Consider the following 288,358-nt stretch of genomic DNA (forward strand, 5'->3'; position numbering starts at 1 on the left):
ATTTTCTAAGATGGTCCATCTTGTACCACTCCCAAAGTTGTCATCTTCCTCAGAGTTGGTGCCCTTGTTTTTACAACAGGTGGTTCTGTTGCATGGGATTCCTGAGAACATTGTGTCGGACAGAGGAGTCCAGTTTGTTTCCAGATTCTGGAAAACCTTTTGTTCCAATCTGGGAATGCTAAAAGGCAAGCACAGCAGGAAAGAGATGAACTGGCCAATGTAATTGCCAACAACAGTGGTAAAGGTGCTCTGGCTTTGGAAGAAAAGAGGCGTTTGAGTCTCGCATTGTACAGCTTGAAGAAGAACTGGAGGAAGAACAAGGCAACGTTGAATTAGCCAATGACTGGCTGAGAAAGGCCACACTTCAGGTTGACCAGATGAATGCTGATCTGAATGCGGAATGCAGTAATGCTCAGAAGAATGAGAATGCCCATCAGCAATTAGATCGCCAGAATAAAGAGTTAAAAGCAAAGGTTGAACAACTGGAGGAACAACTTGATGCTGAAACTACAAAGCGACAATCTGCAAGCAAACAAGTACGGCGTACAGAGAAAAAACTGAAGGATGTACTAATGCAAATGGATGATGAAAGGCATAATTCTGAGCAGTACAAAGACCTGGCGGAGGGAAATAATGTTCGCCTGAAACAGCTGAAGCGCCACGTGGAAGAAGCAGAGAAAGGGGCTCAACGTGCCAATACATTACACCGTAGATTACAGCGTGAACTGGAGGATGCTACAGAGACATCGGATGTAATGAACCGTGAGGTTAATGCACTGAAAAGCAAACTTAGACGTGGTGATGTACCATTTGTTACAAGATGCATAGACAGGAAAAAAGGTGACGGAGCGCACTGTAGAAGTGTGGTGACTAAACAGTGTCTGATGACGCAGACAGTCTGTGACTGGAGGGCCAAAGCCCAAGACCGAGATTCTGACCGCTGGGGGTGGGGAAGGCCTATTGTAGGGATGATGCCATATGACAGACAAAACAGACGGAGATGGTTCTATCGACCTGTTGGGCAAGGTGACATGGGTGCCTGGTCTCGAGATCCCTGGGTGATGTTGTGTGTTCAACCCCACAAGCTTGAACAGAGGGGGGAGGTATGTGGTGTAGTGACCACTGTGTCCGCTAGGGGGTGCTGTGTGGGTGTCCCTGGACGGACGGATAGCCATGTCCAGAGTGGTAATAGGAGCAGGGTCCTAAATGACCGTTATGTATCCCAAGGTGGATGGCCTTGGGATGAAGGCTTGATTATGTGCTGATCAGCAGACCTGATGTTTTGTTCCAATGTTTTAGGGAGAAGCCTTCAGGTGTAGCCTTCACCTACAAACCCACCTATGGGCGGGTGCCTAAAACACCCATAGTAAAGTATGTGTATGAATGGTTGAAGGACCTGTGATGAGGTCATAGCCATGTAATCCGGTGGGCATGGCTACGGACCATATAAGGTGACCAGGGTAGGTCACATGAGTGAATGCTTGGACCTAGTTGGTCCATATGGAAGGTCTCGCCTGGCTGACGTGCTGAGGAAGATGTGTCTGCCTTCCTGAGTGCACGTGGAGATGCTGTGTATCATGGCTGTATGTGTCTGAGAGTTCCCAGGAGAGGGAATGAATGAATTTACTATGAACTTTCTGTTGCTGTTTTATGGTTTATGCTGCATAATAAACCGAATGGTCTGAGTTATGTTGAGAAACCCGTGCCGGACCTGATTTATCGGCTACCTAGTGAGTATCCCCTATCTGAATAGCAGGCGCTACCTTACAATATATATAATTTATTCAGGATGGGGGAGCCAAGTCCAAATCTTGCACTGGGGGCATCAGTCTCTAGATATGCCACTGTCCACAACCAGCAAGATCTTACACATGACTAGGGTTTAAATATAAGAAGGGTCAGTATTCCAAATTGCAGGTTACTCTACTACAAGTGATGTATCATAGTGGCGTTATGTGTTAAAAAGAGTAAAATAGAATAAGAAGTTCACCTGCAATTTGAGTGCTGACTTTTCTTCTTAAATTTGTGTACACTTTATAGTGGATTGCAGGTATATCACTCAGGTTGTCTGACCAACATAGCTGGTAGAGTGCGGCCTAAACCTCTCCTGAGATATAATTAATCTCTTTACCCCCTAGGGTGGTTTGCACGTTAATGACTGGGCCAAGTTTTGCAATTCTGAACACTGTACCTTTATGAGGTAATAACTCTGGAACGTTTCCATGGATCCTGGTGATTCTGACATTGTTTTTCTCGTGACATATTGTACTTCATGTTAGTGGTAAAATTTCATTCATATAACTTGCGTTTATTTGTGAAAAATAAAGGAAATTTGGCGAAAAGTTTGAAAATTTAGCAATTTTCCAAATTTGAACTTTTATGCCCTTAAATCACAGAGATATGGCACACAAAAAACTTAATAAGTAACATTTCCCACATGTTTACTTTACATCAGCACAATTTTGTAACCAAATTTTTTTTTTATAAGAAGTTATAAGGGTTAAAAGCTGACCAGCGATTTCTCATTTTTACAACACCATTTTTTTTTCGGGACCACATCACATTTGAAGTTACTTTGAGGGGTCTATATGACAGAAAATACCCTAAAGTGACATCATTCTAAAAACTGTACTCCTCAAGGTGCTCAAAACCACATTCAAGAAGTTTATTAACCCTTCAGGTGCTTCACAGGAATTTTTAGAATGTTTAAAAAAAATGAGCATTTAACTTTTTTTCACAAAAAAATTACTTCAGGTCCAATGTTTTTTTATTTTACCAAGGGTAACAGGAGAAATTGGACTGCAAACGTTATTGTGCAATTTGTCCTGAGAAAGCTGATATGTGATATGTGGGGGGGACCACTGTTTGGTTGCATGGCAGAGCTTGGAAGGGAAGGAGCGTCGTTTGACTTTTTCCACGCAAAATTGGCTGGAATTGAGATCGGACGCCATGTCACGTTTGGAGAGCCCCTGATGTGCCTAAACAGTGGAAACCCCCCACAAGTGACCCCATTTTGGAAACTAGACCCCCCCAGTGAACTTATCTAAATATATGGTGAGAGCTTTGAACCCCCAAGGGCTTCACAGAAGTTTATAACGTACAACTGTACAATTAAAAATCATATTTTTTCCCCAAAATGATCTTTTCACCCCCAATTTTTATTTTCCCAAGGGAAACAGGACCCCAAAAGTTATTGTGAAATTTGTCCTGAGTACGCTGATACCCCATAAGTTGGGGTAAATGACTATTTGGGCACATGGCAGAGCTCTGAAGGGTAGCAGCGCCATTTGACTTTTTTGGCTGGAATTGAGATCGGACGCCATGTCGCATTTGGAGAGCCCCTGATGTGGCTAAACAGTGTAAACCACCACAAATGACACCATTTTGGAAACTAGACCCCCCAAGGAACTTAGCTAGATGTGTGGTAAGCACTTTGAACCCCCAAATGCTACACAGAAGTTTATAACACCTGGGTGTGAAAATAAAAAATCATATTTTTTCCACAAACATGATCTTTTATTCCCCAATTTTTTTATTTTCCCAAGGGTAACAGGAGAAATTGGACCCCTACAGCTGTTGTCCAATTTGTATTGAGTACGATGATATCCAGCATGTGGGAGAAAACTACTATATGGGCCCACATCGGGGCTCGGAAGGGAAGTAGTGACGTTTTGAAATGCAGACTTTGATGGAATGGTCTGCGAGTGTCATGTTGCCTTTGGAGAGCCCCTGATGTGCCTAAACAGTGGAAAGCCCTCACAAATATCACCATTTTGGAAACTAGACCCCCAAAGGAACTTATCTAGATGTGTGGTGAGCACTTTGAACCTCCCAAGTGCTTCAGAGAAGTTTATAACGCCTGGGCGTGAAATAAAATCATATTTTTGCCACAAGCATGATCATTTAGTCCCCAATTTTTTTATTTTCCTAAGGGTAACAGGAGAAATTGGACCACAAATTTTGTTGTGCAATTCGTCCTGAGTAGGCTGATACCCCATATGTGGGGGTAAACCACTGTTTGGGCGCATGGCAGAGCTGGAAAGGGATGGAGCACCGTTTGAATTTTTCAACGCAGAATTGGCTGGAATTGAGAACAGATGCCATGTTGCTTTTGGAGAGCCCCTGATGTGCCTACACAGTGGAAACCCCCCCAAATTCTAGCTCCAACCCTAACTCCAACACACCTTTAACCCTAATCTCAGCCCTAACCCTAGCCCTAACCCTAAAGGGAAAATGGAAATAAATCCTTTTTTCTTAATTGTATTATTTTTCCCTAACTAAGGGAGGTGATAAAGGGGAGTTTGATATACTATTTATAGCGTGTTTTTATGTTTGGCAGCTGTCACACGCTAAAAGACGCTTTTTATTGTAAAAATAGTTTTTGCAATACCACATTTTGAGAGCTATAATTTTTCCATATTTTGACCCACAGAGTTATGTGAGGTCTTATTTTTTGCGGGACGAGTTGATGTTTCTATTGGTACCATTTTCAGGCACGTGACATTTTTTGATTCTTTTATTCCGATTTTTGTGACGCAGAATGAACAAAAACTAGCATTTCATGAATTTCTTTTGGGGGGGGAGCGATTACACCGTTCCGCGTGTGGTAAAATTGATAAAGCATTTTTATTCTTTGGGTCAGTATGATTAGAGTGATACCTCATTTATATTTTTTTATGTTTTGGCGCTTTTATACAATAAAAACAATTTTATATAAAAAATAATTATTTTTGCATCGCTTTATTCTACGAGCTATAACTTTTTAATTTTTTTGCTGATGAGGCTGTATGGTGGCTCGTTTTCTGTGGGACAAGATTACTTTTTCAGCGGTACCATGTTTATTTATATACGTCTTTTTGATTGCGTGTTATTGCACTTTTTGTTCGGCGGTATGATGATAAAGCATTGTTTTTTGCCTTTTTTTAAGGGGTTTACTAAAGGGGTTAAGTAGTGCGACAGTTTTATAGGGCAGGATATTACGGATGCGGCGATACTAAATATGTGTATTTTTATTATTTTTTTATTTACAAAAAAAAGAATTTATTGGGGATTTTTTTTTATTTATTTAGGAATTTTTTATAAATTATTTTTATACATGATTTTTTTTACACTTTATTATATTGTCCCAGTGTGGGACATTACTATAAAGTGCACTGTGTCAGATCAGTGATCTGACAGGCACTGCAGAGTCTTTCTCGGCACCAGCTCTCAGCAGGCACTGAGAAAGCAACCTTCCTGCAGGACTCCAAAGGCCCCTGTGGCCATATTGGATCCAGGGGCCCGCAGGGAGGAGGCCCTCGGTGCAGCGCGAGCCCCCTCCCTGCGTGATTCTTCCCTATGCCCCCGGTACACTGCGATCATGTTTGATCGCAATGTGCCAGGGGTTAATGTGTCGGGTGCGGTCCGTGACCGCCCCGTAACACAGTGGCGGGTGTCAGCTGTGATTATCACAGCTGACACCCGGCCGCGATCAGTGGCGCTCCCCCAGTGAGCAGCGCTGATTGGCTATTAAGTACTATCCCGTCCTTGGGAATTAAGTCCCAGGGCACATGGACGGGATAGTGCGTCATATGGCAGAAAGGGGTTAAGGACAGTTTGCATGTTGAAGCCTTATTGAGGTTTTTCCCATGATTTTTGTGAAACACAATGGAAATTTTGCATGTATCCAGATATAATCTGTGTAAATATATCACATATTTTAGCTGGTTCCACTTTTGTGGTAGGAGGTAATGGTGACCGTTAGAGTAGGTTCCCATGACAGTATAACAATTTGTTGGACGTTTCATCCAGATAACTTGGAACATTTTTTGCTCACTTGTCATCCATGTGCTGTGCTGTAACTCCATATGGCAACTGTTTTTTTTTAATGGTCGCGTCCAAGCACAGTGTGATTTCAGAAAAGTATGTAGTTCTCTGAAACATTGTGGCATTTCATAGAAAACATACTTTTGAAAGCTGCTAGGGGACAGAGTCTCGTAAGTCCATGTACCAATCTCTTTGATTGGCAGGTCTCTCTCTATGAATATGTCACTCACCTATAGCCTGGTGGGGAGAATCTGGCTGGGAACCTGCCTCGCACTAGTCATCTAAGACACATACGCATAGTTCCTGACTGGGTGTCAAATTCTTTTAAGCACAAATGCCTGATGCAAGATGTGACTGGAAGTAGGAAGGAACGGTTGGTGCACTATGGACAGAGATTGACAAGGACAGCAGGGTGATAGCTGGGAAAGACAAACTAGAGAGTGCAGTACCTAGAAATGACCACAAGGTGGCAGGGGGGAGTAGTTCAGGACCCATCAGCAGCTTAGGGCTTGAGAAATGACCGGTGGGAATTCCCGGTGAGAGAGGGGATAAACAGGACTGGTTGGGGTTCCAGGTAGGCTAGTCCCAGGAGGAGCTCGGCAGAAGACGGAGAACAGCGAAAAGCTCGACTAGGGGACTGACAGGAAAGAGACAGTCAGGGGGGTGGCCCTGACCCGATAAATGGCAGGACAGACGAGGCCCCGGGGGTACCGATTGGACGACGACCTCGGGCAGGTGAAGCGCTGGCAGTAGATTGATCTAGGACAGCCCCAGCGAAAGATCTGCAAGGGACGTTACTTCGACTGGAGGAAAGGTGAAGGTACCCGGGCCTGGAGACGGAGAACTGTAAAGAGGCTGCGGTGTGTGGTTGTGGTCGTTAGGAGGACGACGAATAAAATCCGGAACTGTTACAACTGAACTCTGCCTCTGTCTTGTCCTTGCTTCGCCTGGTGTCTGTGTCGTCCGGACATGATAAGCAGTGGACCACCCCCCAATCCCGGCTCCCTACCACAGGCTCATTCTTGTTGAGATTCAAGAATGTCTTGTTAAGGTCTATAGGAAAGCATTAAAGAGTACAAAGCTGCAATACTAACAGCCTCTTCTTCCCTTGCCAGTGAAGCCAAGACAAATGTACAACTGTATAATTAAACCAGAATAAGACATTGTAATGAATAAGTAATTCATTACTTGTATGGGGAGTGTACAATCAAGGCCAAAAGTTTTGAGACTGACAAATTTTTGTTTTTGTTTGCTGCTTCTGTGCTTTTAGACCTGTTAAGGATGGCGGAACGCACCAAATATAAATAATAGGAGGTGCATTCGCCGCCCGGGGTCCACCGTGCGGTAGATGACTAGACCGCTGCTGGACAATGGCAGATGCACCAGAAGGAGAAGTAGTGCGCACGGGTTAACGTCACCCGAACGCTAGGAGCGGCTCTGTTCAGACACAGAGTCGCTGGGCATACGTAAACGTAACACCGCTAGCCCTGTTAACCCCACAGGAGCCGGCATGTGGCGTCGCAGCCACAAACACCAATAGCTGCTGTTACTGCAGCGTAGCGGCAACTATAGCCGCAAGCGTCGGCGCCGAGAACCAGGCACCGACGGACGCTAGTGTAAGCGTGGAAAGCACAGTGGCGTGTAGCTTGCCACAATCTGGAGCTGACTAACCCAACACACAGTCACCATTCGTAATATCCAAGGGAAGGGGTTTCATAATAAGTCAGACACCAGTCCATGCATCCATCACCATACACACACAGCATAATATGCTACACTAGCGCATGGCCGAGCCGCGATGCGGGCTTTTTATAGCCATGCGCTTCCGGGACCTTCCAGTACCCTGGAAAGGACCAATCAGATCCGACGCAGGACCTGAGCATGTGACCCCTGCTCTCCAGTGAGAGGTCACCTTGTGGGCATGCCCAGTAGCACGGCATGAGGACTTAGCCTCTGGAGCAGTTCCCTGCAGAACAGGATGCGCTACCATTGCTGCACCAGAGGTGGCAGCAACATCCAGGCTGTCAGAGCAAGTCTGAGTAGCACGCCTGGCTCGCCGTGATTGCTGAGCAGCACCCGGAGCGGTCGGAGGAGAATGGGAGACCGCTGGATGTCTGGCTCTGGATTCCCGCTGTGCAGTGTCAGGAATCTGACGCCTAACATTACCCCCCCTCACCACTGCGCTCAGGAGCGGTGCGTGGATATTCTCCACCGGCTCCCAGGTTCGAGCCTCGGGCCCATGACCCTTCCAATCCACTAAATAAAATTTTTTGCCATGGACAAACCTGCGCCCTACGATGGCATTAACCTCAAACTCGTCAGATGATAAGTCTGACGACCCGGCCGATGACTCAGAAAACCGGGCCATGTGAACTGGTTTGAGGAGGGACACATGAAACACGTCCAAAATGGCTAAATGCGGAGGAAGAGCCAGGCGGTAGACCACTGAGCTAATTCGCTCAAGGACCTTGAATGGTCCAATATATCGCGGAGCAAACTTAGGGGACTCGACCCGTAGTTTGATGTTTCGGGTGGAGAGCCACACGATGTCGCCAGGGGAGAAGCTTGGAGCGGGTCGCCGATATGTGTCGGCGGACGCCCTCATCCTTTCCTTAGAAGCACGAATAGCATCCTGAGTGCGATCCCAAATGTCCCGGGCCTCCACTGCCCAGTCTGCCACCCTGGAGTCAGTGGAGGACACTGGCATCGGAACAGGAACGCGTGGATGTTGACCGCAGTTTAGGAGGAAGGGCGTCTGACCAGTGGAATCAGCCACCGCATTGTTATGGGCAAATTCAGCCCAAGGTAGCAAGGATGCCCAGTCATCCTGCCTGGCCGAGACAAAATGCCGCAGGTAGGTAACCAAGGTCTGATTGGCTCTTTCGACCAAGCCGTTCGTCTCGGGATGGTAGGCGGAGGACAGATTTAGCTCGATGCTGAGTAAGCTGCAGAGCTCCCTCCAGAACCGAGATGCAAACTGGGGACCTCGGTCACTCACGATTTTGTCCGGCATGCCATGTAGACGGAACACGTGCTTTATGAACAAAGTGGCAAGACCACGGGCGGAAGGCAGCCGTGCAAGTGGCACCAGATGCACCATTTTGGAAAAATGGTCGGTGACCACCCAGATGACCGTACTGCCACCAGACTTGGGCAGGCCAACTATGAAATCCATGCCAACCATCTCCCACGGTCTATCCGCCACTGGCAGGGGATATAACAGCCCCGCCGGCCTCTGTCTAGAGGGTCTGTTCCGAGCACACGAAATGCATGCCTGCACGTATTCCTTAACGTCTCGAGCCATATGTGGCCACCAATATGACCTTGCCAGGAGTTCGGTGGTCCGTTTATTGCCAAAATGACCACCTACCCTGGAGGCGTGTGCCCAGGCGAGGACCTCCGGCCGTAGCTGAGGAGGAACCAAGGTCTTGCCCGGTGGCACTGACTCGAGTGAAACTGGAGCCACGGTTGTAAAACTCTCCCAGGGGAGAATAAGCCGAGGCTCAGCCTCTCCCTCTTCCGCCGAAACCACCGAGCGTGAAAGAGCATCCGCACGGACGTTCCTCTCTCCGGAGAGAAAATGCAGGGTAAAGCGGAAGCGGGAAAAGAAAAGCGACCACCTAGCCTGACGGGAGTTCAGGCGCTGGGCCGTTTGCAAATAGAGCAGATTCTTATGGTCCGTGTATACCTGGAAGGGAAACCGAGCCCTCTCCAGGAGATGTCTCCACTCAGAAAAGGCCAACTTCATGGCCAGCAGCTCCCTGTCACCAATGGAGTAATTCTTCTCCGCCGGTGAGAAGGTCTTTGAGAAAAAGAAGCAAGGATGCTTCCGACCTTGAGCATCCTTCTGGAAGAGGACTGCTCCTGCACCGACGGAAGAGGCATCTACCTCCAGAATAAATGGCTTGTTCACATCGGGACAATGCAAGATGAGAGCGCCAGCAAAGTGGGATTTGATAGACAAGAAGGCCTTGGAGACCTGTTCTGACCAAGCATTAGGGTTAGCTCCTTTCTTGGTGAGAGCAACCAAAGGAGCCACCAATGTGGAGAAGTGCGGTATAAACTGGCAGTAATAATTTACGAACCCTAAGAAGCGCTGCACCGCTTTGAGTGAATGGAGTTCTTGCCAGTCCATCACCGCTTGAAGTTTGGCCGGATCCATAGCCAATCCCTGGGCCGAGATGATATAGCCCAGGAACGGCAAGGACTCCTGCTCAAACTGGCACTTCTCCAGCTTGGCGTATAGAGAGTTCGCCCGTAAATGGTCGAAGACCCTGCATACGTCTCTCCGGTGAGTGGTCAAATCTGGCGAGAAGATGAGTATATCATCCAGATAGACCACCACCGAAGTAGACAGCATATCGCGGAAGACGTCATTGATGAAGTCTTGGAAGACAGCTGGCGCATTACATAGGCCAAAGGGCATGACCAGATATTCATAGTGGCCATCCCTGGTGTTAAAGGCTGTCTTCCACTCGTCTCCCTCGCGAATGCGGATCAGGTTGTATGCCCCCCGTAGATCTAGTTTTGTAAAGATCCAGGCCCCTCGCAACCTGTCAAACAGTTCAGAGATCAAGGGAAGAGGGTACTTGTTCTTCACTGTTATGGCATTGAGACCTCTGTAATCAATGCAGGGACGTAACTCTCCGCTCTTTTTCTGAACGAAAAAGAACCCTGCACCAGCCGGCGACACCGACTTCCTGATTAAACCTCTAGCCAGGTTCTCCCGGATGTATTGTGACATAGCTTCTGTCTCAGGGAGTGATAATGGGTACACACAGCCTCTAGGAGGTTCTGTGCCTGGCATGAGATCTATCGGGCAATCATATGGACGATGTGGCGGAAGCGTCTCCGCAGATCTTTTGGAGAAGACGTCCGCGTACTGATGGTAGGGTTTAGGAAGTGCGGAGAGATCCGCAGGCACTTCAGTGGAAGCCACCTGAAGACTGCCCTTCAGACACTTTCCCTCACAACTTTTGCTCCAGGCCAGTATTTTCCCTGATGCCCACTCAATATGAGGAGAGTGGCAACGGAGCCAGGGAAGACCAAGTAGCACCTGGTCAATACCGTCTGGCAAAATGAGCAGGGATAGGATCTCTCGATGGGACGGAGAGATAGAGAGCCCGAGTGGGACTGTCTGATGGGTCACCTGGGTAGGCAAACGCGCCCCATTAGCCACCATGATGGTCAGTGGTTGAGGCAGCAACACCTGAGGGATAGCGTGTTTCTGGGCGAAGGTTGAGGACATAAAATTCCCTTTGGCCCCAGAATCCACGATAACATCCGCCTCCCAGGTGAGGGGACCACTGTCTAAAGTACCCCGGAATACCGGTTTGGGTGAGAAGGGCTTCATGCTGGACTGACCACCTCCTATGACCACAGGACGTGGGCGTTTTTTCACCCGCAAAGGACACGTGCTGGCCGAGTGTCCAAGTTGTTGACACTGGTAGCAGCGTACATAACTACGCACCGGTGGTGACTTGGAGTCGGTGCGGGACACCTCCATAGGTTCGGAGGGTACAGGCTCCTGTGAGGGGTATCTCAGCGGCTCGGTGAAGGTGGGAGCCAAATTAACCCTTCGTCTGGATTGTGCACGTTCCAGCCCGCGCTCCGTAAACCGGAGGTCAATGCGGGTGGAGACTGCAATCAATTCCTCCAGACTTGTGGGAACCTCCCTGGTAGCTATAGCGTCTTTAACGTGCTCAGACAACCCTCTCCAAAACACCGGGACTAAAGCTTTGTCCGGCCACTCTAATTCGGAAGCCAATGTCCGGAACCGGACGGCATAATGGCTGACCGAGAGTGACCACTGTGTTAGGGAGAGTAATTGCAAAGAGGTGTCGTGCGTGATCCGCGGTCCTAAAAAGACCTGCTTCAGAGCTGCGAGGAACTGGGCAGCACCCTGAACCATCGGATCATCACGTTCCCACAAAGGTGTAGCCCACTGTAATGCCCGGCCAGACAAGAGTGACACAATAAGCCCACCTTAGCCGCTCTGTAGGGAACTGTGCAGCCAGCAGCTCGAGCTGAATTGAGCACTGGCTCACAAATCCTCTACAGGTGGCGCTGTCACCCGAAAACTTGTCGGGAAGCGGGAGGCGGGACAGTGTCGGCGTGGGCAAAAGAGTAGGCACACGTGAGACAGCCTCTGCGACTGTCTGAGCAGCAGCCAGCGTGGTATTCGCAGCTGAGTTGGCGCTCTCAATAGCCACCAACCTGCTCTCCAGCTGCCGAATATAGCGCTGCAACTGCTGCACGTCAGCCATTACCAGCCAGACCCTGGTGCTAGTGTAATGTTAAGGACGGTGGAACGCACCAAATATAAATAATAGGAGGTGCGTTCGCCGCCCGGGGTCCACCGTGCGGTAGATGACTAGACCGCTGCTGGACAATGGCAGATGCACCAGAAGGAGAAGTAGTGCGCACGGGTTAACGTCACCCGAACGCTAGGAGTGGCTCTGTTCAGACACAAAGTCGCTGGGCATACGTAAACGTAACGCCGCTAGCCCTGTTAACCCCACAGGAGCCGGCATGTGGCGTCGCAGCCGCGAACACCAATAGCTGCTGTTACTGCAGCGTAGCGGCAACTATAGCCGCAAGCGTCGGCGCCGAGAACCAGGCACCGACGGACGCTAGTGTAAGCGTGGAAAGCACAATGGCGTGTAGCTTGCCACAATCTGGAGCTGACTAACCCAACACACAGTCACCATTCGTAATATCCAAGGGAAGGGGTTTCATAATAAGTCAGACACCAGTCCATGCATCCATCACCATACACACACAGCATAATATGCTACACTAGCGCATGGCCGAGCCGCGATGCGGGCTTTTTATAGCCATGCGCTTCCGGGACCTTCCAGTACCCTGGAAAGGACCAATCAGATCCGACGCAGGACCTGAGCATGTGACCCCTGCTCTCCAGTGAGAGGTCACCTTGCGGGCATGCCCAGTAGCACGGCATGAGGACTTAGCCTCTGGAGCGGTTCCCTGCAGAACAGGATGCGCTACCATTGCTGCACCAGAGGTGGCAGCAACATCCAGGCTGTCAGAGCAAGTCTGAGTAGCACGCCTGGCTCGCCGTGATTGCTGAGCAGCACCCGGAGCGGTCGGAGGAGAATGGGAGACCGCTGGATGTCTGGCTCTGGATTCCCGCTGTGCAGTGTCAGGAATCCAACGCCTAACAAGACCTTTTAGTAAGATGCTTCTATGGTTACTGAAGTACAGTTATAGGAATTTAAAAAGTTTTTTAAACTTTTAGTGACAAATACATCAAGTTTATGCAAAGCCTCATACAGTGCTTATCTCTATTTTCCAAACAGTCTGAAGGAATTGGACTGCAGACAACTGGGGTAAAGCTATTTTCCCTGATGAAGCCACATTTAGACCAGGGCTAACATTAGGACATTAATGCCCTTACTGGTGTCTACCTTGTCATGGTGGCGGGTTAAAAATCTATTGACCAAAACAAAAGCTGATGGCTATGTATGTGAACTGGTGATGGAAACTGTTAATGTGCGATTGGGGAGGACATGGTGCATAAGTGGAGTTTTTCCAAGAGTGGGTGGTGGGAGTGTGGAAGGTTCGAGGAGTGGAGCCTGGGCGGAGTCTCAAGGGGGTCCAGAACTTTTGCCAGTATGGGGCCCTGAAATTCCTGATGGCAGCCCTGCTTTAGACTGTTTGAGACATCTGGAAGAATGATTGTCTGGAGATGAAAAGGTGAGTACTGTGGCACCCCTGAGGCTTCAGTCGCCACAGAGGTACTGCACCTTCTCCTAAGGTGTAGTGCCCCACCATCCAGGTAGGCTGGGACCTCCTTTCCGCATTCCAACACCTGCACCCCACACACAGGATAGTTCAGCAGGGACCCATCCATGCTTTATGCTGGAAAGGTGCCTTTTGTGGTCCCTGGCTTCGTAACACGAGAGGTGCTGGGGAGGCGGGTGGAGATAGATATAAAAGAGAGGGAAGGTGTAGGATTTCAGGTCAGTCTGGGGTGAGTCCCAGAGAAGAAGGTCAGTCAGACGAGGGTCTGAGAGAGAGAGAGAGCAGGCTGACAGCAGGTCAGCCTGAGAGGAGCTCAAGGCGGAGGAAGGCAGTCAGTCAGGAGAGGCTGAGGACTGGTCTTAGTGGAACGAGCTCCCTAGGGAAGGAAGAGAAGGAGAAAGAGACGTAGACTGGAGACTACAGATTCCATAAGAGAGATAGAACAGATCAGAACGAAGGAGAATAGAAGGACGGTGGGAAGCTGGTTGAAGAAAGATAGAGAACCCTTCCAGTCCAGAGAGCGCAAAGGACGGGGCCCGGTCCCCGAGGTTGATTGGATCTTTATGTCCGGCAACAGACACTGGAGGAGTAGTGAGCCGCTAACGCCTTGCTCCCATCATAGACTTGGAACACAACAGCAACTGAATAGAGAGCCGGGACGCAGTGAGGAGTCCCAGAAGCAGGCTCCCGCTGTCTGTCATACATGTAAAGACTAGGAACACCTAGAGAGAGGCATTCCAGGGTAACTAAGTACTGGAGTGCTTCGCACCTAAAGGCGCATTGGAGGAGTCGTTCAGTAAGGTATATGTTGGCGGAGTGTGGAAGGGAGAATCCTATCCTGCCTGGAGGTTGGCTGGAGCCCTGACCTGACCTGAAGAACACGGTACGGAGGCAGGCAGTTGAGTGAACTGCAAACAGTGAGTAAAGCTTTGGAACCGCATACTCGGGTGTCCTCCAGTTATTCCCGCACCACTACACCTGCGTACCAGCATCTATACCATCCTGCGCCTCTCCTCATCCATTGCACCTACACTGCCCTGGGACTACAGCTCCACCTGTGGGGAGCTACACCATCTTTGCTGCACCACACCATCAGTCCCAGCGGATCTGCATGCAGCGTTGGCTCAACATCTTACTTGCCAAACACCATGGGTGGCGTCACGAACTATTGTAATAAACTTTAACACCATTAACATCACCACCACTGATATTGGGCGCCCAAGGCCACGGACCGGGTCACCGCTTCTGTGACACATTCCCACCTTGACACCGGCCCTGTACCGAGTACCCCGCTTCCCTGGGCGTGCGAGGATGACCCAAGTACGGCTATGAGTCCTATGTCATGCCAAACAGTAATACATCCTGAGACCGTTAATGTGTGGGGTTGCTTTTCATTCATGGGAGCGGGCTCAGGCACAATTTTGCCTAAGAACACTGCCATGAATAAAGAATGGGACCTAATCATCTTCCAATAGCAACTTCTCCCAACGATCCACAAGCAATTTGGTGATAAGCAAAACTTTTTCAAGCATGATGGAGCACCATTTTACAAGGCAAAAGCAATAACTAAGTTGCTTCGTTGATAAAAGCAATGACATTTTGGGTCCAAGGCCAGGAACTTCACAGATCTCAATCCCATTGTGAACCTCTGGTGAATCCTCAAAAGGCGTCGAGACAAAAAAAATCCAAAAATTGTGATAAACTCCATGCATTGATTAGGCAACAATTAGGTTGTCATCAGTCAAGATTTGGCCTAGGAACTGATATCCAACTATCATGAATAATAGAGGTCTACAATGTCTTTGCAAAAAAAACTTGGTGTATTTGTCAAGAAAAGTATAAAAACTTTTGAAATGCTTATAACTGTACTATTGAAACAAATTAAAGCAGCAAACTTTGTGACAACAAACATTTGTGTCAGTTTCTAGCACTTTGGCCTTGGCTGTACACTAGATTTTACATGACATGTTTGCAAAATATGTTTCTGAATATTTGCCTATATATGACAAGCCTTTACTGTGTTGAGCATTTGCAATTTCCATCTTCTACATTAGTTTGAATTAACAATTGTGCTGCTATCTGAAAGCTTCAATAGAAATGTTGCCAGAGTGGCCTTGTATAATGAAAAATCTATGAAGCGTATAACAGCCGCCATCATTTGTTGTTTATTTTTACATTATTATGTTGATGATTATCATATGACTAAACAAATTTGAAGGAAATCTGCCTTCTGTTCCTCACACCTGCTCCTCCGGTAATTTTATTCAGTGCTTGCCAGTCATTGCTTTTTATAGAATTTTTTTTGCAAGATTGCTAATGCCAAGTAGCTTCCTGCATTTACATATGTAAATTATTACATTTAGTCTGAACACCTTAATTGACTTGTAAAGGCGTTGAAGAAAATGCATATGTTTAGAATGCAGAACCCAAAAATGTACAAGGATACAAGTCTATCCTGCTGGACCTGTAGAAGGTTGGAGAAGTAGATTTTCTAAGCCATTTCGTATTTTAAACTTTCAGTCAAATGCAGTGAACCACAGATGGAGACTTAACAAAAAAAAGACATTGAAAACATTTATCGGGTCTTATTGCTATTTACTTATTCTGTTGTCCTTACCACTTTCATTGTAGTCACATCATCTTCCCTGACTTCCCTAGAAGTCACAGAAGGCCAACATCATTTCCCAGTACTCACCGCAGGAGCCCCTTACTTTTTGGAACAGTCACTTAGGCCGGTTTCACATTTACAGTTGTGTCCGCAGCGTTTCATCCGCATCCATCCGCATGCGTCATGCGTACCTATCTTTAACATGGTGTAAGCATGGACATGTGTTTGCATGCGTTCGTCTGCAGATGCGTATGCATGCGTTGTTTCCAGGGGTGCGGCATGGCACAGAAAACGCAATATGTTGCAATTTTGAGGGCATCAAATATCCAGAGCCATACACATGTGGACACTTTTGGAAGGAGTGTGTCAAAACAACGCATTACAGTCTATGGGAACGCAGGCGTACGCAAGCACATGCGTACGCTTTGCGATTGCATACGCAAGAATTTACATAGACACACCCATTGGGCATGGCTTGTGTACATTCAAAAAATCGCCGGGAAAATAGCACTTGCCAATCGTCCGCAAACGCATGCATGAGTTTGCATGCGTTTTTGCATGCGTTTGCGGTTGCGGACGATACGCTGCGGATTCAAAGGCAAATATGAAACTAGCCTTACAATGGAGGGCTCCCCACTGCTCTCCTTCTACTTCCTGTAGAGGATTAGCTCAACTCTCCTTCAATTGTGCAAAACAAAGAGGTTCACCAACAACCATGTCACTCCATTAATTTCCAAAAGACCACATACACCATATCAGGGACAGACACAGAAAGAAGAGACTCCTGTGCAAGAACATTGTGTGGGCCCTTTGCAGTCCAATAGCTCATCATAATGCCCAATTCCATTGTCACGTCTGTCAGAGGCCTCAGGCTCAAAAAGGCTACCTTAGACAGACTTGGCACAAGCTGCTCCATCTGACAGTTTCCAGTGGAACACTGGACTTCAATCTTTATCCTCAGTACAGGGATCTGGTCTTACCATGGGCCTGCTGGATTCCATCCATGGAAGTGTAGGGGGTGTGCTGGAGGCAGCATGTTCCCTCCATCCCCCTGCGTTCCTTCTTTATGAAACTGGGTATGGTGTACATGTGAAGTGTAACTGTTATACCGTAAATTAATATGTTAAACAATGTACTTATGTTCATGCATTGTATATGTTTTCATGATTTGGGATAGAGATAGGGAAATTTATTATTTGGGTATGATTTAGTGTTAGAAGAGGTAAAAATAGGACTTAGAGCAGTGGTGGGCAGTATAGAGTAGGAGTTTAGATTGAGGTAAGATAGGAAATAGTTAAATCAATAGGATATTAGCTAGTGGGAGGAGCTAGTGAAGGGTGAGGAGAGTTTGTCCTGAGGTAAAGTTATTAAGAACACATGGAACATGCACAAAAATGAACAGGTCAGAAAGAATCTGTTCACACCACCCGAACACTGAGACACAGAAAAAACACACAGTATGACAAACGTGCATGAATACTCTGTGGAAAATATATGTAACAATAAGCAGCAAGTGCTAGTAAGAGATGATAAAAAACAGGGTATTTAGTTGATACGGTTTTGGCAAAAAATGTATACCAACAACAGAGTATTCATGCACGTTTGTCACAGTGTGTGTTTTGAAGAAGGGACACTTTGTTAATGCAGTGGGGTGTCAGGGTGCGCCAGAACAGCAGCCCCTCACCATGACTAGCACCTTGGCCCCCTGTTACACACATACACCATATCAGGGACAGACACAGAAAGAAGAGACTCCTGTGCAAGAATAATGTATGGGCCCTTTGCAGTCCAGTAGCTCATCATAATGCACAATTCCACTGTCACATTTTTCAGAGGTCCCAGGATCAAAAAGGCTACCTTAGACAGACTTGGCACAAGCTGTTCCATCTGACAGTCTCCAGAGGAACACTGGACTTCAATCTTTAACCTCAGTACAGGGATCTGGTCTTACCATGGGCCTGCTGGATTCCATCCATGGAAGTGTAGGGGGTGTGCTGGAGGCAGCATGTTCCCCCCATCCCCCTGTGTTCCTTCTTTATGAAACTGGGTACGGTGTACATGTGAAGTGTAACTGTTTTACTGTACACTAATGTGTTCAACAATGTACTTATGTTCATTAGGAAAAAGCAATTAGTTCCAGCTGCGTGTAAAAAAATTTCTTCTTTATTTCAACATTAAAATTATGTCATCTTCATAGTATGCCATACACACGGACACGGCAACGCGTTTCGATCTGTAAGATCTTTGTCAGAGCCATAGAGATACACTGATCTCAGCTGCATATATACTGCATTTGATCCAATGACATGCACAAAAACAATCACATGACAATTAACTCATTAAAATTACATAGCATTGTACAAAATAAATTAAAATACATGTTGCAAAAGAAAAATATTTATCTTTTCAACAATAATGAAGCATTAGGTCATTTCGTTTATTTAAACCATTCGGGGATCGGACATCTAGGTGATAAATCCAAAAAGCCTCTCTTGTTAACAGGCGTCGCTTTGAATCTCCGCCGCGGAAAGGAATTTTAACCTGTTCTATTCCTTGCACTTTAAAACTCGAGATGTTTCTAGCATGGTGCCTAATGAAATGCTGCGACACAGCTGATATATTACGATTCATGTTATTCGTATTTTCAATATCATGTAGATGTTCCCTAATGCGCATCTTCATTTTTCTAGATGTACACCCTATATATGATAATTTGCAAATGGTGCAATCTATCTTGTATATTACATTAGTTGAATTACAATTAATATATTGTTTTATGGTATAGTGCACTTTATTTGCCGCATCAGAAAATTTTTTTGTAACATTTGCATATCTACATGTTTTGCATTTTGTAGCTCCACATCTGAAAAAACCATTGCAGGTTAACCAGGTTTTATTAGTTGTATTTTTAAGAGAAAATAAATTAGGTGATAATTTGTCTCCCAATGTAGGTGCTCTTCTCGATACTATATTAATACCTGGCTTTAATATATCTGCCAATTTACTATCTTCATATAAAATGGGCAAATATCTATTAATAATTCCCTTGATTTGTGGAAATTGGCGACTGAACTGAAAACAAATATACGGTTTCTTTCCAATAACTGTCTCATTTGCGTTGCCACCAGAAAAAATCATTTCATTACGTTTTTTATTTTTTACTATTTGTTGTGCTCGATTCAAAGACCAATCCGGATACATGCGATTTTTTAATTTTTTCTTTACATGTTCCAGTTCACTATCTAGATTACTCTCTTCACTACAATTACGTTTAACCCTTGTGAGTTCTCCTACTGGTATTGCTTTAAGGGTATGTTTATTGTGACTGCTGGTTGCATGTAAAATAGTATTCCCACTATAGGGTTTATGATGTGTTTTCGTAGAGATTATTTCCCCCTCAACACCAAATAAATCCAAATCCAAAAAAGATATATGTTCCATATTATGTTCATGCGTAAATTTAATATTATATTGGTTAGAATTTACATATGACATAAAGGCAGGTATGGCAGATACATCTCCATCCCAAATTAATAGGGTATCATCGATATATCTGCCATACCATGCCACCTGTCCATAAAAAGGATTGGAATCTGAGAAAATGAATTCATATTCCCAAAACGACATAACCAGATTTGCAAGGGACGGTGAAAATTTTGCTCCCATGGCTACTCCCTTCAACTGTAAATAATAACACTGGTTGAAGGAGAAAAAATTATGTGACATCAAAAATATTACTACTTGCAAGATATAATTGATTAAATCCATAGAGTAGTTACTAAACCTTTTTAAATGAAATTGCAAGGCTCTTATTGCTAAATCATGAGGGATACATGTATATAATGATACTACATTGCAACTCAGCCATGAATATGATGACAACCACATCTTATTAGATAACATTTGTAACACCTGTTTGGAATCTCTAATATAGCCAGGCATCCTCTGTACAAGGGGTTGCAACAATGTGTCGACCCATTGTGACAAATGCTCATGTGCTGAACCGATGCCTGAGACAATCGGACGCATAGGAGGAATGCCGCAGCCTTTGTGTATTTTGGGTACTCCATATATGATTGGAAGCACCGGTTTTTTCACTTGCAGATATTCTGCCTGTTTTTTAGTAATAACTCCTATCTCCAAACCTTCCATGATAATTTGATTAGTTTTATCCCTAAATTGTTCTAAAGGGTTATAATCCAGTTTCCTGTATGTCAATTCATCTGACAATAACTCAATCATTTTATCATAATAATCTCTAGAATCTAGAACCACAACTACCCCACCTTTATCTGACATTTTTATAACAATATCTGTCATTGATTTTAATTCTCTTAGGGCTATAAATTGCTTGCCGGATAGATTTTTAAATTTACTATTTTTTTGATTAAACAAAATTTGCAATTCCTTCTCCACTATATCTTGAAATCGGTCCATACACTCAGATCTCGCGTGGACCGGATAAAAATAGGGATTTTTTGTGGAAAAATTTGATGACTGGTTAACATATTCCATGTCTCTATTTTTTTCTGTGTCTATGCGACCGATTGTCTCAGGCATCGGTTCAGCACATGAGCATTTGTCACAATGGGTCGACACATTGTTGCAACCCCTTGTACAGAGGATGCCTGGCTATATTAGAGATTCCAAACAGGTGTTACAAATGTTCTCTAATAAGATGTGGTTGTCATCATATTCATGGCTGAGTTGCGATGTAGTATCATTATATACATGTATCCCTCATGATTTAGCAATAAGAGCCTTGCAATTTCATTTAAAAAGGTTTAGTAACTACTCTATGGATTTAATCAATTATATCTTGCAAGTAGTAATATTTTTGATGTCACATAATTTTTTCTCCTTCAACCAGTGTTATTATTTACAGTTGAAGGGAGTAGCCATGGGAGCAAAATTTTCACCGTCCCTTGCAAATCTGGTTATGTCGTTTTGGGAATATGAATTCATTTTCTCAGATTCCAATCCTTTTTATGGACAGGTGGCATGGTATGGCAGATATATCGATGATACCCTATTAATTTGGGATGGAGATGTATCTGCCATACCTGCCTTTATGTCATATGTAAATTCTAACCAATATAATATTAAATTTACGCATGAACATAATATGGAACATATATCTTTTTTGGATTTGGATTTATTTGGTGTTGAGGGGGAAATAATCTCTACGAAAACACATCATAAACCCTATAGTGGGAATACTATTTTACATGCAACCAGCAGTCACAATAAACATACCCTTAAAGCAATACCAGTAGGAGAACTCACAAGGGTTAAACGTAATTGTAGTGAAGAGAGTAATCTAGATAGTGAACTGGAACATGTAAAGAAAAAATTAAAAAATCGCATGTATCCGGATTGGTCTTTGAATCGAGCACAACAAATAGTAAAAAATAAAAAACGTAATGAAATGATTTTTTTCTGGTGGCAACGCAAATGAGACAGTTATTGGAAAGAAACCGTATATTTGTTTTCAGTTCAGTCGCCAATTTCCACAAATCAAGGGAATTATTAATAGATATTTGCCCATTTTATATGAAGATAGTAAATTGGCAGATATATTAAAGCCAGGTATTAATATAGTATCGAGAAGAGCACCTACATTGGGAGACAAATTATCACCTAATTTATTTTCTCTTAAAAATACAACTAATAAAACCTGGTTAACCTGCAATGGTTTTTTCAGATGTGGAGCTACAAAATGTAAAACATGTAGATATGCAAATGTTACAAAAAAATTTTCTGATGCGGCAAATAAAGTGCACTATACCATAAAACAATATATTAATTGTAATTCAACTAATGTAATATACAAGATAGATTGCACCATTTGCAAATTATCATATATAGGGTGTACATCTAGAAAAATGAAGATGCGCATTAGGGAACATCTACATGATATTGAAAATACGAATAACATGAATCGTAATATATCAGCTGTGTCGCAGCATTTCATTAGGCACCATGCTAGAAACATCTCGAGTTTTAAAGTGCAAGGAATAGAACAGGTTAAAATTCCTTTCCGCGGCGGAGATTCAAAGCGACGCCTGTTAACAAGAGAGGCTTTTTGGATTTATCACCTAGATGTCCGATCCCCGAATGGTTTAAATAAACGAAATGACCTAATGCTTCATTATTGTTGAAAAGATAAATATTTTTCTTTTGCAACATGTATTTTAATTTATTTTGTACATTGCTATGTAATTTTAATGAGTTAATTGTCATGTGATTGTTTTTGTGCATGTCATTGGATCAAATGCAGTATATATGCAGCTGAGATCAGTGTATCTCTATGGCTCTGACAAAGATCTTACAGATCGAAACGCGTTGCCGTGTCCGTGTGTATGGCATACTATGAAGATGACATAATTTTAATGTTGAAATAAAGAAGAAATTTTTTTACACGCAGCTGGAACTAATTGCTTTTTCCTATTGATCACACGTCAGTCCAGACGGAGCTCCGAGGTCTGCGGTCTACATTTGGTGAGCTGGCTTTTGTTTGTTTTTAACTTATGTTCATGCATTGTATATGTTTTCATGATTTGGGATAGAGATAGGGAAATTTATTATTTGGGTATGATTTAGTGTTAGAAGAGGTAAAAATAGGACTTAAAGCAGTGGTGGGCAGTATGGTCTTCAATCTTTAACCTCAGTACAGGGATCTGGTCTTACCATGGGGTCTGCTGGATTGCATCCATGGAAGGGCTGCTATCTGAAAAAGCAAACCAGAGGCAAGAGAATGGTCTGTAAGCTGGATCCAAACAATCCTTGTGATTCAAATTGCTGCAACTAGCTGGCAAGTGGGTAATTGTTCGACTCCGCCCCTTTCTGTGTCAAGCACCTCACTGTCAATTGCCATGTACACTGGTGTGGGCGGGGTTAGCTGTCATGTGGGCAGGGCAGCTTTCTCAGCTCTGCTGCATAGCTAGATCTAAAATCACTGATTGTGTCAGAACGGCTGTACTCAGTAAACTAAGTGGTACATCTCTACAATCAGGGACTCTTTTCCTACATTTTGCTGTGCTTAGATGAGGTAGCAAAAACCTGCTGACAGATTTCCTTGCAATAGCTTGCAGCCCCACTCCGTAGGGAACAACACTTACAGAAGTTAGCCCTATACCTTCCAGCCTGGACGGAAGTACAAGTCCCATTGGACATAGACCTGTAACTGTCGTGCCACGTCGCCTGTAATGAGAGAATGGCTTCACCCGGTAACAAAAGCAGAGAAAGGAAAGGCAGGCACCGATACAGATGTCACATCTATTTGCTTAGGAGTTAGAAGTGGGCCTCCTTACTTCTTGGTTCCTTATGCAGCCACACAGGTTGCACTAATGGAATGTCTGCCACTGCACCACATCAACCCACGCAGAGGTATTTTACATTTTTTTTTATCAATGTATAGAACATTACGTGGTGGAAGAAACACTCTCTTGCCTAGTTGTGCATTTGCCAAAAGACAAAAGTTCAAGTGCTGCCAGAAGTTTTTATAATAGTTATTCTTCTTCAATCTTGTCACAGTAGGCCTGTCCACCCCTTAATACTCTGACCTCAAACACCGCCTATGGACTGTGGATAACATGTGAGCTGCTGAATGACAGCCAATGTTCCTGTTGCAGTCTTCAAAGAGAGACTGATGCTTGAGGAGCGTAAAGCGCTTTCAGTATATTCCTCCCTTTATGTGTTTTCACTGCCTATCTGGAGTGGAGAGATACCAGGAGTGAAGATTATGACAACTTCCAGCTACTTAAAAGGTTTAAAACCATTGAAAAAGTCTCTTTCAAAAGCGCAGACTTGAGTTATTGTTCTTATTTGCCTTAAAAAGATGCGCCACAGAGGTGCACACTACCATAGCCATGCATATGCACTTCTGTGACTTGTGAGCGGCAACACAGTGACAAATATGATGCTGGCATCCTTACAACAGCATTATCACTTACATAAATGGAAAAATATATTGGAAATGTTTGCTTAGTACATGGCATGTATCCTTATACTGTAGTGGGATGAGAATTTAATTTTTTCTTCTGTAAATTAATACTGCCCAAAATTGCCAAAAAGAGTTATACCTCATCTTTCTACCACGTTTTCGAGTGCGTCGGGTCTAACGAAGAGCGAACGGACGCGTTCGCTGTGCATAGACCTGTATGGCTAATGCATGGTAACAAAATGCTACCATGCGTTAGCGCATATGTTAGCTCTAGGGCACAAAAGATGTAAAAAATTACGTTAGCGCATCCGTTTAACGGATGCCCCTAACGCAATGTGAACCTAGCCTTAGGCTAAGTTCCCACAATGAGTTTTTGGTGAGTTTTTTTATGCTGTGTACTTTTGAAAACATGTAAGTAACCTTTTATACCTAATGGGTGTAGAAATGGTGCACAAAATATGAAATATCAAAAACCCACCAAAAGCTCATGGTCATGTAGCCTTAAAGGTTACCTATGATGGACAGTTGTTTTCTTTTTATCCAAACATACAGAATAGAGAAGTATACATCTAAAAATAAACAGGAAGGAAAACTACATGTGTGAATGCGGCCTAGCAAAGTAAAAAAAAAAATAATATTACCAAGTGCATCAATACCTAATTGATCTTTCGCCATCTTATACAGTATTTATCATACTTTTGATATGTCTCCTCCAAAAAATAACAAATGTTGCAAAATAAAAAGGTGACATTAATTGACGACTTTATTTTAGTGGATTTCATTATTACACTAGCTTCCATTTTTAATAGAGTTATGATCGCTGTGTCATCCTTTTTCCAAAGGATTACTGGTAAATCCCGATAGACCCCACTGATTTGGGGACTGCAAGAATGATGTTGCAAACTGTGTTTTTCTTTCAATAAAGAACAGTGGAAAAGGAGGCAAAAAACCTAAGGTTATGTGCACGTGTGGAATTCCCGTGGAAATCTCCACGGGAATTCCAGAATTCCATTCCGCGGGAAATATGTAAGAAAACCACATTTTAAATTCCCACCTATTTCCCGCGGAAAAACTAGAGTTTTGCAAGCGTAATTAGCTTGCAGAATGCTAGCGTTTTCCAAGCGACCTGGAGCATCGCTTGGAAAACTGATTGACAGGTAGGTCACACTCGTCAAACACAGTGTTTGACGAGTGTGACCAACTTTTTACTATTGAGGCTGCCTATGCAGCGTCAGTAGTAAAAAGATATAAAGTTAAAAATAATTTAAAAAAATAAAAAATCGTGTTTTTCTCACCTTCCGGCGTCCCGCCCAGCTTTCCTGATCATTGCGATGCTCCCGGCAAGTCCCGTTCCCAGCTATGCCTTCCGACAATGACCTTTGATGACGTCGCGGTCTCACGAGACCGCTACGGTATCGCGAGACCGCGACGTCATCAAAGGTCATTGTCGCAAGGCATCCCTGGGAACAGGACTTGGCGAGAGAATCGCTGAGGCCTGCTGACGCTGCGAGGGACATCGGAAGGTGAGAATATGATGATTTTTTTTATTTTAATTATATTTTTTACAGGGATATGGTACCCAGAGCCTGGAGGAGAATTTCCTCTCCTCCAGCCTGTAGGTACCATCCGCAAATCTTCTGCTTACTTTTTGCATGGTGGGCATAGCCAGATGTGGAAAGTAAGAAGAACAATGCATTCCTATGTGTGCGGATTTTCCTGTGATTGTGCACGAAGATTGAATATGCTGCGTATTTTTCCGCGATGCAATTCCACTGCAGAAAAATCTGCAGCATTAGCACAGCATGTGCGGAATCCCATAGGATTGCATGGGATGCTTTTTTTTGCGTTTTCACAACAAAATTGCGCGTTTAAAATCGCCGCAAAAAAAAATAAAAATGCTACGTGTGAACACAGCCTAAATGAGGTGCTGCTAGCTAGTATTTTCCATTTAAGTTACATTTTAAAACGTACTTTCCAGATTCTTTTCTTTAGCAAGGACATTTCTTTTGATTACTGACAGATTAGTCACAATATGTGCGTTAAAGCTCCTATTAACAAGTGACACTTGAAATAGATTTCTCTAGGAACTAATGTGACGCAAATGGAATTTTCCATACAAAATTAAACTTAACATACAAAATCACTTTGAGTTAAAAAAAAAAAAGTGTAAGGGTAGACACCAAGATACTGCTAAAGATGGAGGTGAAAAATACCTACTTAAGTAAGTGTTATTCTGCACACAAGTTTCACAAAGCCCTATATATAGAAATGGATATAAGGACAGTTCTGGTTTTAGAATGAACAGAAAACCATGTAGATAATCAAAGAGAAGAAATAACAGGCGCTAATGGTTTTCAAAAGGAATTACAGCTATGACCTACGGTAAGTACCTTCATTTTTGTAAGTATATTCTACATAGCAGTAATGCAGTGCAAATCTCAAATATTCAATGTCTGCATACATCTAATTACATAGTGCTGATGCTGTATTCTCTTGCTTTTCTGTTTTATATTATTCCATGTACAGCAAATCACAAGATGAAACAGGAGGAGCTTTCTCTAATGACTCTTTGGAAATGAAGTTCACATGCTCAAGCAAGTATATGGAATGGCATGTGAACATTAAATCATTTGTATCCAATTTTTGCGCACCGTTTTGTCTCTTGAGTTACCTTGAATCAAAGATAATCTGAAGTAAGGGTCTGGGGTATTGTATCTGAGCAATAGATTAATACATAAATAATAATTCAACCTTATTTTCTTCTAGTTAATATATAAATAATCGTTCTACCTTATTTTTATTCATAAATGGACATACAGTGGTATGTAAAAGTTTGGACACCCCTGGTCAAAATTGCTATTATTATGAACTGTTAAGCAAGTTGAAGATGAAATGATCGCTAAAAGGCCTAAGGTTAAAGATGATACATTTCTTTTGTATTCTAGACAAAATAAAATTTACCATATTTTGCATATTTTAAGACACATCGGATAATAAGACGCACCCTAAATTTTGAAGAGAAAAATAGGAAAAAAACTTTTAGTGGTGCTTCTTATAATCCAAGCATCTTATTGCTTACCAGTTGTGGTGGCTGCGGTGAAGCGGGATCCCAGGGTCAATGCTGGAAGAGGCAAGAGTGGAGCGCTGCTGCAGGCCTCAGGCTGGGATGAGGGGGTGCTCCGATGTGCGCCGCTGTGGGTGTTCGGTGGTGCGGGGGCTCTGCCGACATTTTGTGAAAGCCCAGAGCCCCCACACTCATATGGTTTACTATGTAGTGGACTCCATGAAAATGGCTGTTGGTGGAGGTGCACATGCGCAGATGTAGATCTCGGTACCAAGATCTAGGGAGATGAGATCTCAGAAAATGCATATGTATATATATATATATATATATATATATATATATATATATATATATATATATATATAAAACAGCTCTGGCAAAAATTAAGAGAACACCACATCAACACCCTGTTATGGCCAGCCCAATATCCAGACCTGAACCCCATTGAAAACCTCTGGAAGGTAATCAAGAGGATGATGGATAGTGTGAAAGACTGGTGGAAACTATGCCAAGACGCATGAAAGCTGTGATTAAAAATCATGGTTATTACACAAAATATTGATTTCTGAACTCTTCCTGAGTTAAAACATTAGTATTGTTGTTTCTAAATGATTATGAACTTGTTTTCTTTGCATTATTTGAGGTCTGAAAGCACTGCTTCTTTTAATTAATTTTGACCATTTCTCATTTTTGGAAAAAAATATACAAAATTTATTGCTTGGAAATTCGGAGACATGTTGTCAGTAGTTTATAGAATAAAAGAACAATTTACAATTTAATCAAAAATATACCTATAAAAAGAATAATCAGACAAACTGAATATTTTGCAGTGGTCTCTTCATTTTTGCCAGAGATGTACATATATATATATATATATATATATATATATATATATGTTAGGGATGGCGGAATGCACTAAATATAAAATAATAGAAAGTGCGTTCGCCGTCCGGGGTCCACCGTGCAGAGGTGTTAAACTGCTGCTATATAATGGCAGACACACAATATGGCGGTATATCGCACACGGGTTGAACGTCACCCGGTGTGCACTGGGCGTACTCTGTTATATTCACAGAGTCGCCTTAAGGCATAAACATAAATGCCGAGCCTGTTGACCTCACAGGTCTCAGCGGTGTGCAAGCACGGTATATGGTCACAGGACTCGGGCCCAAGACACAGGGTCGGTGTCCGTCTAGACCTACCGTGCGTGTGGTATCGCTACCGCGGACGCCCACAAGTGCTGCTGACCACAGCGTGGCAACTGACTCAGCCGCTATACGACAATGCCCAGGAGGGGCGCACTGTCGGACGCCAGCTCCGTGGAGATGAGCACTGCGGCTTGTAGCATGCCACTGACTGGCGCTGACGCTAAGGCTAAGTCCCTATCCACACACGTAATATCAGAGGGAGGGGATCTTAATGAGTCTGTGATGGTGTGATATGTTATGTGGATGTCATTTTTTGTATATTCCTATTTTTAACAATTCCAGTTATTTTCATAGTGTTTTTCTTATTACATTGTAAGTCTACAGCCTCACTGTATCTGTCTCTTGATGACCCCCTGTAGTGCATTAATCCCTAAGGCCCTTTGTTATCTTTTGGGGGGCCTGGAAACTGCCTCAACTTGTTTGACTTTCCCTGGACAAGGAAGGGGGTCGGGGGAGAACAGGAGCTGGGCAAGTCAGTTCCGGAGTGGACAGGATCGTGTTCAGACAGCACTTTAGAGAGAGAAGGACCCATTTTATCCTCTGATGCTAGATTTTTGGAATCTCGTTTCCCTGGACATTTTATCCTGTTACTGGACTGCATTCTTATTCTGGACTATCTTATCCTTTGTGTGGTGGACTGAATATGGACCTTTTTGTATTTTTGCCTGAATAAAGGTCTTGGAATTGTTCACTCTTCGCTTGCTCTGTTGATTGTGTGATACCAGAGAAGGACCCCGTGACAACTGGTGGCAGCAGTGGGATCAACAGAGCGTAACCCAATGGAGAACCACCCACAGAGTGAGTACAGAAATTGGACTGTATGCAGTTTACAGGAGAGAGCCAGAGACCTGGGCCTGGACTACCAGGGACTGACTAAAGAGGCCTTAATCGATCTACTGGTGGGCGCTAGCCCGGCCACCTCCTGCCAGATGTCTGAAGGACCAGCACTGGAGACAGGGATCCCCATCCAGAAAAGCCAGTGGTTGGTGTGGTATGAAGAAGAGTTGGCGGTTCTGGGCCCCGGTGTCTCTCAGGAGTACAAGGAGGAGGCTGCCCGCCGGGCACAGCGGAGACAGGAAGCAGTGGAGCTTGAAAGAGGGAGTAACTCAATGTGGAGTGTAACCCCAACAATCCGGGAGCCTGTACGGATCACCCGGACAGAGTTTAAGCCATTTGATGAGGCTTCTGGAGATGTGGAGGGGTTCTTCAAAGACTTTGAGCAGCAGTGTGCTGTGATGGAGGTGCCCCACTCTAGCTGGATGCGTTTGTTAGTGGGGCTCCTGAACGGAAGCATGGCGGAGGCTTAACGAACCATTGATGCACTGCGGAATCGGGATTATAACATTGTAAAGTGGATTATCCTGGATTATCATGCTATCACCCCAGACTCATATAGGGCCAAGTTCCAAGACCTCCCATGCACCACGGGGGAATCGTTTAGGATGTATGCACATAAGATGTCCGAGGCATGTCGGAGATGGCTGGAAGCAGAAAACGCCTTTACTGTGGAAGATGTTATACAGGCGTTCCTTATAGAACAATTTCTTGCCAAGTGCCCTGCAGAGGTACGGGACTGGGTCCGGGAGCGCACGCCGTGTACCGTGGATAGAGCTGCAGCCCTGGCCGATGAAGTCCTTACTATCCGGCCGCAATGGAGGAGGCTTCTGGACAGTGAACCACGGCCTGCTCCCGCGCCCCGTCCCCCTCCAATTATATCTGCCCTTCCACCTAGTCGCAAGCCGATGACAATCACACCTCACAATCCTAGGCCCCAACAGTTCCGACCTCGACCTGGGGGTATCACAGAGAGGAGGTGTTATGGGTGTGGGCAACCTGGACATTTGCAGTCTGGCTGTCCCTCCAGGATTCGGAGGGAGCCCCACCTCGTCCAGTGCATCTTGTACACTCCACCACACCTGAGGAAGAGCTACCACTACCCCCACCAGAGTGGACCACCGACCACGGCACCATAGATACCCCTCCTGGAGTGTACGGACTCCGGCCTTTGTCCTTTAGCAACGCCACCTGCAGGATGTCTTTATTGATGGATACAAAGTGTCAGGATTTAGAGACACGGGGGCATTCTTGACTATCGCTGACCCCCATATGGTTCGACCCGAGGCAATTTACCAGGGTCCGGGAATTCCCATTGTCCTGGCGGGGGGTGCCCGCAAATATATACAGCGAGCTTCTGTGCGTTTGGATTATGGTTGTGGAGAAAAACTGTGTTGGATTGGAGTTATGGGAGGACTTCCTGCAGATATCCTCCTTGGGAACGACATTGGGGAATTACAGTGCCAATTTGTGGGAGCAGTCACCCGACTACAGGCCCTTCAAGCACTACGTCATCCGAACCCCACCGGGGAGCAACCACCACGAACCGCATCAGAGTCGGTAAGCAATACTTTCGCTGCTACTACATTGGGAGAGTCTTGGGACAGAGAGGAGTTTAGGAGAGAAATAGAGGGTGACACTACCTTAGCAGCCCTTAGGCGAAAGGCAGAAACTGGGCACATGGGAGATAATGGGGATGGCTTCACTCGAGAAAACGGACTGTATTATCGTGTAGCAAAGGGCAGTGACCAGGGCAACCCTGACGCAACGACCAGGCAACTCATTGTCCCTCAGAAGTACAGGTCACAGCTACTTCAACTGGCCTATGACATCCCCTTGGCTGGGCATCAAGGGAGAAAAAGGACTGAAAAGAGACTCACCCAAAGTTTTTACTGGCCGGGCGTCCCGCAGTCGGTAGCCCATTATTGCCGCACCTGCGATGTGTGCCAGCGAATGCGGCATCCAGGAGCTCGACATAAGGTACCCCTGCAATCCCTGCCCATAATTGAGGAACCATTTCAACGTGTAGCCGTCGACATCATAGGTCCTCTGGCCCACCCTAGCAGGTCAGGGAAAAAATATATCCTGACCGTGGTGGACTATGCCACTAGGTATCCTGAAACTGTGGCCCTGTCCAGTATTACAGCAGTAAAGGTAGCCGAGGCCCTTGTTACCATCTTTACCCGGGTAGGGTTTCCTAGTGAAATATTGTCGGATCAAGGCACTCAGTTCATGTCAGATCTGGTCCAGTCCCTATGGCATACCTGTGGTGTTCGAGCCATTCGCACCACCCCATACCACCCGCAGACCAACGGACTATGTGAACGCTTTAATGGAACCCTAAAAAATATGCTGAGGGCTTTTGTTGATGTTGAGAAAGACTGGGAAAAGTACCTGCCACATCTCCTCTTCGCCTATCGGGAGGTTCCCCAAGAGTCCACAGGGTTCTCTCCCTTCGAACTACTGTTTAGCCGGAAGGTCCGTGGGCCTCTCACTCTTCTGAAAGAACATTTGGAGGGAGACATCTCAGATACCGCAATGCCCATCGTTCCCTATGTTCTAGAGCTCAGAGACCGTCTCGCCCAGCTAGCTACCTTCACTAAAGAACATCAGCAAATGGCCCAGTCCAGACAATAAACCTGGTATGACCGTAATGCCAGGAACCGGGAATTTATGGAAGGACAGCAAGTGTTCATGATTACTGCTTCCCCTGCCAACAAGCTTCAAGCAGTGTGGGAAGGCCCTTATCAGGTTGTCAAGAAAATTAATGACACTAACTATGTTATTGCCCTGGACTCTAGTGGTCGACGACAGAAAACCATCCACATTAACATGCTGAAAGACTACCACGACCGATCTCTGCCTGTTCTAGCTGTCTGCCACCCCCCTAGTGATACCGCCGCCGATGAGTATCTCCCAGATCTCCTCCAGGTTGCCCAAGCGGGAGGATCACTGGAACAAGTGCCCCTGGGCTCCCATTTATCGGATATACAAAAGGACGATATTGAGCCGTACTAAGGCCGAGGGCTGCTGCTTTCTCCTCAAAGCCGGGGAAGACTTCTCTCACCAGCCACCATGTGGAAACCCCCGGACAACGCCCCATCCAGCAGGCTGCCTACCGGGTTCCAGAGGCTGTTCAAGGCATGATAAAGAACGAACTGGAGGAGATAAAACAACTGGGAGTTATTCAGCCATCTCACAGTTCTTGGGCCTCTCCGGTCATCCTGGTCCCCAAGAAGGATGGTACAACACGATTCTGCGTTGATTACAGACGACTAAATGATGCCACCAAGAGTGATGCTTATCCCATGCCCAGAATGGATGATCTATTGGATCGTCTGGCCAGTGCCCAATTTGTGACCACGTTAGACTTTAGCAAGGGGTACTGGCAGATACCCCTAACGGAGGACGCTCGGGAGCGCTCAGCCTTCATTACTCCATTTGGGCTTTATGAGTTCCTGGGAATGCCCTTTGGGATGAAAACTGCCCCTGCTACGTTCCAGAGACTGGTGGATCGACTGTTACAACAATGTCAGGACTTTGCCTGTGCTTACTTAGACGACATCGCCATTTTTAGCACAACCTGGGAGGAACATCTTAAACACTTGGGCATAGTGCTGGACTGTATCCTTACTGCAGGACTGACCATTCACCCTGATAAGTGCCAAATAGGGATGGCTGAGGTGCAGTACCTCGGGCATAGAGTAGGGGGTGGGACACTAAGGCCTGAGCCTGCCAAGGTGGAAGCCATTAGCAACTGGTGAAGACCCCAGACTAAAAAGCTGGTACGTGCATTTTTAGGAACTGCTGGATACTATCACAAATTTGTTTCTAACTTCAGCACCTTGGCCAAGCCCCTAACCGACCTGACCCGCAAGAACAAGCCTAGGAATGTGACGTGGACGACGGCATGCGAGGATGCCTTTTCAGCATTAAAGACTGCCCTCGTCACTGCTCCTGTCTTGGCTGCCCCGGATTATAAATGCAGGTTCCTCGTGCAGACAGATGCTTCCACATTTTGGATTGGGGCAGTACTTAGCCAAGTGAACACCGGAGAAGAACACCTGTTGCTTTTGCCAGTCGGAAACTACTGGATTGGGGAGTTGCCTATGCCACTATTGAAAAGGAGTGCCTTGCCATCGTATGGGCGCTAAAAAAATTGCAGCCATACTTGTATGGCAGAGACTTTACGATTGTTACAGACCACAACCCCCTCACATGGCTGAATCGCGTATCAGGGGACAATGGAAGATTGCTGCGTCAAGCGTGTCCTTACAACCCTACAGCTTCTCCATCCAATACAAGCAGGGAAGCCAACACCAGAACGCCGATGGACTGTCTCGACAAGAAGAACCATAGGCTCCCCAGGCCGACCTACCCCTGCCACTGTACAAGAAATTATAAATAACTGAGCAATGTGGACTAAAGTGAGCAGGCCAGAGGTCTGTGTAGACCTCATGGCGTGCTCACTTATTATGGGGGGGGGAGGTTGTCATGGTGTGATATGTTATGTGGATGTCATTTTTTGTATATTCCTATTTTTAACAATTCCAGTTATTTTCATAGTGTTTTTTTTATTACATTGTAAGTCTACAGCCTCACTGTATCTGTCTCTTGATGACCCCCTGTAGTGCATTAATCCCTAAGGCCCTTTGTTTTCCTCTGGGGGGCCTGGAAACTGCCTCAACTTGTTTGACTTTCCCTGGACAAGGAAGGGGGTCGGGGGAGAACAGGAGCTGGGCAAGTCAGTTCCGGAGTGGACAGGATCGTGTTCAGACAGCACTTCAGAGAGAGAAGGACCCATTTTATCCTCTGATGCTAGAGTTTTGGAATCTCGTTTCCCTGGACATTTTATCCTGTTACTGGACTGCATTCTTATTCTGGACTATCTTATCCTTTGTGTGGTGGACTGAATATGGACCTTTTTGTATTTTTGCCTGAATAAAGGTATTGGAATTGTTCACTCTTCGCTTGCTCTGTTGATTGTGTGATACCAGAGAAGGACCCCGTGACAGAGTCATTCGCAGCTTCATGCATCCATCATCGTTTACACAGTAGCAATTAGAGACTACACTAGCGCATGGCCAAGCAGCCATGCGGACCTTTTGTAGCCACGCAGGACCTTCCAGATCTCTGGGATGGACCAATCAGATCAGGAGAAGAACCTGAGCACGTGACTCCCGATCTCCAATGGGAGATCATCTCGTGAGCATGCCCAGTAGCGTGACGAGAGGACTTAGCCACTATTGCTGCTATTTCTGACCCAGAGGTGGCAGCAACAACCAGTCCTACAGAGCTGATCTGACCAGAGTGCCTGCGACGCTGAGATTGCTGTGCAGGCTCCTGAGCGGTTGGAGAAGAATGGGAGACCGCAGGATGCAAGGCTCTGGAATCCCGCTGTGCAGCTGCAGGAACCTGACACCTAACATTCCCCCCCCCTCCTAGGGCCCCCTCTGCTCTGAGCCTCAGCATGCTCAAAAGCCACGATCAGGAGCGGGGCGTGGATGTTCTCCACTGGCTCCCAGGTCCAGGCCTCTGGACCATGACCCTTCCAGTCCACCAAATAAAGTTTTTTGCCACACACAATCCTGCGTCCCACAATAGCGTTGACCTCAAACTCATTCGAGGACAGGTGTGATGTCCCAGCAGATGACTCGGAAAACCGAGCCATGTGAACAGGCTTGAGAAGGGACACGTGGAAGATGGCAGAGATGGCCAAGTGTGGTGGAAGAGCCAGACAGTAGACCACTGAGCTGATGCGCTCGAGGACCTTGGAAGGGACCAATGTATCGTGGAGCGAACTTGGAGGACTCGGCCCGCAGCTTGATATTACGCGCAGAGAGCCACACCAAGTCGCCAGGGGCAAAAGTTGGAGCGGGACGCCGATGTGTGTCGGCTGACACTCTCATTCTCTCTTTAGAGGCTGGAATAGCATCCTGGGTGCAACCTCAAATGTCGCGAGCCTCCACTGCCCAGTCTGCCACCCTGGAATCAGTGGAAGACACTGGCATCGGAACACGGACGCATGGATGCTGGCCGTAATTGAGAAGGAACGGCGTCTGACCAGTGGAATCAGCCACTGCGTTATTCAGGGCAAATTCAGCCCACGGTAGTAAGGATGCCCAGTCATCCTGCCTGGCAGAGACAAAATGTCGCAGGTATGTGACCAGAGTTTGATTGGCTGTCTCAACCAACCTATTAGTCTCGGGATGATATGCGGAGGACAAATTGAGCTTAATACTGAGTAGACTGCAGAGCTCCCTCCAAAATCGAGACGCAAACTTGGGACCTCGGTCACTGACTATTTTGTCTGGCATACCGTGCAAACGAAATACGTGCTTTATGAACAGTGCGGCGAGACCACGAGCGGAAGGCAGCCGCGCGAGTGGCACCAGATGCACCATTTTAGAGAATTGATCGGTGACCACCCAGATGACCATGCTGCCACCAGATTTGGGCAGGCCGACCACAATGTCCATGCCAACCATCTCCCAGGGTCTGTCTGCCACCGGCAAGGGATACAGTAACCCAGCCGGCCTCTGCCTAGAGGACCTGTTCCGAGCACAAGAGACGCATGCTTCAATGTACTCTTTAGTGTCCCGAGCCATGTGCGGCCACCAATGAGACCTTGTCAGGTGTTATGTGGTCCGCTTAATGCCAAAGTGACCACCCACCCTGGACGCGTATGCCCACGCGAGGACCTCCGGCCGCAGGCGAGGAGGGACAAAGATCTTGACCGGCGGAACTGCCTCTAGAGCGACCGGAGTCACGGTCCTCAGGCTCTCCGTTGGGACAATTAGCCGAGGCTCAGCTTCCTCTTCCTCCACTGAGACCACCGAGCGAGAAAGAGCTTCCGCATGGACATTCTTCTCTCCAGACAGGTAATGCAAGGTGAAGTGGAAGCGGGAGAAGAGCGACCACCTAGCTTGACGAGAGTTCAAACGCTGTGCCGTTTGCAAATAGATCAGGTTTTTATGGTCAGTGTACACCTGGAAGGGAAACCGGGCTCCCTCCAGAAGATGTCTCCACTCAGAAAAGGCCAATTTCATGGCTAGCAACTAACTGTCCCCGATGGAGTACTTTCTCTCCGCCGGTGAGAAGGTCTTTGAGAAGAAGAAGCAGGGATGCTTCCGACCTTGAGCATCCTTCTGGAAAAGGACTGCTCCTGCACCAACGGACGAGGCATCTACCTCTAGGATAAAGGGTTTATCCACATCGGGACGGTGGATGGGAGCGCCAGCAAAATGGGTTTTCAGGGACAAAAAGGCCGTGGAGACCTGCTCTAACCAAACCTTTGGATTGGCTCCTTTCTTGGTGAGAGCGACCAAAGGAGCTACCAGTGTGGAGAAGTGGGGAATGAACTGGCGGTAATAGTTAATGAACCCCAAAAAGCGCTGCACCGCTTTTAGAGAATGGGGCTCCTGCCAGTCCATTACTACTTGCAATTTGGCAGGATCCATAGCCAACCCCTGGGCCGAGATGATATAGCCCAGGAACGGCAAGGACTCCTGCTCAAACTGGCACTTCTCCAGCTTGGCGAAGAGAGAATTCGCCCGCAAACGGTCGAAGACCTTGCAGACGTCTCTCCGGTGAGAGGTCAAATCTGGAGAAAAGATGAGAATGTCATCCAGACAGACCACCACCAAGGTTGAAAGCATTTCGCGAAAGACGTCATTTACGTAGTCCTGGAAGACAGCAGGCGCATTACAGAGGCCGAAGAGCATGACCAGGTACTCATAGTGGCCATCCCTGGTATTAAAGGCTGTCTTCCACTCGTCTCCTTCGCGTATGCGGATCAGGTTGTATGCCCCCCGAAGATCAAATTTCATAAAGATCGGAAAATCAATGCGGGTGGAGATGGCAAGCAACTCCTCCAAACTTGTGGGGACCTCTCTGGTTGCTAGAGCATCTTTGACATGCTCCGTTAACCCTCTCCAAAACACCGGGACGAGTGCTTTATCAGGCCACTCCAGTTCGGAAGCCAATGTCCGGAATCGGACGGTATAATGGCTGACCGAGAGAGACCCCTGTGTTAGGGCCAATAATTGGAGAGAGGTGTCGTGCGTGATCCGTGGTCCCAAAAAGACCTGCTTCAGAGCCATGAGGAACTGAGCAGCGCCCTGAACCACGGGGTCATCACGCTCCCATAATGGCGTAGCCCACTCTAACACCCTGCCTGATAGGAGAGAAACAATAAACCCCACCTTTGCCCGCTCTGTGGGAAATTGCGTGGCCAGTAACTCCAGCTGGATAGAGCACTGGCTCACGAAACCCCTGCAGGCGGTGCTGTCTCCGGAAAACTTATTGGGCAACAGGAGGCGGGTTATTGTCGGCATAGGCGTCGGTGTGGACACGCGTGAGAGCCTCTGCGACTGCCTGAGCAGCAGCCACTGTAGCATTCGCAGCTGAGGTGGAGCTCTCAATAGCCGCCAACCTGCTCTCCAGCTGCCGAATGTACTGCTGAAGCTGCTGCAGGTACGCCATTACTAGCCAGACCCTGGCGGTAGTGTAATGTTAGGGACGGCAGAACACGCTAAATATAAAATAATAGTGCGTTCGCCACCCAGGGTCCACCGTGCAGAGGTGTTAAACTGCTGCTATATAATGGCAGACGCACAATATGGCGGTATATCGCACACGGGTTGAACGTCACCCGGTGTGCACTGGGCGTACTCTGTTATATTCACAGAGTCGCCTTAAGGCATAAACATAAATGCCGAGCCTGTTGACCTCACAGGTCTCAGCGGTTCGCACGCACGGTATATGGTCACAGGACTCGGGCCCAAGACACAGGGTCGGTGTCCGTCTAGACCTACCGTGCGTGTGGCATCGCTACCGCGGACGCCCACAAGTGCTGCTGACCGCAGCGCCGCAACTGATTCAGCCGCTATACGACAATGCCCAGGAGGAGCGCACTGTCAGAAGCTAGCTCTGTGGAGATGAGCACTGTGGTTTGTAGCACGCCACTGACTGGCGCTGACGCTAAGGCTAAGTCCCTATCCACACACGTAATATCAGAGGGAGGGGATCTTAATGAGTCATTCGCAGGTTCATGTATCCATCATCATTCACACAGTAGCAATTAGAGACTACACTAGCGCATGGCCGAGTGGCCATGCGGACCTTTTTTGTAGCCGTGCGGGACCTTCCAGATCTCTGGGATGGACCAATCAGATCAGGAGAAGGACCTGAACACGACTCCCAATCTCGAATGGGAGATCGTCTCGTGAGCATGCCCAGTAGCGTGACGAGAGGACAGCCTGCACTGCTATTGCTGACCCAGAGGTGACAGCAACAACCAGTCCTACAGAGCTGGTCTGAGCAGAGCACCTGTGACGCCGAGTTTGCTGTGCAGGCTCCTGAGCGGTCGGAGAAGAATGAGAGACCGCAGGATGCAAGGCTCTGGATTCCCGCTGTGCAGCTGCAGAAACCTGACACCTAACTTATATATATATACAGTATGTGTATATATATCTATTGTGCTACAGTAAAGGGTGTTTTACTGCACAGGAGACACATTTCTCCCAGCTGGTTAATGTTTGGCCGGGTTTTTCCCTAAAGACAGGACCTGCGATGATGTCATAGAATTGTAGAGTTGGAAGGGACCTCCTGGGCCATCTGGTCCAACCCCCTGCTCAAAGCAGGATTCGCTAAATCATCCCAGTCAGATGTCTGTCCAGCCTCTGTTTGAAGACTTCCATTGAAGGAGAACTCACCACTTCTCGTGGCAGCTTGTTCCACTCATTGATCACTCTAACTGTCAAAAAGTTTTTTCTAATATCTAATCTGTGTCTCCTCCCATTCAGTTTCATCCCATTGCTTCTAGTCTTTCCTTGTGCAAATGAGAATAAAGTTGATCCTTCTACAATGTGACAGCCCTTTAGATATTTGTAGACAGCTATTAAGTCTCCTCTCAGTCTTCTCTTTTGCAAACTAAACAATCCCAAATCCTGCAACCTTTCCTCATAAGACAGGGTTTGCAGACCGGTCACCATTCTGGTTGCCCTTTTCTGAACTTGCTCCAGTTTGTTGATGTCTTTTTTAAAATGTGGTGCCCAAAACTGGACACAATATTCCAGATGAGGTCTGACCAAAGAGGAGTAGAGGGAAATAATGACTTCACGTGATCTAGACTGTATGCTTCTGTTAATACATCCTAGAATTGCATTCGCCTTTTTTGCTGCTGCATCACACTGTTGACTCATATTCAGTCTGCAATCTATTAGTATACCCAAGTCTTTTTCACATGTGCTGTTGCTTAGGCCTATTCCTCCCATTCTGTATATGCTCTTTTCATTTTTATTGCCCAGATGTAGTACTTTGCATTTTTCCCTGTTAAAAACCATTCTGTTAGTTGCTGCCCACTTCTCCAGTTTATTTATATATTTTTGAATCCTCTCTCTCTCTTCTCTAATATTAGCTATCCCTCCTAGCTTTGTGTCATCAGCAAATTTAATCAGTTTACCCTCAATTCCTTCATCTAAATAATTGATAAAGATGTTGAACAATACAGGGCCCAGGACAGAGCCCTGTGGTACCCCACTTGAGACATTCTTCCAACTGGATGTGCAGCCATTTACGACCACTCTTTGGGTCCGATCACTAAGCCAGTTATGAATCCACCTAACAGTTGCCTTGTCCATTCCATACTTAGTCATTTTTTCAATAAGGATTGTATGAGATACTTTGTCAAATGCTTTGCTGAAGTCAAGATATACTATATCTACAGCATTTCCTTGATCCACCCAATCAGTGATTCCGTCATAGAAGGAAATTAAGTTAGTCTGACATGACTTATTAGTTACAAACCCATGATGACACTGTTTATTAATCCCTTCATTCTTATCCAGGTACTGACATACATGTTGTTTAATAATTTCTTCAATTTGTCATGGTCACGTGATCAGCCCATGTGATGTTTACCTCACTTGTAGGAGGGGTTATGGGCTATGTAATGGAGGTTGGTGTTTGGCACATGGTGAGTGTGTCTGGAAGTTACAGGAACTTGGCTGGACTTAGCCTTAACTTGTATACAGGATCCCCGTGCTGTAGGTCTACTTTATAGCAGCAAGACTCTCAACAACCCTGGGAATGGCACCTGGCAGATGCTTAGTTAAGCCCGTCCCGTGCAAGGGGTGAGTCTGGGACCAGTGGTTCTCCAAGCTGGAGTACATTTATGTTTTTCCTTACTTTCTGTTAATCTGCTGTTTGCAACGTGACATTAAACCACTGAAATTGGACTTTAGGCCTGTGTGTTGCCTCGTTACTGCAGCCCTGCCATTACCTACCAGAGCGAATCCCTACTATATATATATATTTATTTATTTATTTATTGCGCAACATACACAAAAAATGTGTCATCCTTAACTTTAGGCCTTTTAGAGATCATTTCATTTTCAACTTGCTTAACTATTCACAATAACAGTAATAGCAGTAATTTTGACTAGGGGTGCCCAGAGAGAAACAAAATTTTGTAGTATATCTAAAACTATGTGTGCAGAAGTGTTAAGACCCCGTCACACACATCGAGATCGCTAGCGAGATTGCTGATTTTGTGATGCAACAGCGATCTCGACAGCGATCTTGCTGTGTGTAACACACATCAGCGACCGCCCCCCCCCCGCCGGGTATCTCTGATGATGCAGGAATGTCCTGGGCCATTTTTTGATCGTTGGTTTCCCGCTGGCCAGCATGCATCGCTGCGTGTGGCAGCGGGAGAGCAACGATCAGCGAGCTCCAAGCGCTGCAAGCAGACGCTGGGAGCTGGTATCCAAGGTGAATAGCGGGTAACTAAGCGCGTGCGTTGCTTAGTTACCCACTGTGTACCTTGGATAAAATCAAAGTCTCAAAAAATATATAACACAAGACTAATTCATGAGGCTCACAGTTTCTCTTGTAACTCTGTTAAAAATACAAACTTTATTACAAAAATACCAAACACTTAATACCAAAAATACCCTTGCATCATACCAAACAGAAATGACCACCACTGAGAAGTGCCTTCCCCTGCACTGGCTAATCTCTCCCTATCAGCGGAGGTTGGAGCCCCAGGACCTGTGCAATTGGCCCCCCCACTCAACGGCGGCTCACCCTGCTACCCCTATAGGGCCCTATAGTGGCAGGGATGTGATAAAGAGATGAAATAGGTAGGTGAGAAAGAAAAGAGGTATAAATTCTGATTCTTGGCTTGAATTGTAGATGGTCAATGTTCTTCTTTCTTCTTCAGATGGCTTATATTCTAGCTAAATAGCCCTTTTCTTCAAGGAGATATATAATAAACTCTAGTCAATAAACTGATCTAATTAACTCCTGCAGAACTAGTATATAAAAAATTACCTTTCGTTATACGGAGCTTAATAGATAATAAAGAGTATATATATAATATATCAAAATATCAAAGAATCAATTTTCAATATATCCATACCCAAAATTGTTTCAGCCAAAATAAACAGGCAAAAAAACAGAAAGGCATATCACAAACCAGCAAGTCCATATACGGTTATGAACCTGAAATCCAGAAAAGCCAGTGCAAAAATTACATAAAACACTGCAAGCAACACCGTATATATACAAATTGCTGCACCCAATCGTGCAACTTGTAACACAGACAGTTAGATATCTTTATAGTGTGCAGAATGCAATGGCCAATACATAGATCAATAAAACTTCCTATCTGATAAAGATGGCACCCATTCAAATAACTTGTATAACAAATGGCCAAAATACCCCTATGTTGAACGATTGAAATCAGCCCAAATCTGGCCAATATAACTCCAAATAGAAAACCAGCTTGACGCATTTCCCCTCTTTTAGAGGTTCATCAGGAGCAAGATGGAACGGAGTACTTAGCTTATATGATGTATAAGATGCCTATTTGATAGGCAGGTACAGTCCCCCATTGGTATGATGCTTGGAGTCAGTGACGCTAGAACCGCCCTTTATAGAAAATGAACAGCTGACACAGCGTGCGTATCAGCTGATTGCGTACCATGGCACTTTGGCAGGATGTGTCCAGGTTCCCCATTATTGTCGTCATACAGAGCAAAGTGCGCAGGTCCGGACATAGGTTATTATGCGGCCGTGCCCAATCACCAGACCGCGCATGTCCGATGTCGTCAGAGGTTCTATACTAGGAGTGCGCAGGACCGGATATGATCCTCCATGCGAATCATGTACTGCGCATGCCCAGCATCCCCGTGCGCTCCAGGACTTCTTAATAATGGAATCAGACGCTCACCATAACGTCATACAAAATTCCCACCCATTTTGCAATGCGCAGGTTGGAACATAGCAGACCGTGCATGCTCAATGTATTTATGCATATAGTAGTAGTATATTGATAAGACAAAGGTGCAGAAAGCGCATACTAGATGTATGTATGCATATAATGATAGTGCACTGAGGAAGAATGCATTGATCCTGATATAATTTCACATATACGCAAATTCATACATCTCACATATACTGGACATTATGTATTGCAGATCTCCTTTGCCATGGACACCCGCATCCTTGATAGTATTCTCATAACCAAAAATGGTTGATATACGCCAATGTACTCATTCAAATCTGTTCCCATATTGTAAAGTGTCCATAGTCTAGCACAGCATGTAACCATGGAAACAAAAATAATCAGAATAAAATCCCCAAATTAATATAGCTATAATGATAATTTAGATTCTCTAAGTAGATATATCACATTTAAATGGCAAAATAGATACATTCATTCACCAATCCATGTTCATATAGCATAATTGATGTATACAGTCATAGTCTAAGTAGATATGTCACATTTAAATGGCATAATAAATGTATTCATTCACCAATCCTTGTTCATATAGTGCAATTAATGTATATAGACACTTTGGGAACCCGATTGAACCTACTGGGCAGTGAGTCACTAGTTGCACTCCTTCGCAAAATATTCTCGCCAAATATTTGGGGAGATAAAAAGATATCATGCTCTAAATAGAGACAGATATAACCATGCAAGGCCCATTTGGGCCGAAAGACATGGGGCAGCAAAAGATAGCCTCGGGTCCACCAAAAAGGGAGATCATCATAGAGCACCAAAAAGAAAAGGGGAAAAAAAAAAGGGGTAATTGTCAGACAAGAATATATTATAAAAGACTTTATAGAAAGCAGTTGAATTGCATTTGTTTGTTCAAACCCTTTGGAGATACCGTATCCAATCTATATATCCATTTTAGTTCCTTTTGTAGGATCTTCTTATTCCAGTCACCTCGACATACTGATGGTGCAATAACCTCAATAACACAGAAAGAGAAGGAATTCAGATCTCCCTGATGTACCTCCCTAATATGCCTGGAGATTGGGGTGTCTCTGGCATGGCGAATGTCACCCTGATGATCACCAATCCGTCTCCTCAATTTCCTTTTAGTTTTGCCAACATAATTTAGTGGACAGGAACATTTAAAAAGGTAAACAACCCCACTAGTTTTACAGTTGGCTAAAATGTCGACACTGATAAAGTTTACCCGTCGAGGCGCTGGAAAAATCTTTCCCAACTTTAATGAATCCACAAAAAGAACAGCCTCCACATGTGAAGGTGCCCATTGCTCTTCTATCCAACCATGTGTTCTTTTTAGGTGGTGGAGTGTAGAAGCTGTGTACTAATTGATCACCAACGGATCTACCTCTCCTAAAGGTGATAGCAGGAGTATCTGGTAGAAAATCACAGATTTCGCTATCGGCCTTCAAAATGTCCCAATGTTTTTTGATTATATTACGTACTTCATGAGAACACCCATCATAATTACCAATAATACGCATATTTTTATTGATTACTTTCTCTTTAGGATACAAAAGACTACTTCTGGTACAAGCTTCAGCCTCCTGAAATGCATTAACAAGAACTTTCTCTGGGTAACCCCTATCAAGAAACCTGTTTTTCAGCTCCTTCGCTTGCTTGTAAAAGCCAGATGGCTTGGAGCAGTTCCTCTTGACCCTAAAGTATTGTCCCTTATGGATGCCTTTACGTAGGTTCAGGGGGTGATTACTCCCCCAATCAAGTAAATTATTGGTCGAACATGGCTTCCTGAATATTTTAGTTTCCAAAGAGCCATCCGCTCCCTTTTGAATATTGATATCCAGGAAGTTTATAGATTTCACATTTACCTCAGAGGTAAATTTAAGGCATATGTCATTGACATTCGGTTCTTGAACAAATTTGTTAAAGGAGGAGGCATCCCCCGACGAGAAAATCAAAATATCATCAATGTAGCTCCCCCAGAAAATAATCTGGGGGCACCACCATGCTGTCCTATCATCACCAAAGATGACAGTGTCCTCCCACCAGCCCAGGAGCAGATTAGCATACGTAGGCGCACAGGGACTGCCCATCGCAGTGCCCCTGAGCTGGTCCTTTTATCAGGACAGATTTCTCCCACTCAGTCAATACATGAGAGGTCAGATTTATGATCCTATTATCATCGTCCTGTCTTCTCAATACCTGGGATTCCCGATACGTTCTCTCAGATGGTATGGGGTCCCAAAGATTCTTTTGTCCAAAAAATGTTGTTGTCCAGCAGAGGGACCAGTAGAAGAAGAACCAGAGGGTACATTGTCTGATGCATAAACGTTGGCACCCCCCTTCCATACCGTCTTCTGCCAGATTTTCCCCATCTTTCTCGAGACGGCCTGTTATCTCTGCTGCAATTTCTACTGAGTTCACCCCTCTCACTATCTGAGATATCTGAAGATGCTATATCTGTACTCTCAGCCGATCTAGTGACTGTACCCTCCAATAGATGTGTACATACCTTATTATTTTTTAAATCCCAGCTATCCCTATTAACTTGTTTCTGCTTCCTTTCTTTGATTTCCACCTGATAATGTTCAATATTGGTTTGTAAAATAGACTCTCTCCTGTTGAAATCAGGGTTGGTCTTAAACTTTGAAATGTTATCTATCAACTCTGTCAATCTCCTGCTGCTTTCATAAGTCAATTTATCTTCGATTAATAAAAGCTGCATAAATCTAATAGAGCTCTCCACGAGTTCTTTTCGCCACGATTGGATAAGTTCAGGAGTCCTACTTCTTTGTGCTGGTAAAATATTAATTCTTAGTCCTTTTGGTATTATTCTATTTTTTACATAGTTCTCAAAAGATTGGACCTCCCACCAAGATTTAATATTATCTCTGTAGCAGCCAGTTAACTTGTGGAAGAGCTAACTTAGATCTAGTGATTTAGAGGATCCACTATTACCCGTACGTTCGGAAAATACATCCCTAGCATCCAGTGCCCATGTCTCCCTATTACTGGGATCTGTAAGGAAACCTGCCATAGATTTGTACAAATAGACGAAATCACAGTCTCAAAAAATATATAACACAAGACTAATTCATATGAGGTTCACAGTTTCTCTTGTAACTCTGTTAAAAATGCAAAATTTATTGCAAAAATACCAAACACTTAATACCAAAAATACCCTTGCATCATACCAAACAGAAATGAACACCACTGAGAAGTGCCTTCCCCTGCACTTGCTAATCTCTCCCTACCTATCAGCGGAGGTTGGAGCCCCAGGACCTGTGCAATTGGCCCCCCCACTCAACAGCGGCTCACCCTGCTACCCCTATAGGGCCCTATAGTGGCAGGGATGTGATAAAGAGATGAAATAGGTAGGCGAGAAAGAAAAGAGGTATAAATTCTGATTCTTGGCTTGAATTGTAGATGGTCAATGTTCTTCTTTCTTCTTCAGATCGCTTATATTCTAGCTAAATAGCCCTTTTCTTCAAGGAGATATATAATAAACTCTAGTCACTAAACTGATCTAATTAACTCCTGCAGAACTAGTATATAAAAAAATTCCCTTTTGTTTTACGGAGTTTAATAGATAATAAAGAGTATATATATAATATATGAAAATATCAAAGAATCAATTTTCAATATATCCATACCCAAAATTGTTTCAGCCAAAATAAACAGGCAAAAAAACAGAAAGGCATATCACAAACCAGCAAGTCCATAAACGGTTATGAACCTGAAATCCAGAAAAGCCAGTGCACAAATTACATAAAACACTGCAAGCCACACCGTATATATACAATTTGCTGCACCCAATCGTGCAACTTGTAACACAGACAGTTAGATATCTTTAAAGTGTGCAGATTGCAATGGCCAATACATAGATCAATAAAACTGTGTACCTTGGATACCTGCGTGCTCGCGCTGGGAGCTGTTATCCAAGGTACACAGGGGTAACTAAGTGATGCGCGCGCTTAGTTACCCGATATTTACCTAGGATACCAGCGTCCTCGCTGGTCCTGATCGCTGGTGAAATCTGCCTGTTTGACAGCTCACCAGCGATCATGTAGCGAGGCACCAGCGATCCTGACAAGGTCGTATCATTGTTGGGATCGCTGGCGCATCGTTTAGTGTGACGGGACCCTAAGGCGAGTGAGTATTTGTCTACTCTAAGCTGTATAAACTTGAATGCTAATTGGATGAAGCAGATCAGGTGATGCATATTTGTGTAATGAGGGAGCGTGAGACCTAAGGCTATCAACAGCCTTTATCAAGGTGCGCAAAATTATTAGACAGCTTGTTTTCCTCAGTAAAGAATTATTGAAAGTCTTACAGAGGGATGCCGCTCTCTCAAAATTGCAAAGATATTAGAACATAGAACCATCAACATTTGTGTTGCAAATAGTCAACTAAGTTGCAAAAAACATGTTGAGAAAAAAAAAATTTGAGAAAAAATCAAATTGTGAAGCAACCAGGAACCTATTATCCTCCATGGCTGTCATATTCTGGAACTGTAGCCTCCCAGAGCACAGAAATACAAGGTGTTCAGTGCTCAGATACATCGCCAAGGTAAGGAGGGATGAAACCGACCACCATTGAACAAGACACAAAAGTGGAAAAAAATCAAGACTGGGCCAATAAATATTTGAAGACAGATTTTTTAAAGGTTTTATGGACTGATGAAATGAGGTTACAGTAACTCTTGACGGACACGATGAATGGGCCCATGGCTGGGTCATTATTTGGCACAGATCTCCACCTGATTCAGATACCATCAAGGTGGAAGTGGGTACTTCTATGGGCTGGTATTAAAGATAAGCTAGTTTGACCTATTTGGATTGAAAATTATCTCCAAATCAACTCCTAAACCTACTGTCAGTTTTAGAAGACACTTTCTTCAAGCAGTGGTACAGCAAGAAGTCAGCATCTTTCAAGAAAACCTTGAGGTTTATGCAGGACAGTTCTCCATCACATGCAAGGAAGTGCCCCACTGCTTGGCTAGCCAGTAAATGCTTTAAAGATGAAAGTATAATGACATGTCCTGCTACCTTACTTGTCCTAAACTATAGTGAGAACTTGTGGGAGGAATACAGTCACCTCTCAGAATAGTGGATGGGAGGCTGTGGTTGGTGCTGCCCAAGAAGTTGATTATCATCAGATTAAGAAATGGCCAGACTCCATGGATAGAAGGCTTATAACTGAAAAGGAAAGATGGATGGCTATAGTGGTCACTGATATATATTTTTTAACCCCTTAGTAATCGCCAATATGTCTTTTTACTGACCTGCCATATAAGAGACTAGCATCCCCCGACGGGAAACAATTCTGTAGCTGTCAGCTGCACACTAAAGCTGACAACTTGCTGCATTAGCCACAATCAGTGTTGGCATTGATTGTGTTGTTTAACCCCTTAAATGTAGTAATTAGTGACTAGGGCATCTTGATGATTAATAGAGTGTGGGGCCTTCCTCTTTAACTCCATTGGCAACATGAGATCTTGATCATGTTGTCCTGATGTTTTCCATGGCAGTTGATGGCCAAATAACGGCCTTAGAGTCTGCCGGCTATAATAGCATGTTCAAAGTTATCAAAATTTAGGTGGCAAAAATAAACTTTTTCATTTCTGTCATGCCACTTTGTTAATGCCTGAAAAGCACCGAAAGGATTAATAAATTACCTGAAAGCAATTTTGAATATGTTGAAGGGTGCGTTTTTTAAAATGGTATCACCTTTGGGGGTTTCTAATATAAAGCACCCACAAAGTAACCTCAAAATTGAACAGGTAGCTAAAAAAATACGTTTTGTAAATTTCCTTGAAAAAATCAAAAATTACTGCTACATTTTTAAACCTTCTAAAATGCTAAAAAAAAAAACAATATTTTACAAATGGTGCTGATGTAAAGTAGACATGAGGGAAATGCTATTTATTAATGTTTTTGTGTGGTTTGACTATCTGGATTAGGCTAGCGTCACCCTAAACATATAAAAAAACAGTCTGATTTTGATGGCCAAGAATCACACAAATGTTCCCTGAAAAGTGATCCATATGTAGTCCATTTGCAATGCGAGGATGCGATTTCCTCGCATCTAAGAATCCGTGTGACATCCGTATGGGATGCGTGTGGCGTGATTTTATCGCAGCCCTGAGAAATGGACATATAATGGTTTTTTTGGCCTGCAAATAATGAAAATCATAATCAGCAACCTATTTATTGACTCAACAACAGGCGACAGCCTCCAATCTTTGCATTAGAATCCATGCTTGTGTTGTGGCATTGCTGCTTTGTGTCAAACATGTCAGACAGGCTTTCTTTCAACACTACTGAGCGGGTGCTTTTCCACTGGGTTTTGTCCCGACATTTTGGGGAGCCTTACCCTGTGATTGTGGATCCGAGGAGGCGGAGAAGAATGTGGGTACATCCGCTTTTGATGCAACGGCTGACTAAAGGACATTTTCACCGTCTGTATGCTTCTCTACACAACCATCCTGGCAAGTTCTACCAGTATTGTTGGAAGAGCACGACAACATTAGATATTCTGTTGGAGATTGTGCGCCCTGGGGTCACCTTCAAGGACACCAAGATGTGCAAGTGTATTTCCACAGAGGAGCGCCTTTTACTTACATATGTATTCATCTTCTATGTTGATGATGTATTTGACTTGTGTTTTATGGAAAGAAACTGATCTTTTTTTGCATGAAAATGTGGTTTGCCCTTTTGAAATAATGAGCTTTACTAAACATTTTTGTGTTTCATATTATATGCTGCTTTGATTAGGAGCAAAGGCATAGAATACAGTTTTATTTAATTAAGGCAGGACTTATTTTCTACTTCCCCTAACTTTTTGTAACAGCTAAGGCCGGTTTCACATTAGCGCTTTTTAAGCGCACGCACGGCCGGGGGTAGCTCCGCCCCCGAGCCGGCTCTCTGCCCGGCGTGCCCGCCCCTTGCTTGTAGCGCCGCCTACTAGCGGACAGCGGCGCCTGCGATCGGCGCACCCTATCTTTAGCATAGGGTGCGCAGATCGTGCGCAGGCCGTGCGCTAGTTGCGCTTTGACCTGCGCTGCGCACTTTTGACGGTGCGCCGTGCGCGCCAAAATCCGAAAAGTTTGATTTTGGCGCGCACGGCGCACCGTCAAAAGTGCGCAGCGCAGGTCAAAGCGCAACTAGCGCACGGCCTGCGCACGATCTGCGCACCCTATGCTAAAGATAGGGTGCGCCGATCGCAGGCGCCGCTGTCCGCTAGTAGGCGGCGCTACAAGCAAGGGGCGGGCACGCCGGGCAGAGAGCCGGCTCGGGGGCGGAGCTACCCCCGGCCGTGCGTGCGCTTAAAAAGCGCTAATGTGAAACCGGCCTAAACTGTGTATTTGAGGCATGGATGTTTATTTTTATTTTCACTTACTTCTAGATTTCTTTCCACTGGGCTCTCCTATGCTGCTCTTTATCTAGCATTATTAATTGGGAAATCCACCATCTCAGGCATTGTCCGGTCTACGTGCTCTGAAATAAAGGTCGGTCTGCATCAATCAGTAATGCCTGAGCCCAAACAACAGGACTGGCTGCTGATACCCCATGGGTTTGATGAAAGTTGCCAGTTTCCAAACTGCATTGGGACCCTGGATGGGAAGCACAATCGTGTGCGTGAGGCTAGTTTCACACTTGCTTTTTTTTGCAGCGCGTTTTTCCCGCAAAAAAACGCATTGAAAAAACGCATACATAAGCATACAACTGCTGCGTTTTTTTCAAGCATTTTTATGAGCATGCATGAAAAAAACGCAGCGTTTTTATGCGTTTGTATGTGTTTTTAGCGCGTTTTTACCGCGTTTGCGTTTTTTTCCAACATTTTTAGGTGGCCCCTCACACTACCCAAACCATGACTTTACTAACCCTAACCCTGACCCTAACCCTAACCCTAACCCTGACCCTAACCCTAACCCTAACCCTGACCCTAACCCTTAACCAAATCATACTTAACCCTAACCCAAACCCTAAACCCTAACTAACCCTAACCCTAACCCTGACCCTAACCCTAACCCTAACCCTGACCCTAACCCTAACCCTAACCCTAACCCTGACCCTAACCCTAACCCTGACCCTAACCCTTAACAAAACCATACTTAACCCTAACCCTGACCCTAACCCTAACCCTAACCCTGACCCTAACCCTTAACCAAACCATACTTAACCCTAATCCTGACCCTAACCCTGACCCTAACCCTAACCCTAACCCTGACCCTAACCCTTAACAAAACCATACTTAACCCTAATCCTGACCCTAACCCTGACCCTAATCCTTAACAAAACCATACTTAACCCTAATCCTGACCCTAACCCTAACCCTAACCCTGACCCTAACCCTAACCCTAACCCTGACCCTAACCCTTAACAAAACCATACTTAACCCTAATCCTGACCCTAACCCTGACCCTAATCCTTAACAAAACCATACTTAACCCTAATCCTGACCCTAACCCTAACCCTAACCCTGACCCTAACCCTAACCCTAACCCTAACCCTGACCCTAACCCTTAACAAAACCATACTTAACCCTAATCCTGACCCTAACCATGACCCTAATCCTTAACAAAACCATACTTAACCCTAACCCTGACCCTAACCCTAACCCTAACCCTGACCCTGACCATAACCCTAACCCTAAACCCCCTTAACTAACCCTAACTCTAACCCAAACCCCTAAATTCCATGGTTTAAAAAAAAAAACGCATATGCAAAAAAACGCATACATGAGCATGCCAGTGCGCACATATGCGCATCCATAGGCTATAATGGCCATTTTTAGCGCAAAACGTGCGCATATGTGCGCATGCGCTTTTTTGCAGGGCCAAAAAATGCAACATGCTGAGTCTGGAAAATCCCAACGCACACCCCAAAAAAATGCAGCGCATGAAAATCGCATACATGCGCTGACCAGTGCGCAGGTATGCGCACCCATGTTAAATATAGGGGAAAAAACGCATGCGCAGGTGTGCGTTTTTTTCCAGCGCTAAAAAACGCAAATGTGAAACCAGCCTAAGCCGCCAAGCCCAGGGTCCCAATATTATAATTATAAACAGTATTTTTCTATAGTGCTGTTGGCCCTGGTTGACAGTGCCTACAGGTTTATAATTGTAGATATTGGGGCCAATGGAAGAACTGGAGACTCTAGAGTATTCAATTCTACCATTATGGGGCGGCGGCTGTGTGGTGCCCCTGAGGGTTCAGTCGCCACAGAGGTACTGCACCTCCTCCTGAGGTGTGGTACCCCACCATTCAGGTAAGGTGGAGACACCTGGCCACACTCCAACACCTGCATCCCACACAACACAGTAGTGTAGCAAAACACCTTTTGGTGGCTCCCTGCTTGGAACACGAAGCGTGCTGGGAGGCGGGTGGAGCTTAGTCTGCACTAAAAGAGTGGGAAGAGATGAGGATTCAGTCAGTTGGTGAGTTAGTAAGTCTGACAGAGTCAGAGGAGGAGAGAAGATCCCCTGAGTGGGATGGATGAAGGAAGTGCTGCAGCCGACCTCAGTAACCTGGGTCCGCTGGCACAGGAACGGGACTTTGATAGAAAGCCTGACTCTCCATAAGAAGGAAAGGATTAGTACGGAACGTGAGGAGAAGAAGAGAGCTTAGGGTTAGAGGAGACCCCTTCCCAAGTTCTAAGCACAAGGCCGGGGTCCGGCCCCGAGGTTGTATGGATACTAATGGTCCTGCAGCAGACACCGGAGGAATAGAAGTTGTCACCATTTATTCCCATACCAGACTTGGGTGCACAACATCATCGTAAGAGAGCTGGGACTAGGTAGTAAGGAGTCCCCGAAGCAGGCTACAGCTGTCTGCCGTACAAGTAGAGTTCATAGGAACATCTGACCGGAGGAACTCCAGTGTAACTCAGTACTGGGAGTACTTCACTAAAGGCGCTAAGAGGGAGACGTTCAGAAAAGGCACATATGTTGGCGGAGTGCTGGAAAGGAGTACTTCATCTTGCCTGGAAGTTGGCTGAGCTCCTGACCCGGAGGACACGGCACGGATGCGGGCTCTTGTGCCACAACAGACTGTGAGTAAAGCTTTGGAACTACATGCCCTGGTGTCCTCCACAAATTCCAGCGTCAACCTGCCTGGCACTGCTACCTCCCCTGCGTCCAACACTACACCATCTACGTGTCACTTCATCTCACTGCCCTGGGACTACAGCCCTGCCTGTGGAGGGCTATAACATCATTGCTGCACCACACCATCTGTCCCAGAGGATCTGTCTGCAGCGTCGGCTTAACATCTTCATTGCCGAACACCACAGGTGGTGTCACGACTCATTCATTCATAAACTCTAATCATCATAAGCACACTGAACTTTCCCCCCCTTTTACAATGGGCGCCCAGGGCCACGGGCCGGGTCCCAGCTGCCGTGACAACTCCCACTGAAGCTCATCGGGCCGGTACCGAGTACCCCACTGCCCTGGGAGGGCAACCCAACTTGGCATCACGAACAGGATGACGAAGCCCGGTGCCACCGGGTTCTGTGTGCCTAAGATTTATTGGACTTAAACACTGCTGAAAATGTGCAGAATAACCAAATTAATAGACTGTAAAATGGACTCCGAGTACCCCACAGCCCTCGGAGGGCGAACCAGCTGCACAATAATGAGCTGGTCATCCCACCCCCATGTAACATACCAGGGGCTACTATGGAAGCGGTGCCTTATGTGATGGTTGCAGATGAGGCCTTTCAATTTACACGCACCCTCATGAAGCCCTATCCACGTAGAGGCCTGGACCACCGGCGCAGAATTTTTAATTTCCGCCTATCCCATGCCCGACGTCTGGTGGAGTGTGCCTTCGGCATTCTCTGTGCCAAATGGCGGCTCCTGCAGTCCACCATTCAACTTAGTGAAGGAAATGTGAATGAAGTAATTAAAAGCATGTGTGGTACTTCACAACTTCACCAGATTCCATCACTGTTACATCAAATGCTGGTGATGAAGTGGAGTATGCAAATACTGTCTTGTCTACTACACATGTCCTTCATGTACGTCGTCAGGCCTCTGGACTTAAAGTGCGTGATGTTTTAACAAATTATTTTGTCTCACCAGAGGGCTCTACTCCCTGGCAAGACAATGCTGTTTCTATGTAGTGTTTTTTGCCCTTGTTAGAAAAAAAAATAGTAATATTACTGTTTGAAGTGTGTGTTGTGTTGGCCTAACAATATGTAGACTTTGAAAATAAGCACATCATGTATGTCCTCATAGCAACACATTACACTCATACTGTTTCAAATGTTTTTACTCCAAACATCTTTTTTCATATAATAAACCATATTACGATCATATGGCATATTTGGCCTATACAACAGGGCCTATATAAAAGTAAGAAATAACAAACCAAAATAAAAAAAAAACTTACAGGACCCAGCACAAAAAAACCTTACAGGTTGTGATAGGTTGGGGTGGTGATGGCAAGAGGGCAGCATGTGAGGAAGTTGGCCTAGGTTGTCGCCCAACCTGACTGTCAACCTGGGTTATGGAAGATGCGTAGCCAGGATTCTGAACTAAGGATCGATACTGTTGCGGCACATTTATAGTAGGGTTGAGGGTATGGCTGATTTAACTCCTGGATAGTAGAGTGGCCCATTTGGACATACCCCCAATATGCCCATGTCGAGCAGACACATGTTGGGACCAGCCTCCAACGGTGGGTCTGCTCAAGTGGCCATATTAGGCAGGTGCTGTATACTCATAAAGCTGCCCAGGTTGGGACTGATGTTGGGTTGGGGCAGCCTGTGGCTGCGGTGCCATACGTGGAGGAGGTGGTGCAGCGACTGTTCCTGCCTGCTCTTCTGGGATTCCTGGCATCTGCAGAAGGTTGTTTGATGACATTTGCCACCTTTCCAGGAACAGAAAAACAGAAGTAGGGTTGTTTGGGGGTGTGCATGCATCTATGAGGATTTGGATGGCACCTCTGGCCCGCAGCCTCACCTCACGTGGAATGGGCCGCAAGTAGCGTGCCAGACTACATGAGTACACTTCCTCCCCATTGTTATTCACAGTCCTGGACAAATTGTCCAACACCTCAGTGTCCACTTGATTTCTGTTGCCATTGGTGGACAGCTCCCTCCTGCGCCGCCCACGGCGTGGGATTGCAGAAGGCTCGGGTGAGGTATCCAGAGGCAAAGTTGGACTGCTGCTGTGTGCCCGGTCCTCGTCCTCTGGGTTTGTCTCCTGTGTGGCTGAAGACGCTGGTGGTGGTGGTGGTGTTGGTTGGGTTTTGCGTGTTGGAGGCAAAGATGGGCCAGCCACTAACTCAGAGTCCAAAGCAGTCTCCCTCTCTGTTAGGTTAGACTCCTTTCTGTTGTAAAACACAAAGTATCAAAAAAAAAAATATGCCTTAAAGAACATGTGTAAAAGATGTGATGTCAAGCATGCACTTACAGTCTGAGATCCATTAGTGGTGCCAGAAAATTTAGCCTGTCTTAGTACAGGTACTTTCATTTCTTTAGGGCTGCATCACCATTCCAGCCCCAATGCTGCCGTTCCTGCCGGTACTGGTCCCGGCAACTCCGCAAGCGTCTAGTGACATCAGTCACTGCAAAGAAACACAAGAAATGTATTAACTATCAATCACATTGTGTGGCTTCCAACATGTAGGCTTCAGTGTAATGTGGCCTGCTACTTTTAGCATGTGTATAATCTGAAATATTCCACATATTAATAAACACATCACATATGATGAGGATAGGGTACTTTGTTACCTCATGTTAAACTTTACATATTTTTTTATGATTATACTTACTAATTTGTTGCTGGACTTCACTTGGTCGCTCCTCATAATCGAGGAACATTTGGCCACAGATACTCCTACATGATGCGTCCTTACATGCGCAGTCCGCATAATGTGCGTCACGTTGGTCCCAAAGTTCTGGCCTCTCCTGGACCAGAACTATCAGCATCTCCACGTTTATGTGCCTGGCCATGCTGCTACACTCCGTGGAGGCATGTTCCAGGATTTTTCTAGAGGTTGCCAGGGAAATTTGCATGCCAAAGCTTCCTGATAATGGATGATTCAATTTCCTGTCACCTCGAAAATGCTTGCGTATTTCTCGCAATTCACGCGGATGTTCCGTGTGGTGTCCGTTTTTTTCTCGCACCCATAGACTTGCATTGGCTCGTCTTGGCCAAGATACGGTGCATATCGCAGCATGATGCGATTTCACTCTCACGTTTAATACAGTCGAGAAAAAAAACGGTGATGGGAGCTGCCCCACAGATTAACAATGGTCCAAGTGCTATGTGATGTTTTCTCGCATAGCACTCATCCGTATTCCTCTCTAGTGTGACTCCAGCCTTAAAGGGATAATCATTCAAAGTTCAAAAATTGCAATTTCTTAAAAATGTTGGCAAATTTCTGAAATTTTTATTGAATAACGCAAAACATATGAACTTAAATTTACCACTATCATAAAGTATGATGTGTCAAGAAAAAGCATTGTCAAAATCAATGGGATATATTGAAGCGTTCCAGAGTTTAAAAAAAAAAAATTGGCCAGGTCACTAAGGGGATAAAGGTCAGAAATGTATTTTTGTATATTTTGAGCTTGTATGTTTATTATTCTCACTTTAACAGATGAAAATAAACAATTGAGATGTAAAATTTACGTGTTTTTACTTGCCGTAGTTGCATAATAATGCTGCACATTAATCGTTGCCCAATAATTATGCACACATAGATATTCTCCTAAGAAAGGCAAAATCTCACTTTCTTAAATATTCAGACTTCAGGTTTATTAACCTTGTGGATTGACTGACAGCACAGTAGTTGTTCAATAATAAAATTAATCATCAAAAATACAAAATTGCCTAATAATTGTGTACACACTGTAAGAGAAATATGCATCTTTTCCCACATGTCACTTCTCTCCTGGCACTGATCATTCACTTTCAAAAACTGAAATGAAGGAAATTATATCTGGCACTTATAAAAGTATATGTTGGTGGGAAAAATTGAAAGGAGAAAGTGACAAAGTTCACAAAGATAATCTCTTTTATCAAAATAATTTGTCAGGGTACTCAATAGGAAATGTCAAGTCATCTGTCTAAATAACAGAGCTACGTTAATCCAAGTAGCCTATAGTCTTACACTGTTACACTGCAAAGTAGGGCACTACAATGTATGGGCACTATAATGGCAGATTTGCAATTTTAACTCAGCAACATCCACTGCTATTTGTTTATGGAAAACATCCATGGAGTCAAAATAGTCACTACACCCGTAGATAAATTCCCAAAGGGGTGTAATTTCCAAAATTGGGTCACTTGAGGGGGGATTCTGCTCTTTCGGTACTTAGGGACTCTGTACTGTATATGGAGTCTGCAAATGATTCTAGGAAAATATGTTCTCCAACAGTCAAATAGAGCCTTGTGGCGAAAGAGTATAGTAAAGACACATACTGCAATGTTCAGCAGAAATTGTGTGACAAATTTTGGTGCCATTTTACCCATTTCCCCTTGTGAGAATGTAAAATCTGGGGCTAAAACAACATTTAAAAGAAAAAATTAATTCTTTTTTATTCACCTCCCAATAATATAAAATTCAGTGACACACCTTTGGTGTCAACATGCTCATTGCACCCCTAGATGAATTCATTGGGAAGGGGGGGGTAATTTGTAAAATGGGGTTATTTATGAGGGGGACTGTTTTTCTGGTACCTGAAGAGCTCTGCCAATGTGACATGGCACCCTCAAACCATGGCAGCAAAATCTGAATTCCAAAATTGCGCTCCTTCCCTTCTGAGCTGTGCACTGTGCCTCAAAAGTAGTTTTTAACCCGCATATGGGGTATTGGCAAACTCGGAAGAAATTGTTTAACAAATTGTACTTTTCATTTTTTCGTATTATCCTTTTTGAAAATTAAAAACTTGGAGTCCAAGCAACATTTAGTAGAGAAAATGGTAATTTTTAATTTACTCAGGCCAATGTTATACAATTCTGAGAATCGCATAAGGGTTATAAATACTCTCTACACCGCTAAGAAGAATTCCTCGAGAGGTGTAGTTTCCGAAATGGGGTCACTTGTGGGAGTTTCTGCTGTTTTGGCATGTCAGGGGCTCTTCAAATGCAACATAGCATTCACTATCTTTTCCAGCCAAAATTGCGCTCCAGAATTCAATTGGTGCTCTTACCCTTCTGAGATCTGCCGTGTGTCCAAACAGTAGTTTCTGACCACATATGGGTGCTCAGCGGAAATTGCACAATAAATTGGATGGTCCATTTTCTCCCGTCAATCTTGTGAAAATGAAAAACTTCGGGCTACAGTAACATTTTTGTGGAAAAATTTTAATTTTTCATTTTCACCTTCCACTATTATAAAATCCTGTGAACCACATGTGGGTTCAATATACTCAACACACCCCTTGTTGAAAGGGGTCTTGGGCCTTACTCTGGTAGGAAGAGTGTTCAGTCAGAACAGGAGGCAGTCAAAACCTCCAATAGTATACTACAAAAAAACAAAAAAGTTACCAGTGTCTCTGAACAGAATAAAACAGGTGTAAGCTGCTATGACTGCACAATTTACTAACAAGCAGAACACTGTAAGCGCTAAGATGCATGCAGACATTGAATATATGACATTTTTTACTCCATTACTGCTATTTAGAATATTCATATAAAAATTAAGGTACTTGGGATATAAATTGACTAATTCCTGAGAACCCATCAGTTTATTTTACTCTCGTCACAGCTGTTTGAGGTTTTTATTTTTGGACAAGCTATAGTTTCATTGGTATAATCACGGGGTATATAGGGCTTATTGATTAACTTTTATTTATTGTTTGGAAGGTGAAAAATATGCTTTTCCCCTTTTTTTTTTTAAATAGTCATTCCATATGCAAGATAAGGAAAGTGTTCATTTAAAGCACGGATCATGATGGTTTCTAAAATACCAACTTTGTGTACATATTACTTGTTAATTATTTGCCATAATAAGGGGTAATGTTTCTCCTTCTGGAGAGTGACATACCGACTCTGGCATGCCAAGGTAAGGAGGCTTATTTGCCGTGTAAAGCTCCGCTGGGAAATTTAATATGTAAATGGCCTCTTCAGAGAGGAAGAACACTTTAACTATATAGTGCCACCTGTTAGAAGCAGCAATCCTACAAGTCACATTCGCCCCTTTAACCCCTTAACCCCCAAGGGTGATTTGCACGTTCATGACGGGCCAATTTTTACAATTCTGACCACTGTCCCTTTATGAGGTAATAACTCTGAAAAGATTCCATGGTTCCCGGTGATTCTGACATTGTTTTCTCATGACATATTGTAGTTCATGATAGTGGTAAAATTTCATTCAAATAACTTGCATTTATTTGTGAAAAAAAAATGGAAATTTGGCGAAAATTTTGAAAATTTTGCAATTTTCCAAATTTGAATTTTTATGCTCTTAAATTACAGAAATATGGCACACAAAAAACTTAATAAGTAACATTTCCCACATATTTACTTTACATCAGCACAATTTTGGAACCAAAATTTTTTTTGTTAGGAAGTTATAAGGGTTAAAAGTTGACCAGCGATTTCTCATTTTTGCAACACCATTTTATTTTTACGGACCACATCACATTTTAAGTCACTTTGAGGGGTCTATATGATAGAAAATACCCAAAAGTGACACCATTCTAAAAACTGCACCCCTTAAGGTGCTCAAAACCACATTCAAGAAGTTTATTAACCCTTCAGGTGCTTCACTGGAATTTTTTGAATATTTAAAAAAAATGAACATTTAACTTTTATTCACAAAAAAATTACTTCAGGTTCACTTTTTTATTTTACCAAGCGTAAAAGGAGAAATTGGACTGTAAAAGTCATTGTGCACTTTGTCCTGAGTACGCTGATACCTGATATGTGGGGGGGAACCACTGTTTCAGCACATAGCAGAGCTCAGAAGGGATGGAGCGCCGTTTGACTTTTTCAATGCAAAATTGGCTGGAATTCAGATGGAACGCTATGTCACGTTTGGAGAGCCCCTGATGTACCTAAACAGTGGAAACCCCCCACAAGTGACCCCATTTTTTAAACTAGACCCCCCAAGGAACTTATCTAGATATGTGGTGAGAACTTTGAACCCACAAGGGCTTCACAGAAGTTTATAACGTACAGCGGTACAATTAAAAAAAATAATATTTTTTCCACAAAAATGATCTTTTTCATCCCCAATTTTTATTTTCCCAAGGGTAACAGGACAAAAAAGTTATTGTGCAATTTGTCCTGAGTACGCTGATACCCCATATGTGGGTGTAAATGACTATTTGGGCGCATGGCAGAGCTCAGAAGGGAAGCAGCGCCATTTGACATTTTTGGCTGGAACTGAGATCGGACATCATGTTGCGTTTGGAAAGCCCCTGATGTACCAAAACAGTGGAAACCCCCCACAAATGACACCATTTTGGAAACTAGATCCCCCAAGGAACTTATCTAGATGTGTGGTGAGAACTTTGAACCCCCAAGGGCTTCACAGAAGTTTATAACGTACAGCCGTACAATTAAAAAATCATATTTTTTCCACAAAAATGATCTTTTCACCCTCAATTATTTTTCCAAGGGTAACAGGTCCATAAAAGTTATTGTGCAATTTGTCCTGAGTACGCTGATATCCCATATGTGAGTGTAGGCGACTACTTGGGCGCATGGCATAGCTCGGAAGGGAAGCAGCGCCATTTGACGTTTTTGGCTGGAATTGAGATCGGACACAATGTCGCGTTTGGAAAGCCCCTGATGTACAAAAACAGTGAAAACTCCCCACAAATGACACCTTTTTGGAAACTAGACCCCCTAAGGAACTTACTTAGATGTGTGGTGAGCACTTTGAACCCCCCAGTGCTTCACAGAAGTTTATAACGCCCGGGCGTGAAAATAAAAAAATCACCAATTTTTTTATTTTCCCAAGGGTAACAGGAGAAATTGGACACCAAAAGTTGTTGTTCCATTTGTCCTGAGTACGCGGATACCCCATATGTGGGAAAAAACTACAGTATGGGCACACGTCGGGGCTTGGAAGGGAAGTAGTGACGTTTTGGAATGCAAACTTTGATGGAATCGTCTGCAGGTGTCATGTTGCCTTTGGAGAGCCCCTAATGTACCTAAACAGTGGAAACCCCCCCCACAAATGAAACCATTTTGGAAACTAGACCCCCTAAGGAACTTATCTAGATGTGTGGTGAGCACTTTGAACCCCCAAGGGCTTCACAGAAGTTTATAATGCCCGGGCGTGAAAATAAAAAAATCGTATTTTTCCACAAACATGATCATTTAGTCCCCAATTTTTTTATTTTCCCAAGGGTACCAGGAGAAATTGGACCCCAAAAGTTGTTGTCCAATTTGTTCTGAGTACGCTGATACCTCATATGTGCAATAAAACTACTGTATGGGCACACGTCGGGGCTCGGAAGGGAAGTAGTGACGTTTTGGAATGCAGACTTTGATGAAATGGTATGCGGGTGTCATGTGCATTTTGAGAGCCCCTGATGTACCTAAACTATTGAAACTCCCCACAAGTGACCCCATTTTGAAAACTAGACCCCCCCACGGAACTTATCTAGATGTGTGCTGAGCGCTTTGAACCCCCAAGTGCTTCACAGAAGTTTATAACGCCCGGGCGTGAAAATAAAAAAATCATATTTTTTTCCACAAAAATGATACTTTTTCCCCCAATTTTTTATTTTCCTAAGGGTAACAGGAGAAATTGGACCCCAAAAGTTTTTTTGCAATTTGTCCAGAGTAGGCTGATACCCCATATGTGGGGGTAAAACACTGTTTAGGCGCATGGCAGAGTTTGGAAGGGAAGGAGCACCATTCGACTTTTTCAATGCAGAATTGGCTGGAATTGAGATCAGACGCCAAGTTGCGTTTGGAGAGCACCTGATGTGCCCAAACAGTGGAAACCCCCCAATTCTAACTCCAACCCTATCCCCAACACACCCCTAACCCACCGAGTCATGTGAGGTCTTATTTTTTGCGGGACGAGTTGACGTTTTTATTGGTATCATTGTCGGGCACGTGACATCTTTTGATCGCTTTTTATTCTGATTTTTGGTACGCAGAATGAACAAAAACCAGCATTTCATGAATTTCTTTTGGGGGGTGCGTTTACACCATTCCGTGTGCGGCAAAATTGATAAAGCGGTTTTATTCTTTGGGTCAGTACGGTTGCAGCGATACCTCATTTAGGTCTTTTTTTATGTTTTGGCGCTTTTATGCAATGAAAACAATTTTATTTAAAAAATAATTATTTTTGCATCGCTTTATTCTGCGAGCTATAACTTTTTTATTTTTTCACTCATGATGCTGTATGGCAGCTTGTTTTTTGCGGGACAAGATGAATTTTCAGCGGTACCATGGTTATTTATTTCCGTCTTTTTGATCGCGCGTTATTGGACTTTCTGCTCGGCGGTATGATTATAAATCATTATTTTTTGCTTCGTTTTTTACTTTTATTTTTTAAGGGGTTCTCTAAAGGGGTTAACTAATGGGACAGTTTTATAGGGCAGGTCGTTATGGACGCGGCGATACCAAATATGTGTACTTTTATTGTTTTTTTTTTTTTTATTTCCAAAAAATGTATTTATTAGGGAATAGTGTAAAGTGTAATAGTGTAAAGTGTAAAAATAATTTTTAAAAAATAGCTAAATAAATTTAAAAAATTAATTTATTTAGCGATTTTTTTTAAAATTATTTTTACACTTTTTTTTTAACTTTATTACAATGTCCCAGGGGGGACATAACTGTCATGTGACAGATCACTGATCTGTCACATCACAGATTGCTGTGACAGATCAGCAATCTGTCACAGGCACTGCACAAGGCTTCCTCGTGCCTGCACTTTGCAGGCACTGAGGAAGCCAGCTCCATGCAGGCCCCCGAAGGTCCCCGTCGCCATCTTGGATCCGGGGACCTGCAGGGAAGGAGCCCCCCGCAGCAGCGCTGCACATTGCGCTGCTGTGGGGGGCTCAGGGAAGCACGGAGGGAGCCCCCTCCCTGCCGATGCTTCCCTTTAACCCCCGGTACACCGCGTTCGTGTTTGATCGCAGTGTCCAAGGGGTTAACGTGTCGGGGGCGGTCCGTGACGGGATAGTACATCACATGGCAGAAAGGGGCTAACGAGTCAAAGGGTTAAATGTGACTTGTAGGATTGCTGCTTCCCACTGGTGGAGCTATAGAGTTCAAGTCCTCGTCCACTCTGAGAGGCAATTTGCATACTGCCCTAATAAATCATTTGTATGAGCTTTCTGTTTTTTGAGTATTTTTTTACACTATATTTACTTGTTGACAAGGGACTTTTTAGGGGACTTTATTGGATAATAAAGTGCCTTATACATTTCAGTATAAAGCTGACAGATGGCCTATGCATACATAAGGCTTGACCGAGGTCCTTATTTAGGCTCTTAGCTGCCATTGAAACCCATCGAGAAGGGATGACAGAGAGAACCACCTCCTGTTTAGCCATTCAGATGCGATTTTCTCTGCTGACCATAGCATCTAAGTGGTTAGACAGGCTATTGAATCGGCTTTAGCTGTCAGTCAGTGCCAAAGGTGTGAATACAGCCACCATTTACGATGCTGAGCCGTGACTTAAGCCTCGTCGGCCAACCCCTATGATTGAAAGCCGAATACTGCCGGGAGGGATAAAGTTATCTTTCTCCTGGCAGTGGGGCTCTCAGTGCAGGAGCTGTGCAATTTCAGAACTCTATTAGCCTGCATAAGCCTAACCTCTTATTGCATATTAATAGCGCTTTTTTAGATGACTGGTTCCGTTTAATCAAGATACCTGCCAATTTAATCTTCTCTGCTATTCCTGGATGCTATCCGAATCCTAAATCTCCTAACTCAGTGATGACAGCTTAAGGAACCATAGCCCTAGCTGAAAGAATACAGATCTGCTCCATTGACCATCACTGAACACATGGATATGTTTGGGGTAGTCAGGATTTGGACCCACCGGTCACCTGAGCCCCATGGATACATTTGTGAAAGCCAGAAATAGGACTCACCGGTCATCTAGCTCCATGGAGATGTTCGGAGAAGCCCGGTTTGACCCTCCAGCCACATGGCCTTTATCTCAATGGACTGTCATTTTCCTAAGGTTGTCGTTGCTATCTCTCTGTGCGTGCCACAGGTGGGGTAGTCGGCCTTGGAAGCTCTGAAGTCACAGCTGCTCTTATCTTGGCAAGTCAGCAGAAAGATGAGAATCTGTATTTGTGCATCATCTTGGGTATTGTGCTGGGACTGTTCTATGTGTTATTTGCCTGTTCTGTGGTCAAATAAAGTATTGCCACACTGTTTTACTCTCACCCTGTGTTGTCTGAGTAGAATTGTGCCCACGGTAAAAGATTGGGTGTTCGCTGGGATGAACCCTGGGCAACGCGAGTTCAACTACCAGACTATGGCACCCACTGACCCCCGTGTCTCAAGAACTCCTATCTGCTATTCCTTGTGCTATCTTTCTTCTCAACTTTGCTGAATCAAGATAGCTGCCAACCTATTGTCTCTGCTATGCCTAGTGCGGTCTGCAATCTCAACTCTGTTGAATCAAGTTACCTGCCAAATGATTCCTCTCTGCTATTCCCATGTGCTACCTGCACTCCAGCATCAAGGTGTCTAATTTTCCACTCAATATGTTCCTACGTGCTGTCTGCACATTTACCTCTCCTGAATTTTGTAGTTTCATCTCCTCTGATCCACCTGCCATCCTGCATATCAAACTCTACTGCTCCTCACTGTTTCACTTACTTTCCTGTTGTCCTGCTCTATGGGACTGCAGGCTCACGAATCTTCATATTGTGCACACTGTGTGTTGTGAGAATGCTCCGGTGTCAGGAGAGGAGGGGACGTGACTGTAAGTATGCGACTGGCAAATATGCGGTCACGTTCCAACTAGACTGTATCCATTCTACCTCAATGCAAGTGTACTGAGCAAGGCCTGATACAGTCTAGTCAGAATGTGGCCGGAAGCATGCAAATCACATACTTGCGCTCACATGACCGCTCACATGACTGTCACATGTTCACAGCGCGCAGCGTGCGCTCTGTAAGGATTCACAAGTCTGCAGTCACATAGATTGACTGCGGACTGTAGTTTAAGACTTGTCAACCCCTTTAATATTGACAACATTGCCCCAATAAAGCCACAATGCCCCTGGCTATGCATAATATTTTTAATTCTCCTATACATGCCACAATGTAGCTCCTATTTAGTCATCCATTCCTTTATAAGAGTGACAAAAGTAGAGTGACCAGTAAATAAACTTACATTATGAGGCTTTCCATTAGGGGAACACCTGGTATATTTCCTGTTGTAGCATTTATGACCATCCTAGTGGGAGATCATCTGCCTAGGTCTCCCTTTCTTGTCCTATGCAGGGAGCTTCCATAAGGAACCGTTCAGAGTCTGGAGGACTTGGGTCAGCACATCCTCCAGAGCGGTCATTCTAGAGGAATCATGTGGGAGTCCAGAGCTTATTATTCCAATCTGCTGAAGAATTAAAGGTTATTTAGTTGAAACAACCCCTTTAATCCTGCTCTTGCATTTGTATTGGGCTGATTTTGACACAAACACAATATGGTGCAGATGTGCGGTGACACATATGGCTGCAACACAGAGAATGCGAGCAGCTGGAGGCTTTCTAGCTGTGACTGTATAATATCCACGTTCAGCAGAGCTTATGATAGCAGCAGACAGAACAATGGTCTTACTGGATAGCGCCTGATCGCTGGCCGTGGTGCTGATCGCAGCGCACACATACCGTACAGGCCGTAGCATTTACCTAGGGGGTCCCCACTGTAGGGGGCTCATGTCACGTGATAAGTGATGGCAAACTGGCCACAAAAGCTTATTACAGCCACCCCTCATCCACTGTCACATCCCTAGCTGAAAAACTAGACAGGAGAAAGAACTGGGCAGCAATCAGAAAGGTAAGAATACTAATGTGTTCAGCACTTGGGGGTTTATTAGAATATGAAGCACAACATTTATTACAAAAAATGAAATTACAAAACATGTTGAGCTCCAGGAAAGTAAAGTGAGAACAATTCCATCAGCTGCATGAATGAGAGAGATCCCCAGGAGTCAGAAGATGGGAACACATGCAGGTGTGTGTATCTCTGTATATATGCATGTGTGTGTACAGTATGTATCTCTGTGTGTGTGTGTGACAGTATGTATCTATGTATGTATGTGCATGTATCTCTGTATATATGCATGTGTATGTACAGTATGTATTGCTGTGTGTATGTGTGTGACAGTATGTATCTATGTATGTATGTGCATGTATCTCTGTATATATGCATGTGTATGTACAGTATGTATCTCTGTGTGTATGTGTGTGACAGTATGTATCTATGTATGCATGTATGTATGTGCATGTATCTCTGTATGTATGCATGTGTGTGGACAGTGTGTACAGTATGTATGTGTCTATGCATCTCTGTATGTACAGTACAGACCAAAAGTTTGGACACACCGTCTAATTCAAAGTCACCAGCCTCAGAAATCGCAGGTTAACAGCAGCTCAGATTAGAGACCAGGTCAATGCCACACAGAGCTGTAGCAGCAGACACATCTCTACAACAACTGTTAAGGGGAGACTTTGTGCAGCAGGCCTTCATGGTAAAATAGCTGCTAGGAAACCACTGCTAAGGACAGGCAACAAGCAGAAGAGACTTGTTTGGGCTAAAGAACACAAGGAATGGACATTAGGCCAGTGGAAATCTGTGCTTTGGTCTGATGAGTCCAAATTTGAGATCTTTGGTTCCAACCACCATGTCTTTGTGCGACGCAGAAAAGGTGAACGGATGGACTCTACATGCCTGGTTCCCACCGTGAAGCGTGGAGGAGAAGGTGTGATGGTGTGGGGGTGCTATGCTGGTGACACTGTTGGGGATTTATTCAAAATTGAAGGCATACTGAACCAGCATGGCTACCACAGCATCTTGCAGCGGCATGCTATTCCATCGGGTTTGCGTTTAGTTGGACCATCATTTATTTTTCAACAGGACAATGACCCCAAACACACCTCCAGGCTGAGTAAGGGCTATTTGACCAAGAAGGAGAGTGATGAGGTGCTGCGCCAGATGACCTGGCCTCCACAGTCACCAGACCTGAACCCAATCGAGATGGTTTGGGGTGAGCTGGACCGCAGAGTGAAGGCAAAAGGGCCAACAAGTGTTAAGCATCTCTGGGAACTCCTTCAAGACTGTTGGAAGACCATTTCTGGTGACTACCTCTTGAAGCTCATCAAGAGAATGCCAAGAGTGTGCAAAGCAGTAATCAAAGCAAAAGGTGGCTATTTTGAAGAACCTAGAATATAAGACATATTTTCAGTTGTTTCACACTTTTTGTTAATTAAATAATTCCACATGTGTTAATTCATAGTTTTGATGCCTTCAGAGTGAATCTACAATTTTCATAGTCATGAAAATAAAGAAAACTCTTTGAATGAGAAGGTGTGTCCAAACTTTTGGCCTGTACTGTATGTGTGTGTATATGCATGTAACTCTATGTATGTGTGTGTATATATGTGTGTATCTACCTGCTTGTGTCTGTGTGTATGCCTCTGTGCAGGTTTATGTATCTGTGTATACCTCTGTGTATCTACCTGTGAGTATTTCTGTGTGTGACACCGTCTCTGTGTATTTCTATGTGTGTAGCAAGCTGTGTGTACATGGCTGTGTATGGGGGGATGCTGGCACCGGGCAGCCATTATCAGGGCTCTGCAGCCTGAGCGCCCCCTGGAGGCAGAGGCCGGTACACACATGCACTGGGCGAGCTGTATACAGACGCTGCGCTGTACACAGTGACCTCCGCCCGTCTGTACAGCTCCTATGTGTTCCATTCCGCCATGTGTCGGGGCTCCGGGTGACGGGCGCTTTGTGTACACCGTCACACATGGCAGCACGAGTGGGAGCAGGGCACGCTGAGGCTTGTAGTACCACATTACCCGCCGCGCAGGTCAGCTTCAGGTGGTCGCTGGGCGCCAGCAGCGGCTCTCTGTGGGCGGGGCGTAACGCAGGGCGTGGCTAAAGGTGAGGAGAAGGCGGGAGTCTATATAAGCACAGAGCCGGCTCCCGCGGCTGGGAGACGCTAGAGACCACGGACCGTGACAGCTCGGCGGTGACGGGGGCTGAAGCAACAGGGGGAGCGGGGAGGGGAGCCGCCGGCTCTTTGGGAGGGCTGAAGGAGGAGGCCGCCGCTTCCCCTGCCCGCGCTCCTCGCAGCTTTATGGACGAGCACCTCAGCCTCCTGCACTCGCCTCCGCCGTCCTCCACCAGGCACCGCGCCAACAGCAACATCGTGAACCCGGGCTACACGGACGGGGAGCAGGAGATCATGACGGTGGTGGCGTGTGACAACCTCCTGGAGGAGACGCCGGGGCTGCGCTCCTCCGAGACCTACGAGCAGGACGAGCACGAGTGCTGCGAGCGGGTGGTCATCAACATCTCCGGGCTGCGCTTCGAGACGCAGCTGAAAACTTTAGCCCAGTTCCCCGACACGCTGCTGGGCGACCCCAAGAAGCGGATGCGCTACTTCGACCCCCTGAGGAACGAGTACTTCTTTGACCGGAACCGTCCGAGCTTCGATGCCATCCTGTACTACTACCAGTCCGGGGGCCGGATCCGCAGACCCGTCAATGTGCCCATCGACATCTTCTCCGAGGAGATCCGCTTCTACGAGCTGGGCGAGGAGGCCATGGAGAAGTTCCGAGAGGACGAGGGCTTCATCAGGGAGGAGGAGCGCCCGCTGCCCGCCAACGACTTCCAGAGACAGGTGTGGCTGCTGTTCGAGTACCCGGAGAGCTCGGGTCCTGCCCGGGGCATCGCCATCGTGTCGGTGCTGGTCATCCTCATCTCCATCGTCATCTTCTGCCTGGAGACTTTGCCCGAGTTCCGGGACGACAAGGAGTACAATGGCCCGGTGCTGCCAGCAGGGAACGGCACTGGCCCCTACCTCTCCAGCTCCTTCACCGACCCCTTCTTTGTGGTGGAGACTTTATGTATCATCTGGTTCTCCTTTGAGCTCTTGGTCAGGTTCTTCGCCTGCCCGAGCAAAGCCACCTTCTCCAAGAACATCATGAACATCATAGACATCGTGGCCATCATCCCTTACTTCATCACCCTGGGCACTGAGCTTGCTGAGCGCCAGGGCAATGGGCAGCAGGCCATGTCCTTGGCCATCCTGAGGGTGATCCGCTTGGTCAGAGTCTTTCGTATCTTCAAGCTTTCCAGACATTCCAAGGGGCTCCAGATTTTGGGTCAGACCCTCAAGGCCAGTATGAGGGAGCTGGGACTGCTCATTTTCTTCCTCTTCATCGGAGTCATCTTGTTTTCCAGCGCTGTGTACTTTGCTGAGGCTGATGACCCTTCCTCAGGTTTCAACAGCATCCCAGACGCCTTCTGGTGGGCAGTGGTCACTATGACTACTGTAGGGTACGGGGATATGCACCCAGTCACCATAGGAGGTAAAATAGTGGGCTCTCTGTGTGCCATTGCTGGAGTGCTCACCATAGCCCTACCAGTGCCTGTCATAGTCTCCAACTTCAACTACTTCTATCACAGGGAGACTGAAGGGGAAGAACAAGCCCAGTACCTCCATGTGGGCAGCTGCCAGCACTTGTCCTCAAATGAGGACCTTAAAAAGACTCGTAGTAATTCCACCCTGAGCAAATCTGAGTACATGGTCATAGAAGAAGGGGTGAGCCCTGGACCCTTCACGCAGCCCAGCTTTAAGACTGCCAATTGCACCACCAATAACCCAAACTGTGTCAATATCAAGAAGATCTTTACAGATGTGTAATAAGACGTGTAGGGGTCATGGATGTGTCCAACTCTAGAAATGTCACTACCATCAACATCAGCCTGTCCCACTTTTTAGTGTTCATTTTCTGGGAAGAAGCTCTAGGATATCACAGAGGGGCTGACCCACGGAGCCTGCACATTTCTTTATCCTCATTATTTTGGGGCGAGAGGCTAGCTACCTGTTCCCCCTTCCGAAGTGCTGCTTTTAGTAACCTCAGACTTGGAACTGGTGACTGCAGAGCATTTCATGCTTGTTTTGGATCATTGTACCTCAGTTTGGCACATTTCTTCTTTTGGGATTTACTATCATCGCACTTAGTGTAAGGACGCAATCCTTCCTTGTCTAATACTAGTCCATTGACAGGCGGTGACCACTAGAAGCCAGCTGCTGATAGATAACATAGACGTAGGCAGCAGCCACAACTGCAACAAGTGTTCCCTTTCCATACGAGTGCCAAGACCTATGGCTGGAGCTGCCCTCTGCGCTGTTGTTATGGCTGTGACAGTCAACATGTCTGAAGAAGATTAAACTGCTGGACTTGCTTTTCATCGGAAGTTACTAATTCTGACCCGAGTGATGCAGTTTCCATAGCAACGTAGGTTTCCCGAGAAACCCAGTTGTCATGGCATCCCTGTTTCCATACCAACCATCCAGATGGTTCCAACTTAACACAGACGCTGTTGTTGGGAAAACGCTCAGAGAAAGTTAATCCCAGAGAGATTTGCAGAGTAGGTATGAAGAGCTGATGCCTACCTGGAATCTAAAGAACCAATCCAACCCTACACTGTGAAGGGCACCCTAACGCTCCCAAGACAGAGATGAGGGTGTAGGCAAAGAACAAACACATTGGTGGTCCTCCATCATATCATGGGTTAGGGATGGGAAATAAAGCCCCCCCCCCAACGTATTGATATTCAGACAAAAATAAATTGTAGCATTAGAAGAAAAGCACTTTCGGAATGGAAACAAATCAGCACTTACATGACTACAGCAATGAACAAGCCTTACAAAGAGAAGAGGGGCTGGAAGTAACCAACTCGAGAAATGTAACCTGGCCGCAGACCCCTTCACCATGGGGAGCAATAGAACCAGAGAACGGTGAGTTGCTGAATGTGTAGTGGCTGACTCCGATGGGCGCACACACATCTGCTTACAGATGTAGCATGTATAGTTATATATAACTTATATCCAGGGGTCTACACTAGATATTTCAGACTGGTGGAAGTGTCGAACAATATTGGTGACAGACAGATATGGGTAGATATGTTTCTATATAGGTTGTGAGATTGATCTGATTCCCTACCTTGTTTCCAGTGGGCTCACAATTAGTTATCTTCAGGTATCTTACTCGTGTATGTGATATAAATGTCACATGTGTTGTCCTACTTTGAGGGTTTATAGTGCAGCGTTTTTGCCTGTGACTTGCCAGGTTTACTTATCACCTATTACCTTGTTAATCACTGGGGGTCCGAATGCCGGGATAAAAGATTCTCAATCTGTCATTTGGTGTATGTGACCCAGTGGTGTGGGACACCCACCGATCAGCGTGTCGTCACCGTAGGTGATAGCTTGTTTTAATCTCATAAGCCATTTAAGTGTGCAAAAAGACGCGGTATATGGAAATAATTTAACAAATGGGTAAGTGATGTATGTGGTTAATGTGAGAGCCTATTCACATGGCAGGCACAGTTGTAGCACTTTTAATGGCAATGTAGCACAGCATACAGTGTTATTACTGATAGTAGACCATTTAATTTGTATGGGACCTCCCAACTGATGATGTCAGGGGAATGAATTGGGAATGTTGATTTATAACTTCCTATTCATTTCTCCAGGGAGATAGATACACCAACACTAGAGATCTGCAAGGAGGAATGAGGTGTCTGGCAGTGGCTTAGGCCTCTTTCACACATCAGTCGCAATCCGTCAAATTTGTAAAAAAACGGATCCGGCAATTGATGCCGCTGGATCCGTTTTTTTCTCAAAGACTTGTATTAGCAACAGATTGAGACTGATGGCCTCACGTTTCATCCATCGTTCGCCGGAACCGTTGGAAATTCTCTGTCCGGCGGCCGGACACGACGCACAAAGCAACGTTTTTTGCCTCCATCGAAAAGTCAGCGACTGATCTGTCGCCATCCGTCAGCTAGAATGGGCGACAGATCCGTCGTTCACCGTCAATGACAGAATCCGGCGACAGATTCCGTTTTTTTAACTGAGAATGCTCAGTTTACCTCTGGTCACTGATGTCAGCTGATGGGACAACTGATCCCATCATCCGACACCTACTACCACTATTTGCAGTGAGAGCAGGAGCGACGGATGGGAGTATGCATCTGCTGCTCCTGCTCTGAATATAAATCTCTATATATAAAAATAAATGTGTGTGTGTGTCACTAACCAATCACGAAGCATCTTTCATTTCACCAGAGCTATTCAAAAGAAGCTGAACTGTGATTGGTTGCTATGAGCAACAGTTTTCCTTGTAAACAATCACTAAGCATCATTTCACCAGAGCTGGTTAAAAGTAGCTGAGCTGTGATTGGTTGCTATGACCAACAGTTTTCCCACTTGACAACACCTCAACAGACACTGACATGATGGGAGAAATCTAGCATCCCTGGGAACATAAGCTTCCAGCCATTGTCTGCCCCCCTGAAAGGAGCAGAGATCACATGACAGAAATGAATCCCCTGTCCCGTGCTTATTTCCCCATCACACATCCTCCATCCCGTAGGCACATCTTTCCTCTTAAAGGGATCATTGGAATGGAAGTCAGACCAAATCCATCCATTGCTTTGGTACTGACCCCAGGGTCTCTTAAAAGGGATCATTGGTATGGAATTTAGGGCAAATCCACTCTGTGCTTTGGTACTGACCACAGGCCTTTCTTAAAGGGATCTCCGGTATGGAAGTCAGGGCAAATCCATCCAGCGCTTTAATTCTGACCCCAGGCCTCTCTTAAAGGGATCCCCGGTATGGAAGTCAGGGCAATTGCCCTCAAATGCTCTGGTACTGATCCCAGGCTCTCTTAAAGGAATCTCCGGTATGGAAGTTAGGGCAAATCCACACTGCGCTCTGGTTCTGACCCAAGTCCCCTCTTAAAGGGATCCTCGGTACGGAAGTGAGGGAAAATCCACTCTGCGCTTTGGTACTGACCCCAGGCCTCTCTTAAAGAGATCTCCGGTATGGAAGTTAGGGTAAATCCCTCAGCGCTCTGATTCTCACCTCAGGCTTCTATTAAAGGGATCATTGGTATGGAACTCAGGGCAAATCCACTCAGCAGTCTGGTTCTGACACCAGGTCTCTCTTAAAGGGATCCCCAGTATGGAAGTTAGGACCGTTCCACTCAGCGCTCTGGTTCTGACTCCAGGCTGACGGGATGATATGGGATATTAGTAGTAGTAGTCCGGTGGCTCTGGCTGACGGGATCATGTGGGATATTATGGGTAGTAGTCCGGTAGCTCTGGCTGACGGGATGAGGTGGGATATTATAGTGAGTGTGGCTATGCGGAATGGGCGGGGCTTTACACTCAGCTATATATATATATATATATATATATATATATATATATATATAGATATATTCATCATAATGTGTTATAACTAACCGTAGTCAGTTACTATGCCCGTGTAGCGCCGGGATCTTCAGCTCGTAAATAAAAAAAAAAAACGAAGTGGGTCTCCCCCTATTTTTGATAACCAGCCAGACGAAACTCACAGCTGTGGGCTGCGACCCTCAGCTGTCAGCTTCAGCAAGGCTCGTTATCAAGAATAGAGGGGTTTCCACACTTTTTAAAAAAATTATTTAAATTTAAGATAACGGCGTGGAGTCCCCCCCCCCCATTTTTGACAACCAGCCTTGCTAAAGCAGACAGCTGGGGGCTGATATTCTCAGGGTGGTAAGGGGCCATTGATATTGCCCCCCCAGCCTAAAAATAACAGCCCGCAGCTGCCCAGAAAAGGCGCATCTATTAGATGCACCAATTCTGGCGCTTTGCCCAGCTCTTCCCACTTGCCCTGTAGTGCTTGCTATTGTAAGGTGACATTAAGGTTAGTAATGGAGAGGTGTCAATAAGACACCTCTCCAATTACTAATCCTAGAGTTATTCAAGGGTTAAATAAACACACACAATAAGAATAAAGTCTTTTAATTAAATAAATAAACACAGGTTTTCCATCTTTATTGTTCTCCTAATCCAATCGAAGCCCTTGATCTCCTGAAAGAAATAAAAAAACAACAATATACCCATATCTGTCAGGCGAACAGTCAAGTCCCATGGTGTAATCTATATCTGGGGTTAAATACTTTACAACCCAGAGCAGTGCTAATGTGACCACCCCGGCTATAAAGCACTGAGGAATGAGATGCTGGGAGCGAAGGTTCAGTGACTAGCGCTGATGACACTGAAGCTCCGCCCCCTCACAGCCTGACCTGGAGTGAACTCTGAAGCGTGCGAAAATCGAAGGGAAGAGGTTACCACAGGTAATGTATGTCTCCATTCTATCTATCATTTCTATCCTTTCTCTATTTTAAAAAACGGATCCGTTGAAAACCGGAAGAAACGGATGAAAAAAACTGATGCGACGGATCCATTTTTTCGCTGGATCCGCTGGTCAAATCCGTAGGAAAAACAGATCCGTAACATCAGATTTTTACAATCTGCGACGGATCCATCGAGCCGACGGATTGTGCCTGACGGCAAAAACCTGATGTGTGAAAGAGGCGTTAGGGTACATTTGCACTGAAATATTATCATGCATAAGTATTCTTAAAGGAGCATTCCCATTAACTTTTTCCCCCCCTTAAACTTGTGTAAATGTTAGTCAATGTGTTTATATACTCACTGACTGCCATTCTCTTCAGTATCCAGCTCTGTTTTGCTTCTTTTCTGAGTTACATGAGAGCAATCCACTTTCTATATCACAGTTCTCTCATACATAGAGGTCAGTCTGAGCCGGAAGTCTCTTTTAGGCTATGTGCGCATGTTGCATAAATTTCTGCAATGTTTCTGCATGTCTTGGCAGAAAAACGCAAGTATTTTCCACTGCGTTTTTTATGCGGTTTTTTAATGCGTTTTTCATGCGTTTTTGTAAATACATAGAGCTAAATAAAGATATATATAAAAAAAAAAAGAATTGTTATGTCATTTCCTTGTTCAACCTTTTCTTTTTCATTCTCCATTGAAGACCATAATGTCATTACATACCATGTTCAAGTATAATGTTTACACACAAAACAAATATAAGTGAATATATATGTATATATAAAACTGTATGTGTGTGTGTATCACCAACCAGTCACGAAGCATCTTTCATTTCGTCAGAGCTTCAATCGATACAGGGTAGAGGTTAAAATGCCAGCATAGAAGATATAGATGCTTGCGTTCTCAATGCGTTTCTGGTGTCTTAGTTACTATGCCTGGGTATAATAACCAACTGTGGTTAGTTATAACAAATTATAACGATTATATTGCACATAAAAACTGTGCATCTAATCCTATGCTGTGTGATACTGTCCGCTGAGCCGTGTATCTATTCCTATCCTGTGTGATACTGACTGCTGAGCCGTGTATCTAATCCTATCCTGTGTGATACTGGGCTCCCCCTACAGTCTGTGTCAGAGGGTGGTCTGTGTTGGCACAGTAATAAATTGTGTTATTTCCAGCTTTACAGACGGACGATAACACCATAGAAATGATAAGAATAATAGGCCTCAGTTACCACAACTGTCTACAAAGAAAACTGTTGCTGATAGCAACCAATCACAGCTCATTTTTCATCTTTTAAACAGCTCTGGGACAGCATGGCGAATTTTGAGTGGCGACTTTTTTGTTTCGACTTTTATGTGGCGAGGTTGGTGTATGTTTGGTGAAGTGTGTGCTGAGGGTGGTATATGTGTTGAAGCACGTGGTAGTGTGTGGCGCATTTTGTGTGTGTGTTCATATCCCCGCGTGTGGTGAGTATCCCATGTCAGGGCCCCACCTTAGCAACTCTACGGTATATACTCTTTGGCGCCATCGCTCTCATTCTTTAAGTCCCCCTTGTTCACATCTGGCAGCTGTCAATTTGCCTCCAACACTTTTCCTTTCACTTTTTCCCCATTATGTAGATGGGGCAAAATTGGTGAATTGGAGAGCGCTGGGTTAAAATTTCGCCTCAAAACATAGCCTATGACGCTCTCGGGGTCCAGACGTGTGACTGTGCAAAATTTTGTGACTGCCAGCCAGATGCCCTCATTGATAAAAGGTACATAAAGAGTTAAAGACGCATGCCCACATACACAGTCATCAGCCAATATGGGAGCATTAACATAGTGAACGCTGTAACAAAACAGCAACTGTCAGAAATCTGTGTGAAACGCAATATCTGTTTATTTTTCAAAAAAAATTTTTAAAAAATTGCGTGGGCTCCCACATAATTTTCATAACCAGCAGAGGGAAAGCTGACAGCTGAGGGCTAATGTTAATATTATGGGAATGCGCCAATAGCCATAAAGGTTACCAGGCCATTAACCCCCAAGGGTGGTTTGCACGTTAATGACCGGGCCAATTTTTACAATTCTTACCACTGTCCCTTTATGAGGTAATAACTCTGGAACACTTTCATGGATCCCGGTAATTCTGACATAGTTTTCTTGTGACATATTGTATTTCATTTTAGTGGTAAAATTTCAAAAGTGACACCATTCTAAAAACTGTACTCCTCAAGGTGCTCATAACCACATTCAAGAAGTTTATTAACCCTTCAGGTGCTTAACAGGATTTTTTTGAATGTTTTTAAAAAAATGAACATTTAACTTTTTTTTCACAAAAAAATTACTTCAGGTCCAATTTTTTTTATTTTACCAAGGGTAACAGGAGAAATTGTACTGCTAAAGTTATTTGCAATTTGTCCTGAGTACGCCGATACCTGATATGTGGAGGGGAACCACTGTTTCGGCGCATGGCAGAGCTTGGAAGGGAAGGAGCGCTGTTTGACTTTTTCAACGCAAGACTGGCTGGAATTGAGATCGGATGGCATGTCGCATTTGGAGAACCCCTGATGTGCTTAAACAGTGGAACCCCCCCCCATAAATGACACCATTTTGGAAACTAGACGCCCCCCAAGCAACTTATCTAGATGTGTGGTGAGAACTTTGAACCCCCAAGGGCTTCACATAAGTTTATATCATATAGTCGTAAAATTAAAAAATCATATTTTTTCCACAAAAATGATCTTTTCACCCCCAATTTTCCTTTTCCCAAGGGAAACAGGACCCCAAAAGTTTTTGTGCAATTTGTTCTGCGTATGCTGATACCCCATATTTGGGGTGAACCACTGTTTGGGTGCATGGCAGAGCTTGGAAGGGAAGGAGTGACGTTTGACTTTTTCAATGCAAAATTGGCTGGAATTGAGATTGGGTGCCATGTCGCGTTTGGAGAACCCCTGATGTGCCTGAACAGTGGAAGCTCCCCACAAGTGACCTCATTTTGGAAACTTATCTAGATGTGTGGTGAGCACTTTGAACCCCTAAGTGCTTCACAGAAGTTTATAACGCTCGGGCGTGAAAATAAAAAAATATTTTTTCCACAAACATGATCTTTAGTCCCCAATTTTTTTATTTTCCCAAGGGTAACAGGAAAAATTGGACCCCAAAAGTGTTTGTCCAATTTGTCCTGAGTACGCTGAAACCGCATATGTGAGAGAAAACTACTGTATGGGCACTCGTTGGGGCTCGGAAGAGAAGTGACTTTTTGGAATGCAGACTCTGATGGAATGTTCTGCGTGTGTCATGTCGCGTTTGGAGAGCCCCTGATGTGCCTAAACTGTTGAAAACCCCCACAAATGACACCATTTTGGAAACTAGACCCCCCCCTAAGGAACTTATTTAGATGTGTGGTGAGCACTTTGAACCCCCCATTGCTTCACAGAAGTTTATAACACCCGGGCATGAAAATAAAAAAATCACATTTTTTCCACAAACATGATCTTTTAGTCACCAATTTTTTTATTTTCCCAAGGGTAACAGGAGAAATTTGACCGCAAAAGTTGTCCAATTTGTCATGAGTACGCGGATTGAAAACCCCCACAAATGTCACCATTTTGGAAACTAGACCCCCAAGGAACTTATCTATATGTATGGTGAGCACTTTGAACCCCCAAATGCTTCACAGAAGTTTATAACGTAGAGCCATAAAAATAAAATCATATCTTTTTTCCACAAAAATGATAATTTTGCCCTCAATTTTTTATTTTCCCAAGGGAAACAGGAGAAATTGGACCCCAAAAGTTGTGCAATTTGTCCGGAGTAGGCTGATACCCCATATGTGGAGGTAAATCACTGTTTGGGCGCATGGCAGAGCTTGGAAAGAAAGGAGCACCGTTTGACTTTCAACGCAGAATTGGCTGGAATTGAGATCAAACGCCATGTCGCGTTTGGAGAGCTCCTGATGTGCCCAAACAGTGGAAACCCCCAATTTTAAACTCCAACCCTAACCCCAACCCTAGCCCTAACACACCCCTAACCCTAGCCTTAACCCTAATGGCAAAATGGAAATAAATACTTTTTTTAATTGTATTATTTTTTCCTAATTAAGGGTGTGATAAAGGGGGGGCTTGATTTACTATTTATGGCTGGTTTTTATGTTTGGCAGCTGTCACGCTAAAAGCAGGGTGGATTGATTTAAATCACGCCGATTTAAATCATGATTTAAATCACGATTTAAATCAAAAGATTTTTTTCTATTTAAATCGGATCGATTTAAATCATGATTTTAATCATGATTTAAATCACTGATTTAAATCAAAAGGTTTTTTTTTAATATAAATCACGATTAAAATGAGAAGTGAGAGCAGTGTGCATGTGCGCCCATAGTTACACGGACGAAACTAGGGGCAACGATCTAACGCCAGGGTGAGGGGGGGACCCCAAAGTAAGTAAAAATCTTTTTTGTTTTACTATATGGCAATAGGTAGGTGTTTAAAAGCAGCATGTCTTAATTGTATAAACTATTAATAGCCTCCACATTTTGTTCATACTGCCCCTTTAATTCCACACTTCTAGCTTGGTTTCAGTTTTGGTTTAGTTTCTTTTTTCCCTGCATTCAGTTGACATGCCCAAACTTGTTGGATAGTCAGCAGTACTTGGCTCAGGCTGTAGTAACATCAGCAGTGCTTGGCTCAGGCTGTAGTAACAATCAAACTTCATAAGTGATCTGTGTGAGCCTGCCATGGCAGCAGGTCGTAAGAGAGACCCTATTTGGGTTCATTTTGTTGAGATGCCAGCAGCAGATCTTGGAAAGAAAGGTGCAAGAGCAAAGTGCAAATACTGTCAAAAGGATATCCAAGGACTTGTTTGCCGCTTAGGAACTGCTAAAGCAGGACAACTGGTTTTCCTATTAAAAGTCCTAAATAAACAGTAGGCTTAAAGGACTGATGTATTCACTGAAGATGTTTGCTTACTTCAAACGTTAGAGATAGGCTATTGTTAAAAAGTACTTACTCTCTGTAGTTCAATTCTGAGTGTTTAATAGTGCAAATAAAAATTATTAGGTTTCATAATCAACTGTTTTAATATTTTTATTTGTGTAAAACAATTAGATTTGCAAAAAGACAAAGTTTTGCTTGTGTACAACTTGATTAAAAAATCTGATTTAAATCAAATGATTTAAATCAAAAAAATCTGATTTAAATCAAAAAAATCTGATTTTTTTGATTTTTTTAAAAAAATCAAGATTTTTATCCACCCTGGCTAAAAGTCACTTTTTATTGTAAAAATAGTTTTTGCATCACCACATTTTGAGAGCTATAATTTTTCCATATTTTGGCCGCTGTATGGCGGCTCGTTTTTTGTGGGACAAGATGACGTGTTCAGCATTACCATGTTTATATTCGCCTTTTTGGTCTCGTGTTATTGCACTTTTTTATCGGCGGTATGATAAAGCATTGTTTTTTTTGTTTTTTTTTTTTTTTTTTAAGGGGTTCACTAAAGGTTAACTAGTGGGACAGTTTTATAGTGCGGGTCGTTACGGACGCGGCGATACTAAATATGTGTATTTTTATTGTTTTGTTTTTTTTTATTTACAAAAAAAAATTGAGGGAATTTTTTTTATTTTTTTAGGATTTTTAAAAAAAATTATTTTTACATGATTTTTTTTTTTTAACTTTATTATATTGTGCCAGGGGAAGACATCACTGTATAGTGTCAGATCGCTGATCTGACACTTTACAGTGCAGAGTGTCAGATCAGCGATCTAACAGGCACTGCAGGAGGCTTTCTCAGCGCCTGCTGTCAGCAGGCACTGAGAAAGCTGCCTCCCTGCAGGACCCCGAAGGCCTGCAGGGAGGAGGCCCTTGGAGCAACACGAGCACATCGTGTTGCTGCGAGGGTCTTGGGGAAGTACGTAGGGAGCCCCCTCCCTGCACGATTCTTCCCTATGCCCCCGGTACACTGCGATCATATTTGATCGCAGTGTTCCGGGGGTTAATGTGGCGGTCCGTGACCGCTCCTGGCAGATAGTGTCAGCTGACACCCGGCTGGGGTCAGCGGCGCTCCCCCCGTGAGTGCTGCTGAACAACTATGACGTACTATTCCGTCCTTGGGAATTAAATCCCAGGACACATGGATGGGATAGTACCCCTTATATGGCAGAAAGGGGTTAATATCAGCTCACAGCTGTTTGCTTAGCCTTACTTGCTAGTTTACAGGGGAACCCAAGAAAAAAATTGACATGGGGTCCCTCTATAAAATCGAACCAGCAAAGGCTAGGCAGACAGCTACGGGCTGATATTAATAGATTGGGAAGGGGCCATGGATATTGGCACCCCCCAGGCTAAAAACATCAGCTCTCAGACGCCCCAGAAATGGCGCAGCAATAGATGCACCAATTCTGGCACTTAGCCTTGCTCTTTCCACTTGCCCTGTAGCAGTGGCAAATGGGGTTCATATTTGTGGGGTTGATGTCACCTTTGTATAGTCAGGTGACATCAAGCTGACAGGTTAGTAATAGGAGGCGTCTATAAGACACCTATCCTATAGTTACATGGTAAATAAAGACATAATCACACAGACGCCTTTATTGAATCTAAATCTACCATACTGATGCACTCGTCTCCTGCAAACAATCAAAAAATAATAAACCAACATATAATACTATCCTGTCCGACGTAGTCCATTTAATACCGAGTGACCCACGGCGATCTCGCATGTAGAACAGTCACATCAGGAGATGTGACTGCTCTCCCCGGCCTCCGGTGGAACACTGCGGGAGCAATTACCTCCTGTCAGTGTATCACTGCGCTGCCGTGACAGTTCACCGGAGTTCATCAGCTCTGGTGCTCTCACAACACCGCTGCGTGATAATTTTCTCACGCAGCAGTGCCGCAAGTGAGAGCCTCGGAGCTGATCAGTTGATGAATGCCGGTGAACTTTCACGGTGGCTCAGTGATACACTGCAGGAGTGATTACCTCCTGTCAGTGTATCACCGAAGGCTGGGTGAGATCGACGTAGGTTTATTATTTTTTGATTGTTTGCAGGAGAAGCGAGCATCGGGGATCAGGTGTTCGGTGAGTATGTATATTGTATGTGAATAGAGTATGTATGTAATTATGTAAATGCTTTGATTTTTTTTTTTTTTGCAAATGAACACAGGCGCCGGATGATGAGACTATTCTCCGATCATCGGCTCATGCGGTCTCTGTTATATGTGACAAAAGACGTAGCTGGATGGGAGTAGTAGTTCCATCAGATGATGCCACACACAGAGAGACGCACACATTCTCCGCCCACACACACATTCTCCGCCCACACACTCTTCTTCCTTCTGACATAATTTCCTTTCACAGAGTTTTTGGCAGTAAATCTGCAGCAAATATGCAGTAGATACACAGAAAAGATGCAAACCTTTTTACACCTGCATTTTTGCTGCAGATTTGACTGGCTCAATTGAAGTCAATGAATCAAAAACTCTGCAGAAACGCAAAAAGAATTGACATGCTGCAAAAACGGACGGAAATTTATGGATCATGTGCACAACACTTCAGGATTGTCATTGCATTACCTTGCTTTAGTATTCCATTGTGTTTTTGGACCATTTACGTGCGGAAAAAAAAAAGCAAAAACGCATTGTGTGCACATAGCCTTATAGTGTAAGCTTACGGAGTCTCGTTCTGTTGCTCTATAGACACATTGTAAATGCCACTTCCACAGAGCACTGTGATTTGGAGTGTCTGAGTTGTCGTTACGTGAATTAAGAGGAACAGAACACTGCTGGATACCCGACAAGATGGAAATCTGTGAGTATATTAACACACTGACGCTACACTACACTTTCACTGAGGTTTATGAAGAAAGTTAATGGGAGTGCTTCTTCACAATAATCTTTCCATGGAAACAGGCTGCCAATGATTGAGCTAAATGCTTGTTCATCAGGTAAGAAAAATCCTCTGAGCAGTGCAAAAGATCCTCATTCTCAGCAGTGCATCATCCTGTGTAAACAGGACTCGAGGACTAAGGCGGCCTATGTGCACTGAGCTGTCTGGTACAGATCTCGCAGTGCACATCGATTACTCTTGTCTGCCTGTGTAAATATCCTATTTAACAACTGCTGATAGGGAAAAGTTCACCTATCAACGGTCGTTTAGTGCCACCGTTGAGAAAACTTGCAGAGATGTTTTCATCATGGAAAATTATCTTTCAGATTTAATTCATGCATAGCCTTAACCCCTTAACGGCCGCCGATACGCCTTTTAACGGCGGTAGTTAAGGGTACTTAAAAACGTGTATAGCGCCCCCCAGAGTCGGATTCTCTCCGGGATCTCGGCTGCCGGGGGTAGCCGAGACCCCAGAGAAATGATTTGGTTCGGTTTTTACCTACCCCTCTTTTGCGATCGCCGTTATTAACCGTTATTCATTCAATATACATTTTCTCATCACTGTGATAAACCCTATCACAGTGATCAAAATAAAAAAAAAAAATTGTAAATAAACCCCCCCCCCCCCTTTATCACTCCCTTAGATAGGGAAATATAATGAAATAAAAAAAATATTTTCATTTTTCCATTAGGGTTAGAATTAGGGTTTAGGGTTGGAATTAGGGTTAAGGCCCCGTCACACTAAGCGACTTACCAGCGATCCCGACACCGATATCAAGGTGTCAGGATCGCTGGTAAGTCGGTATGTGATCGCTGGTGAGCTGTCACACAGACAGCTTCACCAGCGATCAGCACAGCGATGCCGAGCACCCGGCATCGCTGGCCATCCTGTAAAAAATAGAATCAAAATAAAAAATAGTTATTCTCACCTTCCGACGTCCTGTTCAGCCATCCCGCCTCTCTCCACGCTCCGATCCCAGTGATCCTTTGCACGAATGACCGCGAGATGTCACAGTCTCGCGGGATAACAAAGTCTCACGGTCATTCGTGCAAAGGATCACTGGGACCGGAGCATGGAGAGAGGCGGGATGGCTGAACGCGACGTCGGAAGGTGAGAATAACTATATTTTTTATTTTTTTTATTTTTTACACCTGATCGCTGGTCTCCCGCCTGTCACACACAGCGATGCGTGCTGGCCAGCGGGAGACCAGCGACCAAAGAAATGTCCAGAGATTTCTTGCAGCGATCAGTGATACCGGCAGGGGGGCCGCTCGCCGATCGCTGTCACACACAGCGATCTCGCTGGTACGTCACAAAAGTTGTGACTCAGCAGCAATCTCGCTACCGAGATTGCTTAGTGAGACGGGGCCTTAAGGGTTGGGATTACCGTTAAGGATTAGGGTTGGGATTAGGGTTAGGAGTGTGTTGAGGTTAGGGTTGGAGCTAGAATTGAGGGGTTTCCACGATTTAGGTACATCAGGGGGTCTCCAAACGACATGGCGCCACCATTGATTCCAACCAATTTTGCGTTCAAAAAGTCAAATGGTGTTCCCTCCCTTCCAAGCCCAGGCGTGTGCCCAAACAGTGGTTTACTCCAACATATGGGGCATCAGCGTACTCAGGACAAATTGCACACCAACTCTGGGGCTCTAATATCTCCTGTTACCCTTGGGAAAATAAAAAATTGGGGGCAAAAAAAAAAATCACTTTTGTGGAAAAAAAATATTTTATTTTCACGGCTCTGCGTTGTAAACTTCTGTGAAGCACTTTGAACCCACATCTAGATAAACTCCTTCGGGGATCTAGTTTCCAAAATGGGTTCACTTGGGAGTTTCTACTGTTTAGGCACATCAGGGGCTCTGCAAACGCAACATGACGCCTGCAGAACATTCCATCAAAGTCTGCATTCCAAAATGGCGCTCCTTCCCTTCCGAGCTCTCCCGTGCGCCCAAACAGTGGTTCCCCCCCACATATGGGGTATCGGTGTACTTAGGACAAATTGCACAACAACTTTTGTGGTCCAATTTCTCCTGTTAGCCTTGTGAAAATAAAAAATAGCGAACTAAGAAAATCATTTTTGAGTAAAAAAAAAAAATGATTTTTTATTTTCACTACTCTGCGTTATAAACTTCTGTGAAGCACTTGGGGGTTGAAAGTGCTCACCACACATCTAGATAAGTTCCGTAAGGAGTCTAGTTTCCAAAATGGTGTCACTTATGGAGTTTTTTCACTGTTTAGGCAAATCGGGCTTTCCAAACGCGAACTGGAGTCCAATCTCATTTCCAGCCAATTCTGCATTGAAAAAAGTCAAACGGTGCTCCTTCCCTTCTGAGCTCTGCTGTGCGCCCAAACAGTGGTTTACCCCCACCTATGGGATATGGGTGCACTCAGGACAAATTGCACAACAACTATTTTGGTCCAATTTCTCCTGTTACCCTTGTAAAAATAAAAGTTTGGTGGCGAAAAGATGTTTTTTGTGGAAAAAATATGATTTTTTAATTTTACGGCTCTATGTTATAAACTTCTGTGAAGCCCTTGAGGGTTCACAGCTCTCACCACACATGTAGATAAGTTCCTTGGGGGGGGGGGGGTCTTGTTTCCGAAATGGGGTCACTTGGGGGGGTTTCCTCTGTTTAGGTACATCAGGGGCTCTTCAAACGCGATATGGCGTCCGATCTCAATTCCAGCCAAAAAAGTCAAATGGCGCTGCCTCCCTTCCGAGCTCTGCCATGCACCCAAATAGTAGTTTACTCCCACATATAGAGTATCAGCATTCTCAGGACAAATTGCACAATAACTTTTGGGGTCCTGTTACCCTTGGGAAAATAAAAATTGGGGATGAAAAGATTTTTGTGTAAATAATGATTTATTAATTTTACGGCTCTACGTTCTAACCTTCTGTGAAGCCCTTGGGGGTTCAAAGTGCTCACCACACATTTAGATAAGTTTCTTGGGGGTTCTGGTTTCCATAATGGGGTCACATATGGGAGGTTTCCACTATTTAGGTACATCAGGGCCTCTCCAAACGCGACATGGCATCCGCTCTCATTTCCAGCCAATTTGACATTCAGAATCTCAAATGATGCTCCTTCCCTTCTGATCACTGCCGTGCGCCTAAAGATTGGTCTTCCTTCACACATGGGGTATCCGTGTACTCAGGAGAAATTGCACAACATATATTGTGATTAATTTTCTCCTGAAACCCTTGACAAAACTAAAAAAATTGTGTCCAAAGAAAAATTTTGGGGAAAAAAAGTTAAATGTTAATTTTTTCCTTCCCTATTGCTTCAATTTTTGTGAGGTACCTAAAGGATTAATAAACTTCTTGAATGTGGTTTTGGACACCTTGAGGGGTGCAGTTTTTAGAATGGTGTCACTTTTGGGTATTTTCTGTCATATTGACCCCTCAAAGTGACCTCAAATGTGAGGTGGTCCCTAAAAAAAGTGGTTTTGTAAATTTTGTTGTAAAAATGAGAAATCGCTGGTCAACCTTTTAACCCTTATAACTTCGTAACAAAAAAAAATTTTGGTTCCAAAATTGTGCTAATGTAAAGTAGACATGTGGGAAATGTTATATATTAAATATTTTTTGTGACATATCTCTCTGATTTAAGGGCATAAAAATTAAAAGTTTGAAAATTGCAAAATTTTAAATTTTCACCATATTTCCGTTTTTTCATAAATAAACGCACGTCATATCGAAAAAATTTTGCCACTAACATGAAGTAAAATATGTCACGGAAAAACATTCTCAGAATCAGCGGCATTCGTTAAAGCGTTCCAGAGTTATAACCTCATAAAGTGACAGTGGACAGAATTGTAAAAATTGGCCTGTCATTAAGCTGCAAAATAACTCTGTCACTAAGAGGTTAAAGGGAATATGTCATCATGAAAATGCAGTGCAATCTGCAGGCATCATATTATAGCACAGAAAGAGCCAAGTAAATTAATGTATAGTTTTGTAGGAAAAGAGTCAGTATGCAATGTGTTTTAGGCCTCATTCGCACTTTCGTGTTCAATCACGTACTTGAAAAGTGGTCCTGGTGCCATCAGTGTTTTGGATCAGTGTGCAATCTATGCGTCCGTTTTTTATCATCAGTGTCTGCATGGATAAAAAAATAAATTACAAATCTTCTATCCTTTGCAATAATAATGCCATCCGTGTGCTGTACATGTTTTTCGCAGACCCACTGACCTGAATTGTCCTGTCCCTTTTCATCTGATATAGGGGAAAAAAATTGCCATGGTTCTGTGAGTTTTGCACAGGCACACGATCCATGAAGAAACATGGCCTTGTGAATAGCTCCATAGATTATAATGGGTACATGTTGTTTCCTTAACAAACACGGATAGAACACATACGAAAGTGTGAAGGGGCCCAAATCATTTAATCCTCTGCTCTTTCTAGGACTTTTTGGCTAGTAAGCTGTTCTATCAGTGATTTACAGCTATCTTTGGATGCTCACTTATAGAAGAAAAGCTGTCCGTCACTGATAAGACCTCCAACTGGACCGAAAATTCCAGAAAGCAAGTTTTAAATGATAGAAAAAAGGATAAGGCTACGTTCGTACATCAGTATTTTACATCAATTTTTGTAAGCTACAATCAAGAGTGGAACAATTGGGGTGCTGTCAGATGGCAATATAACACAAACTATCACATCTCAATGCTCGGATTGGCCGTCGGCTCTCCTGACCCGAGCGTGACACCATGTATTTCTATGCAGCTGTCATTTATGGGTCAGGAACGCCGTCTGCCAGTCTGGGCATTGCAGTGCAATTGTCGTCTGAAAAACGTGCAGATTTTTACCTGTGGATTCTGCCAAAATAAGCAGATTCCACGCAGAATATTCCGCACATGAATCCGCAACGTGTGCAAATACCCTAATAGAAACATGTTCCACCTCTGCATTTTCAATCCAGTCCTTGTTTTGGCTTACAGATATTGATGTAAAGTACTGGCCAAAATACTGCTGTGTGAAATATTGTAAGGTAGTGCTGTTATTCAAGTAGGGGATACTCGCTTAGCAGCCACAAAACCAGATCCGGCACAAGTTTTCCATAAACAATCATAGTCCATGCGGTTTATTTAGCATCATAAACCCACAGCAGCAACATAAACTTCATAACATCAGCATAGCGTCCATGACAGAGTTCAGCTCTGTAACTCCTGTGGTCACACAGGTTATGCATACACAGGCTCTTCAGCCTCAGTTATCTCACCCACGTCAGGGTTTCTTCATAGTTCCGTCATCATGCTGCAGACGTCCATTCCATCCAGGGAATCATCAGGCACGTGCAGCCATTACACACAGCCACTTCACATGCTGTTAGCCAGGAGACACATCTCCCAGCGGAACCTTCCACAACGGACCAACCAGGTCCCAGCATTCACTCATGTGACCTACCCTGGCTGCCTTATATGGTCCATAGCCACGCCCACTGGGTCACATGGCTATAACCTCATCACAGGTCCTTGAACCACTTATACACGTTTTACAATAGCGTTCTTAGCCACACACTTGGGTGAATTTGTAGGTAACTGATCCCTGACACATTGAAACAGCACCTCAGCAGTATCACTGCTGATCCACACACTCATATGTCTCCATCTCAAGGCCACCAACCTTGGGATACATAACGGTCATTCAGTGTCCTACACCTATCAGGACACTGGAAATGCTTATACTCTCATCTTGGGACATCCACACAGCGCCCCCTAGCGGACACAGTGGTCACTACACCACAATATATACAGTTAGGTCCATATATATTTGGACAGAGACAACATTTTCTAATTTTGGTTCTAGACATGACCACAATGAATTTTAAAACAATTCAGATGCAGTTGAAGTTCAGACTTTCATTTGAGGGTATCCACATTAAAATTGGATGAAGGGTTTAGGAGTTTCAGCTCCTTAACATGTGCTGCCCTGTTTTTAAAGGGACCAAAAGTAATTGGACAGTTGACTCCAAGGCTATTTCATGGACACGTGTGGGCAATCCCTTCGTTATGTCATTCTCAATTAAGCAGATAAAAGGCCTGGAGTTGATATGAGGTGTGGTTCTTGCATTTGGAAGGTTTTGCTGTGAAGGAAACAGGCGGTCAAAGGAGCTCTCCATGCAGGTGAAACAAGCCATCCTTAAGCTGCAAAAACAGAAAAAACCCATCCGAGAAATTGCTACAACATTAGGAGTGTCAAAATCTACAGTTTGGTACATCCTGAGAAAGAAAGAAAGCACTGGTGAACTCATCAATGCAAAAAGACCTGGGCGCCCACGGAAGACAACAGTGGTGGATTATCGCAGAATAGTCTCCATGGTGAAGAGAACCCCCTTCACAACAGCCAACCAAGTGAATAACACTCTCCAGGAGGTAGGCGTATCAATATCCAAATCTACCATAAAGAGAAGACTGCATAAAAGTAAATACAGAGGGTTCACTGCACGGTGCAAGCCACTCATAAGCATCAATAATAAAAAGGCTAGACTGGACTTTGCTAAAAAAACATCTAAAAAAGCCAGCACAGTTCTGGAAAAACATTCTTTGGACAGATGAAACCAAGATCAACCTCTACCAGAATGATGGAAAGAGAAAACTATGGCGAAGGCATGGTACAGCTCATGATCCAAAGCATACCACATCATCTGTAAAACACGGCGGAGGCAGTGTGATGGCTTGGGCATGTATGGCTGCCAGTGGCACTGGGTCACTAGTGTTTATTGATGGGTGTCTCAATATGGTAACTGCTGCTGGTACCAATCTATTGCATTGTACCACCAGCGGAACACCGTCGCACCACACACACACACTCTATATGCCATATGCACCACACACCCACTCACACACAGCCTCCTGCACGGTACCACCAGCAGAACACCGTCGCACTGCGCCTGCATGAATTCTGCGCAGGCGCAGTGAATCATTCGGCTGATCCTGGCTGCAGATGTGCGATGTGTCTACAGGCAGAGGAAGCTGGTTACATTAAAGGGGTTTTCTCACGAGCAAAAGTTCATTTTAAAAATTGTCTGTGTCTGACCATGTACGTATACCACAGCTCCTGGGCAGGGGAGGAAGCAAAAGACGATACTGACATTACAGCAGGAGATCACAGAGGATACATTTTGTGAGGGGGAGAGATTCTGAACGCTGCAAAGCCCGCCCTCCTGATGTGATGGCATCGGGCCTCCATCTAGTATATATAATGTTCATCTTCCCCTGTTCTATAACATGGTGAGTGCAAATTAGATATCATTTTTGTGGCGACAGGTTCGCATTAAGTGGATTTTCCAAAACTGTGAAACACTTTTTAGGTATGTATGTTGCTAACCTAATACACAGAGGTATACTCACCTTCCTTAACTCCTATGAATTCAGCAACGGCAGCTCTGGAAGTCTGCACCAGAAGAGATGTCTGTGGGGTATGAATGTCAATAGAACTCCTGAAACCTGATATTGGCTACAGCAGTCAAGAGGCTAGAAGAGCACATCTTCAGAGAAACATCCAATGATGCGCTCCATCCAATTTCCTGACCCATGATGCTAATTGCATACTTCAAGAGACCTCCACAGGGGCCTGCACTGGATTCTTGGGAGTACCTTCATTTGATATTTCAAAAACATCCATGCCTTAAAAAAATGAACAAAACTTGGACAGCCCCTTTAAATGCAAACTAATTGCTGTAAATGGGAAATAGCCAAAATCATAGTTTTGAATCTCCTCTGATGTCCAGAATGAAAGGTCTATATACGTTGCAGAAAGTGTGAATCAACTTCACCTTCATAGCTTTAAGTACTCTTTATTAAAGGGATATTCTGCCAATTAAACAAAAATATGATTTGTCACCTGGTGATCTCACTCCTCTCCAGCACTGCCACATCAGTAGTTCCCGGCGGTCTTCTTCACTCTATAGTGATAACTTGCACATAATATGCATATGATTGCTGATGCCAGTCACTGTTCCCAGTGGTCATATATGCATGTGCGGCATATAACTACCACCGGTGACTGTCTGCAATGGTTAGGTGCTGTCACTGCAGGACAAGTGCAAGCAGGATTGGTTTATGACCGTTGGCTTAATTTTTTTTTTATTTTCTAGAAATCCTTATAATAATGTATTTATTTAAAGACATACATAGTAATTCTTCCAAATACTTCTATTGCTGAAATGGCTTCAGGAATGATGCTACAGTCGAGCAAACAGCATTGAATAAATCCTAATTTCTGCTATTAACCAACGTTAGTGGTAATTTCAAATTTGTATTCTGATCAAAGCCATAGGATGTGATAAAAAAGGACTATGGTCTGCTGAAGAGAAGCAGGCACAGGATATGTGAAGTCCCTCGAGGCTTCCGGCTCTATTATTACATAGCCATTACCCAATGTGACATTTATAGATGGAAATCTTGTAATTGTCTTCAGATCACGTACTTACCAAAAGTTTCTTATATAGCTTTTGTCTAAAAGATGAAACTAGAAATAATAGCCACTTGCTATACATTTTAGCCAGAGGTAATGGATCAGAAGTAGGGAGAGTGGTAATGTAGTCTTGTACTGCCGGCCGTTCACCTGTCCTGATCTCAGAGGACACAGGTGCAACTCTGCTGCTGCTCATTATAAAACAATGCGATGATTCAGTCATAGTCTATACCCTTATTATGTATGTGCTTCAGAGGATGAATGCTCATGGACTGCGTATGAAATTAGAGCATGTCTAGATCTCTGACGTAGACTACCAGACATCAATAAGACCCACTTTTTGAAAAATTGTTAAAAGCGTCAGAAAACAACTTTTTTTCTTCTCGGAAACTGGATTACATTCATAGATAAATTACCACAAGAGGAGTTTGTTGTAGTCCAAATTTATCTGATATCTATGACCATCCTCAAGTTAGTTTACTCTGGGCAGCGATCGCTTGGAGGTATTTAATTTGGACAATATCGATAGTGGAACTGTGCAAATTCTTAGCACTAGGTCTGCATTACTGTTTGTACTCTTGTAGTGACCTTTAGGGCTCACTAAAACTCCTGATTTTCATGGATGTCACTCTTATGTGTGATGCTTTATGTAGCCATTCACATTTCTGTAATTTTTCTCAGACCAGTTGGTCCCCAGAGACATGTCTGAGGGTCAGTTTAAAATTGGCAATGCAAGCCTGGGTCCGTGAACAAATCGGACCGCTCTCGTATTACATCCACATCAGAGTGCGATATGACTTTAACAGACTATCACATAGGAGAAGGTTGAGAAACTTATTTTCTTTTTCTCCACGTAAGTGAAAAACAGATGACACTCGGACCACACGCTGATCAAAATTTGACCACATTCTGATATAAATAATCAGTCCATTTTTCTTGCACGTGAGGAAAAACGGATGTCTGATTGAGGCCTTAGGCCGGGGTCAGACTTACGAGAAACTCAGACGAGTCTTGCACGTCAATACCCGGCACGGCCGCCGGCACTCGGATCTGAGCGTTCAACCGCATAGAAATACATGCAGCTGAACGCTCTGGTCCCGAGTGCCGGCGGCCGTGCCCGATATTGACATGCAAGACTCGTCCAAGTTTCTCGCAAGTCTAACCACAGCCTTACATTTAGAATTCCTAGCGTGCATCCTTCACCTCTCAGAACTGTCACTTACGTATCAACCAAAATGCTGACTGTCAGAAATCAAAGGCAGCATGAATCAGATACATGCTCTCTCATTCCTTCATTGCAGGCATCTATGTTCCACTTAAAACAATGTTTAAACTCCTGCCGGAAATAAGACGTAATGGTATGTTGGGTGTAGGTTTTTAGAGAGAGCTCAGGAACTGGCTAGTGAGAGCTGTGTTATGCTGCTATCACCCGCCTCTAACAGCAGTTATTATCCGAATGCTCCTGTCCATTGCTGTCAGCGTCATTTAAATGATCCGACTGTATGGGGGGCGCATTAAATGATCCGACTGTATGAGGGAGCACATCAGCTTCTCTGCAATGTGCAGTGTGCTGACAGATTTCTGTGGTATCCGGTGCCAACTAAAGTTCCCCATCACCAGCTTCTCTGTACAGCCATGAAGCCCAGCCTGAAACCAGGATTCAAAGGAGATTGTTATTGTTGCTATAAACTGCTATACTTAAGTGTTTTAATATATTGTCCAAGTGATTAAGCGATCAAATGTTTAACTCCCATTGGCAAACTAAAAATAAAATGAAAATAATTCTGAAAAGAATGACTTATAAAACTTGGAATCATTCCCCTTTTCAAAAATAAAGAAAAATAGAATCAAAATGTCAGAATTGTGTTTTAAAAATGTGGTATGATTGCAATCCTCCTGACCTACACATCTGTTATACTCCCTTATAATGCCATAAAAGAAACACCTAGAAAAGAATTGCCAGATTTTGTTCATCTCCCCCATCCAAAAAATAAATTAAAGAGTGATCAAAAAATTCACATTTACCACTAAAGTCTGCCAATGAAAACTTCAGCTTTAACCCATAGATAAAGCCTTCAAACAACTTTGAAGTGAGCGAAACACAGCAATTCTGAAATACCAATTAATTTTTTTAATTTTTCTGTTTATAGCAGGGGTTAATTATTTTATATTTTGATATATCCTGGACTTTAATGGATGCAGTAATACCAACTACAGTTAGGTCTATATATATTTGGACAGAGACAACATTTTTCTAATTTTAATGTGGATACCCTCAAATGAAAGCTGAAAGTCTGAACTTCAACTGCATCTGAATTGTTTTCTTTAACCCCTTACCTACAATGGACGTAATATTCCGTCCATGTGAACCTGGACCTAATTACCATGGACGGAATATTACGTCACAGCGATCAGCGGCGCCCACGTGGTGAGCGCCGCTGATCGCGGCCGGGTGTCAGCTGAATATCACAGCTGACACCCGACACAGTGTCAGGGGTGGTCACGGACCGCCCCCGACACATTAACCCCTTGTACACCGCGATCAAACGCGATCGCGGTGTACCGGGGGTTAAAGGGAAGCATCGACAGGGAGGAGGGGGCTCCCTCCGTGCTTCCCTGAGCCCCCCACAGCAGCGCAATGTGCAGCGCTGCTGCGGGGGTCTCTTTCCCTACAGGCCCCCGGATCCAAGATGGCGACAGGGGCCTTCGGGGGCCTGCAGGGAGCTGGCTTCCTCAGTGCCTGCAAAGCGCAGGCACGAGGAAGCCTTGTGCAGTGCCTGTGACAGATTACTGATCTGTCACAGTGATCTGTGATGTGACAGATCAGCGATCTGTCACAGGACAGTGATGTCCCACCTGGGACAAGGTAATAAAGTAAAAAAAAAAAGTGTTAAAAATAATTTTAAAAAAATCGCTAAATAAATTAGTAAAAAAAAAAAAAAATATTCCCCAATAAATCCATTTTTTCAAAATAAAAAAAAAAAACAATAAAAGTACACATATTTGGTATCTCCGCTTCCGTAGCGACCCGCCCTATAAAACTGTCCCATTAGTGAACCCCTTTAGCGAACCCCTTAAAAAATAAAAATAAAAAGCGAAGCAAAAAATAATGATTTATTATCATACCACCGAACAAAAAGTGGAATAACGCGCAATCAAAAAGACGCATATAAATATCCATGGTACCGCTGAAAACGTCATCTTGTCCCGCAAAAAACGAGCCGCCATACAGCGTCATCTGCAAAAAAAAAAAAAAGTTATAGCTCGCAGAATAAAGCGATACAAAAATAATTATTTTTTATATAAAATTGTTTTCATTGCAAAAAACCGACAAAACATAAAAAAAGACCTAAATGAGGTATCGCTGTAACCGTACTGACCCGAAGAATAAAAACGCTTTATCAATTTTACCGCACGCGGAACGGTGTAAACGCACCCCCCCAAAATAAATTCATGAAACGCTGGTTTTTGTTCATTCTGCGTCCCAAAAATCGGAATAAAAAGCGATCAAAAAATGTCACATGCCCGAAAATGGTACCAATGAAAACGTCAACTCGTCCCGCAAAAAATAAGACCTCCCATGACTCGGTGGGTCAAAATACGGAAAAATTATTGCTCTCAATATGTGGTGATGCAAAAACTATTTTTACAATAAAAAGCGTCTTTTAGCGTGTGACAGCCGCCAAACATAAAAACCGCCATAAATAGTAAATCAAACCCCCCATTATCACCCCCTTAGTTAGGGAAAAATAATAAAACTAAAAGAAAATGTATTTATTTCCATTTTCCCGCTAGGGTTAGGGCTAGGGTTAGGGCTCAGATTAGGGTTAGGGGTGTGTTGGGGTTAGGGTTGGAGTTATAATTGGGGGGTTTCCACTGTTTGGGCACATCAGGTGCTCTCCAAATGCAACATGGCGTCTGATCTCAATTCCAGCCAATTCTGCATCGAAAAAGTCAAATGGTGCTCCTTCCCTTCCAAGCTCTGCCATGCGCCCAAACAGTGTTTTAGCCCCACATATGGGGTATCAGCCTACTCAGGACAAATTACAAAACAACTTTTGAGGTCCAATTTCGCCTGTTACCCTTAGGAAAATAAAAAATTGGGGGCAAAAATATCATTTTTGCGGAAAAATTTTTTTTTTTTATTTTCACGCCCAGGCGTTATAAACTTCTGTGAAGCACTTGGGGGTTCAAAGTGCTCACCACACATCTAGATAAGTTCCGTGGGGGGTCTAGTTTCCAAAATGGGGTCACTTGTGGGGAGTTTCAATAGTTTAGGTACATCAGGGGCTCTCCAAACACACATGACAACCGCAGACCAATCCATCAAAGTCTGCATTCCAAAACGTCACTACTTCCCTTCCGAGCCCCGACGTGTGCCCATACAGTAGTTTTCTCCCACATATGAGGTATCAGCGTACTCAGGACAAATTGGACACCAACTTTTGGGGTCCAATTTCTCCTGTTACCCTTGGGAAAATAAAAAAATTGGAGACTAATTGATCATGTTTGTGGAAAAAAATACGATTTTTTTATTTTCATGCCTGGGCATTATAAACTTCTGTGAAGCCCTTGGGGGTTCAAAGTGCTCACCACACATCTAGATAAGTGCCTTAGGGGGTCTAGTTTCCAAAATGGGGTCATTTATGGGGGGTTTCCACTGTTTAGGTACATTAGGGGCTCTCCAAAGTCAACATGACACCCGCAGACCATTCCATCAAAGTCTGCATTCCAAAACGTCACTACTTCCCTTCCGAGCCCCGACGTGTCCCCATACAGTAGTTTTCTCCCACATATGGGGTGTCAGCGTACTCAGGACAAATTGGACAACAACTTTTGGGGTCCAATTTCTCCTGTTACCCTTGGGAAAATAAAAAAAATGGGGACTAAAAGATGATGTTTGTGGAAAAAACACCATTTTTTTATTTTCACGCCCGAGCGTTATAAACTTCTGTGAAGCACTGGGGGGGTTCAAAGTGCTTACCACACATCTAGATAAGTTCCTTGGGGGGTCTAGTTTCCAAAATGGTGTCATTTGTGGGGGGTTTCTACTGTTTTGGTACATCAGGTGCTTTCCAAACGCGACATGGTGTCCGATCTCAATTCCAGCCAAAAACGTCAAATGGTGCTGCTTTCCTTCCGAGCTCTGCCATGCGCCCAAATAGTGGTTTACCCCCACATGTGGGGTATCAGCGCACTCAGGATAAATTGCACAATATCTTTTAGGGTCCTGTTACTCTTGGAAAAATAAGAATTGAGGGTGAAAAGATCATTTTTGTGGAAAAAATATGATTTTTTAATTGTACCGCTGTACGTTATAAACTTCTGTGAAGCCCTTGTGGGTTCAAAGTTCTCACCTCATATCTAGATAAGTTCCTTGGGGGGTCTAGTTTCCAAAATGGGGTCACTTGGGGGGGTTTCCACTGTTTAGGTACATCAGGGGCTCTCCAAACGCGACATGGCGTCCGATCTGAATTCCAGCCAATTTTGCATTGAAAAAGTCAAACGGCGCTCCTTCCCTACTGAGGTCTGCCATGCGCCGAAACAGTGATTCCCCCCCACATATCGGGTATCAGCGTACTCAAGAGAAATTGCACATTAACTTTTGCAGTCCAATTTCTCCTGTTACCCTTGGTAAAATAAAAAAAATTGAACCTGAATTATTTTTTTTGTGAAAAAAAGTTAAATGTTCATTTTTTTTTTTTAAATATTCAAAAAATTCCTGTGATGCACCTAAAGGGTTAATAAACTTCTTGAATGTGGTTTTGAGCACTTTAAGGGGTGCACTTTTTAGAATGGTGTCACTTTTGGGTATTTTCTATCATATAGACCCCTCAAAGTGGCTTCAAATGTGATGTGGTCCCTAAAAATAAAATGGTGTTGCAAAAATGAGAAATCGCTGGTCAATTTTTAACCCTTATAACTTCCTAACAAAAAAAAATTTTGGTTCCAAAATTGTGCTGATGTAAAGTAAACATGTGGGAAATGTTATTTATTAAGTTTTTTGTGTGCCGTATCTCTGTGATTTAAGGGCATAAAAATTCAAAGTTGGAAAATTGCGAAATTTTCAAAATTTTCGCCAAATTTCAGTTTTTTTCACAAATAAACGCAAGTTATTTGAATGAAATTTTACCACTAACATGAAGTACAATATGTCACGAGAAAACAATGTCAGAATCACCGGGAACCATGGAAGCGTTTCAGAGTTATGATCTCATAAAGGGACAGTGGTCAGAATTGTAAAAATTGGCCCGGGAGTTAACGTGCAAACCACCCTTGGTAGTGAAGGGGTTAAAGTTCATTGTGGTAATGTCTAGAACCAAAATTAGAAAAATGTCTCTGTCCAAATATATATGGACCTAACTGTAGAAGGATGGGGGAGAATATACAGGGATGGGAGAGAATATACAAGGATGGGGGAGAATATACAAGGATGGGAGAGCATATACAAGGATGGGGGGCATATACTAGGATGAGGGAGCATATACAAGGATGGGGGAGAGTATACAAGGATGGGCGAGCATATACAAGGATGGGGGAGAATATAAAAGGATGCGACAGCATTTACAAGGATGGGGGGCATATACTAGGATGAAGGAGCATATACGAGATGGAGAAGCATATACCAGGATTGGTGGCATATACCAAGATGGGATGGGAGTGTATACCAGGATGGGGGAGCACACACAAGTGTTTTGTTTTTTTTTTCTTTCTATGCATTGAACAGCGTCGCCAGCAGGATGGGGGACATATACCAGGATGGGAGCGCATATACAATGATGGGATGACATTTACAAGGATAAGGGCTTTTATACCAGGATGAAGGGCATATACAAAGATGAGGGCGGCGCATATACCAGGATGAAAGGCATATACAAGGATGGGGGTGGATATATACCGTGTTGTCTCTGTCCAAATATATATGGACCGGATTGTATATGCTCCCCCTTCCTTGTATGTGCTTCCCCTTCCTTATATATGTTTCTCCAATCTATGTATATGCTCTCCATCCTTATATATGCTCCCCCATCCTTGCATATGATGCCCCCATACTTGTATATACTCCTCCATCCTAGTATATGGTCACCCATCTTTGTATATACTCACCCAATCAATGTGTATGCCCGCATCCTTGTACATACTCCTCCATCCCTGTACATGCTCCCCCATCATGGTATATGCCCTTCATCCTGGTATATATACACCCCCATCCTTGTATATGCCCCCCACCCTGATATATGCCCTTTATCCTGGTATATTGCCTTCATCCTGGTATATGTTCCCCCATCTTGTATATGCCTCCATGCTTGTATATGCTCTTCATCCTGATATGCTCCCTACATCCTGATATATGTTCCTCCATCCTTGTATATGCTTCTCCAATCCATGCATATGCCCCTCATCCTTGCATATGTGCCCTATCCTGATTTATGTTGCGTGTACGCTGACATCATCTGCTGGCCTCTGATTTGCCAGCAGCGTGTATTGCGGTGCACGAACCCAACAAGTTCATGCTCTCCAATACACTTCAGCTGGATGTGTGTTCTAGGATGCAGATCCAGCTGAAGTAAGGACTGGCTTTGTGGGGCTCCTTACCTTATGGTCTAAAGGTCAGCAGCAGAAGAATATCAGAACTTACAGCACAGAGTACAGGCGAACACACCAGAGAGCACAAGCTTAGAACAAGCTTTTGTCTAGCAAGGATCTGAGCCAGACAGCTCACCTAAATAGCAGGGCTATATCCAAGAACATGGAGCACCTGTGCAAATCTATGCACCTTCCAGTCATATTGGTCAACCGAGCTGTTAATCAAAGCACCGACAGCTCAGCATGCCACAGCACTGGATAATATGTCAGAGCTGTCTATCACAGAGTCCAAGACACTCTGTGCAGAGGAATCGTGACACACGAGAAGTAATGGAATGAAATTGAAAGGGTGAAGATACAGATTAGATATTAGAAAAAACCTTTCGACAGTGAGGGTGATCAATGAGTGGAACAGGCTGCCACGAGAGGTGATGAGTTCTCCTTCAATGGAAGTCTTCAAACAGGTCGGACAGACAACTGTCTGAGATGGTTTAGTGAATCCTGCGCTGCATTGAGCAGGGGGTTGGACATGACCCTTGAGGTCCCTTCCAACACTAACGTTCTATGATTCTGCAGTACTCGCTTTTCAGCCCCCTTCTTCAGAACACCTGACCTCAGCATCATCATGTGGTCCACTGCTTACTAGCCATCTCCTGCAGTACATTGCTCCACAGTCTATTCCTGGAATACAGTGTTCCATTGACCCATCTTAGCACTTATTATCAGTAGGGGGAGGTGGGGGAGCGGTTTTGGCGGAGCAGCGGGTCACAGAGGCAGGAACTGGCGGCTGCAGTTAACTCCTGTGCCAGCTGCTAAAGAGAAATGAATATTCACTGCATTCCACGCCCATGGGTGTGGATGGAAATAAATATTCATTTCTTTTTGGCATCCTGGTATGATTGGCCTCATCCCGTTCCTGGTATGTCTGGTCCCATCCTTATTCTAGTATGATTGGCCCTATCCCGGTCCTGGTATGCATGGTCCTATCCTTATCCTGGTATGATTGGCCCCATCCCAGTCCTGGTATGCATGGTCCTATCCTTATCCTGGTATGATTGGCCCCATCCCAGTCCTGGTATGCATGGTCCCTTCCTTATCCTGGTATGATGGGCCCCATCCTGTTCCTGGTATGCATGGCCCCAGGGAAGGTAAAAAAAAGACCAAACCATTACACTTACCTTTCTCCGCTCCCTCGCAGAGTCCTGCTCCGTTGCCAGCAGCTGCTTAATGCTTGTAAGCAGCGCATGGCAGGAAAATCATGCAATGCTCACAAGCAGAACACAGCTGCCAGAATACTTGCCGGGACTGTGCGCTCAGAGAACAGTGAGTATTCATTGCTCTTCAGTAGCGTGCAGTGTCAGCCGGAGCCTTCCTGCTGCTACCGGCGTTCATGTGTGCCGATATTTAAAAGAAATAAATATTCTGAATATACATTTCTCTTAAGTATCTGCACATGTGACCGCTGGCAACAGCAGGAAGCCGGTGGCTGACACTGCACACTACTGAAGAGCAATGAATGCTCACTGTTCTCTGAGCGCACAGTCCCGGCATGATGTTCCTGCCATGCGCTGCTTACAAGCATTAAGCAGCTGCTGGCATAAGAACAAGATGCATACCAGGAACTAGACCCCATCAGAGGGCAATAAAACTTTCAGGCTCCTTATCTATGAACTGCTCCAATATTTGTTTAACCCTCTCCCATAATGACAATTCTGCTTCACATCACTTGTCTTATCTATTGCGTTATTTCTGTGCTGTCTTGTGCATAAATATGTGACTTCAGATTTTGTATTAGTCTTTGCCTGATGAAGAGACCTGAGTAGTCTCGAAAGCTTGCAATGTGTTACCATCTTTTCAGTTAGCCATTAAAAGGTATCAACCACTGAGGACTCTCAAATCTGAATATTTTTCTATCTACTGGCTAAGGCCTCTTTCACACATCAGGTTTTCGCCGTCAGGCGTGATCCGGCACTTTTGACAAAAACCGGATCTGGCGAAATACAATGCCGGATCCGGTTTCCCCCCCATTGACTTGCATTAGAGCCGGATCGAGCCGGATGGCCATGCGTTTCATCCGGTTTTAGCCGGATCCGGCGTCTGGAAAAAAACGGCTACTGTAACGTTTTCTGTCTCCGGCGAAAAAGCCGGACACGCCGGATCCGGCGTGTCCGGCTTTTTCACACAATGAAAGCCTATGAGCGCCGCAATGCGCCGGATCCGGTTTTTTTGGTCTGAGCATGCTCAGTAGCTCTGCCCACAAGACACATATATAAAAGCATGACAGTGGGACCCTCAGCCACACCCAACATGCCACCCAAGACAGCAACCAGTCGAAGGAGAAGGCAGGAGACCAATGCAGCAGCACCATCAGCACCACCACCACCCCAAATGGAGCAGCATGCTGAACAACAGGAGGGGAGTCCAGCAGCAGATGAGAGACGGTAATTATCAAATCCCCCATTCCTCCAAACTAGGGCCATGGAATATCAAGATATTCATTGGCCCTTTGTTTCTCTTTATTCAACAGCCGCCCAAGAGATGCAGCAACAGCAACAGTGGCAGCACTGGCAGCAGCAGTAACACCACCCACAGGTATGGAGTCTGGCCATCAGGAAGACAGCACATCTTCTTCTGGGAGCCCTCCCTCGCATCGTCAGCGTTTGACGGTAAGTTTTTATTTCCAAAATCCATCATCTCTGTAATATATGTCTATTCATTGCCTTTTATTTCAAAACAGGAATCACAAGCTGAAGAGGAGCTCCCAGAAGAAGAAGGAAGGGGTGGACAGACACCTGGAGTGGGCTCACAATTGGTAAGTTTTTTGCATCAAACGCAGAAACACAACATCACACTACACACAACACATAGAAAACAATGTTCTGCAGACCACACACAGCAAACAAATGCCTACATCCAAACACATAAATTTTTTTCTTTTCTTCTCTAGTCTTCCCAATCTGGTGCTCGGCCAAGAGGTCCTCGCAGTGCCTCCCAGGGTCGTCGGCGACAGCAACGCGATGGTCACCAGCGTGTAAGTATAATATTTAAGTGAAATTTTGGTACACTTTTTATTTCATGTCTTAAGTGTGGTGACTAATTTTGCTATTTTTCTCTTTTACTTTAACAGCCTTCACAGCGTGCTCCCGACTCAGACGGTGAGGATGGAGGAATTGATGTGGACCACCTCATCGATCTCATCAGAGAAAGGGAGCCGCTATGGAATATGGCTGACCGCCGCCATGCTGACCTGATCATTACCCGACGACTCTGGGAGGAAATCTGTTCGCTCCTTGTGGACCGCTGGGAGGACCTCGATGCTCGGGCCCAGATTAAAGAGCGTAAGTATATACAGTACCGGTTGCTTGATGTAAACCAGTGTTTCCCGAACTCCAGTCCTCGTGGTCCCCACGGATCATGTGTTCAGGATTTCTATTTACTATGGAAATCCTGAAAACATGACCCCTGGGGACCATGAGGACTGGAGTTTGGGAAACACTGATGTTGTATTCTAACCACTTTGTCCTTTCTCGTTTCAGGGGACAGAATTGTGAAGCGGTGGCGGTCTGTGAGGGATCGTTTCAAGAAGGAGTTCAATAAAGAGATGCGTGCCCCGAGTGTATCTGGAGGACGCAGGAGCAAGTACAAGTACGCACGAGCCCTGTCGTTCCTCCGGGATACAATGGTCACCAGAAGGTAAATATTACACACCACATGTGAAAAAATGTTTTGATGTAACAATTTTTTTTCAGCCAGGGCCATGCCATGTCACTATTTTAATTGTTTTTTTTCTCTTTATTCCACAGCACGGTGAGCAGCACTCGGTAGCCTGCACGATTGGACCCTTCTGAGGCGATCCCTGAGGAGACCGGCACCGAGGGACACTTCGACCGCCCTGGTACATCTGCACCTTCCCAGCCTTCCCACACATTCGACCCATCTGTCCCATCCACCAGCACAGGAGCATCGTGGCCGCCTACATTACATGAACCTGCTGGTGAGGAGATCGCTTTCCCTTTACCCCACCCTTCTGCCCCTGCCACCTCTAGTACACCTACGGGTACTGGGCGGCAGCGGCAGAGGGGTCAGGAAAAGACTTATGCGCCAGAGTTCTTGCATCTGAATGCATCTTTCCAGAACTGTCTAAAAGTCTTGTCAGAGAAAATCTCCGCAGGCTTTCAGCAGATCAACTCCAGCATTCTGGAGGTGAAGACACTTCTGCAAACCATGCATTCAGAAGCAAGATCTTCGCCAAACCACACCTTTTTCAGGTCTGTTGTGGAGCGCATGGAAACGCTCTCTCCTGCCCAGCAGATGCATGTAATGCATTCATGCCACGGTGCTCTCCAGCACGTTACCTCCCAACCTCCTCCTCCCACCCCAGTAGTTCCTCCACCTGCACCCCCTCCGGCCACTTTCCATCCTCCCCCTCCTATTACATACCATCCACCTCCCCAGCACCAGCCACCTCCCCATTACCAGCAACCTCCCCAGTACCAGCAACCTCCCCAGTACCAGCAACCTCCCCAGTACCAGCAACCTCCCCAGTACCAGACATCTCCCCACTTCCAGCAACCTGCCCCGTACCAAACTCCTTCCCCGTACCAAACTCCTTCCCCATACAACTTGCCATCAATATCATCTGCTCCTACAGTCCCTGCCCAACCCTCCACTCCACCGCCCACCACCTCTTCTGCCTCCCACATGTCCACCCATTCTGTAGCTTTTTCCACACTTTCACCTCTAACTGTTCCTTCCCCACCACGATACCAGTCCTCTCTCCACACTCCCAGTGTCGAAGTGTCCCGCAGCCCCTCCAGCAGTATTTCCACCCCACACTACACAGATTTATAATGTGTTTTTTAATAAAAATGCCCATTGGGTTTAAAACCTTTATTAAAAAAGTTTTTTGCACATGAAAAACATTTTACAAAAAAAAAAAATATTTTAAATAAAAGTTAAATTATCGTTTCACAATGGTTGGCTGTCATTTCTTTCTGCGGCGAACTATGTTTAAAAAAAAGGTTAAATACAGGGTATTTCAAAGGTAAAAAGGTATTCAAAACCAGGTATATAACTGTGGGTAAATTTTAGCTTTTTGCCACAGTTGTGTTCCTGGTTGTATTTGAAGCAAAGTATTTCACCTAAAAAGTTGTGTTTATTGTTGGTGATTTCCTAACAATGTATTCAACTTTTGTTAAAAGGTGAAATACTTTGCATAAAACACAACCAGGTACACACCTGTGGCCTAAAGGTAAAAATAGTAAGACCATGACAAGATAGCCAACTTTGGTTGGCAAAGGTATATACTGTTGGTACAGAAGGTACACAAGTTTGGTTAAGGGCACAAATCTTTCACACTCTGTCATCCTGCCAGTGTACTCTGCCTTGAGGTGACATAAAGTATAGTGCAAAATTGTCCCTCATTACTGAAACCGTCACAGAACTTCTAGTGGTAATGTCATGGTAATCTTGCAAGGTGGTTTCTTCAGAGGTGTCCTCAATGGAAATGGGTTCCTTGCAGATAACAAAATTGTGGAGTAGCACGCAAGCTTTGATCACCTCGTCCACAGTTTCTGTCTTGAGGTTGATCGCAGTCAATAGGACCCGCCATTTGGCTGTCAGAATACCAAAGGTACATTCAACCATTCTTCTTGCTCTTGTGAAGCGGTAATTAAAAATGCGTTTTGTTCTTGACAATCCTCTGCTACCGTATGGTTTCAAAAGTTGTTCTGACAGCTGGAAGGCTTCATCCCCTACACAGACAAATGGCATAGGTGGACCAGATGTTTGCGGCAGCGGTCTAGGGGGTGGGAACTGGAAGGTGTTTCCATACAGTTTACGCCCCATGGCAGACAGTTTGAAAACTTGAGAGTCATTGGAGCGGCCATAGGCCCCAATATCAACAGCAATAAATTTGTATTCCGCGTCAGCGATGGCCATGAGGACAATTGAAAAATATTTCTTGTAATTGAAATATTCCGATCCCGATCCGGCTGGCTTTACAATGCGGATATGTTTCCCGTCCACAGCGCCCAAGCAGTTCGGAAACTGACATATCTGTAGAAACTTTTCTGAAATTTCAATCCACCTCTTTGTTGTGGGCTCTGGTAAAAACTCTTCAGCTAAGGAGTCCCACAGTGCACGGCATGTGTACTTCACTATTCCAGATATGTTGGAAATCCCGAGTCTGTACTGGAAATGCAGTGACGAAAGGGATTCTCCAGTTGCAAGAAATCTGTGGGGAATTAAAAAACAATCAATTAGTTTAAAATCACAGCATTACATACCAAAACTCAGCTATAACACTTGGAGATACAAACTACCACCAACAAGATTGCAGTGAAAGTGTGCTCTGATGCGATCACATCCAATAAATGTGGCTTACCTTAAAGTCACCATCAGACGCTCTGCGGGTGAAACAGAGAAGCGGCAATAGGTGTCCGCTTTTCTTATGAGGTGTGCAATGCGCTCCACCAAGTAATCAAAATTCTCCATTTTCATCCGAACATATCCAAAAAATTTATCCGGGTTTCGTCTAAGGTCCATGCAGAGTGTAGAATAGACCCCACGCGTCATTCTCTTGGCTGTGATGGAGTGGATCCACAAATGTCGTCTACGATGCCTGATGCGCTGCTGTCTCGCTCTCTCCTTCTCCAGAACAATCACCCTCAAACGATTTGCCTCCGCTGTAAAATCCGCCTAATTCTTCAAAATATTTCCAATCACAACTTCCATCTTCGCCAGTAACTTGCTCTTCTCTCCAACCTGCACTTTCTCCTCTACAACCTGTCAAAGAAGGGCTGTAGGAACACGCTATATATAGTTTTTTTATGTATTATGTGGGCGGTCCGATGACTTCACCTGTTGTTCTGGTGATCAGCTCTGGGAGATCATCAGTGCGCATGTCCTACACATTGAGATAACCGGCGTGCCACTTCCGGCGCCGTTTGATGACGTGTGCGGTTCAGTGACGTCACCAGTTGTTCTGGGTGAGCCGCACCGCCATTTTGGCTCCGTTTATTGACGCGAACTCCGGGTCCCGTTGTGATGACATGCGCCATCTATGATGACTCTCCACAGCTGTGATGGGGTGATATAAGGGAGAGTGGGACAGAACATGCCATCATAGCCCCCCGACGAAGCCCACGCGAAACGCGCGTAGGGGCTACACGTGTGGCATACTAATCAGCTATGGGTAAGCGGTTTTGAACAGGTTTTTCATTATGTGGCCTCCAGACTAAGATTTTGAGCTATTATGTTGTGATGGTTTATTACTGTGAGGGGGTCACTTTGTGGGATTCTCTGGATATCTGAAAGAAAGACTTTAAGCACTGGTACTTTACTTATCTCTGCATATCCATTATACACATTCCATTGCTGTTAGTATTGCTACATGTGTGTTTTTTCTGTACCTGAATTCCTTATCATATGGAGCTCTTTTATTATGTGACCCGTCTTTATGTACTTCATTGTCTATATTATTAACTTTTCAGAATAAAACTATTTTTTATATTATCCTTGGTGGATGTCTTTACTCCATGTGTTTTTGTATACAAAGTATTGGGAGTTTTTCCACAGCTAGTGCATGTTATGGGGTGGTCACCATGGGTCAGGGCCACCTATAATTATATGTTCACTGCCCTTGAAATCTTGTTTGCTATTATTATTGTCTGTGTTTTCACAGTTTCCATCTTGGGACAGATGGACTTTCGCGAGCGCGAGAAAGCGTGGCGCACACAACTCGACAGAGTATTTGATGAGGGTTCAGGTGCTGCTAATGATTGTAAATCCAAAAATGGTGGAGAACTTTTTAAAAAATATAAGGAACTGTTGCTCAAAAGAGCCCGTTTATGGTGGAACAAAGCATTCCTGGAGAAGTATATTACGTGTGGTCTGATTCCGAGAGGACTAAGAGTTCAAGTCTTCCCTTCCTTTCCTGTAAATGAGGAGGTTTTTATTAAATCATGGGAAGATGCAGCATCATTGTGTTCAAAAACATTTATGGAATTATTAGCGAAATCTAATCAATCTAAAATGGAGGAACTAGATGAAGAACTCAAGGTAGTTCAGGATGAGATGAATCAACAACTCACTCCAGAGGAAGTGTTGAGATATAAAAATGAATTAGATGTAGAGTCACTCAAATGGGAAAAGGAGATAGTACAGAATAAGACAAAGAAATATCAGCGTGATGTGGCTGATTCACAAAATGGTCGGATGTATAGGTGGAATAACAATAATAATTCAGCTTTTAGATCACGGTCTAGAACACGTTCTGTCTCCTTTTCATCTGTCTCATCGACTGAGGAAAGACCTCAGGGTTCTGACCATTCAAAAATTCCGTGGGACAGAAGAGACTTTTTCAAGGACCCTCGGTCGGGTAGTTTTAAGAACAATTCTAAACGTAAAAATTTATCCTCTCCTCCTGCTGATAAAAAAGCTAAAATTAATGCCTTGCAGGTAATTAATTTGTCACCACATATTCTAACTAAAACGCAGATAGAAGTTCTTGAGTTGGGTTTGTCTTTTTCTCCATGTAACAATTTCAATTTCTTCACAGCGCTAAAAGATTTACACCTATTTTCCCGTAAGCTGGTGTTGAAAAAGCTTCACTCCAGAAATTCTGATGATTTGGGAGGGGTAATATCAGAACAGGAGGCCCTGGAAGTATTGGAGGAATTGGAGAGAGAGTCTACTGCTGGTATGTCAGGTATCTCTTTTCCTCAAGTCTGCCCCAGATCTACCACATTCCCTCCCTTGTCTATTTGTCCACAGGTGGAGATCTTCACACGATTGGTGGTGGAGGATTTCCGTAAAATTAATAACAATGGAGCTAGAGATAATTTATCTTACCAACAAAGGAAGGCTCTTAATGACCTGAGAAAACTGGGTGACGTAGTCATTAAACCAGCGGACAAGGGGGGGAATGTGGTGGTCTGGCCGGTAGAGAAATATGAGAGGGAAGTATTCAGACAGCTCAAAGATAAGGAAACATATGCCCAACTTACAACAAATCCGCTTGTTTCCTTTAAGGGTGCTTTGGTTAATATTTTGGAGATTGCACATGAGAGAGGAATCATCTCTAAGAAAATCCTTGATGGGCTGTCTGTAAGGTTCCCTGTTGTGCCCACGTTCTATCTGTTACCCAAGGTCCACAAAGACTCTATCTCACCTCCTGGGCGTCCTATTGTCTCTGGCATAGGAGGGCTATGCGACCCAATATGTAAATTTATTGAATATTATCTTAAACCACAGGTGGAGACTTTGCCCTCCTATGTCAGAGACACTATGGACGTCCTGAAACGTGTTGATGGACCGTTCCTCGAGCCCGATATGCTATTTGTGGTAGCAGATGTAGAGTCTCTGTATACGAGTATTTCTCATGAAGATGGTATACGAGCTGCTCAATTTTATCTTGAGGCAAGTAATTTGGATGCTGACCTGAGGGGACTGGTGTTGGAGTTGTTGCGGTTCATTCTTACCCATAATTTCTTTACATTCAAGGATAGATATTACTTACAAACGCGTGGTACCGCAATGGGAGCGGCATGTGCGCCCTCGTATGCAAACCTCTTTCTCGGTTTTTGGGAGAGGGGTTTGTTTTGCGACGGCGCACATGCATCTCCCAATATACTTGGATGGTTCCGCTTTATAGACGACATATTGTTTATATGGCAGGGTACCACTGATGAACTACACTCATTTATGGGAGGTCTGAATCGCAACGACTCCAACATCAGGCTTACCTACGATTTCCATCATGAGAAGATATCCTTTTTAGATATTGAGCTCAGGGTGCATTCTGATGGTTCTGTTCATACAGACATGTTTCGTAAAGAAACTGCAGTTAATGCATTACTACATGCCTCGTCTGCACACCTGGACTCAACTATTAAGGCTATCCCAGTAGGCCAATTTCTCCGGGCTCGGAGGATTTGTTCATCGGACAGCCTATTTGAGCGGCAGGCCATTGACCTTGGGGACAGATTTCAAGAGCGTGGGTACAGCAGGCGGAGTATTAAGAGAGGTTATACTAGAGCGAGGAAATCCGAGAGAAGGAATCTTTTAGTCCCACGGAATAAGAAAAAGGAATGTGATGCCGGGTTAAGGTTTATTTCTACATTAAACCAACAGTGGGAAACAATGCGGATGATTCTTAAAAAGCATTGGCCGATACTTATGACAGACCAAACTCTCAGTAAAAATTTACCAGTGGTGCCTCAAATGACGGCCCGTCGTAGTCGAAATCTTAAAGACATGCTAGTGAATAGTCACTATGTGACTAGGCCCCCATCCTTATTTGGAAATGCAGATAGGAGGAAGGGGTTTTTTCCATGTAAAAATTGTCTGGCATGTAAAAACCATGTACGGGCCACATCATTCACATCTTCGGACGGCTCTAAAACTTTTAACATCAACATGTTCATTACATGTACAACTACACATGTTGTTTACTACGCAAAGTGCAAGTGTAACCTAATATATGTAGGATTAACATCACGTGAGTTACGAGTAAGGACACGTGAACACGTTAGGGACATTATGGCCGCCCGTGATGTGGATGATGTTGGTGGACTCAAGTCGCTTCCCCGGCACTTCAAACTGAGACATAACTGTAATCCAAATGACTTGCAGATATATGGGATTGACTGTATCCAATTGGGTATTAGAGGTGGGGATGCGGTGCGATTCCTCACCCAGAGAGAATGCAAGTGGATTGCAGTTCTGGACACTGTAACACCGAAAGGCTTAAACGAGCAAATTAGTTTTTCCTCCTTTTTATAACATTTGTGTTTTTTGGATTTATTTTTATTTTGTATGTTCTGTGTCTTTTATAGTTTATTGCCATATGAGAATGAGTATCTGTGAGCATCCTCCCTCTTGGACCCCTGACATCGAGCAACGGTTTCGGGAAGAAGACTTTCACACATGTTGGAGCGCCTGGATCATATATTCACGACCTTTCTATATATATATATGTACACATGTGTTTTTTTTTTTTTTTTTCTCTCAGTTTTGCACTATTTGGTATAGTTTCCATTTTATAGTGGTCTGAATATAAAAAAAATTTTTTGTATTTCACTTTTTACGTTTTCACTTCACCTTTGGTATTGATTTATATTCTAAATGAATTTTCTTCACATTATATTTATGTATGTATATATACAGTGTATATATATATATATATATATATATATATATATATATATATATTTTCACTTCAGATTTTCACCTTTTTATTGTATAATCCTGCGGGATAGTTTTGTGAAAAAAGCTGTATTCATACATATTGAGGTTTTTCTCACCTCGTGTCTCTAGTGCATATGGTATCATGCACTTATGTATTTAACACTTATATTTTATATTATTTATTATTTTTTATTTCTCATATATATATATTTTTTGTTTTTCGTGTCTATAATGGTCTGGATTGGGCTAATTGTGCACTGATGCGTTACTGTCTTGTGAATATTATACTTTATATCTTGTTCAGCGGTGCATATAATATTGCATTGGTTCATAGCGTATAGATCTCCTGTATTGTTGTTGGAGATGCGCCTTTGGATTTGTTTTTGATTCCAGTTGCTAGATTGCACCGCCAGATGGGTAGAACGCATATCCTGAGACGATGGATGCGTCATCTTTAGGTGCCGCTGTATTATGTGGGCGGTCCGATGACTTCACCTGTTGTTCTGGTGATCAGCTCTGGGAGATCATCAGTGCGCATGTCCTACACATTGAGATAACCGGCGTGCCACTTCCGGCGCCGTTTGATGACGTGTGCGGTTCAGTGACGTCACCAGTTGTTCTGGGTGAGCCGCACCGCCATTTTGGCGCCGTTTATTGATGCGAACTCCGGGTCCCGTTGTGATGACATGCGCCATCTATGATGACTCTCCACAGCTGTGATGGGGTGATATAAGGGAGAGTGGGACAGAACATGCCATCATAGCCCCCCGACGAAGCCCACGCGAAACGCGCGTAGGGGCTACACGTGTGGCATACTAATCAGCTATGGGTAAGCGGTTTTGAACAGGTTTTTCATTATGTGGCCTCCAGACTAAGATTTTGAGCTATTATGTTGTGATGGTTTATTACTGTGAGGGGGTCACTTTGTGGGATTCTCTGGATATCTGAAAGAAAGACTTTAAGCACTGGCACTTTACTTATCTCTGCATATCCATTATACACATTCCATTGCTGTTAGTATTGCTACATGTGTGTTTTTTCTGTACCTGAATTCCTTATCATATGGAGCTCTTTTATTATGTGACCCGTCTTTATGTACTTCATTGTCTATATTATTAACTTTTCAGAATAAAACTATTTTTTATATTATCCTTGGTGGATGTCTTTACTCCATGTGTTTTTGTATACAAAGTATTGGGAGTTTTTCCACAGCTAGTGCATGTTATGGGGTGGTCACCATGGGTCAGGGCCACCTATAATTATATGTTCACTGCCCTTGAAATCTTGTTTGCTTATATATAGTTTTTCAGTAGCCAATCCCGTTCGGAAGGCCACAAGGGGCGATTTTAAAAACCGGATCCGGCGTAATCCGTCGAAAAACGGAACAAAAACCGGATGAACCGGATGAGACGGATCCGGTTTTGTCTGTCAAGAACAAGACGGATCCGGCAGAAAAACGGATCCGTCACATCCGGTTTTACGAAATATTTGCCGGATCCGGTGCTCCGGCACGACGCCGGATCGCGCCTGACGCCGAAAAACTGATGTGTGAAAGTAGCCTAACACGGTACAAAGATATATATCTTTCCTGTATCATTTATCAAACTTCTTGAAGAGGTGTATTAGTTGAAGGGGTTTTGGATTATGATTTTACAGGTGAAACATTGATATTATATATATTTTACCTGTAAGTTCCACAAGTGCATTGAAAACTGCAGCATATCATAGCCACATACCCACAGTTGCTGATTATGCCCTGGAGAGCATACAAATGTTTTTTTGAAAGGGCTGTCTCATCAGAAACGACTCTTTGTAGAATGTGCCCCTGATACCCTCCTGTCAAGGTGTGACAATTTTACTCTTCCCCTGCAATGGCTATTGCAGAGATAACCTAGAATCACATGCAATATATCCTGTAGATGAGTCTGCCAAAGCTGCTGCTTCTCTCCATTCTAGCTAATTGAGTGGGCCCAGGAGCAGGGGATCTTCTTATATGAAATCAGTAATACAGATAAGGGTTGTCACATGGTTTCTTCATAAGATAGTATCACAAATCTCTAGGCTTGAGGTTTATAACCTCCTTATAACCTCCTTCTCCCAGATATATGCTGCCAGATTCTGAAATTTGCTACTCCTGAAGTGATGCTGCAATCTGCATTTTTTATGATGTATAAATTAAATATCAGATACTCTAAGATACCAACAAATTTCTCCTTTTCAAATCCTTGCCTAAACACAAAAACCATTGTCTTATATCATTTGACCCTCTTTTCGTCATAAGTTTCAGCTCATATTACTGTGTAACAATGGAAAGGAAAAACTTGCTAACGAGATCTTGAGAAAGGCTACAGTGACTAACTGTGCTTGTCCAATGTGTCTACTATGCACAGCATATCTATATATATAAACGCCTTATCGTGTCTGTCTGTAACCGAAATAGCGAGCCGCTGATTGGTCGCAGCCGCCAGGCCCTCGCCAGGCCGCAACTATTCAGCGACAGGCGCAGCTGTTTGTAACGGTAAGCTACGCCTGCTGCTGATTGGTCGCGGCCGCCAGCCCGTGACAGGTAGGTGCAGGCCTTAATCTGTACAAAAGAGAATTAAAATAAAAAAAGTTATTCTCACCTTCCGACGGCCTCCTGTCTTCTTTCCACGCGCCTGGCCTTGCGTTCCCAGTAATGCTTTGCGGCTTAGACCGCTGATGACGTCACTCTCGCGAGAGCGAGAAAGAAGACCGACGTCACTCTCGCGAGAGCGAGAAAGAAGATCGACGTCATCAGCGGTCTAAGCCTCAAAGCATTACTGGGAATGCGAGGCCGGGCATGTGGAAAGAAGACAGGAGGCCGTCGGAAGGTGAGAATAACTTTTTTTTATTTTTTAATATTATTTTTGTACAGGGCCAAGACAGTGATTGGTCGCGGCTACAGGGCCACGTTGCTGATTGGTCGCGGACAGAGGGCCGCGACGCTGATTGGTCGTGGCTACAAGGAAAGGGGACCATGCATACCAGGAAAGGGGGGTGAGGGAACCATGCAAACCAGGATTGGGGGGTGAGGGGACCATGCATACCAGGATTGGGGGGTGAGGGGACCATGCATACCAGGATTGGGGGGTGAGGGGACCATGCATACCAGGAAAGGGGGGTGAGGGGACCATGCATACCAGGAAAGGGGGGTGAGGGAACCATGCATGCCAGGATTGGGGGATGAGGGGACCATGCATACCAGGATTGGGGGGTGAGGGGACCATGCATACCAGGATAGGGGGTGAGGGGACCATGCATACCAGGATTGGGGGGGGTGAGGGGACCATGCATACCAGGATTGGGGGGGGTGAGGGGACCATGCATACCAGGATAGGGGGTTGAGGGGACCATGCATACCAGGATAGGGGGGTGAGGGGACCATGCATACCAGGATTGGGGGGTGAGGGGACCATGCATACCAGGATTGGGGGGTGAGGGGACCATGCATACCAGGATAGGGGGTGAGGGGACCATGCATACCAGGATTGGGGGGGTGAGGGGAACATGCATACCAGGATTGGGGGGGTGAGGGGACCATGCATACCAGGATAGGGGGTTGAGGGGACCATGCATACCAGGATAGGGGGTTGAGGGGACCATGCATACCAGGATTGGGGGGGTGAGGGGACCATGCATACCTAGAAAGGGGGGTGAGGGGACCATGCCAGGAAAGGGGGGTGAGGATACTATGCGTACCAGGATTGGGGGGAGAGGGGACCATACATGCCAGGAAAGGAGGGTGACGGTGAGCATACATACCAGGATTGGGGTGTGAGAGGACCATGCATACCAAGAAAAGGGGGTGAGGGGACCATGCATACCAGGATAGGTGGGTGAGAGGACCATGCATACCAGGACTGGGGGGTGAGGGGACCATGCATACCCCAAAAGGAGGGTAAGAGGACCATGCATACCAGGATTGGGGGGTGAGGGGACCATGCATACCAGGATAGGAGGGTGAGGGGACCATGCATACCAGGAAAGGGGGGTGAGGATACCATGCATACCAGGATTGGGGGGTGAGGGGATCATACATACCAGGAAAGGGGGGTGACGGTAAGCATACATACCAGGATTGGGGTGTGAGGACCATGCATACCAGCAAAGGGGGGTGAGGGGACCATGCATACCAAGAAAGGAGGGTGAGGGGACCATGCATACCAGGATAGGGGGGTGAGGGGACCATGCATACCAGAATTGGGGGGGGTGAGAGAACCATGCATACCAGGATTGGGGGGTGAGGGGACCATGCATACCCTGAAAGGAGGGGAAGTGTACCGTGCATACCTGGAAAGAGGGGTGAGAGGACCATGCATACCAGGATTGGGGGGTAAGAGGACAGTGCATTCCAGGATTGGGGGGTGAGGGGACCATGCATACCCCGAAAGGGGAGTAAGAAGACCATGCATACCAGGAAAGAGGTGAGAGGACCATGCATACCAGGATAGGGGGTGAGGGAACCATGCATACCAGGATTGGGGGGTGAGGGGACCATGCATACCAGGATTGGGGGGTGAGGGGACCATGCATACCAGGATTGGGGGGTGAGGGGACCATGCATACCAGGATTGGGGGGTGAGGGGACCATGCATACCAGGAAAGGGGGGTGAGGGGACCATGCATACCAGGATTGGGGGATGAGGGGACCATGCATACCAGGATTGGGGGGTGAGGGGACCATGCATACCCCGAAAGGGGGGTAAGTGGACCGTGCATACCTGGAAAGGGGTGAGAGGACCATGCATACCAGGATTGGGGGGTAAGAGGACAATGCATTCCAGGATTGGGGGGTGAGGGGACCATGCATACCCCGAAAGGGGAGTAAGAAGACCATGCATACCAGGAAAGAGAGGTGAGAGGACCATGCATACCAGGATTGGGGGTGAGGGGACCATGCATACCAAGAAAGGAGGGTGAGGGGACCATGCATACCAGGATAGGGGGGTGAGGGGACCATGCATACCAGAATTGGGGGGTGAGGGGACCATGCATACCCCGAAAGGGGGGTAAGTGGACCGTGCATACCTGGAAAGAGGGGTGAGAGGACCATGCATACCAGGATTGGGGGGTAAGAGGACTGCATTCCAGGATTGGGGGGAGAGGGGACCATGCATACCCCGAAAGGGGGGTAAGTGGACCGTGCATACCTGGAAAGAGGGGTGAGAGGACCATGCATACCAGGATTGGGGGGTAAGAGGACAATGCATTCCAGGATTGGGGGGAGAGGGGACCATGCATACCCCGAAAGGGGAGTAAGAAGACCATGCATACCAGGAAAGAGAGGTGATAGGACCATGCATACCAGGATTGGGGGGAGAGAGGACCATGCATTCCAGGATTGGGGGGTCAGGGGACCATGCATACCAAGAAAAGGGGTGAGGGGACCATGCATACCAGGATAGGGGGGTGAGAGGACCATGCATACCAGGACTGGGGGGTGAGGGGACCATGTATACCCCAAAAGGAGGGTAAGAGGACCATGCATACCAGGATTGGGGGGTGAGGGGACCATGCATATCAGGAAAGGGGGGTGAGGGGACCATGCATACCAGGATAGGAGGGTGAGGGGACCATGCATACCAGGAAAGGGGGGTGAGGATACCATGCATACCAGGATTGGGGGGTGAGGGGATCATACATACCAGGAAAGGGGGGTGACGGTGAGCATACATACCAGGATTGGGGTGTGAGAGGACCATGCATACCAGCAAAGGGGGGTGAGGGGACCATGCATACCAAGAAAGGAGGGTGAGGAGACCATGCATACCAGGATAGGGGGGTGAGGGGACCATGCATACCAGAATTGGGGGGTGAGAGGACCATGCATACCAGGATTGGGGGGTGAGGGGACCATGCATACCCCGAAAGGGGGGTAAGTGGACCGTGCATACCTGGAAAGGGGTGAAAGGACCATGCATACCAGGATTGGGGGGTAAGAGGACAATGCATTCCAGGATTGGGGGGTGAGGGGACCATGCATACCCCGAAAGGGGAGTAAGAAGACCATGCATACCAGGAAAGAGAGGTGAGAGGACCATGCCTACCAGGATTGGGGGGTGAGAGGACCATGCATTCCAGGATTGGGGGGTCAGGGGACCATGCATACCAGGATAGGGGGTTGAGGGGTAGCATGAATATCAGGATTGGGGGTGAGAGAACCATACATATCAGGATTGGGGGTGAGAGAACCTTACATATCAGGATTGGGGGGTGCATTATTATTAAATCTTCAAAAATAAACTGCATATATATTCTAGAATACCCGATGCGTTAGAATCGGGCCACCGTCTAGTAGTACAGAAGAGAATATAGATGCCGTAACAGAAAAATGTATATATAAATTGAAAAATGTTATATATACATTTACTGAACCCCAAAAACATTATATATATTTCTCTTGTGTTCGCTTGTAGAGCTGTTGTAGGACACTGATGCTTCATGGAAATTGAAATCATCAACACCTATGTCCCCTCTTGACACCTGTATACCAGCCATAGATTGGCGGCAAACAACTGGTAATAAGCCTGTGCTGGAAATGTGCTGCAGGCTGAACTGCTTCCCATGGTTGCTTTCATAGCAGCTATGTCTGGTAATTATCTACAGTATCACACATTTAGCTGAGCTTACGGAGGCTATGTCTTGCTATGGATCCTTATTTTTTTGTCCACGTTACTCCAACCAGCCTTTCAGTTTATTCTAGTCAACGCGTCCTTTATTTGGCTAAAAGGGTATTCTTATTGCAGCAAATTCACCCAGGAGATCTGGACTCTGAGAACAAGTCTGCAGTCACTTTATGTGACTGCAGACTTGTGAATTCTCACATCACACACCTGCTCACTGTGAACATTCTCCACAACTAGGAGCGGGCAGTCATGTGACCGCAAGTCTATGTGATTTGCATATTTCCAACCACATTCTGACATGTGGCCGAATCTATGGAAATCACATACTTGCGATCAAGTGCTAGACGCTCTTGGCGTCAGCACTTGAAAGTCTTAAAAAGAAGAAAAAATACTTATTAGCTCTCCTGAAGTGGAATATAGCTCAGGGATCTTTCAATTGAGGTAGGCATGTATGGAAGGAAAAAATCAGCTGGAGGATGAGTGAGGCACAAGAGCAATAGAAAAAATCCAGGAATCCTAAAATCTAAATATTAAAACTTCACATTTAATGAAAATCAATTAGAAACATATTGAAGGGGAATTACAAAAGGGGAGTAGTAATGAGCGAACGTGCTTGGATAATGTGTTATTCGAGCATCTTGGACGTGCTCGAATAATATACAGGTGGTTGTCACAGCCAGCTACTTTAGCAATGACCTTTTGTGGCTCTTCCTCCTTGTGGAGTGTGTCAATGACTTCTGGACACCTGTCAAGTCAACAGTCTTCCCCATGATTGTGGAGCCTACTGAAACAGACTAAGAGACCTTTTCAAATGCTTAGGAAGCCTTTGCAGGATTTGTTTTGTTAATTATTCTAATTTACTGAGATTATGTCTTTTGGGTTTTCATTGGCTGTAAGCCAGAATCGTCATCATTAATAGAAATAAACACTTGAAATAGATCACTCTGTCTGTAATGACTCTATATAATATATGAGTTTTCACTTTTTGTATTGGAGAACTGAAATAAATTAACTTTTTAATGATATTCTAAATTAGTGAGAAGCACCTGTATATTTGAGTCCCTACGGCTGCATGTTTTGGGGTGGTAGACAGCTGCAACGCACGCGGGGAATGCCAAACAAACAGGCACGTTCGCTCTTCACTAAAGGGTACATAAAAAATTAGAGAATTATGCATTTTGAACCAGCATTGCTCTTACTCATATGCAGATTCCCATTCAATATGTTTTCAATTGTTTTTCATTATATGTGAAGTTATAAAATTTAACATTTTTTCTTTTGGGATTGCTGGATTTTTTCAATGTGAGGATTCACAAGTGTGCAGTAACAGAGTGACTGCAGACATGTAGGATAAGACCAAACAACCCCTTTAACTCTCTGAGAAGTGACTGGAAGTTGCACAGCTTCCAGTGTTTACACCGCTGATCTGCAGGCAGCAGGGGCTTTAACCCCACGACCTCTGATACGCCTTTTAACGGCTGAAGTTAAGGGTACTAATTTCTCAGTGCTGTTTTTTAACGGTGCTGTGAAATAAGTGTATAGTGTCCTCCAGTGTCGGAAAATCTCTGGGATCTCGGCTTCGGGGTCTCAGCTACTGGGGGTAGCTGAGACCCCGGAGAACATGATTCAGGTCAGTTTTTATGGTTGGGATTAGGGTTAGGGTTATGGGTGTGTTAGGGTTGTAGGTAGGGTTATGGTTAGGGTTGGGATTAGGGTTAGGGGTGTGTTGGGTTTAGGGTTCTGTTAGGGTTGGAGTTAGAATTAGGGGGGTTCCACTGTTTAGGTTCATCAGGAGGTCTTCAAACACGACATGGTGCTCAAATTTTGTGGTCCATTTTCTCCTGATACCCTTGTGAAAATAAAAAAGTTTGGTTCCAAAATTATTTTTTTGTGAAAAAATTAAAATGTTCATTTTTTCCTTCCACATTGCTTTAGTTCTTGTGAAGCACCTGAAGGGCTGATAAACTTCTTGAATGTGGTGCACCTTGAAGTGCAGTTTTTAGACTGGTGTCACTTTTGGGTATTTTCTGTTATATTGACCCCCCAAACTCACTTGAAATGTGAGGTGGTCCTTTAAAAAAAATTGTTTTGTAAACAGGGCTGTGGAGTCGGTAAGCCAAACCTGCGACTCCGACTCCACGACTCCGACTCCAACATATATTGCTTATATTTAAGTGAAAATTTATTGTAGTACAATGTGAACATCAGACATTTAATCATTTTTATGATACAATAATCAAGACATTTAGATAGAACATAATATCCATTTATTGGAATACAACTTTAGAACACAAACTGTAATAAATTGTAAATGTGTAATACACTATGTAATATCGATTACATATATATATATATATATACACAGTGTATATATATATATATATATATATATAACACTATGTAATAAACTATGTAAGTGGCAAAATACAGTTTTCAACCAAACATACTAAATAACATTTGTGCAGTCTATGAATTTGTTCTAAGAAATAGAATTGCCTCCATCAGATCCTCCTTCATAGATGACCTAAAATCTGACCTAATAATTTTAAGGCCAGAGAACAACCTCTCTACACTAACTTGGGTTGGAGGCAAAGCCGTAACCACATGGGCAACATCTCTAACAATTTCCAAGAATAAAGGAATTGCCTCGTGCACAGTCAGTTTTGATGAACGGTTGAATTTTTCTTTTTCTTTGAGAGCAAGTGAAACATTTTGCTGAAATATGGTCAATCTGCTTGCTATAGGAGACGGAGTGAAATCTTTTTCCTTGCAGCAACGCTTTGCCTGCTCCATATCATCCAAATACTTGTCCAACTCCTCATCTGATGAGGATGAAGATATGGCAGCAGTAGCACTGTCAGGACCCAAGTCCTCTTGCACCTGGCAGTCCTCCTGTAGGCCACTCATCCTAACTGCTACCTCAGTCAGAGCTTGTTTTCCTTTAGTAAGCTGTTGATCATCAAGCAATATACGATGACTTGGGACCACATAAACAGCTGCCAGAGAAATTTTATTTTCCAATAGTTGTGTCTCTTTCCGTTTCATTGAAGCAGAAATGCCATCTGCGATTAAATCTCTTTGGGACAGGCAAAATAGCAAGTTCTTCCACTCCCTTATGAAAATGCCAGGAGTTAAATCCTCAGCTTGTAATTTTTTAGTCACGGTAAATAGGTGATTAAGCAGTTCCTTCAATTCAGCCACCTGTGTCCATTGACCTTCATTTAGGGTTACCTGAGGGTTCGCCATATCTATAAGAAACGGTTTTAGCCAGGATCAAAACTAAGGGGGGTCAGAACCTCATACTGTTCCGCAGAATACTGCACACCTCAGCTGCTGCAGAACCTTATACTGCACATCCCTATGCTTGAAAATAAAGCCTGCACCTTAAGATGTGCTGAATGCAGTCTATTTATTCCAACTATCAATTGATGTTGATGTGTTACTGAAGACGAGCAATGCCTATCCTGGGTGTCCTTTTGGGCAGCTATGAGGTGTACCTGACTGGTGCTAAAAAAAGGAGTGTTAGTCTGTGTGCTATCTGGCTTTCATTCTTTTTGGTACAGATATGATATGGATAGACAGATATGGATAAATTGATATATAGATAGAGCAGATCTCTAATCTGCTTTTGCTATTGAAAACATTAGCTATGTGCTCAAAAACCTTTCAGGTGATGCGGTTTTTTAAAAAGCTGATCTGCTTTTGCAGCTGAAAAACTTATCCTCAAAAAACGCAGCAAAAACGCTGTGTGTGAATGTAGCCTTAGATCAGGAATAGAACAGCCATTTATAGGACATTTCATAACTTTCCCAAATTCCTATGAAAAAATATTCAGCACATTCTGCATTGAACTACTGTACCCAATTTATTATATATTTTAGGAGTCGGACCATTTTATACCGACTCCGACTCCACCAAAATGAGCTCCAACTCCACGACTCCGACTCCACAGCCCTGTTTGTAAATTTTTTTGGAAAAATGAGAAATCGCTGGTCAACTTTCTTTCAACCCTTATAACATCCTTAAAAAAAAAAAATTGTTTCCATAATTGTGATGATGCAAGGTAGACATGTGGGAAATGTTATTTATTAACTATTTTGTGTGACACCGCTCTCTGATTTAAGGGTACTAAAAGCAAAAGTTTTTAAATTGCATAATTTTCGCCAAATTCCGTTTTTTTTTCATAAATAAATGCAAGTTATATCAAAGAAATTTTGCCACTAACATATAAAGTACAATATGTTACGAAAAAACAGTCTCAGAATCAGTGGAATCCATTGAAGCGTTCCAGAGTAACTTCATAAAGTGACAGTGGTCGGAATTGTAAAAATTTGCTTGGTCATTAAGTACCAAAATTGGCTCTGTCGCTAGGGGGTTAATGTGGCAAATAATGGGGAACTTTATGATTTTCTTTGATCTGAACCGTTGAGAGATTTTAGGAATCAAGCGAGAAAGAGACCTTTTACTTTAAATGGAATCTGTCAGCAGGTTTTTGCTACCTTTTCTGAGAGTAGCATAATGTACAGAAAGATTCCAGCAATGCATCACTCATTTTACTGGTTGCAGCAGTTGTGATACAATCAGATTTTTTAGATGTAGCCTGTAGCAGAAACCAAAAAGCTAACAGAGCCCACACCCCTGAATAGCAGTTTTTTGCGTACATTGTATAGTTACAGTAAGCTTCTAATTAGTGTTGGGGGGCGTGGTTAGACCAGGATGCACACGGGTATCTAGTCTGGCAGTGATAATCTCCTACTGATAAAACACTCATTGTTTTGCAACAACAGCACACAGCCTAATAAGTGGCACATTGCTGAAATCAGTGTCTCAGCCCCTACCTCAGGCTGCTCTCAGATTACATAGCAAAAAAACTGCTGACAGATTCCCTTTTACCCTTTCACGACCCATGACATATAGGAAAGTCATAGGTCGTGTCTCTCCCTTTAATGCGGCCTCCGGCGCTGAGCCTGCATCTTTCCCGGCACATGACAGCTGATTTGATAAGCTGTTGTGTGCCCCTAACAGCCACAGGTGGAATTGCTGTCCACCCACAGCTTCTAACATGTTAAATGCAGCTATCAATCACTGACAGCTGCATTTAACACTAGCGCTGCGGAAATGCATCACAAATCATTTCTATCTGCACCCCTGTCACATGATCGTAGGATGGGTTTGCATGGCAGCCGTGGGTCTGCAGAAGACCCCTGTGCTGCAGATCGTCTACGATGATTGATAGGAGATGATGATTTTTGTTACACAAAGGAGAGCTACAGCCCTGCTATGTGTAGCACAAGTGATAGGATGATCGCACCTTCGAGTTTCCTAAGGGGACTATTGTTTAAAGCAACTAAAAAGTAGAAAAAAAAGTTTAAGGCTGTGTGCCCACGATGCGATTTTTAAGCGTTTTGCCGCGATTTTCGGCGCGAAAACGCTGCGAACATGTTTAAAAAACTTGTACAGAACACACCCCATGCATTCCTATGACATTCCGCACATGCTGTGCTAATGCTGCGCTTTTTTCCGCGGCGGAATCGCATCGCGGAAAAAAACGCAGCATGCTCATTCTTTTTGCAGAATCGCAAAGAATTGCCGTAATTCCGCACCCATAGGAATGCATGAGAACCGCTTACTTCCCGCATGTGGCTTTGCCCACCATGCGCAAAGTTTAGCGTCTCGTGTGCGGTTGGTACCCATGGTGTGGAGGAGAGGAGACTGTCCTCCAGGCCCTGGGTACCATACCCCTATAGAAAAAAGAATAAAAAATAAAAAATCGGGGTATATTTACCTTCCGGCGTCACACGCAGCCTTCCCGGGCCTCAGCGTTCCCAGTAATGCCTTGCGGCAAGGATCTGTGATGACGTAGTCTCGCGTTACTCTAGCGGTCTCGTGAGATCACTATAGCAATGCGAGACCAACGTCATCACAGGTCTCGCAAGGTATCGCTGGAAACGGGAGCGTCGCTGAGGCTGCACGGGACGTCGGAAGGTAAATATACCCCGATTTTTTTATTTTTTATCATTTTTAACATTCAATCTTTTACTATTGAGGCCGCATAGGTGGCCTCAATAGTAAAAACCTGGTCACACTTGTCAAACACTATGTATGACGAGTGTGACCAACCTGTCAATCACTTTCCAAGTGATGCTTCAAATCGCTTGGAAAGTGCTTGAATTTCGGACGCGAAAATCGCGGCAAAAACGCGAACATAATTGCGGTAAAATCGTGCAGAATAAAACACGCGTTTTCTGGGAAGGAGTCCGGTTTTGAGTGTCCGGTTTAAAACGCTACGTGGGCACATAGCCTTAAAAATATATATTTTTTTAAATTGTAAAAAATCTCAAAGTTCAAATCACCCCCTTTTGCTCCATTCAAAATAAGACAACTCCCCCTCCCCCAAATTAAACATATTTGGTATTGTTGCCTTCAGTAAACTTCGTAACAAGAAAAAAATTGAAACGCCAATATTACTTTTTTTTGGTCACTGCAACAATGCAATAAAATGCAATAACAGACGATGAAAAGATCTTATCTACCCCAAGCTGGTATCAATAAAAATGTCAGCATGGCGCACAAAAAAATAAGCCTCACCCAGCCCTAGATACCGAAAAATGGAGATGCTACGGGTGTCTGAAAATGGCGCCATTTATTTTTCTTGCAAACTTTCGATTTTTATTTCACCACTTAAATAAAAAAGATCCTATACATGTTTGGGATCTGGGAACTCGTAATGACCTGGAGAATAATAATGGCAGGTCTCTTTTAGCATTTAGCGAACATGGTAAAGAAAAAAAAACAAAAAACGGTTCTGGAATTGCATTTTCCTTTCCAATTTCACCGCACTTGGAATTTAATTTCCAGTTTTCCAGTACACTACATGGTAAAATCAGTGGTGTCGTTCAAACGTACAATTTGTCCCGCAAAAACAAGCCCTCATATTGCTGTATTCACGGGAAAATAAAAAAGTTATGGCACTGAAAGGGAGCAAAAAACTAAAATACAAAAACGGAAAATCTCAAGGTCTTGAAGGGGTTAAGGGTTTTCCCCACACAAATTGATTAAAATTGTGGTAATACGTATTCATGTCAAACAATTTAAAAAGGCAGGCTGCAGATAGATTTATTTAATTTCCTTTGTGACCCTGTCCTTTGGTTTTATGTCCAAACTTGTTGAGTTTCTGAGTATCATGATGTACAATATCCAATTTACAATGTGTGAATAGGTGTGATCCTTCTAGCACAGGCTGTCTAGCCAGCTCACTTTCATTATATTTATATATTTATCCACGACTTCAAGAAAAAATCTTTCAGGAATGTGAAGATTATTCACCGTTCCATTGCCTATTTTTTCCTTACAGAAATTGATTGTGTTGTGTAGTTACTGTCGAGTTTATTCACACCCTCCATCAGTTGAAATGTATATGTTTAACTCTATGGATGTCTCTCCATCAATTCACTTGTGTTACTCAGGATTCTAAAAAACAGGTTTCTTGATTTATTTACTGCTCTTCCAATGTGGAGTTGCACCACCTGACAACTTTTCTGACCTTGAATCAGAGATCAACATATGAGCACCCTTCAGCCACTCTGGCTTGCGGTGCACCTAGGTTTGCAACACAGCTTCTACTCAGTTGTACAGTCTCAGATCTTTCTTCCTGGGTCTAGGTGGGGTCCATGCCCACACCTATATTCCTAGCAATCTCACACACACAAGACTTTCTCCACAAGCCCTCACCCACCTCTCATGGTTTCAGGGCAGTCCTTTCCTGGGCTTCTGTTTTCTACCACCCTTAGGCCAACTAATTGGCTCTGCTGTTTGAGGCCCCACTACCTGTCTTCTAGCTCTCAGCTTGATTTAAACAATTTCAGTATTATAGACCCTGATCTGGAACTGAACCACTTCCCACTGTGGGAAACTCTCTCGCCTACTTTTCTGTACCATCTTCACTGTAGATTTTCATTATGCTTTTTTGCCCATGGGATACAGCAGAAACTCTGACTTTACTGATGGTACTTCAGCACAATGTGTGCCTGCAACTGTCCCTTCTAGTCTGGCTTAGCACTATTCTGGAAAATTATATATTTCTGTCACCATCAAAATGGCAGCTCTGAGCCACAACATGCTACACATTGCTCTGTCAGACCCAAGCTTACCCCCTTCGCTACAAGTATATAATTTAAAACAACAAAAAAATGCTTTATAGGGCAGCACCATCAATTAGGACCCGCAGGTATTTAAATGTTTTCCGTCACCCACTTTGACACTTCATGCTCACATTGTGGCATTGTGCAGAGGACATCTAAGTTAGCCTTTGATTGTGAAAGGTGCCCACTGCCTACTTCTTCAGTGATTATGGCCTGCTCTAGCTGTTTTAAAGTAAGCATAAAAATCAGGATCATCAAAATGAGGGTTCATTTAGCCGTGCTGCTCCCATCAAATATTAGATGCAATGGCATTCTTCAATTCCAGTAATTTATTAATTTAACAGATAAATAGTCAATGCACGTTAGGATTGCACAAACCACTTCATCAAGATTTGTATATATGTATATTAATTCGGCATCGTACATATATACAGCGCTGGCAAAAATTAAGAGACCACAGTTCTATAAAAATCAGCTTCTTTACATGTCTGACAGCCATTCCATTCCAGTGTTAGTTGATTTTCAACCAGGGTACACCTCATTCTCTTAATGTGCTTCTGATTGGGTGACCACCTGAACCAAATCTTATTTACGAAGAAATGTATAAAAAACCCTGCTGTGGTGTTCACAATCCTCTTGCAATAGGACAAGCTGGATGGCAAAAGATATGAAAAAATAACTTTTAACCATGCCAAAGGTTTTGAAAAGAAAAGTCTTGAGTGAGGAAAAGAAGGGCTCAATTCTGGCTTTACTAGCAGAAGGATACAGTGAGCGTCATGTTGCCTCCATCCTTAACATTTCTAAGACGGCAGTCCATGACAACAAGGTCTTACAGCATACATTGGGGACAACAAAGCTACTGTCCGGCAGAGGGCGAAAATGACTCTCCACTGACCGGGATGACCGTCATCTTATTCGAATGTCACTCAGCAACCGTGGGATGACATCAAGTGACCTACAAAAGAAATGGCAAATGGCAGCTGGGGTGAAGTGCACGGCAAGAGCAGTTTGTAACAGGCTCCTAGAGGCAGGGCTAAAGTTATGTAAAGCTAGAAAAAAGCCTTTCATCAATGAGAAGCAAAGGAGAGCCAGGCTGAAGTGTGCCAAAGACCATAAGGATTGGACCATAGAGGTCTGGAGTAAGGTAATCTTCTCTGATGAGTCTAATTTTGAGCTTTGCTCAACACCTGGTCGTCTACTAGTTAGACGGAGATCCGGAGAGGCGTACAAGCCACAGTGTTTTGCACCCACTGTGAAATTTGGTGGAGGATCCGTGATGATCTGGGGATGCTTTAGCAAGGCTGGAATTGGGCAGGTTAATCTTTGCAAACGACGTATGAATCGAGCCGCATACAAGGTTATCCTTGAAAAACAGTTGATTCCTTCTGCTCAGGCAATGTTCCCCAATTCTGAGGAATGTTTTTTCCAGCAGGACAATGCGCCATGCTACACAGCTAGGTCAATCAATGTGTGGGTGAAGGACCACCACATCAAATCCCTGTCATGGCCAGCCTAGTCTCCAGACCTGAACCCCATTGAAAACCTCTGGAATGTAATCAAGAGGAAGATGGATAGTCACAAGCCATCAAACAAAGAAGAATTTCTTAAATGTTTGTACCAGGAGTGGCATAAGGTCACCCAAATGACACCAATAAAAACATCAGCTCGTCCCGCAAAAAACAAACCCACAAATGACGCTGTCGGCCAAAATATGGTAAGATTATAGCTCTGAAAATATGGTGATGCAAAAACTAGTTTTCGCAATAAAAAGCATCTTTTAGTGTGTGAAAGCAGCCAAAAATAAAAACCCGATATATATCTGGTATCACTGTAATCACACCGGCCTGAACAATAAAGTCGCCTAATCACTTATACCGCACGAGGAACGGCATAAAAAATAAATAAAGCCAATTCTTCGCATGCTGTTGATTTTTTCATTCTGCCTCCCAAAGATCGCAGAAAGGCTTAGCGCACATTTATCCTGCGCTCTGCGCTGAGTGCTTACACCGGGGTTTCTGTGTAAATCTCTGAAATACGTGATTCAGAGAAAATTCTCTATAGTCAGACAGATGGAGGCACCGTGGACACCATAGCACCTGTGATCCAAGGGTGTCTGTCGTTTTAGGATTGCAAAAAAGTGCTGTTGGCCACAGTTTTGTGCACTTCTGAAAAGACGAAAACCGCGGAATAGAGGCTAGATGGAGTCCAGAGTAATTTTTTCATGGTCTGCCCGGCTCGCGCCAAAACTTCTGTACCACCCAAGAAGCCGCTTCCCCCTGGTGGAATTGTTTTTTAATTTTTTTTTTTACAATGTTCACTAAATGCTAAAACTGACATGCCATAATGATTCTCTAGGTCATTATGTGTTCACAGACACCAAACATGCCTATGTTCTTTTTTATATAAGTGGTGAAAATAAATTCTAATTTTCTGGGATCTGGGGCTGAGTGAGGGCTTTTTTTTTGCGCGCAGATCTGACTTTTTTATTGGTACGATTTTGGTCTTTATATGATCTTTTGATCGCTCGTTACTGCATTTTATTGCAATGTTGCAGCGACCAAAAAACTTAATTCTGGCGTTTCGATTTTTTCTCTTGCTACGCTGTTTACCGATTGGATGAATTTTTTTTATATATTCATAGATCGGGCGATTCTGAACACGGCGATACCAAATATATGTACATTTGATTTTTTTTATTTTATTTTGAATGGGGCGAAATGGGGGTGATTTGAACTTTCATATTTTTGTATTTTTTTAATATTTTTTTTTTAACTTTTTACTTGCTTCAATAGTCCCCTTGGGAAACTAGAAGCTGCAATTTTCTGATTGCTTGTGCTACATAGAGCAGGGCTGCTGTCCTGCTGTTTGTAACAGAATTGCTCACTTGCGCCTGCTGACCCTGGGTTGTCATGCCAACCCATCGGTGACCTGTGGTCATGTGACATGGGCGCCGATGGGAGGAATTAATGACGCGTTTCCTGCTTGTGCATGTTAATTGCCACTGTCAGAGTTTGACAGCAGCATTTAACATGTTAACAGCAGCGGGTAGATCTCGATTCTACCCGCGGCTGTTAGGGACACATGACAGCTGATCAGATCAGCTCTGATGTGATGGAAAAGGTTCGGGCTCATCACTGGAGCACACACCAAACAGGAGGAGGCGTTCAATGACGGACTGTGAACCGTCATTTGACATTAAGGGGTTTAGGGCATAAAAACTGAAAGTTTGAAAATTGTGACATTTTCTCCAAATTTCCGTTTTTATTCACAAATAAACGCAAGTCATAGTGAACAAATTTTACCATCACCATAAAGTCAGATATATCACGAGAAAACAGTCTCAGAATCAGTGGGATCTGTTAAAGCGTTCCAAAGTTATTACCACATTGTGACAGTGGTCAGAATTATAAAATTTGGCTTGGTCATGAAAGTGAAAACAGCTTGGAGATTGGAGGGGTTAAAACATATGGAAAAGTTCACAAGGTATGAATACTTTTTTAATTCACTTTTTATGGCATAATTAGTAAGCCTGCTGTAAAATTTTGGGTATAGTGGGAGCCGTTTGTGTCTATTCAGGATTCTGTTATTTAACCCCTTCACTACCAAGGGTGGTTTGCACGTTAACTCCCGGGCCAATTTTTACAATTCTGACCACTGTCCCTTTATGAGGTAATAACTCTGAAACGCTTCCATGGATCCCAGTGATTCTGACATTGTTTTCTCGTGACATATTGTACTTCATGATAGTGGTAAAATTTCATTCATATACTGTAATTTGCGTTTATTTGTGAGAAAAACGGAAATTTGGCGAAAATTTTGAAAATTTCGCAATTTTCCAACTTTGAATTTTTATGCCCTTAAATCACAGAGATACGGCACACAAAAAACTTGATAACTAACATTTCCCACATGTTTACTTTACATCAGCACAATTTTGGAACAAAATTTTTTTTTGTTAGGAAGTTATAAGGGTTAAAAGTTGACCAGCGATTTCTCATTTTTACAACACCATTTTATTTTTAGGACCACATCACATTTGAAGCCACTTTGAGGGGTCTATATGATAGAAAATACCCAAAAGTGACACCATTTTAAAAACTGCACCCCTTAAGGTGCTCAAAACCACATTCAAGAAGTTTATTAACCCTTTAGGTGCGTCACAGTAATTTTTTTAAATATTTAAAAAAAATGAACATCTAACTTTTTTTCACAAAAAAAATACTTCAGGTTCAATTTTTTTATTTTACCAAGGGTAACAGGAGAAATTGGACTGCAAAAGTTATTGTGCAATTTGTCCTGAGTACGCTGATACCTGATATGTGGGGGGGAACGACTGTTTCGGCGCATGGCAGAGCTCAGAATGGAAGGAGCGCCGTTTGACTTTTTCAATGCAAAATTGGCTGGAATTCAGATCGGAAGCCATGTCACGTTTGGAGAGTTCCTGATGTACCTAAACAGTGGAAACCCCCTACAAGTGACCCCATTTCGGAAACTAGACCCCCCAAGGAACTTATCTAGATATGTGGTGAGAACTTTGAACCCACAAGGGCTTTACAGAAGTTTATAACGTACAGCGGTACAATTAAAAAATCATGTTTTTTCCACAAAAATGATCTTTTCACCCCAATTTTTATTTTCCCAAGGGTAACAGGACCCCAAAAGTTATTGTGCAATTTGTCCTGAGTACGCTGATACCCCACATGTGGGGGTAAACCACTATTTGGGCGCATGGCAGAGCTCGGAAGGGAAGCAGCGCCATTTGACGTTTTTGGCTGGAATTGAGATCGGACATCATGTCGCGATTGGAAAACCCCTGATGTACCAAAACAGTGGAAACCCCCCACAAATGACACCATTTTGGAAACTAGACCCCCTAAGGAACTTATCTAGATGTGTGGTGAGAACTTTGAACCCCCAAGTGCTTCACAGAAGTTTATAACGCCCAGGCGTGAAAATAAAAAAATTTTTTTTCCACAAAAATGATATTTTTGCCCCCAAATTTTTATTTTCCTACGATCAACAGGAGAAATAGGACCCCAAAAGTTGTTTTGCAAATTGTCCTGAGTAGGCTGATACCCCATATGAGGGGGTAAAACACTGTTTGGGTGCATGGCACAGCTTGGAAGGGAAGGAGCACCATTTGACTTTTTCAACGCATAATTGGCTGGAATTGAGATCAGACGCCATGTTGCGTTTGGAGAGCACCTGATGTGCGCAAATAGTGGAAACCTCCAATTCTAACCCTAACCCTAACCATAACCCTAGCCCTAACCATAACCCTAACCCTAGCCCTAACCCTAATGGGAAAATGGAAATAAATACATTTTTTAATTTTATTATTTTTCCCTAACTAAGGGGGTGATAATGGGGGGTTTGATTTACTATTTATGGCGCTTTTTATGTTTGGCGGCTGTCGCACGCTAAAAGACCCTTTTTATTGTAAAAATAGTTTTTGCATAACCACATATTGAGAGCTATAATTTTTCCATATTTTGACCCACCGAGCCATGTGAGGTCTTATTTTTTGCGGGACGAGTTGACGCTTTTATTGGTATCATGTTCGGGCATGTGACATTTTTTGATCGCTTTTTATTTCGTTTTTTGGGACGCAGAATTTACAAAAACCAGCGTTTCATGAATTTCTTTTGGGTGGTGCGTTTACGCCGTTCCGGGTGCGGTAAAATTTATAAGGCTGTTTTATTCTTCGGGTCAGTACGGTTACGGCGATACCTCATTTAGGTCTTTTTTTATGTTTTGGCGCTTTTATGCAATGAAAACAATTTTATATAAAAAATAATTATTTTTGCATCACTTTATTCTGCGAGCTATAACTTTTTTATTTTTTCGCTGATGATGCTGTATGGCGGCTCGTTTTTTGCGGGACAAGATGACGTTTTCAGCGGTACCATGGATATTTATATGCGTCTTTTTGATCGCGCGTTATTGCACTTTTTGTTCGGCGGTATGATAATAAATCATTATTTTTTGCTTAGTTTTTTATTTTTATTTTTTAAGGGGTTCGCTTAAGGGGTTAACTATTGGGACAGTTTTATAGGGCGGGTCGTTACGGACGCGGCAATACCAAATATGTGTACTTTGATTGTGTTTTTTTTTATTTCCAAAAAATGAATTTATCGGGGAATATTTTTTTTTTTTTTTTTTAATTTATTTAGCGTTTTTTTTTTTTTAATTATCTTTACACTTTTTTTTTTTTTTATACTTTATTACATAGTCCCAGGTGGGACATCACTGTCCTGTGACAGATCGCTGATCTGTCACATCACAGATCACTGTGACAGATCAGCAATCTGTCACAGGCACTGCACAGGCTTCCTCATGCCTGCGCTTTGCAGGCACTGAGGAAGCCAGCTTCCTGCAGGCCCCCGGAGGTCCCCGTCGCCATATTGGATCCGGGGACCTGCAGGAAAGGAGTCCCCCGCAGCAGCGCTGCACATTGCGCTGCCGTGGGGGGCTCAGGGAAGCACGGAGGGAGCCCCCTCCCTGCCGATGCTTCCCTTTAACCCCCCGGTACACCACGATCGTGTTTGATCGCGGTGTGCAAGGGGTTAACGTGTCGGGGGCGGTCCGTGACCGCCCCTGACACATTGTGCCGGGTGTCAGCTATGATAAGTAGCTGACACTTGGCCGCGCTCAGCGGCGCTCACCACGTGGGCGCCGCTGATCGCGGTGACGTAATATTCCGTCCATGGTAATTAGGTCCAGGGTCACATGGACGGAATATTACGTCAATTGTAGGTAAGGGGTTAAACTGAGAAAAAATGCATTAAAATATAAAAGCGTAAAATGGATGTAAAGGGGCTTTATATTTCACTTTACTGATAGGGTTTTCATAGCATTTCATTCCAACAGTGCCATGACCTTTCCAACTTATAACAAGTTCATATTGATTTATTCACCACTAGAGGCTGAAAAAGGTTTTATCAATAATGTCACAAAAATAGCTCTTAGCTTTTGGCATGGGAGATGATGCTTCTCAAGTGTGGCCACAATTTAGTTTACATTAGTCTATAGCTTGTTAACCCATTTCTAAAAATTTACACATAATTTGTTTCAATTGAGACAAGGTCATAAAGAGACTGAAGTATCCAAATGAGCAGAAACCAAAAAATATAAAGCAAAATATCAACTACAGATATGTCCTGTGTATGCTTAGAAGTGAAATTATTTGAATAAAAGCATTATTCCTGCCTTTAAGAATTATAGGTAGTATTCCTTAGCTTCTCCTGTCCCAAAACTTTTACTATGGATTCTGGCAACATTATCTACACAAGGCAGCATTTCTTGTGTTGGTGGCATATTACCGGAAGAGTGGGTGAAGGGGGTTAGCTGACTGGTAATATCGATAGCAAATCCGTCACCCTTCCCTAAAGACAGAGAATGAGGCCAGCTTGAATGGAACCTGTCACCAAATTTTACATGTTGACTTGACCCACAATATAATGGTGGCCGCTCTCTGGCTTCAGGGTCTCTCTCCAGTGACGTTCAGGCAGCAGAGGGTGCGGCGCGGACTAACTACGTCATCGTGCCCTCTGACCTGAACATCACTGCAGAGGGACCCGGTAGACAGAGCGGCGCGCAGCGATGGAGCGGGGATCAGCACCTGACCCCCATAGCGCGCCAGTGTCCCCGCCTGCTCAGGACCCAGGCAACTGGCCCCCAGAGACGAGACATGAGTATGGCTGGAGTCACACACAACGTTTTAAAAATCGGTCCAATTTTAACGGTACGAAATTGCACAAAGGTTTCTTGTCCAGAGATCCGTCTGTCATCCCATTTTCCGGCGATGAACCGATTTTATTCGCATCTAAGCATCAAATTGACATCCAATGCCAATGCCTGATGCTCTTTCCTGTTGACCTGGAGAAGTCTTGTGATTTAATCGCAAGTCACACTTGTGGTGCGTTTTCAATGCGATTTTTAATCGCATCCATAGACTTGCATTGGCGAATCTGATCCGAAAATCGGTGACAATCGCAGCATGCTGCGATTGTCTCGGTCCGAGGAACGGATCCGATCAAAAAACGGATGATGGGAGCAGCACCATAGAATAACATTGGGACGAATGCAATGCGATTTTTTATCGCATTGCATTCGTCCGATTTAATCGCTAAGCCGGAGTTACACTAGCGATTAAAACGGACGAATGCAATGCGATAAAAAATCGCATTGCAGTCGTCCCTATGTTATTCTATGGTGCTTCTCCCATCATCCATTTTTTTATCGGATCCGTTCCTCGGACCGAGACAATCGCAGCATGCTGCGATTGTCACCGTTTTTCGGATCGGATTCGCCAATGCAAGTCTATGGATGCGATTGAAAATCGCATTGAAAGCGCACCACACGTGTGACTTGCGATAAAATCGCAAGACTTCTCCAGGTCAACAGGAAAGAGCATCAGGCATTGGCATGGGATGTCAATTTGATGCTTAGATGCGAATAAAATCGGTTCATCGCCGGAAATTCGTATGACAGACGGATCCCTGGACAAGAAATCTTTGTGTGATTTCGTACCGTAAAAATCAGACCGAGGGGGTCTTTTTCAGCCCAAAAAGGGGGCCAAAAAACTCGGCTTATACTCGAGTATATATAGTAGTTTCTTTTTTTATTTAAGTGGTAAAAAAAAATCCAACGTTTTTTTTTTTTAAAAAATGGCACCATTTTCTGAGACCCATATTGTCTCCATTTTTCGGTATCTGGGGCTCGATGAGGGCTTTTTTTTTGTCTGCCAAGCTGACGTTTTTATTGATACCATTTTGGTGTAGATATAATGTTTTGATCGCCTGTTACTGTATTTTATTGCAATGTTAAGGTGACCAAAAAAACACGTTATTCTGACGCTTTGATTTTCTCGTCACACAATTTACCAATCAGATTAATTTAGTTTATATTTTGATAGGTCAGGTGTTTCTAAACACAGCGATACCATGTATGTGTATTTTTAATTTTTTTTATTGTTTTATTTTGAATTAGGCAAAAAGGGGGTGATGTGAACTTTAATATTTTTTACATTTTTTAACACATTTTTTCTACTTTTTACTGGTTTCAATAGTCTCCTTTAGGAGACTTGAAGTTCCACTCATCCGATCAATTGAGCTACACATAGCAGAGCTCATAGGAAATCTGCAATGACAAGCATGGGGGTCTTACTTCAGACTCTCATGCCAACCCATCAGTGCCCCGTGATCTTGTGACAGGGGCGCCGATGGATGGAGTTTGTGACACGCTTCCGGTAAGTTAAATGCCACTGGCAGAGATTGTCAGTGTAAGGGGCACATAGCAGCTGACCAAATCATCTGTCATGTGCAGGGAAAGATGTGGGTTCAGTGACTGAGCCCACATCAAATGCCAGGACACAACCTATGATGTTACTGTACTTCATAGGTGGTGAAGGGGTTAAAAGCTGCGCCCCTCAAATACTTCAAAACTCCTGTAACGAAAGTTCTAAAGCTTAAGCTGATACACGGGAATTAATACAAATTGACACGCTTAATACAAATTGGAATGAAAAACAAATTTCCTCTAAAATGATGCTTTAGTCCTAATTTTTTCACTGTTACTAGGAGTAGCACAAGAAAATTGACCCCAAAATTTGTTAGCCAGATTCTTCTAAGCGCTGATACCCCACATATGGTCAGAAACTTCTGTTTGGACAATCAGCAGGACTCGGAGCACCATTTGAATCTTGAATCACAAATTTGGCTGAAATAGATTGCGGGCACTATGTCGCATTTGCAGGGCCCTTAAGGTGCCTATATAGCAGAAGCACCTACAAGTGACCACATTTTGGAAACTACACCCCTCAAGGAATTATTTTTGCAGTGTACTGAGTAACTTTAACCTACTGATGATTCTCAAAACTTTATAACATTTAGATGTCAAAACAAAAAAATACATTTTTTCCAATAAAATACAGTTTTACCACCAAATTTATAATTTACACAATTTCTCACGAACAAGGTGATGCCTCATATGTCGTCAGAAACTACTGTTTGGCCACACCTCAGGGCTGAGAAGACAGGAATGGTATTTGGCTTTTGAAGCACAGATTTGTCTAGAATAGTTTGCGGGTGACATTTCCAGAGCCCCTTACGGTGCCAGAACAGCAGAAAAACTCCAAAACTGACCTCACTGTAGAAATTGCAGCTCTCAATAAATTCATCTACGGCTGCAGTGACTATTTTGCAACATCCATGCCATACTTTATATTGGAGAAATTCAAATCTGCCCGTTTAGTGCCCATACATTAAGACCCCGTACAGTGTAGAGCCCCCATATACAGTATTGTAGCGCCTCCATACATTGTGCCAAGCTAGCGTTCTGGAAATACACACCCCTTAAACTGTTAAGTGCGCTCTCCCCTGTACAATAACGGCAAACATGTGGTCGCTTACGGTACTTACTTTAGGCACTTTACGGCTCAGAAGGAGGGGGGATATTTAGATGTGAGAGTGAAGATTTCACTGGATATTAGTTGAGGGGGTGGGAGCCGTGTCGCTTTTCCGAACTCATTGTTCTACCAGTAACGTGAGAACCCCCTATATTTCCAGTGATAGATAACGGACCTGAGTGGGGGCTGGTTTTGTGCTGGATAAGTTAGGGTTTTTGTTGGTAACATTTTGGGATGCATAATATTTTTTGATATCTTCCAGTATAAGGCTGGAATCACATTTTCGTGTAAATCTCATAAAAATGCGATTCAGTCGAAACCCCCAACAGAAACACTCACTATATAGAGGCAGATGGAGACACTATGGGTTCTGTTTGGTGTCTGCTCTGGTGGTGTCCATCTTTTTAGGCGTTCACAGAACTGTGGATGACAACACGTGTACACTAAAAAGTTGCCTAAAATGATGGGACCACCACTGGAGCAGAAATCAGAGTCCAAAGTGACTCCATCTGCCTCATAATTGAATGGTTCCATTGGGGGTTTCGTTTGAATTGTGTTTTTTGGGGATTTACTCGGAAACCCCGACGTAAGCAGTCAGCGGAGAACACAGTATAAATATGAGCTGAGCCTTGTTATGATTTTTGGGAGTTAGAATGAACAAATAGACATCAGTAAAAGAATAGTTCTTATTTTTGTTTTTGTGAGGTTCACCGTGCAATAGTAATGAGAAGATGGATTTATTCTTTGTTTCAGTGCGATTACAGCGATACCAGTTTTGAATAGTTTTTTTTGTTTTGCTAATATCTCACAGTAAAAATGCTTTTTTTTTACAAATAGTTATTTCATCGCCATACTCTGAGAGCTAGTACTATTTTGGAGTTAATAACATTTTTTGATTGTTTTTTATTCAGATTTTCCAGGCGCAGAATGAACAAAAAACAGCAATTCAGTTATTTTTTTGTAATTTTTTTTGTGTGGTTCACCATGTGGTAAAAGTGGTAAGACCGTTTCATTGGGTTAGTAACATGATACCTGATTTTTATAGTTTTTTTATGCTTTGATACTCTTTTACACACTGAAAACAATATTTTACAAACATACATTTGTTTTTGCATCAACATATTCTGAGAGCTGTGACTTTTTAATTTTTTTTGCTCAGTGAACCATATTAGGCCTTGTCTTTTGCATAACAATTTGGCGTTTTCATTCATACAATTTTTTTTACATATGTCTTTTAGATTGCTTTTTATTCATTTTTTTGTTTGTCAGTATGGTGACATTTTTGGTCTGTTTTTTTTTTTTCAAATTATTTTTACGTTTTTTGCCGTATGGAATTAATAATGTGACTGTTTTATAGTTCTGGTCGCTCGGGATGTTTCACTACTTTGATTACTGATGTTATGCATTGCAGTACTTGTGTGCTGCAGTACCTGAGACCCGTCAGTGCTTCATTGACACAGTGTCACGGGTTTACCACGAAAGAGAGGAGCCAAAAGACCGAAGCGTCTGATTTCTCCTACTCCTGCACCGATTAGAAGCACTTCACCTTCATATTAAATTGTGTAAGATTATTTTAGCATTGCAGGGATTAATCTGCTCAGGTGAATGCTCCTGGAAGCTTTCCTGCGTTAAGGCTCTCAGCTATGCACTGTTAGCCACTCCCACCCCCCTTATAAACTGGGTCCTGGCTAGCACTCATTGTCAGAGTAGCTTATGCTGCTTGGCTAGAGATTGTTGGTGGTTGTTATTAGAGAAGGCGTTTGGTGGATTTATCTGTAACTGTTGCTAGGTTTTGAGTGTGTGATAATTCCCTTGCTTCTCCTGCTTTGGTTTAACCCCATCCACCACTCCCCGGTGTTAACCTCTGTTGTTTATGTACGTGTATATTTGTGTGATTGGCATTTTTCTTTATTCCTGTTCATATTATCTTGTTAGTCTGGTTGATGTATTACAGTACACTAGTACTCCCTTTTTCCCTGCGTGGGGGAAGGGTACAGACTGAGGGTGGATTCAGGAGCTAATTTAAGGTACCTGGCATCTTCACCATCAAAAGTAATCCAGGGAAGAGGGTGAGCTAGGATGCCTCTAGTGTTAGGGACAGGGATGAAGCCCCTGGTCATGGGACACCCTACAACCGAGTCGTGACACACAGCCTGCAAGACTCTGTACCGTGGCTACGATCGCGCAGGAACAATGGTCTCAAAGGGGGATATTTTAACCCCCTTAAACCACTTTAAAGCTGCTGCAGCAGTATTTAAGGGATTAATCAGGCTCAATCAGTTCCAAAACCAGCCATAGCCAATACCACAAGATATCAGGTGTCATATACAGCTGTCACCCATGGGATTTTCCCCTGCTGGGAGAGGTACTTTTTGCTGATACCTCATCATTGTTTTAAAACAACGATGAGGGAAAAAGGCCCCTTGACGGCTGCTAATTTAATGCGTATTGGTGGTCATTAAGGGGATAAGTTCAGCGAGTCGTATACTTGATTTATGATAAGTTCTGGGGACTAGGTAGAAACACTAGCTCATGTGTTAAAACTGGAAATGTGCTACCTGAGGAAGTAGCAGCTGTGAACCCCTGCTGTGTCGTTTGTATACTCGTCATAAGTGACTTATGTTTACTCCTCTGGCCTAAAACTGTGATATGTGCTGACCATCAACTGGAGCAGCTCTTCATGGTTGGACACAGCCATTACACTGTACATAGCAAGAGCACAGTTATAAGATTATCTCCACACAAGGACATTTTTTTTAACACATCCAATTGAGGAAATTTTTATTATTTCAAGGCTTATTGGTTAAAATCTATTTTGTTGTGGGAAAACCCCTTTAACCACTTAGTGACCAGCAATACGTCTTTTTAATGACCTGCTCATTTACTTATAAGAATAATGGGAATTTTTCGGATCGCAGATATCAAAGTATAATTTGATCCAGCTTAATTTCATGCCCATATAGATGGTTTAGGTGGGTGGATTCTACTGACTGATTTCCATTAACGAGGATCTGCCATCACTCCTGTTAAAAAAAATTGTATTCTGCATGTTTTGAGCTGTTCCTTAGTTATTCCTCCTACGTTTATGAATAGATGCAACAACTGGGTATTACAACTTGGAGGTTTTTCCCTACACACGCAGACACTGTCTTGTCAATACTGACAGTGTCAGACAAAATAGGGACAACATTTTTGAAAAGGGTCAGGAGGGGGCACTAAAGCCGGTTCACCGGCAACTTCAGGATGTTTATGAAAACTGTAAATAACTTATTCTTTTTTTGTAAATTCTTTATTTTTCAAAGATAATACAGGAAAAGAATTACCATGTCAAAACTGCAAACTTGTCAAACAACATCAAGTGTTCTAAATGACATGTGAGGTAAGACTATGGGAGGGAAGGCGGGGTAAAGGATGGAGGAGGAGGGGGGGAGGAAGGGAGGGTGGGATAAAAAGTGAAAAGCTCAAGGGTTTGAAGAGACCCGTAGGGTGTAAGGAGAAAAAAGGGGGGGGGACGGGAAAGCAGAACTGGGGGACATAACAATCAGTAATTATAAAACTGATGTAGGTACACACGATCGAACCTTATACATTTGTGCCAACAGGACATAAAGAATCTATATAGCAGGGCAAGGGGTGTTCGCATTAGTCATACTAGTCTTCACCTTTCTAAAACTCTTTCCATGGGGCCCAGGTACGCACAAACGAGTCATGGTTGTGTATCTCCCAACTCGAGAGTTCCTCAAGACGGGAGATTTGGTTTACTTTGGATTCCCACTCCGACAGGGAAGGGGGAGACTCATCTCTCCAATGTAGGGTTATTAAGTGTTTAGCCGCTCCAACCAGCAATGGGAGGAGCCCATGACTTTTTGGTTTAAAGTTTTTTGATGGACATGAAAGTAGAGCTTCGGATGCTTGTAAATCAAGTTTCATTCACTTTAGTTTTTTAAGAGTGAGGTTGATCCCATCCCAGAACCCTCTTATTATTACAGGGCAATCCCAGAATATATGCGTATGGTGTCCTCTCTGATTGTGGCATCTCCAGCAATCATTGGAGTCAGATATCTCCAGGTGATGGAGTTTGACCAGGGTCATATGCCGTCTGGTCAAAATTTTATAAGAGTTTTCTTGGAGCAGCATACATCTGTAGAAGTCGCACGCATAAAGAAGTATCTTAGAAATCTGGTCATCCGAGACACTAATGTCAAGTTCCGACTCCCAGGAATATAAGAATGATAGCTTAAACCCTGGAGGAGGGGTATTAAGTTGGGAGTTTAGACAGGATATAAGTTTTGGTTGCGGTGGCGGAAGTTTAAGGCTATGTGCACGCTGCGGTTTTTGCTGCGGATCCGCTGCGGTTTTTGCCGCTGCGGATCTGCAGCAGTTCTGCAGATAGTGTACAGTAGCATGTAAATCTATGTGATTTACAATCTGCTGTGCACATGCTGCGGATATTTCACTGCGGAAAAGCTACGGTTTTGAATCCGCAGAAAGAAATGACATGTCACTTCTTTTCTGCGGATTCTGCTGCGGTTTACCATCTCCTCCATTGTAGAGGTGATAAACCACAGGGAAAAACCGCAGGCCAATCCGCAGGTAAAACCGCAGGTCATTTTACCTGCGGTTCCGCTGAAACAAATCCGCAGACCAATCCGCAGCGTGTGCACATAGCCTTACTATAATGTTTAACCAAGACCAGGTTGATTTGTGGGGATATTTTTGTTTAAACTGTTGTAGAACTCGTTTGATATGTTGTTTTTGAAGAAAATTGTTTGGTTGACTGTGCGGTCTCAGGCCAATTTCCATTTTTGAGGACTTTGTCCTCGTAGAAGTTGTTCAGCGTATCTTTGGGTAGTTTGGCCCAGAGGTTGTAAGGGTCTCGAAAATCAGGGTCAACTAAGAATTGTATGGCAGTAATAGGTGTCAGTGTGGACAGGAAAGAATCTAAGGGGAGATCTTCAATTATAATACGTTTAACACACAGAGTAGACAGTCACCTCGTCTTGGTTGTCTTGGTCTCCCCTTTTATGACTGTACTACTTTCAACCATCTGTTCAAGTGTATAGCTTTGTAATAGAGATATGGGTCCAGAACTCCCAGACCCCCCAATGATCTTGAATATGAGAGAAGTTTATAGGGCAGCCTTGTGGGTTTTTGCTTCCATATAAATTTAGATATTAGGGATTTTAAGTTTTTAAAGAAAGTTAATGGCACAAACACAGGAACCGTGGTCATATTATATAATATTACTGGCATTACATAAGTTTTAAAAACGTTGATGCGTCCCAACTAGGATAATGTAGGTAAATTGTAGGACTTCATCTATGCCTCTACCTTCTTCAATAGGGGGGGGGGTAGTTAGCATGGAATAGCCTTGCAGGATCTTTTGTAATCCATATACTCAAATACTTTAAAGAATTTGCGGACCACGAGAAAGGGGTTTGTTTACGGATATCTACTAGCTGGGAGTCCGATAGGGTTATGTTGAGAGCTTCGGATTTAGAGGTATTAATTTTAAAATTAGACAGCTGGCCATATTGATGGGGAATGCTAAGGATACTCGGGAACGCCTGAGAGGGGTTGGTTATGAGGAAGAGTAAATCATCCGCAAAGGCCAACGTTTTTATTTCCAGCGTGCCTGCTCTCAGCCACTCAATCTGGTCCTCTTGTCTGATTTTCTGAATCAGTGTTTCAATCTACTATATAAAGCTCAAGTGTGTGTATGTATGTATGTGTGTGTATGTCCGGGATTGGCATCCACACCGTCGCAGCTACAGCCACAAAATTTGGCACAGTCACACGTCTGGACCCCGAGAGTGTCCTAGGCTATGTTGTGAGGCGAAATTTTAACCCCGCGCATTCCAATTCACCAAACAATTTTGCCCCTATCTACATAATGGGGAAAAAGTGTGTGTGTATCAAGCCCCGCCCCTCATTATGATGTCATAATGGTTGCCATGGCGACGCTGATATCATAGGTTGCAAGCCCCTCCGCTCACTATGATGTCATAATGGTTGACTATGGGATGGAGGATGTGTGATGGGTATATGGGCACTGGACTGTGGGATGGAGGATATGTATGACGGGTATATGGGCATGGGGCTATGGGATGGAGGATGTGTGATGGGTATATGGGCACTGGACTATGGGATGGAGGATATGTATGACGGGTATATGGGCACGGGACTATGGGATGGCGAATATGTATGATGGGTATATGGGCATGGGACTATGGGATGGAGGATGTTTGATGGGTTTATGGGCATGGGACTATGGGATGGAGGATGTGTGATGGGTATATGGGCACGGGACTATGGGATGGAGGATATGTATGATGGGTATATGGGCACGGGCCTATGGGATCGTGGATATGTATGATGGGTATATGGGCACGGGACTATGGGATGGAGGATGTGTGATGGATATATGGGCATGGGACTATGGGATGGAGGATATGTATGATGGGTATATGGGCACGGGCCTATGGGATGGAGGATATGTATGATGGGTATATGGGCACGGGCCTATGGGATCGTGGATATGTATGATGGGTATATGGGCATGGGACTATGGGATGGAGGATAATTATAATTTGCTATAACTAACCACAGTTAGTTACTATGCCCGGGCAGCGCCGGGCTCTTCAGCTAGTAGCTAAGATAAAAAGGGATGGTGACAGCGAGCACCCCTGTCTGGTACCATTATTAATGTCAAAACTGTTTGACAGGGTGCCATTTACCCTCACCATAGCTGTTGGTTGTGAATATAATGAAAAGACAGCCGAGATATACTGTGGGGGGAACCCGAATTTAGCCAATACCATGTCCATATACCTCCAACTCACCCTATCAAATGCCTTCTCGGCATCAGTGGACAGCAGGGTCATGGGAACACCCCGATTCTTAGCATATGTTATAGATTGAATGATTTTAGCAGTGTTGTCCCTGCCTTCCCGCCCCCTCACGAACCCCGCCTGGTTCCTATGAATTAGTTTGGGTAGGATACAGCTTAGTCTTCCCGCAAGTAACTTGACCCATAATTTGGTGTCTGCATTAAGTAAAGATATTGGTCTGTAGCTGGTGCAGAGGTTGGGATCTTTCCCCTCCTTTGGGAGAACGGTGATAAAGGCTTCCAAAGACTGTTTAGGTAAGGGAAGTCCATTTAAGTAGGAATTAAATAGTGCTACTAAATGTTGTAGTAGTAATTTGATGAATTTTCTATAATAGATTATGGGCAGACCGTCTGGGCCCGGTGTTTTCCTGTTAGGGATAGTCAATAAGGTATCTAAGACTTCTTTGGGTGTGACAGGGGCCGTTAGCAAGAAGTGGTCTTCCGAAGACAACCTGGGAAGCTTTAGGGGATCGAGGAAGTCATTTATTTTATCAGACGCAGTCACAGGATCCCTAATGTCTACTGGTATATCCAGATTATATAGATTTTCGTAGAAAGTAGTAAACTCCCTGGCAATGTCGGCAGTTTCCAAAATAGGGGAGCCGTCCATAGTTATCAGTTGTTTAATAAAAGTTTTCTCTTTGCCTTTTTTTAGTAAGGACGTCATGAGCTTACTGCCTCTATTACCATGGAGATAAAACCTCTGTCGACTTCTCATGTATATCTTGGCTGACTGAATATTTAAAAGGTCCCTCAAATCTTGTCTAAGCTTAACCAGCTGTTCTTGGATTTTGTTCGCCTGAGACTTCTTATGAATTTTTTCAAAAGAGTAGATCTGGTGAAGAATTGAGTCAATCTTCTTTGATCTTTCTTTTTTCAGGTACGAGCCCAGCGACACAAATTCGCCTCTCATAACGGCTTTATGTGCTTCCCACACCATAGGTGTCGGTGGGCCCGAGGAGGAATTTTCCCGAAAAAAGAATTCAAGAGTATCAGAAAGCCTGGAAGAATGGGGGTTAGACTCTAATAATGTCTCATTAAGTGACCAGGATCTAGAGGGCAAGGGCAGAAAAGTGATAAGCACCTCTAGAAAAATCGGGACATGGTCCAAGAAGGAAATTATGTCAATTGCTGTGGATTTTACTAGTTGGATATGTGAAGTCTGTATAAAAGGTAGTCTATCCTGTGATAGCTATTATGCGGGGGGAGAAGAAGGTATTGTCTCTAGTTAGGGGGTTCAAGTTTCTCCACATATCTATCAAGTTTAGCGATTGCAAATTAAGATGCAATTTTCTCAGGGCCTTTTGTGAGAGAGAAGATTTACCCGTTGAAGTGTCTATTAGTGGGTTCAATGGAATGTTAAGATGTCCCCCCACTATCAGAAGACCCTCGGCGAACACACGGAGAGTGTTCAATACCTTACACAACCAGCTAAATGGATCGGTATTTGGGGCATATAGGTTGCATAACGTGATTTTTGTATTGGCTAAAAGGCCTTTAAGCATTATATACCTCCCTTCCGGGTCAGACGGTGTCTTTCAGCATGAAGGGTGTAGCTTTTGTAGCTTTTGTACCTACCTGTACTATGGTACCATGTTGGGAAGTGAGTACTAGTGACATCAGGGACCCCGACCCCTTTTAAAGTGGGTTTCTTGCAAAAATAGAATACTAGAATTCTTCGAATGTAAAAACCTTAATATTTACCACGTTTACTTGGCGAACCCATGCCCTTTACACTGTAGGGAAGCCACTACTATTTTGTGGCTGACTTGGAATTGTTAACTATGTCCCAAACGCGAGTAATAGAAAAACTCCTCTGCGCGTGCACCTCATCAACATATTAACCAAAGCAACAAAAATAACTACACAGCGTAAATATATATATAAGTGACCCGTCTGCAGCAGAGTTGGGGGCTCACAACATCCTCCCATGGCAGACAGGTTGGTTCGTCCCATGACCACGGGCGGTAACCCGTGAAAAGAAAACATTATGAATTAGGCAGTTTTTTTTTTGCTAACATACTTAAGCATAGGGTAAACTATGACCAAGTCAACTTGGAGATGACCTCAACTGTAGAATACCAGGAACCTAGGAGAAGATCAGCGTGGTAAGCCAGGATCTCAGGGAGGTTGCTTCTTTATGCTAGGTCTAGCCTGTTTGGGTGATGTAAGTTTCTTTACCGGAGTCCATTCCCCCTGGTCCCTCGGCAAGGGTGGTAGGGGCAGTGGAGCCTGAAGATCCAAATCCAAGGGCAGCCAGGAAGGAACATGCACCTCCGGAATGTTGAAGGATTCCCAAACCTTTGGAAGGTCATCTGTATGTCTAACAGTCACCTGCTTTTCACCGCTGTGTATCGCCAGGCCAAACGGGAATAGCCACCTGTATAGTATTTTGTTTGATCGAAGGACATCCAGTAGTGGCTTCAGGATTCTGCGCTTGGCCAAAGTCGATGGAGCCAGATCCTGGTACAATTGAACGGGTGTAAATTTGTGCTTTGGTCTGATGAGTCCAAATTTGAGATCTTTGTTTCCCATCGCCGTGTCTTTGTGCGACACAGAACCGGTGAACGGATGGACTCTACATGCCTGGTTCCCACCGTGAAGCATGGAGGAGGATGTGTGGTGGTGTGGGGGTGCTTTGCTGGTGACACTGCTGGGGATTTATTCAAAATTGAAGGAATACTGAACCAGCATGGCTACCACAGCATCTTGCACCGGCATGCTATTCCATCCGGTTTGTGTTTAGTTGGACCATCATTTATTTTTCAACAGGACAATGACCCCAAACACACCTCCAGGCTGTGTAAGGGCTATTTGACCAAGAAGGAGAGTGATGAGGTGCTACGCCAGATAACCTGGCCTCCACAGTCACCAGACCTGAACCCAATCGAGATGGTTTGGGGTGAGCTGGACCGCAGATTGAAGGCAAAAGAGCCAACAAGTGCTAAGCATCTCTGGGAACTCCTTCAAGACTGTTGGAAGACCATTTCTGGTGACTAGCTCTTGAAGCTCATCAAGAGAATGCCAAGAGTGTGCAAAGCAGTAATCAAAGCAAAAGGTGGCTACTTTGAAGAACCTAAAATGTAAGACATATTTTCAGTTGTTTCACACTTTTTTGTTAATTATATAATTCCACATGTGTTAATTCATAGTTTTGATGCCTTCAGAGTCCATCCGTTCACCTTTTCTGCGTCACAAAGACACGGTGGTTGGAACCAAAGATCTCAAATTTGGACTCATCAGACCAAAGCACAGATTTCCACTGGTCTAATGTCCATTCCTTGTGTTCTTTAGCCCAAACAAGTCTCCTCTGCTTGTTGCCTGTCCTTAGCAGTGGTCTCTTAGCAGCTATTTTACCATGAAGGCCTGCTGCACAAAGTCTCCTCTTAACAGTAGTTGTAGAGATGTGTCTGCTGCTAGAACTCTATGTGGCATTGACCTGGTCTCTAATCTGAGCTGCTGTTAACCTGCGATTTCTGAGGCTGGTGACTCGGATGAACTTATCCTCTGCAGCAGAGGTGACTCTTGGTCTTCCTTTTCTGGGCCGGTCCTCATGTGAGCCAGTTTCTTTGTAGCGCTTGATGGTTTTTGCCACTGTACTTGGGGACACTTTCAAAGTTTTCCCAATTTTTCGGACTGACTGACCTTCATTTCTTAAAGTAATAATGGCCACTCGTTTTTCTTTACTTAGCTGCTTTTTTCTTACCATAATACACATTCTAACAGTCTATTCAGTAGGACTATCAGCTGTGTATCCACCAGACTTCTGCACAACACAACTGATGGTCCGAACCCCATTTATAAGGCAAGAAATCCCAAGAAGTTTGCGTGTCCCCATCTCAGAATGCCAGGGCGGGCGGCCCACGCTGTAAGATGGCTCGCGATCAGGGCCCAATGTCTCCTTCGCCACTAGTTCCATTGCTGGTTACCCCCAGACTCCCCTCCTGCGTGTCTGTACCTTGTCTCCGGGGTTTTAAATGCCCACTGGAATCAGAATATCACGTCCAGGTATATAAAAAGCATTTCTTTAGTAGCCTGGGACATGCGTCCTCCCTTTTAGTGATCCAGGCCACGCCCCCCCGTAACTTATTTATAACTTATTATTAATAACTTATTATTAACGGGAACATTTCATTGGGAAGTAGTAGAACTTTGGATATGATGACTGTGATCTGATGTTATTCTGTAACATTCTGGAAGCCGCAGATCTTCAGTGCCAACTGTATGTCCTCTGCGCAGAGAGTGACTCTCCCGGTGCAGAGTCTGCTGGAGAAGGTTATCCTGATAAGCTGCTCTAGAAAGGCCTCAGTTGCCTCCTGTAGAGACATTATTGCTGTCTGTTCCCAGAGGTATGGCATACCGCAGGAGAATTCCATGCAGACTTCTCTCACGAGTCTGGCAAATGGTTATGTCTGGAGGATCAGTCTCGCAGACTTCTGATACTGTCTCATTTCCATTAGCAATTGCTTTCCATGCCTGTAGAAGTGTCTCTGCTGCGTGTCCTGCCTGTGGAGGGTGATCCTCAGCTTCACGCTTGGCTTTCAACACAATTTGTAACATTTTCCCCAATAATAAATGGAAACATCCCAGCGCTGAACGAATGTCAGGAGGGAGCACTAAAGCCGGTTCACGGGCAACTTCAGGATGTTTATGAAAACTGTAAATAACGTATTATTAATGGGAATGTTTCATTGGGAAGTAGAAGAACTTTGGATCTGATGACTGTGATCTGATGTTATTCCGTAACATTCTGGAAGCCGCAGATTCTCTGTGCCAACTGTGTGTCCTCTACGCGGAGAGTCACTCTCCCGATGCGGAGTCTGCTGGATAAATTGATCCTGATAAGCCACTCTAGAAAGGCCTCAGCTGTCTCCTGTAGAGCCATTATTGCTGTCTGTTCCCAGGGGTGTGGCATACCGCAGGAGTATTCCATGCTGACTTGTCTCACCAGTCTGGCAAATGGTTGTGTCTGGAGGATCAGTCCCGCAGACTTCTGATACTGTCTCATTTCCATTAGCAATTGCTTTCCATGCCTGTAGAAGTGTCTCTGCTGCGTGTCCTGCCTGCGGAGGGTGATCCTCAGCTCCACACTTGTCTTTCAACACAATTTGTAACATTTACCCCAATAATTTTTGAAAAGGGGAATAGTAAAGCCCAGTTCTCAGTTTATATATACATTTTTAGGTGTTTTAACAGAGTAACAGCACAACACAAAGTTATAAGAAAAGATGTTCCAAAATATTATTTCAGGCGGTATGCAATTATTTACCAAAACAAATATGTTAGGGGGGGCCGAGGGGTCCTCATTAAGTTTTACTTGTAAGCATATCTGTCCTCAATAAATAATTTAGTTATTCCCATGGGTGATTAAAATCTGGCCTTTTCAGCCCCCATCTGTTACTGATTAAATTGGACAGCCAGGTGGCTGATTTTCCATGAATATTTTTCATTTCGGGACAATAGAGGACTTGTTAATAACAAGAGTATCTATTTTTTGCATAAATTTACATTATTTTAGAATTTGAAAACTAGTTAGGCAAAGGAGCCAAGTGGAAATATACTTGCAAGAATCATCAGCCAATATCTTGACAGCTAGCGCTATTAATTACAGCCTCTTGGCGTCTCCCCGTAGAATTCCCCTAACACCATTTACTAAATGCAGAATTTCTGACACAAATGAGTTGCTATTAATTACAGTTGTATGTTAGGTGAGAAGTTGGGAGCTGATTATTTATTCCTGTGATTTATTAAATTCAATTGCTGATGCAATGTTTTCTTAAAGCACAGCGCCAGCATTATTTTTTTTCAGGTCTGGAGTGGCGCTTTAAATGTAAGCCATGTGCCCCCGGTCATATACTCACGCACTGGCGTGTTCACCATTTTTTGGTGCCGCTCCGGTTTCGCTACGCCATCTTGTGAGTGCAACTTCTGAAGTCAGGAGCTATGTCACAAGCTCTCAATGCAAGTCTGTGAGAGCCAGAACAAGGCTCCCATAGATAGATATAAGTAGATATGTGGACGATCTGATGTTCGTTTGGAAAGGTAATTCTACAGATTTGTCCCTTTTTCATTCTTATCTCAACTCCAATAATTTAAACTTGTCACTATCAGTGGTGCAGGTAATCAAGTTTCTTTTTTTGGATTTATTGCTCACAGGTGATCCCACCATTGGTAAAGTTCACTGTTGTGAGTTCATTCTTTGGTTCACCAGTTGTGAGTTCCCCTTCTGGACTCCCTCTGGTGGTGACGGGAGGTGGTGCGGCTGGTTTGATCGGTGGAGATCTGCCACCTGTGAATGAGGATGACGATTGGATATCAGGATTCTCAGATTGGATTTAAGACAGCCGACGCCCTATTCAGTTGCTGGTGATTCCTTCTGGCTTGTCAGCTCTTGGTTTTCAGCTCTGTTCCAGTCATCTAAAGCTAAGTTTTTCTGCTAATGTTCACACTTGATTTTGTTGGTCTATTCAGTTTTTTGTGTGGTCTGCCAGCCCCGGCTGGGGGCTGAGCTGAATTTCCACTCTTATTTATCAGAATTTTGCCAATTGGCTTTTTGTCCCTTACTAGTTCGGTCTCTTTTTGCTCTGTCTCAGAATATTTCAGAGTGCTGATATAGTGGGAGAAGTCTAGTGACTTCAGGGTTAATTTTGCTGTCAGAAGTGTTGGACATTATTTTTGTAGGGTTTTTTGCAGGTTGCAGACATTGTCTTCTCTTTCCTTTCCTCTCTAGTTAGTTTGGGCCCCATCATTTGCTCAGCCTATTTTCCTGCCTGTGTTTGTGCCTTCATCTTGTTTCACCGTCAATACATGTGTGGGGGTTATCTATTCCTTTGGGGTCTGCTCTGGAGCAGTTAGTTTTCCCTTTTCTTGCTTTAGGCTTATGTAGTCCTCCGGCCGTGACGAGGCATTTAGGTTCATCGTAGGCACGCTCCACGGCTACTGCTAGTTATGTAGTAAGATCAGGGATCTGCAGTCTGCATAGTTACCAACCACTCTGGTTTTCTGTGGCTTAGCTTGTTTTGCTTTTTCCTCCTCAGTGACCCATTCATAACAGAATCACCAGCAATACCGCAGATTCTAGGGTACTCAAAATCAGGAAAGAATTGTAAAAAGAAAAAAAAAAAGTGTCAGAATTTTTTTTTTTTTACATGTATATTTTTTCCTCTTTTTCTCTGGGGCCGTAGGAGGATTTTTTTTTTTTTAATGGAGATTAAGCAATTGTCTGAACGTGTGGAGCAGCTCACTGCTGAAGTGCGGGGAATTTCCGCCTATCTCGCTCTTTCACATGCTGCTGAACCAAGGATCCCTACTCCTGATGTGTTTTTTGGGGATCGGTCTAAATTTTTGAATTTTAAGAATAATTGTAAATTATTTTTTGCCTTGAAGCCTAATTCATCGGGGAGCTCTGCGCAGCAGGTTAAAATTGTCATCTCTTTGCTGCGCGGTGATCCCCAGGTTTGGGCGTTTCTTTTGACACCTGAAGATCCTATTCTGACTAATGTGGATGCATTTTTTCAAGCCTTGGGGTTTTTGTATGATGAACCTAATGCTATTGATCAAGCTGAGAAAGCCCTATTGGCATTGAACCAGGGTCAGGATTCTGCAGAGTTATACTGTCAAAAATTCCGAAAGTGGGCGGTCCTTACTACCTGGAATGATGATGCCTTGGCAGCTCTCTTTCGGAAGGGTTTGTCAGAAACCGTAAAAGATACTATGGTGGGATTTCCTGTTCCCTCTGGTCTTGACGATTCTATGTCACTAGCCATTCAAATTGATCGGCGTTTACGTGAACGCAAAACTACACGAGAGGAGATGCCACCTTTTGGACAAATGTCTGAACCTATGCAATGTGATAGAGTTTTGTCGAGGGCGCAACGTCAGGAGTTTAGAAGGCGTAGTAAGCTGTGTTTTTACTGTGGAGACGTCTCTCATACTATGTCTGCCCAAAACGAGAGAAACGTTTTGCACACACATTTGCTGTGGGCAGTATACAACCTAAGTTTCTTTTGGCAATTACTCTGGCTCCTTATCCACATTTTCCACGAAGGCTTTTGTGGATTCAGGAGCAGCGTTGAATCTGATGGATTTGGACTTTGCTAAACGTGGTTTTTCCATGACGCCTCTGCGGACGCCTTATTCTTTTGAGAGGTATTGATGCTACTCCTTTGGCGGAGAATAAACCTCAGTTTTGGACCCAGGTGACGATGCGGGTTGCCCCAGACCACCAAGAAAATTGTAAATTTTTGGTGCTGCATAATTTGCATGATACTATTGTTCTGGGTTTTCCTTGGTTGCAAACTGATAATCCAGTTTTGGATTTGAAATCTGGGTCTGTGGTGAGTTGGGGTTGTCAGTGTGTTCTTAGGGATGCTCCTGTTTTTTCCACCTCTCCTCAGTCTCATGATATTCCTGATTATCTAGCCGATTTTTCTGATGTATTTAGTGAGAGCAAGTCTGCGTCTTTGCCTCCTCATAGGAGTTTTGACTGTGCAATTGAGTTGATGCCTGGGTGTAAATTTCCCAAGTGTCAGCTTTTCAACTTATCAGTACCCGAACATGATGCTATGCGATCCTCTATTAAGGAGTCATTGGAGAAGGGTCATATTAGACCATCCTCGTCACCTTTAGGTGCTGGGTTTTTTTTTGTGGCCAAGAAAGATGGTTCATTAAGACCATGTACTGATTATTGTTCCCTTAACAAGATGACGGTTAAATATCAGTACCTGTTACCTATGATGTCTGAATTATTCTCCAGAGTTAAGAGTGCCTGCTGATTTACTAAGGTTGACCTCAGAGGGGCGTATAATCTTATTCGCATCAAGCACGGGGATGAATGGAAGACGGCATTTAATACTCCGGAGGAACAGTTTGAGTACCTGGTGATGCCTTTTGGGCTCACTAATGCCCCTTCTGTCTTCCAGTCCTTTATGAATGAAATTTTCCGTGACTTTGTGGATGTTTTTGATCATCTATCTGGATGATATTTTGATCTTTTCTAGTGATTGGGATTCTCATGTGGAACACGTCCGGACTGTGTTCCGGATTTTGAGGGAGAATTCCCTGTTAAGGGATCGAAATGCCTCTTTGGTGTACAGAGGATTTCATTTTTGGGATTTATCTTATTTCCATCGACTATTGAAATGGACCCAGCCAAGGTTCAGGCCATTTATGATTGGGTTCAGCCTACTTCTTTGAAGGCCTTCCAGAAGTTTTTGGGTTTTGCTAATTTCTATCGTAAATTTATAGGTAATTTTTCTGGTATTGTCAAACCAATGACTGATCTGACCAAGAAGGGCGCTGATGTGCTGAATTGGTCTCCTGAGGCTATCTCAGCATTTCAGGAGCTTAAGCAGAGATTTACTTCAGCTCCAGTTTTACGGCAACCTGATGTCTCACTTCCATTTCAGGTGGATGTAGATGCTTCTGAGATTGTGCAGGAGCTGTTTTGTCCCAAAAAGACCCTGTGACTTCTAAGATGTATCCCTATGCCTTCTTTTCTCGAAAGTTCTCCCCATCTGAACGCAACTATGACGTGGGGAATCGGGAATTGTTGGCCATGAAGTGGGCATTTGAGGAGTGGAGACATTGGTTGGAGGGAGCTAAACATCAAGTTGTGGTCCTCACCGATCACAAGAATTTGAATTATCTGGAGTCGGCCAAACGCTTGAATCCTAGACAGGCTAGATGGACCTTGTTTTTCACCCGTTTTAATTTTGTGGTCTCTTTTCTTCCGGGCACTAAGAATGTTAAGGCAGACGCCCTTTCTAGGAGTTTCTTTGCCGATTCTCTTAGTGTGACAGAGCCTACTACCATCCTAGGTGAGGGGGTAGTTCTTTCTGCCATTTCGCCCGATTTGAGACGCGCCCTGGAGAATTTCAGGAGGATAAACCTGAGTGTTGCCCTATGGGAAAATTGTATGTTCCTGACCAGTGGAGAAAGAGACTGATGTCTGAAATTCATTGCTCCGCATTGGCTGGTCATCCAGGTATTTTTGGTACCAGAGATTTGGTGAGTCGGTCCTTTTGGTAGCCTGCCTTATCTCGTGACGTCAGGAATTTTGTCCAGTCCTGTGGGATTTGTTCTCGGTCTAAACCCTGTTCTCGTTCTAGTGGGTTGCTGATGCCCTTGCCGGTGGCCAAGAGGCCTTGGACCCATATCTCAATGGATTTTATTTCTGATCTTCCTGTCTCTCAGAGAATGACTGTTATCTGGGTGATTTGTGATAGATTTTTGAAGATGGTCCATCTTGTACCACTCCCAAAGTTGCCATCTTCTGCTGAGTTGGTGCCCTTGTTTTTACAACAGGTGGTTCGGTTACATGGGATTCCTGAGAACATTGTGTCCGACAGAGGAGTCCAGTTTGTTTCCAGATTCTGGAAAGCCTTTTGTTCCAATCTGGGAATTCAGTTATCCTTCTCCGCGTTTCATCCCCAGACCAATGGACAGACTGAGAGAACAAACCAGACCTTGAAGTCTTATTTGAGATGGTTTATATCTGCTGATCAGGATGATTGGGTCTCATTTTTGCCCTTGGCCGAATTCGCACTGAACAATAGAGCTAGTTCTGCCACTTTGATGTCACCCTTTTTCTGTAATTTTGGGTTTCATCCTCGATTCTCTTCAGGGCAAGTGGAATCTTCGTCCTGCCCAGGTGTGGACACTGTGGTTAAGAGAATTCAGCAGATATGGAACCAAGTGGTGGATAAGTTGTCACTCTCTCAGGAAAAGGCCCAGTGATTTTCCAACCGGCATAGGACCATTCGTCCCCGGTTTAAAGTGGGTGATATGGTTTGGTTGTCGTCTAAGAATATTCCTATGAAGGTTGCATCTCCTAAATTTAAGCCAAGATTTATTGGTCCTTATAAGATTTTGGAAATTCTTAATCCTGTTTCGTTTCGATTGGCTCTTCCAGTTACGTTCAAGATCCATAACGTATTTCACAAATCTCTGTTGAAGAGGTTTGTTGAGCCAGTGGTTCCTATGGCAGCACCTCCTGACCCTGTGTTGGTCGAAGGCAATGTGGAATATGAGGTAGAGAAAATATTGGATTCTCGTTTGGTTAGACGGAGACTCCAGTATTTGGTCAAATGGAAGGGTTATGGTCAGGAGGATAATTCTTGGGTCTCTGCCTCCGATATTCATGCCAATAGATTGGTTCGTGCTTTTCACCGGGCCCATCCAGATCGGCCTGGTGGCGTGGATGAGGGTTCGGTGACCCCTCCTCAAGAGGGGGGGTACTGTTGTGAGTTCATTCTCTGGTTCACCAGTTGTGAGTTCCCCTTCTGGACTCCCTGTGGTGGTGACGGGAAATGGCTGGTTTGATCGGTGGAGATCTGCCACCTGAGAATGAGGATGACGATTGGATCTCAGGATTCTCAGATTGGATTTAAGACATCCGACGCCCTATTCAGTTGCTGGTGATTCCTTCTGGCTTGTCAGCTCTTGGTTTTCAGCTCTGTTCCAGTCATCTAAAGCTAAGTTTTTCTGCTAATGTTCACACTTGATTTTGTTGGTCTATTCAGTTTTCTGTGTGGTCTGCCAGCCCCGGCTGGGAGCTGAGCTGAAATTCCACTCTTATTTATCAGTATTTTGCCAATTGGCTTTTTGTCCCTTACTAGTTCGGTCTCTTTTTGCTCTGTCTCAGAATATTTCAGAGTGCTGATATAGTGGGAGAAGTCTAGTGACTTCAGGGTTCATTTTGCTATCAGAAGTGTTGGACATTATTTTGTAGGGTTTTTTGCAGGTTGCAGACAGTGACTTGCCTTTCCTTTCCTCTCTAGTTAGTTTGGGCCCCATCATTTGCTCAGCCTATTTTCCTGCCTGTGTATGTGCCTTCATCTTGTTTCACCGTCAGTACATGTGTGGGGGCTATCTATTCCTTTGGGGTCTGCTCTGGGGCAGTTAGTTTTCCCTTTTCTTGCTTTAGGCTTATGTAGTCCTCCGGCCGTGACGAGGCGTCTAGGTTCATCGTAGGCACTCTCCACGGCTACTGCTTGTTGTGTGGTAAGATCAGGGATATGCAATCTGCATAGTTACCAACCACTCTGGTTTTCTGTGGCTTAGCTTGTTTTGCTTTTTCCTCCTCGGTGACCCATTCATAACAGTTCACACTACCATTTTTAGAAAGGAAACTGCAGGCAATTCACTTTTACTTTCTTCTTCTTGTCATCCCCAACATACTATTCAGTCCATCCCTTTATGGGGAATTCAATAGGGCAAAATGTTTATGTTCAGACAATGCTCTGTTTTTTCAAGAAATTAAGGTTATAAAACAACGTCTATTTGATCGAGGTTATAACAATTATAATGTTAGCAATGCGTTTCACAAAGTGATGAACAAACAAACAAAGATGAACAAAGATTCACCAGTTTAAAAGAAAAATCTTCAGCTCGTGCTGTTTCCATGGTGACTTTTTCAACGCCATTTAGTCCCCAATTTAATCAAATCAAAGAAATTGTGAAAAATTATCTGCCCGTCATAAATCAAGACACTAAATTAAGACAAATCATACATTCTGGTTGTCGTTATGTCGCTCGAAGAGGAACCAGTTTGGCAAACTATCTTTCTCCCAGTCTTTTAAAATCACCAGACAAAATTCGTACTTGGATGACTCCCACTGGATTTTACAAATGCGCTGGATCCAGGTGCAATGTTTGCACATATGCAATAAGCAAATCTGAATTTATTTTTTCATACCAAGGCTTTTCCCAACAAATTACATCTTTCATTAATTGTGACATTCAGTTTGTCGTTTATTGCATTCGTTGCACAGAATGCAAGATCCAGTATATCGGCTGTACTATACGCAATCTAAAAAAAAGAATAGCTGAACATATCCGAAATATAGAACAAAAAAACGCTTCCTATTCAGGGGCGGTAAAACACTTCGTTCATGCTCATCATAGCAATATGGATTCATTTGCCTTCTATGGTCTAGAAAAGGTTAAAACTCCTGCACGAGGTGGTGATACACACAAGCTATTAAATATACGCGAAGCCTTTTGGATATTAACACTAGACACTAAATCTCCAAACGGTATGAATTTTAGGAACGATTTGTTCTATATTTATTAATTAAATTCATGTACCTATTAATTCTTTCTAGCAAAAATAAGTTTATAGTGATCCTCATTAAGTTTATTTTGTGTAGTTATTTTGTTATAGTAGGAAAGCATAGGATTTATCTTATACTTCCTAATGTCATTTATATGTTTATCAAGCATTCTTCAGTAGCAATAATTTTAATATGATTTTCATGTTCGTTTTTTTTTCTTTTTGAGTACCGCCGCCCAGAATGATGTCTTTATATGGTTATCAACTACTTTCAGTAGAGGTAACTTCGGAATGTTTTTTATAGTATTTAATTATGGTTATATTTATATTCTCTTTATTGGTTATATTTATTTATATTATTACCAGGGATTATGTATTTAATATATTTATTTATTGATTTTGAAGTGAATTATGCATTGTTCTTTCATATGCTGCTTAATTTCCAACGGCATGAATTCCATGAAAAGTTCCACCATTGATTGCTATGTGTCTATAACTTACTTTTTATGTTTTTTCATTTATGCTGGTGTGGCGAACGAACTTTCTTCTCTTTTTGAAGGCTCTCATAGACTTGTATTGAAAAGTAACCTCCGCACAGCTTCATGAAACACTGGAGCTGCCCGGCAGGTCACTTTTCACCGGAGACCTATAGGAGCGACACTGGAAAATGTTGAATGTGGTGGCAGGTGAGTATGAGACAGGGGGCACCGGACTTATGTTTAAAGCACCGTTCCAGCAGTGCAATAAAAAATAACTCTGGAGTGGTGCTTTGAAAGTTTACAATTTTGGCAATTTTTCAATTTTAAATGTAAGGACAGCAGTTCTGACAATCATGTGGAGAAACGATGAAAAGGAGACAACTCCTTGGAAACCTCTACTTCGATTTCAGCTGTACCTTAAAGAAGCCTAATATGGTTAATTCATTGCCTGCTCATCTCTTTGGAAGAACAAAACCGTTGGCACAACCCTGAGAATTGTAGGTGGTGCCCAAGTAGGATCCCAATCCGTGAACTAAATATATATAAACTTGGCACACACCAAAGGTTTCTGATGCAGGAAGGTGATTTTTAATTATACAACAGTACATACATACACAGACGTTTCGGTCTAGGACCTTCATCAATGTACGATATATTGTACTGTGAGATTCTTAGTGACTGGGCTTTGTGAGATAGACCAATCCTGTGAGGAGGCAAATGAAGCCGTCCCACTGCGTGGTGATTTGTGGAGTGTGGACGCAGTATCCACCGCGAATCCCAAGTGCTAGCATCTAAGAATCTCACAGTACAATATATCGTACATTGATGAAGGTCCTAGACCGAAACGTCTGTGTATGTATGTACTGTTGTATAATTAAAAATCACCTTTCTGCATCAGAAACCTTTGGTGTGTGCTCATCTCTTTGGGACATAAATCAATTTGTAAGTAAGCGGTCACATGTGTATATAAGGAATAATACTATTTATATCCATTATATCATTTGTAGGAAAAAGCGCAAGAAAGCGTGGAAACCTCGCAATGTAATGTACAGACGGTTGCTCCTCTCTTGTATAGCCTGGATCCCAGTCTGTTTACCACTGGAAAATTCACAGGAAAAAAGAAGAAAAATGGATCCATATGATATTTTTGATAAAAGGTTTTGATCTTTATTTCACGTAGTTAAAAAATGGATTTTCCAGACAATTAAAAGATAGTGTCTATTCTGACCCGTTTCTGGCTGAAGCCCTTAGTCATTGAATGTGGCAATGTTAGCAGCGGTAGTAATATATAAAGGTTTAACCACTTCTGACATCACAGCATAATAAACATATATTGCTTGACATTGGAGTAAATTGATAAAGGAAGGGGATACAATGCAAACAAAGGAAAAATAACAAATTGTTATGTATACTATGTAAATTGAAGCAGTATGACAATAGATTACATCCAAAAAGTGTGGCAGGTATAAGGAGATCTATCACAAAGGAGCTAAGTTCTTATGCCTGAAAAACAAAGAAGATTCATTAAGAGGTCATCTACACAGGTGTTGCAGTGTATAACAGAGCACAGATTTCTTTCTGGAGGTGTAAGGACATAACAATATATCTTTAAATTGGTTGAGCAAAACAATATCATACTTTAAGCGATCTAATAGATATTCTGCAATTTGAGGCTAGCATTCATATAACTAATTTCAAAAATATAAGCAACACTTCTTTTATTATTTCGGTTTTATCTATGTGAATAAAAGATCAGAATAGCCATATATCCCTTTTCTTCTTTTTTCTGTATATCACATTTACTCTGCATTTTTCATCAGTTTTCCTCTTTGCATGCCCCATCTCTAATTTTCAGTTGACTCAGGACTGAGGGAGAATGCAAGTGATGAGGTCACGGCAGTTCAAGCTCTGTCACAGTGACCTCATCATTTGCATTCTCCCATGATCCTGAGGTCACAGGAATTCAGGCCGTCAGCGAGCACAGACTCAGTGACGTCACGGCTAGTTACTGAGCTTGCGCCTGCTGCTTCTCAATCATTCATCAGTATTTTAAAGCCGGAGCGGTCGCATTAGCACTGCTCCAGTTGTAAACTGTACATTTTCCAGATATGGATTACGCTGTGGGACTGAACGCTGCACAGGTAAGGTATATTGTTGTTTAGTTATTTTAAATTTTATTGCAGGAGATTGAGGGCGTCGCTTGTATTAGCAGAATAATAAAGATGGGAAAACTGTGGTGTATGATTTAATTAAAATACTTTATTCTTACTGTGTGTGTTTATTTATTCCCCTTAAATAATTTAGGATTAGTAACGGATAGGTGTCTTATTGACACCTCTCCAATACTAAGCCGGGCTTAATGTCACCTTACAATGGGAAGGTGACATTAAACCTCCATTACCCCATTTGCCACCGCTACAGGGCAAGTGGGAAGAATCGGGCAAAGTTCCAGAATTGGCGCATCTAATAGATGCGCATTTTCTGGGCATCTGCGGGCTGCTGTTTTTAGGCTGGGGGGGCCTATATCCATGGCCCCTTACCAGCCTGAGAATAGCAGCTCACACTTGTGAGTTTTGCCAGGTTGGTTTAAAAACATAGGGGGACCCCACGTCTGGTTTTTCTTTCATTCTCCCCTGCTAGACGTCAGAGCAAGGAGAGAATAATGACAGCCGCGTTCAGCACCAGCCGCCGGGGAACAGCGGCTTAGAGTAGCGCTACTTCCCCGGCGGCTGTCTGTTCACACGAAGGACAGTGTGCAATGTTCTACGTGTGCACCACGTTTTGCGGCCCGTGTGTCCTGGTGAAAATGGACATGTCTGCATGTTTTGCACATGGACACACGGTCCTTGAAAACACGCAGACATGTGCATAGACCCATTCATTTGAATGGGTCTACGTGTGTCAGTGTCTCTGGTACGTGAGAAAACTGTCACCACACATACCGGAGACACTGACGTGTGAAAGGGGCCTTAATGTGATGCTTGATATCGAAGATTCAAGACTAAACACCCCTGTAATACCCCACTACAATATTCCCTAAATACACAATTTCAACAACATCAAGGGAATTTACCCTTCACTCCTTAGTGACAGAGCCAATTTGGTTCTTAATGACCAAGCCAAGTTTTACAATTCTGACAACTTTCACTTTATGAGATTATAGCTCTATCACGCTTCAACGTATCCAATTGATTCTGAGACTGTTTATTCGTGACATATTGTACTTCATGTTAGTGGTAAAATTTCTTCAATATAACTTGCATTTATTTATGAAAAAAGAAACGGAAATTTGGCAAAATTTTGAAAATGTTGCAATTTTCAAGCTTTTAATTTTTGTACCCTTAAATTAGACAGTGATGTCACACAAAATAGTTAATAAATAACTTTTCCCACATGTCTACTTTACATCAGCACAATTTTGGAAACATAATTTTTTTTTGTTAGAATGTTATAAGGGTTAAAAGTTGACCAGCGATTTCTGGTTTTTCCAGCAAAATTTACAAAACCATTTTTTTTTGGGACCACCTCACATTTGAAGTGAATTTGGGGGGTCAATATGACAGAAAATACCCAAAAGTGACACCATTCTAAAAACTGCACCCCTCAAGGTGTTCAAAACCACATTCAAGAAGTTTATTAACCCTTCAGGTGCTTCATGAGAACTAAAGCAATGTGGAAGGTAAAAATCAACATTTTACTTTTTTCACAAAAAATTTACTTTGGAACCAAGTTTATTTATTTTCACAAGAGTTATCAGGAGAAAATGGCCAACAAAATGTGTTGTGCAATTTCTCTTGAGTACGCCAATACTCTGTATGTGGGGGAAAGCCACTGGGCGCATGGCCGGGCTCAGAAGGGAGGGAGCACCGTTTGACTTTTTGAACGCAAAATTGTCTGGAATCAATGGTGGCGCCATGTCGCTTTTGGAGACCCCCTGATGTACCTAAACTGTGGAAATCCCCAATTCTAACTCCAACCCTAACCTCAACCCACCCCTAACCCTAATCTCAACCCTAGCCATATCCATAACCACAACCCTAAGCCCAACACACCCCTAACCATGAAATGAGAGAAGACCATACATAACCCCAGAATTTGTAGGAATCCACTGCTTTGTACAGATCAAGAATTACAATTGTGTTACTGATTAGTTTTACTGTGTAGACCAGCGGTAAGGGAGGTGACTGTTCAGAGCAGGGTGTAGTGTTCATTGCCTTGCACCAGTGCTGCTTCTTATCAGACATTATAATCATCCTTAACATCATTATTACTAAGCAGTCATCCTAAAATACAGCTAAGCAAATGTGCGATGACTACGCATAAGGATCAGAAATAACCGAATGAACACTGAGTGATGAGTTATACATGGATGACATTTACTAGTGAAGACTAATGAGTCATGGATCATTATAGTTCTATTCCTGTATCAGAATCAAATAGGTTTCATATGTGAAGTGCGACAGACGGCTACTGAGTTTAACATATTGAGTGATGACTGAGAAATGATGATAGGGAAATGTGATAAAGAGTAAATAATAAGAAATGACTAATGGGGAGAGTGAACTATGAGGTGTTATAAATGGAAAATAAAAAAGATTTATTACAACGTCATGGTTTGCTAGCTTCAAAGTTAGCATATCTCTATGTACCGTATTTCGCTTTAGTCTCCATATGTCAGCCTATAATTAATGCTCTGATTTACACTCAAAAGTATTTTGGGATGGATTATGTCTTAATCAGACGTCCACATTGCAAATACATAATCTATTTTTTTCACAGATACAACGCATAACCATTATAAGCTATGGTGCTATTCATATATCCGTGTTTCTTCACTGGCCAAGAGCCAATACAAATCTATGGGTCTATGAAAAACACATGCACTTATATCTTGTCGCTCCATTACACTGTTGCTCTGCAGCGCTAGAGACCTAGGTTCAGATCCCATCAAGGATCCTTTGATTCTTTCCAAGATGTACCTGGAAAATATGTAGCATAACAAATTTTAAGGGGTTATCCTATCTTTATAGAAAGGCAAAATTGCAAAGTGTTTGTAAAACCTAACAAATTTACCTCTTATTAAAAAGCTACTGGTCCAGTCCGTTAAAGGCGGCCGATCTCCTAGGCAAAGAGTGCAGCACTTCCAAGCTCTTTGCTATAGAGCTTGCAAGCACTGCCCTAAAATTGTCCTGATAGCTGCCTCTGCTTACATAGTTTAGGCCACTGAGATAGCCATGCTGCTGGTGCAAAAATGTTAATCATCAGGAGCACAACTCTACTCGGCAAGCAGAAAGGCAGAAGGCAGGGAAGCAGTTTGATACTGAAGATATAGAATATGACAACCCCTTAACTGAGTATATACTGTTAAAAGCATTTAACACTTAATAACTTTAATATGTCCTACATATCATGGATGGCGTTACTATTTATTTATTCTCGTATGCTTAAAGGGCACTGCAAATCCACTTATTTTCAGATCAGTAAGGAAACATACAGTCATATGTTAAAGTTTGGGCACCCCTATTAATGTTAACCTTTTTTCTTTATAACAATTTTGGTTTTTGCAACAGCTATTTCAGTTTCATATACTGTATCTAATAACTGTTGGACTCAGTTATATTTCTGGATTCAAATGAGGTTTATTGTACTAACAGAAAATGTTCAATCTGCATTTTAACAAAATTTGACCGATGCAAAAGTATGGGCACCCTTATCATTTTCTTGATTTGAACACTCCTAACTACTTTTTACTGACTTCCTGAAGCACTAAATTGGTTTTGTAACCTCATTGAGCTTTGCACTTCATAGCCAGGTGTATCAAATCATGAGAAAAGGTATTTAAGGTGGCCACTTGTAAGTAGTTCTCCTATTTGATTCTCCTATGAAGAGTGGCATCATGGGCTCCTCAAAACAACTCTCAAATGATCTGAAAACAAAGATTATTCAACAGAGCTTTTCAGGGGAAGGACACAAAAAGTTGTCTCAGAGATTTAACCTGTCAGTTTCCACTGTGAGGAAACTATATATATATGCATTTTTAAGGGATTAAATGTATATGTGTACATATATTGCACACATATATATATCCATAACATAAATACATGATATTAAAATGTGCAATACATACAAAGTGCCAATAAGACATCAGTAAATAAGTGACAATAACTACGTCAACAACAAAAAATATACTGGAAAGAATAATTCTCCAGGGACACAATATAGAGAGAACATTTTGTATATTCTTCTTAGGACAGACAGCGATGCCTTTACGGATCCACAGAGTCTTCCTCCCCATCAATGAGATAATGCAGCACTATATGATGAGGACAACGGAGTCTCCAAGTGAGAAACAAAAACTAAAAACCAAAACACAAAGACAAAAGACACCAGGTAACATAAAAACTCATAAAAAGGGGGAGAAACTTAATTGTTCATTTAACCCCGCCGGTGAAAGGGTGTTTAAAGAGACAATCCATTTGCATTCCCTCTGGAGGAGAGAGCGCATAGCATCCCCACCTCGAATCCCTAACCTGATCCGATCAATTCCCCTAATCCTAAGGGTCGCAGGATTAGATCTATATTTAAGACGAAAATGTCTAGGAATCGGTTTCGGAGCCTCCACGTCATCTTCCTCATGAGATGCCTCAATGTCTCTCACGTGTTCTCTCGTACGCACTCGCAACTCATGAGAAGTTAGTCCTACGTATATTAAATTACAGCCACATGTGGCATAATATATAACATGAGTTGTAGTGCATGTGATATATTCATTGAGGTTGTATTTAATTAGGCCATCTGATGACGAAAACGACGTGGATCGCTCATGGTTTCTACACGCCAGACATGCGCCGCAAGGGAGATCGCATTGATCGTGGAACGTGGATGCGAGGGTGATGCATGCAGCAGAGCATTTACAGACGTTTCCTTCTGATATAAATCAGTATGGATAGATCCATCTGCCTGTACATTTAATTCTATATCCAGAAATGTTATTTTCTGCTGATGAAAGTTATATGTTAATTTGATGTTGGACTCGTTGCGATTCAATCCCGCCATAAACCTGGGTGGAGGTTTGAGGATCGTGGGTACAACAGACGGAGTATTAAAAGATATTAAAAATATGTCTGCGCTGAATAATTCACATGAATCCAAAAAAAACACCCTAGTAATAGGGCTATCGAACAGTGCACTGCGACAATAAATTGTAAGTGAATAGATGGATGCACAAGAAATAAAAATCAAGGGTATTTCATAGGTATGTGTGTTCTAAAAATACCACAATCTCAAAAATCACCCCAATAGAGGCTTTTAAAACAACACCATGCAAGAATAAATTGCAGCTAAATAATTATATAAAATAAAAATGTGCAATTGGCATATATGTTTTAGGAACACTGTGGAGGAAATATATATATGTATACCTTAGATGCAGTCAATGGAGCATTCGGAACCACGCGGTAGAGCCCGGGGTATAGCAATTGCATATGAGCTAATAAAATTTCATCGCTGCAATGATGTTAAGATACTGTGCTTCACACATACAGTATCCAAAAAGAGAGTAAGGCTGGAGTCACACTAACCTGCGCAAAATACGGTCAGTATTTTACATGCGTAATACGGATGACAGACCCCTAATCAGTGCTCCGTATGTCATCCGTAATCAAGGTGTGGTCGCGTATTTTGCGCATGTCAGCATCCGTATGCAATCCGTATGGCGAGATTTTCTCGCAGGCTTGCAAAATGGACATATAATGGAGCCCTATGGCTGGAGTCACACTAACCTGCGCAAAATACGGTCAGTATTTTACATGCGTAATACGGATCAATGACCACTAAATAGTGGTCCGTAGGTCATCCGTAAGCAAGGTGAGGTCGCGTATTTTGCGCATGTGTGTCTCCGTATGCAATCCGTATGGCGAGATTTTCTCGCAGCCTTGCAAAATGGACATTTAACGGTTTTGAGGCCTGCAAACAATTTAAATCATTAGCCTGCACCCTATTTAGACACTCAGAAACAGGTGGCTGCCTACATTCTGTACATTTCTCACCTTGCTTTCACGAGGTGTGTTGGTGTTCTTTGTGCAGCATGGCAGAGGGTCTGACATTCAATACAACCGAGCAGGTTCTCTTTACCTGGCTTTTGTCACGGCGCTTTGGGCAACCATATCCTGTGATAGTGGATCCGCGGAGGAGGAGACGCATGTGGGTACATCCACTTTTGAGGCAACGACTCACAAGAGGGCATTTTCACCGCCTCTATTTGTCTCTGCGGGAGCATCCGGACAAATTTTACCAGTACTGTCGAATGAGCATTTCCACATTTGATCGCCTCTTGGAGACAGTGCGCCCTGGGATCACCTTTCAGGACACTAGGATGCGCAAAGCCATATCTGCAGAGGAGCGACTTCTACTCACAATACGGTATGTACTCCACAACCACATTCTCTATGTTCATAATGTGTTGTGTTAATTTATGTTTTTTGGCCTTCTTGAGCAATGTTTAATACCCTCATCTTACTCAAAATATGTTTCACCTGACACAGCAGAATGTTACATCTAATATGTCCTGCATATCACTTAGTCATTGTGCCACCACATATGTGTGTGTTGTTATCGCTCATTTCCTACCAAGTTTGGTCGGCATGTAACTGATTTTTTTTTACTTTAGCCATTCTAACCTGTACTATTTCTGTTGTTCTACAGCTTCCTGTCCACTGGCCTGTCTTATGCCGCCCTCCACCATGAGTTTCTCATTGGAAAGTCCACCATTTCAGGCATAGTGAGGTCTACATGTGCAGAAATCTGGACAAGACTCCATCAGGTGGTCCTACCCGAGCCCAGGATGGAAGACTGGTTAAGGATTTCAAGGGACTTTGAGGAGGACTGCCAGTTTCCAAATTGTATTGGGGCCCTGGATGGCAAACATATCAGGGTGCGTAAGCCGCCGAACTCAGGGTCCCAATTCAATTATAAGCAATACTTTTCTGTTGTATTGTTGGCTCTGGTAGACCCTCAATACAAGTTTATAATTGTTGACATTGGGGCCTATGGAAGGACGGGAGACTCTAGAGTCTTCAATACTTCCATAATGGGTCGGCGGCTACGCACCAACCAGTTGGATCTACCACCACCACGCCAGCTACCAGGCTCCCCCGAACAATCAGTCCCTTATGTCCTTGTGGCAGATGAGGCCTTTCAGTTATCACGTAATGTCATGAGGCCATATCCCCGGCGCAACCTTGACCACAGGCGCAGAATTTTTAACTTGCGCCTATCACGTGCTAGGCGACTGGTGGAGTGTTCCTTTGGGATTCTTTGTGCCAAATGGCGGGTACTCCAGTCTGCCATTCAGTTGAGTGAGCAAAATGTGAATGAAGTTGTGAAAGCCTGTGTTGTTCTGCATAACTTCACCAGGATCCATGATTGTTCCTCCTCTGATGGTGTTGTGCGTAGGCCGGACAATGTGCGCAGGGTGAGACCAACTATCATCCCTCAACGTAGACCGCTCTCTGGCCTCAAAGTGCGTGATATATTCACGAATTACTTTATCTCACCTGAGGGGGCAACGTCTTGGCAAGAGAATGCTGTGTCTATGTTATAATTTCTTTTTTTCAAAGTGTGTCTAAATATATATTACTCAAGCCTTTTTATGATTCTATGAGTGATTCTTTGCATTGGTTGGTGTCTGTAAGTATGTTGTGATGGATAGTGAGAAATCACACAGAGACGTTAACTAGAGTAGACAAATTTTTAGTTTTGCCTTTTTTTTGTTTGTTTTGCTTAAAGGCAAACATAATTTTGCCAGAATGACCTTTTGGGCCTTCTTTAACTTGGTGTAACATTAACATTACGGAAAAAAAATGCACCAAACATTATGCAATTACAACATTGCTGCATGCCTACATTAACCTTGATTAGGCAACAAAGGGTGAGCTCCATCACCTAAATAAAGTGAATAAGATAACACTCACATTTCCTCATAATGTTTTCCAATCATAGAAAGATTCCACCATGACAGGCAAGGCTACCTCACATCTTTCACACAGATATTACCTGTCTGTAGAACAGACAATATTTAAGCATGCTATACTGGAAAGGATGAAAATACAAAAATCACTTGTTAAGACATTGAGATAGCGTGATATTGTGAATGCTGGTCGCCTCAAATTGGTTTACTAGAGAATGCTAATAACAAAGTTGACTACTTAACTAAAGGCAAGCACGCCTTTCCTATGCATTAGCAAGTGATTAGTGTATTTTCATCCTTTCAGGTAACAGTATAGCGCATTTAAATATTCTCTTTTATACACACATGTAATATCTGTGTGAAAGGCGTGAGGTAGCGTTGCTTGTTATGATGGATTGTTTCATATGTTTGTAAAACATTGTTTAAAAATGTGAGTGTTAAATTATGTTCTAAATGTTGGTGAAGGAGAACACCTGTTTTTTTGTCTAGATTAGAAGCACCAGTTACATGTCACTGGACATCTCCAAATTTTTGAGTCATAAATCCTCATATGTAGGGGAAGGGGAACGGGGAGGAACAGCCTGTGGGTGCTGCCGGACATTGTGGACAACATCGCCCTGTGTGGGGCCATACTGTTGCCCATGATGCTGTTGTTGTCCAGCCTCCTGGGCCTGTTGGTGATACTGCCCAGAGTAATAATGATGATGGTGAGGGGCTTCTTGTTGGCTCTGGTAGGCCCGTGGCTCATACCCACCAAGATAGCCAGATCGTCCCCAACCAGGTTGGGACCAGCCTCCAACACTGGGTGGGTACAAGTGGCCATATTGGTGGGGTTGGCTTGATGAAGACATTTGGGGCTGCGGAATAGAAGGATGGGTAGGGGGAGGAAGGGGTTGAGGTGTTGGCCCACGTATTAGGGGCTGTTCAGACCCTGCTTGAGCAAGCATCTGTGTGGATGGTCTCATGCGCATTAAATTTCTTGGTGAGAGCTGCCACCTCTCCAGAAATTCAAACACCTCATATGGGGTATTGGGGGGGGTGCTTGCATCAAGCAGGATCTGAATACACCCCCTAATACGGAGCCTGACCTCACGGGTAAGGGCACGGAGATAAAGGGTGAGGCTACGTGCATAGGCCTCCTCACCATCATCTGTAGTGACTCTGGACAAGTAATTCAGCACCCCAGTGTCCACATGGGTCCGGCTCTCTTGAATGGCGACCTGGCGCCTTCTTCTTATTCGCCGTGATGCAAGAGCAGCCTGTGGGGAGGGCCTGATCTGGGCAGTTGGGCTGCTGCTCAAGTTGCCCATCTCTTCCAGGATGGGTGAGGTTGCAGCTGCAGACCGTCCTGGTGGTGTGTTGTGTCGGGCAGCCATTGTGTGGTCTTGTGATGCCTCCTCTTCAGACATCCTTCTTGTAGGGGGAGAAGATGGGCCAGCCACCTCATCCCCTACAGGATCAATAAGGGGCTCTGCCTCTGAGGCCGTTCCTCGATCCGTAAGGTTGGATTGAGTTCTGTTATGAAATAGAACAGAGGCAAAAATACATCAATATTTTTGTCCCTGTAAAGTATTTGTGTAATGTTTTTGTGTCATGTGGTGTGAGGTATGTACTTATGGTCTCAGAGCCAGAATTGGGGCGAGGAAGTTCAGCCGGTCATAATATATATATTTCCGCTTTACATGGCCAGCATCCCCACTCCTGGACCGCTGCTGGCGTTCCCGGCGGTACTGGTCCCGGATGCTTCTCCACCGTTTCATCACATCTTCCACTGCAGTGTGACAGGAAAGATTGTCAAAATCACATATTTGAGAGGTCACATTTTCAAACAGTAGTCTAGGCATGGGGCCTTATGGGGTGTGCGTTCTACCCATGGTGGCATATGTAATTGGGCCGATACCCAGGGTCTCTTTAGCTCCCCTGAAACTAATTTTAGTGGCTAGGAGGATGAGGAGCTTGTGGCCTAACCCCTAATTATGGCTGTGTGAAGCCACGTGTCACATCCTAATGTAACGGCCTCATGAGGCTAAAATTACATGCCCAGGAAGGGGGGGGGCTGATTGTAGAGTCATTTTATAGTGCGCGCTAACGTTAATTATATTTTTATGGTTGCACTTACGAATTTTCTGCTGCTTATCACGTGGTCTGTCACCGAAGTCATGGTACATCTGGCGACAGATGCGCCTCCATGACGCCTCCTTTCTTGTGCGGTTCGCATAGTTTGCGTCGCGTGGGTCCCATATTTCTGGACGCTCCTGCACCAGCACAATTAGCATCTCCACATTTATGTAAGTGGACGCCATGCTGCTGCTGTACTCCGTAGAGGCTGACTTCCTGGATGTCTGGAGCGCTTTTTGATCTCATTTGCATGTCTACGCTTCCTGATGATGGATTGGTCCATTTCCTGTTCACCAGCCAAAAGACCTGCGTATTGCTCGCAGGTCACACGTGTGTTCAGTGTGTAATCCGTATTTTTTGCGCACCCATAGACTTGCATTGGCGTGCTACGGGCGTAGTACGCTGACAATCGCAGCATGCTGCGAGTGGCACGGAGCGGAGGATACGGAGGAGAAATATACGCCTGGTGCGAGTGACCCCATAGAGAATCATTGGTCCGTGTCTAATGCGTGCTTTTCGCGCCTCTCACGCACCCGTATTCCTCGCCAGTGTGACTCCGGCCTATGACAGGGTTTCTAAAAGACACCTGGTGCGTATTTCTCGCAAGTCACATGTGTGGTCCGTGTGTAATCCGTATTTTTTGCGCACCCATAGACTTGCATTGGCGTACTACGGGCGTAGTACGCTGACAATCGCAGCATGCTGCGAGTGGCACGGAGCGTAGGATACTGAGGAGAAATATACGCCTGGTGCGAGTGACCCCATAGAGAATCATTGGTCCGTGTCTAATGCGTGCTTTTTGCGCCTCTCACTCACCCGTATTCCTCGCCAGTGTGACTCCGGCCTAACAGTACGTATTCTATCAACAGTTGGGAAAACTGTCCCGGCCGGTGACAGTCTCTCGGTTACTCACTGCTCCCTCGGTGCGCCGGCGTTTGTTCACAACGCAGTGCCGCTGGCTGCGGGGAAGCTCCAGGACCTTCGTGACGTGACAAGTCACATGGTTGAATCCAGCGAGTGGTACGGACCAAATCCTACACTAGAGCGAGAAAGGTGGGGAGAGACGAGTTGCATAGGATCAACATGTTAGGGCAAGTTAGGATAGGTTATGGGTTGAACTAGATGGACTTAAAGTCTCCCTTCAACCTTAATTACTATGTTACTATGTTAATACACAGACCTAGAAAAAGAATAGTGGTCAGACACTGTACATATCTGTGTTTAATCAGCAATGGGAGACCATGCGGGGGATACTTAATAATCACTGGCCGATATTGATGACGGATCCAGTTTTAAAGGACTGTCTATCATCTTCCCCCTTGATGACTGCAAGAAGGAGTAGAGACTTAAGGGACATGTTGGTGAAAAGCCATTATGTCAGTAAACCGTCCTCCTTTTTGCGATTGTAGACAGAAGGAAAGGTTTCTTCCCTTGCGGCGCATGTCTGGCGTGTAGAAACCATGAGCGATCTACGTCGTTTTCGTCATCAGATGGCCTAACTAAATACAACATCAATGAATATATCACGTGCACTACAACTCATGTTATATATTATGCCACATGTGGCTGTAATTTAATATACGTAGGACTAACTTCTCATGAGTTGCGAGTGCGTACGAGAGAACACGTGAGAGACATTGAGGCATCTCATGAGGAAGATGACGTGGAGGCTCTGAAACCGATTCCTAGACATTTTCGTCTTAAATATAGATCTAATCCTGCGACCCTTAGGATTAGGGGAATTGATCGGATCAGGTTAGGGATTCGAGGTGGGGATGCTATGCGCTCTCTCCTCCAGAGGGATTGCAAATGGATTGTCTCTTTAAACACCCTTTCACCGGCGGGGTTAAATGAACAATTAAGTTTCTCCCCCTTTTTATGAGTTTTTATGTTAGGCCTCTTTCACACATCCGGTTTTTGTCATCCGGCACGATGCGGCAAAATTTTTAATAACCGGATCCAGCACCGGATCCGGTTTTGTCCCATAAGCTTTCATGGGCGCCGCATCGTGCCGGATGGTTATGCGTCGTGTCCGGTTGTTGCCGGACACGGCATAAATTAGCCGTCCGGCATCTGCAAAAAACGTTCCCTGCAACGTTTTTTGTCAGCGCCGGACCGGCTTTTTCCACAGCGCATGCCCGGACTCTGAGAATGTTAACCCCACAAGTGCCCGGCGAGAGAGAGAGAGATCTCTCTCTGTCACCCGGACACTTGTGAGAGATCTCTCTCGCCGGGCACTTGTGGGGTTAACACTCACAGTGTCTGGGTGAGAGAGAGAGATCTCTCTGTGGGGTTAACCCCACAAGTGCCCAGCAAGAGAGAGAGATTCTCTTGCCTGGACACTAATGTTAACCCCCCATGTCTCTCTCCACCCCCCTCCCCTCCCCTCTCCTCTCCTATCCTCTCCTCCCTCACCTCCCTTTCAGCAGCTGTCTCATTGGCTGCCTCTGTCCTGCGGCTCCTTTAATATTGTCCGAGCCGTATCGTCTCGCCGCACACACATCCGGTGTCACGGCTGCAGGCCGGATCCGGCGGCCCGGCTTTTCGCCGCACGCCGCCGGACCCCTCACACCGGATGTGTGAAAGTAGCCTTAACTGGTGTCTTTTGTCTTTGTGTTTTGGTTTTTAGTTTTTGTTTCTCACTTGGAGACTCCGTTGTCCTCATCATATAGTGCTGCATTATCTCATTGATGGGGAGGAAGACTCTGTGGATCCGTAAAGGCATCGTTGTCTGTCCTAAGAAGAATATACAAAATGTTCTCACTATATTGTGTCCCTGGAGAATTATTCTTTCCAGTATATTTTTTGTTGTTGACGTAGTTATCGTCACTTATTTACTGATGTCTTATTGGCACTTTGTATGTATTGCACATTTTAATATCATGTATTTATGTTATGGCTATATATATGTGTGCAATATATGTACACATATATACACTTAATCCCTTAAAAATGCATATATATATATTTCCTCTTGCTATTTATGGCACTGTCACGTTATATGATTGCACTGTTATTAATAATATTTAAATATTGGTACCGCTGGGTATCTTTATCTAACATGAGGTGTGTGGTGTATGTTCTTCAATAGAACGGGATGATAAGCCTATGTGAATCCTCCATCAATACGCTGTGATTTATCCCCCAGTGATGTGTGTATTTACGATCTTTATCACTAGCGCGCATGTCTGCGGTGACGCTGGGCTGCAGGCATCCCACCGGCACCGCTGGATGACGCGCGCGTGTCAATTACATCACCAGGGTAACCCTGTGACACGCGCAATCTCCCTGGCGCCGGGTATGACGTCACTTCCGGTTCACGAACCCGGAGACATGCGCCGCTGATTAGTGCACGATTGGGCACCTGTGAGTGGCCTATAAGATGAGGACCTTTTGACAGTAGACACTGCAGCAGCCCCCGGAAGAAGCCTACGCGAAACGCGCGTAGGGGCGTAGTGTGTGGCGTTCCTGACAGCAAATGGGTGAGCAATGATATGGAGGTTATGACCTGAGGACTGGTAGCAGGGCACTTGTTTGAAATTCACACCTCACTGGAGGAATACTTCACTTATGCTATTCAGTATCCTATGGGGCCTCTGGGAGATAATGGCACTTGCTGTAGATATGCTAATTATGTTTGCTGTTAGCGACCCTGCACTTAGTTGCACCTTGGTCTCTTTGTAATGCATTTGTCATACATGTGGTTGTGTAATTTTGTCTCTGGATTTTTATACAGTATTTTGTGAGTACCAATAAATAATGATGGAATTTTATAGGTGGATATAAGACTCCCTTTTTTCTTTGTTTGTTTCAGTGTATTTTAGTTACCAGTGCGCTGATGCAGGGAGCTGGTAACCAAGGTACACATCGGGTTTCTAAGGGGCGCGTGGCACTTAGAAACCCGATGTGTACCTTGGTTACCAGCTCCCTGCATCAGCGCGCTGGTAACTAAGGTACACATCGGGTTTCTATGCACCGCACGCCCCTTAGAAACCCGATGTGTAGCTTAGTTACCAGCTTCTGCTTGCTGGTCTCCCGCCTGTCACACACAGCGATGCGTACTGGCCAGCGGGAGACCAGCGACCCCAAAAATGTCCAGACATTTCAACAACGATCAGCGATACCGTCAGGGGGGCCGGTCGCTGATAGCTGTCACACACAGCGATCTCCCTGGTGAGATCGCTGTTGCGTCACTAAACTTGATCGCTGTGTGTGACGGGGGCTTTACACAGCCGGCATCTGCCTGTACCAGCTGCAACCAGAATGTACTGTTTAACCATTTAAATGCTGCAGTCATTCAAATCTGGAAAGAAGAATGGGCAAAAATGTCAGCCTCTAGATGTACAAAGCTGACAACATACCGCAAAAGACTCACAGCAGTAATTGCAGCAAAAGTGGTCCTACAAAATATTGACTCGAGGGGTTGAATACAAATGCACGTCACAATTTCCACGGCATATGAATACTTTTTCCAGGCACTGTATGTAATGAAAATGTGAGCATGCCAAGCAAGCAAACCCTCACTTGGCTTCATCAACAGAAACTGAAAAACTTTAGGGGTTTTATAAGGTGATAACACAAAACAATTTTTATTTTATTTTTTTTTACAAATTTTTGAATTTTTTTTATCTCTTAAATAAAAATAACTGCGAGTTTGGTATTGCCAGAATCATAGTGACTTGGAGAATCTTGTTTCCAGGTTTTCAGGTCACTTTTACCACACATTGAGCACTAAAATGATAATAACAAAAAACAATGGCAGAATTAATTGCATTTATTTTGCTCCCATCCTTCAGCACATTATATGTCAAAGGGAATGGTGTCTCCTACGGATTTGTTGAAGGGGAAGTAAAAAGCTATGGCCGTTGTAAGGAGAGGAAGTAATGAAAATAGGCTTCACCAGGAAGAATTTAAGGGCTTATTATTTAAGACTAATTATTATTATTATAGCGCCATTTATTCCATAGCGCTTTACGTGTGAGGAGGGGTATGCATAAGAAAAAACAAGTACAGTAGAGGAGGGGTATACAGAAGATAAAACAAGTACAGTAATCTTAATGCAAGTCACGACTGGTACAGGAGGAGAGAGGACCCTGCCCGTGAGGGCTCACAATCTACGAGAGCGCACTTTTTGGGTGCAGTGGGGTAGCTGTAAGAGGGCTGAATACCTAAATTTGGATTGTAATGTTTTTGTGATGTCTGCCATTCTGTCTGTTATTGAGATGTGCGTGTATTGCATCAGCTCCATTTACAGCACACTGAGCGTTAACAAGCCTCGGCCTCTAAGCATCTTGTGCAGTTTTCCAGCATAACAAGTGACGTGATTAATCCATAGTTGCCTATCTTCTCCAAACAGGACCCCAAGGACTTTTCACTGGTTCACTGTTAAATAGCTATTTAATTGCATAGGGATAGTATCCTGTTGCATGTTCGTTTTCTCCAGAGCTTTGCTCCTTACCAGAACACAGAATGTAACCAGCAGTTTGAGAACTTGAAGCTTGACGTGATTTTAATATGGCCATTATTATTGCAGATCATAAGTATCCTTCTTTTGCAATTATTATACAATCTGTAATTTCTTAGCTATAGATTGGAAAAAAGCAAATGGCTATATAAACTGAAAAGGGGGATAAATAAAGGTTGGTTCTCACAAACGACTGCTGATCAGCTACTTGTTTGATCTATTACTTAAAAGCCAGAGTACACAGGTAGATTTGTAATCCATGGCTCATTGCACATAGACTGCCATTGATCTCGGCAGTGCAAGCCTTGTTGACAGTGGACGGTATGCTGCTGAGAGCCATGATCTTTTGTGCAGCTCAGAAGATCATTTCACCTGATGAACGAGCAAACTCATTCATCAGGTGATCTTCTGACTGTTAAGACTACAAGATTATGGTGAAAGCGATTGTCTGGTCAGTTAACATTTTTTTTTGTACTTAATACTTAAGGCCCCGTCTCACATAACGAGATCGTTAGCGAGATCGTTGAAAAGTCACCGGTTTTGTGATGCAACAGCGTCCTCGACAGTGATCTCGCTACGTGTGACACATGGCGGCGACCGGTCCCCGCTGCGATCTCGCTGATCGTGCTCGAATGTCCTGGGCCATTTTTTGACCGCTGGTGTCCCGCTGGCCAGCATGCATCGCTGTGTTTGATGCCGACGAGTGACCTCGTTGGCGACGTAGACCTCAGGGATGCAGGCATGAGTCATCAGATAAGCTGCTGTGTGACAAGGTACCAACGACCGCCGAGGTCGTTATATGGATCGCCGTATCGTTGCTTCGTCCTTGAAGAGATCTGCCTGTTTGGCAGCTTACTAGTGACCATGTAGCGACGTACTAGTGATCCTTACCATGTCGTATTGTTGTCGTGATCGCTGGTGCGTCGCTATGTGAAACGGGACACTTAGTGTGGGATAAAAAATAAGCAATTCTCAATTTACAGAAATTTGTCTAATATTTCTAACATAATCATTTATTATGTGGTATTATTAGTCCTTCTCATATATTACCCCCTTTAAAATAGATGTCAGGCTCTCAGGCCTGCACTTGCCAGAAGGTGCTGATGCTATGGTGATATGGTCACCATATTTGTTTTCTGTGAATCTATTGATATTACGCCAATCAATACATTCAAAAAGTATATACCAATAGTACAAAAATTTGCTTTACTTACCTCCATGTGTGAAATTTGTTTTCTTTATCAATAGAGATTTCGGGTCCGGCGGGTTCGGCCGAACAGTTACAAAAAGTTCGGGTACCAGAACAGTACCCGAACCCGGACCCCATTCACTTGAATAGGGGGCCCAAACATACAGTGTTTGCCGCACTGCAGAGACTTTGAAGACTTAGGCAAGAAAGTGAAAGAACTGGGAGCGCAGGTGGTCTTCTCTTCCATCCTCCCAGTGGATGGCCATGGAACAAGGAGGTGGAATAAGATTCTGCAGGTGAACAACTGGCTACGTCGATGGTGCCGTCAGCAACGATTTGGATTTCTGGATCACGGAGTGAACTACTTATACGATGGACTACTTGCTAGAGATGGGGTGCACCTTACGAAGACTGGAAAGCATGTATTTGGAAGTCGCCTTGCTACACTTGTAAGGAGAGCTTTAAACTAGAACAACATGGGAAGGGAAGCAAAAGACCAGAAAAAGCCATACACCTGACAAATGCTATTGAGAACTCTGCTATTAGAAGTGGAAAGGAAGAACAAAGACGAAAGAATCTAATTAATAAAAATATTGGAGAAAGAGAAACCAATCACAAACTAAAATGTTTCTATACTAATGCACAAAGCATGGGCAACAAACAAGGAGAATTGGAACTACTAACACAGGAACAGAAATATGATGTAATTGGAATCACTGAAACTTGGTGGGACAATACACATGATTGGAATACAAGACTAGAAGGATACAACTTATTTGCAAGAAACAGACTTGATAAACGAGGAGGGGGTGTCGCATTGTATGTTCGAAACGCGTATATCTGCACAGAGATTGAAGCTTCAGAGACTGGGAGTTCTGTGGAAACTGTTTGGGTAAGAATACAAGGACAGAACAATGGAAAGGACACCATTGTAGGCATTTACTACAGTCCGCCTGTGCAAGCCGAAGATATAGATGAACTCTTTATGCATCAGATGGCCAAGTTCTCCAAAAAATATGACATAGTTGTCATGGGAGATTTCAACTATCCAGACATTTGTTGGGAATCTCTCTCAGGCAAAACTAACAGGTCAAGGAAATTCTTATCCTCTCTTGCTGACAACTTTATCTTCCAAAAGGTAAGGGAGAAAACAAGGGGAACTGCTACCTTGGATCTAATCCTTATAAACAGGGAGGAAATGGTTGAGGAGGTAAAAGTGGCTGGGACCCTAGGAGGTAGCGACCATGCTATTTTAGAATTTTGGATTACTAGAGGTGGAAGACCTGTGAAGACTCAGACGTCAAGGTTAGATTTCAGAAAGGCAGATTTTAAGGGATTCAGAAAGAGAATTGGAGGGATCCAATGGCTGGATATCCTTAAAGACAAAAATGTCCAGGAAGGATGGGAAATCTTGAAAAATGAAATTCTCAAAGCACAGTTGTTAACAATTCCGAAAAGAGGGAAGAATAGGAAGCATTTAAGGAAACCAGGATGGATGAACACAGAACTTAAGCACATGCTAAAAAGGAAGAAAAAAATGTTTATAAAATGGAAAGAGGGAGGCATATCTAAAGAAGAATATAATGCTGTCTGCAGAACCTGCAGGGCACAAATCAGATTATCTAAAGCTGAAAATGAACTGAGGCTTGCAAGAGATGTCAAAAGCAATAATAAAGGATTTTGGGGATATGTCAAAAGTAAAAGAAAAGTCAAAGATGCTATAGGATTTTTACAGGATGAAAATGATGAAATGGTAAGACAGGATGTTGAGAAGGCTGAACTTTTAAATTCCTATTTTGCATCTGTTTTCTCTCAGAAAGGAAATGCAACATCAACTGTTATTCACTGTCCTATTAAGGGAATAGAAGAATCCAGGATATCTATAAACAGAAAGATAGTGAGGAAACACTTAGCTAACCTAAATGAATTCAAGTCTCCAGGTCCAGATGAATTACACCCCAGAGTACTGAAGGAGATAGCAGAAGAAATTTTTGAACCCCTCTCCATAATCTTTGAAAATTCTTGGAGAACAGGAGAAGTGCCAGAAGACTGGAGAAGAGCAAATGTTGTTCCTATCTTCAAAAAGGGGAAGAAGGTGGACCCAGGCAACTATAGGCCGGTGAGTCTGACTTCTATACCAGGAAAGATCTTTGAACAAATTATTAAACAACATGTATGTCAATACCTGGATAAGAATGAAGTGATTAAACAGAGTCAGCATGGGTTTCTAACTAATAAGTCATGTCAGACTAACTTAATTTCCTTCTATGACGGTATCACTGATTGGGTGGATCAAGGAAATGCTGTAGATATAGTATATCTTGACTTCAGCAAAGCATTTGACAAAGTCTCTCATACAATCCTTATTGAAAAAATGACTAAGTATGGAATGGACAAGGCAACTGTTAGGTGGATTCATAACTGGCTTAGTGATCGGACCCAAAGAGTGGTCGTAAATGGCTGCACATCCAGTTGGAAGAATGTCTCAAGTGGGGTACCACAGGGCTCTGTCCTGGGCCCTGTATTGTTCAACATCTTTATCAACGATTTAGATGAAGGAATTGAGGGTAAACTGATTAAATTTGCTGATGACACAAAGCTAGGAGGGATAGCTAATACTAGAGAAGAGAGAGAGAGGATTCAAAAAGATTTAAATAAACTGGAGAAGTGGGCAGCAACTAACAGAATGGTTTTTAACAGGGAGAAATGCAAAGTACTACATCTGGGCAATAAAAATGAAAAAAGCATATATAGAATGGGAGGAATAGGGCTAAGTGACAGCACATGTGAAAAAGACTTGGGTATACTAATAGATCTCAGACTGAATATGAGTCAACAGTGTGATGCAGCAGCAAAAAAGGCAAATGCAATTCTAGGATGTATTAACAGAAGCATACAGTCTAGATCACGTGAAGTCATTATTTCCCTCTACTCCTCTCTGGTCAGACCTCATCTGGAATATTGTGTCCAGTTTTGGGCACCACATTTTAAAAAAGACATCAACAAACTGGAGCAAGTTCAGAAAAGAGCGACCAGAATGGTGACCGGTCTGCAAACCCTGTCTTATGAGGAAAGGTTGCAGGATTTGGGAATGTTTAGTTTGCAAAAGAGAAGACTGAGAGGAGACTTAATAGCTGTCTACAAATATCTAAAGGGCTGTCACATTGTAGAAGGATCAACTTTATTCTCATTTGCACAAGGAAAGACTAGAAGCAATGGGATGAAACTGAATGGGAAGAGACACAGATTAGATATTAGAAAAAACTTTTTGACAGTTAGAGTGATCAATGAGTGGAACAGGCTGCCACGAGAAGTGGTGAGTTCTCCTTCAATGGAAGTCTTCAAACAGAGGCTGGACAGACATCTGACTGGGATGACTTAGCGAATCCTGCTTTGAGCAGGGGGTTGGACCAGATGGCCCAGGAGGTCCCTTCCAACTCTACGATTCTATGATTCTATGATCGGTGTGGAAATCATCCCCATCGGTCAGAGAGCAGCGGTTCCCACGCTGTCAAAAGACAGCGTAAGCACTCAGCTGTGATCAGAGTTATAAATCTCACCTCCGGTCACTGGTGTCAGCTGATGGGACTACTGATCCCATCATCTGACACCTGCAGCCGCTAATTACAGTGAGAGCAGGAGCGGCAGATGGGAGTATTCATTAGCTGCTCTTGCGCTGTAAATAAATAATTAACAAAAAAAACGTTGTGGGTTCCCCTGTTTTTTTTGCTATCCAGCCAGACAAAACTCACAGCTGGGGTCTGCAACCCTCAGCTGTCAGCTTCAGCAATGCTAGTTATCAAGAATAGAGGGGTCCCCCCCACAGTTTTTTTTAATTATTTAAATAAATAATTTAAAAATGGCGTGGGTTCCCCTCATTTTTGACATCCAACCTTGTTAAAAGCAGACAGCTGGGGGCTGGTGTTCTCAGGCTGGTAAAGGGTCATGGATATTGCCTCCCCAGCCTAAAAATAGCAACCCGCAGCTGCCCAGAAAAGGCGCATCTATTAGATGAGCCTTTTTTGCACTTTGCCCGTCTCTTTCCACTTGCCCTGTAGCGGTGGCAAGTGGCGTTCATATTTGTGGGGCTGATGTCACCTTTGTATTGTCAGGTGACATCAAGCCCATGGCTTAGAAATGGAGAAGCGTCTGTAAGACACCTATGCATCACTAATCCTCTAGCTGTATGGTAAATAAACACACAGCCAGAATAAAGTCCTTTATTTGAAATAAGACTAAACAGAGTTTTCCATTTTTATTTTGGTGCCTAATTCCAGCGAAGCCCTTGTTCTCCTGTAATAAAAGTAAAATAAAATACAATATAATATACTTAAAAGTAAAATAAAATACAATATACCATACTTTTCCATCCGTCCTCCTGTCCCACGCCGTAATCCATGTTTGGGGGAAAAACAGTTTTCAACCTGGACGGTGCCAAGATGCGACTGTCCAGGCTGAAAACCACTGGTGAATGAGCTGCTGCGAGCACAGCCTCAGTGACCGGTTCAGCTGAGCTGAACTGCCGTGACCTCGCTGACATCCCCGCTAGCATGATGAGAAAATATTCCTTCCTGCATCTTTACTTATTTTTACCTTTTCTTTTGTTCATCATGTGTTCAGTCTTTTTAAAATGTTTTTCTTCCACATCAGGTTGTGGAAAACACTTGATGGGAAAGTGTATGTCAGAGATTGCGAGGTGTTGTAACTCCTGATGAAAAGTACTCCAACCTAGGCACAGTCTAATCAAAAGACTACAAAAATAAAACTATTCAGGATCAAACTGAGCAAATACTCTTTAAAAAAACATTCAAAACGGTTTAAGGCAGCTAATTAACTCCTTAAATTAATCCCTAAAGGAAGAGCATTTCCTTAAAGGGGTTGTCCATTCCAAACTGATAAGTCTGCAGTCCCTCTGTGTGACTACAGACTTATGAATCCCAGCACTGTGCACTGTGAGGATTCACCAGTTTCTGACCTGGGACTGGTGGGTAAATATGAGTAAGGCCAGGGTCACACATGCAAGAAATTTGGATGAGTCTTGCATCTTAATACCCGGCACTGCCGCTGGCACTCGGGAGCGGAGCGTGCAGCTGTATGTATTTCTATGCAGCCGCACGCTCCGATCCGAGTGCCGGCGGCAGTGCCTGGTATGAAGATGCAAGACTCGTCCGAGTTTCTCGCATGTGTGATCACGGCCTTATACATACTCTGGGTCACTGGTGACTGCAGACTTATCGGTTTGGACTGGACAACCCCTTTAAGCAGTTTACACTAAAAAACATATAGTTTTTGACCCCACTCAAAATCTAAAACTATGGGTATACACCCTAAGACTTCATACATAGTCTCTTTAACCCCTTCACTCCCAGCCAATTTTTCATTTTTTTACCTTTTCAGTTTTCCCCCTTGTCTTCCAAAATCCATAACTTTTTTTTGTGTGTGTTAACATGGTACGAGGTCTTATTTCTTTGTGAGATTTTAGATTTGAATAACACATTCATTTTACCATACAATGTGCAAAATAATGTGAGCAAAATTTAAAGGGGGATGTTATGGTGAAAAATATGCAAATCCAGCTTTATTTTTATGGTGTAGATTGTATGGTAAAAATGGCCTCGAAGCCTGATTCTCCAGGTCAGTATGACGATACCAATTTTACATTTTTTCTGTTGTTATTTTCTAAGACGTGTAAGGCTATGTGCACACGCTGCGGTTTTTGCCGCGGTTCCGCTGCGGTTTTGGCCGCATCAGAAATGCAGCAGTTCTGCAGACAGTGTACAGTAGCATGTTATCCTATGGGATTTACATTCTGCTGTGCACATGCTGCGGATTTTTAACTGCGGAAAAGTCATTTTACCTGCGGTTCCGCAGATAAAAAATCCGCAGACCAATCCGCAGCGTGTGCACATAGCCTAACGTTTCTACTTTTCAATGAGTTAACCTGTGTGATAACTTGTTTTTGGTTTTTTTTTGCCTTCTGAGCTGATATTGTCATTGATGCCATTTTGGAGTTCATGAAAATATTTTGCTTGCTCTCTAAGGCCTGTTTCACACGTCCTGATATTTCCGGTACCAAAAAATCGTTACCGGAGATATACATGTCCGTATGTATATCCATGTGGGTAATACTTATGGCACACATGTGGCAACGGTGATCCACATCTGTACCACACACTGGCCCGGCGCCGTGTGCTGAAGACGGCTTGCATCATTCTCCCCTGCTCTGTCAGCATTCAGCGCGCGCAGAAGAGAATGATGAGAGTTGTGTTCAAGTAATAACAGTGAGAGCAGGCAGCGGCTGATGGGGCTACTACTTCCATCAGCCTACACTAATTTAAAAATAACAAACACAGTTATAGTCCCCTATCGCCCGTTCCATTGAATCCCTTGTCTTCTGTAATAAAACAAATATAAAAAAAACAACAATATCGTGCATTGCACATGGAGGGCAGGTAGAGAGTGACAGACCCTGCACTACACATGGAGGACAGGTAGAGAGTGACAGACCCTGCACTGCACATGGAGGGCAGGTAAAGAATGACAGACCCTGCACTACACATGGAGGGCAGGTAGAGAGTGACAGACCCTGCACTACACATGGAGGACAGGTAGAGAGTGACAGACCCTGCACTGCACATGGAGGACAGGTAGAGAGTGACAGACCCTGCACTGCACATGGAGGACAGGTAGAGAGAGACAGACCCGTGCACTACACATGGAGAGCAGGTAAAGAATGACAGACCCTGCACTACACATGGAGGACAGGTAGAGAATGACAGACCCCACACTACACATGGAGGACAGGTAGAGAATGACAGACCACTGCACTACACATGGAGGGAGGTAGAGAGTGACAGACCCTGCACTACACATGGAGGACAGGTAAAGAATGACAGACCACTGCACTACACATGGAGGGAGGTAGAGAGTGACAAACCCGTGCACTACACATGGAGGGCAGGTAGAGAGTGACAGACCCTGCACTACACATGGAGGGAGGTAGAGAGTGACTAACCCGTGCACTACACATGGAGGACAGGTAGAAAATTACAGACTCCACACTACACATGGAGGGAGCTAGAGAGTGACAGACCCTGCAATACACATGGAGGGCAGGTAGAGAGTGACAGACCCTGCACTACACATGGAGGGCAGGTAGAGAGTGACAGACCCATGCACTACACATGGAGAGAGGTAGAGAGTGACAGACCCGTGCACTACACATGGAGAGAGGTAGAGAGTGACAGACCCGTGCACTACACATGGAGGGAGGTAGAGAGTGACAGACCTGTGCACTACACATGGAGGGCAGGTAGAGAGTGACAGACCCTGCACTACACATGGAGGGCAGGTAGAGAGTGACAGACCCATGCACTACACATGGAGAGAGGTAGAGAGTGACAGACCCGTGCACTACACATGGAGAGAGGTAGAGAGTGACAGACCCGTGCACTACACATGGAGGGAGGTAGAGAGTGACAGACCCGTGCACTACACATGGAGGGCAGGTAGAGAGAGACAGACCCTGCACTACACATGGAGAACAGGTAGAAAATGACAGACCCAGCACTACACATGGAGAGAGGTAGAGAGTGACAGACCCTGCACTACACATGGAGGGCATGTAGAGAGGGACAGACCCCACACTACACATGGAGGACAGGTAGAGAGTGACAAACCCGTGCACTACACATGGAGGACATGTAGAGGATGACAGACCAGTGCACTACACATGGAGGACAGGTAGAGAGTGACAGACCCGTGCACTACTCATGGAGGACAGGTAGAGAGTGACAGACCCGTGCACTACACATGGAGGGCATGTAGAGAGTAACAGACCCCGCACTACACATGGAAGACAGGTAAAGAGCGACAGACCCCACACTACACATGGAGGGCATGTAGAGAGTAACAGACCCCGCACTACACATGGAAGACAGGTAAAGAGCGACAGACCCCACACTACACATTGAGGGCAGGTAGAGAGTGACAGATCCCACACTACACATGGAGGGCAGGTAGAAAATGACAGACCCCCCCACTATAGATGGAGGGCAGATACATAGTGATAGACCCCTCCATTACACATGGACATCAGGTAGGGAGTGACAGACCCCTGCACTATAAATGGAGAGCAGTTAGATAGCGACATTATTATTGCTTCATAAACGACACATCAAAGTAATAACACAAAACAGCCTATCTGGCACAAATGAAAGTAAAAATTCCATACAAAAAGTACTCCCCAGCGTGGCTTCACCCTCTAGGATGCAACCCACTTCAGCTCCCACCTGAGTTGAGTCTTGAGACTTCCTTCCTCCACACATACAGCAAAGAAAAAGCACAGTAGCTGGACATTTATCTCTGCCAACCACACCCTTGTGATGGAGATTTGGTGAGTAGGTGTCCACCCATCTCTCACCTACTCCTCAAAAACCCAGACCTTTGTAATGGCTGGTTATCCCCTTCAGCACATAACATGCTGGAGAGAAACTTATGGGTTTCAGATCACAAAAGAAACAATCTTCATGATACACATACAGCACCAGTAACCATGTCACACACATATATACACTATCCGGGAGCGGCGGTCATGTGACCGCAAGTATTCGATATGCACACTCCTGGCCTCATTCTGACTAGATAGGTGCGTCCTCACTATGCAACTGTATTGAGCAAGGCTGGAAACAGTCCAGTTTAGCGTTCACATGACTGCTGTTGCCGGCATCGGAGAATCCTCACATTCTGCAGTGCGAGCGATGTAAGGATTCACAAATTTGCAGTCACATAGAGTGACTGTAGACTTGTAGTTTAAACTCCTTTAACCCCTTTCTGACATCTGACGTACTATCCCGTCCATGGGACCCGGGCCCCTATGCCCATGGACGGGATAGTACATCATAGCAATCAGCGGCGCTCACGTGGTGAGCGCCGCTGATTGCGCTCGGGTGTCAGCTGATTATCACGGACCGCCCCCGACACGTTAACCCCTGGCACACTGTGATCAAACACGATTGCAGTGTACCGGGGGTTTAGGGAAGCATCGGCAGGGAGGGGGCTCCCTCCGTGCTTCCCTGAGACCCCCGCAGCAGCGCAGTGTGCAGCGCTGCTCCGAGGGCCTCCTTCCCTGCAGGTCCCCGGATCCAAAATGGCGACTTATAGTAAAATGGAAATAAATATATTTTTTTAATTTTATTATTTTTCCCTAACTAAGGGGGTGATAAAGGGGGGTTTAGTTTACTATTTGTGGTGGGTTTTGATGTTTGGCAGCTGTCACGCACTAAAAGATGCTTTTTATTGTAAAAATAGTTTTTGCATCACCACATTTTGAGAGCTATAATTTTTCCATATTTTGACCCACAGAGTCATGTGAGGTCTTATTTTTTGCGAGACGAGTTGACATTTTTATTGGTACCATTTTCGGGAACATGACATTTTTTGGTCCCTTTTTATTCCGATTTTTGGGACTCAGAATGAACAAATACCAGGATTTCATGAATTACTTTTACACCGTTTCGCATGTGATAAAATTGATAAAGCGGTTTTATTCTTCTGGTCAGTACGATTACAGCGATACCTCATTTATATAATTTTTTATGTTTTGGCGCTTTTATACAATAAAAACAATTTTATATAAAAAATAGTTATTTTTGCATCGCTTTATTCTGCGAGCTATAACTTTTTTTTTCGCTGATGACGCTGTATAGTGGCTCGTTTTTTGCGGGACAAGATGACTTTTTCAGCGGTACCATGTTTATTTATAGTCGTCTTTTTCATTGTGTGTTATTTCACTTTTTGATTGGCGGTATGATGATAAGGCATTGTTTTTTTGTTTTTTTTTTTTTTTTTTTTTAAGGGGTTCTCTAAAGGGGTTAGATAGTGGGACAGTTATAGGGCTGGTCATTACAGATGTGGCGATACTAAATATGTATACTTTAATTGTTTTTTTTGTTTGTTTTTTTTTACAAATAAAATAATTTATTAGGGATTTTTTTTATTTTTTTTAGGAATTTAAAAAAAATCATTTTTACACTTTTTTTTATATACTTTAAAGTAATGTCCCACACTCGGACAATATAATAATCTGTCAGATCGCTGATCTGACACTGTGCAGTGCACTGTGTCAGATCAGCGATCTGACAGGCAGTGAGGAGGCTTTCTCAGCGCCTGCGCTCAGCAGGCACTGAGAAAGCAGCCTCCCTGCAGGACCCTGAAGACCCCCGCTGCCATATTCGATGCAGGGGCCAGCAGGGAGGAGGCCCTCAGAACAGCATGATCACATCACGATGTTCTGAAGGCCTCAGCGAAGCACGCAGGGAGTCCAACTTGTCCCGCAGAAAACAAGCCCTCACATGGCCATATAGAAGGAAGAATAAAAGTATGGCTCTGTGAATGGATCAAAAAACACACAAAAATGAAAATGGGCTGCAGCATGACCTTAAAAAGGCAGTTCATGCTCGGAAACCCTCTAATATGGCTAAATTACAAGAAATATTGAAGGATAAGTGGGACAGAATTCCCTCAGAGTTGTAGAAGACTTATTGCCAGTTATCACAAATGCTTGTTTGCAGTTGTTGCTGCTAAGAGTGGCCCAACCCAGTTGTTAAATTTAGGGGGCAATCATTTTTCAAACAGGGACCTGTAGGTTTGAATTTCCTTTTCACTTAATAATAGAGACCTTCATTTTAAAACTGCATTTTGTTTACTTGTGTTATCTTAGTCTAATACTTAAATTTGTTTAGTGATCTGAAACATTTAAGTGTGAGAAACATGCAAAAGAATAGGAAGTCGCGAAAGGGGCAAACTCTTTTTCACACAACTGTACTGAACATGTGCCCATATCTGTATTCTTATATACAGTGGGGAAAAAAAGTATTTAGTCAGTCAGCAATAGTGCAAGTTCCACTACTTAAAAAGATGAGAGGCGTCTGTAATTTACATCATAGGTAGACCTCAACTATGGGAGACAAACTGAGAAAAAAAAATCCAGAAAATCACATTGTCTGTTTTTTTTTTCATTTTATTTGCATATTATGGTGGAAAATAAGTATTTGGTCAGAAACAAAATTTCATCTCAATACTTTGTGATATATCCTTTGTTGGCAATGACAGAGGTCAAACGTTTTCTGTAAGTCTTCACAAGGTTGCCACACACTGTTGTTGTTATGTTGGCCCATTCCTCCATGCAGATCTCCTCTAGAGCAGTGATGTTTTTGGCTTTTCGCTTGGCAACACGGACTTTCAACTCCCTCCAAAGGTTTTCTATAGGGTTGAGATCTGGAGACTGGCTAGGCCACTCCAGGACCTTGAAATGCTTCTTACGAAGCCACTACTTCGTTGCCCTGGCGGTGTGCTTTGGATCATTGTCATGTTGAAAGACCCAGCCACGTTTCATCTTCAATGCCCTTGCTGATGGAAGGAGGTTTGCACTCAAAATCTCACGATACATGGCCCCATTCATTCTTTCATGTACCCGGATCAGTCGTCCTGGCCCCTTTGCAGAGAAACAGCCCCAAAGCATGATGTTTCCACCACCATGCTTTACAGTAGGTATGGTGTTTGATGGATGCAACTCAGTATTCTTTTTCCTCCAAACACGACAAGTTGTGTTTCTACCAAACAGTTCCGGTTTGGTTTCATCAGACCATAGGACATTCTCCCAAAACTCCTCTGGATCATCCAAATGCTCTCTAGCAAACTTCAGATGGGCCCGGACATGTACAGGCTTAAGCAGTGGGACACGTCTGGCACTGCAGGATCTGCGTCCATGGTGGCGTAGTGTGTTACTTATGGTAGGCCTTGTTACATTGGTCCCAGCTCTGTGCAGTTCATTCACTAGGTCCCCCCGCATGGTTCTGGGATTTTTGCTCACAGTTCTTGTGATCATTCTGACCCCACGGGGTGGGATTTTGCGTGGAGCACCAGATCGAGGGAGATTATCAGTGGTCTTGTATGTCTTCCATTTTCTATTTATTGCTCCCACAGTTGATTTCTTCACTCCAAGCTGGTTGGCTATTGCAGATTCAGTCTTCCCAGCCTGGTGCCGGGCCTCAATTTTGTTTCTGGTGTCCTTTGACAGCTCTTTGGTCTTCACCATAGTGGAGTTTGGAGTCAGACTGTTTGAGGGTGTGCACAGGTGTCTTTTTATACTGATAACAAGTTTAAACAGGTGCCATTACTACAGGTAATGAGTGGAGGAAAGAGGAGACTCTTAAAGAAGAAGTTACAGGTCTGTGAGAGCCAGAAATCTTGATTGCTTGTTTCTGACCAAATACTTATTTTCCACCATAATATGCAAATAAAATGAAAAAAAAACAGACAATGTGATTTTCTGGATTTTTTTTTCTCAGTTTGTCTCCCATAGTTGAGGTCTACCTATGATGTAAATTACAGACGCCTCTCATCTTTTTAAGTGGTGGAACTTGCACTATTGCTGACTGACTAAATACTTTTTTGCCCCACTGTAGTTTACAACTGTCCTTCAAGTCATCATTCACAGGTCAAGAGGAAGGGGTGATGAGGTTAACTCATATTGTTTGAGTATTTATAGTTTATCATCAGTGTTTGTAAGTCAAGAAACTGCATGGCCTGGTATAATGTATAATCAAAATATTATCAAACATCATTGTTCAGTGACCTTGCTTCTCTATTTTGCAAGGATAACAGTACAATAAACTGTAGGTGCTGATATAACAGGTAAATAACAACAATTCTTCAATTTATAAATATCAATTCAAGCTACAAGAGTCAATAATTCAGACAATAGTCTATTGTGAGTTCATTCTCTGGTTCACCAGTTGTGAGTTCCCCTTCTGGACTCCCTCTGGTGGTGACGGGAGGTGGTGCGGCTGGTTTGGTTGGGGGAGATCTGCCACCTGAGAATGAGGATGACGATTGGATCTCAGGATTCTCAGATTGGATTTAAGACAGCCGACGCCCTATTCAGTTGCTGGTGATTGCTTCTGGCTTGTCAGCTCTTGGTTTTCAGCTCTGTTCCAGTCATCTAAAGCTAAGTTTTTCTGCTAATGTTCACACTTGATTTTGTTGGTCTATTCAGTTTTTTGTGTGGTCTGCCAGCCCCGGCTGGGGGCTGAGCTAAATTTCCTCTCTTATTTATCAGTATTTTGCCAATTGGCTTTTTGTCCCTTACTAGTTCGGTCTCTTTTTGCTCTGTCTCAGAATATTTCAGAGTGCTGATATAGTGGGAGAAGTCTAGTGACTTCAGGGTTAATTTTGCTATCAGAAGTGTTGGACATTATTTTTAATAGGGTTTTTTGCAGGTTGCAGACAGTGTCTTCTCTTTCCTTTCCTGTCTAGTTAGTTTGGGCCCCATCATTTGCTCAGCCTATTTTCCTGCCTGTGTTTGTGCCTTCATCTTGTTTCACCATCAATACATGTGTGGGGGCTATCTATTCCTTTGGGGTCTGCTCTGGGGCAGTTAGTTTTCCCTTTTCTTGCTTTAGGCTTATGTAGTCCTCCGGCTGTGACGAGGCGTCTAGGTTCATCGTAGGCACGCTCCACGGCTATTGCTAGTTGTGTGGTAAGATCAGGGATCTGCAATCTGCATAGTTACCAACCACTCGGGTTTTCTGTGGCTTAGCTTGTTTTGCTTTTTCCTCCTCGGTGACCCATTCATAACAGAATCACCAGCAATACCTCAGATTCTAGGGTACTCAAAAGCAGGAAAGAATTGTAAAAAGTAAATAAAATAAAAAAAGTGTCAGAATTTTTTTTTTTTAAATGTATATTTTTTCCTCTTTTTCTCTGGGGCCGTAGGAGGATTTATTTTTTTTTAATGGAGATTAAGCAATTGTCTGATTGTGTGGAGCAGTTCACTGCTGATGTGCGGGGAATTTCCGCCTATCTCGCTCATTCACATGCTGCTGAACCCAGGATCCCTACTCCTGATGTGTTTTTTGGGGATCGGTCTAAATTTTTGAATTTTAAGAATAATTGTAAATTATTTCTTGCCTTGAAGCCTAATTCATCGGGGAGCTCTGTGCAGCAGTTTAAAATTGTCATCTCTTTGCTGCGCGGCGATCCCCAGGATTGGGCGTTTTCCTTGACACCTGAAGATCCTATTCTGACTAATGTGGATGCATTTTTTCAAGCCTTGGGGTTGTTGTATGATGAACCTAATACTATTGATCAAACTGAGAAAGCCCTATTGGCATTGAACCAGGGTCAGGATTCTGCAGAGTTATACTGTCAAAAATTCCAAAAGTGGGCGGTCCTTACTACCTGGAATGATGGTGCCTTGACAGCTCTCTTTCGTAAGGGTTTGTCAGAAACCGTAAAAGATACTATGGTGGGATTTCCTGTTCCCTCTGGTCTTGACGATTCTATGTCATTAGCCATTCAAATTGATCGGCGTTTATGTGAACGCAAAACTACACGAGAGGAGTTGCCATCTTTTGGACCAATGTCTGAACCTATGCAATGTGATAGAGTTTTGTCTAGGGCGCAACGTCAGGAGTTTAGAAGGTGTAATAAGCTGTGTTTTTTCTGTGGAGTCGTCTCTCATACTATTTCTGTCTGCCCAATACGAGAGAAACGTTTTGCACACACATTTGCTGTGGGCAGTATACAACCTAAGTTTATTTTGGCAATTACTCTAATCTGCTCCTTATCCACATTTTGCACGAAGGCTTTTGTGGATTCAGGAGCAGCGTTGAATCTGATGGATTTGGACTTTGCTAAACTTTGTGGTTTTTCCATGACGCCTCTGTGGACGCCTATTCCTTTGAGGGGTATTGATGCTATTCCTTTGGCGGAGAATAAACCTCAGTTTTGGACCCAGGTGACGATGCGGGTTGCCCCAGACCACCAAGAAAATTGTAAATTTTTGGTGCTGCATAATTTGCATGATACTATTGTTCTGGGTTTTCCTTGGTTGCAAACTCATAATCCAGTTTTGGATTGGAAATCTGGGTCTGTGGTGAGTTGGGGTTGTCAGTGTGTTCTTAGGGATGCTCCTGTTTTCTCCACCTCTCCTCAGTCTCATGATATTCCTGATTAGCCGATTTTTCTGATGTATTTAGTGAGAGCAAGTCTGCGTCTTTGCCTCCTCATAGGAGTTATGACTGCAATTGAGTTGATGCCTGGGTGTAAATTTCCCAAGGGTCGGCTTTTCAACTTATCAGTACCCGAACATGATGCTATGCGATCCTCTATTAAGGAGTCATTGGAGAAGGGTCATATTAGACCATCCTCGTCACCTTTAGGTTCTGTTTTTTTTTTTTGTGGCCAAGAAAGATGGTTCATTAAGACCGTGTATTGATTATCGTTCCCTTAACAAGATGACGGTTAAATTTCAGTACCCATTACCTCTGATGTCTGATTTATTCTCCAGAGTTAAGAGTGCCTGCTGGTTTACTAAGCTTGACCTCAGGGGGGCGTATAATCTTATTCGCATCAAGCATGGGGATGAATGGAAGACGGCGTTTAATACTCCGGAGGAACATTTTGAGTACCTGGTGATGCCTTTTGGGCTCACTAATGCCCCTTCTGTCTTCCAGTCCTTTATGAATGAAATTTTCCGTGACTTTGTGGATAAGTTTTTGATCATCTATCTGGATGATATTTTGATCTTTTCTAGTGATTGGGATTCTCATGTGGAACACGTCTGGACTGTGTTCCGGATTTTGAGGGAGAATTCCCTGTTTGATAAGGTATCGAAATGCCTCTTTAGTGTACAGAGGATTTCATTTTTGGGAGTTATCTTATCTCCATCGACTATTGAAATGGACCCGGCCAAGGTACAGGCCATTTATGATTGGGTTCAGCCTACTTCTTTGAAGGCCCTCCAGAAGTTTTTGGGTTTTGCTAATTTCTATCGTAAATTTATAGGTAATTTTTCTGGTATTGTCAAACCACTGACTGATCTGACCAAGAAGGGCGCTGAGGTGCTGAATTGATCTCCTGAGGCTATCTCAGCATTTCAGGAGCTTAAGCAGAGATTTACTTCAGCTCCAGTTTTACGGCAACCTGATGTCTCACTTCCATTTCAGGTGGAGGTAGATGCTTCTGAGATTGGTGCAGGAGCTGTTTTGTCCCAAAAAGACCCTGTGACTTCTAAGATGAATCCCTGTGTCTTCTTTTCTCGAAAGTTCTCCCCATCTGAACGCAACTATGACGTGGGGAATCGGGAATTGTTGGCCATGAAGTGGGCATTTGAGGAGTGGAGACATTTGTTGGAGGGAGCTAGACATCAAGTTGTGGTCCTCACCGATCACAAGAATTTGATTTATCTGGAGTCGGCCAAAGGCTTGAATCCTAGACAGACTAGATGTGCCTTGTTTTTCAGGCATTTTAATTTTGTGATCTCTTTTCTTCCGGGCACTAAGAATGTTAAGGCAGACGCCCTTTCTAGGAGTTTCTTTGCCGATTCTCTTAGTGTGACCGAGCCTACTACCATCCTAGGTGAGGGGGTAGTTCTTTCTGCCATTTCGCCCGATTTGAGACGCGCCCTGGAGGAATTTCAGAAAGATAAACCTGAGCGTTGCCCTATGGGAAAATTGTATGTTCCTAACCAGTGGAGAAAGAGAGTGATGTCTGAAATTCATTGCTCCGCATTGGCTGGTCATCCAGGTATTTTTGGTACCAGAGATTTGGTGAGTCGGTCCTTTTGGTGGCCTGCCTTATCTCGTGACATCAGGAATTTTGTACAGTCCTGTGGGACTTGTTCTCGGTCTAAACCCTGTTCTCGTTCTAGTGGGTTGCTGATGCCCTTGCTGGTGGCCAAGAGGCCATGGACCCATATCTCAATGGATTTTATTTCTGATCTTCCTGTCTCTCAGAGAATGACTGTTATCTGGGTGATTTGTGATAGATTTTCGAAGATGGTCCATCTTGTACCACTCCCAAAGTTGCCATCTTCTGCTGAGTTGGTGCCCTTGTTTTTACAACAGGTGGTTCGGTTACATGGGATTCCTGAGAACATTGTGTCCGACAGAGGAGTCCAGTTTGTTTCCAGATTTGGGAATTCAGTTATCCTTCTCCGCGTTTCATCCCCAGACCAATGGACAGACTGAGAGAACAAACCAGACCTTGGAGTCTTATTTGAGATATTTTATATCTGTTGATCAGGATGATTGAGTCTCATTTTTGCCCTTGGCCGAATTCGCACTGAATAATAGAGCTAGTTCTGCCACTTTAATGTCACCCTTTTTCTGTAATTTTGGGTTTCATCCTCGATTCTCTTCAGGGCAAGTGGAATCTTCGTCCTGCCCAGGTGTGGACACTGTGGTTAAGAGAATGCAGCAGATATGGGACCAAGTGGTGGATAAGTTGTCACTCTCTCAGGAAAAGGCCCAGCGATTTTCCAACCGGCATAGGACCATTGGTCCCCAGTTTAAAGTGGGTGATATGGTTTGGTTGTCGTCTAAGAATATTCGTATGAAGGTTGCACCTCCTAAATTTAAGCCAAGATTTATTGGTCCTTATAAGATTTTGGAAATTCTTAATCCTGTTTCGTTTCGATTGGCTCTTCCAGTTACGTTCAAGATCCATAACGTATTTCAGAAATGTCTGTTGAAGAGGTTTGTTGAGCCAGTGGTTCCTATGGCAGCACCTCCTGACCCTGTGTTGGTCGAAGGCAATGTGGAATATGAGGTAGAGAAAATATTGAATTCTCGTTTGGTTAGACGGAGACTCCAGTATTTGGTCAAATGGAAGGGTTATGGTCAGGAGGATAATTCTTGGGTCTCTGCCTCCGATATTCATGCCAATAGATTGGTTCGTGCTTTTCACCGGGCCCATCCTGATCGGCCTGGTGGCGTGGATGAGGTTTCGGTGACCCCTCCTCAAGGGGGGGTACTGTTGTGAGTTCATTCTCGGGTTCACCAGTTGTGAGTTCCCCTTCTGGACTCCCTCTGGTGGTGACGGGAGGTGGTTCGGCTGGTTTGATCGGTGGAGATCTGCCACCTGAGAATGAGGATGACTATTGGATCTCAGGATTCTCAGATTGGATTTAAGACAGCCGACGCCCTATTCAGTTGCTGGTGATTCCTTCTGGCTTGTCAGCTCTTGGTTTTCAGCTCTGTTCCAGTCATCTAAAGCTAAGTTTTTCTGCTAATGTTCACACTTGATTTTGTTGGTCTATTCAGTTTTTTGTGTGGTCTGCCAGCCCCGGCTGGGGGCTGAGCTGAATTTCCACTCTTATTTATCAGTATTTTGCCAATTGGCTTTTTGTCCCTTACTAGTTCGGTCTCTTTTTGCTCTGTCTCAGAATATTTCAGAGTGCTGATATAGTGGGAGAAGTCTAGTGACTTCAGGGTTAATTTTGCTATCAGAAGTGTTGGACATTATTTTTGTAGGGTTTTTTGCAGGTTGCAGACAGTGTCTTCTCTTTCCTTTCCTGTCTAGTTAGTTTGGGCCCCATCATTTGCTCAGCCTATTTTCCTGCCTGTGTTTGTGCCTTCATCTTGTTTCACCGTCAATACATGTGTGGGGGCTATCTATTCCTTTGGGGTCTGCTCTGGGGCTGTTAGTTTTCCCTTTTCTTGCTTTAGGCTTATGTAGTCCTCCGGCCGTGACGAGGCATGTAGGTTCATCGTAGAAAACAAAAAGCAAAAAACACAAATATCCTGAACTAAAAAGTAAAAAATATACTGCAAATAATGCATTTTTTTTTTTTAGGTTCATCGTAGGCACGCTCCACGGCTTTTGCTAGTTGTGTGGTAAGATCAGGGATCTGCAATCTGCATAGTTACCAACCACTCGGGTTTTCTGTGGCTTATCTTGTTTTGCTTTTTCCTCCTCGGTGACCCATTCATAACAGTCTATGATTCTGGGCCTACTGAATTTACGTGTGGCATAATTAATAAGAAATTATGCATCACCACATTCCTTCCCCTTCTTAATTACCCCCGAAGACTTCTGGATCCTGTAGTGGGATGCTGTTGGCGAGTATGCCAGATGTGATAGTTTTCCAATCATCCTTCTCCACTTGTTGTGACAGTCCATCTCAATCTGTATTAACATGATCTTTGCCCTTTTTGTGGGAGACCGAAAAATTATAGGACTGTAAGGCCAGACTCCATCTGAGTAAACGTCCATTATCCCCAGCTGTCTGATTTAGCCAACTTAAAGGATTGTGGTCAGTTATGACAGTGATTTCCTTGCCGTAGAGGTAGGGCTGCAATTTTTTTAGGGCCCAGACTATGGCCAAGCATTCTTTTTCTATTGTGGCTTATACCCTCTCACAGTCCAGCATTTTCCGAGAGACATCAGCTATCGGGTGTTCCTTAACATCGTCCCCCACTCGACTGAGTACGACTCACTATCCGGTGTATGATGCTTCTGTTTGGACAATGAACTGGCGGCGGAAGTCAGGAGCAGTCAGGACTGGTCTTTGGGCTATCTGGACTTTCAACTAAAGGAATGCAGACTCGCATTCTGGGGTCCAGATGATATTGTGGGCATATATTTTAGTAGTATCCCTATGCTTGTTGTTACCTCCTCTCTGTGGAGGTAGCGACCCTGGGAGTTTTGGCGTGACATCTGACATCCCAGTGGGTCAGTGTAAGGGTGAGACTCTGTAATGTGCACCATCTTGGGGAATTTTGCTGGGACTGTTCTGTGTGTTATCTGCCTCTTTTGTGGTTCACAATAATGCATTGTTGTGCACTGTTTATCCTTCACCCTGCGTTATCTGAGTAGTGTTATGCCCACGTTAACGGGAGAGCAGGCGTTAGGTGGGACGAGCCCTGGTCCATGCGGATCCAGCTAGCGGACCGGTGCCGTCGCCGACCCCCCGTTTCCCCACAGTAAGACTAAACGGAGCCGCACAAAATAGCTAAAGAAAATGATACATGTAATTACCATTATAATTTTAGTATAATGTACTAAAACACCATACACCACACTTAGACACCATAGTTGCCTATCCCCCTACTCTACAGCAGAGGCTCTAAATGAGGCAGAAAACTAAGATGAGCATAGACATTTCTACAATTAAAACAAGTTTCTGTGTGATGCGCACGTCCTAAAGTAACAAGATAGGAATGTGACCTTCTACATAGCATTTCCTTCCCAAATTTTCAAGTCAAAGCTTTAACTTAGGCTGTGTGCACACGCTGCGGATTTTGCTGCGGTTCTGCAGCAGTTTTTGCTGCGGTGTACAGTACCATGATTCCCTATGGGAATCAAAAACCGCAACGCAGACGGTGCGGAATTTTCCACGTGGATTATCTGCGGTTTTCAATCCGCAGAAAGAATTGACATGTATTTTGACCTGCGGTTTCACCTGCAGATTTTACAAAATCTGCACGGATGAATCCACACCTAAATCCGCAGCGTGTGCACACAGCCTAAGAATATTAAAGGAAAACCTGCCTAGATGAAAATCATACCAGATCTCCATTCAAGATGTTCTAGAGTAGGAGGAGCAGAGCAGATTGGTGTACATTTTTGTAAGGAAAAGTTTCTGTAAAACTTGCATTTTATTTGTTGAAATTCCTGGTGTCCTACTCGGTGATTGATAATCTTCCCATGCAGAGGTAGCGGTCAGTCACAGAGTAGGACCACCCAATGGACTCCTATACATGCAAACACCAGGGATTTCAAAGCATAAAATACAAGTTATGCTGAATCTTTCCCAACAAACCGATATCATTCGGCTCAGCTTTTCCATCTCTATACTGTGCTGTCCACAGATCAGACTGCAGGTATGATGTGACAGGTTCCCTTTAAAGTGGTAGCGTGAAAACGATCCATTAATTCAATCCATTGAAGTTAGTTGGGGAGGCAGTTGTCACAGAAGAGATCATAAAATACACAGTTTGCTCTCTGGTTCCACAGTTTGTTCTCTTGTTTAGCCACAGAACTGACTAATTGTATAGTTATTTTAAAGCACCTCTTCAGCATCTTTTTTTTATTTTACCACTGGAGTGGTGCTACTAATCTTAGTTTCCTACCCCTGGTAATATAATTACCAGGAGCCATCTTTTTCTGTTCCTGGCACTTCGTCTGTCTGTGTCCAGCAGTTTGTGACCTTCAGGATCTCTCCAGTGTTTGCTGAGCGATCTGGGAGTCACAACTTAATGTTGAGAGCCAGAACTAGGCCAGAACAAGGCCTATAGACTTGCACTGAGATCTTGTGATGTGACCGTTACCTCTGACTTCTGGTCAGTCAGAAGTTGATGAAGAAGATGATGGATCGGAATCAGAGCTGAATCGGCAAGAGCTGAAAAAGTCAGCTAGTAAGTACAAGAAGCAGGTCAGGGAACTTGTGTTAGTGGAAAGCACTCCAGTTCTGAAATGGAGCTTTTATATACAGATACAAATGTTCCGTCAGTAGACAAATAAAGGATACGTTGAGCAACACCCGTAATGATCACCAAAACTGTACCACAGTTGGTGAGGCTCAGGCATTAGCTGGGTCTTTTTTTGGGAGTCCCCAGTAGAAGTTTTTCATCTGTGGTCTGCGTGGTGGAGGTTTGTACTTGGAACAGACAAGGTGATTATTGCATAATCCTAGTAGTGAAAAGGTTCTTGGTACATATCACAAAGGTTTTATTATTATGTCTCCAGGTGACCTGGGGCATTGTAGTGAAGGATTATTGAGTACATCCTCTGGGGTCTTGGATGAGAAATTTGCTACTGTATTTTTTTTAAGTGGATCTTTCTGGAGGGAAAAGTTTGTCTTTCTTTTATATTCCCCAATCCTTGCGCGTCCACTCCTGGCTTTGACCACCCTTTCGGCCACTCGTTGCCCTATTTTCCACAAGTGTTTGTTAGCCAGATATTGTCAAGTCCTTATGTAACCATGTTGTAATAATATGTCCCTAATCTAGTGCACCTCTGGCAACTTCCACAAAACAGGGTTTGTAGGCCAAAATGCGGAGTGAAACCACGATGTAGAAAAATGATAATGGAAATGTTGTCAATCTTTTTGGTGATGTTCTTGTTTATGGCTTGTGAATAATGATCCCGGATAGTGCAGAGTTCAAGTGGCCACGGTGAGTAAATGATGAATCCAGCCACTAGATGGTGGTATTACCTAGCAAGCATTACTACAGATGCGTTTTCTACTGAAGCTATTACATAATAAAGATCTATACTGAATATGCATCAGACATTGTGTCTGGCTCACCATGACTGACAGGTACCACTGGTCTATGCATTTATAGGTCATCATTTGCTGTCTCTCTAATCTAATACACCCACAGATGTGGCTCCTGATTAGCCGTGTGTTTTTAGTCACACATCATGTATTTTGTCCAATACATTTTATTGTTGCCCTAATAAAGGGTGAATGGAAGTTTAATTGCAGAGGGGATATATTATTACTGTGTGACCATTTGTCCTGGCTGTATTAAGAATAATAAAGCCTACTCTACCACCCCAGTCAAGTGCTGCGTCGTCGCTGTAGTACAGGTTTGCAGCCAATCACTGTGCACAGCGGCTTGTGCCGTCCACCGTTGAGCGTTGTTGGTAATATGCTACTGCTGCAGCTACTTCGCAATAGCTGGATCTAGTAGTGCAGGAACCTGGGAGGGCAAGAAGCAGATGATTTATCATTTTTCAATCATACTGCTCTGGCAAAAATTAAGAGACCACTGCAAAAGGTTGAGTTTGTCTGATTTTTCACTTTATAGGTATATTTTTGAGTAAAATGTAAATTGCTCTTTTATCCTATAAACTACTGACAACATGTCTCTGAATTTCCAAGCACTAAATTTTGCACTAATTTTCAGAAAATGAGAAATGGTCAAAAGAACAAAAATATGCAGTGCTTGCAGATCTCAAATAATGCTAAGAAAACAAGTTCATAATCATTTAGAAACAACAATACTAATGTTTTAACTCACGAAGAGTTCAGAAATCAATATTTTGTGGAATAACCATGATTTTTAATCACAGCTTTCCTGCGTCTTGGCATGCTTTCCACCAGTCTTTCACACTGCTTTTGGGTGACCTTATGCCACTCCTGGTACAAAAAATTTATGCAGTTCTTCTTTGTTTGATGGCTGGTGATTATCCATCTTCCTCTTGATTACATTCCAGAGGTTTTCAATGGGGTTCAGGTCTGGAGATTGGGCAGCCCATGACGGATTTGATGTGGTGGTCCTTCATCCTCACATTGATTGACCTAGCTGCGTGGCATGGCGCATTGTCCTGCTGAAAAAAACAGTCCTCAGAGTTGGGAAACTTTGCCTGAGTAGAAGGAATCAACTGTTTTTCCAGGATAACCTTGTATGCGGCTTGATTCATAAGTCCTTCACAAAGCATAACCTGCCCAATTCCAGCCTTGCTGAAGCATCCCCAGATCATCACCGATCCTCCACCAAATTTCGCAGTAGGTGCAAGACACTGTGGCTTGGACGCTTCTTCCAGTTCTCCGTCTAACCAATAGACGACCAGGTGTTGGGCAAAGCTGAAAATTAGACTCATCAGAGAAGATTACCTTACTCCAGTCCTCTATGATCCAATCCTTATGGTCTTTGGCAAACTTCAGCCTGGCTCTCCTTTGCTTCTCATTGATGAAAGGCTTTTTTCTAGCTTTACATGACTTAAGCCCTACCTCTAGGAGCCTGTTACGAACTGTTCTTGTCATGTACTTCACCCCAGCTAGCACTTGCCATTCCTTTTGTAGGTCACTTGATGTCATCCTGCGGTTGATAAGTGACATTCGAATAAGATGATGGTCATCCCGGTCAGTGGAGAGTCGTTTTCGCCCTCTGCCGGTCTGTAGCTTTGTTGTCCCCAATGTCTGCTGCTTGACCTTGTTGTAATGGACTGTTGTCTTACTAATTTTAAGGATGGAGTCAACATAACGCTCACTGTATCCCTCTGCTAGTAAAGCCAGAATTGAGCTCTTCTTTTCCTCACTCAAGACTTTTCAACTCCTTTGATATGGTTTAAAGTTACTTTTTTCATTCCTATTACTTTTGGGATATTACTAGCACTTGTTTTGCCATCCAGCTTGTCCTATTACAAGAGGATTGTGAACACCACAGCAGGATTTTTTATACTTTCCTTCATTAAATGAGATTTGGTTCAGGTGATCACCTAATCAGAAGCACATTAAGTAGAATGAGGTGTACTCTGGTTGGAATTCAACTGACACTGGAATGGAATAACTGTCAGACATGTAGAGAAGCTGATTTTTATAAAACTTTGCAGTGGTCTCTAAATTTTTGCCAGAGCTATACTGTATATTGTTAAGATAGAGTTATTAAATAAAGTTGAAAGGAGAAATCATCCATAATACTCTGTTGGGACCCATACTGATCCGATATCGGTACTACTACTTGAATACAAAACATTACGTAGTCATCAGCTACATAAATCTTACTAATAGGTTGCTACAAAATATCATTCTGCAGCAGTAGATCATTACCTAAACTTGGTACAATTGTATGTACTTCTCAGCTGAGAGCACGACTAAGTATGTGTACTGGTTTGTAGAGGGCAGTTAAAGGGGTTGTCCAGGTTTGGCACAAATGTGTAAAGTAACTTTATGTGACTGCAGACTTTTGTGAATCCTCTCATCGCAACCAGCATGTGCTGTCGGGATTCTCTGGTGCCGGCAGCAAGACCGAGCGGTCCTGTAAAGGGGTTGTCTGGTCTTAATCTTCAAGTCTCCAGTCATGGTATGTACTTACACGCTGTAAAGATTCTCCGATGGTGGTGCCAGGAGAGGGCAGTCATGTGACCGCAAATTTGTGATATACATATCATCCCAAACTGTCAGAGATTGATCTGTCCTCTCACCATGACGTGATTCTCTCGCATGAGAGAATCGGAGCACAGATGTGGAGAAGATGAACTTAATTTCTCCATCTTCTCCATTGTCTCTGTGCTCGTACATCGAGCTATACTCAGATGAGCATGCTGCATTTTTTTCCACAGACTGATTCAGCATGAGAAAAAATAGTAGATCTGCGCACTGCCCCATGGTATAAAATTGGTCCAAGTGCTATGCGATAAAACATCGGATAGCTCTCGGCGAGTTATACCCTTGTGTGAGTGAGCTCTTCAAGGAAATCTGTCAGCAGGTTTTTGCTATGTAGTGTATTTTTCAGACTATAAGACACACCGGACCATAAGATGCTCCTAGGTTTTAGAGGAGGAAATTCGGAAAAAAAACTGAAGCAAAAAATGTGCTCAATTCTGGACTTAATATCCCCGATCCTGGTAAATATGGTCCCATCATCCCCATCCTGATACACATGGCCCCTCATCTTTATCCTGGTATGAATGGCCCCCTTTTCCCTATCCTGATATGCATGGCCCTCATCCCCATCCTGGTATGCATGCCTCCTCATCCCTAGCCTGGTTTGCATGGCCCCCTCATCCCTATCCTGGCAGGAATGATCGCCCTCATCCCTATTCTTGAATGCAGGGTCCCCATCTCGTCCAAGTATGCATGGCCCCATCTCTATCCTGGTATGCAGGGGACCATCCTTAACCTGGTATGATTAGCCCTCATCCCAGTCCTGGTGTCCATGGCCCCATCCTTATCCTCATAAGATTGGCCCCATCCCAGTCCAAGGGTATACAGTTGTGGCCAAAAGTATTGACACCCCTGCAATTCTGTCAGATAGTACTCAGTTTCTTCCTGAAAATGATTGCAAACACAAATTCTTTAGTATTATTATCTTCATTTAATTTGTCTTAAATGAAAAAACACAAAAGAGAATGAAGCAAAAAGCAAAACATTGATCATTTCACACAAAACTCCAAAAATGGGCCAGACAAAAGTATTGGCACCCTCAGCCTAATACTTGGTTGCACAACCTTTAGCCAAAATAACTGCCACCAACCGCTTCCGGTAACCATCAATGAGTTTCTTACAATGCTTTGCTGGAATTTTAGACCATTCTTCTTTGGCAAACTGCTCCATGTCCCTGATATTTGAAGGGTGCCTTCTCCAAACTGCCATTTTTAGATCTCGCCACAGGTGTTCTATGGGATTCAGGTCTGGACTCATTGCTGGCCACCTTAGAAGTTTCCAGTGCTTTCTCTCAAACCATTTTCTAGTGCTTTTTGAAGTGTGTTTTGGGTCATTGTCCTGCTGGAAGACCCATGACCTCTGAGGGAGACCCAGCTTTCTCACACTGGGCCCTACGTTATGCTGCAAAATTTGCTGGTAGTCTTCTGACTTCATAATGCCATGCACACGGCCAAGCAGTCCAGTGCCAGAGGCAGCAAAGCAACCCCAAAACATCAGGGAACCTCCGCCATGTTTGACTGTACGGACCGTGTTCTTTTCTTTGAATGCCTTTTTTTTCTCCTGTAAACTCTATGTTGATGCCTTTGCCCAAAAAACTCTACTTTTGTCTCATCTGACCAGAGAACATTCTTCCAAAACGTTTTAGGCTGTTTCAGGTAAGTTTTGGCAAACTCCAGCCTGGCTTTTTTTATGTCTCGGGGTAAGAAGTGGGGTCTTCTTGGGTCTCCTACCATACAGTCCCTTTTCATTCAGACGCCGACGGATAGTACGGGTCGACACTGTTGTACCCTTGGACTGCAGGGCAGCTTGAACTTGTTTGGATGTTAGTTGAGGTTCTTTATCCAACATCCGCACAATCTTGCGTTGAAATCTCTTGTCAATTTTTCTTTTCCGTCCACATCTAGGGAGGTTAGCCACAGTGCCATGGGCTTTAAACTTCTTGATGACACTGCGCACGGTAGACACAGGAACATTCAGGTCTTTGGAGATGGACTTGTAGCCTTGAGATTGCTCATGCTTCCTCACAATTTGGTTTCTCAAGTCCTCAGACAGTTCTTTGGTCTTCTTTCTTTTCTCCATGCTCAATGTGGTACACACAAGGACACAGGACAGAGGTTGAGTCAACTTTAATCCATGTCAACTGGCTGCAAGTGAGATTTAGTTATTTCCAACACCTGTTAGGTGCCACAGGTAAGTTACAGGTGCTGTTAATTACACAAATTAGAGAGGCATCACATGATTTTCGAACAGTGCCAATACTTTTGTCCGCCCTTTTTTTTTTAAGTATGGTGTGGAATTATATCCAATTTGGCTTTAGGACAATTCTTTTTGTGTTTTTTCATTTAAGACAAATTAAATGAAGATAAGAATACCAAAGAATTTGTGTTTGCAATCATTTTCAGGAAGAAACTAAGTATTATCTGACAGAATTGCAGGGGTGTCAATACTTTTGGCCACAACTGTAACTCTGCATTGAAAAAGTCAAACGGCGCTCCTTCACTTCCGAGCGCTGCTGTGTGCCCAAACAGTGGTTTACCCCCACATATGGGGTATCGGCGTATTCAGGAGAAATTGCACAAAAAATTTGTGCTTCATTTTCTCTTTTTACACTTGTGAAAAATTGCTTCTGAAGTAAAATGTTTGTGAAAAAAAGTTAAATGTTTATTTTTTCCTTCCACATTCATGTGACGTACATGAAGGGTTAATAAACTTCTTGAATGTGGTTTTGAGTACCTTGAGGGGTGCAGTTTTTAGAATGGTGTCACTTTTGGGTATTTTCTGTCATATTGACCCCCCCAAACTTACTTCAAATGTGATGTGGTCCCTAAAAAAATGAGAATTTGTTGGTAGATTCCAAACCCTCCATGAATTCAGACCCTATAATCAAAAGCCATTACAATTCAGACTTGCTCATTAGTTGAGATATTCTGTGTGTTCAGCGCAGTGTCTTCTTTGTAGAATGTACTTAGCACCAGATTACTCACTTTAGTGGTTCTTCACCTTCCATGTCACCACTACCTGTTCCCTGCAACTTGCTACTCACCACCTAGAAAAATGTTACATAATATAGATGAAACATCGCTGTAATGGGCAGGGATTGGTATGAACATATTATTAGTCAAGATGGTAACCAGCAGTGAACACCTTTTTGGGGTGGAAGAATTTCATGGGGTTTCAGATTGCCCAAAGGCATTGACTTCACCATTGGCATAAACTATTTAATTCTAAGAAATTTTCATACCATTGTAGGAGGAAGGGCCCCCGCCGAGTGTCTGGGCCGGAACCAAGGGGACCGTCATCTAGGTTCCTAGGGGGTCTGTTTCCGGAGAGCAGAGTTAGGGCACGGACCACTGAGACTTCCTGGACAGTTGGGGGAGGAGCCTATATAAAAGGGGAGGAGGACGCCAGTCAGAGTGAGTCAGCAGAACGGGAGAAAAAGTGCAGGAGACCGAGAGGGAGCCAGAGCCTACAGCAGTAACCAGAGAGGAGGACAGCGACAGTAGGGAGACTCTCAGTGAACCGCAGGGAGACGGCGCTGAGCCGACCGACAGAGGACCACCGCTTCACCCCAGCCCGCGGCCGTTGCTGCCTCGCTCCAGCCCGCTGCTGCGGCCTGCCCGCAGCTACCCGCGGCCGTTGCCACCTCACTCCAGCCTGCGGCTGCAGCCTGCCAGCAGTCACCCGCGGCCATTGCCGCCTCACTCCAGCTCGCGGCCTGCCCGCTGCCACCCGCGGCCGTTGCCGCTCCATTCCAGTCCGCGGCTGCAGCTTGTCCATTACCGCCCGCAGCTGCCACCGCCCCACTCCAGTCCGTGGTAGGGGCCAGGCCGTCTCCTTCCACGGGTCCCCTAGTGCTGCCTGGGGCTGCTCCGGTGGCCCACCACCGGTGGCCCACCAACCACCACTCGGCACCACGGCTGCCCGCCCCTGTCCGGGGGCTGCGGCCTCCACTCTCCCACTCCCAGGCGGTTTCCCACTGCCTCCGTTGGGGGACATCCCGCCAGAGAACTCTTCTAGGGCCTGTTGAGCCCCTTCCTCGCTGGGCATAGGAACGCCCAAAGACTTTGCCAGATCCTCAGCAGCTGGGCTCAGCGGCAGCGACGCCGAGGCACCATCGAACAGCACACCATTGGACGTCAGGACTGCTAAGTGACACATAGTAACTAAGGACCCGTAGTTGGCCATACCGCGGCCCTATAGTGACCGGCCTTTGCCGGGGTAGTTGTGTTCTCCTAATAAGTGTTTGCTTGTATTTGGTCCCTGAGAGGACAATTGCTGTTACCGTGTTTGGTTGCTTAGCATCGTCCCACCGGCATCCAACTATAAAAGTTTACCTAAACTTCAATCCGTCTCGCTTCTCACCACTGCATCCCGCGCACCTTCCATGAGAACACCATGAATGATTGGAGAGTTTTATTGTAATGTCCAAGCATCGAACAATCAGAACAAGCCTGGGGCACCAAAGGAGGAGAAACAACTCCATGAAGAAATCTAAAAGAGGTGGCTATTTTATGAACCAGAGAATATACGGATTTGAGGCCCAATTCATATGCTTCTCTTAGCACACAAATACAGGTGCTTCTCACAAAACTAGAATATCATCATTAAGTTAATTTATTTCAGTTCTTCAGTGCAAAAATTGAAACCTATTTATTATTTAGAGTCATTACAAACAGAGTGATCTATTGCAAGTGTTTATTTCTGTTAATGTTGATGATTATGGCTTACAGCCAATGAAAACCCAAAAGTCATTATCTCAGCAAATTAGAATAATTGAAATGTAAAGTGCTGCGGAATATGTCGACGCTATAGAAATAAAATGTATTATTATTATTAGCAAAAAACACCTGCAAAGGCTTGCTAAGCATTTAAAAAGGTCCCTTAGTCTGTTTCAGTAGTCTCCACAATCATGGGAAAGACTGCTGACTTGACAGATGTTCAAACGGCTGTCATTGACACTCTCCACAAGGAGGGTAAGCCACAATACGTTATTGCAAAAGAAGGTGGCTGTTCACAGAGTGCTGTATCCAAGCATATTAATGGAAAGTTGAGTGGAAGGAAAAAGTGTGGTAGAAAAAATGCCTGCACTTATGGGGTGTGGAAAGTTGTCTGCATACATCTATATATATAAACGCCTTATCGTGTCTGTCTGTAACCAAAATCGCGGGCCGCTGATTGGTTGCGGCCACCAGGCCCCCGCCAGGCCGCAACCAATCAGCATCAGGCTCAGGCCTTAATCTGTAAATCTTCTTTCCACGCGCCCGGCCTCGCGTTCCCAGTAATGCTTTGTGGCTTAGACCGCTGATGACGTCACTCTCGGAGAGCGAGAAAGAAGACCGACGTCACTCTCGCAAGAGCGAGAAAGAAGACCGACGTCATCAGCGGTCTAAACCGCAAATCATTACTGGGAACGCGAGGCCGGGCGCGTGGAAAGAAGACAGGAGGCCGTCGGAAGGGGAGAATAATTTTTTTTTATTTTTTAATATTTTTGTACAGGGCCGCAACAGTGATTGGTCGCGGCTACAGGGCCGCGTTGCTGATTGGTCGCGGACAGAGGGTCGCGACGCTGATTGGTCGCGGCTACACGGAAAGGGGGATGAGGGGACCATGCATACCAGGAAAGAGGGGTGGGGGACCATGCATACCAGGAAAGGGGGGTGAGGGAACCATGCATACCAGGATTGGGGGGTGAGGGGACCATGCATACCAGGATTGGGGGGTGAGGGGACCATGCTTACCAGGATTGGGGGGTGAGGGGACCATGCATACCAGGATTGGGGAGAGTGAGGGGACCATGCATACCAGGAAAGGGGGGTGAGGGGACCATGCATATCAGGATTGGGGTTGAGGGGACCATGCATACCAGGATTGGGGGGTGAGAGGACCATGCATACCAGGACTAGGGGGTGAGGGGACCATGCATATCAGGAAAGGGGGGTGAGCGGACCATGCATACCAGGAAAGGGGGGTGAGGATACCATACATACCAGAATTGGGGGGGTGAGGGGACCATGCATACCCCAAAAGGAGGTTAAGAGGACCATGCATACCAGGATTGGGGGGTGAGGGGAACATGCATATCACAAAAGGGGGGTGAGGGGACCATGCATACCAGGATAGGGGGTAAGGGGACCCTGCATACCAGGAAAGGGGGGTGAGGATACCATGCATACCAGGATTGGGGGGTGAGGGGACCATGCATACCAGGATAGGGGGGTGAGGGGACCATGCATACCAGGAAAGGGGGGTGAGGATACCATGCATACCAGGATTGGGGGGTAAGGGGACCATGCATAACAGAAAAGGGGGGTGAGGGGACCATGCATACCATGAAAGGGGGGTGAGAGGACCATGCTTTCCAGGATTGGGGGGTCAGGGGACCATGCATACCAGGATAGGAGGTTGAGGGGTAGCATGCATATCAGGATTGGGGGTGAGAGAACCCATACATATCAGGATTGGGGGTGAGAGAACCATACATATCAGGATTGGGGGGTGCATTATTGCATTATTATTAAATCTTCAAAAATAAACTGCATATATATTCTAGAATACCCGATGCGTTAGAATCGGGCCACCATCTAGTATTTACATAATTTGTTAGCTTAAGTATATTCTGCACTCATTATGCCAGAACAGTAGAGAAAACATGGACTACACATCCAACAGTCATACATTGATCTAAAGGATTGTTACGAAAAGGCCATTCAAAAATTTGGGGGAGATTCACAAGGAGTGGACTGCTGCTGGAGTCATTTCTTCAAGAGCCACCACACACAGACGTATTCAGGACATGGGTTACAAGTGTCGCATACCTTGTGTCAAGCCACCCATGACCAATAGACAACACCAGAAGCCTCTTACCTGGGCCAAGGAGAAAAAGAACTGGTCTGTTGCTCAGTGGTCCAAGGTGTTGTTTTCACATGAAAGTAAATTTTGCATTTCATTTGGGAATCAGCGTCCCAGAGTCTGGAGGAAAAGTGGAGAGGCCACAATCCAAGCTGCTTGAGGTCTAGTGTGATGTTTCCACAATCAGTGATGGTTTGGGGAGCCATGTCATCTGCTGGTGTATGTCCACTGTGTTTTATGAAGACCAAAGTCAGCGCAGCTGTCTACCAGGAAATTTTAGAGCACTTCATGCTTCCCTCTGCTGACAAGCTTTTTGGAGATGGAAATTTCATTCTCCAGCAGGACTTGGCACCAGTCCAAACTGCCAAAAGTACCAATACCTGGTTTAAAAACAACAGTATCGCAGTACTTGATTGGCCAGCAAACTCACCTGACCTTAACCTAGAGAATCTATGGGGTATTGTGAAGAGGAAGAGGAGACACCAGACCCAGCAATGCAGACGAGCTGAAGGCTGCTATCAAAGCAACCTGGGCTTCCATAACACCTCAGCAGTGCCACAGGCTGATCGCCTCCATGCCACGCCACATTGATGCAGTAATTGATGCAAAAGGAGCCCTGACCAAGTATTGTGTGCATTTAATGAACATACATTTCAGTAGGCCAACATTTCGGATTTTAAAATCATTTTTCAAGCTGGGGTTATAAAGTATTCTAATTTACTGAGATAATAACTTTAGGGTTTTCATTGGCTGTAAGCCATAATCATCAACATTAGCAGATATAAACACTTGAAATAGATCACTCTGCTTGTAATGACTCTATATAATATATGAGTTTCACTTTTTGTTTTGAAGAACTGAAATAAATTAACTTTTTGATGATATTCTAATTTTGTCAGAAGCACACACACTGTACATCTGATTAGTGATTTTGTTTTTTCCGTGCAGCCTTGTCCTGCAGCCTTTTGTGGGATTTACCACATAGGAAGGAAATGGAATCAGTTGCCATAATACTTTTAGAATCACTTTCCTTGTTTTATAAAGTACTATAGGTGATAGTACTGTGTTTTGTTCTGTTTCGTTAAAGCATGAATTCATTAAAACTTATGAAGTTGTGAGCACAAAGTATAGCTTATTCTTTACCCACAATTTGTTTCTTTTCCAGACTGCTTTTAAGTTCTTCTCCATTAGAACACATCTTTGAGTTATAACGATAAGATGGTTGCCATAAAAGCAGCTAAACCACAGTGAAGAAAAATTTAAGAATAAAATATTTACAAATATATACATTATTAATCTATACATTTACTGTCTAATACATGAGGGAAGGTGCAATTATTTACTCATCTAAGGGTTCATTTACAGTTGTGCCCAAAAGTATTGACACCCCTGCAATTCTGTCAGATAATACTCAGTTTCTTCCTGAAAATGATTGCAAACACAAATTCTTTGGTATTATTACCGTATCTTCATTTAATTTGTCTTAAATAAAAATAAACACAAAAGAGAATGAAGCAAAAAACAAAACATTGATCATTTCACACAAAACTTCAAAAATGGGCCAGACAAAAGTATTGGCACCCTCAGCCTAATACTTGGTTGCACAACCTTTAGCCAAAATAACTGCCACCAACCGCTTCCGGTAACCATCAATGAGTTTCTTACAATGCTTTGCTGGAATTTTAGACCATTCTTCTTTGGCAAACTGCTCCAGGTCCCTGATATTTGAAGGGTGCCTTCTCCAAACTGCCATTTTTTGATCTCGCCACAGGTGTTCTATGGGATTCAGGTCTGGACTCATTGCTGGCCACCTTAGAAGTTTCCAGTGCTTTCTCTCAAACCATTTTCTAGTGCTTTTTGAAGTGTGTTTTGGGTCATTGTCCTGCTGGAAGACCCATGACCTCTGAGGGAGACCCAGCTTTCTCACACTGGGCCCTACGTTATGCTGCAAAATTTGCTGGTAGTCTTCTGACTTCATAATGCCATGCACACGGTCAAGCAGTCCAGTGCCAGAGGCAGCAAAGCAACCCCAAAACATCAGGGAACCTCCGCCATGTTTGACTGTACGGACCGTGTTCTTTTCTTTGAATGCCTCTTTTTTTCTCCTGTAAACTCTATGTTGATGCCTTTGCCCAAAAAACTCTACTTTTGTCTCATCTGACCAGAGAACATTCTTCCAAAACGTTTTAGGCTGTTTCAGGTAAGTTTTGGCAAACTCCAGCCTGGCTTTTTTTATGTCTCGGGGTAAGAAGTGGGGTCTTCTTGGGTCTCCTACCATACAGTCCCTTTTCATTCAGACGCCGACGGATAGTACGGGTCGACACTGTTGTACCCTTGGACTGCAGGGCAGCTTGAACTTGTTTGGATGTTAGTTGAGGTTCTTTATCCAACATCCGCACAATCTTGCGTTGAAATCTCTTGTCAATTTTTCTTTTCCGTCCACATCTAGGGAGGTTAGCCACAGTGCCATGGGCTTTAAACTTCTTGATGACACTGCGCACGGTAGACACAGGAACATTCAGGTCTTTGGAGATGGACTTGTAGCCTTGAGATTGCTCATGCTTCCTCACAATTTGGTTTCTCAAGTCCTCAGACAGTTCTTTGGTCTTCTTTCTTTTCTCCATGCTCAATGTGGTACACACAAGGACACAGGACAGAGGTTGAGTCAACTTTAATCCATGTCAACTGGCTGCAAGTGTGATTTAGTTATTTCCAACACCTGTTAGGTGCCACAGGTAAGTTACAGGTGCTGTTAATTACACAAATTAGAGAAGCATCACATGATTTTTCGAACAGTGCCAATACTTTTGTCCACCCTCTTTTTTTATGTTTGGTGTGGAATTATATCCAATTTGGCTTTAGGACAATTCTTTTTGTGTTTTTTCATTTAAGACAACTTAAATGAAGATAATAATACCAAAGAATTTGTGTTTGCAATCATTTTCAGGAAGAAACTGAGTATTATCTGACAGAATTGCAGGGGTGTCAATACTTTTGGCCACAACTGTATATGCAACGTTTTTATGTTTTTTAGTCAATGGTGTCATGGCTCTGGACGGGATTTCCCTCACCATCCTTCTAGGGTTAATTTTGCATGGCCTCCCTTTGGTTTGGGGAGGGTTATATTTACCCGCCCCTGTGCTGGACTCGTCGTCACTGATACTTCCGTTCTCAGCTGAGCAGCTGACCCTTGTGATACCTGTGTATACTGCGTCTTCTTGTATGCTTGTACCGTGTATGATCCAAACCACAAAAAAAGAGTACAAAGACCTGTATAGAATGTCAAAAAGTATCAAATTTTATTAATATTACATCATAAAAAATGTTATTAGGACAACACATTGTTCAAAAATAACACATTCAAAAATAAAAAAATAAAAAGGACATGAACAGTGGCAATGTGGTATATATAGTTCATATAGGGACTGGGTATAGAAAAATCCAAATTAGATTGTCTATAAATATTGCACAAAATTTTGTCCCAGTTCATATATGGCAACTTAAAATAGGAGACTAACCTATATAAATTTGTTCGTTGTTGGTGATCACCTATAAATAGATTAATTAGCTCCAAATAATTAAGGTGCCATAATACGATCCTAAAGGAAAGTTCTTACCCAAATTAGTCCAAATATACCACACGCAAAGCAGCCCCAACGCGCCCTAAGGAAGCCCAAGCGAAACGCGTGTTGGGGCTGCTTTGCGTGTGGTATATTTCGACTCATTTGCGTAAGAACTTTCCTTTATGATTGTATTATGGCACCTTAATTATTTGGAGCTAATTAGTCTATTTATAGGTGATCACCAGCAATGCACAAATTTATATAGGTTAGTCTCCTATTTTAAGTGGCCATATATGAACTGGGACAAAATTTTGTGCAATATTTATAGACAGTCTAATTTGGATTTTTCTATACCCAGTCCCTATATGAACTATATATACCACATTGCCACTGTTCATGTCCTTTTTATTTTTTTATTTTTGAATAATGTGTTATTTTTGAACAATGTGTTGTTCTAATAACATTTTTTATGATGTAATATTAATAAAATTTGGTACTTTTTGACATTCTGTACAGGTCTTTGTACTCTTTTTTGTGGTTTGGATCAAATTGTTTTGAGTATTCCTGTTTACCTGATACGGTGATATTATAGCATTTGTTTTCTGGTTGTTTTTTGTACCATGTATGACCTAGCCGGTCCCGCATTTTGTATCTGCACTTGGACTCTATACTTTCTGTCTTATCTGAGGTTTAGACCTTGGCTAAAGCTCCCTAACTATTCTCTCGTTTGGGCACCCTTGGTGACCGCGTTAACCTCTCTGGCTTGTGACCCCGGCTTGTATTATACCACGCTGTCTGTCTCCTCCTTTGGTTACCGCGTTACCCTCTGGTCTAACCTCGGACTGCTTGACTCTTCTCTTGACTCTGCCGGCTCCCGTCGCCGTTCTCGGGAGTATGCGGCTTTTCCCCGTTCTGTTAACCTGCACTCATGGCCGCGGCCGCACGTTACAGCAGGGGTCCTCTGGCATCCTCCTTACTTCCCCGGGCACACATTCTGACTCTGGTGCTGTGTCCATTACAAACGGTGTGCTTATTTCCGGCGCGATTGCCTGAAGCGATTGTTAAAAGCCGCTGTCAGCATTTGACAGCGGCATTTAACAAGTTAATAGCCGCGGGTTGATCACGATTCCACCCGTGGCTATTGTGGGCACATGTCAGCTGTTTAAAACAGCTGACATGTCCTGGGAAAGATGTGGGCTCACCGCCGGAGCCCACATAAAAGGGAGGGAGTCCGACATCGGCGTACTATTACACCCAATGTCGGAAAGAGGTTAAAATCCTGCAGTGTCCGCAAGGTCCCCCTGCTTAAGAAGTCACATATGCAGGCCCATCAGAAGTTTGGCAATGAACACCTGGATGATTCTGTGAGTGAATGGGAGAAGGTGATGTAGCCAGATGAAACAAAAATTGAACTCTTTTGCATTAACTCAACTCGCCGTGTTTGGAGGAAGAGAATGAACACCATCCCCACTGTCAAGCATGGAGGTAAAAACATTGTTTTGGGGGTGTTTCTCTGCTAAGGGCACAAGACTACTTCACCACATCAATGGGAGAATGGATGGAACCATGTACCGTAAAATTCTGAGTGACAACCTCCTTCCCTCCGCCAGGACATTAAAAATGGGTCCTGGCAGGGGCTTCCAGCAAGACAATGACCCAAAACATACAGTCAAAGCAACAAAGGAGTGGCTCAAAAAGAAGCACATTAAGGTCATGGAGTGGCCTAGCTGGTCTTCAGACCTTAATCCCATAGAAAACTTATGGAGGGAGTTGAAGCTCCAAGTTGCCAAGCGACAGCCTCAAAATCTTAATGATTTAGAGATCATCTGCAAAGAGGAGTAGACCAAAACTTTTCCTAACATGTGCGCAAACCTCCTCATCAACTCCAAAAAAAAGTCTGACTGCTGTGCTTGCAAACAAGGGTTTTGCCACAAAGTATTAAGTCTTGTTTGCCAGAGGGATCAAATACTTATTTCTTACTGCAAAATGCAGATACACTTATATAATTTATATAATGTGATTTTATGGATTTTATTTTTGATATTCTATCCCTCAATGTTAAAATCAACCTATCCTTAAAATGATAGACTGTTCATGTCTTTGTCAGTGGGCAAACTTACAAAATCAGCAAGGGATCAAATAATTCTTTCCCCAACTGTATTCCTATACACAACTACTGTAAATGGTTAGGGGGAAAATGATACTATTATGTATTGTTTGTTACTATATTAACTTGTATTAAGCTGCAATTTGGTTGGTCACTGTATGGTACTGGTTTGAAGTGGTACAGCCAGGTACGGTATATTATATTTGTAGTCAATGATTTGGGCAGTACAGTATAGTATTGTTGCTTAGACAATGCATGGCTCTGTTATTTGGAGAATTATTGTATGGCTGCGTTAACAGTTGTTTGGCTTGGTAACTTGTGGTAGAGTATGCGGCTCTGCCTTAATGAACTCCTTCCATGCGTCTGGGTTTGAACCCTTGAGTCTGTGTTTTGTGGTCATCTTCTCTGTTATCCCAGTCACACCAGATATACATTTTCTCTGGGTGTTTAGTTGCTGTTATCTTTGCTTCAGTCTCTTTAGGGTAACAATTGTTTTCATTCACTCATTTGTCTGCCCTATTATCTTTTGGATTTAGCTATATAAACTTTCCCCCTGCTGGTATTTCCTGCTGGTGATAGACTCATTTGGAAGTCCAGCCATACTGCTGCAGTTTAATCCAGTCAGTGTTTATGGCTTTGCTGTTTATGCTCTTTACCCTGCACCTATCTTCTGTTTCTTTTTAGAAAATAGGCAGCATATTCTCTAAGGGTATGTGCACACGCTGCGGTTTTGCTGCGGTTTTGGCCCTGCAGAACTGCAGCAGTTCCGCAGACATGGTACTTTACCATGTTAGTCTATGGGTTTTCAAAACCGCAGTGCTCACGCTGCGGTTTTTTACCTGCGGAAAAGCTGCGTTTTTTTTTCCGCAGCATGTCAATTGTTTCTGCGGATTCTCCTGCGGTTTGCCACCTATTCCATTGTCCAGGTGTCAAACCGCAGGGCAAAACCGCAGCAAAACCGCAGGTCACTTTACCTGCGGTTTTACCTGCGGTTCCGCGGGAAAAAACCCGCAGGTGAATCTGCAGTGTGTGCACATACCCTAACGGTACTTACTTAATCCTTTAGGCCTTCTTCACATGTCCATTTTTTATGTCTTTATGCGGTCCGCTTTTTAAGGACCACAAATCCAGACATATGCACACCATTGTATTCATTAGTGGTGCGCACAGGTTTTTTCACATGAACCGTAGTCGCATGTCTTTTTTTCACGCAGCATGGATAAAATGCGTGATGTATACATGCATGACAACTGCATGTCATCAGGGTGGCATAATTGTCATCTGGTCTCCTTGAGATCAGCACGACCAGACGACAATGCTGAGAGCTGGAGTCAGCACCCGCTGTATGGAGCATGCGTAGTAAATAAAATAAGTAAATTGGCTTGGGGTCTCCTGTAATTTTCATAACCAGTTGAGGGAAAGTCGACGACTGGGGGCTAATGTTAATATTCTGGGAAAGGTCAATAGACATAAAGGTTCCAAGGCTATTAATATCAGCTCACAGCTGTTTCTGTAGCCTTTACTGGTTATTATAGTGGAGACCCCCAAAAAAAGAACGTATGGTCCCTCCTACATTTACTAACCAGCAAAGGCTAAACAGACAGCTGTGGACTGATATTACTAGCCTAGAAATGGGTCTTAGATGTTGGCCTCTTCCCAGATAAAAAAATATCAGCCTTCAGCTACCCCAGAAGTGGCACATCCATTAGATGCTCCAATTTTAGATCTTAGCTGCCTCTCTTCCTACAGTACTTGCCCTGGTGCAGTGGCAAGTGGGGTAATAGTTGTGGGGCTGATTTCAGCTGCTTTCATCAAGCCCAGGGGTAAGTAATGGAGAGGAGTCTACAAGATCCTCATGGGACATGGCATTGTGGGCATTTGAAAATTAAAACACTCTTAAAGTTCTGTTTTTCATTTCATTCCATATGTATCACACTGACAGCACACTTACACATGGACTCACATATGTACACATGGATGGCACACGGACACAGACCAAGGATCTCACCAGTACTGGTTATTCCAATACAGGAATCACCATGACCTATGAAGGAGGCCTTATTTTGTATTTTGTGGTTTGTTTTACTCACTCTGGGATCTCTTTCTATTTCAGCACACTTTCCCTTTTGTAGGTAATTTGCACTCTGCTCTGCTCTCCAGTTCTTTAGGAGGAATGTGAAGCACTTGACGACCTTTCAGGCTGCATAGGTCTGAGTTGCCAGCCTCTAGTCTGTGATTAGGGCTATCTCAGCTCATGCAGAAACCACTAGAAATTTCAGGGTCAGGAACTCTTGTCCGTACAGGAACCCTCTGGGTCAGTTGCAGTTTATAGTGTGTTACCTATTTTCCTGAGTGAGTTGCTACACTATCATAACAACTCCTAGTTGAGACTCCCAAAATCTACATTTTCTGAGATTTCAATTTACATCATGATGCGTTCTTGGGATACAAGATGAGAAAATATTAGCATATATAAAGGTTAAACTATTGTATATTAAATTAAAATTTAATTCAGAGATTGTTTAAATTCTGTTTCCCTATATGCAGATATAAAAAGAGAAAATGAATGGGCATCTTAGTCTTTGTGTGTGCCCTTTGAGTTTATATTAATAATAGATTCAGGATATAATAACTACCTGCAGTCTGCAATTTAGCAATATTACCATTACAATGTACTCATTCACTACTTATTCCAGGAGCCCTGAATGGTGGTAAATCAATATTCATAACATAGTCAGAGGGGTGAAGGAAATAATAAATCAAGAGTACAAAAAGGTTACTTTTGATTTGTTGTAAGACTTGTGTCACAACACTATTTGCACATTGGCCTTCCATATGAAAAGTACAAATGTTGATTCCTCCACCTACATTCTAATCATGGTATTGCATTGTTGTTATAAGGTTTGGGGATGTCAGATCTTTAATACAACTTTGTATTCTTTATGTTGAATTCTCAGAATAAAGTATTACTACCATTGAAGCTTTTTTTGGTGAGGACAAAGGCATTTCTGCACCTTAGGTATTATGTGACACTAGAAAGGACTATTCAAGATCCTTTTTGCTTAAGGAATTTGAGGTTATTAAAAAAGAAGAAAAAAAAACACTCATCTTTAAACCCATAAGGTCCACAAAGTTTTTTTTAAATTTTTTTTAAAGCTATGAAAATATTTTAATATTTAGCGAGAGATAAATCAAGTAGGTGAAAATGTATCTTATTGTTTTATAGATTTTTTTGTAGTTTGACTATAAAGTCAGTCGTATTAATAACAGCCACATGAACTATGACAAAGCAGAGTTTTACAATGCAGAAGGAGCTGTAGTACTGTCCAGATTGGTGTTCACCCAACTTTAACCATACACTCATGATATGTTTGAAAATCACCCACCACATTGTAAGGAAACCTAAGCACCAACTTGGTGGTCAGTCTCCATTTAAGTGCATATTACCGTCTTTTTTGGATTATAAGACGCACCCCAAATTTTAAGGAGAAAAATAGGAAAAAATTTTTTTTAATAAAATGGTGGTGCTTATAATCCAAGTGTCTTATTGCTTACCGGGGTGGTGGTTCTGGTGAAGCAGGGTCCCAGGGTCGCTGCTGTAAGAGGCGGGAGTGTGGTGATGCTGCAGGCCGCAGGCTGGGATGAAGGGGTGTCCGATGTGCAGCGCGCCGCTTTGGGTGTCCGGTGCTGCGGGTGTCCCTGGAGGTGCTGCTGGGGTGCCTGATGCTGCTACCCGGGGTGTCCGACGCTGCTTCCTGGGGTGTCCAGTGCTGCGGGGGGCTCTGCTGGCATTTCATAAAATTCCAGAGCCCACCGCAGTTCCGTGGTTTCCTGTGTGGTGGATTCAGAGAAAATGGCTGCTGGGGGGCGGCACTTGCGCATTATAAGACACACCCCCAGTTCCTCCCAAAAAAGTTTGGAAAAAAAGTGCGTCTTATAATGCGTAAAATACGGTATTTGAGGAAAGTACTGCAAAGAGCCAACAGTAAAAACGCAAGAGTTTCTTCTAAAAAAAAGCCCACCCAAGATGCTACCCAAACTGCAAGTTTAGTTTATGGAATGATTAATGCCCCTCACAGTAATATAACTCCAGCTGATTCTCTGCTGGTGCCCCTATGCCCATTGGATTAGGCACTACAACCTGACTGCGAAAGAGAAAAGCCTCCAGGTAATTGTGGCTGACTAGATGTGGCTGGACCTCGTTAAAAGGTGACAACCTCTATAGAGCTGGATTTATTGTCATTTTTGGGGAAGAGACTGTATGTGCCGTATTGTTATTTTCTGCCGCCATCCGTATTACAGGTTGCAGTGTGTTTTCGATGAGATAGCTTGTAAATGAGGTTTTAAGTGAAGACTTAACAGCCAGACATTTCTTGTAAAGGTGACCTGGAAAGAAAAAAAGGCTGCAGATTTTTCTAAAAGAAAGCATTTAGCAGACAGAATAGCCTGATAAATAGCCTCACTCTCACTTAAATGCCTGAACGATCTCTAAAAAGAGTAATTATGTATCTGTAGAATCTTGTCACGGACTTTTGATTACACCGAGGAGTATGGGTACAATTTTGCAATAGATATCTGATTTAAAGTCATGAGAATTTGCTGTTCTACGTGAGAGTGGGGCAGTATAGGGTTACGTCCACACTTAGGCTGAGTTCACACGTGGCGTTTTTTTCGCGTTTCCGCGGCGGTTTTAATCGCGAAAAACGCGAAAAAGAAGCATCCCATGCATTCCTATGGGATTCCGCAATTCTGTGCTAATGCTGCGGTTTTTACCGCGGCGGAATCGCTTCGCGGTAAAAAACGCAGCATGCTCGTTAATTTTGCGGAATCGCGGCGATCCCGCACCCATAGGAATGCATTGTTCCGCTTACTTCCCGCATGTGGCTTTGCACACCATGTGAAAAGTAAGCAGAACAATTGCGGATGGTACCCACGGTCCGGAGGAGAGGAGACTGTCCTCCGGGCTTTGGGTACCATATCCCTGTAAAAAATAGAATTTAAAATAAAAAATGGTGTTATTCTTACCTTCCGACGTCCCGCGCAGCCTTCCCGCCTCTCTCCACGCTCTCGTTCCCAGTAATCCTTAACGAAAATGCCCGCGATGGTGTCGTTCTCGCGGGATCGCGAAGTCTCGCGGTCATTCGCGCGACATCATCGCGAATTACCACGAGACGTTGCAATCCCGCGAGAACGGCGGGAAGGCTGCGCGGGACGCCGGAAGGTAAGAATAACACCATTTTTAATTTTTTTTTATAATTTTTTTCATTTTATCTTTTACTACTGATGCTGCATAGGCGGCCTCAGTAGTAAAAAGTTGGTCACACTTGTCAAACACTATGGGGAATTTAAAATGCGATTTTACCACCGAATGGAATTCCGGAACTCTCGCGGTAATTTCCGCGAGAGTTCCGCTACGTGTGAACTTAGCCTTAGACAACATGGCACAAAAGTTGAGCTGTTTGGCTAATGGCAGCCATGAGAAGATACACCAGGGAAAGTTTATAAATCAGGTTATAGCTTAGGATGAGCACCTCTCCACACCTTTTACCGCCTACGTCCTCATTTTCATGGGTGATGAGCACCTCTCCCCACCTTTTACCACCTACGTCCTCATTTTCATGGGTGATGAGCACCTCTCCCCACCTTTTACCACCTACGTCCTCATTTTCATGGGTGATGAGCACCTCTCCCCACCTTTTACCACCTACGTCCTCCTTTTCATGGGTGATGAGCACCTTTTACCACCTACGTCCCCCTTTTCATGGGTGATTGACATCAGACCATCAATCACTGACAGGAATAGGTTAAGAGGAGCAATCTCTTCACGAATACACTGGACTCATAAACTATGTGTCCAGTGTATTCCTAATGACACAGAATTGTTTGTGGCACAATATTTTTGATGGGATAGCGGAGCTGTCCCGCATACCGTGCCCTTACATAGGATATGAACATCCCTCTGTGATCAGGTGCTTCTCATAACTGCTCAAGTTCATTGCAGCGAGTACATGACAGTATAATAAGAGGTGTGGGAAGGTACCTAATAACTAATCTACCCTATGCATATTAAAGCTAGAATAGAAACAAAATTAATAAATACCCTGAAGTAATTAGTAATAGTACATGTAAATAACACAGGGTGCTTAGATGACACTGTTTTTTATAAAAAAGCATATAAGTCCCCCTCCAGTGCAGAGTGTACCCACTCAGGATGGTCCTATATCTAAAGTAAAACCTCTCTGTGTGCCAGCCTGATCTATAGAGATGGGCAGAGCAGGACCCACTCACAGCAGGGTACCGTATTTGTTAATTTTGTTTTTATTCTAGGTTATGTTTGTTATGGCCATAGTGTAAAAGTGTATCTCTAGGGGATAAGCCGCCACCAAACATGTCTGGCAGAAGCTCTCTCGTAGACAAAAGAGAAGCGTTTGGTCAGCTGTGACCTCCAATGTACTGAAGGGTCGGGTGAGATTGCTGCCGGCTGAACGATCAGCCAAACCATCTTTTGTGTGCCTGATCGTTTAACTCAAATAAAGTATATAATATTATTAGCAAGGTAAGAAAAGTGGAGATTTCACAGGGCCCAAAAGAAATTATAGTGAAGTGGATCCCAGGGGTTAGAAAGTACAAGTCTCTACGTCAATGACATGCAAAAAAGGGGATCTGTCAGTAGGATCTGCCCTCCTAAGCTGTCTGTATGGGCATGTGGATACAATGTTACTTTGATATCTGCGATCTGATGTCTTGTTTCCAAGAAATACAGGTTTTTCTTATATGTAAGTGACCTCTTCCAGGCTATAGGGAGGACACTTCATGGGAGATAACTCTGCCTCCAGAGCGTATCGTAAATAAATGGGGCAATTACCAGTGTGTGACATGTAACTACCACAGGATAGGAGAAATTAACTTTGGCACATTTTTTGCAGCTCCTGAGCTCTGCTGTTTTTGCAACAATATTGCATCTGGGTCTGAGAATGCGATGGAAGCAGAAGCTGAGAGACACTTGCAAATGTGTCAGGTAACCTGGAGTCACACGTAGCATATAGCATCTGATGTGAGAGCATCGGATGCAATATGCTAATGACCAGAACGTGAGCATCATGCCATTACATATCACACTGGTAACTCCCCCTTCATGTAAGATAAGCTCTGGAGGCAGAATTATCTTCTGCGTAGCATACACCCCATAGCCTGGACGAGGCCATTTACGTAAAGTGATAGAAAATGATTTATTCACAACAATGCATCTGATATGAGACACACAGGGATCACTGTCGTCAGCAGTCTATAACCTGTATTAATAGTTTAGATTGGTCAAATATGGTGACAGATTCCCTATAAGATCTATGGGCCGGACATAGATCTCCTTGAGACTCCGTATCCAGAGCTTACTTTAAATTAAAGGGGGAGTTACCAGTGTGAGACATGTAGTGACTGACAGTCTGCTCTCCTGATCTACTTGTCTCACATAGGTCGCAGATGATTTCTTATAAGAAATGCAGATTTTTAAGACCTAGATAATATTAATATTTACCATATATTGAGCATTTGTGGTTTTATCTTTTGCAGTGAAAGAAGATTTCCAAAGGCCTCCATCATGTAATGCAAGATTGTTTGCCTTAGTCATTTTCTAGAAACTGGAAAATGTAGAAAACATTTCAAATCCTTGAAGAAATACATGTCGCTGAAGAAGCCTCAAAAGTCAATGAAATCTACACAGAATTAAATGGCAAAAAAATGTGAAAGACTCTTTAGGAAGAGATGCTGCAGTTTGTCGACCAACAGAAGACTTGGTCTCTTAGTAATATTTGCTTTCTATTTTTATACAGTAAGTTATTAGTTTTCTGTTCTACACAAGTGCATTATGTCAAAGAAGTTTAGTTGATTCGGAAAAACACCCGGATTCAGTGCAATATGTCTTAGAAGGAAAAGACAAAACCTAGATGCAAAAAGTTGTTTTTTTTGTGATCATCGCCATTTACTGAAAAGTAGAATACTATATCCAGTCTAAGAGTGCTGCTAATCGATGTTGTGATCAGATGGTAAAATATGAACTGTGTGACCTGTTAATTATCTGTTTTACATATACATATACAGTATATACACACACGAGTATGTGTGTGTGTGTATATATATATATATATATATACACATATAAATAGATATATATTCACAGTGTGTATGTATACATACACTTGTACACCTCTCAACATTGCAATTGCAACACCAAGAAGGAAAAGTCATGGAGTTATGGAAATCACAGGAATAACAGACATGTTGTGCATGTGCAAATAAATGATCAGAATATGAAATCACAATCTTCAAAACATCTTGATTTATTCAGAATTCAGTAGGAGTGCTACGCTCATACACAAGGCTTTCATGAGAAAACGTGAAAGTGTTGCAGGAGCTATTTTTTTTACACAACGCCGGGATGCATGTTACTGCCGCTATTGTGAGCTGTCTACATGGCCTAAATGTTCTACCATGGCCTGCAGCGTCTCCAGACTTGTCTCCCATCAAGCCCACCTGGGATGTCATTGGTCAGCAATTGCAAAGGAAGCTGCCAGCAGCGGATCCTGATGATTTGTGGGCCCAAGTGCATTCAGCGTGGCAGAACATTCCACAGACAACCATCAGTAACCTCTTTGATAGCAGCCAAGGCGTGGAAGTGCTGGTATATCTGCATGGGGCGCTCATACTCAATACTGAATAAATCGTGATGTTTTGAAAATGTAGTTTCCTTTTTTTTCTTCATTTGCATGTCATTCAATAGATCCTGTGATTTCCATAGTTTACATAACTTTTCCTTTTTGGTGTGATGAGTACATATAGATTTATATTGTGATATATGTACATTATAAATGTATGTACCAAAGCTCTAACTGTAAGTCCAGTCTGTCTGACAATGTGATTACCAGTGTGTAACTGTTATATTGTGCCGTGGCAGATCATGTTTATCCCCCAATACTTGTATTTTATATTATTTGCACTTTGTCCATAGGCTCAACCTTATTCCTAAAAAAACAACCCATGCCACTAATTGTTTTTCTGGGGCAGGTCTATAACAACAATTCAACTTTTATAGTCAGTTTTGTTTGTCCATCAGCAATGTTGACTTTTATGCTAAATGGGTTTTTCAGGATTACAATATGATCCTTTTACAGAAATAGTTCCACTTGTCACAGGCCATCTGCTAGTGCAGCTCAGCTAAGCAGAGTGACACTGTTTCTTGAAAAAAATGTGTAATTATGGATCACCCCTTTAAATGACATCTGCCTGGTTATGCTCTTCACTTTTTGGATTATAAGTACCTGCCGATCCTTAAGTGACCACTCAGACAGGATCACATACTTGGCTTAATGCTGATTTTCCCTTACATTGGCTGCCTTATTCTTTTGCGTGTTCCACATAAGTTGGAACTTGGGATAATTGTTGGGAAAAGTGTCTTAAGTATATGGCTTCACATGGGCAGTAATCATTGAGACATTGGGGCATTTACCAATATTTGTGTACCACCAAGTGCTGTGCTTATACAGTATGTAGCTACAGTCGCATGTATGCTGTAATCCCAACATGGCACATTGATTGCGGAGTACAGACACTTGCAATTCAAAATCCTCACCCTTTCTTTCAACAAATCTGAAATTGTTCATGCTTTTAGTTGAGGGATCAGGACTTCATTAAGTATATCTGGCATTCAGCATACACTTGGCAAAGCTGCATTGATAAATCTGTGCACTTTGGTTCCAGTAATAGTTTGATACACTATGTATGGATTTTACATATCATTTGAGGCATTTTCTGGAAAATCTACCTTACAGAATCACTCTATCTTTGGTTAGATACAGGTGTGTCTCACAAAATTAGAATATAATCAAAAATTTAATTTATTTCAGTTCTTCAATGCAATAAATGAAACTCCTATTATATAGAGTCACTACAAACAGAGTAATCTATTTCAAGTGTTTATTTCTGTTAATGTTGATGATTACGGCTTACAGACAATGAAACCCAAAAGTCATTATCTCAATAAATTAGAATGAACAAAAAACACCTGCCAAGGCTTCTTAAGCATTTAAAAAGGTCTCCTAGTCTGTTTCAGTAGGCTCCACAATCATGGGGAAGACTGATGACTTGACAGATGTCCACAAGGCTGTCATTGGCACACTCCACAAGGAGGGTAAGCCACAAAAGGCCATTGCTAAAGGAGCTGGCTGTTCACAGACTGCTGTATCCAAGGATATTAATGGAAAGATGAGTGGAAGAAAAAACTGTGGTAGAAAAAGGTGCACAACTGGGATAAGCGCAGCCTTGAAAGAATTGTTAAGAAAAGTCCTTTCAAAAATTTTGGGGAGATTCACAAGGAGTGGACTGCTGCTGGAGTTGTTGCTTCAAGAGCCATCACACACTGACGTATCCAGGACAGGGGCTACAAGTGTTGCATTCCTTGTGTCAAGCCACTCATGACCAATAGACAACGCCAAAAGCGTCTTGCCTGGGCCAAGGAGAAAAATAAATGGATTGTTGTTCAGTGGTCCAAGATGTTGTTTTCAGATGAAAGTAAATTTTGCATTTCATTTGGAAATCAAGGTCCCAGAGTCTGGAGGAAGAGTGGAGAGGCACACCATCCAAGCTGCTTGAGGTCTAGGGTGAAGTTTCCACAATCAGTGATGGTTTGGGGAGCCATGTCATCTGCTGATGTAGGTCCACTGTGTATTATCAAGAGCGAAGTCAGCACAGCCGTCTACCAGGAACTTTTAGAGCAATTCATGTTTCCCTTTGCCTACAAGCTTTTTGGAGTTGGAAATTTCATTCTCCAGCAGAACTTGGCACTTGTCCACACTGCCAAATTTACCAATACTTGGTTTAAAAAACAACAGCATCACTGCTTTTTTTTTCCAGAACTTTCCAGCAGAGAAACATGTGCTGTGCTGCTGAGTGGACTACAAGTTCCAGAAACTTTAATCGAGGGCTGCTGAGCGGAGTGAGGGCTGTCATTAAGTCCGAGGCTGCAGATAAGGCATGTTTCACAGTTCAGTCGTTTTGCTTCAGTCACAATCCATCAAAGTGTGAAAAAACGGATCCAGTGCAGATTGCAAAAAACTGATGCACTGGATCCGTTTTTTTGACTGATCCGTTGCAGCAGCCAGTGTATGAAATTTAAAGGAACAGAACTCTAGAAAGGGGAGAGAGAGAAAATTTTCAGTGCCAGAACAGATTTTGGGGTTAAATTTAAGCAATGGAAATTTTTCTGGGCATGCTCAGTTTAAAAAATGATCCGTCACCCATAGGTGTCCATTCTAGCACATGACAGACGGTGATGGATCCATCACCGACGACGGACACCTATTTTCCGACGGATCCGTCTCACGATGGACGAAACGGAAGGCCATCCGTCACAATCCATCGCTAATACAAGTATATGGGGAAAAAGACAGATCCGCCAGGCAAATCCGTCAGATCCGTTTTTTTCGGCTCTAGAAAGGGGAGAGAGAGAAAATTTTCAGTGCCAGAACAGATTTTGGGGTTAAATTTAAGCAATGGAAATTTTTCTGGGCATGCTCAGTTTAAAAAATGATCCGTCGCCCATAGGTGTCCATTCTAGCACATGTCAGACGGTGATGGATCCATCACCGGACGGACACCTATTTTCCGACAGATCCGTCTCACGATGGACGAAACGGAAGGCCATCCGTCACAATCCATTGCTAATACAAGTATATGGGGAAAAAGACGGATCCGCCAGGCAAATTCGTCAGATCCGTTTTTTTCAGCTAACAACAGATTTTGACTGACGCCAGAAAACTGAAGTGTGAAACAGGCCTAAATCCATAGTTACACACAATTTCATAGTTTAACACAAGAGCATAGTTTGGTGTTGTTCTTACCAGCTTTAATTCTTTATTTTTGTTCTGCTTTTATCTGTACGGTTATCTCCATTGAATATATGCTCCATGGAAAATGCCACCAGGTGTGCATCTTGTGAGATGTATGCATGCCTTGAATAGCTGTTTGAGGGTTAATATGTCTGCACTCGATCCAAGCGAGTTACATGTTTGGAAGTCCAGGTAATGGATCTAAATATGCAGCTGGCAACACTCAGGAACATTGCATTGCAAACCTGGAGAGGAGTTTAGAGCTCACTAAGCTTTCGCTGGCTGGGGCCAGTGATATGGAGGAGGGTGGAGGTGGGGAAGATCAGGAAAGAGAAGTAAGCAGCTGGGTACATGTTACAAGAAGGGGTAGAGGTAGGGGGAAAAGTGCCAGGGAGCTCAGTCCTGATCTGGCACAACCTAGTAAATATGCCTGTTTGGCTGATATTAGGAATGGAAGCCCAGGACTGGGATCACTGCAGCAGGGCTTTGCTTCTAGCAACCAGGAAAACAACTGCTGTAGGAAAGAGAGAAATAGTAGTGCAGCAAAGGCCAGACAGATATTGGAGGTAGAGGACTCTATAATTTGGTGGACAGACAGGGTCATCTGCCACCGAGACCGTGAATGCCGAACAGGGTGTTGTCTGCCGGGTGCTCGGGATCGACATATTTTGCGGATTGGGTAGACAGATTGCTGGGTGTGGCTGGGGAAAACTCAGCGGTCATGGTAAAGGGCGGTACCAATAACAAAGTTAGAGGAAGGTGGAAGGTCCTTAAAAATGATTTTAGGGAGCTAGGAGAGAAGCTGAAGGCCAGGACCTCCAAGGTGGTGTTTTCAGAAATACTGCCAGTGCCACGAGCGTCACTAGCTAAGCAGCGGGAGCTTAGGGAGATGAATAAGTGGCTGGAGAACTGGGCCAACTTTTCTGTCAGCTACAGGCTCTATGGTTGGGACAGGCTGCACCTCAATGGGGAGGGTGCAGCTGTGCTTGGGGGGAAAATGGTAAGACGGATGGAGGAGCTTTTAAACTAGGATTTGGGGGGAAAGAGAGGGTAGTTGTTCGACTAAGGGGATAGATAGAGTAGACAGAGAGAGGGAGGCAGTAGGGGTAAATGAGGATTTAGGTGAGGCTGGAATATGTAAGGAAAGCAGGGAGCTGAATAGAAGTAACCAATGTGCTAATAATATTAAATGTTTGCTGGCAAATGCAAGAAGTCTAGCAAACAAAATGGATGAAATGGAGACTCTTATGACGGTCACAGAATACAATGTGGTGGGCATTACGGAAACCTGGCTTGACGAGACCTATGACTGGGTAGCAAATGTAGAGGTGCACTACATTTAGAAAGGACAGGAAAGGTAAAAAAAAGTGGAGGGGTGTTCATCTTTGTAAAATCCACATTAAGACCTGTGCTCAATGAAGACATTGAGGGGAGTTACAGCAATGTAGAGTCACTATGGGTAAATGTACATGAGGCTGACAATAATGGAAATTTGCTAATTGGAGTTTGCTACAAGACGAGCTTAATTGTATAGACTGTGACAACATCATGGTACCTAGGGATACCGAACATAAATGGGGCATTTTTAAGGAAATACTACTAGAATCCTGCAAAAAACTTATACCCTATGGTAATAAAATGTCAAGTAATTAAAAGAGACCATTATGGATGAACAGGACAGTACAAAGTTTAATAAGACAAAAACAAAGGGCATTCAAAATCTTGAAAGCCGAGAATACTGAAATAGCATTTCAGGAGTATAAAGATCTAAATAAGAAATGTAAAAAAAGAAATCAAGCTGGCAAAGTTATCTGCAGAAAAACAAATCGCCAACGACATTAAAATAAATAGCAACATTTTTTATAAATACATTAATGTCAAAAAGAAAAAAATAGATGGTATCGGCCCCTTAAAAGATGACAATAACAAGATAATCACAGAGGACAAAGAAAAGGCAGAGATATTAAGCAGGCACTTTTTATCCCATTTTCATCAATGAACTGTCTGTTACAGGGATCATTCAACAAGGCAAAAATCAAAATTCACAACCTGATATAACTAGTTTAAAGGGAAACTGTCAGCAGTTTTGGCCAATATAAGATACGGCCACTGCCTTTCAGGGCTTATCTACAGCATTATAGAATGCTGTAGACAAGTGACAACCAACATGAATTCATGAAGAATAAGTCGTGTCTAACTAACACTTTGAGTTTCTGTGAGGAGGTGAGTGCAAATCTGGATGTAGGTAATGCCGCTGATCTGATTTATCTGGACTTTGCAAAGGCATTTTCTACAGTTCCACATAACAGACTTATACTTAACCTACAGAAGCAAGGATCGGGGGGAACTATATGCAGATGGGTAAGGAATTGACTAAATGACAGGAAACAAAGAGTTGTCATAAATGGTACATTCTCTAAATGGGATATAGTCAGCAGGGGGTACCACAGGGATCTGTGCTAGGACAGATTCTTTTTAACCTCTTTATTAATGACCATATGGATGGTATTGAGAGTAAAGTATCAGTCTTTGCTGACGACACCAAACTATGCAGGACATTAAAATCTGACCTTGACATTACAATATTGCAAAACGATCTGAATAAGATGACTGAATGGGCAAACACTTGGCAAATGAGATTTAATATAGATAAATGTAAAGTAATTCACCTAGGACGGAGTAATCCTATTGCTGCATGTACATTAAATGGGAGTAAACTCCGGACTACAGATCAAGAGAAGGACTTGGGTATTGTAGTTAAAAGTAAGCTGAGCAGCAGTACTCAATGTCAAGCAGCAGCTGCAAAAGAAAACAAGATTTTAGGATGTATAAAAATAGAGATAAAATCCTGCGATCCCAACGTATTATTACCCGCACACGGATTTGGCCCTGCGGATCCGCAGACAGTGTGCACTACAATGTTAGCCTATGGGATTTCAAATCCTTTGTGCACATGCTGCAGAAAAAACGTGTGGAAACGCAGCTTTTTTTTCCGCAGCATGTCAATTTTTTTTTGCGGTTTTGCACCCATTGATTTGCACTGAGTGTGAAATCCGCAGCAAAACTACAGATTGCAAAAAGATCTGCCATTTTTGCTGCAGATTGGGGTGTCAGAACCGCTGCAGAGGGAAGTGATGTCATTCGGGAGGAAGAGTGTGTGGGCAGAGTGTAGTGTCGGGAAGAAGCCGTCGCCATCATGGAGGGCTACCGTCGCATGGTTTTGGACGTCAGGCGTCTGATTTACTTGGTAAGTATGTATGTATGTATGTGTCTGTGCGTCTGTGTGTGTCTGTGTGCGTCTGTCTGTGTGCGTCATGAGTCCCCATGCGATGGTAGTCCCACAATTGTGCTCAATTGCCGCATGGGACTACTGCTCCCATCCGGCTATAGGATGGGAGATTAGTCCCTGCGGTGACCGAGCACAATTGTTAAAGTGTAAAACTTGTAACAAAACACATACGTACAATACATGACAGACATAACATACAATACATGTAACATACATGACAGGCATGTCATACAACATATACTATATACTCACCATACAGCACATCTTGGTCCCCGAAGCCATCGATCACCTAGGAAAGGAAAAAAAAAGCACAAAATTACTCCCTGTCCACAGAAATCCAATAAACGAGTGTCCCGCGACGATCTCTTCTATCCTCCGGCGATACAGTACCAAGAGCGATACTCCTGGCACTGTATCGCGGAGTTTCCCGGTCTTCTGCAGCTCCGTACTGTCGCTTTACGGCACTAGACTAGAGCTGCATGTGAACGTTCCCACGCAGCATTGCCATAAAGCGAGAGTACCGGAGTCAATGAACTCCGGTAAACTCTCGCGCATGCGCAGTAACACACTGCAGGAGCTTAGCTCCTGTCAGTGTGTTTCTGCAGCCATGGAGAATGGTCACATCTCCTGATGTGACCGTTCTCCATGTCAGATCGTCGTGGGACACTCGATTATGGACTGCGTCGGACCAGGGAGTATGTAATTGGTTTGGGTTTTTTTGTTTTTTCTAGGTGATCGAGGGCTTCGTAATGGACTACCATAAAAAAAATGGTCAAAAACAGTGTGTTGTATTTAATTAAAAATCATTTTTTATTGTCTCTGTTTTTTTTTTAATTTTATATGGGCTTAATTATGGATCTGCGTCTTATTGACGCCTCTCCATTATTAACCGGGCTTAATGTCACCTATCAAAGGTGACGTTAACCCCTTTTACCCCATATCCCACAGCTACACGGGAGTGGGAAGAGAGGGGCTTAGTGCCGGAATTGGCATATCTTATAGATGTGCCATTTCTGGGGCGGCTGCGGGGTGATATTTGTAGCCAGGGAGGCCAATATCCATGGACCCTTCCTAGGCTATGAATATCAGCCCGCAGCTGTCTGCGTAGCCTTCCTGGCCCTAAAATATAGAGGGACCCCACGTCATTTTTTTTGGGTCCCCCTATTTTTAGAGCCAGAAAGGCTATGCAGACAGCTGCGGCCTGATATTCCTTGCCTGGGAAGGGGCCATGGATTTTAACCCCTTCCCAGGCTCTAAATATCAAACTGCAGCTGTCTGCTTAGTCTTTCTGGCCCTAAAGTATAGGGGGACCCCATATAATTTTTTTTTGGGGGGTCTCCCTATTTTTAGAGCCAGAAAGGATACGCACACAGCTGTGGCCTGATATTCCTAGCCTGGGAAGGGGCCATGGATATTAACCCCTTCCCAGGCTCTAAAATATCAAACTGCAGCTGTCTGCTTAGTCTTTCTGGCCCAAAAATATAGGGGGACCCCACGTAATTTTTTTGGGGGGTCCCCCTATTTTTAGCGCCAGAAAGGCTACACAGACAGCTGCGGCCTGATATTAACCCCCTTCCCAGGCTCTAAATATCAAACTGCAGCTGTCTGCTTAGTCTTTCTGGCCCTAAAATATAGGGGGACCCCACATCATTTTTTGTTTGGGGTCCCCCCAATTTAAATTTTGGGTTAGGGCTAGGGTTGGGATTAGTTTTGGGATTATGGTTAGGGTTGGGATTAGGATCAGGGTTGGGATTAGGGTTAGGGTTGGGATTAGGGTTAGGGTTGGGGATGTGTTGGGTTTAGGGTTGGAGTTTTAATTGAGGGGTTTCCAGTATTTAGGCATATCAAGTGGTCTCCAAACGCGACATGGTGGCACCATTGAGTCCACGCAATTTTGCCTTTGAAAATCAAGCTGTGCTCTCTCCCTTCTGAGCTCTGCCGTGCTCACAAATAGTGGTTTCGCCCACATATGGGGTATCTGTGTACTCCGTGCAAATTGCACAAAAACTTTGGGGGTCTAATTTCTCAAATAAATAATGGTAAATTAAAAGATTTTTTGTTATTTTAACAGCTCTGCGTTCTTAAAAACTTATGTGAAGCACTTGGGAGATGAAAGTGCTCACCACACATATAGATAAGCTCCTTGGTGTGTCTAGTTTCCAAAATAGGGTCACTTGTGGGTTTTTACTGTTTACGCACATCAGGGTTTGCCAAACGCAAACCTAACACCCACAGAATATTCCATATAAATATGCATTCCAAAATATCACAACTTCCCTTCCGAGCCCCGACGTGTGGCCATTAGGGTTAGGGTTCTGTTTAGGCCTGGAGTTTGGGTAGAGGTTTTATATAAATAGATAGATTTTTTGAGAAGGTTTTTAGATTATTTGTGTGCTTGATATAATATGTAATGACATAATTGTATACATTGTAGGTCCATGAACATCCCACAATATGGGACCCAGCAGAGGACAGCTTTAAAGACCGATATTTTAAAGAAGTCTGCTGGAACAAAATCTTTGTGGAACTTACCTGGAATGGCATTCATTCCCAAGTTCAAAGCAGTTGCAAATTGGTAATTATAATGTTATTTTACACTTTATATTACATGTGGTAAAAAATGGATAGTGAATTAATTAATGTTGTGTTTTTGATTTTTTAGAGAAAGATGTGAAGCAGAGGTGGCGTTCAGTGAGGGATCGCTTTCAAAAATATGTATCCAGCTTGCAGAAAAGTGGATCTTCACCACCAAAGAGGCACACTTTCCCTTTCTTTCATGAGCTTCAGTTCATTGTAACCAGCCGGACATTGCGGAGGTAACTATTTCCCCCAAAAAAAGGAAATTGGTAATGATTTCTATCCTTTCGGTTTCAATGTGGCTTAGCACAATCCGCAGTGTCAAGATGTTACAGCAAAGTGGGTATGGATTTTTGGAAATCACGCATCCACTCTGCGTACAAAGATTGAAGTGCTAGACTTGCGTTACCGGAATATGTGGCTCGTCATTTGACACCACAGCATGTCTATTTATCTTGTGTTGGCTCTCTGTCTCCACAAGATAACTAGAACACTGTATTGATGGCATGCCAAGATTCAGCATGTGTTCAATGAAAACATGCATTATCAGCATGGAAACAAAAAGTGGGCAGCAATTTGGGCGCAGCGGGGTTTTTGCTGCGTTCAAACCGTTGCTCATACGCAGTGTGGAAACATACCCTAATAAGATTTTTTATTTTTTTCCACAGTACTCAAGGGAACATTTGTCCAGCAGAGGAAGAGTGCGAAGATGGAGCAGGTTCCTCTGGAGCTGTTGACCGCTTCTGCTGGTGCACTTCTTCATCAGCTGCTGGCCCATCTGTCTCCGCAGAAGCGGTTGTTACAGAAAGAACTGCCTATCCGGTGACAGGTGAGCCAAGCAAGAAAAAATCCCCCCCAAAAAATGAGGATAAAAGCGTCAAAGCCGCCACAGAGACTCTGGAGTTAATCAAAAAATCAACTTCAGAGTATCTGTTTGAGTTTTTCGCTTTAACTATAGCTAGTAAGGCTCGCTCCCTGACGACTGATAGGCAGTCTATTTTTATGTGCCTGGCATAGATGAGTCTCACAGCTTTGGAGGACCCTGCTCCAATCGCTCCATACAACAATATCATGGATCTTTTTGGACTCTTCCGGCCCACACAAGTCCCACAGCAGCCATCAAAATCAGGAACCTCAAAAAGGATTGGACCCTCACCGACAGCCACCTTCAATTCTGACCCCTCATCATACTCATACGGATACTGCCCAGAGTATCAATACTTATAAGATCTTTTGTAGATACCCAGTTTGTTGTAGGGAAAATGCACCTTTATCAGATGTTCTGGCGTCTTACAATAACACTATGATGTAAGATGTAAATATAGTAAGGACGGGGATGAATGGCATTTAACCTGTCACCAGGTTTTTCCTTTATAATCCAAATGCATTAACTTTATGTATTCTTGCTCAGTTCTCCAGCAACCTGTTCATAAGTGACCAGTTCCCCACATATCTAAGAATATACTTTATAACAATAAATTGGCTGGTATTTATTTTTATGCCATTGTTGCTTTCTCCACCTGGTGGATTTTTTGGATGTGTGGCACATTGTGCAGGATATCTGTTTATGTGACCATTATCCTACAAACATTGTTGATTTATTCATAAATATCTACTTTTTGGACCATAATTTATTTTGACATGTTTAAAAAATGACAATGCTTGTCATGCTTTGTTTCTTGTTAATAAAATATTTTTATATGTTCAACTTTATTGTCATGGGTATATGAGTGCAGTACTATGTTATGGAGGATATGTGTGATGGTATATGTGCAAGTGATTATGTGATGGAGGCTATGTATGATGGGAATCTGGGCCCGGGAATACGGGATGGAGGAGAGGTGTGATAGAGTATGGGCACTGCACTGTGTGAAGGTGAAAAATTAAACACAGTAAATCAAAAACATAACACACCTGAAATTAAAAATGAAAATTTTTTATTACAGAAAAATACATACTGAATTTAAATTAAAAAAAAAAAAGCTTGAGGGGTCCTTCTTTTGTGTCGCTCCATCTTCTTCCATCCTTCACTGCTGTTCAGGCTGCCCAACACCAGCACAGAAGTGTTGCCAGTGCACGGCACCTTCAGGACTCATAAAATAGTCAGTAAAAGTTTCTCTGACATGTACACCAGAGTTGTATGGCCTTCCCAGACCCACGTTCCACACTGGATTAAATTGTGCCTGCTGGTATTCCACATCTACGTCAGTGCTGTACTCGCGAGCGTAGTTGTGGAGAACACAGCATGCCTTAATCACAGTGTCAATGGTGTCTGGATCCAACTGGATGGCAGTGAGAAAGATTCTCCACTGACTAGTCATGATCCCGAAGGTGCATTCCACATATCTGCGTACACGACTCAGCCGATAATTAAAAATCCTCCGCCTGGCATTCAGTCCCCTTCGTGGGTATGGGCGCAGCAAGGTTGTCATTAAGGGAAACGCCTCATCCGATACCATCACAAAGGGCACTGGATGTGTGGAACCCGGCAAAGGTCTTGGGGCTGGGAGCGTTCCGCAATCTTGAAGAATTTGCTGACCAATCTGTGATGTTTGCAACACCCGAGAGTCCCCAGTACTACCATAGGCACCAACATCAATGGCAACAAATTTGTAATGTACATCAGCCACCACCATCAGGACCACTGCAAAATACTTCTTATATTAAAGAAGCGTGATCCTGATCGTGGTGGCTTATGCACTCTTACATTTTTTCCATCAACTGCACTATGCAGTTTGGGAAATTGGCCACAGACTGAAAGCCTGCTGCAACCTGCAGCCAAGTCTCCTCAGTTGGGGAAGGCATCACCACGGGCTGCAACTTCTGCCAGATCACGGTACATGTGCACTTCACAGTTTGAGAGATGATGGATTTACCAACTCTAAATTGGAGGTGTAGGGATGTGTAGCTCTCTCCTGTGGCAAAAAAAAAAAAATTAGAAACGTCACACAAAAATGTTATGGAACCTGTCTGCAGTTATAGCCGCAAGATGCGGTCAACGCCTGGTCTTATCTGAAGCATTCTATTATTCTGTCGCTCACACCCCGGTCCAACAACACAGCTTCAAATTGCAAAAATTGGACACAAGTGCGTGAGGCGATCATGTCAGATGGGAGTTGCATGTCCGTGTCCGGCCACTAAAATCTTTTCTTAACGCCGGCCTTCTGTTTGAGGCAACGCTCTACTGCTCAGCCGTACTTTTCTACCCTGTAGAGGGAAGAACAAATTCCTGCAGTGAGCAAGCGCCAGAAAAGGTCTGAGTGGCCCAGCGCATGCACACCTCCGGAGTTTGGTGTATCCTCATCAGGACACAAAAGTACGCCTGCGCAGTAGAGCGATGAAGCAAGTCGGAGAGTGGTATCGCATTATCCGAGGAGGTTAATTATAGAATGCTACAGATAATCCCTGAAAGGCAGTGGCCGCATCTTATACGTAGCTGCAACAAATGCAGACAGATTCTAGGTGTGTTTACACATCATGATATGTCCGGTACCGCAAAACACTGTACCAAAGATATCCATGTCAGTGCGTCTGTGTTTGCGGCACATGTGTGTCAACCGTGTGCCACCCATGTGCTGCATCATTCCCACACGGATGGCTGGCAGGGTAAAAAGTGCTACAGGAAGTGCAGTTACACAGTGGCAGGTGATGAAGACAAATCCCATTCTTCCCTGATGGCACTGAAATCATGCAGTGCAGGGGAGAATGAAGCCAGCATCTTCAGCACCTGCCGCCAGGGAACAGCGCTTCCTGTAGCGCTTCTTCACTAGTGTCAATGCGTGTCACACAGAGAACATCAATGTGTGTTCTCCGTGTGCGGGCCAATTTGTGCACCGTGCAACTGGTCAAAATCTGAAATGTCATCGTGTTTTACACGCGGACCACGAAAACACGTTGAAATATGCATAGACTGATTTATTTGAGTGGGTGTATGTGTGTCAGTGTCTCCGGTACATGTGAAAACTGTCATCACACATACCGGACACACTGACGTGTGAAAGAGGCCTAATGACATGCAAAACAAAAATAATTTACTTACCGCAAGGTGATGAGCAGCCTTTCTTCAGCAGTGATGGCCTTCCTCATAACCGTATCTGCCAAGGTAAGATGGGGTGATAATATTTCCAGCAGTCGGTCAAATGCCGGGATGGTTAGTCTGCAGAAGGACACAAATTTGTTTGGAAATCTGAAAATTATACCTGAAAAAAAATGATCAATTAATTATTTTTTTTCATACACATTTTAATTTGGATAATATATTTTGAAATTTGTCTACTTACCTCCTCAAATCAGTGTAGAGCACATAAAAATGGCCCTTTTCTGTGCACTCCGCTACCAGTGAGTGCACCCACATTTTCCGTGCTCATCTTCTTCTCTGCTGCTGCACATAAAATAAAAATATTGTTTAGTACACAACACAGTGATAAACCAAAGGCTGGGTTCACATTGCATTAAAGGTGTGCGTTTAAGGCATCCGTTACATAGCGGCATTAACACTATGTAACGGACGCGTTTACGCACCCATAGACTGCCATAGATGAGCGCATCGCTAGCGCATGTCATAATTGGCATGCGTTAGGCTAGGTTCACATTGCTTCACATTGCGTTATGGCAGTCCGTTCAACACATGCATTAAACTGACTGCGCTAACGCAACTTCTTTTTATGATTGCATTATGCGCTAGCGCAGCTGCTCCATCTGCGCTAGCAGTGACGGACCCTTGAACGCTGCAGACCGCGTCCGAGGATCCGTGACAGAATGACGGCACATCGCTAATGCATGCCGATTATGACGTGTGGTAGCGATGTGCTCGTCTATGGCAGTCTATGGGTGCGTTAACGGATGCGTTACATAGTGTTAATGCCGCTATGTAACGGATGCGTTACATAGTGTTAATGCCGCTATGTAACGAATGCGTTAAACACCTACGCAATGTGAACCCAACCTTAGCGATGTGCTGTCATTCTGTGAGGGACCCTCGGACGCGGTCTGCAGCGTCCGAGGGTCCGCCAATGCTAGCGCAGATGGAGCAGCTGCGCTAGAAGGATCACATAACGCGATCATAAAAAGAAGTTGCGGTAACACAGTCCATTCGCATGGGTTGAACGGGCTGCTCGAACGCAATGTGAACCTAGCCAAAGACGTCAGTATTTTTTTACATCTACTTTCACTTACCTGCTATGTGTGGCGATTAAAGATTTTCAGCAGGAACTCAAGAATCCTAATTCTATAGGGCTTGCGGAGCCATAGCTGCGCACTGTGCTCGTGTGCGCTGGTCACTCTGCTGGGTGCTCCGCTGCTCAGTGCGATGGGCGCTCTGATGCTCATTTTCCCATCCACTCATTGTGATTTTTTGGCAAGATGGAGAATGGAAGAAGAAGGGACTGGACAAGGAAATTACATCAATTTTTTTTCTCCAGTTCAGTTTGTAAAACTTTATATGTCTCCATTGCTTGAAAAAACGCTATGAAATCCGCAGACAAACCTGCACAGTGTGCACATACCCTTAGAGGAAATCTCATTTACATGTATAAAAAACTGGGGGACCGTGCTGAGGACTAGGGGGCACTCATTACGGGGGGAAAAAAGGTGATTCCGACAGCTAAACAGGAAAGGGTTCTTTACAGTTAGAGCAGTCTGAATGTGGAATGCCGACCACAAGAGGTATTAATGGCAGACGCTAACAGCTTTTAAAAAAGGGCTGGATGATTTCATTGATACACATAACATTGCAGGTTATAGTTACAGTAGATTAGTGACAAAATATACAATTGGTGGAGAAAGGTTGAACTTGATGGACCTAGGTCTTTTTTCAACATACGTAACTATGATTGGCCAGCAAACTCGCCTGACCTTAACCCCATAGAAAATTTATGGGGTATTGTCAAGAGGAAGATGAGAGACACCAGATCCAACAATCCAACAATGCAGATGAACTGAAGGCTGCTATCAAAGCAACCTGGGCTTCCATAACACCTCAGCAGTATCACAGGTGCCTCCATGCCACGCCGCAGTGATGTAGTAATTGATACAAAAGGAGCCCCGACAAGTATTGAGTGCATTTATTGAACATACATTTCAGAAGGCCAACATTTCGAATGTTAGAATCATTTTTCAAGCTGGTGTTATAAAGTATTCTAATTTACTGAGATAATGACTTTTGGGTTTTCATTGGCTGTAAGCCATAATCATCAACTTTAACAGAAATAAACACTTGAAGTAGATCACTCTGTTTGTATTGACTCTATATAATATATGAGTTTCCCTTTTTGTATTGAAGAACTGAAATAAATTAGCATTTTGATGATTTTCTAATTTTGTGAGAAGCACATGTAGACCTCAAGTAGAAGACAAAGCAATTTCACAATAGAAAATTTTTTTAGGCCATCCGGCCGCTAACTACAAAGCTATCTGAGCTATTAGGCAAAGGCCTGCTGCCCACACTTTTATCTATACCAGTCTCATTACTCCCATAGGCTAGCATTGCCTATTATTCCCTAGGCAGGAGCCCTGTGTGAACAACTCCACCTTATTTAAGGAGGCTCTTCTATCTATCTATCTAGCTAGCTATCTCATATCCATTTATTTATCCACTCATTTCCATGTCTATCTTTGTAATAGACACACGAGTAAAGTGAAAAAAGCAATAAAATGTCCTATGTTGTGTACCATATTTTAGCAGTTTCAAGGTAAGCGTTGTCTCTGTATGCTTTGAGCGCTGCTATATATATACTGCTTTCTTACTGTACAAATTAGCTATTCTATTGAATATTTTTGTAGCAGCATTTGATGAGTTCGCAGATAATCAATCAAGTTGCCAAATAATAAAGGAAGACTTAACATCCACAATCTATCAACAAAATAATTTAGTCACACACAGTCACACAGAAAACAGATTTCCATGCTATTAAAAAAATCCCGGGCAAAGTAGAGCATGCTGCCACTGCCGTGCTCTAAATTCTGCACCGATTCTTTTCTAAGCCTGTCTCCTACTAATGTGCCATGTGTGAACACGGCCTTAGCTAAAGTGATGAATGCCTTGCTTAAAGAACTATTCACTGTTGGTGATATTAATCTACACAGTACAGCTGATATACAGTTTATTTATAAATGGGTTTGGAGAATTTTTCAGATTATTTGCCCAAGATGGACCACATAATTTTTGTCCCCCGGAGGCACTTTTTCCAGCTCTCGCAGCAGATTGAGAACATATTTTAACTCCTTCATGATCTTGGTATTTTCCATTTTTGCGTTTTTGTTTTTTTTTTCTTCCCAGAGCCATACATTTTTTTATTTTTCCATCAATATGGCCATGTGAGGGCTTGTTTTTTGCAGGTCGAATTGTACTTTTGAAAGCCACCGTTGATTTTACCACATAGTGTAATAGAAAACGGGAAAAAAAATTCCAAGTGCTGTAAAATTGCAAAAAAAAAGTGCAACTCCGCAATTGTTTTTTGTTTTTGTTTTTTACCATGTTCACAAAATGCTAAAACTGATCTGCCATTATGATTCTCCAAGTCATTATGAGTTGGCATATAGCAAGCATGTATAGGTTCTTTTTTATTTAAATGGTGAAAAAAAAAAATCGAAAGTTTGTAAAAAGAAAAAAATGGCTTCATATTCAAAGACCCGTAGTGTCTCCATTTTTCAGTATCTGGGGCTGGCTGAGGGCTTATTTTTTGCTCCCTGAGCTGACGTGTTTATTAATAATATTTTAGGGTAGATACAATGTTTTGATCACCTGGTATTGAATTTTCTTACAATGTTGCAGCCACCAAAAAAACCTTAGTTTTAGCGTTTTGATTTTTTTCTCATTACGGAGTTCACCAATCGGGTTTATTTAGTTTATATTTGGATAGATCGGACATTTCTGAATGCAGCAATATGAAATATGTGTCATTGTTATTATTATTAAGGTTTTATTTCAAATGGAGCAAAAGAGGGTGATTTCAACTTTTATATATTTTCAATTTTTTAAATATTTTTTTTTTTTTTTTTTACTTTTTGCTGGCTTCAAGAGTCCCCTTAGGAGACTTGAAGCTGCGATCAAAACCACCTGTAAAACTACTCAGAAAACCCTCAAAAACATGGACACGTGCATTTCTATGTAAAACAAAAAGACTTGCTGTTCATATATTCATTAGTCTTTTGAACGTATTTTAATTTCTTCAGGTTTCCAAGAACGCCAAGTGGGTAAAAGCAATGAGCTGACCATTCCTCAGGTGTCTTCCACTCTGAAGATGCCCTATACTTTACAATAAAAATCACTGAGAAGCCTGAAAAATCTGTGTTTTTTGCTTCAAAAACTGCTTGCGGCTGCTACACTGATGAGTCGAGTTAATACAAAATCTATGTTCCAGATTCCTTGTCAATTTTCTGCATTGGGTTCAATGAAAAATTTAGAATCTAAAGGAGAATCCAGTTTTGCGGGTTTTGATGTCCAAATATATTTAAAAGATTTTACTTAAAATTTAATACTAAAAAACATGATGTTCACTTCCCCACAAATGCAAGTCCCATAGATAAGAGCAATTTCAGGCTGCAGATAGAAAATCCAGAAAAATGTCTGCTCCATTATCAGTTCAGAGACCCTCCAGAGACATTTGAGCGGAGTTTTCTAGACTTTTCTTCGCTACATCAGTAGTTATAGTAAAATGGCACAAACTGGTTAGATAATTAGGTGATAACAGTAATGTATATCCTAAAATTCATCATCATATCTCCACTTCGGCTACAATTTTGTGATTTAAAATAAAAGCTATAACTTGTTTCCAACAGAATATTATTAATGTTCGTCTCCACATATGAAATGTTGTCAGATTTGTAGTGTAAAATGTTTTATGTGTGACAAATATTGTAAGCACTTCATCATATCAAAATAAAGAGTCTCCAGAATGTTTGTTTCTAGCTGTTGTATTATTTATGGTTTCACATCTAAGTCCACATGGCCATAATGATCAATTTATCCATAGAAGCTGACATACGCAACGGCATTTGTCAGTCTGTCCCACGGCCAGGATTTACAATGGGGTCCTCTGGGTTGAGTTGATGTTGTAGCTGCTGGCCAGAGCAGTGAACCTGAGGCAAGAGTAGTTAACGTAGCTAGGACAGAACCGGGGACAGAGTCACAAGACAAAATCAATTTGACAAAATCCAACATATTTATAAGCATCAATCCACACTATCCAGTGAGAGATGCCACATTACATGGGAACAACAGGACAACTCCCATCATACATAATCCTAGAGAGAACAATGGAGTGTAACGTCCAAAGGAAAAATTCTTGAATACTAGATATTATGAAATTATCATTCTTTATTAAATATAACAAGACACGTGATACGACATTAATTTAAAAATTTCAGTAACGTTGATCATGGAATAGTGATGACACACAGATCACGGACAGCAGTAATGTATCAACTATGTCAGCATAGAACAACTAAACTCCCATATACATATAGGACATACCCACTGTGACCTGTTTATCCTGTCATGGTTCTAAATACCAGCCAGAAAATACCCGGAATCAATTTGAAGTAGTCACTGGTGCATGATCAGTCAGAAACAGCAAGAGCCAATATGTGTAACAGAAAATTAAAGTGCCAAGTGCAAAGGAAGCAAGTGTTACTAGCCTCAAGCTTACCCGTGTGGGACATCTGATACTGCACACCCGGTCCCTTGGCCGCAACGCACGTTTTGCACTGGGTTTCGCCCGGGGGGGGGGGCTTGTGTCAAAGCATGCTATACATATTGGCTCTTGCTGTTTATGACTGACCATGCACCAGTGACTACTTCAAATTGATTCCGGGTATTTTCTGGCTGGTATTTAGAATCATAACAGGATAAACAGGTCACAGTGGGTATGTCCTATATGTATATGGGGGTTCAGTTGTTCTATGCTGACATAGCTTGATACATTATTGCTATCCGTGTCCTATGTGTCATCCATGATCAACATTACTGAAATTTTTAAATTAATGTATCACGTGTTTTGTTATATTTAATAAAGATTGATAATTTTATAATATCTAGTATTCAAGAATTTCCTTTGGATGTTACACTCCATTGTTCTCTCTAGGATTACACAAGACAAAATTGTAGACCAAGGAATAGCTAATGTCAGGTACAAGCAAGTCAGTCAAAAGCAAAGTCAGTCGAGCCAGGGTCAAAGTCAGAAGGAATAACGGGAAAAAGCACAAAGTGGTTGGCACTCTGTGTTCCAGTGTGGTGCTCTTGGAGGAAGTATAAATGGAAAAGCACTTACATATGGAATAGTAGCTCTTTTATTGCAATCAAAGCAAATCCATAGACGTCTCAGCTCATCCCTGGCTTTTAGCAATGAAGGAATAACAGAACTGACATGGTCTGGATCGAGCTGGGTCAAAATCAAGATATCAGATATTTCTCCATTGATGTATGAGAAAAACCAATCACAATGATCGGCAACTCCCAGCAGACTCCTGGGAATTTCAATAGGTTGTGGTACTGCCATAGGCCACTGCATGGATCTGGTGAGAAGTTTAACAGCCCACCACATCTTCTCTCTAGCTGGACAGCAACACAACAGCCATTCCAGTATTTCTTGCTGGACTGCGCTTGCCTCTTCCAAGTGGTATTGGCAGTGCTGCCTCTTTCATCAGTAGTGCCGACCACAAAGTGAATGGCAGATGTCACTGGAGCAGCCCCAAATATGGATTCAACACCATGCGTATGTTACCTGTTTTCGAGTAGAACAATTTGCGTATCTTCTCCTGAACTTCTCTAAGCAGTTTCAGGACTCCAGTGAGATTTCACCATGTCTTCTGTTACCGTGTCACACTTTATGGAACAAGAAAAATAAACACTGTAAATATGTTTAGTACACATAGTTATTTGGCTACATTATTTGTTAAAGGAGTTGTATACTTTTTTTTACTGTAAAAACTTTGTGTTGTTATGCTTTTCGTATAAAATTGGTCCATTGTGGTCCTAACACAATAAAATATGCTTGCTCCCCCTTCCGGCTGCAGCAGTCAGGTATGAGTTTGCTCTTTTTTCCACCTTGACCAAAATGTCACTTTGGCTAAAGTAGTCCCATAAAGTCTCACTATGCCAGAAAGAGGTAAATAAAAGAAGTAAATGATGATAACCCCTTTATCCATCCAATTAGCCACTACTTGGACAACTCCTTAAATTCTATAGGTCCCTATATTAAATAATAAAAATCTTATATTCATCTACTGCATCAGTGATATTGGCACCAAATCTCCTGGGCATGACAGGACATTGCTAGGACACGTGAGCGCTCGTTTCAGATGCCGATTATGGGCAGCAGCTCTCACACTTCTCTTGGATGAAACTCAGACATAAGGTTCTCTAGGCTACAGAGTTCATGTGGTATAACAATGTCACGTGAGTTCTGGCTGACTCGGTGTCGACATCACTTGAATATAATTGGTACGGTAGGCCAGTGCAATCAACTGCAGCATTTATGAAGGGGTTGTCCAAGTGGTCCATGACCCCTTTAATGTATGATATGTCGACAGACATGGCTATAAGTTGTTCAGAAGTTGCAGTTGCACGTAAGTTCTGTTTTTGGACGTTGTCATGTGCCCCTCTGCAACAAGGGAAGACACCAGTATTATTAATAGCACGTGGCAGGTAATGGAGGTCTATTGCTGATTTTTATTGGGGCAGGAAGGTACAAGTTTCTCACAGATGGGATCATTTTATTTTACATTAAAACGGTATATTTCATGCTACTAGACACTCCCCCAAAAAATGCATGTATGTGCACTAACCCTTTATGACTGTGCTCTGCACTGGCCTATACAGTAGCTACCAGTTTCTTTATGTATAGTGGTATAAACTGGTACTGACATTTCATTATAAGATATTAGTTTTACAAAATATAATGTTATAAGAAATATGGCAAGAAGAGTCGTCGGTCTGGAAAGTTTTTCCTAGTGAAATGTGGGGAAAAGCACTTAGTGATATGGTAACACAATTCATCTCATAGAACATGTTAGCAATATTTGCTTAAAGAGTAACTAAATGTTTGCTAACCTTTTTTTGTATTTTGTTCTTTTAATTGCATACAAATTGGTGGGTGTCCAGGGCCTGACAGCTCCACCGATTGCACCTGAAGTGCGCAGCTGAAGAAAGAAGAGCGTACAGCTCCTGCCTTACAGTGCACACAGAGCCGGGTATGGATACAATAAGACATAAAGCCTATACTTTCTATTGTATCCGTACTACAGAGCTCCTGTCTTAGAGCACACACAGAGGAACAAGGTATGGAGACAATATGACTCAAAGCCTTTATAGCCTATATTTTCTATAGTATCCATACTCCAGAGCTCCTGCCTGAGAGCGGACACACAGGGCAGGCATGGACACAATATGACAGAAATATGGCCTAAATTTTATATTGTATCCAGAGCTCCAGATATGAATATAATAAGACACAAAGGCTTTAGAGCCTATTTCTATTGTATCCACACTCCAGAGCTCCTGCCTGAGAGCGCACACAGACCAGGTATGGATACAATATGACACAAAGGCTTTATAGCCTATACTTTCTATTGTATCTGTGCTCAGGAGCTCCTGCCTGAGAATGCACACAGACCAGGTATGGATACATTAAGACACAAAGGCTTTATAGCCTATACTCAGGCTCGGTCTGGTCTGGCGGGGTACCGGGTAAATGCCCGGTGGGCCCATTAAATTTCCTGCCCCTTTAAATGTTTAGGGGCCGGGCCCTTTAAGAGCGCGCGCGGTCGGGCGGCGGCCCCCTGACTGGCTGTCTCCGGCGGCAGCTCCTGAGCGTCTGATCTCGCGCGATGAGTCACACCCTGGCCGCCGCGTGACCTTCCTGCAGTGGTTGGCGCGGCGGCCTGTTCTTGATGGGCGGTGAGTCACCCCGCCCCGCGCTCTTTCCTCTTCTGTAGCTGGCTGCTGCCTGGCTAATAGCAGCGCCAGCACACAGAACAAAAGAGATGGACGTCGCCGCTCATCCTGCTGCTCCCGCTCCTGTGTGTTAACTTACACAGTGTACTGTACAGAGTCAGGCAGCCCTGAGCCCTCCGGTCCGTGGGTCCGGTGAGTGTATAAAATAGCAGGGGAAGGGGTCCAGGGGACACTAGGGGAGACTGACAGTCACAGACTAGTCCAACTTTGTCCTCGGCTGATGGCTGTGTGGTTGGTGTGGACCTGGTGGTGGTGGTGTGGACTCTGCCGGCTTTGTGGTGGTGGACTCTCTGCCAGGCTCCCTGACTCCTGTAGCCCTGCGACCTACCCAGTGCCGCTTTCAGTGTCCTCGGTCATGCAGCTTTGCTGGCTCCCGACTACCGCTGTCCTGCAGTACCGGCCCGGCTGTGTGGTGGTGGTGTTGTGTGCTCTCTGCCGGGCTCTCTGTCTGACTCCTGCAGCCCTGCGGCTGCTCAGTGCATCCAGTGTCCTCCTCCTCGGTCATGCAGCTCTGCTGGCTCCCAACTACCGCTCTCCTGCAGTGCTGGACAGTGCTGGCCCGGCTGTGTGGTGGTGGTGGTGTTGTTTGCTCTCTTTCGGGCTCCCTGTCTGACTCCTGCAGCCCTGCGGCCTGCCCAGTGCGTCCTGTGTCCTCCTCCTCGGTCATGCAGCTTGACTGGCTCCCGACTACCGCTGTTCTGCAGTGCCGGCCCGGCTTTTTGGTGGTGGTGGTGTTGTGTGCTCTCTGCCGGACTCCTTGTCTGACTCCTGCAGCCCTGCGGCCTGCTCAGTGCGTCCAGTGTCCTCCTCATCGGTCATGCAGCTCTGCCGGCTCCCGACTACCGCTGTCCTGCAGTGCCGGCAGTGCCGGCCTGGCGGTGTGTTGGTGGTGGTGTATGCTCTCTGCCGGGCTCTCTGACTCCTGCAGCCCTGCGGCTGCTCAGTGCATCCAGTGTCCTCCTCCTCGGTCATGCAGCTCTGCTGGCTCCCGACTACCGCTCTCCTGCAGTGCTGGCCCGGCTGTGTGGTGGTGGTGTTGTGTGCTCTCTGCCGGGATCCCTGTCTGACTCCTACAGCCCTGCAGCCTGCCCATTGCGTCCAATGTCCTCCTCCTCGGTCATGCAGCTCGACCGGCTCCCAACTACCGCTGTCCTGCAGTGCCAGCCCGGCTGTTTGGTGGTGGTGGTGTGTGCTCTCTGCCGGACTCCCTGTCTGACTCCTGGAGCCTTGCGGCCTGCTCAGTGCGTCCAGTGTCCTCATCGGTCATGCAGCTCTGCCGGCTCCCAACTACCGCTGTCCTGCAGTGCCGGACAGTGCTGGCCCGGTGGTGTATTGGTGGTGGTGTTGTGTGCTCTCTGCCGGGCTCTTTGACTCCTGCAGCCCTGCGGCCTGCCCAGTGCGTCCAATGTCCTCCTCGGTCATGCAGCTCGACCGGCTCCCGACTACCGCTGTCCTGCAGAGCCGGCCCGGCTGTTTGGTGGTGGTGGTGTTGTGTGCTCTCTGCCAGACTCCCTGTCTGACTCCTGCAGCCCTGCGGCCTGCTCAGTGCATCCAGTGTCCTCATCAGTCATGCAGCTCTGCCGGCTCCCGACTACCGCTGTCCTGCAGTGTCGGACAGTGCCGGCCCGGCGGTGTGTTGGTGGTGGTGTGTGCTCTCTGCCGGGTTCTTTGTCTGACTCCTGCAGCCCTGCGGCTGCTCAGTGCGTCCAGTGTCCTCCTCCTCCGTCATGCAGCTCTGCTGGCTCCCGACTACCGCTCTCCTGCAATGCCGGACAGTGCCGGCCCAGCTGTGTGGTGGTGTTGTGTGCTCTCTGCCGGTCTCCCTGTCTGACTCCTGCAGCCCTGTGGCCTGCCCAGTGTGTCCAGTGTCCTCCTCTTCGGAGTCATGCAGCTCTGCCGGCTCCCGACTATCACTGTCCCGCAGTGCCGGCCCGGCTGTGTGGTGGTGGTATTGTGTGCTCTCTGCCGGTCTCCCTGTCTGACTCCTGCAGCGTGACGAGAGGGTGGTGACATATACTATTACACTGTGTAGGTGACCACCGTGGGGGCCCCCAGTCTGGGGGCCCCCACAGTGGTCGCTTACGCAGTGTGTAATAGTATATATTATCTCAGCACCCTCCCTGGAAGCTGTGCCGGCTACCTGATGGGGCCACAATGAATGGAAAAATAGGTTTCTGGGAGCCCCACGGTTGTCGCCTACGCAGTTTAATAGTATATTATTCTCGTCACCATGCTCCCTGGAAGCTGTGTCAGAGCAGAGGAGGCCATAGTATGCTGCATAGAGGAGCAGGGGGGCCATAATGTGCTGCATGGAGTAGCAGGGGTGCCATAATGTGCTGCACGGATGAGCAGCGGGACCATAATGTGCTGCATGGAGGAGCAGGGGAGGCCATAATGTGCTGCATGGAGGAGCAAGGGGGACATAATGTGCTGCAATGAGGAGCAGGGAGGACATAATGTGCTGCATGGAGGAGCAGGGGGCCCATAATACTGTATGAAGGAGCAGGTGCCCCATAATACTGTATGACGGACTATGTGGTTGTCCATAATACTGTATGGCAGACAATGTGGTTGCCCATAATACTGTATGGCAGACTATGTGGTTGCCCATAATACTGTATGACTGACTATGAGGTGCCCATAATACTGTATGGTGGACTATGAGGTGCCCATAATACTGTATGGCGCACTATGTGGGTGCTCATCATACTGTATGGAAGACTATGTGGTTTCCCATAATGCTGTATGGTGGACTATGTGGTACCCATAATACTGTATGGCGGACAATGTGGGTGCTCATAATACTGTATGGAGGACTATGTGGTTGCCCATAATACTGTATGGCGGACTATGTGGTGCCCATAATACTGTATGCCGGACTATGAGGTACCCATAAGTATGGCGAACTATGTGGGTGCTCATAATACTGTATGGCGGACTATGTGGGTGCTCAAAATACTATATGGCGGACTATGTGGTTTCCCATAAGACTGTATGGTGGACTATGTGGGTGCTCATAATACTGTGTGGAGGACTATGTGGTTGCCCATAATACTGTATGGTGGACTATGAGGTGCCCATAATACTGTATGGCGGACTATGTGGTTGCCCATAATATTGTATGGTGGACTATGTGGTTGCCCATAATATTGTACGGCGGATTATGCGGACCCAATCAGCAGAATGTAGAGCTTTTATCCCCATTAGACTGGAGTGATATGTCTGACTTGATCACTGATCCATTCATTCCCTCCGTGGCTGCACTTGTTTTTTTATAGAAGCCCCAAAGAGAATGAATGGACCTTCGGTCAGATATCCCATCTGCCGATCCATTTTAAAGTGGGGATAAGTGTCCTATCAGGGATAAAACGTCCTCATTCTTCCAATCGGTGCAGTTTCTAATGGTCGGACCTAAGTGATAACCTATCCTGTGGAGCCCATGGATCAGTGATAACTTGTTTTACCCAAAGAACCCCATTAATGTAAGCTACTGTAATTATACATCCAGTTAGGGGGGCGCACAGTAGATGTGCAGGAGCCGCCTGTGTTTTACAGCCGATGCTCCACTATAATGGGGATAACGACTGACAGATATTTGCATATAACCGTAGGGTGGACCCCTAGAGTCCATTCCCCTGGTGGGCCCATGCACCCCAGTCTGACCCTGCCTATACTTTCTATTGTATCTGTGCTCAGGAGCTCTTGCTTGAGAACACACACAGAGCAGGTATGGATAGAATTAGACATAAAGGCTTTATAGTCTATACTTTCTATTGTATCTGTGCTTCGGAGCTCCTGCCTGAGAGCGGACACTCAAAGCACGTATGGATACAATAAGACACAAAGGCTTTAAAGCCTATACTTTCTATTATATCCACACTCCAGAGCTCCTGCCTGAGAACGCACACAGAGCAGGTATGCATTCAATAAGATACAAAGGCTTTATTGCCTATAAGCTCTATTGTATCCACACTCCAGAGCTCCTGCCTTAGAGCACACACAGAGCAGGTATAGATATAATAAGATAGAAAGGCTTTATAGCCTATACTTTTTCTTGTATCCGTACTCCAGAACTCCTGCATCTGTGCTCCGGAGCTCCTGCCTGAGAGCGGACACATAAAACAGGTATGGATACAATGAGACACAAAGGCTTTAAAGCCTATACACTCTATTATATCCGTACTCCGGATCTCCTGCCTGAGAACACACACAGAGCAGGTATGGATGCAATAAGACACAAAGGCTTTATTGCCTATAAGCTCTATTGTATCCACACTCCAGAGCATACACACAGCAGGTTTGAATGCAAAAGACACAAAGGCTTTAAAGCCTATACGCTCTATTGTATCCGCACTCCGGATCTCTTGCCTGAGAACACACACAGAACAGGTGTGGATACAATTAGACACAATGATTTTGTATCTTAAACAATTGTATCCATACTCCAGAACTCCTAAGGCTTGTTTCACATTTCAGTTTTTTGACGGCAGTTGAAATCCGCCAAAAGATGTAAGAAACGGATGCACCGGATCCGTTTTTTTTACGGATCCGTTTCAGTTAGTAATTTCAGAAATTTAAAGCTATAGGATTCTGGAGAGAGAGAGAGATTTTTGTTTCTGCCAGAACGGGTTTTGGGGTTAAATGTCTGAGCGCCCCGCGGGGCCGGGAGCGGGAACTCGGTACCGTGCCGTCGTCTTCAATGGGGGACGGTGTCTCGGCGGCGACCCGATCCGTGGCCCAGAGGCATCCAGTAATAAAATAGGGGAAAGATGTGTGGTATTTATGTGGTAAAAATGAAGATAGTTTATAGATGGTTAAATACGTGATGCCACCTGTGGTATTCTGGTCAGTGGTGACCAGCACAGCGGTGTTGTTCCCGAGACTGTTGGTGCGTCGCAGCTGAGGTGAAAATAGCTCTCCACAGGTAGAGCAATAGTCTCAGGGCAAAGATGTTAAATTAATAGTCAAAATGGCTGTGAACGTTGGGGTGCAGAAAAATGAGAGAAAGACACAGAGAGGTGCAGTTTCTTTACCTTTTACTTGAAAGTGGTTGTAATCCGGAGCACCACATTCAGGTGATGGAATGAGTCCGGCTCGCCTGGAGGCATTCAGGGGATCCACCTTGCCAGGTGGTGATTTAGGACCTTCCTTCTGCGCTTTGTGTGTGGGTCTCCGCTGTTTATAATTAAGCTGCGACCCTCAATTGCGTGATGATTTCACTAACCTGTATGGCTGTCAGCATGAGCCTATTCCATGGGTACTGTCCTTTTCACCGTCGGCCCAGGGCTCCTTATCTGCTGTCGTGCCCTCAGGTATTCAATGTCGCACAGGAATTTGCAATTCCCTGTACTTTCAGATTCGGCGGCAGGACATACAGCTCCTGTCCACCCAGGACTCTGACGTCCCTTTTCTCCCTATTAGCGCTTCGCTCAGGGGTCTGCTATATGCAGTTTTAGCTTTCCCAGAGCCTCTTATCTCTGCTCTTGTCCTTTTCCTCTTGTCAGATCAGCTGCCTGTCTTGAACTCCTCTCAGATCAGCTCCCTCCTCTGAACTGACTGGATCTTCCAGAAAGATCTTTTTTCCTCACGTTTTAACTGTCTTGTCATTTCCTCACAGCTCACAGCTGCTCTCGTTTCCATGACAACCCCTCAGCTCACCTCTAGCTGACTCACCAACCCCCTCTGCTGGCCAGAATTGATAAGGCAACTCCCTTTTCTGACCTGCAGCAGGGATTGTGATTTAATCTATGTTACCTAGCATGGGGGTCCCCTTTCTGCCTCCAAGCATGACTTCACCTCATAGAGGGAGGCAATGTCACTGTGACAACCGGACTCTGGGGTGTCACAATATCATGAAAAGAAATTCTTCCGGGCATGCTCAGTGTAAAAAGGTGGATCCATTGGTGGATTCCGTCAACGGTTACCAACGGATCCGTCACCCATAGGCGTCCATTATAACACATGGCGGACAGCGTTGGATCCATTGCTATCCGCTATTTCAACGCAGCCAAAAAACATTTCATTCTCCGTCCACTCAAGAAAGCGGACGCCAAAATTTTAACGGATCCGTCAAAAAACAGATGCAACAGATTACCATCCATTGCAATCCGTCACTAATGTAAGTCTATGGGGAAAAAACGGATCCATCAAAAAAAAAGACGGATCCGTTTTTTTCAAAAACTACGAATTTTGACTGAAGTAAAAAAACTGAAATGTGAAACAGGCCTAAATGAGAACACTCAAAGATTAGAGTATAGATACAATAGAAAGGATAGAGTATGAAGCCTTTGTTTTCTATTGCATCTTTGTGAATAGTCTTTATTACATTTTAATATCCTACAGTTTTGTGTTTACAGCTCTATACGGACCAATGTGTCCCTGTATCCTTGGTGACCGACCATCAACTCATGATTTCCCTTCGATTGGCCGCATTTTCTTTGGTCTGCAGTAAGATGTGGGGCAAAAGGGCTGGAGTAGCACAGATAAATTCCACAAACACACAAGTTTGTACCATTTAACCATGGAAATAAAACTATTTAACATTTTAAAACAAGGCAATTTAAGATTTAAGTTTCTACTAAGTAACTTCAATTTTTATACAGTGGTATAATACTTATGACCATGTGATATTTCAGTTTTTCTTTTTTAATAAATTTGCAAAAATTTCTACATTTCTGTTTTTTTCAGTCAAGATAGGGTGCAGAGTGTACATTAATGAGAAAAAAATCAACTTTTTTTGAATTTACCAAATGGCTGCAACGAAACAAAGAGTGAAAAATTTAAAGGTGTCTGAATACTTTCCGTACACACTGTATGTAAGAATTGGAATAATAAAATATATAGTTACAAAGGAGTATTTTCACTTATACTATTTTACTTCACAAGTGAAGTTGTTTTCAGTAGTGCCACTATGGCTCCTCTTTCCCAATGAACAAAACCAGCCATAGAAAAACAATACTAAGGCTGGTTTCACATTTGCGTTTTTTTGCGCTGGAAAAAAACGCATACGTGCGCATGCGTTTTTTCCCCTATATTTAACATGGGTGCGCATACCTGCGCGCTGGTAAGCGCATGTATGCGATTTTCATGCGCTGCGTTTTTTTGGGGTGTGCGTTTGTATTTTCCAGACGCAGCATGTTGCATTTTTTGGCCCTGCAAAAAAGCGCATGCGCACATATGCGCACGTTTTGCGCTAAAAATGGCCATTATAGCCTATGGATGCGCATACATGCGCACTGGCATGCTCATGTATGCGTTTTTTTGCACATGCGTTTTTTTTGTTAACCATGGAATTTAGGGGTTTGGGTTAGAGTTAGGGTTAGTTAAGGGGGTTTAGGGTTAGGGTCAGGGTTAGGGTTGGGGTTAGGGTCAGGGTTAGGGTTAAGTATGGTTTGGTTAAGGGTTAGGGTCAGGGTTAGGGTTAGGGTCAGGGTTAGGGTTAAGTATGGTTTGGTTAAGGGTTAGGGTCAGGGTTAGGGTCAGGGTTAGGGTTAAGTATGGTTTGGTTAAGGGTTAGGGTCAGGGTTAGGGTTAAGTATGGTTTGGTTAAGGGTTAGGGTCAGGGTTAGGGTTAGGGTTAGTTAGGGTTTAGGGTTTGGGTTAGGGTTAAGTATGGTTTGGTTAAGGGTTAGGGTCAGGGTTAGGATCAGGGTTAGGGTTAGGGTCAGGGTTAGGGTTAGTAAAGTCATGGTTTGGGTTAGTGTGAGGGGCCACCTAATGTTGGAAAAAAGCGCAAACGCGGTAAAAACGCACTAAAAACGCATACAAACGCATAAAAACGCTGCGTTTTTTTCATGCATGCTCATAAAAATGCTTGAAAAAAACGCAGCAGTTGTATGCTTTTGTATGCGTTTTTTCAATGCGTTTTTTTGCGGGAAAAACGCGCTGCAAAAAAAAGCAAGTGTGAAACTAGCCTTACATCATTTTCCATGATGCTATTGTATTTCACATTCCAGTTCAAATGGTAAAAATAATAAAAAATACATATTCATCTTCAATATTTTAATCAGCTTTTAAAGAGATTTTTAAGTAGACATTACCACTGAGCCCTGTGATTAGCTACAGTGGTCAAGTGAGCTCTAGTCACTATATTACAGTTACAGACTGTCAGCAAGCAAAGAACAGAGCATTAGCAGAGAGGTAGCCATGGACAGAGAGAAAATTGTATAATCCTTTAAAGTTATTAAACATGCAGGACAACATATTTATTCACTAATATATTCACACACATGTATTATGTTTAATAATGAAATGATACAGGATCAATGTATTGAACACATGACGAAAGAGAGGTGCAAAAAGCCATGGAAAGTCAATACACCAGCTGAAATCTATCAGTAATTAGAAAGCAATCATGCCACTTGGTAAGAAATAATATCAGTTGATTCAACTGATGGCCTATAAAAAGGGGTATCATTACCAAGGTGCCATCCAAGAAACATCTCATGATGAGTAAAACCAGAGAGCTGCCTCAATACCTTCTCAACCTTATTGTTGCAAAACATACTGATGGCATTGGTTACAGAAGAATTTCTAAACTACTGAAGGTTTCAGTGAGCACTGTCGTGGCCATAATACAGAAGTAGAAAGAACATCATTTCACCATAAACGGCCACAACCAGGTGCGTCACGCAAGATTTCAGACAGAAGTGAAAAGAATTGTCAGAAGTGTTATCCAAGAGCCAAGGTCCACATGAGGAAAGCTACAGAAAGGCCTGGAAAATAAAGCTGCTAGAATGGCTCAGCCAATCATCTGACCTGAACCCAATAGAAAATTTATGGAAGGAACTAAAGTTCAGGGTTCGTAAAAGGAACCTTAAATTTCAGTAAGCGTGTTCAATACTTTTTCTCTATGTCACTTCTTATTGACATAACTTAATTTATGGACATCTCTGGTTTGATTTATTTGCCTGTGTGGATTGAATGGATTGTTACAGACATCTTGTGAGAATTTCATGTCAATAGCACCTTTATAAATATATGCACTTAGAAAATTGGTGACGTGTTCAATACTTATTTCATCAGCTGTATATACAGACACACACTAAGGGCTCATTCTCACGTGTGAAGAAATTGGATAAATGCAATCCAATTAAAAATCGGATTGCATTTGGACCAATGTTATTTTATCATTGTGTGTTCATCTGTGTTTTTTTTTCCAGCTCTGATCCGATCGTGATCACACTAGAAAAAAATCTCAACATACATGCTGCGATTGTAATCGGAAATCGGATAACATTCGGCAATAGAAGTTAATGGGTGTGAGAAAAAAAAACTGCACAGCACTGGGACCATGCGATTCCGCAGCCACGTTCAGTAAAATCACAGCAGGACCAGACAGGAAAGAATAGATAGATAACACACAGTATATGCACATAGACTATATATATATATATATATATATATATATAATATATATATAGATATATATACACTCACTGGCCACTTTATTAGGTACACCTGTCCAACTGTGTGTTAAGACTTAATTTCTAATCAGCCAATCACATGGCGGCAACTCAGTGCATTTAGGCATGTAGACATGGTCAAGACAATCTCCTGCAGTTCAAACCGAGCATCAGTATGGGGAAGAAAGGTGATTTGAGTGCCTTTGAACGTGGCAAGATTGTTGGTGCCAGAAGGGCTGGTCTGAGTATTTCAGAAACTGCTGATCTACTGGGATTTTCACGCACAACCATCTCTAGGGTTTACAGAGAATGGTCCGAAAAAGAAAAAAAATCCAGTGAGCGGCAGTTCTGTGGCCGGAAATGCCTTGTTGATGCCAGAGGTCAGAGGAGAATGGGCATACTGGTTCGAGCTGATAGAAAGGCAACAGTGACTCAAATTGCCACCCGTTACAACCAAGGTAGGCAGAAGAGCATCTCTGAACGCACAGTGCGTCGAACTTTGAGGCAGATGGGCTACAGCAGCAGAAGACCACACTGGGTACCACTCCTCTCAGCTAAGAACAGGCATCTGATGGCTACTTTCAGCAGGATAATGCGCCATGTCATAAAGCTCGAATAATCTCAGATTGGTTTCTTGAACATGACAATGAGTTCACTGTACTCAAATGGCCTCCTCAGTCACCAGATCTCAATCCAATAGAGCATCTTTGGGATGTGGTGGAACGGGAGATTCGCATCAGGGATGTGCAGCCGACAAATCTGCGCCAACTGTGTGATGCCATCATGTCAATATGGTCCAAAATCTCTGAGGAATGCTTCCAGCACCTTGTTGAATCTCTGCCACGAAGAATTGAGGCAGTTCTGAAGGCAAAAGGGGGTCCAACCCGTTACTAGCATGGTGTACCTAATAAAGTGGCCAGTGAGTGTATATGGATGTCAGTCGCAGCTTACAGTACGTGTATGTAATTACACAGGTCTACAAAAAAAATTTTTGTGATCATTGCAGGTGACAGTGCTTTTCTTAATCATCTTTTTGTCCTGACTTAAAAAATGTATATAGTTTTTCTGTAGCACGTATAGTTTCCATGGAGCAGCATCATTATTGTAAGGAATAGGAAATATACTGGTGACATTAAGAAAACAGTAATCTACATATCAGAAAAAAATGCTTCACCTTATTAAACAGTTTTTATTGAGCCAAAATAATTTCACATGCAAAATAGAAACCAGAAGTGCTTGACATTAGACTGTCATCGATACGATTTTTCAGGGTTGTCCCTATATAACATCCAACAGTAATCTGCCATGATTGAGTCATTCCAAAAACCTTGGTAGCAGTGTTCCATTACTTAAATGTCCTAGTGAACCTGCTTGCCTTGCTCATTGCTTACATCCCCAATGGGGAAGGCATCTAAATGTGAATGCAAAAAGTGCATTTTCAGAGAAATGCAACATCCAAGACACTGTTGTGAGCTAGATGGGTCAGCCTATTCCTTGCAGATGAACATTTGCAGAAAGGCAGTTTCTCAGTTTGATATTGGCTGCTTTCAGGTTGTCTCTCTGTGGAGACCCTCACTCAGTTACACCTCAGTGGCTGAGCTGTTTTCTTCCCTCTGAGGCGACTTGCCCTCTCAGAAATGCAGTGAAAATCCACTTACAATGGCAGCTGTCTGCTGCTTTCCCTTCTATCTCCCTGCGGCAGGGCTCAGATCCCTGTAAACTAGAGGCCTGTCTCCTGTCAGAGTCTCACATACCAGTCCTTGCTGCCATCACCATCCTTTTCTGACTGACTCAAATCTTACAGCCTCATAGCAGTTAGCTCCTCCCCATAACGTAACTTTCCGAGTGCAGTCATTGGTTGACTGCACTGTCAATACTGTTCATTAAATTCACTAAAACCTTTACTGATGCTCCTGTAAGAAAATTCACAATTAAGTAAGACAATCAAAGAAATGGGAATAACATAGGAAAACCACATACATTGAAAATGCAGAAATAACATAATAACAAAAATACTTCTTTGTCAGAAACTTTATGTGATAGAGCAAAACTAAGCATATTTTTGGAATCAGCACATCAAACTCCATAAAACAGACATATTACCTGATAATTTTTTTTGTTTACCAGTGTTATTAAAAGATAATTTTTCAGAAAAAAATTGTGTGGGCTCTAACTGACTAGCAGAGGGAAAGTCAACAGCTGGTGGCAGATGTTTATAGCCTGGGAAGGGGGTAATACCCTTGGAGCTTCCCAGGCTATTAATATCATCTCACAGCTGTATACTTAGCCTTTTCTGGCTATTAAAATGGGGGGACACCAAAAGAAATTGGTGTAGGTTCCCCCTATAATTAATAACCAGCAACAGTTAGGCAGACAGCTGCCAGCTGATATTAATAGCCTAGGAAGGGGTTATGGATATTGGCCCCCCAGGCTAAAAACATGAGCTCTCAGCCACGACAGAAAAGGCACATCTATAAGATGTGCCATTTCTGGCATGTAGCCTTTCTCTTTCCACCTTCCCCGATGCAGTGTCAACTGGGGTAAGAGATGGGGGGGTTGATGTCACCTTTGTATTGTCAGGTGACATCAAGCCAGGAGGTTAGTAATAGAGAGGCATCTATAAGACACCCCCCTTTACTAACCCCTAGTCATATTGTCTAAAAACAAACATCCAGAATAAAGTCCTTTAATTTAAAGAATGACACAGACTCCATTAATAAATCTTAATTAAACCATACTTACATCATTGCCCATTCCAGAGAAGCCATGGTCCCCAGCAAGAGAATTAAAATAGTAAACAAAATTCCTCACCTGTCCGCTTGAAAATAACAAGCCATTTGTCCCACTATGTAGACCCATCATGGGACAAATGCTACATCTAGATGGCAGGCTGCATGGTTGCATGATGCGACCATACAGCCTGTCATCCAGCAGAGACACTGAGCAGCAGCACTTAGCCTTTACTGGTTAATAATTATAAGGGGACCCTACATCATTTTTTTGGGGGTCCCAAATATCCTGCAAGCTCCACAGGTTTTACCCCCTTCCCAGACTATAAACATCTGCCCCAGCTGTCGGCTTTCCCTCTGCTGGTTAAGAAAATTGCACAGGAGCCCATGCCATTTTTTTCAGAAAAGTAATCTTTTAATAAGTAAACACATGTACAATAAGCTGAACACGCACTGTACTAATTGTATATGTCACTGACATCTTTATATGTTTCTATTCTAAGTGTATATACTGTGTGCAATCTATTCTTTCCATTTAGTTGAATTGCCAGCTACTCATCTATCTATCTATCTATCTATCTATCTGTCTGTCTGTCTGTCTGTCTGTCTGTCTATCTTTCTAATCTATATATATATATATATATATATATATATATATGTGTGCATTGAAAAATATTTCCTTTGAAAACTATGCGTAAATGACTTTAACAGCTCATGTTAAAATCGCATAGCAATCGCACTTCATTTGGATGTAAATCGGATGCTAGGTGTTATTATTCGGTTTGTACTCGCATGAAAAACACATGACCTTGCAGGAACAAAATTAGACCGATTTTAAAATCACTAGTGTGACTCCGGCCTAACTGATGTACACGCACACTGATATATAGACAACCACTGATATATATACACACACACATTAATCTTGATACAACACACACAAACTCTGATACATACACACACTGATATATACACAAACACTGAATTTATATATACACCCCACTTTTATGCAGATTTTCCAAGCTGTAAAACTTGAATGCTTATTGGATTAAGCAGATCAGGTGATGTGTATTTGTGTAATAGGGAGCGTGTGGCCCAAGGATTTCACTACCCTTAATCAAGATGTACATAATTACTAGACAACTTGTTTTCCTTGGTTAAAATGGACCGAAAAAGAGATTTAACTGATGAGGAAAAGTCACATTTTTTGCAAGTCTTACAGAGGGATGCAGCACTTTTGAAATTGCCAAGATATTGGGGCGCGATCACAGAACCATCAAAAGTTTTGTAGTAAACAGTCGGCAGGGTCACAAAAAGATATTGTGAAAAAAAGACGCACAATAACTGCCAACGATTTGAAGAGAATCAAACATGGAGCGACCAGGAACCCATTATTCTCCAGTGGTGAAATATTTCATAACTGCAACCTCCACGGAGTTTCCAGAAGTACAAGGTGTTCAGTGCTCAGAGACATGGCCTAAGAAAGAAAAGCTGACCACCATTGAACAAGGCAAATGGGCTGAAACATCAAGACTGGGCCAAGAAATATCTGAAGACAGGTTATGTGAACTGATGAGATGATAGTAACTCTTTACAGAGCAGATAAATTGGCCTGTGGCTGGATCAGAAATGGGCAAGAGCTCCACTTCGACTCAGATGGAAGCAAGGTGGCGGTGGTGGTAGTACTATGGGTTGATATTATTAAAGATGAGCTAGTTGGACCTTTTTGGGATGAAGATGGACTCAATATCAACTCAAAAGCCAGGGGGTTGTAGAAGACACTTTCTTCAACGTGCCCCCCCAATTATGCCCCTAGCTAGGCATTAGTAACCCTCACTTTGTATATTATATGCAACGGTTTAAAGGATCCCTATGAAGTTTACTTTTATTTTGTCTTATATATTTCTAGGTTAATGTTTCTTTACGTGTTTAACAATTAATGATATTTAGAATTTTGCAGTCGAACCTCATCTAGCAAATGTGTGACACTCAAAGGGTGATTTTAGTGCATTTCCAATAATGCGTTCACGTGTTCATGCTGTATACTATGCACCTGCTAGTTTTATGGCTGCTTTACAATTAGAGGTAACAGTAATTGCCTTGAAAATCTAAAAGCCGGAAATAGCAGCAAAATGGTGATGACTTTCTCTCTGACAGAGAAAAAGAAGACAATTGTCCTACTAATGAGATTTTAGTAGAAATTAGCTCATTTTAATATAACTTCTGTAAAGAATAAACTATTAGTTTTATTTCCAATGGGACCAGAAGCTACTGAGAAGATTGATGGAAAGACACATTCTAGTTTTATGACATGATTGAACCTGCAGATGCTTGTAATATTTACTTTGTGTCTAAAGTATATTGATCCCATAATTTATATCGTAGGTACACTTCAACTGTGAGAGAAAGAATCTTAAAGAAAATGCAGAAAATTACATTGCATGATTTTTACATGATTAATTTGCATGTTATTGCATGAAAAAAGTGCGATATTTGATACAATAGAAAAACAGAACTTAATATTTGGTACAGAAACGTTTGTTTGCAATTACAGAGGTCAGACGACTCCTGTAGTTCTTAACCAAGTTTGCACACACTGCAGCAGGGATTTTGGCCCATTCCTCCATACAGATCTTCTCCAGATCTTCAGATTTTGGGGCTGTCGCTAGGCAACATTGAGATACAGCTCCCTCCAAAGATTTTCTATTGGGTTTAGGTCTGGGGACTGGCTGGGCCACTACAGGACATTGAAATGTTATTTACAGAGCCACTCCTTAGGTGCCCTAGCTGTGTATTTTGGGTCATTGTCATGCTGGAAGTCCCAGCCATGACACACCTTCAATACTTTTACTGAGGGAAGGAGGTTATTGGGGAAAATCTCACTATACATGACCGCATCTGTCCTCCCTTCATTACTGTGCAGTCATCCTGTCCCTTTTGTAGAAAAGCACCTCCAAAGTATTGTGATTGCTCCACAAGCTTCATGGTTGTTATGGTGTTCTTGGGGTTGTACTCACCCTTCTTCTTCCTGCAAATACAACTAGTGGAATTGATACCAAAAATTCTATTTTGGTCTTATCTAACTTCTTGACCTTCTCCCATGCCTCCTCTGGATAATTGTGATGGTTATTCGTGAACTTCAAACGGGCCTGGACATGTGGTGGCATGATGAGGGTTCCCTTACATGCCCTGCAGGACTTTAATTCTTGACGACGTAATGTGTTACTAACGGCAATGTTTGAGACTTGGGTCCCAGCTCTCTTCAGGTCATTGATCACGTCCTCCCATGTAATTTTGGGCTAATTTTTTACATTTCTCAGAATATGCCTTACCCCATACGTCGAAATATTGCATGGAGCCCCAGATCGATGAAGATTGACAATTGACATCTTGTGTTTCTTCCATTTTCTAATAATTGTGCCAAGAGGTGTTGCTGTCTCACAAAGCTGCTTGCCTATTGTCCTGTAGTCCAACCCAGCCTTGTGCACGTCTACAATTTTGTCCCTCGTTTTTTAGAACACTCTTTGGTCTTGGCCATGGTGGAGAGGTTGGAGTGTATTGATTGAGTGTGTTGACTAGCGTCTTTTATACATGTAACGAGTTAAAACAGGTGCAATTAAAGCAGGTAATAAATGCAGAGTGGGAGAGCTTCTTAAAGAAAAACTAACGGGTCTGTGAGAGCAAGAATTCTTGCTGGTTGGTAGGTGATCAAATACTTATTTCATGCAATAAAATAAAATGCAATGTAATTATTTTAAAAATCATACAATGTAATTTTCTGGGTTTTATTTTTAGATTCTGTCACTCAAAGTTGAAGTTACTTGCGATAATAATTACAGACCTCTCCATTCTTTGTACACGGAAAACTTGCAAAAGCAGCAGTGTATTAACCTCTTTCTGACATCAGATGTACTATCCCGTCCATGGGACCCGGGCCCCTATGCCCATGGACGGGATAGTACGTCTAGCGCGATCATCTGCGCTCTCGGGGGGACCGCCCCCGACACGTTAACCCCTTGCACACCGCGATCAAACACGATCGCGGTGCACCGGGGGTTAAAGGGAAGCATCGGCCGGGAGGGGGCTCCCTCCGTGCTTCCCTGAGCCCCCCACAGCAGCGCAATGTGCAGCGCTGCTGCGGGGTGCTCCTTCCCTGCAGGGAGCTGGCTTCCTCAGTGTCTGCAAAGCGCAGGCATGAGGAAGTCTAATTCTATGCCTGTGACAGATCGCTGATCTGTCACAGTGATCTGTGATGTGACAGATCAGCGATCTGTCACATGACAGCTATGTCCCCCCTGGGACAATGTAATAAAGTAAAAAAAAAAAAAAAAGTTTTAAAATAATTTTTAAAAAATCGCAAAATAAATTAAAAAAAAAAAATACTCCCTAATACATTCATTTTTTGGAAATAAAAAAAAAAACAATAAAAGTGCACATATTTGGTATCGCTGCGTCTGTAACGACCCGCCCTATAAAACTGTCCCATTAGTTAACCCCTTTAGCGAACCCCTTAAAAAATAAAAATAAAAAACGAAGCAAAAAATAATGATTTATTATCATACCGCTGAACAAAAAGTGCAATAACGCGCAATCAAAAAGACGCAATATCCATGGCACCGCTGAAAACGTCATCTTGTCCCGCAAAAAATGAGCCACCATAAAGCGTCATCAGTGAAAAAATAAAAAAGTTATAGCTCGCACAATAAAGCGATGAAAAATAATTATTTTTTATATAAAATTGTTTTTATTGCATAAAAGCACCAAAACATAAAAAAACAACATAAATGAGGTATCGCTGTAACCGTACTGACTCGAAGAATAAAACCGCCTTATCAATTTTACCGCACGCGGAACTGTGTAAACGCACCCCCCAAAAGAAATTCTTGAAATGCTGGTTTTTGTTCATTCTGCGTCCCTAAAATCGGAATAAAAAGCGATCAAAAAATGTCACGCGCCCGAAAATGGTACCAATAAAAACGTCAACTCGTCCTGCAAAAAATTAGACCCCACATGACTCTGGGTCAAAATACGGAAAAATTATAGGTCTCAAAATGTGGTGATGCAAAAACTATTTTTACAATAAAAAGCATCTTTTAGCATGTGACAGCTGCCAAAAATAAAAACCCGCCATAAATAGTAAATCAAACCCCCATTATCACCCCCTTAGTTAGGGAAAAATAATAAAATAAAAAAAAGTATTTATTTCCATTTTCCCATTAGGGTTAGGGCTAGGGTTAGGGTTAGGGCTAGGGCTAGGAGTGTGTTGGGGTTGGAGTTAGAATTGGGGGGTTTCGACTGTTTGGGCACATCAGGTGCTCTCCAAACGCAACATGGCGTCTGATCTCAATTCCAGCCAATTCTGCGTTGAAAAAGTCAAATGGTGCTCCTTCCCTTCCAACCTCTGCCATGCGCCCAAACAGTGGTTTACCCCCACATATGGGGTATCAGCCTACTCAGGACAAATTGCAAAACAACTTTTGGGGTCCAATTTCTCCTGTTACCCTTAGGAAAATTGGGGACTAAAAGATCATATTTGTGGAAAAAATGATTTTTTTATTTTCACGCCCCGGGGTTATAAACTTCTGTGAAGCACTGGAGGGGTTCAAAGTGCTCACCACACATCTAGATAAGTTCCTTAGGGGATCTAGTTTCCAAAATGGGGTCACTTGTGGGGGGTTTCCACTGTTTAGGTACATCAGGAGCTCTCCAAAGGCAACATGACACCAGCAGACCATTCCATCAAAGTCTGCATTACAAAACGTCACTACTTCCCTTCCGAGCCCCGATGTGTGCCCATACAGTAATTTTCTCCCACATAAGGGGTATCAGGGTACTCAGGAAAAATTAGACAACAACTTTTGGGGTCCAATTTCTCCTGTTACCCTTGGGAAAATAAAAAATTGGGGACTAAAAGATCATGTTTATGGCAAAAAATATGATTTTTTTATTTTCATGCCTGGGCGTTATAAGCTTCTATGAAGCACTGGGGGGTTCAAAGTGCTCACCACACATCTAGATAAGTTCCTTAGGGGGTCTAGTTTCCAAAATGGTGTCTTTTGTGGGGGATTTCCACTGTTTAGGCACATCAGGGGCTTTCCATACGCGGCATGGCGTCCAATCCCAATTCCAGCCAAAAAAGTCAAATGGCGCTGCTTCCCTACCGAGCTCTGCCATGCACCCAAATAGTGGTTTACCCCTACATATGGGGTATCAGCGTACTCAGGACAAATTGCACAATAACTTTTGTGGTCCTGTTACCCTTGGAAAATTAAAAATTGAGGGTGAAAAGATCATTTTTGTGGAAAAAATTTGATTTTTTAATTGTACGGCTGTACGTTATAAACTTCTGTGAAGCCCTTGGGGGTTCAAAGTTCTCACCACACATCTAGATAAGTTCCTTGGGGGGTCTAGTTTCCAAAATGCTGTCATTTGTGGGGGGTTTCCACTGTTTTGGTACATCAGGGGCTTTCCAAACGCGACATGGTGTCTGATCTCAATTCTAGCCAAAAAAGTCAAATGGCGGTGCTTCCCTTCCGAGCTCTGCCATACGCCCAAATAGCCATTTACACCCACATATGGGGTATCAGCGTACTCAGGACCAATTGCACAATAACTTTAGTGTCCTGTTACCCTTGGGAAAATAAAAGTTTGGGGTGAAAAGTTCATTTTTGTGGAAAAAATATGATTTTTTAATTGTACGGCTGTACATTATAAACTTCTGTGAAGCCCTTGTGAGTTCAAAGTTATCACCACATATCTAGATAAGTTCCATGGGGGGTCTAGTTTCCAAAATGGGGTCAGTTGTGGGGGGTTTCTACTGTTTAGGTACATCAGGGGCTCTCCAAACGTGACATGGCGTCCAATCTCAATTCCAGCCAATTTTGCATTGAAAAACGGCCCTCCTTCCCTTCTTAGCTCAGCCATGCGCCGAAACAGTGGTCCCCCCCCACATATCAGGTATCAGCGTACTCAGGACAAATTGCACAATAACTTTTCCAGTCTAATTTCTCCTGTTACCCTTGGTAAAATAAAAAAAATTGGACCTGAAGTAATTTTTTTTGTGAAAAAAGTTAAATGTTCATTTTTTTTTTAAAACATTCAAAAAATTCCTGTGAAGCACTTGAAGGGTTAATAAACTTCTTGAATGTGGTTTTGAGCACCTTGAGGGGTGCAGTTTTTATAATGGTGTCACTTTTGGGGATTTTCTATCATATAGACCCCTCAAAGTGACTTCAAATGTGATGTGGCCCATAAAAATAAAATGGTGTTGCAAAAATGAGAAATCGCTGGTTAACTTTTAACCCTTATAACTTCCTAACAAAAAAAATTTTTGGTTCCAAAATTGTGCTGATGTAAAGTAAACATGTGGGAAATGTTACTTATTACGTTTTTTGTGTGCTATATCTCTGTGATTTATGGGCATAAAAATTAAAGTTGGAAAATTGCAAAATTTTCAACATTTTTGCCAAATTTCCATTTTTTCACAAATAAATGCAAGTTATTTGAATGAAATTACCACTAACATGAAGTACAATATGTCACGAGAAAGCATTGTCAGAATCACCAGGATCCATGGAAGCGTTTCAGAGTTATTACCTCATAAAGGGTCAGTGGTCAGAATTGTAAAAATTATGAACGTGCAAACCACCCTTGGGGGTAAATACTAATTTTCCCTGCTGAAAATCAATATATATATATGTATGGGCTAATATACATATATATTTTTTAGAACTAACTGGGATTATTATTCACGAGGGATGAGTGAGAACTAAAATGCTGAGATGATCGTTACTCAAAACCAAGCAATAGGAGTCAAGAGGAAATCTGGACATTATTCCTGCAGATCCTTCAGGGAGGCCTGGGGGACAGTGGAAATGTTGAACTTGATGGGAAAAGCTGAATAGAAGGAAAGCAGCATGGGGAAGACCCCTGGAAGCATTACTGACTTCCCGGTCACTGCTGAGAACAATGGGGTCACACTTTTACTCCACTTTAAGGACTGAAAGTAAAACATTCAAAATCAAAGAGAAATGGGAGTTTACAGGAAAAAAATGTTAAGAAATATTTTTTCCTGTATAATGACTTGTATATCAGGCAAAATGTAAAAAGGATTTAAAAAAAAATAATGTATGTAAACCAAAATTGAATTTTTTATTAAAAACTGGAAATTTCAGTGTGACTTATAAAGGAAGCAATAAGTGTCAAAAATTACGGACACAGAGGGACGCTTATACACCCTGTATAAAGACTGGTCAGTGCCTCAATATACTTATCTAACTATCCCTGCTTTGCCCATTCATTTTTTTCAAAACCAAGACCCTCGTATCATATGTTCACACACCGTACATGCACTTAATAGCCCTCTATGTCTGTACATATACTGGTTGGTGACCGGTTCATGCAGCATTATGTGAACACCCAATTTATTATATTGCTGGCTGGACCTCACAATGCAGCAGTTGTTATCATCCACCCTATTTCCTCATGGATTGTAAGCTTGCGAGCAGGGCCCTCACTTCTCCTGATATCTTTTGATTTATTTCTGTAATACTAGTAGTGGGAATGTGGACAGAGCAGGAGACATTGCCGGACACACATCAGGGGATCAACTGATGTGACTGAGCCAAAGTAACACAGGAACAAGTGTGGATTGTGCAGACGCCACTTCAGAGCAGCAACTGGCGGGGTTGGAGGCCAGGGGAAATACTAGAGACAGTGGAGCCAGAGGCCGAAGTGGCGCAAGGTTACAATCAGTAGTAGTCTACAACTATAGAAAACTTGCTGCAATTAGGCCTCAGCCTGCTCCAAGACTGTTCCTGGGCTTCAGCACAGCCAGTTGTTGCTTGGAAGTGCCGTCTGCACAGAGAGAAACACATGCTCCAGTGTTAGTGGGGTTCAGTAATGCCAGCTGCTCCCCTGCTGTGTGGACGGCAATATCTCCTGCTGCCTCCACATTCAAACTACATCACCTATAAAACTTGCTGCAATTAGGCCTCAGCCTGCTCCATGACTGATCCTGGGCTTCAACACAGCCAGTTGTTGCTTGGAAGTGCCATCTGCACAGAGAGAAACACATGCTCCAGTGTTAGTGGGGTTCAGTAATGCCAGCTGCTCCCCTGCTGTGTGGACGGCAATATCTCCTGCTGCCTCCACATTCAAACTACATCACCTATAAAACTTGCTGCAATTAGGCCTCAGCCTGACCATGACTGATCCTGGGCTCCAACACAGCCATTTGTTGCTTGGAAGTGCCGTCTGCACAGAGAGAAACACATGCTCCAGTGTTAGTGGGGTTCAGTAATGCCAGCTTCTCCCCTGCTGTGTGGACGGCAATATATCCTGCTGCCTCCACATTCAAACTACATCACCTATAAAACTTGCTGCAATTAGGCCTCAGCCTGCTCCATGACTGATCCTGGGCTTAGGCACAGCCAGTTGTTGCTTGGAAGTGCCGTCTGCACAGAGAGAAACACATGCTCCAGTGTTAGTGGGGTTCAGTAATGCCAGCTGCTCCCCTGCTGTGTGGACGGCAATATCTCCTGCTGCCTCCACATTCAAACTACATCACCTATAAAACTTGCTGCAATTAGGCCTCAGCCTGCTCCATGACTGATACTGGGCTTCAACACAGCCAGTTGTTGCTTGGAAGTGCCGTCTGCACAGAGAGAGACACATGCTCCAGTGTTAGTAGGGTTCAGTAATGCCAGCTGCTCCCCTGCTGTGTGGACGGCAATATCTCCTGCTGCCTCCACATTCACACTAGTAGTGGGAATGTGGACAGAGCAGGAGACATTGCTGGACACACATCAGGGGAACAGCTGACGTTACTTAACCCCAGTAACACAGGAACAAGTGTTGATTGTGCAGACTCCACGTCTGAGCAGCAACTGGCGGGGTTGGAGGCCAGGGGAAATACTAGAGACAGTGGAGCCAGAGGCCTGGTTGGAGCACGTTTTAAATCAGTAATAGTCTACAATAGATATTAAACTTGATGAAATTAGGCCTCAGCCTACACCCTGATTGACCCTGGGCTCCAACATCGCCAGTTGCTGCTCAGAAGTGTCTTTGGCATGGGTACTCTCTCCTGCCCATCCTGGTTCCAGCACGCCTGCTGTTCCGGGGAGTGTCAACGTCACTTTGCCACCAATACGTTGTCCTGTCGTGTTGCGGTCGGGTAAGCCGAGCCTATGGTGCCTGCAGTTTAGGTGCTTCCTATGTGGGCTGTGTGTTCTGGTAATAAAGGCTGGTTCCGTAGTGCCAATAGGACAAACACCCCCTGTAGGACTGTGGGTTTTGGTAACTGCGGCCTGCTCGTGGCCTTGCAACTTTGTCTTTTTCATGGGTACCTTCTGCTACCCATCCGGGATCCAGCACCGTCAGCTGCTTCTCGGCAGTGCCTTTGGCCGAGGTGCCTCCTTCTCGGTATCCGAGTTCCAGCAATGTCTGCTGGTCCTTGGTAGTGCTTTGTAGCACAGGTACCTCCTGCTTAGTAACCGTGTTCCAGCACTGTCAGCTGGTCCACGGTTGTGCAATTGGCTCTTGTTCCTTCAGCTGCCACTCTGGGTTCCAGCACCGTCAGCTAGTTCTCAGCAGTGTCTTTGGCACGGGTACTCCCACCTGCCCAGCCTGGTTCCAGCACACCTGCTGTTTCCGGGTAGTGTCAACGTCACTTTGCCACCGACTCATTGTCCGGTCGTGCTGCGGTCGGGTTAGCCGAGTCTATGGTGCATGTAGTTTAGGTGCTTCCTATGTGGGCTGTGGGTTCTGGTAATAAAGGCTGTTTCCATAGTGCCAATAGGACAAGCACCCCCTGTAGGACTGTGGGCTTCGGTAACTGCGGCCGGCTCACGGCCTTGCAACTTTGTCTTTTTCATGGGTACCTTCTGCTACCCATCTGAGTTCCAGCAACGTCTGCTGGTCCTTGGTAGTGCTTTGTAGCACAGGTACCTCCTGCTTAGTAACCGTGTTCCAGCACTGTCAGCTGGTCCACGGTTGTGCCATTGGCTCTTGTTCCTTCAGCTGCCACTCTGGGTTCCAGCACCGTCAGCTGGTTCTCGGTAGTTCCATTGACTCTTGTAGCTTCTGCTACCCATCCGGGTTCGAGCACCGTCAGCTCGTTCTCGGCAATGTCTTTGGCACGGGTTCGCCCTCCTGCCCAGCCTGGTTCCAGCATGCCTGCTGTTTCCGGGTAGTGTCAACGTCACTTTTCCACCGACTCGCTGTCCGGTCGTGCTGCAGTCGAGTTACCCGAGTCTATGGTGCCTGCAGTTTAGGTGCTTCCTATGTGGGCTGTGGGTTCTGGTAATAAAGGCTGGTTCCGTAGTGCCAATAGGACAAGCACCCCTTGTAGGACTGTGGGTTTCGGTAACTGCGGCCTGCTCGCGGCCTTGCAACTTTGTTTATCATGGGTACATTCTGCTACCCATCCTGGTTCCAGCACCGTCAGTTGGTCCTCGCTATTTCCATTGGCTCTTGCAGCTTCTGCTACCCATCCGGGTTTCAGCACCGTCAGCTGGTTCTCGGCAGTGCCTTTGGCCTAGGTGCCTCCTTCTCGGTATCCGAGTTCCAGCAACGTCTGCTGGTCCTTGGTAGTGCTTTGTAGCACAGGTACCTCCTGCTTAGTAACCGTGTTCCAGCACCGTCAGCTGGTCCATGGTTGTGCCATTGGCTCTTGTTCCTTCTGCTGCCCCTCCGGGTTCCAGCACCGTCAGCTGGTCCTCGCTAGTTCCATTGGCTCTTGCAGCTTCTGCTACCCCTCCGGGTTCCAGCACCGTCAGCTGGTTCTCGGCAGTGCCTTTGGCCTAGGTGCCTCCTTCTCGGTATCCGAGTTCCAGCAACGTCTGCTGGTCCTTGGTAGTGCTTTGTAGCACAGGTACCTCCTGCTTAGTAACCGTGTTCCAGCACCGTCAGCTGGTCCACGGTTGTGCCATTGGCTCTTGTTCCTTATGCTGCCCCTCCAGGTTCCAGTACCATCAGCTGGTCCTTGCTAGTTCCATTTGCTCTTGTTCCTTCTGCTATCCATCCCGGTTCCAGTACCTTCAGCTGGTTCTCAGCAGTTCCTCAGCCTTCTAGTACCTTCTGCTACTTTTCCAAGTTCGAGCTTGTGGAAATGGTTTTTGGTTCTCACTCAGGATCTCCCTGATGACGACCCTGAAGACGAAGACCCTGAAGACCACACCGAAGAAGACCAAAAAGATGACCCTGAAGAAGATGACCAAGAGGACAAACAACCACCAAGATGCAGAACAACAAGAGACCGAAGACCAAGAAGCAGAAAAATCAAAAGCAGAAGAACATTAAGCATAAGACTAAAAATTAGAGCAAATGATATTATCTAAATTATAAGCAGAAGAAGACTAAGCAGTGTATGGGGGTGAGTCCATTCCTCCTCGTGGTGCCCCTGGAAAATACCTGCTGCTGCAGGCCAAACTGAACGCGGACAAATCCTGTTGTAAATCTTTTGTGACAGGCAGAAAGGAAGGTGTAATCTTCAAACTTTTATAGATAACAACTACAGGAATGCCTGTCACAAATAAGAATATGATGAAGAAGAAGAAAAATAGGAAAAAGATGAAGAAGTAGAATATGAAGAAGAATAATAGTTGAATAAGAAGAATATGAAGAATGTAAAAAAAAAGAATAATAGTAAGAAGGTGAAGAAGAAGAAGAAGATGAATAAGGTGAAGAAGAAGTTGATGAAAAAGATGCTGCTGCTGAGGATCATGAAGGAGAAAGTGTGGGAGCAGTAAAAAGAAGGTGAAGAGCATGGAAGTAGTGAAACATACATATCTGACAAAATTTAAAAGAGGATAACATAGTCAATATCTTTGTAACTCCGAACGTCTTTAAAAAAAAAATTAATTCCTGCTATTCCATTTGATTGGGCTAAACCTCTATGGCATTAATGTCTCCTCCACCTCCCCCAATACATTCTACATTATTATTAGTTGTTTTTCTTCATGTAGAATTAACCTACAAGGAAAGAAAGGGTTTTTTTAAATTCCGATATTTCTGTCCCATTGATTTGAATGGGACTTCCGCGATCGGAATCGGCGATACCCGATACTTTTTGGATATTGGCCTATCCGATCCGATCCGATATTTTTCAATATTGGATGGTATCGCTCAACACTATTTATTACAACTTTTAATACAATATTTTGACATATTTACTACCTACAGTAAAATGGGCATAAAAGGACACATGCAATAATAAGAACATGCAGCTAATAAATACAAAATATACACACACTTCTTTAACTTTATTATATTAGAGCACAGCCACACTCTCCACTGTAATATCACAAGAATACAGCACTGCATACATATAAACCCTGGCATACTATTGTGACATCATAGCAATAAAGCAAAGCATATAATTGTACACACACTTTAGAGATGTTAGAACAGAGTACACCCTATAAATACAGCTCATTAATAGACAAACATGCTTTTCAATGTAAGAGTGATGGACTGTACTGTCACCTTCCTGCCCCTGAAGACAACAATTGTGTTACGTAAGTTATATCATGTGTTCTACTATACATATGTTGTTTCATGTGAAGTGTGAACTGTGTATCACTGCTTTAGGAGTATACGTTGGTATGGTAATATGTAATTTGTAAGTAATATTTAGTGTAAAGTATAGAGTAAGGCATAGTTTAGGACATAAGGTTGTGACTATAAGGTAAGATAGACTTTGTAGACTTTGGTAAGTCTGGTTAATCTGGTTAATGTATTATGTGGGACAAGTATTGCTAGTACAATAAGCATAGTGTGCAGTAAGAATATAGGGAATATGAGGTATAAGATATATAATATAATATATAGTGTTGTGAGGGTGGTCTGTACAGTAACATATAGTAGGGACAGACATAGTTAAAGTTGGGACTAGCCCATAAACGGAAGGGAAAGCCCAGTAAAAGTTGTCTGCTTGCTGATAGCAACGCAAATAGGAAGGCACAGTAGCCAAGTTCAAGTGCAGTGGGCTGCTAGTGCCATCAAGAATCTATCATTAGGAAAAGTGTGAGGCCTTACTGGAATCCCTTGCGGACATTCCTGCAACGTCCAGAGCTCTTGACTCGATACAGGTACTTCAAAAAGTAGCTTACCGTCTGGTGAACACGGAACCAGAATGGAAGGTAATGGATTCTGGGTGCACTGCAGAACTGGACGGAAAATCCTTGGGGCTGAGAGAGCCAGTAAACATAGGAATAGTGCAGGAGGAACTGATGTAATGCTGGAAACGTACTGTATTAAGGAAACATGGAATAAAAATTGTTCCCGATACTGCATGTTACGATCTGTTGAACGTCAACTGTCCAGTAAACTTTCAGCTGTTAAAACGAACTGTGTGTCTCCTGAGTCATCCACAGCTACTGCTCGGTCACTTTACATGTGTGTAATCTCAATGTTCAAGAATGTAAAGGAACAAAACTGACACACTTTCCCCAGAAAACAGCAGGGCTTATTTTTTCAACATTTTTTTTTTCCAAGAAGCACATAGCAACATTTGTTATTGAGTAGACCTTATAATGACTAATGCTTATAGAGCTATTGAACCATTCCCAAGCTTCTAGTTAAGTGTCTGTAACAGATTAAATGTCTTAGCTTATTTACAGTAAATTTTAAGTCAGTCTATGAAATTCTAGAGAGGATATAATTCTTGATATATGGAATAACTTATAAATGTGTCATCTTCTGTCTGTTTTAGAAATGTATAGCTAAAATAGGCTGACTGGCTCCTGTATTTAATTTAGAGTGAATAATATTGATGGTATAGTTTCTGTAATCTTTAAACTATTTGTTTCTAATTAAAATTTATTTTCTGATTGTTGATTTTTCACATTATTTTCCATACATGATTATAATATTCTGCATGAATACTAACACAAAAGACTGAGCAGACAAGGAGAAAACATTAAAGGTACACTCTGAAACTAATCTACCAACCAAAGTATGAAAACGAGTGCACACAGAGGTTTCATAAAAGCTAACAGTATATTAAATATACTATTTTTTTTTTTTTTTAATACAAAAGACATACATATACCAAAACAGAATGTTCCCAGAAGTGGCACCAGTGATATATGTGCAAAGTAAGAGATGTAAAGCAACAAGACAGATTCCAAATAGGACAAAGAACCCCATCAACGTAATAATCCTAGTCAACTAACAAGTGTTATGATTGATACTAAATAGTTTAGTGAAAAAATGCATAAGGTCAGTTCTTACACAAAAGCGGGTATGTCAGTGAAAAGGGGGTCTGGTACCTGCGTCCTGGTCCACCTGCCCCAATGCACGTTTCACACAGAGGCTTTGTCAGGGGTGTGTTTAACAGAGAGCTACATGTGGATATGTATAGGAGGATTAATAAATAACTGGCCAATGAGGAGCTGCTGCCAAAACAAGTGGGGAGTAATAAAATCAATATGCATTTATACCCATGCCAGTGGGACACAGAAACCCGGGTATAGACAGTTAATGCCACCAATAGAGGAGAACAACAAATGACAGGAAATGTAAAGGACCTTCTGGGTAATACTCAGAATGGTAGCACCTGCAAAATCAGACAGTGAGGAAAAGGGGTCTGTCACCGTCATAACCATGTGAGAGCTGAAGAGTGAATGCACTAATACATCTCCTGCATAAAGATTACAAAAAAATCACATGGGTAAACTTAAAACGGCAGGACCTGTGGGATCAGTCATTGAAAAAATAGACATAGTGTCACCACCGTAACCACGTGAGCGGCGCATGCGCATCAACACCACCACTCAGAGAGGAGCATCCGTCCTCCCAGACAAAAGACAGATGCGCCCCTCGCAACCAGGGAAGCGGTTTCCCTGACAACCAAGGAGCGCGTCCGTGCAGAACGCCCGGGACAACCAAAGCTCAGAGCAGGAGAAGAGAGCGCATGCGCACATGGTTGTGTGGAACATAGAAGATCAGAAGCAAATGGACAAGGGGGCAAGCTGTATGTATCTCATATGTGTTGTATTATATATTAAATGCTCTTAATTACAAAGACAATGAGGTGTCTATATACTCAATGACATAAAATGCAAACCATGCAGTGAAATGACTCTTGTATATATGCTACAAAGGCTAAATATATATAAGCATAGTTAAAAAAAAGATCTGAAATGATGTATATATGTACCTACTTATGTAGTGGGTAGATAAATTAATGAATGTACACACGAATATCATAAAGTGCAAGTAGTGCCTAAGTGGTAAGAACGGGAAAAAGGAAATAAAAGGAAGGTGGATAAAGACGCATATGATGCCCATTAGGAGTGTTTATGAAAAAGTGAGAATATTAATAAATGATAATGACATATATTAAGTTATTATATGTAATAAAGGAGTTATATTATTGACTACTAATATTAATAATTAAAAAATGTGTAAAGGTGATATAGATTTCACTAAAAAATGTGTGGCCTCCATAATCCTTAAATGGAAGAAGGTTGGGACCACCAGAAGTCTTCCTAGACCTGGCCGTCCAGCCAAACTGAGCAATAGTGGAAGAAGAGCTTTGATGAGAGAGGTAAAGTAGAACCCCAAGAATACTGTGGCTGAGCTCCAGAGATGCAGCAGGGAGATGACAGCGGGGCCCAACGGAAAACTCTCCTCAGTGCCAGACATATGAAAGCCCGCATAGAGTTTGCTAAAAAACACATGAAGGACTCCCAGACCATGAGACATAAGATTCTCTGGTCTGATGAGACAAAGATAGAACTTTTTGGTGATAATTCTAAGTGATATGTGTGGAGAAAACCAGGCAATGATCATCACCTATGAATAACAAAGAAAGCCCACCAAAATAAATGGGTAATATAACTCAATAGTATATGAACTACAAAAAAATGGTTAAAAAATAATCCAGAACGAGGATACACCGTAAAAATATTTTTTATTTATTTATCTTCACAAAGGAATACATTAAAATATAAAGACAATGCTACTGAAGATTAACCCCAACACCCCCAAGGGTGGTTTGCACGTTCATGACCGGGCCAATTTTTACAATTCTGACCACTGTACCTTTATGAGGTCATAACTCTCGAACGCTTCCATGGATCCCGGTGATTCTGACATTGTTTTCTCGTGACATATTGTACTTCATGTTAGTGGTAAAATTTCATTCAAATAACTTGCGTTTATTTGTGAGAAAAACGGAAATTTGGCGAAAATTTTGAAAATTTCGCAATTTTCCAACTTTGAATTTTTATGCCCTTAAATCACAGAGATACGGCACACAAAAAACTTGATAACTAACATTTCCCACATGTTTACTTTACATCAGCACAATTTTGGAACCAAAATTTTTTTTTGTTAGGAAGTTATAAGGGTTAAAAGTTGACCAGCGATTTCTCATTTTTACAACACCATTTTATTTTTAGGACCACATCACATTTGAAGCCACTTTGAGGGGTCTATATGATAGAAAATACACAAAAGTGACACCATTCTAAAAACTGCACCCCTTAAGGTGCTCAAAACCACATTCAAGAAGTTTATTAACCCTTTAGGTGCGTCACAGGAATTTTTTTGAATATTTAAAAAAAAATGAACATCTAACTTTTTTTCATAAAAAAAATACTTCAGGTTCAATTTTTTTTATTTTACCAAGGGTAACAGGAGAAATTGAACTGCAAAAGTTATTGTGCAATTTGTCCTGAGTACGCAGATACCTGATATGTGGGGGGGGAACGACTGTTTCGGCGCATGGCAGAGCTCAGAATGGAAGGAGCGCCGTTTGACTTTTTCAATGCAAAATTGGCTGGAATTCAGATTGGACGCCATGTCACGTTTGGAGAGTCCCTGATGTACCTAAACAGTGGAAACCCCCTACAAGTGACCCCATTTTGGAAACTAGACCCCCCAAGGAACTTATCTAGATATGTGGTGAGAACTTTGAACCCACAAGGGCTTTACAGAAGTTTATAACGTACAGCGGTACAATTAAAAAATCATATTTTTTCCACAAAAATGATCTTTTCACCCCAATTTTTATTTTCCCAAGGGTAACAGGACCCTAAAAGTTATTGTGCAATTTGTCCTGAGTACGCTGATACCCCACATGTGGGGGTAAACCACTATTTGGGCGCATGGCAGAGCTCGGAAGGGAAGCAGCGCCATTTGACGTTTTTGGCTGGAATTGAGATCGGACACCATGTCGCGTTTGGAAAACCCCTGATGTACCAAAACAGTGGAAACCCCCCACAAATGACACCATTTTGTAAACTAGACACCCTAAGGAACTTATCTAGATGTGTGGTGAGAACTTTGAACCCCCATGGGCTTCACAGAAGTTTATAACATAAAGCCATACAATTAAAAAATCATATTTTTTCCACAAAAATGATCTTTTCACCCTCAATTCTTATTTTTCCAAGGGTAACAGGACCCTAAAAGTTATTGTGCAATTTGTCCTGAGTACGCTGATACCCCACATGTGGGGGTAAACCACTATTTGGGCGCATGGCAGAGCTCGGAAGGGAAGCAGCGCCATTTGACGTTTTTGGCTGGAATTGAGATCGGACACCATGTCGCGTTTGGAAAACTCCTGATGTACCAAAACAGTGGAAACCCCCCACAAATGACACCATTTTGGAAACTAGACCCCCTAAGGAACTTATCTAGATGTGTGGTGAGAACTTTGAACCCCCATGGGCTTCACAGAAGTTTATAACATAAAGCCATACAATTAAAAAATCATATTTTTTCAACAAAAATGATCTTTTCACCCTCAATTCTTATTTTTCCAAGGGTAACAGGACCCTAAAAGTTATTGTGCAATTTGTCCTGAGTACGCTGATACCCCACATGTGGGGGTAAACCACTATTTGGGCGCATGGCAGAGCTCGGAAGGGAAGCAGCGCCATTTGACGTTTTTGGCTGGAATTGAGATCGGACACCATGTCGCGTTTGGAAAACCCCTGATGTACCAAAACAGTGGAAACCCCCCACAAATGACACCATTTTGGAAACTAGACACCCTAAGGAACTTATCTAGATGTGTGGTGAGAACTTTGAACCCCCATGGGCTTCACAGAAGTTTATAACATAAAGCCATACAATTAAAAAATCATATTTTTTCCACAAAAATGATCTTTTCACCCTCAATTCTTATTTTTCCAAGGGTAACAGGAACCTAAAAGTTATTGTGCAATTTGTCCTGAGTACGCTGATACCCCACATGTGGGGGTAAACCACTATTTGGGGGCATGGCAGAGCTCGGAAGGGAAGCAGCGCCATTTGACGTTTTTGGCTGGAATTGAGATCGGACACCATGTCGCGTTTGGAAAACTCCTGATGTACCAAAACAGTGGAACCCCCCACAAATGACACCATTTTGGAAACTAGACCCCCTAAGGAACTTATCTAGATGTGTGGTGAGCACTTTGACCCCCCCCAGTGCTTCACAGAAGTTTACAACGCCCGGGCGTGAAAATAAAAAATTCGTATTTTTTCCACAAACATGATCTTTTAGTCACCATTTTTTTTATTTTCCCAAGGGTACCAGGAGAAATTGGACCCCAAAAGTTGTTGTCCAATTTGTCCTGAGTATGCTGATACCCCATATGTGGGAGAAAACTACTGTATGGGCACACGTCGGGGCTCGGAAGGGAAGTAGTGACGTTTTGGAATGCAGACTTTGATGGAATGGTCTGCGGGTGTGATATTGCCTTTGGAGAGCCCCTAATGTACCTAAACAGTGGAAACCCCCCACAAATGACACCATTTTGTAAACTAGACCCCCCAAGGAACTTATCTAGATGTGTGGTGAGCACTTTGACCCCCCCAGTGCTTCACAGAAGTTTACAACGCCCGGGCGTGAAAATAAAAAATTCGTATTTTTTCCACAAACATGATCTTTTAGTCACCATTTTTTTATTTTCCCAAGGGTACCAGGAGAAATTGGACCCCAAAAGTTGTTTTCCAATTTGTCCTGAGTACGCTGCTACCCCATATGTGGGAGAAAACTACTGTATGGGCACACGTCAGGGCTCGGAAGGGAAGTAGTGACGTTTTGGAATGCAGACTTTGATGGAATGGTCTGCGGGTGTCATGTTGCCTTTGGAGAGCCCCTAATGTACCTAAACAGTGGAAACCCCCCACAAATGACACCATTTTGTAAACTAGACCCCCCAAGGAACTTATCTAGATGTGTGGTGAGCACTTTGACCCCCCCAGTGCTTCACAGAAGTTTACAACGCCCGGGCGTGAAAATAAAAAATTCGTATTTTTTCCACAAACATGATCTTTTAGTCACCATTTTTTTTATTTTCCCAAGGGTACCAGGAGAAATTGGACCCCAAAAGTTGTTGTCCAATTTGTCCTGAGTACGCTGACACCCCATATGTGGGAGAAAACTACTGTATGGGAACACGTCGGGGATCGGAAGGGAAGCAGTGACGTTTTGGAACGCAGACTTTGATGGAATGGTCTGCGGGTGTCATGTGCGTTTGGAGAGCCCCTGATGTACCTAAACTATTGAAACTCCCCACAAGTGACCCCATTTTGGACACTAGACCCCCCACGGAACTTATCTAGATGTGTGGTGAGCACTTTGAACCCCCAAGTGCTTCACAGAAGTTTATAACACTCGGACGTGAAAATAAAAAAATCATTTTTTTTCCACAAAAATGATATTTTTGCCCCCAATTTTTTATTTTCCTAAGGGTAACAGGAGAAATTTGACCCCAAAAATTGTTTTGCAATTTGTCCTGAGTAGGCTGATACCCTACATGAGGGGGTAAAACACTGTTTGGGCGCATAGCAGAGCTTGGAAGGGAAGGAGCACCATTTGACTTTTTCAACTCAGAATTGGCTGGAATTGAGATCAGACGCCATGTTGCATTTGGAGAGCCCCTGATGTGCCCAAACAGTGGAAACCCCCAATTCTAACTCCAACCCGAACCCCAACACGCCCCTAACCCTAGCCCTAACCCTAGCCCTAACCCTAGCCCTAACCCTAGCCCTAACCCTAACCCTAGCCCTAACCCTAACCCTAACCTAACCCTACCCCAACACACCCCTAGCCCTAACCCTAATGGAAAAATGGAAATAAATACATTTTTTTTATTTTATTATTTTTCCCTAACTAAGGGGGTGATAACGGGGGGTTTGATTTACTATTTATGGCGGTTTTTATGTTTGGCGGCTGTCGCACGCTAAAAGACGCTTTTTATTGTAAAAATAGTTTTTGCATCACCACATATTGAGAGCTATAATTTTTCCGTATTTTGACCCACCGAGTCATGTGAGGTCTTATTTTTTGCGGGACGAGTTGACGTTTTTATTGGTACCATTTTCGGGCACGTGACATTTTTTGATCGCTTTTTATTCCGATTTTTGGGACGCAGAATGAACAAAAACCAGCGTTTCATGAATTTCTTTTGGGGGGGGTGCGTTTACACCGTTCCGCGTGCGGTAAAATTGATAAAGCGGTTTTATTCTTCGGGTCAGTACGGTTACAGCGATACCTCATTTAGGTCGTTTTTTTATGTTTTTGTCGGTTTTATGCAATGAAAACTATTTTATATAAAAAATAATTATTTTTGCATCGCTTTATTCTGCGAGTTATAACTTTTTTATTTTTTTGCTGATGATGCTGTGTGGCGGCTTGTTTTTTGCGGGACAAGATGACGTTTTCAGCGGTACTATGGATATTTATATGCGTCTTTTTGATCTCGCGTTATTGCACTTTTTGTTTGGCGGTATGATAATAAATCATTATTTTTTGCTTCGTTTTTTATTTTTATTTTTTAAGGGGTTCGCTAAAGGGGTTAACTAATGGGACAGTTTTATAGGGCAGGTCGTTACGGACGCGGCGATACCTAATATGTGTACATTTATTGTTTTTTTTTTAAATTATTTTAAAAAAATGAATTTATTGGGGAATATTTTTTTTTTTTTTTACTAATTTATTTGGCGATTTTTTTTAATTTATTTTTACACTTTTTTTTTAATTTTTTTTTACTTTATTACATAGTCCCAGGTGGGACATCACTGTCCTGTGACAGATCGCTGATCTGTCACATCACAGATCACTGTGACAGATCAGCAATCTGTCACAGGCAGTGCACAAGGCTTCCTCATGCCTGCGCTTTGCAGGCACTGAGGAAGCCAGCTTCCCCAGGCCCCCGAAGGCCCCCGTCGCCATCTTGGATTCGGGGGCCTGGAGGATAGGAGCCCCCCGCAGCAGCGCTGCACATTGCGCTGCCGTGGGGGGTCAGGGAAGCACGGAGGGAGCCCCCTCCCTGCCGATGCTTCCCTTTAACTCCCGGTACACCGCGATCGCGTTTGATCGCGGTGTGCAAGGGGTTAATGTGTCGGGGGCGGTCCGTGACCGCCCCTGACACATTGTGCCGGGTGTCAGCTGTGATAATCAGCTGACACCCGGCCGCGATCAGCGGCGCTCACCACGTGGGCGCCGCTGATCGCGGTAGACGTACTATCCCGTCCCCGGTCATACGGGCCCGGGTACCGTGGACGGGATAGTACGTCTCATGTCAGGAAGGGGTTAATATACAAAATAAAATGAAGAGGGACGCTAAACTAATATCCAAACAGGACATATATTGTAGTGACTGGTAACAATCTGAAGCTGCTTTACTGACGACTTATATACATTCACCTTTTTCTGTGCCTAGCTAAGCATCAATTCACACAACTCATGTATAAGAAAAAACAGCAGGAAGACCACACTTACATTAATAAATAGGAGAAAGCTTCTCCGTCACCCCAACGCACGATTCGTCTTTGTAACTTCTTCAGGAGCGCCTGAAGTATTTGTTAGGATGTTATAAGGGTTAAAAGTTGACCAGTGATATCTCATTTTTCCAACAAAATTTACAAAACCATTTTTTTAGGGACCACATCATATTTGAAGTGAGTTTGGGGGGGTCAATATAACAAAAAATACCCAAACGTGACACCATTTTAAAGCTGCTCCCCTCAAGGTGCTCAAAACCACATTAAAGAAGTTTGTTAACCCTTCAGGTGCTCCAAGAGAACTAAAGCAATGTGGAAGGAAAAAATAAACATTTTACTTTTTTCACAAAAAATTTACTTTGGAACCAATTTTTTTTATTTTCACAAGAGTATCAGGAGAAAATGTACTGTAAAATTTGTTGTGCAATTTCTCCTGAGTATGCCGATACCTCATATGTGGGGAAAAGCCATTGCTTGGATGCATGGCAGGGCTCAGATGGGAGGGAGCACCATTTGACTTTTTGAACGCAAAATTGGCTGGAATCAATGGTGGCGCCATGTCGCATTTGGAGCCCCCCGATGCACCTAAACAGTGGAACCCCCCATTTCTAACTCCAACCCTAACCCCAGCACACCCTTAACCCTAATCCTAACCCTAACCATAACCCTAACAACACCCTAACCCCTTATGATGTCTCCTGGTCAGCCAATCACAGTAACTCCACAAGCAAGATGGCTACGACATTACAGTGACATGCAGGCAATCCTCGCATGCTTATTGGCTGTGTAACAGGCACCAAAAATGCATGGCAGGGATTCAAGTTTTACATAGAGAACCACCCAACACTCGCCAAGTAACAAGTACATCCGAGCACTGATATACTCGAGTGATGACCCAGTATCACCAAGCACGTTCGCTTATCCCTAAGCAGACTTTGTGTTTTCTCAAAACCCCTGCATACAAGATGGCAATGAAGGCTAAAATCTTGGTCTATTCTATTCAGCAATCAGTCCTGATTTTATCTTTGATTTTATGATAGCTGGAGATTGGTCAGGAGAGTAGCCCTTTTACATTTAGTGATGCACCAGTGATCCGACCAGCGATCCGACCCGGTCAGGATCGCTGGTGCATCGCTAAATGATCGCTAGTGAGCTTTCACACAGAAAGATCTCACAGCGACGCTGCGCACGATACTCACCTTTCACACACAGCGATCCTGACGTCCTCCCGCCCGCATCCACGTGTCGCTCGTCCCAGCAGGAAGCTGACGACGAGAAATGGAGCCTTCAGAAAGTTGTGGGAAGCAGGGTGTGTTGCAGTCCGCATATTGAATATCCCTGAGGAAGGTGCCAGGAAGGGCGCCGAAACGCGTAGGAGGAAATAAAGGAGTACACTGCTACAACATCTTGCATCCCAGGTGATTTGTGAATCTCGGCAGCGCGGACTGCAACACACCCTGCTTCCCACAACTTTCTGAAGGTTTTTCCACGTGCGAGTGGTTGGTGGAGGTCCTGCAGCAGCTGATTCTGTGATATGCTCTCAAGCCAGTTGTGGGTTACACAACTGGAATAGGTGAGTGGAACTGTATTATACCGCTCATACTTCTAGTGTCACTAGTGATAGGGCACTATTGCGCCTCTTGTTCCCCCCACCATTTTTGTATTGAGAAATGGAGCCTGACATTCTCGTGCCATCAGCGATAACCAGCGGGGGAGCCGGTCGGAGGTAAGTATCACACATAGCGATATCGCTAGTGATATCGCTATAACGTCACAAAATCGGTGACGTTATAGCGATATTGCTATGTGTAAAACCCCCTTAAGTGGGTAACATCATGAAGAAGCCTTCCCTTTATAAGGGATCATCACACCTATTCTCATGATTATGATGTGAGGGTTCATAATGTTTGGTAACTGAATCCCTCAAGTCTTCATTTCAGGCACACAAGCAAATCTGTGGGACATTGACTTGGCCATGAAACTGGTGGTACAGACATTTCTCCTAAGTGTCCCAAGAGACTTTTTTCAACACCACAATACTAGATCGTATGTTTGAGTAGCCTGTGTGGCTTTAACGTGTTATGATGGCTTGCAGCAGCATTGATCTGCAATTGCAAACTGAGATGCCAGGAGTGGACCTTGATTTGCATGTCCAAGTGCATTTAGAATGGCAGAAAATTCCTCAGACAACCTTTAATTTACTAACATCACTGATAGCATGCTAAGGTATCTAAGTGACTGTTTTTTCTTCACATGGTGCTTCTGATCAGTTCTGGATAAATCAAGAAGTTTTGAAAAATTTGTTTCCATTGTTTCATCATTTGCATATCATTAACATGTCCATTGATCCTGTGACTTTTACTTCTTGGCATTGCAATTTCAATGTTGGAAAGTGTATATGGGACCCAGCCTAAGAAGCTGGACAAATTTAGAAACCAAAGGGTAAGCGATATGTATATACATTCAGTATACTATTATTTTAATATTATGACTTAGTGTTATATTTAGAGCATAGTCCATTATTTGGTGAAACTTATCTCTGCAGCAAAGGGAAGTTCACAAAATCGATATAGAGTACATGTAATTCAGCTAATAAATGGCACTCTGCTCTGGGAAGAAGCAAATCTAACTGCTTACAAAATCGATAGCTCCTTTCCGAAATATTTAAGAGACTCAAGCATGGATGGCCGGTCTTTTGCTTGTTTGCTTGTGACCTGTCATCTCCTATTTAGGTAAAAAATAGTGATTATATATAGGTGTTTAGGTTCAAGTAACTTCAAGTGAATCTGTCACCGATTTTTGCTACCCTGAGAGCAGAACCAGATTCCAGCAATTTGTCCCCTACTGGGATAATTGCTGCAGTTTTGATAAAATGCATGTTTTATGTGCTGCAAATCTACCAGTTGTCTGCATGTCAAGCACTGTATATTCCTGCCCACACCACTGATTGACCGCTTTCTGTGTACCTGTTGATAGGCAACAATTTACCAATCAGTGTTGGAGTTGGGGTTATACAGAGCTCATGAATGTGGAGGACTACATCGTAGCTGATTTATTAGAGCTCTTGATTATATCAAAACTAAAGCAAGCAGCCCAGTATGTAACACTTCACTGGAATCCTAATCTCAGTCTTTTCATAATATTGCTCTCAGATTATTTAGATTAGCACGATGGCTCAGTGGTTAGCACTGCAGTCTTGCAGCGCAAGAGTCCTGGGTTTGACTCCAACCAAGGGCAACGTTTGCATGGGTTTCCTCTGGGTACTCTGGTTTCCTCCCACATTCCAAAAAAAAAGACATACTGATGGAGAATATAGATTGTGAGCCCCATCGGGGACAGTGATGATAATGTGTGTAAAGCGCTGCAGAATATTTTAGCGCTACAGTATATAAAGATTATTATTATTTTTCAAAAGCCAGGTGACAGATTCCCTTTATAGAGTGCAATCTAGAGTAAAGGTGCATTTACATTGAATGATCTGTGGCATTAAACAACCGCCAACCCGTTTATATTTGTAAACTGGTGCTCTTGTTCCTGGCAGTGTTGGTCCTGTTTACACAGGATGATGTACTGCCGAGTAGAGATGAACGACTTTGCCTTTTTTAGGGTCGAGTCGGGTTTCATGAAACCAGACTTTCTCAAAAGTCGGGTCGAACGAAATCGGCCGACTATAGGGAAAAGTCGGAGGCCGACTAAAACACGAAACCCAATGCAAGTCAATGGGGAAGCAAAGTCGGCAGGGAGTGGAGGACAGTAAACACACCTACAGTGCCCATTTCAATGCCAAAACATCAATTCTTATTACTGAAGCTTGTCAACCTTAATTTACTTCATAATAATAGTTACGCATTGAAAACAGGGGGTTATTTGGCTAAAGTTGTGGGGGGGTAGGGCTGGCTCCAGGTTTTAGTGTGCCCTGGGCCAAAGAGTGTCAGTGCGCCCCTTTAACACGTACCACAATTCATGATGCTCTGATACGGCAGAGAAATATAGGTATAGTACAATGACAAATACTTCACTGCTTACATGACATGACTGATCTATTTTAAATTGTACAATAGCTCAAAAAAAAGGACAGTATATTACTCCATACAGTATTATGGCCACCACATAGTGCGCCATACAGAATAATGAGCCCCATATATTTCTCCATACAGAATAATTGGCCACATACAGTCATATGTAAAAGTTTGGGCACCCCTATTAATGTTAACCTTTTTTCTTTATAACAATTTTGGTTTTTGCAACAGCTATTTCAGTTTCATATATCTAATAACTGAAGGGCTCAGTTATATTTCTGGATTCAAATGAGGTTTATTGTACTAACAGAAAATGTGCAATCTGCATTTAAACAAAATTTGACCGGTGCAAAAGTATGGGCACCCTTATCATTTTCTTGATTTGAACACTCCTAACTACTTTTTACTGACTTCCTGAAGCACTAAATTGGTTTTGTAACCTCATTGAGCTTTGAACTTCATAGCCAGGTGTATCAAATCATGAGAAAAGGTATTTAAGGTGGCCACTTGCAAGTAGTTCTCCTATTTGATTCTCCTATGAAGAGTGGCATCATGGGCTCCTCAAAACAACTCTCAAATGATCTGAAAACAAAGATTATTCAACATAGCTTTTCAGGGGAAGGATACAAAAAGTTGTCTCAGAGATTTAACCTGTCAGTTTCCACTGTGAGGAACATAGTAAGGAAATGGAAGAACACAGGTACAGTTCTTGTTAAGCCCAGAAGTGGCAGGCCAAGAAAAATATCAGAAAGGCAGAGAAGAAGAATGGTGAGAACAGTCAAGGACAATCTACAGACCACCTCCAAAGACCTGCAGCATCATCTTGCTGCAGATGGTGTCACTGTGCATACCTTTTCTCATGATTTGATACACCTGGCTATGAAGTTCAAAGCTCAATGAGGTTACAAAACCAATTTAGTGCTTCAGGAAGTCAGAAAAAAGTAGTTAGGAGTGTTCAAATCAAGAAAATGATAAGGGTGCCCATACTTTTGCACCGGTCAAATTTTGTTTAAATGCAGATTGCACATTTTCTGTTAGTACAATAAACCTCATTTGAATCCAGAAATATAACTGAGTCCATCAGTTATTAGATATATGAAACGGAAATAGCTGTTGCAAAAAACAAAATTGTTATAAAGAAAAAAGGTTAACATTAATAGGGGTGCCCAAACTTTTACATATGACTGTATAATGTTCCATACAGTATATGATGAGCTCCACATAATGCTACAGTATATGATGGTCCCCATGGACGATGCTCCAGTGTGTTATGGGCCCAAATAAGGCTCCACATATAATGGGCTCCATTTGTAATGCTGCAGTGCATAAAGGGCTCTGTAAATGCTGCTCCAGTGTCTGATGTCCCCCATTTGGAATGCTCCAGTATATGATGGGTCTCATGGATGATGCTCCAGTGACTTATGGACCCTAATAATGCTCCATATATAATGGGCCCCATTTCTAATGCTCCAGTGTATCATGTGCCCCATAGATGCTGCTCCAGTGTCTGATCTGCCCCATTTAGAATGCTCCAGTAAATGATGGGCCTCATGGATGATGCTCCAGTGTATGATGGGCCTCATGGATGATGCTCCAGTGTCTTATGGGCCCTAATAATGCTCCATATATAATGGGCCCAATTTCTAATGCTCCAGTGTATCATGTGCCCCATAGATGCTGCTCCAGTGTCTGATCTGCCCCATTTAGAATGCTCCAGTATATGATGGGCCTCATGGATGCTGCTCCAGTGTCTGATCTGCCCCATTTTGAATGCTCCAGTATATGATGGGCCCCATTTTTAATTAACCCTGGCATGGTATGTGAAAAGAGCTCCATGGAGTAATCTGAAGTGTGTGCTGCCGCATCCTTCACTTTTGGTGCGGGTGAAGGACACAAGGAAAGTGGTTGCTCCTGACCAGAAGCCTGCACTTACGACTCAGTGCTTGCATTTTTTAAACTTCAGAAGATGATACGATAGAGCTGGAGGCTGTTTCAGCAATGTAAGTCAAAAACAGTTCCTGATGCTCCGGCTTTAAAAGCAGTCTACCTACTCCCAGAAAACGGAGCCTTACAGGCCTTCCAGAGCTACACCATGACGCAGGCTCAACACTTCCTGCCTTAGCTGCTATTGTATTTTTGGCACTACCAGCAGATGCACCACCACCACCATCAGTACCAGGTGGCCCCCCACGCCCACGTCCTCTTCCACCGTACTTCCTCATGTTTTAGAAAATTGACCCAAAATACCAGCAGATATATGGTACTGTATCAGAAGCATACAGCTCTATACAGTCTATGGATAACAGTAAATCTCCGTATATATTTCATGAGTCATACACAGACGCTCACAGGCTCAGTATGGATTACCCAATAAAATAAAAAGGTGAAAAAGGATACAGTATCACCAGATACAAGGTATATATAATATAGTGTAAACATTCGGAATCTCTGTATACATTTCAGGAGGCATACCCACCACTCTCAGGCCCAGTATGGATTACACAAGAATATGAAAAGCTGTAAATGGGTAATGTAACACAAGCGTACAGCTGTATACAGTGTTGGCCAAATTTGAAATCTCGGTATATATTTCCGGAGTCACCCTCAGACGCTCACTCAGTCTGGGTTTGACCATAATAAAAAATATTGGAAAAAAGGTACTGGATAACAAGATAGCAAGTATATATATATTATAGGGTACAATTGAAATCTCCGTATCCATAGTCACATAGTCAGTCTCAGATGCTTACTCAGTATGGATTTGACCGTAATACTAAATGTCGAACAAAGGTACTGTATAACAAGATACTGTCACGTCGTCGTCAGACTCGGGGCCTGCTGTCCCGGCCTCGGCCACTAGGAGGTGCTGGACTGTCACATCGCTGTCAGACTTGGGGCCTGCTGTCCTGACCTTGGCCACCAGGAAGCCCCGGACTGTCACGTCGCCGTCTGACTCGGGACCTGCTGTTATTGCCTCGGCCACTGGGAGGTGCCGTGGTTCACCCCCGAGTGATGGCGGCGACTGAGAAGGGGCTCCTGTGCAGGCATCTGGTGGACGCAGGCTCCGCTCCTCTGTCAGTCATGAAGGGGTTGGTGCATCACCATCTGGCCTGGTCCTGGGGGCGGTCCTGATGACATCATCAGTCCGGGAACCTGTGAGGGATGACCTGATCCCTCAAATACCTTGGGACTGGTCTTGCAAGCCGCCGGATATATTCTTGGTTCCCCTGTGTGCTATGGTGTGATTTGCTATTGTTTGACTCTGACCTCAGCCTGGATTTCTGACCCCTCTACTGCCTGACGATTTTGTACCTCTGCTTCTCTCCTGGTTCGTGACCTTGGCCTGGATACTCGACTCTGCCACTGCCTGCCGATTCTGTACCTCCGCTGCTCTCCCGATTTCTGTCTACATTTTGGTTCCCTGCCTTTTTCCCTTGGCGACCGTCCTGCTCTGGTACACTGCTCCTCTAGACAGCCACCCCCTAGGCCTTGCTACAATTCCAGATCCCTGTATAGGGGTTAAGGGTCTCGGGGTGCTGTCCCTACTGCAGCCCAGATTCGCGGATGGACGTCACAGATACAAGCTGTATCGCGTATAGGGTAAAAATTGGTATCTCCGATTCACCATATATATAGAAGGCGTAAACCACACACGCTCACTCACTATGGATGATACCGTAATACAAAATTTTGAACAAAGGTACTGTATCAGCACATACAAGGTGTATCCAGTCTAGGGGTAATTGTAAATTTCTGTCTATACTTCCGGAGTCAGACACAGACACTCACAGGCTCAGTATGTATTACACCAGAATTTAACAGGTGCAAAAAGGGAAAGGTAGTCGAAGCGTACAACAGTATACAGTGTTGTGGTACTTTTAAATCTTCATATATATTTCAATCTTGGTAAGCCAATCCAGACTCTCCACTACTGGAAACTACATGGATACAAGTACAAATGGAAAGTTGAGTGTTAGCAGAAATTTGGGAATTACTCATCGCGGGAAAACCTCCTGGTAGATATTGCAGACGCGATGCAGACCCTCAATTACTGAGTCTGTGGAGACAGTGAAAACGGTTCTTTGTGAAGAAAGGATTGCTTTATCGCAGTAGCGTGGATCACATCACCGTTACTCATTTCGATCAAATTGTGATCACAGGGAGAGATGTAGACATGGTGCTCACTGCCTATCATGATGTGTCTGGTCATTTTGTAGTGCAAAAGACAGAAGCCACAGACCGTAGGCGATTCTATTGGATTGGCATGAGAGGAGACATTGAAAAATGGTGGCAGGAATGTCACACGTCAGTGACTATCACAACTGTGAAAGGTGATCATAAAGCACCGCTGCATCTGCTTGTAAGTTGACGTCCATTACAAATGGTAGCCATTGATCATCTGAATGTAGAGACCAACACGTCAGGGCATAGCTACATCTTAACCATCATCGATCAATACACCAAATTTCTAGTGGCCATCCCTGTGAAGGATTTAACTGCCCAGACTACACAGCGGTGGAGCAGGGAGAGGTAAGTATTGCAACTTGCATGTGCTGTGGCCATGACCAAGCGGGGGGGCACACTTGTGGTCGACGGTACTGGCACAGGGTCCCTCATAATATGCTGGTGTGTCTGACGGTGAGTGGGCCCCTCCACCGTCAGACACTGTATTGTACTATGAGGGGCCCTGTGCCAGTGCCGTCAGCCATCTGTGGGCCCATCCACCTGTTCAGAGCAACGGCACTTGCCCGGGTGCGCCAGGTGCTGACCCCAGCCATTGGGGGGAAGGCAGCCCACTTAGGGAGGTTTAAAAAATGGCATATCTTGATGTGTTGGCTGGACATTCAGCTGCTGCAAAGGGCGGAATTGGGCAAGTCCGAGGAAGAGGAGGGCAAAAGCGAGGCAGTTTTCTGGCAACCTATGTGTCATCAGGGGAAGGTGGGACAAAATCCTTTGAAACCCATGCATGGTTCATTTTAATGAAGGTTAGATCATCAACATTTTGGGTAGACAGACGGGTCCTTTTTTCTGTCAGGATTGGTCCAGCAGCACTGAAGACTCTTTCAAATAACACACTAGCAGCAGGGCAAGCGAGCTCTTGTAAGGCATATTGTGCCAATTCAGGCCAGGCGTCCAGATTAGAGGCTCAATAGTCAAAGGGGAATGACCTGTGAGGGAGAACATCGATATGGGAGAAGTAGTTTGTAACCATAGTTGACAACTGCTGTCTCCTGTCACTTTTAATCGATGCAGTATTAGCAGTCGTGTGAGCGGTACTTGAGAAATCATTCCACAACATGGTCATTAAACCCCTGTCTCCAACGCCACTTTGGCTGTGTGCACCAAAAATTCCTCTTCCATTGTGCCCACTATGGTTCGTGGGAGAACCAGCACCGCTGCTGTGTGCTGGGAATGCCTCAAACAAATGGTTTACCAGAGTTGCTTGTTTGTTAGCCAATATTATCTCTAGGTTCTCCTGTGGCATGATGTTGTGTAATTTGCTTTTGTAGCGTGGATCGAGGATGCTGGCCAGCCAGTAGTCGTCATCCCTCATCATTTTGGCAATGCGGGGGTCCCTTTTTAGGATCCGCAAGGCATAATCGCACATGTGGGCCAGTGTTCCAGGTGTCAATGATGCATTGTCAGTGGTGGGTGGAGGAGCACTTTCTGGTAAATCCACATCCCTACAGTCACGCACAAACACTGTACCTGACCTTGGAACACCAACATTTCTCTTGCCCCCTGAGAAGTATCCTCCTGCCCAAAATAATCATCCCCTCATCCTCTTTCTCCTCCTCTTCTTCCTCCACCTCATCCTCCACCTCACCCAGGACAGTTCCCTCTCCAGACAATGGCTTACTGTCATCAAGGCTTCCCTCCTCCTTCTCTGCTGCAGACGCCTGATCCTTAATGTGCATCAAACTTGGCATGAGCAGATGCATAAGTGGGATGCTCATGCTTATGATGGCGTCGTCTGCGCTTACCAGCCGTGTGCATTCCTCAAAACACTGAAGGACTTTACAGAGGTCTTTCAGCTTTGACCACTGCACACCCGACAATTACATGTCTTCACTCAAACTGCCTGCCTGTGTATCCTCCCACAAATGCATTACAGCCTGCCTCTGTTCGCACAGCCTTTCAACCATGTGCAGGGTGGAGTTCCACCTTGTTGCAACATCTATGATTAGGCGGTGCTTGGAGAGGTGGAGCAATCGCTGTAGCTTCTGCATACGAGTGGAGTGGACGTTTGAGCGACCGATGTGCGAGCACAGTCTTCGCACCTTATGGAGCAGTGATGTTAACTCCGGATAATTATTAAGGAAGCACTGCACCACCACCAGGTTCAAAGTGTGAGCCAGGCAAGGTATGTGTCTGAGTTTTGAAAGGGCTATGGCTGCCACAAAATTCCGGCCGTTATTACTAACTACCTTGCCTGCCTCAAGATGTAGACTACCCAGCCATGACTCAGTTTGTCGCTGCAAGTAGTCGGCCAGTACCTCCACGGTGTGTCTGTTGTCGCCCAAAGACATCATCTTTAACACAGCCTGCTGACGCTTACCACTAGCTGTTCGATAGTGGGACACCTCGTGTGCAACACTGCCAGCTGCGGATGTAGTTCTCGTGCGACTGCGCTCTGTGGACAAGCTTTCGCTGATAGAGGAGGATCGAAAGCCTACAGCCAACTGTTTCCTATACCGTGGGCTAGGCAGCACTGTTCCACCACTGCTGTCCCCAGTGGAGCCTGCATCCACTACGCATTAACCCAGTGCACAGTGATGGACACCTAACGGCCCTGGCCATGCCTACTGGTCCATGCATCTGTTGTGAGGTGCACCTTTCCTCTCACTGATTGTTTTAGTGCATGGACAATGCGGTCTTTCACATGCCATTGGAGGGCAGGGATGGCTTTTCGAGAAAAGAAGTGCCGACTGGGTAGGTCATAGCGTGGGACAGTGTAGGCCATGAGGTCGCGGTAAGCTTTCCTTTCAACCAAACGGTAGGGCATCATCTCTAATGAGATTAGTTTGGCAATGTAGGCATTCAAACAAAGCGTACGCGGATGAGAGAATGAGTACTTTCTTGTCCAACTCAGAGTGTCTGGTAGGGTGAGCTGGACTGGAGAGCTGCATATGGGGGAAGAATTGGTGGACCAGACGGAGTGAGAGGGGGGGTTGGTGATGGTATTGGTGGTGATGGCCTAGATTCAGTGTTGTATTGCAAAACCATTGTGATTCCCTGAGTGCTTTGGCCTTGCGACCACACCTCCACATTTAGTGCTGGTGGTGTGCTTAATGGTGGCGGTGGTCTTACAGTGGGGGAAGCGATGGAGTGTTGCTGGCTACCTTCGGTCGGAGCAGGTGCACATGTGCTACCTGAGGTTTTGTAGTCCGTCCACGCTTGCAAATGCATGTTGATTAAATGTCTAAGCATGCAACTGGTATTCAAATTTTGGAGTTTTTTGCCTCGGCTAAAGGTCCTTCCGCACTTCTTACAGGTAAACTTTGCCTCATCAGTAGGATTTTGGACAAAGAAGTGCCACACTGCACTCTTCCTACTATGGTATACATTTTCTGGCCTTGCATGCTGTGCTAAGTTGACCGTCTGGCCAAGCTGTCCTGCAACTCTTTTAGTTTTGTTCCACATTTTTGGACAGCTATGGGCCTGGCAGATAACCGCTGCTGCGATGTCAATGCCTGCTGCGGATCCTTCTCCTTATCTGAACTATTGCCAGCGCCACCCTCCTCCTCCAATGGATGCCAATCCGGGTCAAGAACTGGGTCATCCATGACCTCCTCTTCAAAGTCATCTGCACCTTCCTCTTTACCTTCCTCTGTGTCACCGTGTAAGGTGGTATAGTATGTGGGAAGGGGCACCTGAGTTTCATCAGGGTCAGATTCTGGCTCAATAGACTGCGAGGGCAATGTAGTGCTCTGGGTCGATGTACCAGCAGAATCATCTAGCAGTGGCTGTGCATCAGTGCACTCCATGTCAGATTCATATTGGACTGGGGAATTCTGGATTTGACTGGATAATCCAGGCATGCTAACATAGAAAAAATTCAAAAAAACTCACACAACAAGATATGGCCTTACTAGAAACCTGTCTGATGACAAATGCACATCTAGCAGGATGCAGCTGGCCTCCACTAATAGAGGCAAGGGGCAGCTCAGGTGCAAACTACTGATAAAAACAACCACCCCACACCTAACAAACCATGGTCGGGTTGGCTGTCTAGTAGGAAAAATGCACACAGATAAGGCTTGCGTAGGACGTCAGTCACACATATATAAGTGTGATGCAAAGTGTCTGGCTTGCAACCTATTAAAGACGCCCATAGTATTA

At 43.6% G+C, this 288,358-nt stretch overlaps 1 protein-coding gene and 1 long non-coding RNA gene across 2 annotated transcripts; both read left to right on the plus strand.

Moving 5' to 3' along the window:
- The first annotated feature begins 67,559 nt into the window (after positions 1-67,559).
- On the plus strand, positions 67,560-225,895 carry LOC141099069 (potassium voltage-gated channel subfamily A member 3-like). Its single transcript, XM_073587114.1, has 2 exons — positions 67,560-70,427; positions 218,008-225,895. Exon 1 carries the CDS (start codon positions 67,755-67,757, stop codon positions 69,324-69,326), a length of 1,572 nt encoding a protein of 523 aa, XP_073443215.1. The 5' UTR covers positions 67,560-67,754; the 3' UTR covers positions 69,327-70,427; positions 218,008-225,895.
- A 1,417-nt stretch (positions 225,896-227,312) lies between these two features.
- On the plus strand, positions 227,313-237,078 carry LOC141099070 (uncharacterized). Its single transcript, XR_012234410.1, has 2 exons — positions 227,313-228,181; positions 228,269-237,078. It is a non-coding gene; the product is annotated as an uncharacterized lncRNA (long non-coding RNA).
- Positions 237,079-288,358: the final 51,280 nt, after the last annotated feature.

The sequence above is a fragment of the Dendrobates tinctorius genome, unplaced genomic scaffold (assembly GCF_039654945.1).
Source record: "Dendrobates tinctorius isolate UK_male_01 unplaced genomic scaffold, ASM3965494v1 ptg000098l, whole genome shotgun sequence".
Lineage (NCBI taxonomy): Eukaryota > Metazoa > Chordata > Amphibia > Anura > Dendrobatidae > Dendrobates > Dendrobates tinctorius.

Coding starts and splice junctions, on each gene's coding strand:
- LOC141099069 (XM_073587114.1), top strand. CDS start 67,755: ATGGACGAGCACCTCAGCCTCCTGCACTCGCCTCCGCCGTCCTCCACC.